The sequence below is a fragment of the Anolis carolinensis genome, chromosome 1 (assembly GCF_035594765.1).
Source record: "Anolis carolinensis isolate JA03-04 chromosome 1, rAnoCar3.1.pri, whole genome shotgun sequence".
NCBI classification, from domain to species: domain Eukaryota; kingdom Metazoa; phylum Chordata; class Lepidosauria; order Squamata; family Dactyloidae; genus Anolis; species Anolis carolinensis.
The window spans coordinates 119925020-120162969 of NC_085841.1; the positions used below are offsets into that span (position 1 = coordinate 119925020).

The following is a 237950-nucleotide window of genomic DNA, read 5'->3' on the forward strand; positions in this document are numbered from 1 at the left end:
AGTTCCGGCCCAGCTTATCTGTCCGAACGTGTCTCCCGCTACGACCCACCTCAAAGCTTAAGATCGTCAGGTGAGGCCCTGCTCGCAGTCCCGTCAACCTCACAGGTGCGGCTGCTGGGGACTAGAGACAGGGCCTTTTCAGTGGTGGCTCCCCACCTATGGAACACCTTCCCCATTGAAGTTAGGGTGGCTCCCTCCCTCATGCCTTTCCTAAAGAGAACAAAATCGTGGTTATGGGACCAAGCATTTGAGCATGAGTAGCAGCAAAAATGAGATATGAATATATGACCTACTGACAGACCCCACCTGGACATGGAAAGTGCCTTAAATGTATATTTAAATGTATAATTATGTATATTTTAATGTATATTCTTAATTTTATTGTAATTTTTAATCTTGATGGATTTTTAAATTTGATGAAAACTGTTTTTTGATGTGTATGTTTATATTGTAAGCCACCCTGAGTCCCCTGATGGGTGAGAAGGGCGGGGTAGAAGTGATGTAATAAATAAATAAATAAATAAATAAATGTATGTATTACAGTGCCTCATATTCTCTCTTTGCTTATTCACCTTTTGGAAATCTCAAATCTCTTATAACACACTATGACTATAGGAAGGAATCCCACTGGAGCATTGCAGCATACTAAAATACTTGGGAGTTGCCCTGGACAGTACTCTGACTTACAAGAAGCACTGCTTGACTATCAAGCAAAAAATGGGAGCTAGAAATAATCATACGAAAGCTGACTCACACAACCTAGGGATCACAACCTGACACAGTAAAGGCATCTGCCATTGTGCTTTGCTACTCTGCTGCTGAATATGTATGACCAGTGTGGAATGCATCTCACCACGTTAAAACAGTGGATGTGGCTCTTTATGAGACATGCCGCATTATCACAGGATGTCTATCCCCACACCACTGGAGAAATTATACTGTTTAGCTGGCATTGCACCACCTGACATCCTCCGGGAAGTAGCAGCCAACAATGAAAGGACCAAGTCAGTGACATCTCCAGCCCATCCCCTGTTCGGATATCAGCCAGCAAGCCAATGCCTTAAATCAAGAAATAGTTTTCTAAGATCTACAGAGCTGCTCACAGGAACACCTCAGCAAGCAAGAGTCCAAAAGTGATAGGCTAAAACCTGGACCCTCAACCCATGGCTGATACTGAATGAGAGACTCCCTCCTGGGCACACAGAAAACTGGGCGACTTGGAAGGCACTGAACAGACTGTGCTCTGGCACCACGAGATGCAGAGCCAACCTTAAGAATTGGGGCCAGAAAGTGGAGTCCACAACATGTGGAGTGAATGTGGAGAAGAGCAAACCAGAGACCACCTACTACAATGCAGTCTGAACCCTGCCACGTGCACAATGAAGGACCTTCTTATAGCAATACCAGAGGCACCCCAGGTGGCCAACTACTGGTCAAAGGACATTTAGCATAATGCCAAGTTTTTAAACTTTGTGTTTTCAAATACATTACAACTGTACCCTCAGTTCACTTTTGACACAATAAATAAATACCATAGGTACATCTCCACTTGAATATTAATGCAGCTTGACACCACTTTACCTGCCATGGCTCAATGGTTTAGAATCATGGGAGTTGTGGTTTGCTGAGGCACTAGCCCTATTTGTCAAAGAATGCTTATAGCCCTTTTGATACTACAACTTAAATGATGACAAAATGCATTAATTCTACAGAGTTGATGTACCCTTTAGTAATGACCCCCCCATGTCATTAAAGTGTACAAAAGACAGGTGATACTAGGTATTAGACTGCAAACACAGTTGAAAGGAGAAGAGAAGATAGATAGATGGATAGAGAGACAGAAAAATAAACAGATAGAAGTACCAAACACGGAACACTCCATAGTTATGTAATATAGGAGAGGGAATAGCTTTGAGGAAAATATATGTAATCAAAAAGAAAGATGTAAAATATCTCAATAAAGTGTGGATTGTTCCTGCCTCTTATAATGTGAAAACTTTGTCCTCACAAACAGATGTTTTACATTAGTTGTAATTTAGGTCTGCTCAAACCCTGATAAACTAGCTTTGAGGTCTGAATCTAATTCACAGGTCCCCAGTTGACCATCCCCGTCATGGTATTGGAGGTTTGCCTTATTGGAACATTTGTAGTTTCATTATGTTTCTTCCATAACAACATGTACCATAACAATTTTCAAGCAAAAAACGCAATTTTTTCTCTCCCCAAAGGCTTTTAGGCAATGAGAAACAATTCCTCATACAGCGTAATCTCTGGTGCCTTGACATCTGTTTATCAATAATGTATAGCTGTTTTTAGCTTATTCACATTTTGAGATGGGTGCTGATGTTGTGTAAGGGAGCCTGTCATTCTGAAATAAGGTATCTGATAGTCTGTACTAAAACTGTCTAAAGATTACCATCTCCTGTCTCCTTTTCTGCTCTCTCATTCCAATAACAAGTAGCCCGAACAATAATCACAATGATAGAAAATGGATTTGTGTTCCTTGATTCATGTTTGTGCAATGCTGCGTTTGGTGGTCCCTATGTAAACTTGTCCACAGCTGCATGGTATCCGGTAGACTCCTGCAGTGAGAGGATCCCTCTTGTCCTTTGCTGAACGTAGCATTTGTTGGATTTTTTTAGTGGGTCTATAAGATAGTTTGTAGGTAGTGCTTCTTCATCAGCTTGCCTATGTGGTTTCCTTGATGTATGGTAAGAACACTTTTCCTCTTAGTGGATCTTTGTCTTTACTCTTGTGGCTTGTTCTTGGCCTTTCAGCTTCTCTGATGTCTGTGGTGGAAGACAGAAGACAAGGGAAGCCCAGACATGAAACAAGCAGGGCAAGCTAACACCATCCAACAATGGATTCACTCAGGCAGGAAGCAGCCAGACTTTGAAGCTGCAAGGCCATTTAATGTTAATCAAGGTGGCCAATTGCACCATTCACACTTGCCTTAAATAGACAAGAGTCCTTTCTCCCACCCTGGAGTTTCCACAAATATATAAACCCCACTGCCTAGTTTCTAACAGACCTCACAACTTCTGAGGATGCCTGCCATAGATGTGGGCAAAATGTCAGGAGAAAATGCTTCTGAAACATGGCCATACAGCCCGGAAAACTCAAAGCAACCCAGTGATTCTGGCCATGAAGCCTTCGACAACACTACTTTATTCAACCTTGAACTCATTTAAATGTGTTGAATCTGGAAGGAGCAAGAAAGAGCAGCAACATAGTGTAGACAAAACCACCAGGTAATTCCCCTTCTCCATCCTCAGGTCCCAGGACCTAAACAGGTAGTCCCAGAGCCTTCTGGAAAGCCACAGCAGCCACTCCAATCCAAAATTTGACAAGGGAAGAATCCAAGGATAAGATTCAAGATACAGTGTTCCCTCACTACTTCGCAGTTCACTTTTCGCGGATTCGCTGTTTTGCGGTTTTTCAATAAACTGCAAAAAACTATTATAAATCATAAAAAATTACAATTTACAGCCTAAGCAAGGGAGGAAGGAGAAGCCAAAGGGAGAGAAAAGGAGCCCAAGCAGCAACAGGAGGAGGAGGCAATTTATCAACACACGATTGGTTGATAAAGACTTAAAATAGTGTATAACTACTAAAATAATGTATAAATATTAAAATAAATATATCGTCCCTACTTTGGGGATTTTCACATATTGCGGGTGGTCCTGGAACCTAACCCCCGCGATAAGTGAGGGAACACTGTACTCCAAAATGCCGAGCAATGCGGAGGTCTGGTACTGCTGGATCTTTAACTATATTGTGTTGCCTGTGCATTGCTTTGGATAAAAGATTGCCTTAATCTTCTTTTAAAAAACAAAAACAAACTAAATTAAAGGAGTTTGATCTAAGATTTTGCTGGCATGATTTTCTGTGGTATGAGCAGCTTAAGGCAAATGCTAATTTTATTAACCATTGTATCAGATGTCCTTGTTACAAACATGGAACAAATTTAAAATGAAGTTAAATTAGTCACATGCAGCCTTATTTAAAAGATAATGTATATGTCCTGGTGACAAAAGATGGGCAATAAACTCTTTACAGCAGCTAGGGCCCTACACAGACCTTATAATGGGAATATCAGTATCTCAGTTGAAGGTTAGGTAGGTCTTGGTTATTTGTGGCTTGAGCTACTCCCAATAATTTATAATAGTTTCTTAAAAAGTGGGTGAAGGGCCAAAGGGGAAAGGGCCAGCTAGAGAAAACCAGTCAAGTATCCCCTCTAGAGTTGTCTGATTTTTCTGATAAGGAAGGGGGTGTTTTAGCAGCTCTCCTGGCCACACTTGAAGACCTTGAAAAGATCCAAATTTTCACTAAGCAGTCTATAGTCCCAGCTAAAATAGATAACCAGATCTGAGAGCAAGACAAGTTTTATTCAATTTTGGCTTGTTTAGATGCTTCGGAAAAGCAGCTGAAATAATGATAGCACAGCTGTCTATTTGCAACAAAAAAGAAATGCCTGTTAGTTGCATTTAGATGACGATAATTCTGAAATAATCTGAATAAGATTTGCCTTGTGATTCTGAGGATCTGGGTAATCCCCTAATGAGCTGGTATCCAATGTTTGGTCCTCAAGTGTTTGGGGCTTCAACTCCCAGAAGCCCCAACTGGCTTGGCCAACAATGAGGAATGTTGACATTCAAAACTCCTGGAGACCCATGAATGAAAGACCTTCAACACTGTGCTCCAGTCTTGCAGACTCCGAGACTACTGTAATGTAGTCTTTCTCTTTTCCAGCACTCAGGCCTCTTCCGCACAGCTGAATAAAATCCCACATTTTCTGCTTTGGACTGGAATATATGGTAGTGTGGACTCAGACAGCCCAGTTCAAAGCAGATATTGTGGGATTTTTGTCTTGATATTCGGGGTTATATGGCTGTGTAGAAGGGTCCTCAGTTTGGTAGTAGATCACACATTTTCAAGTAGTTGACATAGTTTTCTTCTTAAACAGTTTATTTTAAGGTGCTCAAGGTATTATGGAAAATTACTGTGGGTTAGATATGCATTAATCCTTGTATTCAAAATATGGATAAAACTTCTCCCCAAGAGAATTCTCACATAATTTCTTTATGTGGAACGGCACCCTTAAGGCTCTCTTGGCAGGAAACTTGCAGTGAAGAGTCATTACAACTTTTCTTGTTCATGAGTTCCAGACCCATTGTGGGAGGATGAAACTGTTGACATTCTCCACCACAGGAGATTTCTAGTTTCCTGCAGATCTCATTAGAATTTGTAATCTCCTCCCTTTATCAGAAGGTCCACTGGTAGCTGCTATAAGGGCAAGTTTTTTACATGCCTCCCTGTTGACTCAGTAGTAAATACAGGAAAATCTTCTTAACCTCTGCTACACCAAACCAAACATGTACTGTGCAGATTTTCAGGCAACAAAGCAAATCTTTTATTTTCCCAAAGGCCTCGTACAGCATAGTGCCTTGCCATCTGTTTATCAATAATGTATAGCTGTTCTCAGCTTATTCACATTTTGAAATCAGCTGAGATGGTTATTGATGCTGTGTAAGGGAGCCTATCATTCTGAAATAAGGTATCTGATGGCCTGTACTAAAACTGCCAGAAGATTACCATCCCATCTTCTGTCTCTTTCTGCTTTATCATTCCGATAACAAGTGACCCAAATAATAATTACAACTATAAAAATGCATTAGAGCCATTATATTCATCTGATTGCAAAATGACTAAGGTAAAATAAATAATTCAAGCTGAAGATTTCTACTGAGATCTATCTTTAAAAAAAAATGAGACCCATATGCTTTTCAGGGGCAAGGAGGAGAAAGATTTATCTTATGACAGGCACATAAGTGAGTTCCTTCCCTCCATCAAGTAATTTATATTCTAAGTTCCCAAGGGTCTAACCAGTGTATTTGTTAGTTTAAATAAATCTGAAAATATTCCAGTCAGGCTCTGTAATGAACTGAAAACACATTCAAACACACATGCACTTAGAAGTTGTTTTCTGCTTTGCTCCCCCCCCCCCTTTGCATCTCAAATAGGACAGTATCAGCTAACTAAAAACAAGGAAAAGAAAACCAGGTTAGGTTTGATAGGAGTAGGTTTTGAAAGCTGGAGGAGGAGCCATACATTTATCTAAAAACTGTAGAAACTCTGCAAGGCACACAAACACAATGCTAAGTAGCTCCCAGGGTATCAGAAGAAGAATAACAACTGTATTGGGATGGTTGTTTATCTCAGCCTGCACCTGAGCAGTCAGGTGAGCCTGAGGTTGGGCTGAGTTTTCTGGGAGTTGTAGGCCAAAACATCTGGGGACCCACATGTTGAGGACCACTGTCATAGAATCATAGAGCTAAGCTTTATCTGTTTGGAGGTCCTTCTTTTCACCTTCTGGATGCCTCAACTCCCAATTCATAACCAACGGTATAGTCAAAACAGATAGTAGCATCAGTGCTCCACTTAAACACTCTTAAGTACTAGCTTCTCAGGATACGTAACATGGATGAATGAACAAACAAACTCACTGTTATTCTTTTAGGCTATTAAATAAACACAAAGTAGTCAATAACATAAAATGCATTCTCCTTAGGGAGGAATATGGACTTGCCATCATCTAGACGCGTGTCTTACTGTTTACATTACATATCAAGTTTTACACATTTCATGGCATATTAGTATCTTGTACAGTAGTGTCAGGTAATCTGTACAGACCTGTTGCTTGAAAGGAATGTGTAATCAGGTCTTTTATATTCATCTTAGCAAGCATTCACTAAAAGGCATTATGCATTATACATAGATAATTGTGTAGAGTTCCAACTCCCAAGGAAGCCTGTAAGGGTAGGTTACCTACACATGATATCAAGAATGGAACTAGGAGAAGTAGTCTGCACTTACAAGCAAGTTTAGTAGAATGGATCCTGGTAGAATGAATATATGTAAGTATGAGCAATATGAGCAGAGTTAACAAATGCAAGGAAGTAGAGTTATATCACAGCAAATACACAGTAAGCTGATTCTCTCTAAGCTCTGAGATAGTTGCATTATGGCATACTATAGCTGAGAAACACAAGTTTGCTACCTTAGAGAACTAGATTGATACTCATCTCTCTCTTCCTTAAAATAGCCTTCTCTTTAAAGTTAAGTCCTGTTTAGGCATTCTGTTCAGTGTAAGGAGCTAATGAATTAAAATCAATTAAGTTGGAAATTTGCCAACTAAAGCAAGTAATTACCGGTACATTAAATGTGTATTTTTAAACTGAAGCTATTGACTTAAGTTACAATCAATTGACCATTACCCAGTTGGTTCTTTATTCAAAGCTTAGTTTTCTTGGATGTTTGCAAAACTACTTCTTGGGGAATTACAATATTTAGATTGCAAGAAGTTTTGGAAGTTTGAGGAGAAGGAGCGATCCTCTTTGTTTCCCTTTGTATTCTCCACCAAGTACCACTATGGATGTACTCCATAAAATTAATGCAGTTTGCCACTATTTTAGAAACAGACTCTGAGCACCTCCTCTTAATGAATCATGGGAACTGTAGTTTTACAATATCTTTAGCTTTCTCTGCCAAAGACTGCTGGTGCCTCAGCAAACTACAACTCCCATGATTCCATAGTACTGAACCATGGCAGTTTAAGTGGTGTCAAACTGTGTTAGTGCTACACTGTAGATGCACCCATAGAGGCTCTGCCTAAGGAAAATAAATTTTGAAGCTCTTTACTTTTCTTGAACTCATGTGGAAATCAATAGCATAAAGACGAGTATAAGAAGAGATTGTGAAGGAGTGAGAAACTGAGAGCAAGAGATCATCTCCAATGAAATAGAGCTTTCAAAAATGCATAGTTTGTTTTTTAAAGATCAAAACAAGTGAAGGGAAGTGGGAATAAAATAACCAGTGAGACTTTTCATTTTTATTTGGTAAGATTTTTAGTGTAGGAATGTAACAACAATGTCAATGTCAACTTCAAAATTTACATAATTGTTAAAATTTTTCACATTTCAATGTCAATGCAATGTAATTAATTTTTTTAGTTTATCAACAATGCATTTATTATCCCTTTCTCATGAATTTTCCTATATTGGATTTTGTGGTGTAGATACAGTTGGGATAGTCTTCACTATACTTGCTTACTTAGGTGATCCCTCATTGTCCGAGTATGATTGTCTTCCTGGTATGGTGTCCTGGCAGTGGATACGTAGGTGACTGCGGAGCCCTATTCTTGACCCACATGTTCATCCACAGTGAAGACATGGGTTTCCATTGAAAGGCGGTCCCGATCAGAGTTGGTTTGACATGCCTGCCTCTTGGCACATTTCTCCCTTTCACCCTCCATTCATGCCTCTTCAAATTCCACAGCACTGACCTCCAGCTAGAGCGCTCAAGGGCTAGGGCTTCCCAGTTCTCAGTTTCTGTGCCATAGTTTTTAAGGTTAGCTTTACACTCATTTTAAAATGTCTTTTCCTGTCCACCAACATTACGTTTCCTGTTCTTGAGCTGGGAGTTTAGTAACTGCTTTGGGAAATGGTGACTGGACATTCAGATAACGTGGGCAGTCTAACGGAGTTGATGGCGTAGGAGCATTGCTTCAGTGCTGGTGGTCTTTGCTTCTTCCAACACGCTGACATTTGTCCGCCTGTCTTCCCAAGAGATTTGCAGGATTCTTCGGAGGCAATGCTGATGGAAATGTTCCAGGAGTTGAGTGTGACGTCTGTAGACAGTCCACGTTTTGTAGGCGTATAACAGAGTTGGGAGGACAATAGCTTTATAAACAAGCACCTTGGTATCCTTACGGATGTCCCAATCCTCAAACACTCTCTGCTTTATTCGGAAAAATGCTGCACTCCCAGAACTCAGGCAGTGTTGTATTTCAGTGTCAATGTTGACTTTTGTGGAGAGGTGGCGGAAATGGTCTCCACTGTATATGGATGCTTTCCATAGAAACACCGACTCTGCCACCTCCTCTTCAGTCATTCATTCTCCAGATATAGAGAGTGTTGACTGAAGGATTGGGTGGGACTAGTCTATTTCACTTTCTTATGTATTTACTCTAACTATATTACAGAAAACTTGACTTGAGACATTACTGCATGCTTGCTACTATTCAGCACCATGTCTGTGATGCAGGATAGAAGGAATTGCCATCATAATGATGGCTGGCTTTACACAACAGGTGGCATTGTGTGCTTGTGACACTTCAGCTGTGCAATGCCACATAACTCTGTCCTTCTTCACTGCCACTTCCCCTTCTTTGATTTTTTAAATCCCACCTCCATGCAAAAAGAAATCCTTGGTCTCCCACCATTCCTTTATCTTTTATTCCACCTCTGTGCAATAAAGCTCTTGCTCTTCCCTCAGTCCTACATTTTCTCTATTTTTTTCACTGCACTGCTACAGGAGAAAAGTCTCCTGTCTTGATCCTTCCTTCTTCTGTTACTTTTTCAGAACAACTGACACATATGCTTATAATGAAGAAACGATAAGCTCTGCTGCTAGCCTGTAACAAACTGATAAGAAGTTTTCACTGTCTCAGCAGCAGTGACTTGAGAGCAGGGGAAGTTCATTTAGCATCTCTCTTACTCTCTGCCACAGGGAAAATGCTTTCCATCTTTAGGTTGATGATTGGCATTGGTGAACACTGAAAGACAGAACATTTGGGGATTTGTGAATTTATTTGTGTTGAGGGAGACAATGTATATTTTAGAATATTCTTTAGGGGAAAAGAATCAAATAAAACTAAATTAAGGAGTTTATTTATTCCAAAATCCAATTTTAAAAAGCTTCCAGCTTGAAAAACCTCAGTGATTCTGCTACAGCATGATTGCTTGGGTAAGTGAGATGGCTGTCATGAAGTTAGCTATGATATGCTAGAACCTTCTGACAAGTATAGAGTGTCTATTTGACTTAGCATCAGCCTCTGGCAGCCTAGTTCCATCTACCAGAGGTTGGCAGGACCCACTGGTAGACCAAGGCCTGCCTATCCTATCCTATCCTATCCCCACTAAACTGCCATTGATGCTGCCATTATTATCATTATGGTTATGACTATTAGAAGAGGCAGCGGAAGCTATGAAATCTATGCTGCGGATTCTTTCTCCAGGTTTCAAAAAATGTTACAGTGCTGCTTTAAAAGAAGATTTTAAAAATTCAGCTGTATGCTGATTTCTTATAGTGAGCCTGATAAGCTCAATTTTGACAATAACCCATAGCCAGGATTTTGGTTCAGGAGGGGCTAGGATTTTGGTTCGGGGGGGGGGGGGCTGAGTTTGAGTGAGAGAGTGTCACACACCAAGGCAGCGGAGCACCAAGAACCAAACACGGAGGCCAATAAAACTATCTAATATCTTTATTAAGGAAATATATAAGGAGGATAAAAGCAAGTAGAGTATATAGTCCAGCAACAGACCTTTCAAATGAGCTCTAAAATAGTCCAGGAATAGTTTGTCCAATAAATGATATTAGAGTTCAAAGGTAAAATCCAATACCGAAACACTCACTATTACCAGGCAATAGTGAGGGGAATTGTCCAAAGTCTTTCAAGGCACAAGGTAAATCCACAAGGAAGCTGGGATCAAGGCTTGAATCTAGGAAACAAGGTCCTTTGGCCAAAGTTATTATTTGTTGTCTGTTTGTATTCCTGGACAGTTTCAGAGCTCACTCTTGTCATGGTATGCAAACATATTATATGTGTGTTAACTGGAAAATCAAATGCATGGAGCCAATTGGCTGATTTCGCAAGGACCTGGGAATTGGTTTTGTAACTGTTGCTATCCTGCTGCTGGAAAACCAGTATGAACAGGTTTTTCTTTGTGTGTGAGAGAGGGACTTCTGAGTATTGGCTAGAAAGAAGATGGCTCTGTGGTCATTGAAGCCTGACTATTTCTGGGGCCTTGTTTGCTGCTGATCTTCACTGAAGCAGATTTATGGACTAAAGAAGGATTGCCTATTAACTGCTATTTTCTGTAAGCAATCAGAGAGACTATTGTAAATACCACTGTTCTGTTGCTCTTTTGGATTCAGTAAAAGTTCCTGTGCTATTTATACTGAAAAGCTGAGTGGTGCATCATTCTGCAGGGTGTCTCTGGGCTCACGGGCACACGTAAGAGCTTCCATCTGTCATCCACAATCCCCAACAACTTCATGTCCCACAATATGAATGATATTTCAGTCCTACCCAACAACAGGTTTCCTTCAATGAGATACCTGGGAATTACTATTACCCAGGAATTACACTCACCAGGCTACCAGCCAACAGGTCTGTCACGACACTTCCTCCATCACACAACAAATCACCCCACATCAAGTTTAAATTCAAACAACAATGGAATTAGACTATAGCCATATGATTATCAACTGTCCAGATGGGAAGCGTGCCATATCCTCATAAAATAACTTATTCGCATCAGATAAGCTATTGCCAGCAAATTTCTTGCAGTGTTATTGGTGTCAGTGTCTTTCAGTATTTATATAAACCATGCAACTCCTGAGGACAGGTGGCAGGCCTGATCTGAGCAAATACCACCCCAGGTTTCTGCAAATGGTAGGGCCAACTCCACAAGACCATGAAACTCCCTCAAGCTTTAGGATAATCGTTTTGCCTACCAATCCCAGCTTTTCATTTACTAGGATGACTAAAGTAAGCATGCCAGTGACTACTCAGGCAATCTTTTTCTGGTTTCAGTTGAGTTTTACAGAGAAAAGGCCAGGTGGATTGCTTTGGTTGTTGTTGCTGTATGGAGTGGAAGCAGCAGCAGTAATAGATGCTACAGGTGAAAATCCTATGGGAATGCTGTCAAACCTATCTATTCAGTTTGATTTTAAGACTGATTTCTCAGAAGTTTTTGATGGTCTGTTGAAATGATTTCACCATTTTGAACAAACTCTTAAAGTGGTTAAATGATGTTGCAGTTGGAAGACTCTCTAAAGGGAAAATAGTGTGGCTAGTTGGTTGGTTTGTTTGCATGTTTTGAAAAAAGCTGCTCTCAGCTTGAGGACGGAGAGTGGATAACTCTCCATTTCAGCCATTAACTTTCTGGCACTCACTCAATGCTTTCAGGTTCACACGCATAACAATCTAATACCAATAAACAGGGGAGCTTTTAAAAAAGCATTTGTCAGAAAGGCAGTGTAACTCTGATGAATATGCTTCCTTCAAAGATTATCATATAAATGAAATGTGGAAAACAAACATCTTCCTTTCTCCCTCGTGCATGTAATTAATAACCAACAAGTGATTCAGGAAATTTAGTCACAAGGACGACACAGTGGTGGCTTCTATATCAGTCAGGCAGTAGAGCTGGTCTTAGTTTTAAACTGGACTCTCCTGGAATTCAGTACTACAGATCACATTTCAGACTAAAACTTGAAGCAAATTCACCTCCTTCACAGACACAGGAACTACTAATTGACAACTCCATGAATTTCATAGGGTTTTCTTATGCAGGGAATGTTTGTTGTTTATTCATTCATTCGCTTCCGACACTTCTTGACTTTACGCACCAGCCCATGCCAGAGCTCCCTGTTGACCGTTGCCACCCCCAGCTCTTCAAGGTCAAGCCAGTCACTTCAAGGATACCATCCATCCATCTCGCCCTTGGTCGGCCCTTCTTCCTTCCATTTTTCCCAGCATCATTATCTTCTCTAAGCTTTCCTGTCTTCTCAATATGTGGCCAAAGTACTTCATCCTTGCCTCTAATATCCTTCTCTCCAGTGAGCAGTCGGGCATTATTTCCTGGAGGATGGACTGGTTGGATCTTCCTGCGGTCCAAGGCACTCTCAGAAGTTTCTTCCAACACCACAGTTCAAAAGCGCCTATCTTCCTTCACTCAGCCTTCCTTATGATCCAGCTCTCACATCCATAGGTTACTATGGGGAATACCATTGTTTTAACTATGCAGACCTTTGTTGCCAGTGTGATGTCTCTACTCTTCACTATTTTATCCAGATTGGTCATTGCTCTCCTTCCAAGAATCAAATGTCTTCTGATTTTCTGGCTGCAGTCTGTGTCTGCAGCAATCTTTGCGCCTAGAAATGCAAGGTCTATCACTGCCTCCATATTGTCTCCCTCTATTTGCCAGTTATCAATCAGTCTAGCTGCCATGATCTTGCCAGGAATATTCACAGGTAATTTGCATTCCCTTCCTTTGTAATATAGCCTACAGACTCTGGTATACCTTGGTGGTCTCCAACCTAATTGCTAAACAGAGCTGGGTCTGCTTGGCTTCCAATATTAGACAGGATTTGCTGCCTTCAAGGTATTCAAATCAGAACTTAATATTCAGACGGCTGAGGGGGTACCATACCTTTCACACACTGATTGTGAGAAGAAGCTTAATGCTATTGAAAGGGAAATAGGGCTGCCACTCTTATACTGAACCAAAATCTGCCCATCTCTTCAGTCTGGCCAGGCAATCTTCAAAACATTGAGCATGGATATTTTAGAAAGGAAAGTCTATGTACAAAATGTTGATGGGCAATGGACTGAAATAAGGGGTACAGTAGAGACATGGTTTTCACTCTGAATAGTACAAGGTTTCATACATGTATGTATGAAGATGCCACTGCAACAGCTTCGAAAGATTATTTTTTGGACTACAGCTACCATTGTCTCTCAGCCAGCATGAGCACTGGAACACAACAAATGAAGCAACACATGAATGTTTCAAAGGTATTTACTTTCATTTTTAAACAAAAACACTGCAAAGTTGATTGATCTTAGCCTTGTTCCATGAAGAGTCAGCTAGGGCTACATATGATTCAGTTCTGGTAAGAACTCGTTATCAGCAGTTCCCTTCTACAATAAAAATATCAAAATGTAAACGCTGTTTTCAGTCTGTATGCTGAAATTTAGCAAACTTTATCACACTCCACATAAGCAAGCCTTGGCCTACAAATCGCATTATGCGAACAAACAATTGCTTACCTCCAAAACGCAGAAACAAAATCAATTTGTTGATATTTTACACTGCTTCTCTCATCAGCCCTGGCCAGTATGGTCATTGATGAGGAACAACAGGTATTGGTAGCATTCTAGTAACAACTGAATGTTCACACACTTCCCTGTCTCTAATTGGATTTTCCATCCCACAATTTCCCACAGGTTGATTTGGAGCAGCAAGATACACAAGACTACTTGGAGCAGGAATTCATTATTTGTACCTCCCTTAACATGTGATAGCATAACTCCAGGCACTGCTTGACAGTCTTTTTGTTCTTCTTACAAGCTGGAGTTATATTCACACTCTTTAGACCACTTGTACCCTTTGTCTTTTAATGAGCGATCAAAATGCTGTCAAAGGTTCATTTATTTCCCTTGGTGTTTGGTTTCCTTAAAACATTTTTTTAGCTTTTCTGGTTTGCAGAAGATTCAAAGTCGTTGCTCTCAACTAATTCACCATCATGTAGGGATGTGTTTTGGTCCTTCACACTTATTATGTGTCAAGTTAACAAGGTTACATTTGGATCCAAATTGGAACACCTCATTTGTGCTTCAACACAGCAGCTCATTTGGAGCTTCCTTAAATGAAGTAGCTAACCTATAAAAAGGAGAAATTTTTCACTCGGGGACTGCTTTCATGAATGGCAAAGGAAGGCAGAAGGAAAGAAATCAAAAATGAATGTGATACTAAGGGCTAATACATTTGTTCATATCATTGTAAGGGCAGCTTTCAGCTGTGCTTCTTGAAGGACAATCTCTATTACTTAGGCAAACAAATTAGCAATTAACTTCTGTGAAGATCTATTACACATAAGCCCCATTGACTTCAACTCCCATTGAACTCAGTGAGATCTATGCTTATATAAACATGACTAAGAAACTAAATTGTGCAGGGACAGAAAATGGCACTGTAAACCTGGTTGCTTTAAATCGTTTTAATTTGTCTATCAAGTGTTAACATATTATGTTCAGGTAAAGACTTACAGGGAGCAAGCATAATTTTGAGTTTTGGACTAGGACTGTTGGAGGCTAGGGTTCAAATAGAAACCCAATGGATGAACTTGAACAAGTCACACTGCCTCTGCCTTAGACACATACACAATCACAAACTTCCTTTGAACAAATATTGCCAAGAAAACTCTAGAAAAAGAATAGCATAAATCAGAGTCTACCTGAAGGCACTACACAACAACACAAAGGTTTTTGGGATCAGTTTCATTTATTTATTCATAACATGTTTGTGCTGCCAAACCACATAAGGATGCCTGGGCATTTTAGCCTAACAACAAAAACAACTATATACAATTATATACAGTATATATAAATGAATGGTAAAGCCTAAACAGAGATTGTGGGAACTATCGGGGTATCTCTTTTTTAACCTCTGCTGGGAAAAATCCTTGCACAAATCTTTGCAAACCACCTCATACTTATTTCTGAAGACATCCTCCCTGAATCCCAGAATGGCTTCTTCCCCTCCAGAGGAACAATGGATATGATCTTCACTGCACAACAGCTCCAAGAAAAATGCAGGGAACAAAATCAATCCCAATACATGGAATTCATCGACCTTGCAAAGGCTTTTCACACAGTGAATAGCAATGCTTTCTGGACCATCCTCTTGAAAATTAGATATCCTGATAAATTTATGAACATCCTGTGGTTCTTCCATGATGGCGACAGTTTTGGACAGCAATGGCTCCCAAAGTGACCCATTTCAGGTGGGATCAGGTGTCAAAGAGGGATATGTTATTGCCTTGATATGTTATTCTACACCTTGTTGACAAGAAGCCTCCCACCAGTGTTGAAATCACACATCTTCGCGATCACCTCCTCCCCTACGAATCTACAAAAGCACTAAGATCTGCCAGGGAGGCCCTTCTCTTGCTTCCACCTCTGTCTCAAGCGCAGTTGGTGGGGACGAGGGAGAGGGCCTTCTCGTTGGTGGTCCCTCGGCTCTGGAACTCTCTCCCCAGGGAGATCAGACTGGCACCTTCCCTGTCCACCTTCTGCAAAGACTTACAAATGTGGATGATCTGGTGCGCCTTTGAGTAAGTAGTCCCGCCAGATACTCAGCCTGATTACAATTCTTACTGCACTTTATCACTGTTCCTCACATTTTAGGTTTTCAGTGTTTCATTGAAGTTGTTTCTCCGCCCTTATCCCTGATCATCCTTATACTACCCAGGAGCCCTATTCAGAGTTCTGCACAATCTTACCCTCTGAATTTTCAGTTATTATTATTGTCCAGGTTTTAAATTCTGTTGATGTGTTTTATGTTGTTTTATGTTGTTACAATGTTTTGATTTTATGGATCTGTGTTTTTAACTTACGTTGTTGTTGGGCTTGTCCCCATGTGAACCGTCCTGAGTCCCTTTGCGGAGATGGAAGCGGGACACAAAAATTAAGTAAAAAATTATTATTATTATTATTTCAGACAAATGGCAAGTTCAGCAGGCAGAAAGTCAAAAATAAGGTCACAGCAGTTTCCGTTATAGAACTCCAGTATGCTAATGATAATGTAGTCTGTGCTTATTCAAAGGAAGACCTACAAGCCATTTTAAACACCTTGCATATGAAAAGGTTGGCCTCTCATTGAACATCGAGAAAACCAAAGTGCTCCACCAGCAGACACCAGCCAATCCCTCTGCAATGCCAGCAACAAAACTTATTGCTATAACCCTAGATATGTGGATTATGTGCTACCTAGGCAGCCATCTCTCCACAAAAGTTGACATTGATGCCAAAATACAATTCTGTTTGAGTTCTGAGAGTGTAGCATTTTTTCAAAGGAAACAGAGAGTGTTCAAGGATTGGGACATTCATAGAGATACAAAGATGCTTGTTTACAAAGCTATTGTCCTTCCAACTCTACTGTACGCCTGTGAAACATGGACCATCTACAAATGTCACTCTCTCAACTTCTGGAAAGATTCCATTCACATTGCCTACAAAAAAATCACAGACAATTGATGCTATGATGCTGTAGCAAGAAGTCCATCCTTTCATGACAGTTAACTGTTACATCCTGGTAAAGCAATATTACTCAAAAGATGAGTGCTTTTTAGAGTAAGGACATCTGAGTGATCTGTTGTAAATACTTTCCCAGTATAATCCATAGTGGCTTGAGAATCTTATTTTTTCTGCTTTAGCTATTAAGTTTTGACCCATTTAAGCAGCATTTGCCATCAGATCTAAGTTGAGCAGATATTTGAATAACATCACACTGTTATCAACAATATCCACCACTGATTTGTATTCATTAGTAATATACAGCCAGGCTTTCTTCTGTCTGCAGTTTTTGGTTGGATACAATTTGCATTTCCAAACCTCCTGTTCATGGACAACTACAAATATATCTCAAAAAAGGGACACATCTGAGAAGTGCACATATAAAAATGTGCACAATTCAAATGTGCAAAAACCTTTCTTACATTGACATTAATACATGATGGGAATGCATTCAAACAATAGATACAATTTAAAACATTCACACAAACATGCACATTCTAAAAAGAATAAGCAAAGAGACACAGCTCACTCCATTAAAATGCTCCCAAACCCCAAAAAAACCAATGGAGAATCTGTGGAAGTGGGGTTTGTAAATGTGTGTCCCCCAGTATTCATGTTTAAACATGCTGCTGACTGATCTCCCATCAGCATAACATCAAACCAATTTAATGCAGTCTATCACACTGTAAGCCCAGATCAGACAACAAGCCCTGTTCAGGCTAAATAGAATGCATAAATATGGATGAGGGATGAAAAGTATTAAGAGGTCATTTTGCTGTAAGTGAGAAAGGTATCTTACTCAATCAAGACACATTGTTGGGAAAGAATGTCAACATTGTGAGATTTCTCACAGCCTGAGAGTGAGGAGACCAGTACTTTTAATCATCCCCCACCGCCATTTTCATTACTTTGGACACACATTATATTTTTGAAGAAAAATCTATATTGCACACAAATATTTTCTGCAAAGCTCCATTTTTCTGCCTCCCTAAATACATGTGAAAGTTCAATTAAAATGTCTTGAAATATAAAAAAATTGAAAAATGTACAAAACTCTCCTAATTTCAGCCAGCATAGAGAAAATGCATGCCCATTTTTTTAAAGATGTGCAAATGCAGAAAGCAAAGATTTACATCACTGCAGTGGTATAGGAGCCTTTAGTCTTTCCTTCCAACCTTGTAGTTCTGACCCTGAATGAAAGATCTCTCTATATGCTTAGGAACTCTGCATTTTTCTACCCAATCATGGATTTAGCAACAAGGTCTGATAGGAGTTCTATTCAGGTTGATTTAAAAAACAAAGACCAGGATTTTGAATTTTGCTGTTGATAATTGTCATCAAGTTGCCTTCTACTTATGGTGACTGTATCTCCAAGATCATCTTCACCCTTAGTCACATCCTGCAAACTCTGGGTTGTGGCTTACTTGACTCAATCAATCAATCCCACCTAATGTGGTTTTCCAGTTTTCTTACTGATTTCCACTTTTCTAATTAGTCATATTTTCTCATGATATGGCCAAAGAGCAATAGCTTCTGGTTGGTCATTTCAGTTTGTAGGGAGACTTTAGGTTTGATGTGCTTTGGATTCCTTTACTTATCTTTTTGCCAGTCCATGCTATCCACAGAACTCTCCTTCAGCAACACATTTCAGATGAGTGGATTTTTCTGCTATTATTTTTCTTCAGTATCAAGCTTTCACAACCATTCATAAAAATCAGAAATATGATGGCACAGGAAATCCAGATTTTGGTAACCAATGATATATCTTTCCATTTGAGTATCTTATCTACCTCCTTCATAGTGACTTGCTAGGAGCCCCCGATGGCGCAATGGGTTAAGGCGGGACACACGTTGGACCTTGTCTTCATTGTGGATGGTGGGACAGTCAGAGTGGAAGAACAAAACATCCTTCCATTGTCATGGTCTGACCATCATCTGATCTGTTTAAGTTTCGCCGTGTCTTCTAACCTCCGCAGGGATGGTGGGCCCACTAAGATGGTCCGCCCCAGGAGGCTGATGGATCCAGATGGACTCCTGAGGTCTCTTGGGGATCTTCCTGTTCTGGAGACTGGCGATCCTGTTGATGTCCTGGCTGATCGCTATAATAGTGAGCTAGCAAGGGCACTGGACACGATCGCTCCCGAACGTCCCCTCTCGCTGCGTAGAGTCACGTCAACTCCTTGGTTCACTGAGGAGCTGGCCGTGATGAAGCGTGAGAGGAGGGGACTAGAGTGCATCTGGAGGAAATCTCAGGATGTGTCCGACCAAGCACGGGCTAAAGCCGCTATTAAGGCTTACTCCGTGGCTCTGCGAGCAGCCAGGAAAGCTTTCACGACTGCCCACATAGTGTCTGCGGCCAATAGGCCATCGGAGTTGTTCTGAGTTGTTGGGGAGCTCCTGCAGCCCCCTGAGACCCAGGAGCTTCCCGATGACTTGGCAACCCGGTGCAGCGAGTTCGCGCACCATTTCGCAGGCAAAGTTGCTCAGATACGTCGTGAGTTGGACTCCAGCTTGACTGTGGTTTCAGCGGAGGTAACCGAGGCACCTGTCAGTTCGATCTTATGGGATTCTTTCTGGCTTGTTCTTCCTGATGACGTGGAGGGGATTCTTGGGTCTGTGAGGGCGACCACTTGCGCTCTGGATCCTTGTCCCTCTTGGCTGGTTAAACTGGCCAAAGATGGGTTGTTGGAGTGGTTTGTGGCTATAATAAATGCCTCCTTGGGTCAAGGGTCATTTCCATCCTGTTTTAAGCAAGCGGTGGTAAAACCGCTACTAAAAAAGTCCTCGTTAGACCCATCGGTTTGTGACAATTACAGACCAATCTCCAACCTCCCATTTCTGGGCAAGGTTCTGGAGCGGGTGGTTGCCACGCAGCTCCAGGGATTTCTCGATGACACCGATTTTCTGGACTGCTCGCAGTCTGGCTTCAGGCCTGGGCACAGTACCGAGACGGCTTTGGTCACCTTGGTGGATGACCTCCACAGGGAACTGGACAGGGGGAGTGCGACCCTGCTGGTTCTCCTGGATATCTCAGCGGCTTTCGATACCATCGACCATGGTATCCTTCTGGGGAGGCTCTCCGGGATGGGGCTCGGTGGCACGGTTTTGCAGTGGCTCCAGTCCTTCCTGGAGGGCCGCTCCCAGATGGTGAAGCTGGGGGATACCTGCTCGGACCCCTGGCCATTGACCTGTGGGGTTCCGCAGGGGTCTATCTTATCCCCCATGCTATTTAACATCTACATGAAACCGCTGGGAGAGGTCATCTGGAGTTTTGGAGGGCGTTGCCATCTCTACGCAGATGACACGCAAATCCACTACTCGTTTCCATCTGACTCCAAGGAAGCCCCTCGGATGCTGAACCAGTGCCTGGCCGCTGTGGCGGACTGGATGAGGAGGAACAAGCTGAGGATCAATCCCGACAAGACAGAGGCCCTCCTGGTCAGTCGTGCATCGGATCGGGGTATTGGGTGGCAACCTGTGCTGGACGGGGTTGCACTCCCCCTGAAATCACAGGTCCGCAGTTTGGGGGTCCTCCTGGATTCAGCGTTGACGCTTGAAGCACAGGTGTCGGCGGTGGCCGGGAGGGCCTTTGCACAACTCAAACTTGTGTGCCAACTGCGACCATACCTCGTGAAGTCTGATTTGACCACGGTGGTCCATGCCTTAGTTACCTCTAGACTGGACTACTGTAATGCGCTCTACGTGGAGCTTCCCTTGAAGACGGCCCGGAAATTACAATTGGTCCAACGCTCGGCTGCCAGATTAATAACGGGGGCAAGTTACAGGGAGAGATCCACTCCCCTGTTTAAGGAGCTCCACTGGCTGCCGTTCATCTTCCGGTCCCAATTCAAGGTGCAGACCATCATCTATAAAGCCCTAAACGGTTTGGGACCCACCTACCTCCGTGACCGTATCTCCTTCCATAAACCTGCCCGATCTTTACGATCATCCGGGGAGGCCCTTTTATCACCACTATCGTTATCCCAGGCCCGCCTTGTGAGTACTAGGGAGAGGGCCTTTTCGGCTGTGGCCCCCCGATTGTGGAACTCACTATCTACTGAAATTAGGCAAGCTCCCATGTTGTTAGCTTTTAGGAAAGACTTGAAAACATGGCTTTTCCGCTGTGCCTTCAGTGAGTAATTTCTGTTATATATTTCTGTGTTACTCCCACCCCGAACATCTATCCTCTAGATTACCCCACTTCCATATGTCCCTGCCCGCAGTGGAGTATCCCTCTGTCCCTCTCACTCCAGGTTTTATCTTTGTGTTTACGCAGCCTGCCCTTGTTTTATTGTTTTCTGATTTCTTGATGTAATGCCTATTATCATTTATTGTATCTTTAATGGTGCTATGATATGTTGTTTTTATATCTTATTATGTTGTATTGCTCTGGGCATGGCCCCATGTTAGCCGCCCAGAGTCCCCGTTGGGGAGATGGTGGCGGGGTATAAATAAAGTTTTATTATTATTATTATTATTATTATTAAACCCTTGTGCCAGCAGGATTGCTGACTTGAAGGTTTTGTTGCTGACCTGAAGGTTGCCAGTTGAAATCCAACCTGGGGAGAGTGCGGATGAGCTCCCTCTGTCATGAGAGGGACATGAGAGAAGCCTTCCACAAGGATGGTAAAACATCAGAACATCCTAGTATCCCCTGGGCAACGTTCTTGCATACAGCCAATTCTCTCACACCAGAAGTGACTTGCAGTTTCTCAAGTCACCCTTGACATGAAAAAAGTGACTTTCTGTGTCCTAGTCTTCTGCTTTCCTGACTATAGACTCCAAGACCTACTCAGATGAAAAGATTTTTGCCTGTTGGTGAAAAGAAAAGAGATGGAGCTAGCTTTCCCTCCCTTGAGTGGGAGTTCCACACCATGGAGGTAATTCTAAGAAAGCCTTTTTTTACAACCCTAACAAAGACACACATGAAAATGTCATGACTCACAGAAGGGCCTTCCACAAAGCCAGAGCAGGCTTATGTGGTGAAATACAATCTCTGAGACAGCATGAACTCAAATGGTGTAAGATTTTGTAGTTCATAACCAGCAGTTCGAATTGTACTTGGAAACAGATCAGTAACCAGTGGACCTATTATGTCAAGGGAATAAGAGAGACAGAGAACATGTATAACTGGCAGCTAATCCAAGAAGTAATAATAAAGTAAGCAATTGCTTAACAGAAACTTGGGTAACAGTTTGAATAATGACTGAGGGTAAATACTTTATTTATTTATTTACAGTATTTATATTCCGCCCTTCTCACCCCGAAGGGGACTCAGGGCGGATTACAATGAACACATATATGGCAAACATTCAATGCCAATAGACAAACAACATTCAGATTTAGACAGATACAGAGGCATTTTTTAACATCTTTCCAGCTTCACGATTTCCGGCCACAGGGGGAGCTGTTGCTTCACCGTCCATTGATGACTGTTCTTCCTCTCCTTTCCTCGTGAGCAGTTTTATGGTGTTGTAGATTAGTTAAATTAGCCTCCCGCATAAAGCGTCCCTAAATTTTCCCTACTTGACAGATGCAACTGTCTTTCAGGGCTGCTAGGTCAACAGCAAGCCGGGGCTATTTTTTTTTTTTTTATGGTCGGAGGCTTAACCCGACCCGGGCTTCGAACTCATGACCTCTCGGTCAGTAGTGATTTATAGCAGCTGGTTACTAGCCAGCTGCGCCACAGCCCGGCCCCAGAACATCCTCACAAATATGAAATGCAAAACCCAACAAATGGGGAAAATGATAGTAGTAAATGGGAAAAGATAAATCATATTTAATCCCTCATTGGGATTATACTATGAGGCAAGTCAACTAGTGAAATTACTAGAATTCGAATTGGAAGGGTCAAAAAAATGGGTGCAAATAGAAAAGGAAGCAAATAATTGGCTAAAGGGAACGTCAATGGGAGAGAGAATAGATATAAAAGACCTAAAGAACATAAAAGCAGGCCCTTGCTTAACAATGTTGTCAATCTGGAAAAAATGGCAACTAAATTACAAATAAATAAAATTGACCCTTTCCCATTAGAAACATTGGAAAATAAGGACAAGACATTTAGGAATATAATTAAGGCACTGAAGGAAAATGGTATTAAAAAGATTGGGGACCTTATGGACCCCAATGGAGAAATATTAAAGTGGGATAAAATAAAAGATAAATGTGGCCAAGGGAACTGGATAGCATGGTTAGGTTTGTCCAGTAAAGCCCAGGCCATGAAAAGAAGAGAAGCAGGTGAAACCCCCCTGGATAGAATAATTAGAAGGAAATTAGAAACAGATAAAGGTATGATTGGGCTATGGTATGATGTACTAATTACCTTAACTTATAATACGAAAGAAACGCTTACAAAGATCTGGAAACAGGAAAAAAACTTTACTGAGAAACTAATTGGGTCATGGATCAATAATATTCATAAAATTAATCATATAAGGGTCAAAGAAACACAAAGGAAAATAATCACAAAATGGTATAGAACCCCCCTACAATTGGCTCATATAACGGGAAGTACCTCGAACAAATGTTGGCATAAATGTGGGGGAATAGGTTCATTCTCCCACATGTGGTAGGACTGTAGAAAAATTCAAATCTTTTATAGCAAAATAAGAAAAGAAATGGAAGAAATAATAGGGAAAGAATTAATATGGGACAAAGCCAGATTTATGTCCCTCACAATAAAGGTAAGGGAAGATAACAATAATTGGACCGAGATTCTAAAATATATGACAGCCGCAATACAAGCCACAATAGCCCGAGAATGGAGGGATGAGACAAAATGGAACGTAGAAATTTGGTGGTCTTATATATCAGAACATATAATCAATGATTTCATTAATCAAAGGAAAAGAAAATATACAAATTGTCTAAAAGAACCTGACTGGTTCAGGAAATGGTCAGTCCTAATTAACAAAATAGATGGAGACGAAAGATACACCACCTTGAACCAGGCGTTCCATTGTAAAATGATACAATGATAATATATTGAATTGCTGTTCCAGGGGGGAGGGGGAACGGGGGAGGGGAGGGGGGTGGGTGTTACATTCCAAAGGATCGTTTAAAATGTCATTTAAGCATTACTTACTTTTGGTATTATGTATATTGAAATAAGACATGCATCGCTAAAAAAAAAATCAAATTAGAGTAGACTTATTCAATCAACATTCAATCAACAGTTGAACAGTGACATAAGTAAACCCTATTGATTCATTGGGTCTACTGTAATCAGGACTTACAATACAATTTAGATTTTTTATTCTAAAGAAAGTGTATTTTGGTAAAAAGAGTTATTGTGTTCATGCCTCTGTATTACAAACTTGAAAGATCTGTATTACTTTATACTGCTCTTTGAAACAAAGATCAGAATTTTAATTTTTCTGTTTATTGTATTTACTCGAATCTAACACTCACTTTTTTGGCTAAATCACCTTGCCAAAATTAGGGTACGCATTAGATTTGTGTAATACATTAATCTTAGTGCTGAGCCAAAGCAATAGGGGCAGCTGCTTCAGGAGCACTTGGAGCTTCTATTTGAGGGATGCCACCTGTAATTTAATTGTCATGGCTCAATGCTATGTAATACTGGGATTTGTAGTTTGATGAGGCATCCGCACTCTTTGACAGAGAAACTCAAGGCCTTGTAAAACTACAGTCCCTATGATTCCATAGCATTGAACCAAAGAAGTTAAAGTGGATTCATTCTACAGCATAGATGCATCCCAAGGTTTCTTTTCCATTGCTGAAAGTGTAGGTGTTCCAACACAATTGTTTTTAAAGAAGAAATTCTAAGTAGGCAGCAGCTGTAATGGCCATATTACAAAGAGTGCACCTTTTGTTGCTGCTCATTACATTCAACAATAATTTTTTTTTTTGGTTTCAAGCAGGCCTGTAGCCAGGATTTTGATTCGGGAAGGGCTGGGATTTTTGGTTCGGGGGGGGGGGGGGCTGAGTTTGGGTGAGGGGGGGTCTACCCTAGCAAACCTTTTGTATGGTTATCCCAATACCCCCATGCATATGGGATATATTGAGCATGGTGATCAGGTCATGATATGAATAAACATAACAGTTTAAATAATAAATGTAAGGCCCTCAAGGCCCTCAACCCCCCCCCCCCCCCCGGCTACATGCCTGGTTTCAAGGTTTTGAAAATTGAGCTGCACATTAGATTAGATGCCGCATTCGACTCAGGTAAATACAGATATATTACATACTGATCCTACTTCCAGTATGCAGTTATGGCTAAATACCTGGGCTGTTATATTTAACACAAGTACTGCTGGAGAAGGCAGATTTGACACCACTTTAATTGCCATGGTTTAATGCCATGGAATCCTGGGGGTTGTAGGTTGGTCAACACTATTTGGCAGAGAAGACCAAACTACAACTCCCACAATTCATAGCATATAACTATAACAGTTAAAATGGTCCAAACTGCATTAATTATATGGCATAAATGCACCATGGTTAGTTTAGAACAAGAAAACAGATGACATATTTTCATGTAATAGTCACAACTGCCATTATCATGGATAGTTTTCTAGATACAGGTCTATGGATCTTTTCAGCTCTCCATCAGAAACTCAGTAATACTGACATGCAATAGGCTTCTTGCTTAGATCTGTACTTCAGACTGGTCATTTGAATTCAAACATAGATCAGAAGACATGATTATGGTGATTTTCTATCATGAACTTCATCCATCAAAGCCAGTCCTCACAAGTGGTGTCACAATAGTTGCTCATAATTATCGTACCATTTTTCATGTGGCATCCTTTGATGTATAATTAAGATCCAAGTGAGCCAATTCTTTCCAGAGAGTGAGTTGTTGGTGACACGGACCAAAACAGCGATACACACTCAACATATACATAAGACTCTGTAAGATGTAACTTGGATTTAGGAAAGAGTTTCTTTTGACAGCTCTGTTGTGGGTTTTGTTTTGTTGCATTTGCTTTCGTATTAATTTAAGGAACAGGGTTTAATTCACACGAATGCTCAAGGGCGGCATGTTCTCCTGCCATGTGAGTGTTTGTTAGGGATGCTGGCTGACAATTGAAGGGTACAAGGCTCTTCAGTCCCCTCAAGACAGATGAGACACAAGCAATTAAGCCAACCACGCAAGGACGTGACTTGAACTTCTGCGACTGGGACCACACAGTGAGTCGCTTTGTGAATGAAATGAGACCCATTTATATTCATAAACCTTTGCAAAGTTTGTAGTGCAAATCAAGCATTACAGTCACATCAGGCTGTATAAATCCAAGGCAAGCAAGTGACTGTCAATTTCCAAAGAAAATCAGGACTCAAACAGGGATCATTCCATATATCGATGTTCCATTTTCTGCTTTTTCTATCCCTGCCTGTTGAGAAAATTTGCTTTCTGCACTACAACTTTTAAATCCCACAGTTAGCATCGCCAAAAAGTCCTTTTTTTACAAGCTCTGACTACAGGAAAGGAAAACACTTTTTCTCATTTCCAGCATAAATTTTGTGAGACACATATTGAAGCCCGAATGCTCAGCTACATGTGCTTTTTCCAGTGAGAATGTTACCATGTGTCTCAGAGGAGAAAATAGTTGTTTTCAACTAGACTAGTTCTAATTGAAGTAGACTCACTCAGTCAACTATCAAATATGTAATCAACATGTAGATAGATCCCAATAACTCAAAAGGTCTATTCTCTAGTTGGGATTAGTCCTTTATGGATTCAAGCCTTTACAGGCCAAGTCTTCGGACATGATGCCTCTCTTGTCATTTCTGAGAGTGTTCTGAAGTGCTTAGGGTAAGATATTGGGGCAAGATGCTCAGGATCCGATTATGTAGAATGGGAGGGTGCCCCCAAACAGCAGCGAAATCTCCAATTTGGAAGACACAATCCAAATTAATATCCATCCCCCCCCCCCACTTTTTCAGTGGTTTTAAAACCACTTTTTTCAGTAGTTTTAAAATGCTCATCCTCCCACTTCCTTTCCTTTATCTTTTTCTTATTTCAGCTATTGGGAACAGAGTTGAAAATGCAAATATTGTTTGTGTATACTCAACTTAGCAGAGTGGGGAGGAATACTCTTTCTTGTGGTCCCTGGGATTTGTAGTTTGGTGAGGCACTAGCACAATTTGACAGAGAACACTACAGCTCCCAGAATTCCATGGCATTGAGCCATGGCAGTAGAAGCAGTGTCAAACTACATTAATTCTGCAGTGTAGATGCATCTTCAGATAAAAACAAACACTTCAACCTCTCCTAGCTTGTATTTTCTTCCTTGTCAATAATGTCTGCCATCTTCATGACATTCAAATGTTGTCTTGATTACATGTCTCCAGGTTCTCTTCCTTGAAATATTGAAGGATATTCAGAAGTGCATATTTGGAAGGAGTGGAATAATATAGATTATCATCCAAAACCATGGGGGGGGGGGGGGGAGACAGTTGGAGGCCAGAAAACCACATTAGTGCCCAGGAGATTCTGGAGGGTTACACCATATTCATTCCAAAATGGGAAAGTGACAGGAGTGGAGGGGTCAGTTAGCCTCCAGCTAGCTAGCCATGCCATTGGGGCATTTTTCAGAAGCCCCCTTTTTCCAAATCCAACGAAGTGCTTCAGCAAGGGGGGGGGGGCTACAATGCACTCTACATTCTGTGGACCTGATTTCACCCTGGGACCTGGGATATACTGGAACCTGCTGCAATGCACTAAAGATCTTAATTTAGTTTTTCCTGCAATTTTTTTTAATGTACTGTATCCCCTTCAATCCACATCATAGCATGCATTGGCAAGGTGTGTTTTGTGGCCATTGCAGTTGCAAGACATCTTAAAGCTGTATGAAATTGCCAGTGTAGATGGGGCCCTAGATGTCCTCAAAATGGCTAAAACTCAGCAGGAGCAGAACATTTAGGAACCACAGCAAGCATTCAGGCAACATTGTACACATTCAGATGCCTAAAATATAAAGGAAAGACTAAGGAATGATAGCACCATGTGACCAGGGGCCTCATCACTTCACCTGGCATCTGGGAGAAAAGAGAGAGGCAGTAGGGTGAATCTGTCTCTTCAAGTGCAGCTCCCTCTCGACAATGCTTTCCCCATCACATGGGGAAAGTGTCGCCCTCCCAGCAAGGCTCCGTGCTGGCTTCATTGGAGCCAGCACAACACAGGAAGCCTCTCATGTTGGGGCAAAAGCATCCGGCGATGCTTTCAGCCTGGTTGGGGGCAGGACCTCAGCTGGAAGTCACACAATGATGTGATGTCTGGCGTGAGGTTCCATCCATTAGATGGGGTGAAAGAATCCTAGAGGCAACAAGAGGATCAGCAACTCTTGATCTAATCTTAACAAATGTGGAAGACCTGATCAATACAGTTGAAGTGGTTGGATCCTTAGGGGCAAGTGACCATGTGCTCCTGGAGTTTGCAATACAAAGGAATGCTGAAACTAAGACAAGTCAAACACGCATTCTCGACTTTAAGAGAGCTGACTTCCAAAAAATGAAGGAATTACTGAGCGGCATTCCATGGACACCAATATTAAAAAACAAGGGAGTTAAGGACGGATGGGAGTTTTTCAAAAGTGAAATACTCAAGGCACAAATGCAAACAGTGCCAACAAAGAAGAAAAATAAGACAAGTGCAAAGAAGCCAGAATGGATGTCCAAAGAACTTCTAACTGAGCTAAAGCTCAAAAGTGACATGCACAAGAAGTGGAAAAGGGGAGAAATCACCAAAGAAGAATTCAAACGTATAGCCAACACCTGTAGGGAAAAGGTTTGCAAGGCTAAAGCACAAAATGAGCTCAGGCTTGCCAGGGACATAAAAAACAACAAAAAAGGCTTTTTTGCTTACGTTGGTAGAAAAAGGAAGAAAAAGGAGGCGATAGGGCCTCTGCAAAGAGAAAATGGGGTGATGGCGACAGGGGACAGGGAAAAGGCAGAACTGCTCAATGCCTTCTTTGCCTCGGTCTTCTCACAAAAAGAAAGCCATCTTCTACCCCAGCAACATGGAATGGACGAAGGATTGGGGGAAATCCAACCCCAAATAGGGAAACAAGTTGTCCAGGAACACCTGACCTCTCTAAACGAATTCAAGTCCCCAGGGCCGGATCAGCTACTTCCAAGAGTATTGAAGGAATTAGCGGAAGTTATTTCAGAACCACTAGCAATTATCTTCGAGAGTTCTTGGAGAACGGGAGAAGTCCCAGCAGATTGGAGGAGGGCGAATGTGGTCCCTATCTTCAAGAAGGGAAAAAAGAACGACCTAAACAATTACCGTCCGGTCAGCCTCACATCGATACCAGGCAAGATTCTGGAAAAGATCATCAAGGAAGTGGTCTGCGAACACTTAGAAACAAATGCGGTCATTGCTAATAGTCAACACGGATTTACCAAAAACAAGTCATGCCAGACTAATCTGATCTCTTTTTTCGATAGAGTTACGAGTTGGGTCGATACAGGGAATGCTGTGGATGTAGCCTACCTGGATTTCAGTAAGGCCTTCGACAAAGTCCCCCACGACCTTCTGGCAAATAAACTAGTAAAATGTGGGCTAGACAAAACTACGGTTAGGTGGATCTGCAATTGGCTAAGCGAACGAACCCAAAGGGTGCTCACTAACGCGTCATCTTCATCATGGAAAGAAGTGACAAGTGGAGTGCCGCAGGGCTCCGTCCTGGGCCCGGTTCTGTTCAACATCTTTATTAACGACTTAGACGAAGGGTTAGAAGGCACGATCATCAAGTTTGCAGATGACACAAAACTGGGAGAGATAGCTAACACTCCAGAAGACAGGAGCAGAATTCAAAACGATCTTGACAGACTAGAGAGATGGGCCGAAACTAACAAAATGAAGTTCAACAGGGACAAATGCAAGATACTTCACTTCGGCAGAAAAAATGGAAATCAAAGATACAGAATGGGGGACGCCTGGCTTGACAGCAGTGTGTGCGAAAAAGACCTTGGAGTCCTCGTGGACAACAAGTTAAACATGAGCCAACAATGTGATGCAGCAGCTAAAAAAGCCAACGGGATTCTGGCCTGCATCAATAGGGGAATAGCGTCTAGATCCAGGGAAGTCCTGCTCCCCCTCTATTCTGCCTTGGTCAGACCACACCTGGAATACTGTGTCCAATTCTGGGCACCACAGTTGAAGGGAGATGTTGACAAGCTGGAAAGCGTCCAGAGGAGGGCGACTAAAATGATTAAGGGTCTGGAGAACAAGCCCTATGAGGAGCGGCTTAAAGAGCTGGGCATGTTTAGCCTGCAGAAGAGAAGGCTGAGAGGAGACATGATAGCTATGTACAAATACGTGAAGGGAAGTCATAGGGAGGAGGGAGCAAGCTTGTTTTCTGCTGCCCTGCAGACTAGGACACGGAACAATGGCTTCAAACTACAGGAAAGGAGATTCCACCTGAACATCAGGAAGAACTTCCTCACTGTGAGAGCTGTTCGACAGTGGAACTCTCTCCCCCGGGCTGTGGTGGAGGCTCCTTCCTTGGAGGCTTTTAAGCAGAGGCTGGATGGCCATCTGTCGGGGGTGCTTTGAATGCGATTTCCTGCTTCTTGGCAGGGGGTTGGACTGGATGGCCCATGAGGTCTCTTCCAACTCTACTATTCTATGATTCTATGATTCTAGGATGCTAAATTCACCCCATCTGATGAGGTTGTATGACATTTAACTCTCCTACAAGATGATAAAAGAAAATTGCAGGTATTACTTTTCTTTCTAACCCAATGAAAAATTCATCGGACCAAGAACTTAAGTCAGTGTTAAGGTGCACTACACATTTTTTTTGAATTTTCTGAATCTAGTGAATTCTAATGTCTTGCCCTTTCTATCCCCAAATGTTGGAGGATACACTGCCTCTCTATAGAGTGAATGGAAGGAATGGGATGATTGTCAACCTTCAAAGCCACTTTGCACATTACAGCAAAGTCAAAAGAAAACTTAAGTGATCCATTGGTCTTTTTTTCTGAACTTGTGGGGTCTTACCCAAAATTACTAGAGCTAATGCACATATCTGCAAGAAAGGAAATGCAGTTGGTCCTTCATATTGGTGGATTCTGTATCTACAGATTCAACTATCCACAGTTTTAAAATATTATTTAATCCAAAAAAAAACCCTTGACTTTGCAATCTATATATATAAAAGGATAAAAAAAGTTCGGCCTAGTACAAAACAACAAAACTACACATCCCAGAAACACTAATCTTGGCAACACAACCCCTCATCTATGCCTCTACGTTCATACAACAAAAAGAAAAGAAAAATAAAGTCCTAATTAGAGGGAGAGGAATAATTGTTTTTTATCCAATTGCTGCCAGTTACAAGGCTAAACTCTGACCACTTGGTCTCCTAGCAACCTACTCAGCCCAGGGGACAGGCACAGTTAGGCCTCAGGCCTCTTCCACACTGCCTATAAAATACAGATTACCTAATTTTCACTGGATTATATGGCAGTGTAGACTCAAGGCCCTTCCACACAGCTATATTACCCATTTATAATCTTATATTATCTGCTTTGCACTGGATTATCTTGAGTCCACACTGCCAGATAATCCACTTCAGTGTGCATTTTATACAGCTGTGTAGAAGGGGCCTCATATACTCCAGTTCTACGCAGATAATATAAGATTATAAATATACAGTAGAGTCTCACTTATCGAACATAAATAGGCCGGCAGAACGTTGGATAAGTGAATATGTTGGAATAATAAGAAGGGATTCAGGAAAAGCCGAGTAAACATCAAATTAGGTAATGATTATACAAATTAAGCACCAAACATAATGTTATACAACAAATTTGACAGAAAAAGTAGTTCAATGCTCAGTAATGCTATGTTGTCATTACTGTATTTACAAATTTAGCACCAAAATATCACAATGAATTTAAAACATTGACTACAAAAACATTGACTACTAAAAGGCAGACTGCGTTGGATAATCCAGAACACTGGATAAGCGAATGTTGGATAAGTGAGATTCTACTGTAATATGAAATAATTACTGTGGTAATCCAGTCCAACCCAATTCTGCCCTGGAGGACACAATCCAAGCATGCCCAACAGATGGCCACCCAGCCTCTCAATAATAATAAGAAAAGAAGAAGAAGAAGAAGAAGAAGAAGAAGAAGAAGAAGAAGATCATACAATCAAAGGTTAGGTGACACCCCTAAGGATCATCCAGTTCAACTTCCTTCTACCATGCAGGATGACTCAAACCAAGCACTCCTGACAGATGGCCATCCAAGATCTGCACAGTAATAATACAAATCGAATCATAGAATCAGACAGTTAGGAGAGACCCCTAAAGGCCATCCAGTCCAACCCAACTCTGCCATTGGATGATACAATCCAAGCACTCCCAACAGATGGCCAGCCAGCCTCTCAATAATAATAATAAGAAGAATATCATACAATCCTAAGGTTAGCAGATACCCCTAAGAATCATCCAGTTCAACTTCCTTATATCATGCAGGAGGAAACAATCCAACCACTCCTGACAGATGGCCATCCAATATCTGCACAATAATAATACACATTGAATCATAGCATCAGACAGTTAGGAGACACCCCTAAAGGCCATCCAGTCCAACCCAATTCTGCCATGCAGGACACAATCCAAGCACTCCCACGAGATGGCCACCCAGCCTCTCAATACTACTACTACTACTACTAATAAGAAGATCATCATACAATCCTAAGGTTTGGAGTGACCCCTAAGGATCATCCAGATCAACTTCCTTCTACCATGCAGGAGGACACAATCCAAGCACTCCTGACAGATGGCCATCCAGCCTCTACATAATAATGATGATGAAGATGATGATGATGATAATAATAATAATAATAATAATAATAATAATAATAATAATAGCATAGAATCCAAGAGTTTGGAGAGACCCCTAAGGGCCATCCAGTCCAACCCTTTCTACTATACAGCAGGACACAATCCAAGCATTCACAACACATGGACAATGTATAAATACTATACAATACTACATAGGGACATAGACCCCCCTCTACCCTCACCACTTCCACAGTACACAAACAACCAAATGCATACTAAACATAATACAAGCATACAACAGACATTCAATACCACAACTACCTCAACAATTTCTCACCAACACCACCAGACAACGCCACAGTGACGCATGGCCAGGGACAGCTAGTGTTATATAAAGGACATATTTTATTATGTCAGTGTATATACCCAAACCCATGGATTTGGGTATTTGTGGGAGGTGCTGAAATCAAATCTCAGCGGATACCAGGGGCCCACTGTATATACCTTTTGTTTATTTAGATGAGAACTGGGAATTTACCAAGAGGAAGTACCTATTTCTGCAGATCTCTAAAATAAACAAATTATGATGTACAGTGTTCCCTTGCTACTTTGTTTTTCACGCCCTCGCTGTTTCACGGGTGTTCAGTAAATATTAATGTATGCATTTATTGTGGTATTTTCGCTATGTGAAACATGGTAAAAAAATAAAAGGGTTTTGGAAGGGGAAAAAAGGGAGAACTAAAGGGAGAGGGGGAAGGTAGGGAAGGGTTAGAATTTTAAAAAAGGGTGATTTAGCTTCCATTATTCTTCTCTGCTGGTATACTGTATATTGTAACTGCTAAACTAAAGCATAAATATTAAAATAAATATAGTGTCCCTACTTCGCGGATTTTCACTTATTGCGGGTAGTCCTGGAACATATCCCCTATGATAAGTGAGGGAACACTGTATATTAGAAGAAATATTGTCCAAACCCCTGGCTTTGGGAAATTATTTTTATGCCAGATATCAGGATAAAACTGCCTATAGGTGAAGCCTACCACCCTGTAATCTCTGAGCAAAGAAGTTATTTCTAATGTGAACTGTAATCTCTTTTTCTCTCATTTTCAAACCGGAGTTCTTGACTTCTAATTGGTTTTGCTCTTTCTGAAATATCCCAAGTAAAACTGAAATGGTAATTCCTAGAAAAAACAAATGCTTGGAGGTAAACAGGGCAGGATGCATAAAGATTAGTACAGGGACAGTGAAGGATCCTATTAAAATGAAATGAACTGATTGCTAGTCAAGATGCTTCCTAAAAGTTTGAGAAAATTCACCCCGGGGTTTTGTTATCTTTCAGCTGAGTAATCAACTCTACAGAAAACAGTCAATAATTTTACTGAGAGTTGATAAGTTTGTCATGCAACTCCTATGACTGAACTTTATGATTGCAGTCCATGTCTCATGCCTCCCATTCACACTGCAGAATTATAGCAGTTTGACACCACTTTAATTGCCATAGTTCCCTCCTATAGGATTCTGGGATTTCTAGTTTGTTGTGGCATCAAGAAGGCTAAATATCTCACCAAACTGCAGATCCCAGAATTCCATAGCATTGAGCCATGATTGTTAATGTGGTGTCAAATTGCTATAGTTCTATTGTGTAAATACAACCACAGTCATGGAACTTGGAACTGGAAGGCAGAAGGAGCTGAGCTAGTGCTCCCTAAATGAATTGCAAATTTGGACCAAATAACCCTGAGCAGTTGAATCACAGAATCATAGGGTTGGAAGAGACCACAAGGGCCATCCAGTCCAACCCCTGCCATGAAGAAAAACACAATCAAAGTATCCCTGACTGACGGCCATCCAGCCTCTGTTTAAAATTTTCAGAAAAGGAGACTCCACCATGCTCTGAGGCAGCATATTCATGGCTAAACAACTCTTACCCTCAGGAAGTTCTTCCTACTGTTTAGGTGGAATCGTTTTTCTTGCAATTTCAATCCATTGTTCCATGCCATAGTCTCCAGTGCAACAGAAAACAAGCCTGTCCCCTCCTCAATGTGACATCTTTCAAATGTTTAACTGAGCTTCTCAGGCATTACCAATGTGCTGAATGATCCAGCAGTAAGAAATACCATGGCAACTATTGGGGTTGAGCCCTACCAGTAATAATACTTGGAAGTATATTATACTCTGCATACACATTGTGGTTGAAAGAGTCTTCCCAGTTGAGGGTGTTTCAGTCGTTATGGATGGAGTAAAGATGAGGTAAAAATTTGCCCTTCCCTAAGTGGGCAAAATGAAAGGGAACCTGCCAGTGTTGAGCCGCTGCCACTGTAAAAAATAAATCTAAGTGCTTTGCTCATAATGCTATTCCATAGAGTCAGTAAGTATGCTTGCTAATCTCATCGATAAGGCAGAACCCATGGATTTCAGTGTGTCCATGATCAGTGTGTTCAATGCAACGGCACTCAGCCTATGGAATTATCTCCCATTAAAGCATGTATTTAGCACTGATAGGTTTGAAGCATTTATTAATAACAGGCTATAGCATTGTTGTTGTTGTTGTTGTTGTTGTTGTTGTTATTATTATTATTATTATTATTATTATTATGCTTTTTTCTCTTAAAGAGAATCAGAGTGGTGAACAAGCTTAAGAGCATTCACAAGCAATTTGACAATCTCATTAGGAGATCCTTTGGGAAATATTGAGACATTAATAGGCTTGTTAAAAGAATATGTCAACCCCTCTGGTTTTAGAATAAACAAGGATACGACAGTAGTGATATTAAAAAATATGTCAAAACCAGAAGAAACAGAATTAATTAGAGAGTCAGAGTTCAGGATATATGAAAAGGTGAAGTATTTAGGAGTGGCTATTACTGCGAAGAATTCAGAATTATTTCAACTATTTGAAATTGTGGAAAGAAATTAAATATGATTTGTGTATATGAGGTAAATTGAGGCTATAACTTCTGGGCAGAATGTATGCCATTAAAATGAAGATTGTACCCCAAAAGCTATATCTTTTCTAAGTTATCCTGATCATAAAAAAAACCTACTAATCAATGGCAAAAATACATTTTATTGTTGATATGGTCAGATATGAAAGCAAGAGTTAGAATGAAAGTTTTACAAGATACAAGAAAAGGAAGAAATTTGAATCATTGAGCATGCTGTTTTACAAGATTAAAAAATGGGTTAACACTGGAAAACAAGATTACTTGGAAAAGGTTTTGTAGCATGTATGTGTATGTTTTTCATGCCTAGGGAACATTAAGAAGTTAAACTCTTTTAGGAAGCATCTTTTAAATTTGTGTTCCATTTCCATGATCAATACCAAATATTACTTATAGGAAGAACTGTTTCATCTTTGCAGGCTTCTTCTGATTAGGAATATCTCACATTCAGGAGATTTAAAGGGGCTTAACACTGAATAAGATAGGGAAAGAATACTACTCATCAGTATCAGAAAAAAAAAAGAGGGGTAGTAGTATACGTTAGTTCGGAATTTGAATCTAATTTGGCCTTTAGAGATCAAGAAGGAAGAATTATCGGAATCAGTATAAACCATAACAACCAAACTACCCTATTTTGCAATATATATGCCCTGAATGGCCCTAAAACAACATTTATAAAGGAGTTAAAAGAGAGGATATTGACACAACAATTTGATAATTTGATAATAGTTGGATATTTTAATGGTGTATTAGACCCACAAATGGATAGATCCCGACCGCTGAAGAATTCCCCGGGAAAGAAAGCGAATCAATTACCCAAACAATTTGTAAATTTAAAGGATGAATTGGATTTAATTGATATCTGGAGATTGACACATAAGGGGGAAAGAGATTATACCTGCTTTTCAGATAGACACCAATCATGGTCAAGAATTGATATAGTATGGGTTTTGAAAATTTTATCAACGAAGATTTCAAGAGTGAAAATTTTACCTAGATATATATCTGACCATTGTCCAATGGAATTCGTGATGAATGAGACAGAATTTTTTTTTATTCGGAGATTAAATGAAAACAATTTAAAATCAGAAGAGGATATTGACAAAAACAGAAAAATATTAAGGGAATATTTCCTTTTAAATTTGACAGACGATGTAGGGATCCAAACAATATGGGATGCTAGCAAAGCAGTTATGCGGGGTCATTTGATCCAACAGAATGCTCGCAGAAACAGAATTAGGAGGCAAAAATCTGAAAAAGTGATGCAACAAATTGTAAAAATAGAGAGAGAATTAAAGTTGACCCCCAATGATAAAAAACTTAAACAAGAGTTAAATTTTTGGACAACTCAGAAAGAGTATTTAGAGACGGAACATTTGGCTAAACAACTAAAATATATAAAACAAAATAATTTCCAGAATGCAAATAGACCACGACGATGGCTTTCTAGTAAAATCCGAAAAAAGAAACAAGCACAAATTATCACAGAGATAGAGGTAGAAGGGAAACAATATACAAATGAGCACGAGATACTGAAACAATTCCAGAAGTTTTATAAGAAATTATACACAAAGGAGTCAATAAAAAAGAAAACATTATGTCTTTCCTAAACAAGCAAAATCTTGAAAAAATATCTGACCAGCAAAGGGAGATCTTAAACAAAGTAGTAACGGCTGAAGAAATACGAAAGGTAATAAATAAAATGGACTCTAACAAAGCCCCTGGTCCGGATGGTTTTTCGGCAATATATTACAAGACTATGATAGAGGAAGTTACGCCACCCCTTCAAAGAATTATGAACGGGATATTGAACCAACAAAAACCACCAGACTCCTGGAAGAATGCAACTATTACAATGATAGCTAAAGAAAAACAAGACCCTAAAGATTTAAAGAATTATAGGCTGATTTCGTTGCTTAATGTTGATTATAGGATATTTGAGAATATATTAGCAGAAAGATTAAAAAAATTTCTAAGTGATTGGATAAAAGAAGAACAACTGGGCTTTCTCCCTAATCGCCAAGTAAAAGACAATGTTAGAATAGTATTAAATGTAATCGAATATTATTTAAAAAAAAATCAGGAAGAATTGGCACTACTGAGTTTGGACGCAGAAAAAGCTTTTGATAATTTAAATTGGGATTTTTTCAAATTATTGCTCAAAGAACTAGACTTTGGTTTTCAATTTACAAATGCCATAGAGGCAATCTATCATAAACAAGAAGCAAAAATCATAATAAACTCACAGGAATCGGAGACATTTAGTATTGGTAAAGGAACAAGACAGGGATGTCCATTATCCCCGTTACTTTTCATTATGTCCCTAGAAATTTTACTAAATGCGATTAGACAAGACTCTAACCTAAACGGTTTAAAGGTGAGGAAAGAAGAATTTAAAGTAAGAGCCTACGCAGACGACGTAATTTGTATTATCAGTAATCCACTGGAAAATATGGTAAAATGGATAGATAAAATTGAGGAGTTCAGTCAATTAGCAGGACTGAAACTAAATAAGAAGAAATCAAGGGTTTTAACTAAAAATATTTCACAACGGAAAAAAGACATTTTAACAAACCAAACGGGACTCCAGGTGGCAGATAAAATAGAATGTCTAGGATTTACACTAACAACTAAAAATTCTCAACTGGTGAAAAATAATTATGATCAAAAATGGAAAGAGATACGGAAGGATCTGGAAAATTGGAAAAATTTGAAATTATCTTTATTAGGCAGGCTATCTATCATTAAGATGAACATCTTACCAAAGATGCTGTATCTATTCCAATAATTGCCAATTATTAGGAACCTGAATACTTTTAATATTTGAAATAAAGACCTGTCTAAATTTATTTGGCAAGGCAAGAAGCCGAGGATAAAATGCTTAAATTTGATAGATTAAACTAAACGAGGGGTTTCTGGCTTGCCGGATCTAAGATCCTATTATGAAGCATCCGGCCTTATCTGGATTAAAGACTGGTCTTCTTTAAAAAATCGGAAATTATTGACACTTGAGGGTTTGGATTTAAGAAGGGGCTGGCATGCCTATATTTGGTATGACAAGACAAAAGTTGAAAGAAATTTTTCGAATCATTATATTAGAGCCGGTCTGATAAAAATTTGGAATAGACATAAATCTAGATTTTATAGACACTGCCCTTTGTGGATATCTCCTTTTGAAGCTTTTCAAAGAAGAGAATTAGCATGGCAAGTTTGGCCCATCTATGAAGAGTTGATAATAAGGGGGAAAAGTAAAGTAGAACTAAAAGAGGAAAAAGACAGTCAACTAAAATATCCAAGTTGTACATGGCTTCATTACAGACAACTACTGGACCTCTTTAAGAAAGACAGAGAGAATGGTTTCGCAGACAAAACTGGTTTCTGGGACAGTATAATGAAAACGAAGGAAAAACTGATCAGTAAAATTTACAAAAAACTATTAGAGTGGGCCACGGAGACTGAACAGATAAAAGAGTGTATGGTGAAATGGGCCCAAAATGTTGGTCACCAAATCGATTTGAAGCAGTGGGAAAAAGCCTGGAACCAAAGATTGAAATATACTTACTCATATGACTTAAAAGAGAACTGGTTCAAGATGCAATACCGATGGTATTTGACACCAAATAAAATCTCAAAATGCTATAAGAATGCTTCCAACAAATGTTGGAAATGTGAACAACAAACAGGTACCTTTTTCCACTCCTGGTGGACTTGTAAGAAAGCGAGACAGTTTTGGAAAGATATATGGGAAGCCACACAATCAATTTTAAAAATAAAAATCCAAAGACAACCAGAATTCTTCCTGTTGGGAATGTTGGATATAGAAAATGAAAAGAATAAAGAAATTTTGTTTAACTTTTTGGTTACAGCGGTAAGGCTAGTATATGCAAGAATGTGGAGGCAAAAAGAAATACCTAAAAAAGAAGATTGGCTAAATAAGATATTAGAGATTATGAATATGGACAGGTTGACTTATTGGTTATCCCCAAACCAAGGATTACCAAAAAAAGAAACCAACTGGGACTTAGTCAAAGACTATTTAAAACAGGCAAAACTAGATCTTATCTGCTGAAGTTTAATATTTCCAAGACTAGAAGAGGACAAAGGGGATATAGTAACGTTATCATTATCACTATCATTCTGCCTTTCCCCCCCTCTTTCTCTTACTTTTCCTACTTTTCTATAATAAAAATATTGTTCTCCCACTTTCGATGTATACTAAATTTTTTCATTTTCTCTTATGGTATATGAAATTTCAATAAAAAGATATTTTTAAAAAACACTGAATAAGGGGCCTCTGGTGGCACAGTGTATTAAAGCGCTGAGCTGCTGAACTTGTGGACCAAAAGGTCCCAGGTACAAATTATGGGAGGGGAATGAGCGCCCGCTGTTAACCCCAGATCCTGCCAACCTAGCAGTTCGAAAACATGCAAATGTGAGTAGATCAATAGGTACCACTCTGGCAGGAAGGTAATGGCGCTCCATGCAGTCATACCGGCCACATGACCTGGAGGTGTCTTTGGACAATGCTGGCTCTTCGGCTTAGAAATGGAGATGAGCACCAACCCCCAGAGTCGGTCATGACTGGACTTAACGTCAAGGGAAACCTTTACCTTTACCTTAACACTGAATAAGTTGCATGTGCAAGTGGATTGTGGTCATGTTCTTTGTATCAGGGAACACCATATCTTTGGGAAGCCCTGGAGTAAAGGCACTTGTAGATTCAAACTTCTGTACCAGCTATACAATAACTGAAATGTTTTGTTTTTGAGATATGATTTCCTACATCTACTATATGTTATTTTCAAGTCACGATATCGCCTGAAGTCAGGCTGGGGTCCATATGTCATTCTGATGAGAGGTAACCCTCTTCCTCCTCTTTTTCCTCATCATTTTTGCAATTGCAACAACCTAACTAAGCCTTGTGCAGCTTAGATTCAGAGTGTTGTAGTTGAGCCAGCTGGCAATATTACAAACGGTAATAAAAGGACTAGTAGGAGAAAAAGGGGTAATGTTGAGCAGCTGCCTGATGAGGAACAACAAAGGAATCGTATTCGGGAGATACTTATGGCACCGTCTGAAGAAGACACATTTGAAGGGTTTTCAAGTGATGAAGAGTCAATGATTGAAGAGGGAGACGGGAGGGATATGAATAGAGGAACTAAAAGAGTTACTCGGGAGCAGGAATCAGATGAGGAAAGAGAGAGAGAGAAGCTCCGGGATACACTTACTGCTCCCACAGAAGATGAGTCGTTTTTGGGTTTCTCTGGGGATGATGGGTCTGGGAGTGATGAAAATGTGGAGGACACATCGGACTGGACTAGGGTTCAGGAAATGAGGGATGTGTTTGCAGAGTCAACTTCTGGTGATACGTTTGTGGGATTTTCAGGACAGGACGATTGGCAAGCAGCTGATACACCCGGGGCATGGGGAGACCTAAATCTTGACAGAAGATGGAAGAGTTGGAGGGATGATGGGTGAGATTCACGTGTAACAACAGGAACAGCTGTGGGGGATGATGATGGGGTGGAGACCATCTTCTGATAATGATGTGTAAGATAAAAATAAGGTCTAAAGTGGGGATTCTTTGCAGAAGGCAAAGTGTCATTTTTGGCGTTGGTTTGTCCCTGCCTGTGTTTTCCTGTTGGGCTTTGGGTCCTGGCTCTACAGCTTGGTGTTCCTGGTTCCTGTGTTTCTTGGATTCGGATTGGACTATCGTATTTGCAGCTTTCTCCTTCCCTGGACCTCTGGACTGGCGACTTTGATCCTGTTTGATGACCTCCGGTAACAGCGCTTAGTTTGGCTAATCGGGATTGCAGCTTTCTACCTTCCTGACTTCAGCTTGTCTCCACTCTGGTTTGGATTCCTCTCTTCTGAGAACTGCCTTTGGATTGGCTATTGTCTGGTTGGCGTTCCCTCTCCTTGCTCCTGGTTCCTGGCTGACTCAACAGCGGTTTGGAAAGACATCCTGAAGACACTGCTAATCTGTTTCTTTTGTCTTTTGAACTTTGACTAGTTTTGCTTTCCTTTGAGTACAGCGCTGCCTCTTAGGGAGGTTGCTTCAAGCACTGTTTGTTGCCAGTTCAGTTGACTGCATTAAATCTGGATTATTCTCCTATATAATCCGGATTATTTTCCATTCTTCCTTTTTAGCCCGGTTTGGGTTTATATTTTGAGTTTTGGTCAGAGACACTGCAGTTAAGTGTCTCTGAGCTTGTTTTGAGTGACAATAAACTTTTTGTTTACACTGTTAATTGAGTGTGTGGCTTTCTGAGGCATCTGTGTTCTGACACAGACTAGTTGAAAGACTGCATTGTCCTAAAGTCCCCTTCCAAAATCAGGGAATGGCTTTCTCTTGCTCCCAACATATTCACAGGCCTATCTTGTGCAGACAGAACAGAGGGTTTTTTTCAGTGGCAGCTCCCATCCTTCCCATAGGAGACTAGCTTGGCCCCCTCTCTGCTCTTTGTCCAGCAGTACCTAAACAACATTTTATTTAAACAGGTATTTGATGAATAACGTTGTTTAGCAGAAGGGATTCTTTAATGGTGCATGTGCGTTGCACTTTCATTTGTATTATTTTAGGTATTGGTCTTTCAACATAATAGCTAATTGAATTTTAAAAATAACTTCCTTATCATTAAATTTTGAGTTTTATATTGTTTGGCATTATAAGCCAAACTGAATATCAGATCAAGAGGAAAATGGCATTCAAAAATAAAATGAATAAAATTAGATAAATATATGTTGTTTTCTGCTAAGTAAAAACAAGACTTTTGGGTGTTCATTCTTTATTTTAAAGTTTGTATTTAATTTTCCTCAATTTCATTTTTAATTATATCATTTTTGATATGTTTAATGAAGATATTTAAAAAGTTCAGTGCACTACTGGAAGGTTTGAGAACTGTATAGAAATAAGACAGTGGTGTTTTAATCCCCAAGAGTCCGAAGTCATAAATTAAAATGTAAGGAAAAGTGTATTTACATAGAAGTACAGGAGATGCTTAAGATGCATGAAATAGATAAGAGCTGCAACTTGTGAAACCTAAGGAAACAATTATCTGAAACCAGCTGTCAGGTAGCTCTCATTGCTGTAAGCCAAATTGCTTTCTCATAGTCGTACACTTCAGCTGGCATTCTTGAGGTGCTTCTCCAAACAGACTCCAGCTCCCCCTTGTCAAATGGCTCAGACCTAGTCTTACTAATTAGCTTTATGGAAACTTTCTTGACCGAAAAATTAAGGGAGAAAAAAAAGCTTGAGTATTGTGAATAAGATATTGCTCACACTGGAGATATTGGTTTTGCCCTAGGGCAAGAAATGCTAGTTCACACAAAGTCAAGTCGTTTGCATATCTGGTAGGAAAATGCATATTTTTAAAAGAAAGTTTTGCATTACAAATTTAAATTATTCCCACCAAAACATAGCTCCGGCATGAAACAGAATGAGTGATGGGAACAAGGGACTCAAGGCAAGAGCTGGTGGGCCTGTGCCTGTGGTTATTTTTGTGAACCTTTCAAAACAAACCTGGAGCAAAATTAATATTGATCTTTTCCTCTTCCTTCTCAGAACTCAGAATGATTTTAGCAGTTGAGAGGTCACTAGGAGTTGATTTAGTGAAGCATTTATCTGCATGGGAATACGGTGTGATTAAAATAGCTTTACAGGGCTCTTCCACATTGCTGAAAATGCAGAGAAAACCAGCATTTAAAATACTGTTTTTGTCTGCATTTCTCAGCTACACAGAGGGATGGCACACCACATTTCTGACTGGAGGTTGACAGATTACCCACTCATGCTGATTTGCGATGGACACAGTTGGGCATCGGAATCATCCCCTTTTCCAAAACTCTTTAGTTTCATTCTCAAGCCCCAGGAAACCAAGGCAAGCGCCTTGCCCCCATACAGAGGCTTTTCCTTTATTTTTTAGGGCTGGGGGGGGGGGGGAGAGAAGGCTGTCACTGCTATCCCTATTCCCCAGATTGACTGAGCCTGGGGAGGCGGGATGGTTGTGGGGATGCCTTCTGGGATCGCAAATGGTGATCCCAGAATACAGTCCAAATAACTTCCATACCTGCAAAAGTCTGGATCTTTCAGTAAAATCCGGATCTTAGCAGGTATTTTTGGAACCTAGAATAAACCTGGATAATTGTCATGATCAGAGGTTTGGTCATTTTTATGCAGCTGCTGTAGAATTCTTGGAAGAGTTAATCTCCCTCCAGTTTGCAAGAGGTCAAGTTGACCTTCCCTTTCAAGTAATGTTTCACAGGCTGCAGAGATTATTTGGGAAAGGCTGATATAGGATGCATCTGTGATTAGCTGCATTAAAAAGCTCTGTAAGATGCTTTTTGGGAGAAAAATATTTATCATATTGGGATAAGTATCCTGGCCAGGGCCATAGCCAGAAAAAAAATTGGGGGTGGTTTGAAACATTTTTTAGCGAATCATGAATAGTAGTTCCATAATGCAAAATAATTTAGAAATCAGGCTCCATCGATAAACTTCAGTGGACACTCATGGGAATTTGGTTAACCAGTTAAAATTCATGAGTAAACCAGATTTTTTTAAAAGCCTGAAAATGGGGGGGGGGTGTTGAACCCCTAACCCTCCCCCCCTGGCTACAGCCCTGATCCTGGCTGTTTTTCCCCTGGGCAGGACCCTGATGCTTAGACCTGTTGTATCCTGAGGAACCCTGAAACCTGACTTTGTACATTGGAAACTATAAGAATTTGGACTTACTCACATGGCTTGATTCCTAGACCAGAAAACTGGTTTATACTTTGGGACTTCGGACAGCAGTTTTGCCTTGCTTAGTTTGTTTGATTTTGGAACCTTTGAATCCTTGGACTTTGTTTTCCCAAGTCAGCCATGTAGTAGCTTTCTGTTTTGTATTTGGACATTGAAAAGACTCTGTTGAAGTTCTTCATTTCAGTAAAGCTGTTTTTGGCACCTGGGTGGGTTTTTTTTAGTTAAACTCTGCCTGCATTACCAGGCAGAGTCCTGGAACACGACAATAATCAGGTTTATTCCAATTTGAACCAAATTAGTCTGGAGCAACATTTGGATGTCTCAGACTAATCCATTTCCAATGCAGCATTTTGTGGCTGTGTAGATGGGGCTGCAAACTCAACCTCAATTGGAACTGTGTGTGTGAGTGTGTGTGTGTGTGTATTTTAGTACCAAACTAGATTTCAGAGGAAGGAATTGTCAAAACCACTTCTGAGTGTTCCTTGCCTCAGAAAACCCCATGAATTTCATGGAGGTATCTAAGTCAGCAGCAACTTGAAGACACATACACACATACAATGGGGCTATTACCAGAATAATCTTCATGTCAGCAAGATGACCCCACCAGCCAAAATAGGAGAACCAATAACACATGGTAATCTATAGAAAAAAAAGCAGTCTGCTGCATGCTAATTTAAAGTTTAATTTCACTGGCACACCTAATATGGCAAATATAAGACTGCAGAAGAATTGTCATAAATTATAACAGTCTCATTAGAGCTGGTGGGGTGTGAAGGATGACTAGTGCTTCCACATCCCTGTCCATCTCAATAGTTACAGCAAATATTTATTTGAAGGCAGAAGACTCCTTCCTAGTTTTCTGAAATATTCAGGAAAGATTGGCTCTAGCATATGGTGCAAAGCTCTTTCTGTCTTGACCTTCATGTTACAGCCTCAAGTTAAAGCTTTGCTTGGCTTCTGGGGAGAAAAGAGGGAGTAGTGGGGCAAATCTATCACCATGCACATAATTCTCTCTTGCTTTCCCCATTACATGGGGAAAGTGTCACCATTGTGGGGAGGCCCCGTGCTGACTTCATTGGAATCAGCACAACATGGGAAGCCTCCCATGTTGCCAGGAAAGTGTCCAGTGATGCTTCCACCCTGGTTGGGGCATGGCCTATGCCGGAAGTCGCACGTGGCCTATGCTGGAAGACGTCGTGTGATGTCCAGTGTCAGTCCCCCAGTTTGATAAGGTGGCTTGAAATCGTCCCTTTGGGGGCCTACCCATATCTATACTTGACTGTTATAGGATCTGTGATAGTTTATTCCACTTTAATGTTCAGTTTTTGCATGTTTTCAGCTGTATTGGTTTTTAAAAAACATTATAAACCACTTTTATTTCTAATTTTGTAAGTGAATTTGGGTACTACTAATGCTTAAGCATCTCTTCTCTGGAAATCTGAAATCCAAAACTCTAAACTCAGAAATAGTCCACATGGCTGAGAGAGTGACACCTTTGCTTTATGATGGTTCAATGTCTACAAACTTCATTTCATGCACATAATTATTAAAAAATATTGTATATAAAATTACTTTCAGGCCATGTGTAAAAGATGTATATTAGGTAGAAAAAAATGAAATACACAGATACAGGATGGGCAATATCTGGTTTGACAATAGTGAAAGGGATCTTGGGTTGAACCACAACAGGTTGAACATGAGTCAACAAGGTGATACAGCAGCTCAAAAAGCCAGTGGGATTTTGAGCTGCATTAAAAAGAATAGTGTCTAGATCAAGAGAAGTCATGCTGCCCCTCTATTCTGCTTTGGTCAGACCTCACCTGTCCAATTCTGGGCACCACAATTCAAGAGAAATATTGATAAGCTGGAAGGTGTCCAGAGGAGGGCGACTAAAATAATCAAAGGTCTGGAGACCATGCCCTATGAGGAGCGTCTTAAAGAGCTGAGTATGTTTAGCCTGCAGAAGAGAAGGTTGAGAAGAGACATAATAGCCATGTATAAATATCTGAAAGGATGTCATAAAGCAGATTTGTTGTCTGTTGCCCTGGAGACCAGGATTTGGAGCAATAGGTTCAAATTACAGGAAAGGAAATTTCACCTGAGCGTTAGGAAGAACTTCCTGACTGTAAGAGTAATATTTAGCTCTCTGCCTTGGAATGTTGTGGAAGCTCCTTTTTTGGACGCTCCTTCTTTGATTATCTATCAGGATACTTTTCCTGCATGGCAGGGGTTGCCCATGTGGTCTCTTCCAACTTTATGATTCTATGAAACAAAAAATGAATTTTGTGTTTAGTCTTGGGTCGCATCTCTAATATATTTCACTATTTATATATGTAGGCATAGGTATTCCAAAATCTGCGGAGGTTCAATGCATTTCTAATCCCAAGAATTTTGCATAACCTGTTCTATTGTACCATGCAGAGCTTAAAAAACACTGCAATAAAAGCAAATGATCCATTCATAATCTCATATATTTTCCCAAAGATTGATTTATCTGTTGTTGTTTTTTTAAAAAATGTGGATGCCAGTGCATAGATTTTATTGATTGTAAGCAGTTTTAAGTGTCTAAAAAGGGAGAGAAATTTAGGGAGACAAGAATAAATCATTCTGCCTGAAATTGCATCTCTAGTTCTCTTTCACACTGCCAAGCCGATTCTTTTGGAAGGAGACTCCATCCATCTTGCCTGGCTGTGATGAAGATCCATTGTTCTGTCCCTTTTGTAACAAGCAACTGGTTGATTTCTATGAATGATGTCATGATGCTGCAGTTCAAAGAAGAGGGGATTGAAAGAGCCAGGGTTGCCTGCCAATTGTTTATTGCAGTTGCACCAGCATAATGATCTGCTGTTCACAATATCTTGAAAAATGTAGCTTGCTAAGGTTACGTTTGTCAAATTCAGCTTTTAGTGGAGATTGACTGTTTAATCTCCTCCACTCTAACATACTTTATTCATTGGATCACTTCATAGGATTTTTTCAGAGCTTCAAACCTGAACTTACATAGAAGGGGTAAAAGAAATTGTAACCCGTGTCATGTAGAAGCAATGACTGTAAAACTAACATTTTATTTTTATGCTTCACACCAGTGTCAATGTCATCTGAAATATTTTGCATATATTTTGTCAGAGTGGTTTTCTAAGCACACACACAGCAGAAGTCGCTGACGAGAAAGCTCTGGATAAATAACGACACTGCAGTCTTCAGTTGTCTATCAAAAGTTTACTTACGAACGGAAATCCACAAGACGATACACAGCTCTCACGCAAGCACACATGGGAAGGGGCAGAGAGAGGAAGTAGAGGGCTATTTATCTCAGTCTCTGCTGTCCGATGCAATCCAAGTTTAACCCTTTACACGCTGGTATAATAAGCAGCACACAGTGTATGATGCAATCTCCAGCACACATTGCACAACCATGACTCAATTACATTTAAACAACTCTATATACAATCACTCTCACTTCAACAATTCTCCCTCTTTAAATGTAATTTAGTCACCATAGTTATATACATTGCTTAATTACATTTCAATCAAACTCTTTTACATTCATTACATTCAATTGTTTCATTCTGAATGTTTTATAACACTTTTCTTTGAACTAGGTAATGACATATAATCTTTACACAATTGTTTCTTACACTCTATAAACACAGGGAACATCTCATGACTCTTAAACGATTATACATGAACATAAATCTCTATCACAAACACATTCTTTCAAGACTTTGCTGTTACACTTTATCAATAACAATCAACTATTTCAAATCCACCACTATCAACATAGTCTTTTCCAACAGGTGACATGTGGATCTTCGTTGGATCAACAAATACGGTACTAGCGCACATTTTTTTTTCTTTCTTTCCTACACTCATGCACACATTTTCTGTGGTCTCTTGTTTTATTTGCTTAGTTGTTATTTTGCCTTTTGGTGTTCCAATGCTAGCCTTCTTTTGTGTACTCAATTGTACCTCTTCTTCTTTTACCTTTGTGTCTACACCTTTGTTACTGGATCTTCTTGTTCCCTGTTTCATAGGTGTACTAGATGTACCTTGATTTACTGATGAAAGTTTCTTTGGTGTTGTGTATTCTGTACTCACTGACTCAATTACACTCTTGGATGTTCCTTCACTTTCTACATTTACTTTAGCTCGCTGAAAACCATGTAATTTTTCTATGTTGGAATGTATGTTTTTCCAATCATTGGGTCTCTCGAAATAAGCTATCTTTGATAGCTTCACTTTTGTAGGCGTCTCTAAGAATTTGTAAGATCTTTTGCTATACCCAATAAATGTCATTTCTCTGTATCTTTGTTTCTTGTTTGCTCTCTCACTAGCTGAAATGTTAATATTTGCTCTCTGGCCGAATATTCTCAAAAACTTGTAATTTGGAACATGATCATACATTTTACGAAATGGAATGTCCTGCACACACTCATCCCACAGTCTGTTTGTCAAATAATTACATGTGTGTAACACTTCTGGCCAATAATTGCTTGCTATGTGACTGTCCTTAAATATACACAATTTCATCTCATTTAACAGTTGTGCTCTTTTTTCAGCAATGCCTTCTTCACCTTTCATTTGTTCAATTTCAATCCAATTAATATTCTTTGATCTTAACAATGCTTTAAATTCACCACCACATACTCCTGCACCTTTATCAATTATTAAAGTGTCCAATTTCTTCTCATATACATTTTCTACCAAATTTAGGCAATCACTCAATTTTCTAGTTGCTTCTGATAAGTCTGAAAAGAAATATGCATAACCAAATCTGCTCATTCTTTCTACAAAAATCATCATATATTTTGATCCACCTGTACTCTGTTCAAAAGGTCCCTCAATATGTACATGTGCCTTTTCAAACATGCCATTTACACTTATTTTAGATCTCTTGTAAAACTTTACAGGTTCTTTCTTTACTTCATTACCAATGGCACAATCTAAATCATAGTTACATGATTCCATTTTATAATTAGGGCACAAATTAAGTGTCTTCCGCAATATTTCCATACTAGCATGACCCATCACTCGGTGGAATAAATGCAGACAACGATCATGTTGAATTTGACCTCCTACACACATAATTTCTACTTTTTCGTCATCAATGCTGTTCACTTTTTTAAACATTTCATACAATCCTGTTTCTTTTTACCCCTTTACCAACGAATTTACCTTCTCTATCACAAATATAACAGTAAATTCCTTTAAAGAACACTTTGTACTGTTGGTCAGTTAATGTGGCTACACTTAGCAAATTAGACTTCATTTCTGGCACATACAAAACTTTCTCCCAATACAGTTTCAAACATGGAATGTAGCAAGTTCCAAATTGAGAAAACAATTTAAATGACCCATCAGCCAAAGTTACATTTGCTCCCTCCGTACTTTGTACATTTCTCAAAAGAGAAATATCATTAGTGATATGATGAGTGGCACCTGAATCTAATACCCATTTATTACTTCTTTCACTGTCTTCATCTTCATTTACAGCCATCATAACTCTCGGCTCAGGGTTGTTATTAAGTCCACTTCCATGTCCACCTCTCCTGTTGCCACCTCTGATTTGGTGTCCTCTTTGTTGTCTCCCTCGGCTCCGGCAATCTTTAGCAAAATGTCCTGGTTTGTTACAGAGAAAACATTTCCTTACAGTTCTTACTCCCGCACATACAGCAGTCTCTTGACTCGGCACTTCTGGCGTCGACTCCCCCTCACTCAGGCAACTTCCACCACACGAGGTCTCTCTCTCAAACTCCAGTCGTTCAGCCTCCTCCAAGATCCTGGAACACACTAAATCCAGACTTAGATTTCCTTCTGGTACGTTTTGTAAGGAATGCAACAAATGATCCCACTCAGCAGTTAAACTTGACAACATTATGTAAGCCTGATGCTCTTTGGCAATCTGAACACCTCTGTTTTGGCATTCAACAAACAAATCTTTCATTCTTCTGACATGTTATCTAACATCTGCTCCTGCTTCAAGCCTTGTTCTATAAAGCCTCTTAGTCCAGATCATTTTACCAAGAGTACTCTGACTTTGATGGACTTGTCTTAACACATCCCATACTTCTTTGGCAGTTTGCAAATTCTGCACATGAATTAACTGACTTGGCATAATACTCAATATCAATGTTGCCAGTCCTTTGTCATTTTTCCCTTCGTCTTGTTCCATTCCTAGAATCGTATTTTGTAATCCTTCCCTGACCAAAAGATGCTTTATATATATTGACCATTCCTTATAATTCTGATCATTCAATTTTCAACAAAAGTCAATGAATTTGGACTTGAACTTGCCATCCTTGCCTTCCTTGGAGGACCCTCGATTCCCCGAGTTAAAGCCTCAGCAGCTGACAAAACACACTCAGCACAGCCTGGCAGTCCTCTCCACCACAGGAATTTACGGCACTCTTTATGGCTTCTCCTTCGCACCTTGGCCCATAAATCTCTCCGAGGCTCAGCACGTCCCGCTGCTAATCTCTGCTTTCTATGCTCCAGGAAAAGTTGCTTCCTCCGAAGACAAACTTTCCTCCTCAGCAGTCTAAGCACGGCTTCTCGCAGCACACAGCTCCGGCTCTCCTCTCAGCTCTGGGATCTCTGGTTCCACCTGAAGATCCTGTTCACTCTAGGCAGACTGGTCAGACTGGGCAAACTGGTCTGTAACCTAGGCAAGAATCTTCCTGTTCTCTCTCTGCTCTTCCTGTTTTCTTGATCCAGCCATACCATGCTGATGTTACTTCTTTGTTAAGAGATATGTAGTATCCTGAACTGTATTCTTTTGGAATTAAGATGTTTTTACCTGTATGGCCATCATCATACAAGATTGTGAGTAAACATATTTTTGCTATTTTAATTTTGATGTCTCTGATGCTTATTTTATGCGCATGACTCTTTAAAGGGAAAGGGAGGCTGGCTATTTTGCTTTTTTCCCACCTCTGCTCACATAAACCCCTCATCTTCTGCGTTTTTGCTACTCTGCACCAATATCTAACCATATTGGTATCATAATCCTAACAGGTTATGAATATATTCCTAATACAGCCTCTGAATAAGGAAATCTGTTCCTGGTTTGGAAGTGTTATTTCCTGTTTCATTGGGTTTTCTGGGGCTGAGAGTGTGACTTGCCCAAGATCACCCAGTGTGATGACTCATGGGCCTTGTAGTCCTGCTCAGGACATTGTAATTCCTGATGAAGATGAAAACTTGGGTTTTTTACCTTCCCAGTCTGAACTGGATTCCTCTCAGCCAGATCTTTCCCAGGCAGATCTGGGAACCTTGCACCTGCAAGAAAGTTGTCTCCCAGAAGTATGTCAAACAAGCCCAGAGTCTACTTCTCCCGTATTCTTGCGCCGGGAGTTTTGTAAACAACAGAGAAGTTTAGATTCAGCTTCGCGCAGGAGTGCGAGGATTGCAGCTAAGAATGTGGCCAATTAAGACTGCTTCTCGTGAGAATCTTTGGGGAGTCTCACATCTGGTCTCAGAGTTAGCTTTCGGTTCTGATTCCCAGAGAACTGCTTCGGCGGGAAGCTAGACTCTATTTAGGTGTTTTACCCGCGTAGTAACTTCGCGGAGTCAATTCGTCAGCCTACGGAGCGAGTTGTGTCTGGACAGCGCGCTCCGGTTCAAGCCTCGCTCCTGCTCAAGCCTTGCCTTGCTATCCAGCCTTCGCCTTGCTTCCCAGCCTTTGTTTATCTACGGACTTTGCCTTGTTTCCCAGGATCAATCCTTGCCTTGTTCCGGATTTATCAAGTTATTCCACGGACCTTGTTCTTGTTCTTAGTTACCTTGTTCCACGTTCAAGCCTTGTTTCAAGTATCAAGTTATTTCCTAGCCTCGCTCAAGTTTCATGGACTAAAGGACCTTGTCATCTCCCCTCACTTTGCTTGGCAAAGTGAGTGTTTCGGTTATTGGATTACAACTTTGGACCTTAATATTTCTTATTGGACATTGCTTTTTTGGACTAATTCTGACCTTTCCTGGAAGGTCTAATTCTGGACTATTTTCTACACTTGTTTTTATTAACTTTATATATTCCTACAATAAAGATATTAGATAGATTCTGGCCTCTGTGTATGGTTATTGGTGCTCTGCAGCCTGGGTCGTGACAGTTTGACTCCGCCACCCTAAGCACCAATTAACCTCGGCCAGAATGTCTACCGGAACCGTACCTGGGCCGAGCGGCCAGCCGATTACCTACACCATCGACAAGGAAGAGGTGGACCGAATCCGTGATAAGCTCAATGCACAGGATGGAGAAATAAGGGGTTTGAAGGAACGCGGAGTTCGTCTTCCGGCCATGGCGTTGCCAACCAAGTTTACTGGAGAAGCTTCTAAGGTTCATGTCTTCCGTCGCCAATGTCAAGCTTATCTGGAGGCCCGTGCTGCCGAGTTTCCCCAAGAAGACATCAAAGTGGCATGGGTTTACAGTCTTCTAGACGGGCCAGCGGCCAGCTGGGCGACGGCACTGTTCGACCAAGCCTCTCCACACCTAAGATCAGCGCAACACTTCTTGGACCACCTCAAGGAGACTTGGGGAATCGAGGACAATTTGGAGGCAGCCGGTCACAAACTCCGTCGCCTTTTCCAAGGAGACAGACCTATGTCTCAGTATATAGCCGAGTTCCGAGTGCTGGCCCACAACACCGGCTGGAACGATGTAGCCCTCAGGGGACAATTCCGGGAGGGTCTCAACATTGAAATGCTGGAAGAAATCTCCAAGGTGGATCCTCCCCAGACCCTCGAGGCACTCATTGATCAATGTTTACGGGCTGAAGTCATGATTGCCAACAGGAAACAGTGGGTTCGAGGCCAGGGCAGTAGAGCCGGGGCAAAACCCCCCGCTCCCGCCAGCGTTCAGCCACGTCCGGTGTGGAGACCCCCACCGCCAACCCCATACCCCAGAGGAGGCGAGGAGGTGCCGATGCAGTTGGGCAATGTGCGTCCCAGACTAGATGCCGCCGAGAAGGCCCGTCGTCAACGCTTAAACCTCTGCTGGTACTGCGGGAACGGGGGCCACTTCGCCAGAGAGTGCCCAGCCAAAGGGAAGCCTGCCGCCCGTCTTGCGGCGGCGTCCTCCACGGAGACGAAGGCGTCTGAGCCGACTGGCACACAGCCGGCGGGGGAAGCCAACGACCGGGTGTAGAGGGGCTCGCCAACCCGGTCAAAAAATCCATCCAAGAGCCGCCAACCGGGGTCCTGTTCCTTCTCGTGGTCACATTATGGTCAGCAAAAAGGGGACCCGTCATGATCCACGCCATGATAGACTCTGGAGCTACCAACAATTTCATCGATAGAGAGTATGCCGACTCTCTGGGATTACAATATCATGATTTCAAGAATGCCCGTGTGGTGCAAGCCATAGACGGCCGTCCCCTCAAGACGGGCCCCGTAAGTCAGTGGTCGGAACCCACCAGGATGTGGATAAGGGAACATATGGAAGAGATTTCCTTCTTTGTTACCGAGGTTCCCCATTTCCCTGTGATTTTGGGAATTCCATGGCTGACTCTCCACGACCCTAACATCTCCTGGTCCAACAGAGAACTGCAGTTTGCTTCACCGTACTGCCAAAACCATTGCCTCGTAGCCAAGGTATGCCATGCCACAGACACCGAGCCCATCATCACCTTGCCAAAGAAGTACTCCGAGTATTGGGATGTATTCAATGAGAAAGAAGCCGAAAAATTACCCCCACATAGACCTTATGACTGTGCCATTGACTTGGTGGAGGGGGCCCCGATCCCGCGAGGGCATCTCTACTCCCTGACTGAACCAGAGCAAGAAGCTCTCAGGGAATTCCTAGAGACAAACCTTCGCAAGGGATTCATCAGACCCTCTCAATCCCCAGCCGCCTCCCCAGTGATGTTTGTGAAGAAGAAGTCAGGGGAACTACGCTTGGTGGTGGACTACAGAGCATTGAACAATATCACCAAGCGGAACAGCTATCCCCTGCCTTTAATCTCGGATCTACTGGATCGGCTTCGAGGAGCCAAGGTTTACACCAAGCTGGATCTTCGGGGGGCTTACAACTTAATTCGCATCAGGGAAGGGGACGAGTGGAAGACCGCCTTCCAGACCAAATTCGGATTATTTGAGTCCCGAGTTATGAATTTCGGTTTATGCGGAGCCCCCGCAACGTTCCAGCATTTTGTCAATGACATTTTTCAGGACTATCTAGACAGGTTCTTGATAATCTACCTGGACGATTTTTTGGTGTTTTCCAGATCACAATCAGAACATGAGAACCACGTCAAAATGGTGTTACAACGATTGCGGGATCATGGACTTTATGCCAAGCTGGAAAAATGCGCTTTTGATCTACAAGAGGTAGATTTCCTTGGTTACCGCATCTCGCCTCTAGGGCTTTCCATGGATCCAGCCAAAGTTTCAGCAGTATTGGAATGGCGGGCGCCAACTAACAAGAAAGAGGTGCAGCGTTTCTTGGGGTTCGCGAACTACTACCGCAAGTTCATTCCAGATTTTGCCCGCTGGTCCGACCCCATCACTAGCTGCATCCGTGGAAAGCAGCCTTTCCGCTGGACTGATCAAGCAGAGAAAGGGTTCCAGCAACTAAAGAAACTATTCACCTCCCAGCCAATTCTACAGCACCCAAATCCTGGAACCCCTTTTGTGGTGCAAGCGGACGCCTCTGATGTGGCAATTGGGGCTGTACTCTTACAACCGGTGGGAGATCACCTCCACCCCTGTGCCTTTTATTCTCGTCAACTAACCACACCAGAGAGGAATTACACCATTTGGGAAAAAGAACTACTGGCCATAAAGGCAGCCTTTGAAACTTGGAGACATTGGCTAGAAGGGGCCAAATTTCCCATTGAAGTCCACACTGATCATCGTAATCTAGAACATCTAAGAACTGCCCGCAAACTAAATCAGAGGCAGCAACGTTGGGCTTTATTCTTTGAACGTTTCAACTTCCAGATCCATTATGTGACCCCAGCCCAAACCAAGCAAGCAGACGCCCTGTCACGTAAACCGGAATACGCTGCAGGACGCAAGGAGACCTTTGAATCCCAACTGCTACAACCTGAGAACTTGCCACGCTCACGGTGGGGAACACCAAATCCATTCCCACTGGTTCAACTTCCCCTACTCCAGGACCCATCTGTGCTCAAGAAATCAGGGCTAGTCAGCAGGCAGATGCCTGGGCGCAGGACCAACTTCGCCAAGGTCTGCATTTCCCCTTTTCGCTTAAAGATGGGCTGCTCTGCTATAGAAATCATGTCTATATCCCACCCGGACCGGGCAGGGAAAAGGCGCTTCGTCTGTGTCATGACTGCAAACCAGCAGGGCACTTCGGACTATTTAAAACTATGCATCTGATCCTAAGGGATTTTTGGTGGCCCAAGATCCGCAAGGATGTGGAAAAATATGTCAACACCTGCCCAGTATGCCAGCGCTCCAAGATACGAAGGGAGAAGCCCTCAGGGCTTTTACACCCCCTTCCTACCCCATCTCGCCCATGGGAAATAATTTCCGCGGATTTCATCACTGACCTACCACCTTCCTGTGGGTTCACCACGATCTTAGTGGTGGTGGACCTATTCACCAAGTTAGCCCATTTCATTCCCTGCGAAGGCCTCCCCACGGCCAAGGAAACTGCGGATTTATTTCTCCAACATGTCTTCAGACTACATGGATTGCCCAAGAGTTTAGTCACAGACCGTGGATCTCAATTCACCTCTCGTTTTTGGAAGGCACTACAAAAACTATTGGGCATAGACTCTCGCTTATCTTCAGCTCATCATCCCCAAACAGATGGGCAAACGGAGCGCACCAATGCCACTTTGGAGCAGTATCTTCGCTGTTATGTAAACTATCAACAGGACAATTGGGCTTCTCTGTTACCACTGTCTGAGTTTGCCTACAACAATGGAGTTCAAGCTTCTACAAAAGAAACGCCGTTCTTTGCAAACTACGGCTTCCATCCACGTTTCTTTCCCCCTGTCATTGAAACTTCAGAGGTTCCCGCAGCAGAGGATTGGCTGCAGGAACTCACAGCGGTGCAACAACTTTTGCTCCAGCAACTGGACCAAGCCAAGGAGGACTATAAACGCCACGCTGACAAACATCGCCAGCCGGGTCCCGAAATCAAGGTAGGAGATCGGGTTTTCCTGTCCACTCGCTTTCTGCCCTCCCACCGCCCTTGCCGGAAGTTAGATGCCCGTTTCATTGGCCCCTATCCAGTGGTGGCGCAATTAAACCCCGTGACTTTCAAACTCCAACTTCCGCGTTCAATGCGCATTCACCCAGTGTTTCACCGCTCCCTGCTCCTTCCGGCGGATGGTGTGCGTCCTGATACAGACCAACCGGCCCCCCCTCCTGTTTTGATGAATGGGGAGGAGGAGTTCGAGGTTGAGGACATTTTGGATTCTCGCTTTCACCGCCGCCGCCTACAATATCTCATTGACTGGGTGGGTTTTGGCCCTGAAGAACGCTCTTGGGAAGACGCCTCCACAGTCCATGCTCCTGATCTAACCCGTCGCTTTCATCAGACCTATCCCGCCAAGCCGCGACCTCGCGCCTCGGGGAGAGGGCCCCAGTTTGGGAGGGGCCTTGAGGAGGGGGATAGTGTGATGACTCATGGGCCTTGTAGTCCTGCTCAGGACATTGTAATTCCTGATGAAGATGAAAACTTGGGTTTTTTACCTTCCCAGTCTGAACTGGATTCCTCTCAGCCAGATCTTTCCCAGGCAGATCTGGGAACCTTGCACCTGCAAGAAAGTTGTCTCCCAGAAGTATGTCAAACAAGCCCAGAGTCTACTTCTCCCGTATTCTTGCGCCGGGAGTTTTGTAAACAACAGAGAAGTTTAGATTCAGCTTCGCGCAGGAGTGCGAGGATTGCAGCTAAGAATGTGGCCAATTAAGACTGCTTCTCGTGAGAATCTTTGGGGAGTCTCACATCTGGTCTCAGAGTTAGCTTTCGGTTCTGATTCCCAGAGAACTGCTTCGGCGGGAAGCTAGACTCTATTTAGGTGTTTTACCCGCGTAGTAACTTCGCGGAGTCAATTCGTCAGCCTACGGAGCGAGTTGTGTCTGGACAGCGCGCTCCGGTTCAAGCCTCGCTCCTGCTCAAGCCTTGCCTTGCTATCCAGCCTTCGCCTTGCTTCCCAGCCTTTGTTTATCTACGGACTTTGCCTTGTTTCCCAGGATCAATCCTTGCCTTGTTCCACGGATTTATCAAGTTATTCCACGGACCTTGTTCTTGTTCTTAGTTACCTTGTTCCACGTTCAAGCCTTGTTTCAAGTATCAAGTTATTTCCTAGCCTCGCTCAAGTTTCATGGACTAAAGGACCTTGTCATCTCCCCTCACTTTGCTTGGCAAAGTGAGTGTTTCGGTTATTGGATTACAACTTTGGACCTTAATATTTCTTATTGGACATTGCTTTTTTGGACTAATTCTGACCTTTCCTGGAAGGTCTAATTCTGGACTATTTTCTACACTTGTTTTTATTAACTTTATATATTCCTACAATAAAGATATTAGATAGATTCTGGCCTCTGTGTATGGTTATTGGTGCTCTGCAGCCTGGGTCGTGACACCCAGTGGGTTTACTTGGCTGAGTGGGGAATCAAGCCTTAATCGTAATCCAACTTTCAAACAGTACATTAAACCATGCTGTCTCAAAATGGGCTCTTATGCCCCATTCTATATCCAGGAGTGAAATGGGGGCTAATGCTCCGATACTCCAGGAGTGAAATGGGAGCTAACGCCCTGATGTTCCAGGAGTGGAATGGGGGCTAATGCCCCATTCTATATCCAGGAGTGAAATGGGCTGCGGCTCCCTCTTCCTCAGCTGAGGAAGGTGAAGGAGAATGAGGGAAAGCTGGTGCTTGATTCAGATCGAACTGCTTCGGGAGTGAGGAGGAGGAGGAGAATCCGGATTGGGAGCCTCATGGTTTTTTTTGCAAAGCTTTGGAGAACTTGGTGCAAGAGAGAGAGAGAAAGAAAGGGAAGCCAAGGGAAACTTCTGTGGCTTCCTTTCTCTCCTTTTTCTCCACATCCTCCTTCCTTGCTTTCTTCCCTCCTTCTTTCCTTGCCTCCTCAATGGCAGTGGGGCTGAGATCCTTGGAGGCAGTGCGCCGCAAGACCTGGAGCTTTCAGGAGCAAGCCCATGCCATTGAAACCCAGGCAGAGAAGCTGCAGAGGGAGCTGGACAAGGAGAGGGCCCTCCAAGAGTAAGTAGTCAGCCCCGGGTTGGTTGGAGCAGCAGCAGCAAACAGGGCACCATTTCCTCCCTCTTTTCCTTCCACCCATTCCTCACATAGGTTTTTGTAAATGGTTTTGAGGTTTACAGTCCAATAGTTCCCCCCATTTTTGATAATATCACTTCAGTTCTCAACAATCACTTGGTTTTCTTGTTCTCAAAATATACTTGTTAGCTCTCCCCAAGGCAAATGATAGAGAAATCCATGAGGCTACAATTAGGGCAGGATTTACATATTTGATCTAAGTGCTTGGATTTGCTTTTAATTCCAAAAACAAACAAACAAAATAAATATGTTGGTATGCAAATTGGTGACTGAACACATAATGAAAGGCTGTCCAATTGCTAAAGCTCAACTATAAGATATGGCTTGCTAGATACACCATTGACAGAAACTCCAATGCAATGTGTAGGGCTCTTTCCATTATGCAGATCCTAAGATGCCAATAAATGTTTCTACTGAGCTACAATTCCAAATTTCTGATTAATGCTGCAATGGTCTAAAAAAAAATGGTGACAGTGTGGGATGTAAGGCACTGTGATTGCCATGCCTTCTGGTCAGCAAACTGAATGAGTATCAGTTGCACAACAACTGGGGCAATGGCAAGAGACATGTAATTAATCATTTTGTTTGTAACAAAGAAAAGCCTGGGAGCAGAATCAGTCAGCTGCAGGCCAATAATCCACATGAGATTAGAGATCAAATACTAAAGAAAACTCTTTAGAGTAGAGACTGGAGACTCAGTTTTATAGCACAAAAATGCCCCTTTGGAAAGTGTTGCTGCTGCTATTATTTATTCAATCCTACATTGCTTGAATATGGACTGAAATGCAGACTTAGTAGCCTACATTGTTAGTTCTGAAAACTTCTGAGGCCCCTTCCACACAGCTGAATAAAATCCCATATTTTCTGCTTTGAACTAGAGTATATGGCAATGTGGATTCAGATATCCCAGTTCAAAGCATATATTGTGGGATTTTCTGCCTTGATATTCTTGGTTATATGGCTGTGTGGAAGGGCCCTGAGTAGAGTAGATCCACTGAATTGTCCTCTGTTTCAGTAATTAATTTACTAGGTCTACTTTAGTGGAGGCTAACCAAGAGGATTCTCACCAAACTGATTCCAGCCAGTTCCAGCTCATTATTATTAGTAGTTTATGAGTGTGTGTGACTTAGCATATACATTTCCCCTACCCTGGGGATTTAGCAGATATAGTAGCATCACACACATCTATCATTTCACAAGAGGAGAAAGAAGACACAGAATGAGAATATTTGTAAATTAGAACTTAAACCGCAACATCCAAATATACTTTAACAACTTGGCAGTCAATGAGAACTATGAGATACATCAATTATTAGTAAAGATGGTGTCATTGAGTAAAGAACATTGGACTAGACCAGGGGTCACCAAGCTAAGGCCCGCAGGCCAGATGTGGTCCTTCAAAGTCATTTACCCAGCCCCCGCCCTACACTTTAGACTTACGGTTGCCCTAAGTCTGAAATGACTTGAAGGCACACAACAACAATCCCAATTAACTTGACCATCTAATCAGCCAAAAGCAGGCCCATACTTCCCATTGAAATATTGTTAAGTTTATGTTGGTTAAAATTGTTCATTATTTTAAATCAGGGGTCCTCAAACTTTTTAAGCCGAGGGCCGGTCCACAATCCTTCAGACTGTTGAGGGGCCGGATTATCATTTGAAAAAAAAATACAAACAAATTCCGATGCACACTGCATATGTCTTATTTGTAGTGCAACAACAACAACAAGAAGAACAATGAAAGAACAATACAATATTTAAAAATAAAAACAATTTTAACCAACATACATTTATCAGGATTTCAATGGGAAGTGTGCTCCTGCTTCTGGCCAATGAGATAGTCAAGTTAATTAGGATTGTTGTTGTCGTTGTTGTTGCTGTTGTTGTTGTGTGCCTTCAAGTCATTTCAGACTTTGGGCGAGCCTAAGTCTAAAATGTATTTATTTATTATTTATTTATTTACTGCATTAATTTACTACATTTGTATCACACCCTTCTCACCCCAAAGGGGACTCAGAGTGGCTTACAAATTATATGTACATACAATATATTATATTATTAGCATAGCACAATATTAGCATTATATATTACTATATTGAACTATACCACTATACTGTAATATTATTAGTAATATTATATGTAATATAGAATATATAATTAATATTATTATATGGTAATATTATTAGTGTTATATTGTATTACATTATAATATTATTATAAATATTATATGTATATACAATATATTATATTATAAAACTGAGGGTGGGGGCCAGGTAAATGACCTCGGAGGGCCGCATCCGGCCCCCGGGCCTTAGTTTGGGGACCCCTGTTTTAAATACTGTATTGTTCTTCCATTTTGTTTTTGTGCTACAAATAAGATATGAGCAATGTGCATAGGAATCTGTTCATGTTTTTTTCAAACTATAGTCTGGCCCCACAACAGTCTGAGGGATCATAAACCAGCCCTTGGCTTAAAATGTTTGAGGACCCCTGGATTAGACAAATAAATTGAAGTGGAGAAATATTGTTAACTAGATTGAAGTTTCAAGTATGAGAGGTAAAAAAGTGGTGATGAAGTTCTGCATCACTGTCTACGTCTTATAAGCTAGCCATCCATAGCAATATTGCAGAAATGCCCTGTTAATGAATGGTGAAGATGCACATGTACATGAGATGCTTCTGGTGTGCACTGATCAGTTCTAAAGCACATTAAGCATTTATGCTCTTTGGGCATTTCTTATGTTCCTTTCGTCACTTATGATGCATAGCAAACATTTGTGATTTACATTGGGCACTTCTAATGCACAATAGACAACTTTGTTGTACTCTGGCAATTCCTAGCTCATGCCTGCACTTGAGTGCCAATTGCATGACCAAAAGTTGCTGCAGTTAAAAGGTTCATAGTTGGATCTTGGGATTGAGCTGGCAGTCCAAGGTGCTCCTACTTGCCCCAACTCCTGCCTCGCAATGCTCTCTCAATGACCTTAACTGAGTGTCCCAGGAGGTCCTAAGCATTTACTTTGATATTTATATACATTTATATTTATAAATGGTAAACTCAGTTATATTCTTGACTGCCTGTCTCAAGTGTTTGATAGCTTTTATGTCAGTGGGGCTGAAGTGCACTGGAATCTTTAGTCTGCCCAAGGTGATGATACCTTCCCCCTTAAATGGTGCCTTTGCAATTCAGAACCTTGGCTAGCTCTTTCAAGGTTCAGAATAAGTCCTGATAGGGATTCTCCACTCCACTGATATGGGAGCAACTGAACAAGTAATATAAATGAAAGTAGAAACTGACACTTCTAATTCACTTCCAATATAGAAAAGAAACAAGTTTCTGCACTAATGAGTATAAACATGGCAGTTGCCTGACTCATGTCTTAAATATTTTACTTATATCAACTTAAGAAAGTATATGGTCTTCAGGGGAAAAAAATGGCAACAGACATAATAGTTAGAAGTGACAAGTCTCCATATTCTTAAGGTTGTAATGTTTTTTGTTTACATGTTGTTTACCACTTTGAGTCCCGATCTGGGAGAAAAGCAAAATATAAATAAAGAAATAAAAATATTTATGTAGATTTTGTAGGTTATTTTATTTAGTATAATGCATTACATCCATTCAGCGGATCTCCTGTACTTGGAGTAAGCAACTGGATTTATGCTACAGAAAATTGTGATAGCCATGATAGCTGCAGCCTTTGGTATCAAATTTATTTTAATGCATGTATGTCTTTTTAGAAGTTTTCTTAGCCTTGTAAAGCTCTTTTAAAATGTATAGGTTGCCTAATACGTTTGCATCTTGTTGAAATTATTCATTTATTTTTAATCTGGAATTGTCTGAAGTGTTTATATTGTTTTATCAGTTTGCCACTCTGAGTAAACGGTGGAATAAAACATTATAATACAATAAATAAATCAGTGTCTGCTGTCCAGCTGGACCAGAATAATTTGACCACTATTACAAGGCAAATGAAAATTCCAGATACCTAGTTTTGAGCCAACGTTCTCCTGTTTTTTTCTTCTTCAGTTCAAAAATAGTTATTATTTTAGAGGGAATACATTAAATCTGTAGTGTAGATGTACCCTATATCTCCACTATTGGCCTATGGAAGCAGCAAATTGAGTGGAGAAGACAGAGTGCCTCCTTTCCATAAGTCAGAAACCCAATTCCCTAATAAGGCAAATGTGTCTCAGTTCCAAACTCAGGTTCCAAGTAGCATAGCAGGAAGAGGTGCCATGTAAAATTGGGTTTTTCAAAAGCTTGTGACCCTTCTCCAAACAACATCCTTTTAAACGTCTGAATAGAAGCAGAGACCCATAAAAAGTACAAATGTCCCCAGGAGAGCAATATAGATTGACTGAAGTCTATACATTGCTTTGAAGGAGTGATTTCCATGCAGAATGTGTCTTCTTAGCTGTGCCCTTCAGAGTGAGAGGTTAACTCAACAACTCATGAACTTTGACAGGTTTAAGCTAATTGCTTAATATTTGCTTAATATTTGAATATGATAAGCATTTGTTGTATCATTTAGGGTAATGGTTTTGCTTGGGTGCTTTGGCAATAGCTGAGAGAAGAGCAGATGTTCCATAAAATGTTATATTTCTTGGCAGGCCCTTAACTTTTTTCAAAAGGGAGAATTAAGATATTAAACGAGAAGGTGAAAAGTCAGTCAGAGTTCAAATGACATTTTGGGAGGATAATTTGGACAGGAATATGACTGTGCTTTTAAATGCACACCAAGACCAGTTGCTGTTCTGCAGTTTTTGGTCATCTTTAAAAAGAAGCCATTTGCTGCTACAGCGCTTAGACAAAGATTGTATTACTCTGATCCCCAGTAGCTGCTGGCTTCCATGTTAACACTACAGTGATTCAAGTTCAAGTTACTTCAGATCTTAACATTTCAACCTAAAAGTTTTCCCAGTATAGATTCAACACCAGACAAAAACCCAAAGTGGATTCACCAAGCAACTAGCACCAACCTCTACTAACCTCTGAACGGAAAGATCTCAACTCATGGAAGATTCATGTCAAAGTTTTAATTTTTAATATCCTTAAGGGTTTGCACTTGGTTAAGTGACCTGTAGTTAATCAAGAGTACTACACAAAACACAACACTGCATAAACATACCCACATACAACACGGCACCATGTGACTGGAAGTTCTCTTCAGGACATCTCTGTGTCCTGGCAACAGTTTTCTTGGTATTTAGGCACAAATCTTACCCAAGCCTAATCTGCTGATCCTTAGAAATAGGAACTAACCCATTAAAAAACTTATTAAGTTATTAATTATGTTGGAAAATTTCTATACAATGGAACATTTTCTATGCAATGTGTGGTATTTCTCAGCTACATTTTGGCAATACTTGTTATTACAGTCATTTAACTAAAATTTCAGTGATAATTTAACATCAGTTTGCCAGTTACTCTCCCCTCTTCTAACATAAATGGAATCAAGTTAGATTTTATTGACTTATTAACAACTAAGTAAAAAATTAATATCCCTTTACAACTAACTTTTATATCTCAGAGAGTGAATCTGAGGGCTTAGGCAAGCAAAATTGTAGGTGCCATCCTTCTTTAATTGCTTGCATCTCTGTGAACAAATGCATGAAAGTGGCAGCCTAGAAAGGTTTTAAATATGAAGTTCTAGGGCACAGACACCACCTTATATTTGCTAATATATTCTAACGAATGACATCATAAAATGTTTTCTAGAAAATTGGGATCACATTCTTTCTCTGTAAATCAAATCACAGCAGTAGAGATTGACCATTAGAGCAGTTTCTATAATACTGAGAATGCCCCCCTCCATTTTTTTTGGTCTCTTTTCCAGACATAGAAGACCTAAGATCAAGACGAGAATCTGTTATATGCTATCTTTGTTGTAATGAAAACATTCAGGGATCAGAATTGAGTTGTTTCACATTTTTATTTCTGAAGGCAGTGCAAAGCTTCTGGACTGGAATTGCCTTTTTGTGCGGTTCCAAATCAGGAAGTACTGGAAAACAATATTTAAGAAATACAGCAAAGCAAAGTCCTCCTGAACCATGAATACACAGCATAATTAGCATCTGTCATGCTTTTGGCTCTCCAGTTTTAAGGAAAGACATTTGTCTGAAGGAAACTAATTAGAAAATATCTTCAAAAGCTAAGAGGAAAATTTGCAAGTAAATTATAGCCAAGAGAAGAACATGAATAAAAAGAGAAATGAACACGTTAAAAGTTTGCAAACATTGTACTGAGAGGCCTGCATAACACTTTAAGGGTATTGTTAAATGTTTAAAATTCTTCCCCCTTTCCTCCTCCTTTCTTATTTTAATTCATTTTTGGATTAAATAAACCAGTTTGAATTATGCTTCCTCAATGCAATGCAATCAAGCTGGTATTTTTATAATCTAGCTACCTGCCGTGCTATATATAGTAGAGAGGAAAGAAGTATTTTGACTACTGGATGCAAACAGTCTTTTGTTCCTGTAATTTTTATGTGAGAGAAAGAATAATCCATACTCAAACATACCCATGTGGTGTGCATGTACGTATGTTTAAATAAAAAAAAATTACAAGGAGAAAGGCATCTGTCTGCACTCTCATTCTTTAACCCTCCAAAGTTTATGTATGCCTCATAAATTAGTAGGTTCTATCCCCTCATTGCAGCATTGTGTATGCAACTTCTTTCTGAATCTTATTGGGGAGACCCAACTAACTAAAGCAGACTTGGGGTATATCTCCATTGTAGAATGAATGTGGTTTAACACCAGATTAACTGCTATGGCTTAATGCTATGGGTTCCTGGGAGTTGTAGTTTGGTGAGGCACCAGCTAAAGACCTTGCAAAACTACAGCTCCCATGATTCCATTGCATTGAGCTATGGCAGTTATAGTGGTGTTAAACTGAATTTATTCTACTGCAAATGCACCCACACAGAATTGTTAAATGGTGGGTCAACAAGTAGGTAATATGTGGAGTATGGTAGACCTTCTTCACTCACGCAAAATACATTCAGTTTCAGAGTAGGTTCAGAATAGTCTCTCATTTACACTTGACATCACTGTCCTGAACCATTTTAATTATACATGACCACCTTCCCCAGCCTGATGATAGCCAGATGTGTTGGACTACTTGCCATGTTGGCTAGAGATAAGTGTTGCAGTTCTATACCTTTGAGGATACCAGGATGGGAAAGCCTGAATGCTAGCAACAGACTGTGGGTTATTTCTGTCAAAGTGACAAAGGGAGTATTTCTTTGATTTAGATAGGCTTGCGTATGTGTGAGACAGTGAGTTTCCTTTGGGTGGGTTTGTGTGTATGCATGTGTTTGCATGCACCAGGCCCGTAGCCAGGATTTTGATTCGGGAGGGGCTGGGATTTTTGGTTTGGGGGGGGCTGAGTTTGGGTGAGGGGGGTCTACCCTAGCAAACCTTTTGTATCGTTATCCCAATACCCCCATGCATATGGGATATATTGAGCATGGTGATCAAATCATGATATGAATAAACATAACAGTTTAAATAATAAATGGAAGGCCTTCTCGTGGACCACCCTGAGAATTTCGGGGGGGGGCTGAAGCCCCTCAACGCCCCCCCCCCCCCCGCCCCCCGCCCACCGCTACATGCCTGGCATGCACACATACAAAATGGATCCCGGTGTGATTTTGTTCTTGTTAATGCAACACTAGAGATACAGGGGATTCTTATATTTGAAAGGGTTTGTTTAGATTCATGAGAAAAATAGTACTCACCTCTTAAACAATGCATTCTAGGCACACAATGCTCTTGATGATTCACCTGGACTGTGGTTCTTTTTGAAGCCTGAGGGTTTAATCCAATTTAAAAACTTGCCATTTTCCTTTAGTTTCCTCAAAAAAATCCCCTTTTTGGAGAGGAGTGGATTGGTGTGTGTCTAGCGATAGGAGTTGGCATCACTGCAGAGCTTGGGGGCATGCATTAGTGGTGGGCAGAATAGGTTGGTGGGAGGTTTACAAGCCATTCTATTACTCCGGATGCAGGTGTGTGGAACAAGAAAAGTGAGTGGCTCCTTATGCATAAAGCAGAGTTATTTATATTTGCATGCATGATGGGCATTGGAAGGGGGCAGCTACAGCTGTGTGGCCAAAGGTAATATCAAAAGTTCAAAACTGCCCCTTTACTTTGGAGAGCATTTGTCATGGGAAAATTTGTGGCCAATTATGATGATCTCATCACAATGTATGTGCTGTTAACAGGATCACTGTGAACCAGGAAAATGCAATGCAAAACAGAATATTTTTGTCAGTGTAACCAAGTTGCTATTTGGCATCATATGTATTCAAGCAAGAATCTCTCATAGCACATTCTCTTCCTTGTTCATAGAGGGAAAAGGCCCCCACTTGAACAAAACCTCTGCACGACATCTTCTCCACTGGAATAGGGAACTAAGTCAAATTGTCAGAAATATTTAAAATTAACAGTGTATTTTTATTACAAAAATGATGTACAGGCACTGAAAGAGTTAAAATGATGCAATGACTAAGCAAAACCAGTAGGGCAATATAAGCAAGTGTGCCTGTGAGTTACTCGCTCCTCCTGTGTGAAGATTTCCTTCTTTGTAAAGAATGCCTCGGTGTAAGGAGTGCTGTGTTTGAGTGCTCCAAGGAGGGAGCTGCTTCAGTTTGAAGATTGAGAGAGAAGCCCAGCTTGAAGGCAAGAAGCTGAAGCAAAGCTATAACAAGGAAGTATAAAGAATTTTGTTTGTTATGGAAACCTTGTTTTTGTAAAAAGGAAAACCATATTATTTTTCCTACAAGAAAAGCCTCCGAAGGAAGATAACAATACTCTATATGTTTTTATTTTGTCTTATACTGCCTACTGGTTCTGGGTCACGCTGCTGCTGCTAAATAAGCTACTCTGCTGTATACCTTTATGGCGAGGGTCTTTTGTTATTGAGCCCATTCACCAAAAACAAATGCCATTGTAAAGACCGTGGTAATCATTTTTCAGATATTGGGGACAAATGGAGGGAAAAGCACAGGGATTGGATGGAGAGGTTGAACTGTCTGGACTAACTAGACTGCTGATGTTAAGAGTATTCATTTGCACCCAGACTGAGTGGTGAAAATGACTAAAAAGATACTATTACTGGAGCAGAGTGTGGTATAATAAAAGTAAATTACAATTTCTCAGTTCATTTACCAGTGACCTTTCCCAGCCGCACATCACCCCTGAGACTCTTACATATTTTAACCTCATTACTTTCTGTTTAGTAAATTAGGAGTCCAGGCATTATTCATAATCTGCTCCGGGTCATTGTGGTCAACTGGTGGAAAGATCAGCAAACAAGGGGAAGTGCCACTTCACAAATCATATAACACTTCACAAAGTTAAGAACCATTATCAAACATAGAGTTCAGGCTCCATTGACTTGGGAGGAGTAGCTCCCATTAAACCTTGAGGTAGACCTGTGTGACCTGTGGCACTTCAGATGCTGAACCAGTAAACCTCTCTTCATGTCTCATTCTGGTCAGACTAGCAGGAGCTGATAGGAACTGAGGTATTATGAATTTGGAAGGCTACAGGTGACCTGGCCCTGATTTCTGGAATTGCATTTTCAAAACACATGTATACAGCCTAAAATCTGAATTTACCCTGAGTTGGATACTGGCTGTTTTTCAACTTTTTATAAGCATCCTGCATTAAAACAGGTTTATTTATGTTAGATCAATGTTAATACAAATTGGGGGATGCTCTAGGGTCTGCTTGAAACTCCAGAGTATCTCTGCAACTTAGGGGCAGCCTGGAGGGCAGGATCGGGTCTAATTTGGACCCATCTGCTGCTCACATAGGGCACCACCACCACTTTATTTTCTCTACATTCATCAATGCAAGGAAAGGAGGCAGATTGTGTCCATGTCGCTGCCATGCTGCTCCCTGGTAGCAACAGAACTCTTTGTGAATTCCTGGTTGCCATGGGCACCCCATGCTGACATCATCAGAGGCACCCACACAACCAAGATGAAGAGCTCACCTCTTTTCCCTCCTGGTCACATGGGCGCTTCTGTTAATGTCAGCAAAGAGCTTCTGTGATGAACAGGGGCTCCCAGTTGACTGGGAGTGGTGATAGCAACAAGGGCAGTGAAAGTCCAGCTATATTGTGCAGACTCCCATTTGCTACTGCAACAGATTTGGGAAGGTATCTGTGGCTACCTCCAGGGCCAGTCTTGATCGGTTTTGCTCACACTGGCCCCAGATTAACTGGCTAGCTTCAATTGCATTAATTTTAGTGGTGTTTAAGTATGTGTAAGATGGATTAGTACCAAGAAATGTGATGATGGAATCTAGCATATTAATTTATGGATGGGTTAGTGGCAATCATGAAAAAGTTCTTTGGACTCGACCTTCCAGTTGCCATGCTGGTTAAAGCATTGATTATATGATCTTGAGCTCACCTCCAGCCCAAAGCTTTTGCGCATTAGTTACCAAGAATATATAACATCAGCTGCGTTATATGAACACATGATATTGTGTGTTTAGACATGCTGGAGGAAAAGCAATTTGAAGTAAGATGAAGCCTAAAGACGCAAAGGAAGCACCTACATTCCTTCAAGAAACTGTCCAATACCCTAAACAGCAAAACACTTCACACACCTATGTCATTAGCTGACAGCTTAGCTAATGAATGTCAGAGGCTTTGCTGCCATTAACACAAAACAACATCTCAGACTTAAAATATGAGCGGCTATAATTGTTTGACATCAAGAATTTCAGTAGCATGCCTGGCACAACTCATTTAAATGCTGGCATATGTGCCTATGATATGCGCATACAGAAAACCAGCTGTCAGGAAGAGTTGAACTCCTTGGGAACAATTTTGAGCTTGGCAACCTTGAAAGTATGATTCATTGTGAACTCAGTAATACCTATTCTGATGCTGTCATTTATTTGTGCCCAATTGCAGAGCAGGGTATATCGAGTCCAGCCCTGTTTTTTAGCATGATAGTTGCTATGTACCTTCAAGTGGTTTCTGACTTATGGAAACCTTAAGCTGAACCTATCAAAGAGCTTTCTTTGACAAGATTTGTTCAGAGGGGTTTGCCTTGTCTCCTTCAGGCTGAGAAAGCATGATTTGGCCAGGGTCACACACTGGGTTTCCATAGCTGAGCAGGGATTCAAACCTTGGTCTTGAGTGATAGTGCGACACTGAAATGACTGCACCATAGTGACCTATGATTTTTAGCATAACATAACAAAATTTGCATGAATTGATGGATAAAGTGTTCTACACATTTAAATCTGTTGTTCATTCCATTAACATTGAGACATGATGTTTAGATTATTTGACATGATCCAATTAAGCTCTACCCTCTCCTCCCTGCTCTCACAACCCTGCAAAATCAAATGACCCCTATACATGTTGTTCCCATGCTCACTCAGTTACAGAGCTGTCCCTTTCTCCATCTCTTCTTCTTCCTCTGCTTTTTCTTCTTCTGCAGCATCCTGTGTTTCTGCCTCTCTGCTGCTTTGTTCTTCTTGATGTTTCTGCTTCCTTGCTGTTGCCCCCTGCACCCTCTGGTCTGTTCTTCCCTGTTGTTGGGTCTCCTCTGTTCTATTTTCTTCCATAAACTCTTTATTGTATTTCCTCAAAAGCTGATCTGCTTTTGAGGAGTCCAAAAATTAGATGCCTTTTCACTTTATAATAGAAGGACACTCCTTGTGGAAATAGCAATATGAAGAAAATGTTCTTCCTCTTGAGCTTCTTTTACCTTAAAATCTTTATTTAACTTAAAATCTTTCAAAAATTTCTTTCAGAATAACTAAGGGAAGGCATGGAAGGAGGTTTAAAAAGACCTGGATAGATAATAAAGGATTCAACTTTCCTGGTTAGCTGTGCTAACAATGATTTTACCAAAAATGCTGTTTCTATTTTAAAATTTATAAATAACAGAGGATTAATTAGTGTAAGGATAAGGACAGATTTTTGTTACACACTAGTTCCATTTGGTGTGGTGTCAGAAGTCATGGGTGGTGGTTCATGGGTGGGAATGGGGAGGTGGTGGGAAAGGGGAAATTATATTTGTATTTTGAGTGTTTTCTTATATACCACAATAAATGTATACAAAAAGAGAATGTATTCTACACCATTCAGATGGTTCTCTCTGGCTTGTTTTTAGGAGATCAATGAGATGGGGCATTCTGGTCTCCTTAGAAGGGAATTCCAGAGTCACTAGGAAACCCTTCTCCCATGCTTGTGATGGTGAGAAAAGGGGCTTTCCTGATGATCTCAGAGCCTAGGCTGGCTCATATTGTCAAAGTCAGGAACCCTAATGACAAGCTAAAGTGTAGAACAGTCCCAAGTCAAGTCCCAAAGGCAAAATACTTAGGGGAACAAGCAGGAGGGTAAGCCAAATGTCCAGTCTAGGTTCAAGAGCCAATTACAGTAGAGTTCCAGTCAACCGACTTCTGGTTATCTGACTTACTTTATTATCCGACAGAAGTCCAGTGCATGTTGCTAGGCAGCAATACGCACAGGGCTTCCCTAAACCGAGTGCTTGCTGGAGGGACAAGGCTCATCCCTCCGGCAAGAACTCACCCCTTTGGAGAAGCCCAGTGCGTGCTGCTAGGCAGCAACACGCACGGGGCTTTCCTAAACCGAGTGCTTGCCAGGGGGATGAGGTTCACGCCACCAGCAAGCACCTGGCTTGCTGGGAGGGATAATAGGGCCTCCCTATTATCCAACAGTTCTATTGCTGAGCAAACCATCATCATGCTATTCATGACTCATACAGCGGGAAACAAATAACCTGGATCTGAATCATATGGGGCTTTATTGGTCCTTACCAGCACTTTGACTGGTTCTTGGAAACAAAGTGGCCATTTGAAAATTCCTTCCTTTGGAGCTTCTTGGTATTCCCTGATAGTCACTCATTGAAAAATTTACCGGGTTCAATCTTGCTTCGTTTTCAAAATCAGAAAAGGTCTGATGTGTTTAGAGTGGTAAAAGGTTACATCACTAGATTATATTACTATTTCATTTATTTTTAATAACAATCCTGCAAATTAGAGTAAATTGAAAGACCTCTAGCCAAAGAATCACCATCTTTACAACAGAGAGCTTTGCTGATTTTTGCTAGAACAATTAGAGTTGTAATCCAATATATCTAGATGGCACTGGTTTTCTGAAGATTAGTCTGGCCCCCACTTTAGGATTATGGCTGGTAGGCACTACATTGGGTATATTAACGGGGTGTTATTCAAAACAGCACCCATCAATTACATTCTTCATATCTCCTTTGTGGTGTCCAGAAGCACTAACCCCACAGCTAAACCAGCTAACTCCCAGTCAATCCAATTATCTCAATGATAAATCATACTTATTTTAGATGAGGACAGATCTTTCCACCTTATCTCTGATCCAAACTTCCAATCTACCGCTGTTCCAAGGAGCTGATGTTTCTAAGCAGCCTTCTGCTAGCGTTGGAGTTATGAGCAGGCAAAATTGCAGTGGTTGATATAACATATATGTGGGGAACTGGGGGAGAATATTCAGGAAACAAATGATTTTTTTTGTCCCTAAACATTGGTGTAGAAGTGTCATAAATACCAAACCAATAGCTGAAGAGAATATTGTAGTTGTTGTTTTGTGCCTTTAAGTCATTTCCAATTTATGGTGACCCTAACGTGTTTTTGGAGGGAGTTGTTTTCAAGCTATATGTGAATTCGACTATCACATCACTTCTTTTAAAAGCCATCTAGCAAGCAATCTGAAAGGTCACAGAAATGCACAGCTTTTGGTAATCCTATGACATTTATCTCATCCACCCAGAGCAGGCTAATGTTCTCATTAGCACTAACTACTTTCACCGATTGTAGAATACCAATAGCTGTCCCATAATGGTGTCATTTTCCTGCCATATGCCAGCCATATCAAATTGAAGAAGCTTGTTTTCCAGTGGTTGTAAAGGAAGTGCTAACAAGACATCCCAGAGAGACATCCTATGGTACTGCAGTTTAAACCATGAGACTTAGAACAAGGTTTTCAGGAAAACAATGTTGTATTCTAGAGATGACTAAACGACTGAGCAGCAGCACAGAGCAAAATACGTACAGACAAGAAAAGCAAGGCTGCATGGGAGCTGTGTTTATGTGTGTGTGTCAAAATTTCAAACCCTGCAAAAGAGATAAAAAGAAGTCCTGGTAATCATATCCCAGGATGTGATCTCAGTTTAACTGCTTTAAACTGGATTATATGAGTCTTCATTGCCAGATAACCTGGAATAAGCAGATAATCTGGGATCAGAACATGGGATACAGGAGCAGTGTGGAAGGGGCCCCAGAGTAGCGCTTTAGTACATATCCTCCAACATTTCACAGAGGAAAAGTGGGGTAGGTGTAGCCAAAGAACATGATCAAGATGACCAAAGTTATAGAAGAGAAATAACACACAAGCTGCTTTTGCCTGAGCCTACTGGGAAGGATCCTACCTATTCAATTTGTATGCAGAACAGGTCATGCAACGTGCAGGGCTTGATGAATTCAAGGCTGGAGTTAAAATTGCTGGAGGAAACATTAACAACTTCATATATGCAGATGATACCACTTTGATGCCAGAAAGCGAGGAGGAGTTCAGGAGCCTTATAACCAAGGTGAAAGAAGGAAGTGCGGGTTGCAGTTAAACATCAAAAAACCCAAGATTATGGCAACCAACCTGATTGATAACTGGCAAATAGAGGGAGAAAACGTGGAGGCAGTGACAGACTTTGTATTTCTAGATGGGAAGGTTACTGCAGGCACAAACTGCAGCCATGAAATCAGAAGACATTTACTTCTTGGAAGGAGAGCAATGACCAATATTGATAAAATAGTGAAGAGTAGAGACATCACACTGGCAACAAAGGTCCGCATAGTTAAAGCAATGGTACCGTATATACTCGAGTATAAGCTTGTTGTCGAGCAAATTTGGGGTTTGCCTCAGCAGCAGGGCGAACCGATGCCCTCTGACCGTAGGATTTGATCCTGGCCAGCGGGGGCGCTGCGAATTAAAAATCCTATTTCCCATAATAATCTCACCCAGATCTTGAAGAGAGAGAACCGAGTTGCCTTTATTTCAAGTCAGCTGACGTGGATGCCAAGACGCAAGCGCTCGCAGTGATGCCCCATGATACAGTGCAGCAATTTTTATTAGCAAAAAGACAGGCGGAGCGATTCATATCTCCCTCCCCGCCTTTCCCCACCCAGTTCCTCTCTGATTGGCTCTTTGACTGGGTGGCGTGAAATCCCCCCAATCAGATGGCGTCCTACAGTCTGGCATCTCTACCAATCAGAGACAAGGGGCGGGCTGAGCAGCGATCAATGGACAGCCAAGCAGATTATGAATGAGTCAATATGTCTTAAATGGGTGCCAATTTACATATGTGTCTGATACGCTGGTAGGCGCCAGGAGTTGTGGTGCAAACCTTGTTTCTTGGGAATGGGTCTGGTTTATTGACAAAGGGAGAGGGGTTTCCCAAATAATTTGGCTCTTCCTGCCAGATGTGCAGATGAAAGGCGAGCAATTTCCCTTCCGATGGCCTGCTCTGAACTCAGAAGGGGGAATAGCCCGAATTATTGTCCATGCAAGAGTAGGTGATAATCTCTTCTGGGCAGGGTGCTCCAGCCCATCCGGGGGAGCTGTCTGCACGTAGCCAGAGTCAAACCTCAGTCACTCTGTTTTTCATATTGCAACATATATTTCATAATGGAAAAGAAGGGAAAAGGGACATGCAGGGTACACAGAGAAATCCATGAGATCAGATCATCAGCCCACCACCCATACATAAGTTTAGTTCATAATCCTTTCAGAGAAATATGAAATTAAAGGAAATATAGGTTTCAATGGATGTCTATAGTGGGGTCACATGGTCAAAAGGTCAGCAGGAGGGGGTCTTCAGAGTTGGGGTAGATGTCTTAGGGCACAAGAGGACCTCTGGATGATCCTCTCCGTGCCTGCACGTAGTCCGATTTTCCGTGGGCTGTTTTTCATTGAGAAACACTTATTTTCATTGAGGGAAAACATTGCTCAACAAGGGAATCCCTGGTTTGACAATCAGCTGTTTTGGTGTTTTAAACTTGTCCAATTCTGGCACTGTTGGTTGTCCTGGAACCAGGGGCTCAGAAAAGTTATGTAAACAAAAGATAGACATGCTCCAAGCAGTTTTGGGTGAGTTATGGTTCAAAATGTGAGCCCCCATGTTAATCAATGGCAAGAGAGAAAGAGAGAGAGAGAGAGAGAGAGAGAGAGAGAGAGAGAGAGAGAGAGAGAGAGAAACGGGAGGCTTTGCAGCAAGGCTGCAAAGGGAAACGGAAGAGTTTTTCCATGCAAGGAGTTAAGAAGATGATACAAAATAACCACTTAAGAGAAGATTGAATTAAAAAGAAATGATACTTTTTTAATTCAAGGATTAGTTACATTGTCAGGGGCTGATAGAAAGGGAATCTTTAAGCTGCCACTGGAACATACTTCATTATTTTATTGATTTCAGCATGGTTCCTACGAATCTGTGGAACTCCCTGCTGCAGGTCAAATTTTAGTTAAATGCAGATGGCTGCTGCACGGCCACAAGCTGATCCAAATATGAGCCAAGACACCTAATTTTACCACAAAAAAACTGGGATAACTTATTGACTCGAGTATTAGCCAAGGGAGGAAATGCAGCAGCTACTGGTAAACTTCAAAATAAAAATAGATACCAATAAAATTACATTAATTGAGGCATCAGTAGATTAAATGTTTTTAAATATTTACCATATTTCAAAGAAAAAAAAAATAAACTACCTCTATACGTGGAAAAGTAGGGGCAACAAAAACAATATGGTATCAAAAATAACCTAATAATAATAATAATAATAATAATAATAATAATAATAATAACAACAACAACAACAACAACAACAACAATCTAATAATAATAATGATAATGATAATAATAATAATAATAATAATAATAATAATAATAATAATAATAATCACCCTATCTCCCCATGGGGACTCAGGCCAGTTGCCAACATAGTAACAGGCAAACATTCAATGCTTATATAAACAATGCAGAGCTAGATATAGATCTATAATTATAGATACTAATTTCACATATGCATTTTCCCCAAAACATTTGCAAATCCCCCTCTCTCTGTGCATTTCCCCTACCATATTAGCAAGCCATATTCATATCTATCTAGACATGTCGATATATATTTGTGTGTTGATTTCCCCCTTGTAATATTTGCAAGCCCTATATATAGGTAGTTAAGCATATATTCATATCTATCCAGACATCTCTCTTTATATAGATAATTATATCTATATAGGATTTGCAGAGACTTGTACACATATAAAGATAAATTCATATATAAAAATAATTTATATGTATGGCTACAGATATACAGATACATGGATCTATATTTATATAGGATTTGCAAAGACCTGCAAACATATGAGGGGAAAATTCATATGTAAAATTAATGTAGATAGATAAATAGAGATATATAGTTACATAAGGATTGCAAAAGCTTGCAAGGGGTTAATGCCTATATATCTGTAGGAGGGTTTAACAAATATTTTAGGGGAAAATGCTTTAATAAGATTAATGAATATATATTTTTCTTCTTTATGACTTGCAAGGGCGTCTTTCCCTTTTCAAAACATTCCCTTGATTAAGAGCGAGGAAGGCTTTGCAAAAGAAAACACACTGATAAGAGAGGGTAAGAGAGAAATAGATCACATATTGTAAGCAATAGCCTGCAGGCTCCATTGCTGGCCTTGACCTTGACCCCATTATAGGCCGAGGGAGGCTTTTTCAGCTTTAAAAAAGGGCTGAAAAACTCGGCTTATCTTAGAGTATATACGGTATTTCCTGTAGTAACCTATGGATGTGAGAGCTGGACCATAAGGAAGGCTGAGCGAATGAAGATAGACACATTTGAACTGTGGTGTTGGAGGAAAATTCTGAGGGTGCCTTGGACTGCAAGAAGATCAGACCAGTCCATACTCCAGGAAATAATGCCTGACTGCTCACTGGAGGGAAGGATATTAGAGGCAAAGATGTAGTACTTTGGCCACATAATGAGAAGACAGGAAAGCTTGGAGAAGATAATGATGCTGGGGAAAATGGAAGGAAAAAAGAAGAGGGGCTGACCAAGGGCAAGATGGATGGATGGTATATTTGAAGTGATTGGCTTGACCTTGAAGGAGCTGGAGGTGACGACGGCCGACAGGGAGCTCTGGCATGAACTGGTCCATGAGGTCACGAAAAGTCAGAAGCGACTGAACGAATAAACAACTAACTGGGAAGGACAAGACTTCAAAGCCTCTCTCCTCTCTTCCCCACCCATTGAGTTAATTCTTTTGCACTTTGAACTCAGTTTGGAACAACTGAAGCAATTTGAAGACATAGGGGGTAATGGGAGGAGCAGAGAAAAACTGAGATTTTAAATGCAGTTGAAAAAATGAAATTGTTGATGAGTAATTGGGGCTCTTCCTGCCTAACTGGGATAGTAAAGTTCTCTTGACACTGGAGGAAGTAGATGGAAAAATGTTATTTGCATTTTTCCTTTGTGTCTCTTTATTGCTGTTGTCCTGTTGGGCAACCTTTTGGATCAGTATATAAAGTAATTCAGGGGACTATATGGGGTATTGATGAGGAATGCCCTCTGCCCCCTTACGCCAGTAGGAATCCCATCCTAGACTCTAATCCCTTCTCAAGTGGGGGATATTATAAGGATATGTCTCTTAATTTTGTTTCATTCAGAAGACACTGACTTTCTCCAATGGGAAAAAGTTATTTGTGCTTAACTTCCCCTGAATTTAATTGGGCTTGATTGAACCATGCCTAATTTGTCCCACTGGGACAAGCACCACTAACTTTTTCTGGATTGTCATCTTACTTTAGCCTTGTTACACTAATGATCAATTTCCAACATTCTTGCCACACCTCTTTATTGTAATAGCAGACAATAAAAATAGCAGAAATGAATACTTACGTTACACCATTAAACAATCAGTTCAATATTCTCATAAATTCTTGTATTAAAACTGCCATTTCGAGATTCATTTCATTTCATCATGAGGAGGTGAAAGCAAACTTTGAAACAATTACTGGATTTGGATGGCTTTCATTAACATTAATGAAATGGCATTTGATCAAATCAAAATGTTTAGGTAAGTGTATGTAGACTAACTTGTTTGTTGAAATGGAGAGTGTGTAGTATGCATTAATGTTTTCTACATGAATTGAAATCCTAATTTTCCAGGCTTCCAAGTGGTTGAAGATAATGACTGGCTTGGTGAATGTTGCATTATACTTTGGAGATTTCCACCGTGTTCAATATATGGCTAAAAGGTATATTTTCCCTACATATATATGATGTTCATTGCTGTTTCATAATACTTCCTGGTATAAATGTTTCAGACAGGCAAAAGCTCCTCAAGGTAAAAAGTAAGCCTTGAAAGACAAAATCTTGGCATGTTTTTCTTGCTTTATTAAAGAGATAAACTTAGTTAAATCCCACTGGCAATTAATGTTAAAAATCTGAACATTTTAATATGATCTAGTGGACATAATCTGTCTGAAGCCTTAAAATATGGCTATACTTCTGATTATCTTTGTTAAATTTCTAACATTTTCTAGCAGAAAAGTCATTTAATGCCTCAGCATTCCCTTTCTGTGATCCTAAAAACCATTTCTTGCAAATCAAGCTTTTCAGTCCACACTTTGAATACAAAACCTCACATTTTGCAGGAAGTCAACCTATTAGCTGAGGAAAAAAGTCATTTGGTGCAGTAAAAAATCATTCCCAATATAGGCACAACATGATATTCCAGATTGCTGCACCAGAGGTGGGATGCATGAATGTGTCACTGTCACAAAACAGAAAGCTCAGCATTGTTTTTGTAAAAATGTTATCCCTGGGTTTTCTATTCATCTGTACAGTAGCCTTTCCAAATAGTGCTGGCTGAAGATGGGAATTGTACTCCAACACATCTGGGGGTTCCTGAGTTAGGAAAAGCTGCCATAGAGAAATGCAAACATTGCACATTGTTGTGTTACAATTAGTCCAGCAGTGACAACACTCACTGCTAAGCAATGTCAGTATATTGTTGTGTAACCTTCTGGTGCCAACAAATGAGAAAAGGGGGGCGTAGGATGAGACATCAAGACTTTATGAACCTTGAAGTTGCCTGTTCCCTCCCCTCCAATTGTCTGGTAAGGATAGTTGCAGATTTATCCTCTGTTTCTCACTTTTTCCAGCTGCTTTTAAAAGGTCATAGTTTCTCTCTGCTCATCCTCAGCTTCAGTTGCTGCAAGCTGATTTCAAAGTGCCAAAGTAATTTGCAGTCAGGTAACTCATTCCAGGGGGAGACCTGGGATTTTGCCCTTTCCATGAGGATCTGGCAAAAGCAAAATGCCGCCCGTCTTCGCTTGTATCTTTACTAAGTTTTGCCAAGTTGACTACATTCTGATGTTGTTTGATTACATGTATCCAGTTTTGATCTGTGAAATGCTGGAAGGTATACTGTTGACCTATTAGGACCCCATTTGCTTAGGCAAGGAATACTTAGGTCCTGCCAGCTCTTTCCTCTAAAATAAAGCCTACAGCATCTGGTATTCATCTACAGTCTCCCATCCAAATACTAACTAGGGCCAGTCCTGCTTAGGTTCCAAGGTCAGGTGGTGGCTTTATGATTTTTAGCCCTTTACAGTATTTGGCAGCTTTTGACAATCCCACATCCACATTAGGGGTGTGCAATTTGGTTAAACTCTTCTATTTTCGGTATCCAGAATTTGGTGGACCCCCAGATCAGTTTTTGGGAGCCTCCCAAATTCAGTAGGGAAAAAATCCGTTTTTTTGATCCGGCAACCAAATGACCTGGGAAGATCTGGCCTATTGGCGGCAATAGGGAACTTACGAGGCTCCCCTTTCCATCATTTTTAGAGCATCAGTCTTAAGAAACCAGCCTTTCTGGGATCCTTTCTCCTTATATCCTTCAATAAAACATGGATTAAAAGCATCAGACTTAAGAAACCATCATTTCTGGGATCCTTTCTCCTTGGACCTCTTCACATACGCCACCAGTAGTGCCCGCCCACGCCCTGCATTATCCAGACTTTCCCCTCATCGCCCTAATCACACAGAGGGAAGCCTAAGCCTCAGTAAGCCAGCTGGGTTTCGGCTTTAAAAAGGGAGGCCTGGCTAGTTATCCTTCACTCACCCTTCTTTCCTAAGCTGCTTCAAGCTTCAAGTCAGCTGAGTTCAGGTTCTAAGGGAGAGGAGATCTGGCTAATTCTCCTTTCAAGTCTCGAGCCGGCTGGGTTCAGGTTTTAAAGGAGACCTGGCTATTTCTCTCTCCACTCTCCCTTCTTTTGTCAGCCTGGGTTTCACATTACCAGTGGTGGCCAGCACGTTCTCTGCTTCCTTCCATCACTACCTGAAGGAGCATTCGCCATTCTTTAAAAAAGATAGAAATTACCTCCTCATTTTATGGTGGCTTTAGAAATGGTAAGATACCATACATTTGAAGCTTGCCTCATGTGAAGGGCACCATCAGTGGCAGTTTCTTAAGTGTGTAGAAAGTAAACTGCTTATTTATTGCTATTTGAGTCAAAAAGCAAGCCTAGCCATGCAGAGCTGAGAGTGGCACTGAGAATTTAGATCACCGATCTGTCTCTCACAGGTGCCTGCTCACAACAGAAAAACAGAAGCCCAGCTTGGCTAAAAAAACACGCCATGACTTTCTTCTGTTCTGATTGGCTTAACAAGCAGGGTTCACAGGGAAACTCTGTGCGGGCACATGGCTGCCTCTCTGCGCTCCATGTGTAGTTAAAAGAAACCAATAGCAGTCATTTTTGGCAGCAACATGGTCTGTTGCGACCAGAAAAAATGGCAGTGGAGCCTGTTATGGCTGACCAAAAGGGCCAAAACAGACGGAGCCCGTTTTCAAAAACGGAACCATGCACAACCCTAATCCACATACCAACCAGGTCTAATCTTGTTTAGCTTCCAAAATCAGACATGACCTGGTGCCTCCAAGACATTTTGACCTTTGTTCATTTTGGTATTCGTACTAAACTTCTGCCTCCTTACCCTCCAAGATAATGGCTTTACATAAATCTGAGGTTTATTGTACTGTTTTTCAACTTTTAAAAATCTAATATTTATTATTAAAACTATTCATTTGTTAGTTTTATTCATTTCTATGTTTTAAGCTATATTTTATGCATTGTAATTTATAAGCCACATTGAGCCTTATTTTTGGAATGGTAATAATGATAATTTTTGGAATGGTAATAATGATAATAAAGGCACATGTTGAGTCAAGAGAACTGCCCAAGAAAGGGACTGTATGGAACACCTTTGTCCAAACCTTTTGTCACAACCTGTAGAAAAGATTTAACTGTTAATTAGTTCTGAAGCTAGGATTTAATAATGTTTTAGTTTTGTGTAGTTTATTTTGGTTTATATTCTATCTTCATACTATGCTTGTCTACTTGTGTACTGCTCAGTTGTTGCTTCAATGGGAAAGTGGAGGATGGGAAGGTGGAGAAAAGAGCAATGGAGGAAGGAGTTTAAAACTTGATGAATTTAAAAGGGAAGATGGGGAAGTGAGTAAAGGATTGGTGCTGTTGGAAAGACGTTGGTGGAAGGCTGGGCCAGGAGAAAGACTGGGAAGAGGAAGTGGAGTTAGTTTAACAGCAGCTAAAAACTTGTGAATAATCAAATCTGCAAAAGCAAAAATTGCAAATATGGAGTTGACGGTACTTGTCACGCCCGAGGCAACGGAGCACCAAGAACCAGACGCAGAGGCCAATATCTATCTAATATCTTTATTAAGTAAATATATAAAAGTAATAAAAACAAGTGAAGAATATAGTTCAGAAGCTGACCTATCAAATGAGGTCAAATAAAGTCCAAAAATGTATTGTCCAATAAATGATTATTGGTGAGTTCAAAGTTTTTAATCCAATAACCGAAACACACACTATTGCCAAGCAATAGTGTGGGGAAAATGCCCAGAGTCTTTGAAGTCCAAGGTAGCTTGAGAACAAGGCTGGAAACAAACTTGAATCATTAAACAAGGTCCGTGGCTAGGAACAAGGCGAAACAGGGATTCTAAGAACAAGGTCCGTGGTTAAAACGAAGCTAGGCAAATCTTGAATACTTGATCCGGAAGGCAAGGAACTGGGGTTGCGGACTTTGCGAAGTCCACACAAGGCTGGAAACACGAAGTTGCTTCTGGAGCTGTTCTGTTGACTCCGCAACAATTCTAACGTGCCAGGCACCTATATTGGGGTCTCGTTTTCCCACCAACAACCTCTTTCCCTAGAGAACGGGAAACGAAACCCAACTTTGTCCAGATGTGAAACTCCTTAGAATTTCCCAAGGGAAGCATGGCTAATCAGCCTGTTGTTTAGCTGCAATCCGTAAGCTCCTGCGAGTCTGTTCTCTCACTCCCCTGCCTGCAGAATAGGACTATCTCCTAGGGAATGGGGGTGAGGAATGCCCAAGGTCTGTTTTACTGGGTTCTTGGGCGAAAACATCCGGCAGCTGGAAAGACTCCAGCTCTTGTTGAACCGGTGAAAACCCCATGTTTTCGTCTTCATCTGTCACGATGGCACTAGGAGCAGGACTACAAGGCCCATGAGGCATCACAGTACTTAGAAAGTGGGTCTCAATCCTCAACTTAAATACAATGGAGTTAGATCAAGCTTTGGTTGATAACTTTGCTCCTATGCTTGGTACTATGCTGTCAACTATGTAATTGCCTCTATTTTAATTTATTCTTGATTTTTATCATGTTCTCTTTTTATTATTTATGCATGTTGTTGATATATTTTACCTCCAGTTCAGAGTATGTAGCTCTCTACTTTACCTCTTTATCTTCACCATAACAACATACTTCAAGCTGAAGGTGAAAGTGACCGGCCCAAGATCATCCAGGGAGTTTTGTGGTCCAGGGAAGATTTCCGGAGTCCCAGTCCAAGACTCAGAGCCTTTAGTTATGTTTATAGTATACCAGACATTTACCGTATTTAAAATACCTGTTTTAAGGATCGTGTCTATTTTGCATCCTTTCCCAACAATAGGTCCTAAGACATTTGTGATCTCAACTTATACTATCTCGTCCAACTAAACTGGCTGGGAATTATGGGAGTTACAGCTGAATATCTAGAGACACGTTTAGGAAAGGACAGGCTGAAGGGGACAGAACAAGGTCAGTTCAATACACCTCAATACAGCACTCTGAATGTTAAAACCAAGTTACTCCTAATTTAAGCCTCTTTCCAATTTAGATGACCCTGTGTCACTTTGTCAGTTTCATGAGCTTCATATTTCCTTTGCATGCTGGCATTCATTGTGGCACCAGATGCATTCACTCTGTCTTTCCTGATAATGATGTAGTAAAATAACCCTTTATTCATTCAAAGGAGATAGGAGATAGCGAGCACATTAAACAGCCAAACTTTACAATGGCATTAGAGAACAAAAGTCAATGCCAAACTTATGCCTTCACATCTGTGATGAAAAGCTAAATGGCTGCCTAAAAGGTCCTTACTCATCCTAATCAGGCTCTTGTCTGTGGGCAATCTAATACCCTAAAAAGAAAATTAATTATGGACTTTCAGTGCCACTGATGTGCTACATGGGAGCTGCCAAGATGTTTCATCCAGCATTGTCTTTCCTAGTGATTCCTAGATGTCCAGTCCCTGTTCTGTTTCATTAATATGGCTGTCATTGTGACAGGTTTAACTAAAACTGATTATGTGCTTGTCACAACTGCTAATGTTGAAGCTGCTTCACAATCTATGCAGAAAATCTTCTCAGCTTATGAAACTCTTCTTGATCGACCCCAGGTCACCTGAAGCTTATAAAACAAAAGAAGGGGTGGTTTGATAGGATACGTGAGAGAGGAGCAATTGCACCTACTTTGTGAAAATCACTCTTTCTCTATGTATAAATGATTCAATCCTATAAATAATTGTACCAAGACAGAACTCTGGTAGGATAGCATGGGGAAGAACAGGAGGTTGGTAGTAGAGCCTTTGCAAAATTATCCCAGGTATAGTCTTCAGACAGGGATGGGAATGACTCCTGTTTGAAACCTCTGGAGTATCTACACTGTACAATTAATGCAACTTGATAGCACTTTAACTGCCACGGCTCAGTGCTGTGGAATCCTATAAGGCAGTGTTTCTCAAACTCTGCTCCTCCAGATAAGATATAGTTTGATGATGCACCAGCACTGTTCTGCAGAGCATGCTAAAAAACTTGTAAAACTCTAGCTCAGTGGTTCTCAACCTGTGGGTCCCCAGGTATTTTGGCCTTCAACTCCCAGAAATCCTAACAGCTGGTAAACTGGCTGGGATTTCTGGGAGTTGTAGGCCAAAACACCTGGGGACCCACAGGTTGAGAACCACTGGTCTAGCTCTTAGGATTCCATAGCATCAAGCCATGGCCATTAAATTAAAGTCAAACTGCCTTAATTCTCTAGTGCAGATGTGCCTCTAGTGAGCTACTGGAAGAGAATAGGTCAGTCAGACAGTACTGAGATAGATGGGGTATTGGTAGATGGATTACTCCCTATATTCCAATGCCCCATCTAACAATGCCCTAACTTATTTATCCCTCTCTGCACTGTTTTGAATAATTTCCCTTTATTTTATGCGCTACAGTAATCTTCATAACTACTCTAGACCAATTCTTCTTCTCTTAAATCCTGATAACTTAGAGACCATCTACATTGCAGAATTATAGCAATTTCATGCCACTTTAACTTACATTGCTCGATATTTGTAGAATCCTAAGATTTGTAGTTAGTTGTGGCAGTAGAAACCTAAGATTTAATAAAAATGATCTAAACTGCTGGTGGTGCAGGGAGTACAGAGGGAAGCCATTCATTGTGACATCAAAAAAAGCCTGAAGGAGGCTTTAAGAAAGCCACTGGCTTGAGGGATCCCTGTTTTCTTGAAATCCTGAGAAACAGTGACAAAATGGAGGCAAAATGGCTACACACTTTTTTGGACCATAACTCTTGAAATTTATTTATTTATTTATTTATTTATTATTTGCTACATTTATATGCCGCCCTTCTCACCCCGAAGGGGACTCAGAGCGGCTTACAAATTAAATTTACATACAATATTATATTAGTATAGTACAATACTGGTAATAAATTACTATATTGTACTGTATCAATCTATTGTAATATTATTAGTAATATTACATGTAAAATATGATATATAATTCATATTATTATATTGTATTATTAGTATTATATTGTATTACAAATTCCCCCAACCTTTACAATTTTTCATATCACTGAGTAATGAAAGCCTTGTTTTAAAACTGCGGTGTTTGAAATAAATGTCATCTTAAATTGAGGACCATTTTCTGGATGATATGTATGGAATAAGGTTTTATTTCAAAAAGGAACTTAAAATTGCAATTCTGCTGGGGAAAAATGCTAGTCTTGGGATTGCACAAAACAACTCATTGAACTCCAGACTAAACCATCCTTTGCTTCTGAATGCTTATTAAAGTAACCCTCTCCTTTTCTGTGCCTGCCTCTTTGAGTTTACCTCAATCAATCCTTTCCATCTGGAACTAAAGTGATGGATGGGATGAAGAGGAACCTCCCCTTTTACATTACTGATGCCAGAAACTGCTGGAGTGAGGTAGGAGAAAGGTAGGATCCCTGTACAGATTTACAATTTCAGAAACATGCATGCTGATTGACATTGATGCAATTAACCTCATGTTTAGCTTGGCTTGTAATGAACAATTAGTCTTTCCTTTCCTCCCAATATACTTTTAAGCTGCCAACAGAATAAAAGAGAAAATGGTGCAAGGTAAGTATGCTGCTTGCCCACTGTAAGGAGTAGTGGAGATCTATAAGTTGTGTTTTATCAACCCCAAAGGGCCACTTCAGTTCCAGAAGAAATTAAGGCATTAGACTAAATGCCAAAGACCCAAAAGGTGCCTCTAAACACCAATTGTGAATTTGTCCTTTACTGAGACAGACAGTTATCTCTGTGCCAAGCAGGTTCCTTTGCTTGTGAAAAGGACAAGGTGAGTCCTTTTCATGGCCAACAGTTATCTGCCACTGAGAAAAAGAAGCTTCAGTGCCAATTCAGCCTTCTCCTAGCTTAGCACCCTCCTAATGCTTTGGATTTCAACTCCCATCAGTTCCAAGTAAAATCTCAGGAATGCTCAAAACTTTATTCCAAGCATCTGAAAAGCAGCATGTCTGAGGAAGAGGTGCATTATTGGTTTCATTTCAGTTGATTCAGCAATAATTTGTTCCAGCATCCTTGCCTCCTTCTGCAATGCAACAACCCTATGCTCTTTCTCTTTTCACCTTCACAGAAAATTCTTATCCTATTTTGCATCTAAAATATTTTCCATAGTCTCCTTCCCCACATTTTTTAAAAATATGAAGATCTTATGCCACGTCCATTCTCAAGTTGTCTTCATGGCTACATGAGATTGGCTATCATCAAAAGATTCAGATTGGACCATGGGCTCTTTGATATTGGTCAAAATAAACATGGATTCTAATGATGCAGCTTCTGATCATTCTTGCCTCTATGTCCACTATTTTCATTCTGTTGGGGGCGGGGAGCTGTCTGGGTTCTTCCAAAAAAAACAAACTTTACAATTGGGATTCAGTTTGCTAAAGCTTTCCTATTGTATGAGAGCATTTTCCACCTCTGAATTTTTCCCCCTTTTATCCATCCATCCCACTGAGGCACTATAATATAATAATGCTATGTTTTAAAAAGGCAGAAGAGGATAAATTGTTCCAATATGTCTCAGAGTTAAAATAAATTCATTTGGGAATGGGAATACAATATTATGATTCAAACTGAGAAAAGCAAGAAAACAGTTTGGGACACTGGAAAAATGGATTCCAGTGGTTCTCAACCTGGGATCCCCAGATGTTTTTGGCCTTCAACTCCCAGAAATCCTAACAGCTGGTAAACTGGCAGGGATTTCTGGGAGTTGTAGGCCAAAAACATCTGGAGACCCCAGGTTGAGAACCACTGGACTGAACAAAAAACAAACCAAGAATTATAGCCACAAATACTGCAACTTCCCAGTACATTGGCCAATCTAGATCAGTGTTTCTCAACCTGTGGGTCTCCAGATATTTTGGCCTACAACTCCCAGAAATCATAACAGCTGGTAGACTGGCTGGGATTTCTGGGCATTGTAGACCAAGACACCTGGGAACCCAGACTGAGAACCACTCATCTAGAGCAGTGTTTCTCAAACTGTGCTCCTCCAGGTGTTTTGGACTTCAGACAGCTTACCAGCTGTTAGGAATTGTGGGAGCTGAAGTCCAAAACACGAAGGAACACAGAGAAACACTGATCTGGAGGAACCCTTTTGCATGGTGCATTTTGAATCTGAGATGCTTATTATGACAGCCCCTGATGCACACGAAGCAGTATCAGAAAATACAGATAGGTCTATAGATCTAAAGCAGCAAAATTAACTCTAGTTTTCTTCCCAGGCAGGAGCAGGTCTTTTGCAAATAGCTGATTGAAGACTAAGATGCCTAAAATACTTTGGAGTACTACATAATAGATTATAACACTACATTTACCATCCATCAGTTTTTGTAGGAATTACACCTAGATCCATAGGGACAAGGAAGTTTGGGGTGAGGGGCAGGAAACACTGTGGTGTCTGCTGATCAAAATGTTCTGATAATTTGCTGTGGAGAGCCCTGGTTTTACTATAGCACTGCACATCGATCAAGTAGGAATGGGCAGGGGAGGCACTCTTACTTTAAATGACTTATAGCAAACTATGTGAGGAAAAGGTTTACTTTTATAGCAGAACAGGCAGAGAAGGAGGTGGACTGGAAAGCTGCCTATTTTTGTATTCTAGTGGAGAAGCAGGATGAAGTAGGTCTGAAAACCTAATGCAGAGGAGGTAGGAGATTAAGCTTTTATGGGAAATGAGGTGTGAAAAGTAGGAAGGGTTGGAAGCAATTATGCTTCCCGGGTTGAATAGACAAACACATCAGATGTGCCTTTAACACAATGGAGAATGTCGGGGAGGGGCAAATTGTGGTGTTATGGAAAAATAAATGTCGTGCATAAGCTTTCATGGACTTTAGTCTACTGAAGTCCATGACTGTTAAAAAATTCTTTTACTTAGTTGGTCTCAAAAGTACCACAGGATGCCTTGAAATCTTTTTAATACTGATACAGATGAAGATGGGTGTGTATTTGAATACGGTTAAAAGTATAGGTATCAGTTGGCGATATCGGATGTAAAACCCTCAAAGGCAGGAAGATAGCCAGCTTAGATTTATTGGCATGGAATCTGAAGCATTATCTGCGAGAGGAAGTGGGGATATATTCCAAATCCATTTAAATGAAATGCCAAAAGCAGCAGCTGCTGCTGTGGCAAAGGCAGAGATCTTGAGGCATTTTAAATGACTTAACACACTGTTTGTGGTGTATATGTTAAGAGCCCAGAATGCATTTTAGCCCCTTCTTCACTGTGATGGTCAGTGAAGACTTGTGTATCTTTGTGCAGTTTAACAGCAATGAACCCTCATGTTTCATGCCTGGCTAGAATACACTCTGCCACAATCCCGTCACTTATGCCCATTAAATTCAACAGTTTAGTGGGGACTCAAAGAGCTCTGCTGGAAATGCTTGCATTTATTACAAAGATAGATCTTGCTCACTGGTGGATTGGACCAATTGCAATTTCACCCATCATTGCAAGAATTCACCAATGAAGAAGGAAACTTAAGTGGCTGTTACCTTTTACTGTAATTATTTTGCCTGCTTTTATTACAAGTTACTCTCTGCTATGCATCTCTTTGCATGATGCTGCTTGTACACAGACACACGCGCACACAGACATAATGACATTCAAAACCGGTCATTTGTAAATCCAGTGAATTTTGCTCAAATCCAAACCACTCTGAATTACAACAGGGATTGCTCATAATAATGCAATGCAGCTGAAAAAATCCAATTTCTTTTGCTGCTATTGTGTGGATTGCGGCAAAACTCTGGGCCTCATCTACACTTTCTGTAATATCTAGAATGATGTGGATTATAAGAGGAAGTTGCTAGAAAACACACACCTCTAATGTGTGCTGTAATGCACATCCACATGGAAAACGTGCATTAGAAAGTTAGGAGAAAGTCCAAAATCGGCGACAAAATGAGCTGCAGTGATCAGGGTATGGGTGCTACAGAGCAGAAATTCAGGAGCAACATGCTCAGTACTCATGTAAACAGTGCCATCACTGGAAAATTCCAATTAAGGAACCAGATATGGTGCTCTCAGCAAAATAAACAAACACCCCCACCCAGAGGAAAATCACTCCTTCCCTTTTTTTGAGTTGGAAGATGAGTTTCATTGGGTTGTTGTTTGTTTTCCGGGCTGTATGGCCATGTTCTTGAAGTATTTTCTTCTGATGTTTCGCCCACATCTATGGCAGGCATCCTCAGAGGTTGTGAGGTACCTCACAACCTCTGAGGATGCCTGCCATAGATGAGGGCGAAACGTCAGCAGAAAATACTTCTAGAACATGGCCACAAAACACAAGAACCCTGTGATTCCAGCCATGAAGGCCTTCGACAACACAATGAGTTTCATTGCTGATTCTCATGTGATGGGCTGCTGCTGTTCAGTACATTTTTCCTAACATGGTAAAAAAGTTGTCCCATTGGATCGATTTGGCATGAGGTGAGCTTTGTGGACTACCTGCTATTAGGAATTGTGGGAGTTGAGTTCAAAACACCTGGAGGGCTGATGTTTGCCCATGCGTGGTGTAGAACCATACAATACAGTTCAAACTGCATTATGTGGAACCCAGTTTTCATCTGTGAAAAGTTGGATGTTATGAGATACTCTTCCCATACACACAAAATTCTTCTTTTTCCCTCCTCTGCCCCAACATCAAACTAAACAAACTTTTCAGGACTCAGTTTTGTTTTAAGTAAAGAGGCAGGAACACGATGAAGCCTGAAGGTTATGGACGAAAGCAGGAAAGTGCTATTTATATGCTTGCCACAGAACATGGAACAAAGCTTGGAATATTAAGCAGTCTGAGGGACTTTGGGTTCGCAGACTTGGCACAGTTCACTGCCCCAGAGAGAACTTCAAATGAGCCAGCCGACCATGGTTTAAGATGCTTTTAGGCAGCAGTCCGCAAACCATTACGACTAATGTTGATTTCAAAACTGGACCAAAATGCGTTAAAACGGAGACCGTTTTAGATGCGATAGTTGATGGAATGACTTATTAGTAAGCATAATCTATGAATTCTGTGGTGCTTCTATTCTATATGCACAATAGTCATTTGTTCAATAGCTGAGATCCCCAGTAGGCTGTGAATGCCAGAACTGAGTGGAAGGATATAGGCTTAGGAAACTAAAGGTCCCAGCTTCAGTCTGTGCAATCTTTGATAGCAGCAGAGGGAAAGAAAACTATAGGATGCATCTACTTTAACTATGTTTGACACCACCTTAACTGGTGAGGTGCCAGAGAAAAGTCAGAGAAAGCTAAAGACCTTGTAAATCTACAACTCCCAGGATTCCACAGCATTAGCTCATTGCAATTAAAGTGATGTCAAACTGCATCAATTCTACAGTGTGGATAAACTCCTAGAGACCTTTAAAACAACAACAACAACAACAAAAACAACACCAGGGCAGATTTACCAGTGGTCTTTTCCCCAGGGCATTGGCAAGATAGACCCAATAGCCTAAGCTTGGAAGTAATGCTTAATAAGCAGCAGCGTTCCCTAAGAGACTATATTCTCTGTATGTCACCAGTAATGTTTGCTTGTTGCTTTTATACATTTCCTTTTAGGAAAGGGCATTTGGAAAGATTGGTTTCTCCAGTTTTCAGGCCATTTTCTTAGTCCATTGGATGGATTTTTTAAAAAGAAAAAAGAAATCTAAATGTGATCAGCCAAGAACACAATGAACAAAATCAACTAATGACTTTTTAATAAAATGGAACAGGTAATGAGTTACTGGGTTTGTGTTGTCGAAGGCTTTCATGGCCGGGATCACAGGGTTGTTGTATGTCTTTCGGGCTGTGTGGCCATGTTCCAGAAGTATTCTATCCTGACGTTTCACCCACATCTATGGCAGGCATCCTCAGAGGTTGTGAGGTATGGATAAACTAAGTAAGGAAAGGAAAAAATATATATCTGTGTAGAGTCCAGGGTGTGGCAAGAGTTCTTTGTCACTGGGAGGCCAGCATTAATGTTTCAGTTAATCACCCTAATTAACATTGGAAAGGTTTTTGTGTCTTGCCTGGAGGCATCCTTTGTTCAATCATTAGCTGCCCTCTGCCCTCAGAGTGTTGGTTCTCATCTACTGTTTTGATTTTAGAGTTTTTGAATACTGGTAGCCAGATTTTGTTCATTTTCATGGTTTCTTCCTTTCTGTTGAAGTTGTCCACATGCTTGTGGATTTCAATGGCTTCTCTGTGTAGTCTGACATGATAGTTGTTGGAATGGTCAAGCATTTCTGTGCTTGACCATTCCATTTCTATATGGCATTTCTATATGGAATACTTTGAAAAACAGGCCCTAGAAACAGCACCAAAAAAGCCAACTGTTTGGTTCAGATACGTAGATGACACCTTCACAATTTGGAGCCATGGAGAGGAAGAACTCAGCAAGTTCCTGGACCACCTTAACAGCATCCACTCAAACATCCAATTCACCATAGAAAAAGAAAAGGAAGGAAAACTGCCATTTCTAGATGTTCTGGTCATCCGCAAACCCAATCAACAATTGGGCCAAACAGTTTACAGAAAACCTACGCACACAGATAGATACCTTCATAAAAACTCCAACCATCACCCAAGTCAAAAAAGGAGCACAATCAAAGCCCTGACAGACCGTGCACAAAGAATCTGCGAACCTCACCTCCTCCAAGGTGAACTCAACCACCTAAACTGGGCTCTACAGGCCAATGGATACTCCACCACAGACATCAGAAGAGCTGCAAGGCCAAGAACAAGCCATGAGAGTCAAGACAAAGATCAACCCAGAGGAAAGGTGTTCTTAACATACATCAAGGGAACCACTGACCGCATAGGCAAACTGATGAAGAAGCACAACCTACAAACTATCTACAGACCCACAAAGAAAATCCAACAAATGCTACGGTCAGCGAAGGACAAGAGGGATCCTCTCTCCTCTGCAGGAGTCTACCGGATACCATGCAGCTGTGGACAAGTATACATAGGGACCACCAAACGCAGCGCCCAAACAAGAGTCAAAGAACATGAAAGGCACTGCAGACTAATTCAACCAGAGAAATCAGCCATAACAGAGCACTTGATGAACCAGCCTGGACACAGTATATTATCTGAGAACACAGAAATGCTGGACCACTCCAACAACTATTATGCCAGACTACACAGAGAAGCCATTGAAATCCACAAGCATGTGGACAATTTCAACAGAAAGGAAGAAACCATGAAAATGAACAAAATCTGGCTACCAGTATTCAAAAAACTCTAAAATCAAAACAGTAGATGGGAACCAACACTCTGAGGGCAGAGGACAGCTAATGACTGAACAAAGGATGCCCCCAGGCAAGACACAAAAACCTTTCCAATGCTAATTAGGGTGATTAACTGAAACATTAATGCTGGCTTCCCAGTCACAAAGGACTCTTGCCACACCCTGGACTCTACACAGATATATATTCTTTCCTTTCCTTACTTAGTTTATCCATACCTCACAACCTCTGAGGATGCCTGCCATAGATGTGGGCGAAACGTCAGGAGAGAATACTTCTGGAACATGGCCACACAGCCCGAAAGACATACAACAACCCAGTTACTGGGTTGTTGTGCATTTTATGGGCTGTATGGCCATGTTCCAGAATCAGGGCCAGCTAACACTTCCCAACAAAAGATTCCATCAGGAAGGAAACAGCCAGGTTTTGAAGCTGCAAGGCCATTAAATGCTAATCAAGGTGGCCAACTGCAACATTCACACTTGCCTCAAACAGACAAGAGCTCTTTCTCCTACCCTGGACCTTCCACAGGTATATAAACCCCACTTGCCTAGTTTCCACTAGACCTCACAACCTCTGAGGATGTCTTCATAGATGTGGGTGAAATGTTAGGAGAAAATGCTTCTGGAACATGGCCATACAGCCCGGAAAACTAACAGCAACTCATCTATATTGCTTTTTAAATCTATATACATTTTATCATTTTTATTCTGCTTTTTTAAAAAAAAGAAGACGGTGTTGTTTTTTGTACTATTTAAATGGAAGTCCACTTTTATCAATTGCCAAAATAGTTTCATAGGTTATATCTTTATTTACCAATTTTTATAAGCCACCCAGAGCCACACAAGGAGTTGCAGATCTTAAATTAAAGCCTCCCCGCTTACATTCTTCAATATTGCCACAGCAGAGATTGCAATTGCTGTGCCTTTTATATCTGCCCGCGTCAATTAATACTTCATAACTATGCTGATTTATACAGGCTGGACCTTTCCTCACCAGCAAATTGCCTGTGATTGATGAGAGTTGACTTTTATAAATAAACACTTTTCACCACGCAATGAAGCCTTGGAGGATCAGCGTATTCTCCACATCATACACTCAATGAGAGAAGGACCGCTCCATAATTATCCCTAGCAGGCTGGCCTTTTCAGTTCTGATTTGCATATCACTGAGCTCTTAAGGATTCCCCCCCCCCCCCCCCATTTTCACTCTCCTTAAAATTTAGCAGCAGCTCACTCAGTGATACAGCAGAGACATCAGCTCCAGCTGAGAGTTTTCTGACAGGCAATACAACTGGATGGAGGAATAATTCTTTTTGCCTTTGCGTCCTTCATTTCGAGGTAAATACAAAAGAATGAGACCTTTTTCTCCAGACACATTTACATCTTTTGCTTTGAGGGACACTGTGGCTGTGTCATTATCTTGCTCAGAAAACCATAGAGCACAGACATACAATTAGTATGTAGAGCTAAAACAGACAAGTGTATTTAGCTAAGAAGAGAAACTCAGTCCTTGCAAGACTTGACAAAAGGAAACTTACTGTGAAATGCAACGGGTTGTTGTTTATTCATTTAGTCGCTTCCGACTCTTCATGACGTCATGGACCAGCCCACGCCAGAGCTCCCTTTCAGCTCTCGCTACCCCCAGCTCCTTCAAAGTCAAGTCAGTCACTTCAAGTATACCATCCATCTTGCCCTTGGTCGGCCCCTCTTCCTTTTTCCTTCCATTTTCCCCAACATAATTCTCTTCTCCAAGCTTTTCTGTCTTCTCATAATGTGGCCAAAGTACTTCATCTTTGCCTCTAACATCCTTCCCTCCAGTGAGTAGCCGGGCATTGTTTCCTGGAGGATGGACTGGTCTGATCATCTCGCAATCCAAGACACCCTTAGAATTTTCCTCCAACACCACAGTTCAAAAGCATCTATCTTTCTTTGCTCAGCCTTCCTTATGTTCCAGTTATCACATCCATAGGTTACTACAGGGAATACCATTGCTTTAATTATGCGGACCTTCGTTGCCAGTGTGATGTCTCTATTCTTCATTATTTTAGCAAGATTGATTATTGCTCTCCTCCCAAGAAATAAATGTCTTCTTATTTTCTGGCTGCAGTCTGTGTCTGCAGTAATCTTCATGCCTAGAAATATAAAGTCTGTCACTGCCTCCACGTTTTGCAGTGGGAAATGCAACAGGACCCTTTAGTTTATTTTGGAGACTGAGAGAATTAAATCGGTAGCAGATGCTTTCATAGACTTGGGATGCAACTACACGCTAGATTTAATGCAGTTTGACACCAACTGGCATGGCTCAATGTTATAGGTACATAGCGGTTATAATTTTACAAGGTCTTTAGTTTTCTTGGTCAGAGTGCTTTTACCTCTCCAAACTGCAGCTCTCAGGATACCATAGCAATATGAAAGTGCATTATATGGCAGTGTAGACAGGCCCTGAACTGTCCCTCTTCACATAAGAATTTCTCACACGAGGCAGGCAAACCTGCACTGCAGCTGAACTGTGTCTGGGGGCCCACCTATACAGCCATAAAATACAGTGTGAATTTGCATTATATGGTCAGTATAGACTCATATAATGCAGTTCAACTGCATTGAACTGCATCATATGAGTCTACACTGACCGTATAATGTAGTTTCAAATTATATTCTATGACAGTGTAGATCAAACCCAAATATACTTTTCAGGGAAGGCAAACGAGTAGTAGGATGTATACAAAAGATAATGGTTCCTATCACATGATGCCATGTGCATCACTCTACTAGTTTACATCCCCTCTATGATTTTCTCATCCGCAAAGTATGATTACAGGATCACAGATTGGAAAATTGGCGCAATTGCTTTTAGCAGAAGAGGTGAAATTTGAGGGTGTTCAACACGGTATGCATTGTCTATATGGGTGGTTCTCAGCCTGGGGTCTCCAGACGTTTTTGGCTACAACTCCCAGAAATCCCAGCCAGTTTACCAGCTGTTAGGATTTCTGGGAGTTGAAGGCCAAAAACATCTGAGGACCCCAGTTTGAGAACCACTGAGTCTATACTAATGTGACAATAGCAGAATAGAAAGCTGGTGTGATAAAGTCCACACTTTGGAAAGAGAGTGGGGTTAATTTAACTGAGCATTCATCCTAGAATGCTTTTTGTTTCCCTGGCTCAACCCTGGCTTTCTCCAACCTACCATGTTTGAGATTTGAATTACACTGATTGTAATGTTTCACAGATGAAAACCAGGACATGTTCGGCTGTGCAGCATTAGAGTATGGCCAAGATGGCAAAAGTTGAGTTAATTGAGGAAGAACCCAAAGCTAGAGGCAGTTGCAGTGATTTGCTTTTGCCTGAGCCCACTGGGAAGGGCAAAACTTTCTCCCCTCCTCTAGCCGTTCTGCTAAGGTGAGTGATTGCAAACTGCAAAGTTTTCCACAGTCTACAGCAATTGAAGTAAAGTGAGGTCAATGGGAAAAAAGTAAGAAGAGGAGAAACTGAGACATTTTAAAAACAGCTGAAAAGTGGGAAGACAGAGGATTAATAGGCCAAATCAGTCACTAACCCTCCCTACCTGTTTCAAGATTTGCATATTAGGTCTTGAAGCCATGTATACTGTAATGATTTCCAAGGCGACACATTTTTGTCCTCCAGCTAATTTGAAAAGGGCTATCAACTTCTATTAGGCGCTTGTACTTAGCACAGATGTTAGCACCTTACCTAGCAAATCAAAATAGCAATTCTATGAGCAATTAATTAATTACCAGAGAGGCCAAATTACCTCCTTGCATCTAGTAAATCCTCCTTTTATTGCCTAGGAATTTAATCAGCATGATTTATTTCTTTATTATGCAAAAGGTAAGTAGAGCATTGAGACAATAAATCGGATTTCCAGCAGGTGATGCTGACATGAGCGAACTTTCACACATAGGTGCTTTTAACCTAGAGGGGATTTGTTTTACAATAATGGAGAATGGCAGACTCCCAATTTCATCTTTAATAATTCAGCAGAGTAATATTTAGTTGTTGGTTTTTAAAGAAATCACTCCTTCAGGTAAGAATCAGAAAAGAATGTAAATGCACTTGCTATTTGCTAGTAAAAATGTAAGGCTGGGGGAGAAAATTCAATGTGGGAACATACAGTTGGGAGGTTAAAAACATGAAGGCAGCAAAATTATAATGAAGAGAGAAAAACAGGAGACATTACAATATATGTAATGCATATTATTTAATACATGGAATTTATGCTCTTCTTGCAATTGATTTAACATGTACAGTGGCTATTGTTCAATATCTGAATGGCAAATCTCATAGGGTACTTTTTATTTTTCTAAATAAAAAATAATAATGTTTGCTATTACTTTTTCATGTTACTTTATGAATAATACATTGTTACGTAAAGGTAAAGGTTTCCCCTTGACATTAAGTCAAGTCAAGTCAGGGGATTGGTGCTCATCTCCACTTCTAAGCAGAAGAGCAGACATTGTAGATGCCACCTAGGTCATGCGGCCAACATGACTGCATGGAGCGCCTATGATCTATTGATCACCTATTGATCAATTCACATTTGCATGCTTTTGAACTTACCAATGTATTAATTTTTATTAATATTTATTTATTTAGTAAAACAATCTAGTTTAAATAACCACTAAGCCCTTTGAAAACAAGGGTTTAAAGTAATATCTGTTATATGTTTCAGTTTTCCAAAAAGTAATGCTGCTGTCAGTTATTTTTTTAAAGAAAATCAGCACCCTTACTAATAAAATAAAATAAAAGGGTATGTAAAATAATGTGGGGCAGAAAAAATGACTTGTAATGCAGTGCTTCCAAGCTCTGAAGGCAGGAGCCTTGGTGGTGGTAGAGGGATACACACCTCTTTGACAAATGCTTTGAACCTGAACCTGCAGAGATATAATTTCTACATTGGATTGGAAGAAAATAGGCACATCGCAGCTTAGCTTTCCCTAGTTTCCCCTCCCCAATCACATCTTGACGTTTTATCTGTTCTAAGGTGGATCTTCTGATGGACCCCTGCATGTCCTGCTTAGAAAAATAATTTTGTAAAATAATGTTTCTGTAGAGATGAAAATTGGAATTACCTGCTATGAATGGACCTTCTAGTATTGCTCAGTGGTCTTTCCCCCCACCTTTGGAGGCCTTTAGTCCTTCTTGGCCTTTTAAAAAATGCTGTAAAGGAGGGCAGCTATTCATTTTGCCATTTACTGTGTGACTGACATACAAACCACAATCATACATAAAGAAAGGACATTTATAGGTCAAAACTGCCAGTATTGTCTTTATTCTGTTACTTGAAGTTATTGGAATGATGTTTTTACACAGTGATGGACCAACAAATATATTTTTAAAATGGAGTTAGGTGGATGGCCATTCAATTGACACTTCCATAAACCCAACTAGGGTTCTGCAGATCACAGCAGAAAGAAAAAAACACAGGAGGCTATACAAATGGTTATTTCTGAGCTCTATAAATGTTGCTGAAAGGAGCTTGTGTGCAGTCAGTTCTAGTAGCATTAAATATGGGAGAAACTTGCTTCCTCCTCCACATCTTTGTGCAAACCTCATTCATGGTTCCTAAATCAATATGCAATCTAAAATGTAGTTCTGCTTCACCATTCACACTTGGCAAGCCATTCTTCAATTTGGAGGGAAAAACATGCTTCTTTCTATTAGGACACAGATGTGGAATGTCTGACCCATGGGCTTCATTTAATCTTAGTTTCCTAATCTGGCCTATCAATCAGTCTTGTACAAACACATATACATGTCACCCAGCAGTAATCACTCCTATAACTCTGATTTGCCCCCAACTCTGTCATGAGAAGATTAAATGCAAATATGGCTCCTGAATGAATTGTGTGGCTTCGAGAAGCACTACATGGGCCTATAATTCAAGGACAAGATTGGGTAATTTCCAGAAACCTAGTGGTGCATTTTGGTGCTTTTAACTCTGTTGCATTTTTGGAGCTCTTCCATGCCCCCAACAATTCTCCAACTTGAGGGCGTCCCAAAGAACCCATTGTGTCATCTATAGGTTGCAGTTGTGATTTTTGCTATATCTTGACAAAGCCAGAGAGGAAGACATCTGGACAGTAGTTGGCTGTAGTTCTCAATATCAGCAATGAGTTTTCTCAAGCAAGTGCTGGAACTGGAGCTGGATGCTTCCTGGACAGATGTATTAAAGGCCGGTGAAACACATACCAACCAGTAGAAGCAGACTTATGGCTGGGGAAGGCAAAAAGAGCTCCTCTTAACTGTGTAGGAGAACATTACTCTCTTCCTGCACACCATGCCCAGTATGTGCCTTGAAGTCTTAGCAAAATATCTACAAAACGTGTACTTTACTTACTTAGGCGATCCCTCGTAGATCGAGGTTGATGGTCCTCCAGTTGTGGGGTCTTGGGGGTGGGTCCGTAGGTGGCTGAAGAGACCTATTCTTGATCTGCATATTCTCCCACAGTGGACATTTCGGTTTCCAGGTGGAAGACGGTTCCGGTCAGGGTTGGCTTGACACGCTTTCCTCTTGGCACGTTTCTCCCTTAAGCCCTCCATGCATGCCTCTTTGAATTCTGCAGCACTGCTGGTCACAGCTGACCTCCAGCTAGAGCGCTCAAAGGCTAGGGCTTCCCAATTCTCAGTGTCTATGCCACAGTTTTTAAGTTAGGCTTTAAGCCCATCTTTAAATCTCTTTTCCTGCCCACCAACATTCCATTTTCCATTCTTGAGTTGGGAGAAGAGTAACTGCTTTGGAAGACGGTAATCGGGCATTTGGACAACATGGCCAGTCCAGCGGAATTGATGGCGTAGGAGCATCGCTTCAATGCTGGTGGTCTTTGCTTCCTCCAGCATGCTGACTTGTCCGCCTGTCTTCCCAAGAGATTTGCAGGATTTTTTGGAGGCAACGCTAATGGAATCGCTCCAGGAGTTGAGTGTGACATCTGTAGAAAGTCCACGTTTAGCAAGTGTATAGCAGGGTTGGGAGGACAATGGCTTTATAAACAAGCACCTTGGTATCTCTTGGTATCTCTATGATCATAAAACACTCTCTGCTTCATTCGGAAAAATGCTGCACTCGCAGAGCTCAGGCAGTGTTGTATTTCAGTGTCAATGTTGACTTTTGTGGTGATGTGGCTGCCCAGGTAGAGGAAATGGTCGACATTTTCTAATGTTATAACATTAAGCTGTATTTCTGGCTTTGCAGAGGGATTGGCTGGTGCCTGATGGAAGAGCACTTTGGTTTTCTCGATGTTCAATGAGAGGCCGAGCTTCTTGTATGCTTCTGCAAAGGTGTTTAGAGGTTTGTAGGTCTTCTTCTGAATGTGCACAGACTACATGTCATCGGCATATTGGAGTTCTATAACAGATGTAGTTGTAACCCTGGTTTTGGCTTTCAGTCTGCTGAGGTTAAATAGCTTTCCATCTGTCCGATAGATGATTTCCACTCCGGTGGGAAGCTTCCCATCAACAAGATGAAGTATCATAGTGATGAAGATGGAAAATAAGGTTGGGACAATGACACATCCCTTTTTGACACTTGGTTCCACCTAACTGGGTCACTTTGGGAACCGTTGCTGTCCAAGACTGTTGCCATCATGTTGTTGCACCCCTAGGCTGCATAGGTACCTTCAAACCACACTGGAGCCCAGAATATAGGCAATCAAGCTGTTTATTGAAGATTATAAGTAAGCACAAGCAAATAAAGTTCAGAGTCAACAGAATGGGTTAAATTCACAAGAGCAGTGTACTTGAAAGTCTATAAGCAAGAGTCCAAGAAAGTCACTCAAATGTTATACTCCAAACCAGAACTCAAACTTAGTCCCATGAGAAGTAGCAAGTATCTAAACAGGATTCAATTCCAAGGCATGAAACAATCTGTAAACCACAGGAAACAAGGCTAGAATGCAGGATCAATCTCCAATATAATCTAAGGTAAACAAGGCTAGAGTGCAGAATCAATCTCCAATATAATCCTCATAAGAAAACGACTCATTAGCGTGCTTCAAAAGCAGTCGTTTACTCCTTTGTAAACATTCGAGCTCCCTTCTTCGATGAGAGATTGCCTCCCTCTTGTCAAACACATTATCCTCCTCTAAACTAGAATGTCCGTCTTGCAGCTGGTGAACTAGCCTTGACTGTGGAGAGGAATGTGGTTCAGAATGCCTGCTTGCAACCATTCTGTCTGTGGTCCCAGAATCCACTGGAACAAACTCTTACTGCATTTTAGGCCCAAAGTCTGGTTGAATGCCAGGCCCAACCTGTGAGTCCTCTGGCAAAGCAGGTGCAGGGACAATTACTGGCTGAATGGGCCCAATCTCAGGCTGAACTACAACACATGTAATCATGGAGAAGCCGCAGGATGTTCACAAATTTTTCAGGGTACCCGATTTTTTGGAGGACAGTCCAGAGAGCGCTGCGATTCACTGTGTTGAATGTCTTCGCAAGGTCAATGAATGCCATGTATAGAGGTTGATTTTGTTCCCTGCATTTTTCTTGGAGCTGTCGTGCAGTGAAGATCATGTCCACTGTTCCGCTGTTCTGGGATTCTGGGAGGGTGTCTTCAGAGACAGGAAGAAGGCGGTTTGCAAGGATTTTTGTGAGGATTTTCCCAGCGTAGGTTAGAAGGGAGATACCGCAATAGTTTCCACAATCTGTTCTATCCCCTTTCTTGAAAAGGGTGATGATGGTGGCATCCTTGAAGTCTGCTGGGATTTTCTCAGTCACCCACACTTTTTCAATGAGCTGGTGGAGTTGTTGTATCAGCTCAAGTCCACCCTCTTTGAAGATTTCAGCAGGGATCCCATCAGATCCCCTGGCTTTGTTATTTTTTTGTTGGCTGATGGCATTGCTGACTTCTTCCAAACTAGGCAGTGCTGCGAGCTCATTCCTGGTTTGTTGTTGCGGGATTTGTGAGAGGGCCTCTTCGGCCACATTGGAGCTGAGATTCAGAAGATTCTGGTAGTGCTCTTTCTAACGTAGTGCAATTGATCTTTTGTCTTTCAGAAGTTTGGTTCCATCTGATGAGCGTAGAGGGTATATGCCATGATTTCTTGGTCTATGTGGCTTTGAAAAATCCCTAAGGATCATGGGTATCTGTAAAATGTTGGATTTCTTCAGCCTTCTTTGTCCACCAGTGTTCTTGAGTTCTTGGTCCTTCTTTGGACCTCAGCTTTTGCACTGGCGTAGATCTTTTTCTTAGCACAGTTGGTGTCTCTCTGCCATGTTTGGAAGGCTTTCCTTTTCTTATCAATTAACTGTTGGATCTCTTTGTCATTTTCGTCAAACCAGTCTTGATGTTTCTTGGTTTGATATTCAATGGTTTCTTCGCAGGCTGTGATGATGGAGGTCTGTTCCAAGACGTGAACGGGGGTCAAAAATAGAAAGAAGATGCAACAGCTTAAAACCAGTAACCCAAGCATTCTATAATTTACTGCCACTGATGTAATTATTCGTAAAACTAATTGAGACATTTTTTTGGAGAATTAATCAACACGAATGTCTTTGGCTTAGCTGGTAGCACCTTGCTATCACATTATTCAAATTGACCGTAATACTTGCTAATCATTATCACATTTAACAGCTGCTACAATCAGCGCAACAGTTAATCTTTTAATTATTACCAAAAGAGAACCTCTAGCCTTATGATCATGCATGAAGTTTCTTTACAATCTTAGCATTCAGTCTATCCTTACTTAGCCATTTCTTCCCTCCATCTTGGAAATTGTGCTGGCTAACATGTGTAACTCTTGCAAATGAAACTCGTATGTGCGGGAAACATGGTCAGGAAATTGTTTATCTTATGATCCCTTGTAAAGGTTACATCACTTACAAGATACATGGTTCATAGAGGGAAATTTAAAACACAAGGTTGCAAATATTCATAAATATTTATCCACTCCCATTTCTCATTTGTCCTGTCTTAAAAACATAAGACAGTACACAATTTATTGTACATATAAAATATTCTACTTTGTGTGATATATTACTTCTGCAGAACCATACACTCCTCTCTCACTGTGGCATAAATTCTTGAGGGCTATGTCCAGGGTCTGCCAGGTCCATAAGGCTTCCTATTATTCTGGAAGCCAATTGTGTGCTTGTTATTTGAGGTCCACATAGCTAGTTATGGAGATATTTACCAGCAGAATGTTGGCCTGCAGGTGATGATCGAGGTGAAACATAGCAAAAATACATCATAATACATAATAAATAAATAAACAAATCATAATGCTAAAATATGTACATTCCATAAAAGAACTTCTTAAATGCATAAAACTATGAATGGAAAGATTGTGATTTGCAATGGTAAGAGGAACGATCTGAACTGAAAATATCACAGCTCATCAAAGCATTGCATTTGAATTTGACTTCAAAGGACTTCATGGTTGTTTTATGTATTTTTCTGTCCTACACACAATTTCAACTGCACAATAAATTATTCTTTGAGGTAGGCTTGGCTACAGGTGAGTGTGTGGCCAAGGTCAGTCAGAAATCAGCACACACAGGATGATTATTTCTAAAGTATTCAGATTTTGTTGTCGAAGGATTTCATGGCCAGAATCACAGGATTGTTGTGTGTTTTCCGGCTGTATGGCCATGTTCCATAAGTATTCTCTCCTGACGTTTCACCCACATCTATGGCAAGCACCCTCAGAGGTTGCAAGGTATATTGGAAAAAACTAAGCAAGGAAGGTTTATATATCTGTGAAAGGTCCAGGGTGGGAGAAATAACTCTTGTCTGTTGAAGGCCAGTGCGAATGAATCACCTTGATTAGCATTAATGGCCTTGTTCTTACCATACATCAAGGGAACCACTGACCGCATAGGCAAACTGATGAAGAAACACAACCTACATACAGACGGATCTACAGACGGATTAAGAAAATCCAACAAATGCTACGTTCAGCAAAGGACAAGAGGGACCCTCTCACCTCTGCAGGAGTCTACCGTATACCAAGCAGCTGTGGACAAGTCTACATAGGGACCACCAAACACAGTGCCCAAACACGAATCAAGGAACATGAAAGGCACTGCAGACTAACTCCACCAGAGAAGTTCGCCATAGCAGAGCACTTGATGAACCAACCTGGATACAGTATATTATTTAAGAACACAGAAATGCTGGACCACTTCTAACAATCATGTCAGACTATAGAGAGAAGCCACTGAAATCCACAAGCATGTGGACAATTTCAACAGAAAGGAGGAAACCATGAAAATGAACAAAATCTGGCTACCAGTATTAAAAAAAACCCTCTAAAATCACAACAGTAAAGAAAGAACAACATGCTGAAAACAGGGGAATTCCAGACATGAATAAATCAGGGGCAGCTGAAGCCTCCGAACAAAGGATTCCCCCAGGCAAGAAGAAGCCAGGACATGAAGCTTGCAAAGCCATTAATGCTAATCAAGGTGATTAATTACAACATTCACACTGGCCTCCAAACTAAAATCAGAACAGTAAACAAGGAATAACACTCTGAAAACAGAGGAATTTCACACGAGTCAATCAGTGGCAGCTGACGCCTCCAACAAAGGATTCCCCCAGACAGGAAGAAGCCAGGACATGAAGTTTGCAAGGCCATTAATGCTAATCAAGGTGATTAATTACAACATTCACACTGGCCTCCAACAGACAAAGAGTTATTTCTCCCACCCTGGATCTTCCATAGATATATAAACCTTTTTTGCTTAGTTTATTTCCAATATACCTCACAACCTCTGAGGATGCCTGCCATAGATGTGGGCGAAACGTCAGGAGAGAATACTTCTGGAACATGGCCATACAGTCCGGAAAACACACAACAACCCTATTCAGATTTACAGAATATTTAAACCAGCACGTACAAGTCAACAAATGTTCTATGTCTCAATTGATTTGAACAGGCAGAGCTAAAGGTGTTGCAATGCTGAAAACAGCGAAGAAAAGCAGGACATTTGGCAGCATGGCTTAAGTAGAGAGAGCATTGTGGCTCTCTGAATGATGGCGCAGGGTGGTAGCAAGGAGAGATGAATATAAAATGGGAGTGTTGACAGTTTAACTGTTAGATAAGGCCAGTTAGAGACAGAGGTAGGGGCCGTGAGAGGTAGGGTCAGACGGAAATAGAGAGTAAGTTGGGAACTGAATGTGCAGTGAAGTGCTGAGGAAAGAGTTCAGAGCAAAGTTGGTACACTGAAGCAAGTATAAAGATAATTTATCATATATTCTTGTGTCTACATTGAACTCATGTGTAATGTAACTTGTGGACAGATTTTGGGGCTAAAATTATGGATTTTGATATGTCGAAGATCATTCTGCAAATAATATGTAACACGATCAAATTGTTGGAAAGTGGCAGCCATTGTACAACTAAAAACTTTGGGCACTACATACCTTTCAACTGCTTGCTGTTTCACTCAACTGAGAGATCAAAAAAATTGTGAGTTTGGGGCCTGACATTCTGCAAAACCTAAGGGGTTTTATCTGCATCACACTTCCCAGTGACTACAACTTTCTTGTGTGTTTTATTTCCATGTAATGTGATTATTTTTTCCCCCAGGGCAAGCTGTAAACATCAGAGTTGACCTGAGGATAAGACCAAGGATTTCTACTAAAAAGCCATTTGTGACCCATTCCTCATTCTAACCTTTCTGTACTGTGAGCCTAAGGCTGACTGCCACATCCAAATTTTATATACTCAAGGTTTTCCTGTGAGAAATAGGCAGTGAGCCATGTAGATGGAGAGAATGTCATCGGTAGATAAAAATGAAAAAGCACAAAAAGTAAGCAGTAATTTGAAAATCTTATATCAGAACTGTTATTTAGATAATGCTTTGGCAGTTTCAAAGTGATTCACACATATTGTCTTGAGACTCTTTAACTATTCTGTGCATTATGCTCTTATTTCTATTCTGGGTATATCAGAGATGGGACGGATATTAGGCCAAGACATCATAAGTTAAGCTTGTGTATTGGGTTAAACCTCCCCAGCCTTGGCGAGTCTTTTGGGAAACTTTGTTGGGTTAAGGCTGTTTGTGGAACTGGGAGGGGGCTCACTTGCGTGTGATCTCTAGTATTCTGTTGTTCTATTGTGTTTCGTGCGCTTGAGTCTGTTGGGTTAAGGCTGATTATTTGTGTTCAACTTGGGAAAAATGGGGCAGAAGACAGAGCAGAGAAATTACAGCACAGAATAAGCAAAAAGGTAGTACAGGAATATGAGGGTTGAATGAAAAGTAATGCCTCCACCTATGTAACTCCTCAACAGATGGCAGTACTGGTATGCATCAGGTACTGGCTTGTTCAGTAGACTCTCTTCTACAGTTCCATTCGGCGAGAAGCCTTAACATTGAATGGTTATGTTGTTAAGGTGCGAAGTATGGAACCCTGCTCAGACGGTCGGTCAATGCGACTTAAACAATGTGCAGTCACTGAATTCTTGACAGTAGAAAGTGTCACTCCAAAGGAGATTCATCAGAGAATACAAGCTGTTTATGGTGATTGTGTTGATGTGAGTACTGTGTGTCATTGGGCGAGTAAGTTTAAAGAAGTTGAGGTGGGAACATCTGACTTGCGTGACAAACAAAGAGTTGGACGTCCTGTGACAGCAACCACCGAGTTTCACAAGCAAAAGGTTGACAGATTGATTCAGGACAATCGTCGTATCACTCAGAGAGAAATTTCAAGCATAATCGGCATTTCACAAGAATATGTGGGTCACATTATTGCTTGGCCTGGCTATCGGAAGATCTGTGCATGATGGGTACCCAGGATGTTGAAGCCTGAAATGAAAGCGCACAGACTTGAAATTTGCCAGGAACTCCTCTCGTGTTACAAGAATGAAAGTGATGCCTTTCTCCTTTGGGGTGACACCTTCTGCTGTCAAGAATTCATTGACTGCACATTGCTTAAGTCACATTGACCAACCATCTGGGCAGGGTTCCATCCTTCACACTTTAACAACACAACCGTTCAATGCTATGAGATATGAAGGTGCCATTCTAGATTATTTAAGTCTCAAAAGTCAGCTGAACTACATCCAAATACATATATTAAAAGAACTGGCAGATTTAATCTCAGAACCACTGGCAATAATCTTTGAGAATACTTGGAGAACAGGAGGAAGTGAAATGTTCTCCAAATTGTCAAAAAGCGGGGAAAATAAGATCCAAAAATTTATCACCCAGCGAGTCTGGTATTAATAGCTGGAAAGTTTCTAGAGCAGATCATTAAACAGACAGTCTTTCGGTTACATTAATGAAAACTTTCCTCTCTGTTGCAAACAGATGACAAAAAGAACAGAAGGGAAAAAATCATTCACTTTGCAGCATGATGTACTGACATCTCAAACTATTGGTATCACCTAGAATCTTTTCCAGCTTTATTGAAAACTTGTAAGGAAGCAAACAATGTCAGAAAAACTTCCCACGAGGTCCTGACTGACATGTATTCCTTTATGCTTCCTGTTGAAATCATTGTTTTTAGTCACTTGTTATCAATTTAAGAAAATTTGCCTCCTTATAAAAAGAGTATCAAAATAAATCCCCAATAAGGACTAGACTTGAGGATTACAACCAGATTTTGTTTTCTTCTGAGATTGATGGATGTGTAGCAGCCAGGGCCGTAGTCAGAGATTTTCTTTGGGGGGGGGGGAGTTGAAAATTTCGGGGGGGGGGGGGGTTGAACCCCCCTTCCCCCCCCCCCCCCCCCCTGCTACAGGCCTGTCAATATTTGCTTGAGATAGTGCTTGTAGTTCTGGAGGGACTCTTAATTTTTTTTATGTCTCATAGACTTAGCATGGGGCGTTGGTCAACCAGTTAAAATTCATGAGTAAACCAGGTTTTTTTTTAACCTGAAAAAATTCAGCCCTGGAAGCAGCTGGAAAAGTCATGATTACTTCAGTATATGGAGATAGCAGCAAGACTGTTGCATGAAAGCTTGCTCTCCCGAAAATGTTCATCAAGTCTGGACTGTATTTAGCCCCTCTTGCTTTATGCAGGACAATTCTTTTGCTATTAACTGAACCGATTCTAGGATATGGCTGTGTAAAATATTAAATAGCTGTCAAAATGTTTAATTGGATGATTTGATCTTACTGTAAATGATCAGAAGTATTTCATCCTAGCTCTGTGAAATACATTTTGCTTAATTATCCCTTTAGCTATAAATACTCAAGGGCTATCTGAATAAGTTACAACTTGGCTGGGTAATTAACTCCTTCTGTGTTAATGATGCTGTCATTAGCTAACAAAGTTTAATTATGAAATATAATTAAGAATAAAATGACATTAAGGGTTCATATGTGGTTAACTTGTAAAAGGTGAAAAGTTATTGGTCTAAGATTTATATGTTAATTCAAAACCTTTTAACTCTAGATATTGTGATGTTACCAGAAATGATTTTGTTGGTCATTATGGATGAAGAATTGGACAATAAATATGGATCACTTTTCAGTAATGACAAGAGCAGCATGAATATTGTTTGCTCAAACCTAAAAATGAGCTGAATCACTGATGATAGAAGAATGGATTGCTAAAGTTGCTGAGTTGGCTCAAATTGCCAAATTAATGTGGGCTCTAGAGGATAACTCAAATGAAGACTTTTTGAAAGCCTAGAAACTATTTAAGGGTTTTTAAGCAGTAAAAAAAATCTAATGATGTAATAACTTGTCACTGTGGTTATTGATAATTTTAGTAGGATTGGATCTCTAATAGAATAATACTCCCCGGCTTTCCTAGGATCAGAGCACTATTAAGTTAAGTTAGACTTTTTCTCACTCTTTTATTTCTATATTTCTGAATATATATTATTTGTTTTGCATATTTGCATGCCATATGCAAGCAAATATGGAAAACTCAAGAATGGCCATCAGATTGGAAAAAATCAACTTATATCCCCATACCAAAAAAGGGAAACGCTAAAGAATGCTCAAACTTCCGTACAGTGGCACTTATTTCCCATGCCAGTAAGGTAATGCTCAAGATCCTGCAAGGCAGACTCCAGCAATACATGGAGCGAGAGTTGCCAGATGTCCAAGCTGGGTTTAGAAAAGGCAGAGGAACGAGAAACCAAATTGCCAATATCCGCTGGATAATGGAGGAAGCCAGGGAGTTTCAGAAAAACATCTACTTCTGCTTTAATTACTATTCTAAAGACTTCGACTGTGTGGACCATAACAAACTATGGCATGTGCTTGGTGGTATGGGGATACCAAGTCACCTTGTCTGTCTCCTGAGAAATCTGTATAAAGACCAAGTAGCCATAGTAAGAACAGACCACGGAACAACAGACTGGTTCAAGATTGGGAAAGGAGTGCAGCAGGGCTGCATACTTTCACCCTACCTATTCAACTTGTACGCAGAACACATCATGCGATGTGCGGGGCTTGATGAATCCAAGGCCAGAGTTAAAATTGCTAGAAGAAACATTGACAACCTTAGGTATGCAGATGGTACCACTCTAATGGCTGAAAGTAAGGAGGAGCTGAGGAGCCTTGTCACCAAGGTGAAAGAAGAAAGTGCAAAAGCCGGACTGCAGTTAAACATCAAGAAAACCAAGATCATGGCAACCACACCTATTGATAACTGGCAAATAGAGCTGGACCATAAGGAAGGCTGAGTGAAGGCAGATAGATGCTTTTGAACTTTGGTGCTGGAGGAAAAATCCTGAGAGTGCCTTGGACCACAAGAAGATCCAACCAGTCCATCCTCCAGGAAATAATGCCCAACTGCTCACTGGAGGGAAGGATACTAGAGGCAAAGATGAAGTATTTTGGCCACATCATGAGAAGACAGGAAAGCTTGGAAAAGATCATGATGCTGGGGAAAATGGAAGGAAAAAGGAAGAGAGGCCAACGAAGGGCGAGATAGATGGACGGTATCCTTGAAGTGACTGGCATGAACTTGAAAGAAGTTGGCGCCGGCCGACAGGGAGCTCTGGCGTGGACTGGTCCATGAGGTCACAAAGAGTCTGAGACGACTGAGTGAATGAAGAAGATATTATTTGTTTTGTTGTTGGTATTCAGATTCAATAAATTAACAAATTGCAAAAAATAGGATGAAGATAATTATAAACCTGCACGTGCTTCTGAGTCTAATTTGCTAACCCATCTTCAAAAGTATAAATCTTCAGATGGGTTTCAGAAGAGTCCTACTTGAAATCAGATCTTTTCCATTGTTGTCTGAATCCCAAATCAATTCTGTGTTTAGAATTCAGTTGAATTCAAAGCATACTTCCTATCATCTGAGAGAAAGATCTACCGGAATCAAGGGGTCTTATTATTGAATCATATACATAGATCATACTGGCACACTCTAGTTCTACACACACAGTGCATCCATACCACTGTGGGCAGGACTGTAGCCTGATGCTGTATGTCCTGACATGCAGGGGCGACTTATCAACCCATGGTCATTATATGGTGCATGGAGCTAATCCAGCGTAATGTGGCTTTGACCCACATTACCTAAAGTTGTTAGGTATTCCAGTGTTTTCACAAAGTTGATGGATACTCCAGAGCTCCAGAATATCCATTGACTTTGGGTCTGTATAATCAACTATGCCTCTACTCATTTGGTTATACACTGTCCCGCTTTCTCAGGACTCAGGGGCTCAGGAAGAGAGGATGGCACCAAACCTGCCTGCCTATAACTTACCTTAGTGGTGCCTACCAGGAGGCAGACACTGGAATGACATGGCAGATCAACATTAAAGTAGCTGCCCTGTCAAGATGAAGCCTGAGTCATTAAGTATTTTCAGAGATCAGCTTTTAATAATAATAATAATAATAATAATAATAATAATAATAATAATAATAATAATAAAACTTTATTTATATACCGCCCTATCTCCCGGATGGGACTCAGGGCGGTTTACAGTCATAAAAGCAACACAACATTACATAACGACATAACACACATTATTAAACAAGGTAAAATAGTACAATTATAACGATAAATCACACTTACATGACCAGATCAAGGGGACTCACCCCCACCACCTCCACCGGTCTCTTTGGTGTACTGGATATTGTGATTCTAGACAACGATAAGTGGCCGGCTGCATTTTGGTGTCTGATGGGCACCACTAGGTAAGTTAGAGGGGACAAGGTATGGGTAATGGGTGAGAGGTGCCAAAATGGTTTTGGCACCACATGCACCACCATAAAGCTACCTGGCTGGTTTAGGTCTTGATGGTTTAGCTTTCAAGCCGTCAGACTAAGCCAGCTTCCAAGTTGGCTTGGTCTCACAGGGTAGTTAAACTTGAGCCCAGTCTGGATCAGCATTGGGGTAACTGCCCTGACAAGATACACTCTCAGTCATGAAGTATTTCCAGGGTATTTTCCTAAACTTCATATTCAATCAGCAACTTCTTTATAACTGTAAACACTAATACTGCCCTTTAATAAACCTACCATAAATCTTGAGTATTTTAGCAACTCTTTTATCATATCCAGAACTTTATCACAGATTTAATGAACAGTACATTTTTATAAAACCTTAATAAAGGTTCTAATAGTGACCAACTATTAGTGCTAATTGGAAGGGTTTTAAAAAATAAGCCCCAAAGCAAAATGATTTTTTTTAATTTGGAGAATTGTTCTAAGGACTGTCTACAGCATTCTCTTTATTTTTTAAAACCCCTGTGGTCTCACTTGCTATTCATACTGGTAAAAAAAGTCTCGTTGTTTCACTGGAGCCATTTTTCCAATATAAATTTCCAACATCTCAGGATCTATATTGGCAGCACAGTGTTGGGTTGGCAAAGGATTAATCTATACTGGAGTCCTTTCCTTGTCGAGTGAATGATGCTGCTTCTAGTTTGGTCTTTCCTTTGGGCTGGTGCTGGACATGTTTAGGGATTACTGAATAGCTGCCATGGGGAGAGCAGTGCCTTATTTTAAACTCTTTTAATTGATTTCAGTTAACGGATGAAATGGCTAACGGCCAGTGTACACATTAAAGCTCTCATGTGGAAGTTGCTTGAATTATCTTACGGGTGGGAGCCTAGCTGCAAACTATGGAAAAGTTTATTATATAGCTATTACTGCAATTGCAAAACAAAACAAAGTTTCTTCTCACTGGTTGTATTTGCAGACCAGTGTTTCTCAATCTCTGCTCCTCCAGATAGTCATAGAGTTGAAAGAGACCTCACAGGTCATCCAGTCCAACCCTCTGCCAAGAAGCAGGAAAATCACATTCAAAGCACCCCCGACAGATGGTCATCCAGCATCTGCTTAAAAGCCTCCAAAGAGGGAGCCTCCACCACACTCTGGGGCAGAGAGTTCCAGTGCCAAACAGCTCTCACAGCTCTCACAGTGAGGAAGTTATTCCTAATGTTCAGGTGGAATCTCCTTTCCTGTAGTTTGAAGCCATTGTTCTAGTCTCCAGGGCAGGAGAAAACAAGCTTACTCCATCCTCCCTATGACTTCCCTTCACATATTTATAGATAGTCCTCACCATGTCTCTGCTCATCCTTCTCTTCTGCAGGCTAAACATGTCCAGCTCTTTAAGCTGCTCCTCATAGGGCTTGTTCTCCAGACCCTTGATCATTTTAGTCGCTCTTCTCTGGACACAGTCCAGCTTGTCAACATCTCCCTTCAACTGCGGTGCCCAGAATTGGACACAGTATTCCAGGTGTGGTTTGACCAAGGCAGAATAGAGGGGGAGCATGACTTCCCTGGATCTAGACACTATACTCCTATTGATGCAGGCCAAATCCCAGTGGCTTTTTTTGCCGTCGCATCACATTGTAGGCTCATGTTTAACCTGTTGCCCATGGGGATTACAAGATCTTTTTTACACGTACTGCTGTCGAGCCAGGCGTCCCCCATTCTGTATCTTTGCATTTCGTTTTTTTTGCCTACGTGGAGTATCTTACATTTGTCCCTGTTGAACTTCATTTTATTAGTTTCAGCCCATCTCTCTAATCTGTTAAAACCGTTTTGAATTCTGCTCCTGTTTTCAGGAATATTGGCTATCCCTCCCAATTTGGTGTTATCTGCAAACTTGATTATCATGCCTTCTACCCTTCGTCTAAGTCATTAATAAAGATGTTGAACAGAACTGGGCCTAGGATGGAACCCTGTGGCACTCCACTCGTGACTTCTTTCCAGGATGAAGAAGATGCATTGGTGAGCACCCTTTAGGTTCGTTTGCTTAACCTATTACAGATCCACCTAACCGTAGTTTTGCCTAGCCCACATTTGACTAGCTTGTTTTCCAGAAGGTCGTGGGGGACCTTGTCGAAGGTCTTACTGAAATCCAGATACACTACATCCACGGCGTTCCCTGCATCCACCATGTTTTGGACTTCAGCTCCCGTAATTCCTAACAGTTGGCAAGCTGGCTGGGATTTCTAGGAGCTGAGGTCCAAAACACATGGAGGAGCAGTTTCAGAAACACTGCTATAGACCATGGTACTATGTGGCAAGAGCAAGTCTTAGGTTACATCTACACCAGGCATGGGCAAACTTTTGGACTTCAACTCCCAGATATCCCAGCCAGCTTACCGGCTGTTAGGAATTGTGGGAGCTGAAGTCCAAAACACCTGGAGAGCTGAAGTTTGTCCATGCCGGATCTGCACTGTAGAAATAATGTTGGTCATTACCACTTTAACAGCCATGGCACAATGCTATGGAATCTTAGAATTTGGTGAGACACCAACACTCTTTGGCAGAGAAGGCTATAGATCTTGCAAAACTATAACTCCCATGATTTTGAAGCATTAAGCCATTGCAGTTAAAGTGGTGCCAAACTGCATTAATTCTACAGTGCAGATACAGCCTTACTTTTGGAAAAAGGGTAAAATCTCTTTTTGATGCTGTATAACTCACTGAATTATAAGGCTCTTGAATTGTATGTCTCAGGGAACTGTATCAATATATTTTATTTGTACAGAACAGGCAATGATTTGACTACTGAGAATACACCAGAAATTGGATTTATATCATAAACAGAATGTGTGACAGATTGCCTTTATATGAAAGAATTAACTAAAGTCAGTTATTATATCAGTCTGAGAAAGAACAGAATACTACACAGAAAAATCTCTCTGAATTCATCTATGCTTTGCTTATCAGCAGATGTTATAAAGAACAATTAGTTATCTAGTAATTAAATTTGAGAAGGAAAGTCTAAAGATCCATATTTTTTCAGCTCCCTCTTTTGCCTGAATTATCATTTCGAATGAGACTGAGATTATTTTTTGGGGGATGATATTAACATAAACTAATGTACTTAGGACTTAATCACAAGTATGAGTTGATTTTTTTTTATTAAACACTGTTCATAATGTATAACAAAAGCAAATAGTTTTTACAGAAAGCAAGATAATGAAACTTTTTTCAGGTAGCACTACATTCTAAGATAATATGACAGTTCAATTGTCAAATCCTGGAAATGTTTAATAGATGTATGAAATAAGGTCAGGTGCATCAGATGTGTTTTCCAGTACAAAATAGTATAGGACTCTTTCCTGAAAAAACGCACAGGAGATGAAGAATGACTTCTAACTGAGATGACAATTCAACTGATTAAAACAAACTGCATGCTAAATTTGAGTCATCTATCATTTAAAACATGCATAATTAAGTTCTTAATGGTATGCCCCCAGTTGCACTATATGTTTTTAACAAGTGTTTGGATTTTAAAAATCGAGACACATTTTACTTATTCCATTTATTATATTGGGTTACTTGAATTCAGGTGACATAAACAAATCCTTTGCCGCCACATCATGAAACTGCTCAACATCTACCCAAGCAATTCTGACATGAAAAAAGAAAATTGCAGCACCATGTCTTGATGGATTTAATTCTTACTGGTGATATATATTGTTTCAGTGGCGAACATGCCTTAATCATTCTGGCCTCTTCTTTGGCTTGCTAATGTTTACTGATGCTACAAAGCAGACCCATTTCTTTCACCGGTTTGTATTTGTGTTGCATTCAGAAGAGTGCCCAGTCGCCACAAATAAATACAGAACAAGGGGAATTGATCAGAAAGATGGAAAATAGCCTGATTGAGGTTTTGTAGAAATTTCTTCTTCTCTTCCTCGCCACATCCGGAACCACAAAGGTTTTCCTGCTCTGTCTGACTTTCAAGGAGCTGTTCTAATATTCTACACAGAAAGAAAACATTTTCATATTGTATACTGTACTTGGCTTGAATCTAGAAAGAAAAGAAAACCAAGACATTATTTTTAGTATAAAATACTGTTGCTTTCAAGAAACGGAAGGAACTTTAGGCCAGTTCAAACACGCACCCGCTTGATTATCACATTACTCAGAGTACGATGACTCACAGTTGCATGTGTGAACAGATTGCATGGGAAAAAACATTGTGTTTGAGGTGATAATGAGTTCTTTCTATGGTGTTTGATCTATGATGGCTTATTCACAGATGCAAGTTACCAGCCAATGTTGCAGTAATCATCAAGTGATATCCATAGATGAAACTATTCTTAGAAAACCCACTCTTCACATAGAATGCATAATTTTTAAAGAAAAAATACTGATTCACAATGGATAAATCACAAAATATTCTTTTAGGGTTTATCACACTAAGCAACTTTCCTGTTTTTCTAAGTGTTGCTCAATTGGGATTGCCTTTGTTCCTTTTGCATCTTTGAAACCATTCTGGGATTACAGCATTCATTTATGCTAAAGATTATTACACATAGCATTTGGAATTGCCCACCCTCTACCATTCACCAATTTCATATATTTTCCTACTTTGACACACTGCTACTACTATTACAAGGTTTTTCAAAATGATGGATCAAATTTCAAAGTGGCATATTTCACAATGGTAACATGTTTCAATTACACAAAAAATACAAATGGTTTAATGACTTATCAAGTTTCACTAATCATTTTGAACCAGAAACAAATGTAAAAAATAACTCCAAAATTGAGTTTTTAAAAATGTTACGGGGTCACCATCTTGTGAATGACTGAGGCTAGGAGCTGTCTGTGTGTTGGGGGAGGCATCTAGTGGTAATCCTTTGAAATCCTATACTCCACCCTTCCAAGTGGAAAGAGTTTCAGTCATGGGTGTTGTAACACTCCTAAGCGGCACAAACACTAGGAACCAACACAACAGCCAATAACAATATAATATCTTTATTAAAGCAATAAAAGTTCCAAATGGAAATAAGCAATTATATAGAAGTAGCAATTGACCTTCCAGGAAAGATCAATTTTGGTCCAATAATATAAAGTCTTATAAAGTATTAGAGTTCAAAATCCAATATCCGAAACACACTCAAACTCCGCCTGAGTTTTGAGTGGGGAAATAAGCAGAGCAAGAAGAGTCCTTTAGAAGAAATGTTCCAAACAGGGTTTCAAGGCAAGGCAAGTTGTAAGTTCAGGAGCTGAAACGCAGTCCCATCATGGCAAGAAGGTAAACCAACACCCGGTCTACTCCAGAGTAAGTGCACCGTCAGGCCGCTTGGAAAATCAGGAACGAGAGGCAACGCTACTTCTTAGTCCAAAGTTAAGTTGCCATCGCACAGAAGATTCTCCGCACACAACTTTTATTGAAGTTCATAGCTCCCCCAAACCAGGTGTTAAACTCCCCAAAACTTCCCAAGAGAACTGGACCGCCAAAACATCACGCCAGGTGCCTGCCTCCCTAATTCTTCCCAAGAGAACTGGGTTCAGCCACAATCGCCTCGCTCTGCTAATCTGACACTACTCCTTACAGATTGCCTTAGAGAGCGGTCTGTTTTCAAAAAAGCCCTTCTATCGAACGGTAACTCCTCCGGAGAGCCTCCTTCTCAAGGCCATCTTTAATTGTCTCTGGCACGGAAATGTCAACAGAAGGCATCTGGAAAGGAACTGAATCCTGCTCACTTTGAAAAAAACCCAAATCCTCTTCATTTTGGTCAGCAATGGCTGCGGGGTCAGGGGCCAAAGGTGCCTGAGACATCACAGGTGTTTCGTGGTTGCAAAGAGTGTGATATCAAAGCAGACCCATCTCTTTAAACACCATGTCTGTTTTTTTCTTACTCCTCCCCCTCCCCATCTTCTTCTTCAATTTATATCCTGCTTTGATCTCGACCGAGATGCAAAGTGGCTCACAACATTCAAATACAGTGCTCCCCCCGCCATATAAATGAGCATAGGGGGAGGTTCTTGACTGGGACAGACAAGACTTAACTAACTTTTAGTAGATGAAAGTCATCAGCTATGAATCTATCTGTCTGATCTATCCCAAGGCTCGCCTTCATTTGTCAGTGATTAGTTAAAGCTTAAGAGGTCCAGGAGAAAGCAAGAAAAAGGCTGGAGATTAATGAAAGATGTTCCCAGGCATTTATGAGTGTTTGAGAAAGGCAGACAGATATCAGAATAGGGCTGGAAAACAAAGTGATGGTTGGGGGAAATAAACCAAGTTTTGGCTTCCCTTACAATCTTCAATGGGGGTGGAGGGATCATCTGACAATGAGAAAAAAGTTGAAATGCTTTAGTTACTTTTCCAGTTGAAAGGAAATCAAATCAAAATATTCACCTGTTGTCTGTCTCCCCTGCCCACTGGAGGTAGACTGACATTTCCCCACTGACTTCCCCATGCAAAGTATGTCTACTGACTATTCAAAATCAACACAAAATCAAAATAGAACTTTTGTACAGGAGTCTGAGTGAGAGAGGATCTACCCTAGCAAACCTTTTGTATCATTATCCCAATACCCCCATGCATCTGGGATATATTGAGCATAGTGATCAGATCATGATATGAATAAACATAACAGTTTAAATAATAAATGTAAGGCCTTCTCGTAGACTTTTCTCTGTGTCCAATTGGAGTTTGGAAATACTAAGTTATGGAAATACTAAGTGTAAAGATGTCATGATCATTGTGTTTTATTCATGATTGCTATGTTTAGGTTGACTGTTTAAGGTTATATATTTCAGCTATTCTTATACAGAAGCTGGGAGCCTCTAAGGCATGGCCAGGAAAAGGGGCGTGGCTTCACCTTGCTGGTGGAAGCCTTAGAATTCAAAATTTAGCAGTTGGAATTTGGCAGTTGGAGTTTGTCGGTTGAGCAGAGCAGTTGGTTCTGTTCAGTGAGAAAGGAGTGTGATCGAAAAAAAGAGATTGTGGGAGGAAGTTGAGCAGCTAGAGAGTTTTAGCGGAGAAGGGCTAAAATTAAAGTTGCTGAGCCTTTAGTAGGAATAACTAAAGAGCTGAGGCTATATCCCTAAGTCAAGGAGGGCTAGGGTTAACCAGTTAAACTCCCCAGTCCAAGTTTGATCGGGTACAGATCAACTAAGTTCAAGAAGGACAATATTCCTAACTGAAAGAAACAAGTAATATAAAGCTGATACCATACTAAGCTCAGTGAAACTATTGAGAAATCTTGCAACACTTACTGTACAGAAGTAACATCGTTCACCTCAAGATATAACATTCTTGCAACCATCAAGCTTTGTGCTATAAATAAACAAGTTACTGTTTCTTCAAATGTTGCTTATTATTTGAGCAAAGCATCTTTCAAAGGTGGTGGCAGCGACAACATAGAAAAGTGGAATACATAGAGGTAGAAGGTGAATCCTTCGCAATTTGGTGGCAGCGGTGGGATCCAAAAAGATTCCATCCCTGTCATCACATCAAGTCTTCACACTAAGTTATAGAAATACTAAGTTACAAGGAATGCCATTGTGGCATTCTTTATAACAAGAGCCCTGTTTAACGAAGCCACCTGGACAAGTGGGAATGAAGTCTCTATATTGCTGTAATGAATAATGGCTTCCAGTTAATTTTCAAAGTTATATTTACATTACATTTAGAGGCATCTTTGGAAGTACATATTTGGACTTTTAAAAATATTTTATGCCTTTCTGATATTTACTCGAGGTTTTTTTCAAGTAACTAAAAGGCAATGAAAGAAGTCATTGCATAATTAATATTTAAAACACTGGATGAAAACTAGGGATCAATTACTTTGGCAAAACCTGTGCCTAGTGCTGGTATTAGACTTCAGTCTTCACTTTTGTTCTTTAGCCTATCTTTGAAATAGTTTAAATTAAGCCTACTGTGGTTTTAGCCAAAAGATGCAATTGATAAAGGTTTTGCTTCCTCATTTTAATGAATTTCTTACCCTTTTCCATTAAGGATTTTATCTGTTTGCATCATCTGTCCAAGAGGTGAGTTTACACATTCTTTCCTTACACTTCATTCCCACTACCCTATGTCTTACTAACTCTAATTTCATTGTTCCACAATTAAACTGTCTGGCGTAGGCCCATAGCCAGGATTTTGATTGGGGGGGGGGGATTTTTGTTCGGTGGGGGGCTGAGTCTGGGTGAAGGAGGAGCTACCCAAGCAAACCTTTTGCATCGTTATCCCAATACCCCCATGCATATGGGATATATTGAGCATGGTGATCAGATCATGATATGAATAACATAACGGTTTAAATAATAAGTGTAGGCCTTCTCGTGGACCACCCTGAGAATTTGGGGGGAGGTTGAAGCCCCCCCCCCCCCCCCGGTTACATGCCTGATCTGGCGGCAATAACAGCTTTTGCAGTTTCCCCTTGCTCCTGGCACCTATTAAATGTTACTCTTTCATATATAACACTTCATTTTACTACAAAATGGTTATCAAAAGCTTCTTTCACTTCCTTAAAAACTTTACTGTCTTCTGCAGAGGGAAGAAGATGACAGAGAATACCATCTAAAATTTACCAGTATATATCCTGTTGCAAAAATGAAAGAATTAATGTGGTGTTCTTGCAGCTTCTCCGTAATTTCTGAAGCATTTATGCTACTTTCCATTCTCCTAATCTAGGTGGGTCAGAGGTTTAAATTCTGAAAATCCAGAGTGGGAACTGGAAGTGGAACTATCTCTGCTTTACAAATTACTGTCTCTTAAATGTCACTTGGCACTCTCATTATTGCAGGGCAGGGCTGTAGCCGGGGGGGGGGGGGGGGGTTACGAGTTCACCCCCCCCCCCCGAAATTTTTTAGGTTAAAAAAAAACTGGTTTACTCATGAATTTTAACTGGTTAACCAACTTCCCATGCTAAGACTATGAGATGCAAAAAAATTAAGAGTCCCTCCAGAACTACAAGCACTATCTCAAGCAAATATTGACAGGCCTGTAGCGCGGGGGGGGGGGGGGGGGGTTCACCTCGCGGCTAATGAAGAAGTTATTAGAGTTTTCACCCCCCCCCCAAAAAAAATTTCTGGATACGGCCCTATTGCAGGGTCTCTAGCTTTCCCTATGAATTTTTAATATTCACTTTGCAGTGTTTTTGACTCCTTTTTTGTCTGATTTAAGGATTATGTTTCCATTGTTGCCCTTTCTTTTTAATTCTACCACTCTTCTTGCTGCTGGGAAAGTTATCCCCCCTCCCCTTCAATTCTCTTTTTGGGTCAAAAATAGGCAGCTTTGATTTCAGCCAGGAGTCCTGTTGAAAAAGAAACTAAAATGACTCCTCTACTTCACTTTGACTGTGACTCTCCTATACCGAACTCCCCATCTTCCTTTAACCAACTACAATAGTATCACACACACGGTTAGTTCTGATTCTCGCTTACCAGCAAAAGACTTCCTGGAACCTCCAAAAAGAATCCCCTTGTCCCAAATAAGTCAGGCATTCCTTTTTTCTTCTTCTTGATTCTCCCTTCTCTCTCTCAAACTCACACAAACAACTAAATTGTACTGTCAGTTCTGACTAAAGTAGACCCATTGGATGAAAGAGATTTACTGACATGTTGACTTAGGTAAAGGCAAAGGATTTTCCCTGACATTAAGTCTAGTCGTGTCTGGCTCTGGGGGTTGGTGCTCATCTCCATTTCTAAGCCAAAGAACCGGTGTTGTCTGTAGACACTTCCTAGGTCATGTGGCTGGCGTGACTGCATGGAGCAGTTACCTTCCTGCCAGAGCGGTACCTATTGATCTATTCACATTTGCATGTTTTCAAACTGCTACTCTGTTTCCCCTAAAATAAGACATCCCCAAAAAATAAGACCTAGTAGAGGTTTTGCTGAATTGCTAAATATAAGGCCTCCCCTGAAAGTAAGACCTAGCAAAGTTTTTGTTTGGAAGCATCCCCGGCGCCCACCAAACAAAACACCATAGCATGCAGGATTGGTAAATGTACATACCAGTTGTACATGGAAATAATGATAGTAACAAGAAATTATTGACAGAAGTCACAGTTTGTCTGGTTTGGTTATGTTGGTTTGTGATGACAACTACTGTACAGTATAGAATAAATGTTCATTTTTTTGTTCAACATTAAATGTGAATTCTTCTTCATGGAAAAATAAGACATCCCCTGAAAATAAGACCTAACGCATCTTTGGGAGTAAAAAATAATATAAGACACTGTCTTATTTTCGGGGAAACGCGGTAGGTTGGCAGAAGCTGGGGCTAACAGCGGGAGTGCACCCAACTCCCCGGATTCGAACTGCCGACCTTTCGATCAGCAAGTTCAGCAGCTCAGCGGTTTAACCCGCTGTGCCATCGGGGGCCACATGTTGACTAATTAACAACTAATCAACAACTCATTAATGGTCAATTCTAGCTGGGCGTTAACCAACAGGATGTCAGCCAGAATATGCAGAGCTTGGCAAAGTGCTATTTTCAATGCACTTTCTAGTGCTCTGCTTGATCCATTAGAATTTGAACCAAGATTTTTTGCCTGCTCATATTTAAAGTCTAGCTCAATAACAGCAAGGATTATATTAATAATGATGATAAAAAGGCTTGAATCTTTCCTTACTTCTTCAAGGATGTTCGGTCAACATCAAATATTTTGCTTGTTATAGGCAGCCTTTGAAACGAATGCTTAGGCATTTAAGATATAGCATGCAACACAATCACACAAATCCCATCCCTCAATGTTTTGAGGAGGCTAAATATTTGAGCATGAGGAAAGCTGCTAAACTCTTTCCTCTGAAGTTTTTTAAAAAACTGATCTAGCTTCCCATCCCTGTACATTAGGGAAAATATATTGGTACCATCCTGGTAGTTTGAATGAATTTGTTACTTTCATACCCAAAGACATGATAGTCTGCACCACAACTGCTGCTCTATAAAGGCCAGTAGCAGTGGTCTGGGCATTGAACAAATCATTCTGGCTGTCCAAGTTGCAAATAAAAAGCTTAATCAATAGGCTTGATCGATCCATGAAAAATTTGATTCTAAACTCGTTTCAAAACTAGAGGGGGGCAGCGTTTCGTTTTTGGTGGTATTTACGAATTTTGCCCCCCAAAAATTTTGAAATTAACGAAAATTCGTTATCTTCAAAATTAATTCGTAAATGGCGGACGCGCATGCACAGTCGCCCAAAAACAGCCCCGGGGGGGGAGTTCGGGGGCTCTCCTGCTCTCATTTTTTCAGCTATACTGATCAAATTTGGTACAGTGGGAGAACACAATCCACCCTGCTTGTTTGCTAAATTGCAGAGCATTTGCCCTTTCCTAAGATTTATTGCACAATTTTATAGTTCATATAGAAAAACTTTACCAATTGCAAAAAATCTGTTCCTGCTTTTGAATTGTTATTTCCTGTTCATTCAATAGGGGTTCCATCACTGTGAAAGTTCTTGCTTGTGTATCATTGTTTCAGTGCCCGTAAATCTGTCAAAATTTTAGGGCATTGGGGGACATTGGCCAAGAGACACATTTTGCTGCCTGCCACTATGCGCAATGACTTTCCCCAGGCATCAATATTGGAGGCCATTATACCCCAGTGGTCAAGCCCCTCCCCCTCCCAAGAAATGTAAGATTTCTGCGACGTTGGTTTGATTTATTGCCTGATGGCAAAATGGGTAAAGAACGACAGCCGCGAGACAAGAGAGATGCGGCGAATCGTGGGAAACACGTCGACCACGTAGGCCGACAGGCAGCTAAAACCAAAGAAAAGAAAAGAAAAGAAAGAAAAAGCCACAGGTGGCAAGGCCCATATGTTAAAATGGGCCGGCCACAGTTGGCCGGCATGCATCCCAGAGAGGGAAAAAATTGTGGCCCGCAACAAAGGAAGGATAGCCTCAATATGTACAGAGGGACAGCTGCGAGATAAGAGAGATGCGGCGCATCATGGGAAACACGACCACGTAGGCCGACAGGCAGCTAAAACAAAAGAAAAGAAAAGAAAGGAAAAGCCACAGGCGGCAAGGCCCATACGTTGAAATACTGCCCAGGGGGGCCGGCCACCGTTGTCCGGCACGCTTCCCAGAGAGGGAATAAATTGTGGCCCCCACTTTAAAATACTAGGCCGGCCACCGTTGGCTGGCACGCTTCCCAGAGAGGGAAAAAGAGTGGCCCCCACGTTAAAATACTAGGCCGGCCACCGTTGGCCGGCACGCTTCCCAGAGAGGGAAAAAGAGTGGCCCCCACGTTAAAATACTAGGCCGGCCACCGTTGGCCGGCACGCTTCCCAGAGAGGGAATAAATTGTGGCCCACACGTTAAAATACTGCCCAGGGGGGCCGGCCACCGTTGGCCGGCACGCTTCCCAGAGAGGGAAAAAGAGTGGCCCCCACGTTAAAATACTAGGCCGGCCACCGTTGGCCGGCACGCTTCCCAGAGAGGGAAAAAGAGTGGCCCCCACGTTAAAATACTAGGCCGGCCACCGTTGGCCGGCACGCTTCCCAGAGAGGGAAAAAGAGTGGCCCCCACGTTAAAATACTAGGCCGGCCACCGTTGGCCGGCACGCTTCCCAGAGAGGGAAAAAGAGTGGCCCCCACGTTAAAATACTAGGCCGGCCACCGTTGGCCGGCACGCTTCCCAGAGAGGGAAAAAGAGTGGCCCCCACGTTAAAATACTAGGCCGGCCACCGTTGGCCGGCACGCTTCCCAGAGAGGGAAAAAGAGTGGCCCCCACGTTAAAATACTAGGCCGGCCACCGTTGGCCGGCACGCTTCCCAGAGAGGAAAAAAGAGTGGCCCCCCCACGTTAAAATACTAGGCCGGCCACCGTTGGCCGGCACGCTTCCCAGAGAGGGAAAAAGAGTGGTCCCCACGTTAAAATACTAGGCCGGCCACCGTTGGCCGGCACGCTTCCCAGAGAGGGAATAAGAGTGGCCCCCACGTTAAAATACTAGGCCGGCCACCGTTGGCCGGCACGCTTCCCAGAGAGGGAAAAAGAGTGGCCCCCACGTTAAAATACTAGGCCGGCCACCGTTGGCCGGCACGCTTCCCAGAGAGGGAAAAAGAGTGGCCCCCACGTTAAAATACTAGGCCGGCCACCGCTGGCCGGCACGCTTCCCAGAGAGGGAAAAAGAGTGGCCCCCACGTTAAAATACTAGGCCGGCCACCGCTGGCCGGCACGCTTCCCAGAGAGGGAATAAGAGTGGCCCCCACGTTAAAATACTAGGCCGGCCACCGTTGGCCGGCACGCTTCCCAGAGAGGGAAAAAGAGTGGCTCCCACGTTAAAATACTAGGCCGGCCACCATTGGCCGGCACGCTTCCCAGAGAGGGAAAAAGAGTGGCCCCCACGTTAAAATACTAGGCCGGCCACCGTTGGCCGGCACGCTTCCCAGAGAGGGAAAAAGAGTGGCCCCCACGTTAAAATACTAGGCTGGCCACCGTTGGCCGGCACGCATCCCAGAGACAGAGAGAGAAGTAAAAAACCAGGAAATGTGGGCCCAAGCCCCTCAGACCCGGGGGGCCGGCCACCGTTGGCCGGCCCCACGCCCACACCCCACAACCCACGGGGAAGGGCATGCATTCTTCCCGTCTGCTTTCGAAATGTGGGCCCAAGCCCCTCAGACCCGGGGGGCCGGCCACCGTTGGCCGGCCCCACGCCCACACCACAGAACCCACATGGGGAAGGGCGTGTATTCTTCATGTCTGCTAGTGAACTGTGGGCCCAAGCCCCACTGCCCAGGGGGGCCGGCCACCGTTGGCCGGCCCCACGCCACCTCCCCACCACCCAAGGGGAAGGGCGTGTATTCTTCACGTCTGCTAGTGAACTGTGGGCGCAAGCCCCACTGCCCAGGGGGGCCGGCCACCGTTGGCCGGCCCCACGCCACCTCCTCACCACCCAAGGGGAAGGGCGTGTATTCTTCACGTCTGCTAGTGAACTGTGGGCCCAAGCCCCACTGCCCAGGGGGGCCGGCCACCGTTGGCCGGCCCCACGCCACCTCCTCACCACCCAAGGGGAAGGGCGTGTATTCTTCACGTCTGCTAGTGAAATGTGGGCCCAAGCCCCACTGCCCAGGGGGGCCGGCCACCGTTGGCCGGCCCCACGCCACCTCCTCACCACCCAAGGGGAAGGGCGTGTATTCTTCACGTCTGCTAGTGAAATGTGGGCCCAAGCCCCACTGACTAATATGTCAACCAGACCATAGCAACAAAGTCTGTAGCCGCCACAAAGGCACACTCCCTGACAGCAAACCGTCAGCGGCCCTGGCCGCACCCTTACCGGGTGGACACAAGCTAGCTGGCAGTCCACAGGGTAGTCGTGGCCAACATCACATCAATAATGATTGTAATAATAACCACAGTAAGATCTTAATTGTTATTACCCGCCCCATCTTCCCGGAGGGACTCTGAGCGGCTTCCATGGGGCGTGCCCGTCAACAATACAATGTGAACAATTAAACCCCCAAATTTTATATTTATTAAAGGAAATGTTGCATCAATAACACATAAAATAAAAAAGCTGTCACAGTCAGCATACAGCATTACCTGCTTAAAAAACAGAGGTGTAAAAACACGGCTCTGTGGCCGAGGGCTGAATACTTCCACATAGATGAGGTAGTTTGAGAGTTAAAAATCAATAAAGTGCGAAATACTCTTGGCCTGGAAACCAATTCTTCATCTGGCAGCGATCCACCCCATAGTCCTCGAAGGCTTTTTGGAACTGGAAGGTTTTACGGCTCTGATGTAAGGTTAATGTTTCTATGGCGTTGAACTAGAGGGAAGACTTGTGTGTGTGTCTGGTGTTATTAAAGTTCTCTAGCAGCTGATCTGGAAATAGGGAAATGACTTCTGTTGGTATACATTTTCAGTAAAGTTGTGGATGTAAAATAATGAAAGATATTGTCTTTATGGAGTAGAAATGAATCCAAAGAACTAAAACATAGCACAACTGTGGAGACAAAAGAAACCATGAAGACATAACTCATTGCTTTCAACAGCAATACAGAGTTTCTGAGAGGTTTTTTTCTCTACTTATGGGTCTGCGGAAGATTAGCATCACATACCTTCTGTGTCTTATCCTCTCAGACACACGCATAGAGATAAAACTTGTGTCAGGCAATGGCTGGGATCCATTAAAAAAGGTTTATCCCTGCCATTGTGGGATTTCACTTATCCCATATTTTAAAAGCATTGTAAAGGGGTGGGAGATAAATAAAATGTTTTCGTTATCCTAAACCACAAGAGGCTTCGGCCAGGGTGTCCCACCTTTAACGATGGCTGTGTTAAAAAATTTGGCTTGTAAACCGCCTTTTGTATCATCCGTCAAAAAACAGTCCTCATTTTCGAATACCAAACGCAAAAAATTGTCCTGGACTGCTTCAGCAAAAGTGTTGGAAAAGTGCACCTGATACTTTAGCACAGCAGACATTTTTGCAATTACCGTAATATTTTATGATGTCAAGACATAAAATTATTTTATTACTTTCATTGAAAAGAAATTGATTCTAAATGATGTTTTTTCATTTTGTACTCATGTTGCTTGGGCCGCTGCCCCAAATAATCCGCACCGAGTCCACGCAGGGAGATGTTGGCGGGAAATATTAAATTTTGTATTCATTTAACATTGATCGTTTTATATACTCTCTGAGAGTCCTCCTCGTTTCAAAGGTATTTCTTGATATTCCAGGACCGGGAGTTTGGCCTCGAGGAAGAGTATTCTCAGATAGGTCACTCGGCAAGCTGCTGAAAGGGGTCACACCATCGTCGGCCATGTTGAATACTCTCTTCAAAGCCTTAAACTGCTAGGAGGATAATAAATGGAATGTGCTGGGTTTTTTGGGAATTCCAAGTCACATAGTCTGTCCCACGGAAAGTGTTAGTTGACATGCTGGGAACAGAAAACGGATCAACCGCCGTTTTCATGCTTGGGAATGGGTTGCGGCAGGGCCGCAGAAGTTCAGCCTCTGGAATCATCTAGCCGTTTGTCTGGAACATTAAATGCGACATGCTTGGCTAGAGGACCTGTAGGCAGGATTTGAAATATATGGAAGGCACGTTTACAACCTATGGTATGAGATAACAGTCTGCTGGCTGAAAGACAGTAGGGGCAGAGGAGCCTTCTCTCAAAGGTGAAAGAAGAAATGACCAAAGCTGGGTTGTAAGAGAAGGAAGCCAAAGGGAACCACAGAGATGTATAACTGTCAACAACATGGATTGGATGTGGAGGGTTTGACAGACGTTTAATTTATTCTCACTGTAGGTGTGGACTGCGGCCTGCAAGTTAGTAGAGGTTTTGCAGAGCTATGTCCACACTAGACAAAAAAAAGAAAAGAGACTTCATGCAAACATTGGAGGACCGCATACTGGCATTGTCATCGCAATGCCGTAGTCCAGAAACCTGCGGATGTGAGAGCTTGACCGTAAGGAAGGCAGAGCGTGGGAAAAATGGCACTTTTGAAAAGAATTGCTTTTTGAAAAACAAGACAGTGCCTGGGAGTGTAAGAAGATCCAACTGGTCCATCCTCCATGTTTTATTGCCCGTCCGATTCAAGGAGGTAGTGAAATTACAGGCATAGCATCAGGATGGCATGGACTTGAAGGAAATGACGCCGTTGATGTCCAACAGGAAATTCTTTTCTGAATCCGTCCGAGAGTTCTCCATAGATCGTAGAAGACTACAAGTCTTATTTCTGAGTGTAAGACTTTCTGTGGTGTGATTCCACCCTCTTCTATCGTCCTACCAACAAACTGAACCTGCGCCCAGAGGTCACTAGCAGCCGCAAAGGCACACGCCCTGACAGGCAAAGGGCACCATCCTCGGGCGCGGACAGAGGGCGAGGGGACCCTAAGGCGTCCGTCCCTCGGCAACAGCGTCGACAACCGCCTCTCAAGGTGATGGGACAGTGGAAGAAGAAAATTTTGAAAAGTGGTGGATAAGGCCGAGGTGTCCCGCTTTCTGCAGTGCGGTGATTCCACCCTCTTCTATCGTCGCTGCCAACAAGACAGCAAAAAGCACTTCCGTAGCCAGAGAACCTGCGCCCAGAGGTCACTAGCAGCCGCAAAGGCACACGCCCTGATGGGCAAACGCCACCATCTGCGTGCGCGGCAAGAGTGCGGGGGGACCAAAAGGCGGCCGTCCCGCGGCCACAGCGTCGAGTACACTGCCTTTAAAGGCGATGGGAAAGTGGAAGAAGAAAATTTCGAAAAGAGGTGGACAAGGCCGAGGTGTCCTGCTTTCTGCGGTGCGGTGATTCCACCCTCTTCTATCGTCCCTGCCAACAAGCCAGCAAATTGAAGTTCCCACGCCACAGAACCTGCGCCCAGAGGTCACTAGCAGCCGCAAAGGCACACGCCCTGACGGGCAAACGCCACCGTCCGCGTGCGCGGCCAGAGGGCAAGAACAACCAAAGGCGGCCGTTCCGCAGCAACAGCGTCAATCACAGCCTTTCAGGGTGATGGGGCACAAGGTTTACATTTGGAGTAATTTGAAGGTGTTCCACTGTCTTTGATGATTCGACCCTCTGAGTTATACCAACAAGCCAGCAAAATGCGGTTCGCACTCGACGGAACCTGCGCCCAGAGGTCACTAGCAGCCGCAAAGGCACACGCCCTGACGGGCAAACGCCACCGTCCGCGTGCGCGGCCAGAGGGAAAGGGCAACCCGCGGCCACTGCGTCGACCACACCCGCTCAAGCCGATGGGAAAGTGAAAGATGAAACTTTAGAGAAGTGCTGGCCAAAGTCAAGGTGTTGTATTAATCCCTGTGGCAAAACACATCCTCAAAGGTTCAGATGAAAAGTGTGAGTCTGGCGTATTCCTTCACCTAAAATGATTATCCGAAGTATCCTCATCAAATATAACTGTGCTCTTTCTGTACAGGAACTCCTAGGATCTGGAGAAGACCAAACAGTCCTGGCTCATGAGGGAAATAATTTTTGACCAAAAAAAAGAAACATAGTGAATTGAATGAAATCCGTACTGAACCCTAAGAGGAAGCATATCCTACCTTGGATTTTATGGACTAATTCCCACAGAAAATCCTTCTACCTCTAGAGCGTCAGTATTACAGGAGAGAAAAAGTTTTGTAACTTCAGACTACAGAGATGGGCCAAAAGTAACTTTATTAAGTTCAACAGGGACAAATGAAAGCAACTTCGCTTCGGTAAAGATAATGGAAATCCAAGCGACATTTTTTGGGACGCCTAGCTTGACAGCAGTGTGTGAGAAAACCGTCTGTGAGTCCTCGTGGACAACAACATAACAATGAGCCTACTAGGGTTTGCGGCAGAGCAAATATCCAATGGGCTTTAGGCATGCATCAACAGGGGAATAGCGTCTAGATCCAAGGCAGTCCTGTTCCCCCTCTACTCTGCCGTGGTCAGACCACACCTGGAATAATGTGTCCTACTTTGGGCACCGCAGATAAATGGAGTTGCGGGCAAGCTTGAAAGTGTCTAGAGGAGTGTGACTAAAATGAATAAGGGTCTGGAGAACAAGCAGTATGAGGAGAGGCTTTATTAGCTGGCCATCATTGTTTAGCATGCAGAAGAGAAGGCTGAGAGGAGACATGTTAGCAATGTACAAATATGTGAGGGGAAGTCATAGGGAGGAGGGAGCAAGCTTATTTTCTGCTGCCCTGAAGACAACGGGACGGAGCAGTGGGTTCCAACAACAGGAATGGAGATTCCACCTGAACATCAGGAAGAACTTCCTGACTGTGATGGCTGTTCGGGAGTGGAACTGTCTCCCCCGGACTGTGTTGGGGGCTCCTTCTTTTGAAGCTTTTAAGCATAGGCTCGATGGCCATCTGTCGGGGATGCTTTGAATGAAACTTCCTGCGTTTTTGTTGAGGGAGAACTCGATGGCCCATGAGTTCTATTCCAACTCTACTTTTCTATGATTCCATGATTCAATGATTCGGGAAACGGCCCCTTGTGATTGATGAACCCAAAAACAACAGTGGGCAACGGTGAGTGATGATAAAGACGAGAAAGGAAGGGAAAAGAGAGAGGAAAGCATTGTAGGTTAGAGAAGAGAGTTTTTGGACAGAGTCCAAAGGGGCAACCCCCCCCCCCCCCGGCCACCCACAAAATTAGCCAAAGTTACTCTGAAGCATAGCTGATTAAAGGAGAACTATTGCTCTATGAGCCGTCGGTGTCAAAATCCAAATCTGGGAAATTCAACACGGGAAGGTTGGCCTTCAGGAAAACCAGTTTCTCAACTGTTTGCGGGTCCAGCAAGCTGTGGTGGGGCGTGACTACATCTCCCGCTAGGCTGAAGACCCTTTTGCTCTGCACGCTCGTGGGAGGACAGCTGAGGAACTGGTGGGCTACGTGTGACAGATCCGGCCACATGTGTTCGCGTGAAGCCCAATAGGCCAATGGATCACAAGATATTATCTCAGGAGGCTCCTCAAAGTACCTGTTGACCGAGCATTCGGCCGAGTCTACCTTTTGAGCAGAAGCCAGCAAAGAGGATTCTTCAGAGCAGGCTAGTATGGCCACCGTCTCTGCAAAAAAAACGTTTCCTGGTCGCTGCTGGAGATCCGTATCCCTACGGCAAACCCCTACCGGCTCCCCGGGACTTTCAGTCTCGCCACTAGCGCTAGTGCTGGGGGTGACAGGCATTTCCGGAAGAGGGGCCGCTGTGCCCATTTCCTCCACCCTGGCAGCAAAGACCTCCCTTACAAGGTTAACTAGTTGGGCCTTCCACACGGTAAAGTCTTTTGGGCAGACGTTGTACTTTAGCCGGGGATCACACAAGGCCGCTAGCATATGGACCTTGCTGGAAAGAAGTGGCTCAAGGCGTTTCCGTACAGCAAAGGACAACCTCCTCACCACCTCCTGGGCCGGCGGTGTCAGCGGTCCAGCCAGGGAGTCTAGTGTTCGACCGGCCCCAAGCCTATGTGCCTCCTTAGCCTCAAGACCATGGGCACTGCCTGGCTAAGAAGGGCTTTTGAGTCTGAAAGGGTGTCAGTGGCATGTTTGAATGGCTTTAGTATGTCTACTAGCTGGGAGATGGTGTCCCACTCTTGCTTATTTGGAACAAGTTTGCTAACTGGCGCAACCAATGTGAGGGAGATGCCGTGTACCGCCTTCTGCTGCTCGACCATGCGTTCAAGCATTTTAAAGGTTGAATTCCACCGAGTTGAGACGTCCTGGAGCAGCTTGTGCTGCGGGAGGCCTTCAAGACTCTGCCTCTCTCTCAGCTGCCGGGCTGCCTTGATGCTCCTGTGGAAGTAGCCCGCGATCTTTCTACAGCGCTCGATCAGCAGGGAGATGTTTGCGTTGCTGGCTGGCTGCTCTTCCGGGCTCTTTAAACCTTCCTTGATGGTATTGTGAAGCATGTGGGCCATGCAGGACACATTCTGAAACCCGGCACTTTCAACCGCTTTGATCATATTTTTCCCAGCGTCAGTCACCATAAAGCTCCTCCTCATTTCTTCCAGCCTATACTGCATCCACTCCCCCATAATGTTTTCCATATAGCTGCAGATGGTCTCTGCCTTGTGATCACGATCAACTACCTCCAACGCGAGGAGTGCCCAACGATGGGATGTATCCATACTGCCTTCTTTCTCCCACCAATGTGCCGTGAGAGAGAGGTAGGAATGGCCTCCTCCCAAGCTTGACCAAATGTCAGAGGTAAAATGGATGTGTCCTCCCATGGCGCTATGCAACATCTGGGAAATGCGTTCCTTTCAGCCCTCGTACAAGCCGGGAATTACTTTTCTGGAAAAGGTGTGACGGGAGGGGATTTTGTATCGGGGGCACAGCCGTTTCATAAGGCGTACGAAGCCTTCTTGTTCAACCAGGCGGAAGGGATGGTGATCAAGGGCAATCATCTCTCCCACAGTTTGGGTTATCTGCTGGGGTGTGAGTAATGTTTCCCCCGTTTTCTTTCTGGGTAATGGAATGGCCCAATCCTCCAAGGTGGACTGTGTCTGCCTTCCACCATCTTCACCAGGAGAACTTTGTGTGCTAAGGCTGCCACTGGAAGGGCTTGCAGTTCCCCCTCCAACCGAAATGGAGGGATGGTGTCGCTTCATGTGAGAGCTCAACCCCGAGGTCGCAAGATGTCTCATGTCTCTGCCTCTGCTGATATTTGCCCCACAGTGTCTACAAACTGCCAAAGTAGCACACTGAGAGTGGACATGGAAATGGTCCCAAATATACGACCTTGGCCTCCCCACAGCCACTGTGGCGACGGCCCCAGAGATAGGAGTCGTGGGCACCCTTTCGGCAGCTACAGAAAGTTTTTGGTTTGATGGTACAACCTCCTCTACCTCCTCCTCACTGTCAGTAGCGGGTGGAGGGGTGGGGTTATCAATATCCTCACTATCCACCACCTGTAGTTCTAGGACGGCTAAACCTGTATGTTCCATTGATCGTCCTGTGCTCTCAGCTCCATAAGACAACTGGCTCTGTGTGGAGGGCTGAGAACTTTCTGCATTCGAACAGCCGGCTTCTTCATCAAGTCCACCCACTCCCATAGTTCGGCGTTCCAGACGGATGGGACCCAACCTTATTTTTTTGGCCCCCCACAGTGTCCTGGCTGTGGCTTTACCACTAGCAGGACTTGCTCCCCCAGACCCGCGTACTGCTGTACGCTTCATGATAACGGGAGTGTTTTCAGGAGACAGATGGGGTGATGTAAAGATGTTGTGTAATTGGTGGAAAATATTTCTTGTTTCTTGATTGGCAACGTGTTCTGTTTAGGGTCTATTAACTGCCGCCAAACCATCTATTTCTGTTTCATTTATTTTTATTCGTTTACAAGGGGCTACCTATACTTTCCAGTTCTGCAAAGGAGTATGGGAGGTGCAATCCTTTGGCCAAAGTTGGCTTTTGATTCACAGAATGCGACCCTGGCACGGACAAACAGCCCTGTTTGAGCAGGGAAAGGGCAAAAGTGGGTCCCTTGTTTCCCAAAAAGGAGTTTTAGTTCTCCCAAGGACAATGGGAGGTGCAATCCTTTGGCCAAAGTTGGCTTTTGATTCACAGAAAGCGACCCTGGCACGGACAAACTGCCCTGTTTGAGCAGGGAAAGGGCAAAAGTGGGTCCCTTGTTTCCCAAAAAGGAGTTTTAGTTCTCCGAAGGACAATGGGAGGTGCAATTCTTTTTGCCAAAGTTGGCTTTTGATTCACAGAAAGCGACCCTGGCACGGACAAACAGCCCTGTTTGAGCAGTGAAAGGGCAAAAGTGGGTCCCTTGTTTCCCAAAAAGGAGTTTTAGTTCTCCCAAGGACAATGGGAGGTGCAATTCTTTTTGCCAAAGTTGGCTTTTGATTCACAGAAAGCGACCCTGGCACGGACAAACAGCCCTGATTGAGCAGGGAAAGGGCAAAAGTGGGTCCCTTGTTTCCCAAAAAGGAGTTTTAGTTCTCCCAAGGACAATGGGAGGTGCAATTCTTTTTGCCAAAGTTGGCTTTTGATTCACAGAAAGCGACCCTGGCACGGACAAACAGCCCTGTTTGAGCAGGGAAAGGGCAAAAGTGGGTCCCTTGTTTCCCAAAAAGGAGTTTTAGTTCTCCCAAGGACAATGGGAGGTGCAATTCTTTTTGCCAAAGTTGGCTTTTGATTCACAGAAAGCGACCCTGGCACGGACAAACTGCCCTGTTTGTGCAGGGAAAGGGCAAAACTGGGTCCCTTGTTTCCCAAAAAGGAGGTTTAGTTCTCCCAAGGACAATGGGAGGTGCAATCCTTTGGCCAAACTTGGCTTTTTATTCACAGAAAGCGACCCTGGCACAGAAAAACAGCCCTGCATGAGGCAAGGGCCAAATCACCAGGCTCCCTTGTTTCCAAAAACCCTTTAGCGTTTAAAAAAGAAAGAAGAATGCCCACCCCGCCCGCAACAGAAAAAATGGCGCAGTAGAAAAATTGCTGGCCGTGTGGGAAAATTGAAAACGCCAATCTCGTGAGGAAAAAAACACCCACAGGCCCTTTGCAAAAAATTAACAAAGCAACACCCAACAGTTTCCCCACACCTCCCAAACTCACCCACCCAAACTTTTCTCCCGGTCTTCTGTAGCCTAGCTCAGCTCTAGCTCAAAAACAGCCAAGGAGGCTGTGACGCAGCAATCTTTCCTGCCTGCCTGCCTGCCTGCCTGCCCCCAGAATCTCCCTTCCACCCTCTTGAGATTCCCGGTGCGAATGAGCCACGAGGCTGAGTGCTCGCTCTTTTCATTCAGGACGTCCTACCAGCCCCTCCCCCTGGTTTAACGTGCTCTCTGATTGGCCACAAGGTGCAAACAACACGCTAGGTTGCCCCAGTGCACTTAAACAAGTTTGGGTGATTTGCAAAAGCATTTTTTAAAAACGAAAAAAAAAACGACGCCATAACGGAAAACGGCCAATCGCGGTTCGAAACCGCGATATCCAGACGTGTGGACAACCAATGCCGTATATTGCTTCAAAACAAACGAAAATAACGAATTAATAACGGGTAACGGGGAAAACGAATTATTTGAGCAAGCCTATTAATCAATATTGATGTTCTGGGTGAATTTTCAAACAAGGTTTTTTGAAATGCTTCCTTTTGATTCCCAACATCAATGGGCTATCTAACTTATTGGGAAAACATAATTAACATTTATACAGCATATGGTCCAGGGTAAAACAGAAATTTGATGTCTTTCTGCCATACCTCCTTCTGTGTATGCACACTCACAAATATGTGCATGGCTCTTTAGATTATAATATTTTCCATGAAATAATGCATATTTTATAATTGGATGGCAAAAGTTTTTCAAAATAGTTTCTGACAGCTTGGTAAATTTTGATACTTACAATATAGAAATGTGTGTCATGTTACATATCAAAGACACATCTACTTGAGCAGGTCCATTTGAACCCAGTATTGAACATTTCCCCCCTCTGGAATATGCATATGTGCATCACAGGACCACTTTGGGAGTTCGCACAGTAATTAGCAATCTGTGGAACCGATTTCAACGTGCAATGCCATTTATATTACAGTGTACTGGTGTGCATTAAAGGTTTCGTTTCAGATTTTCCTCTGACTTTGTTTGTTTTGGATTGCTGGGATTAAAATGCACTGCAGTTGCTTTCACAGTATGCATAATCTAGCAGCCACATTTTGGCGATAGCTTGAAGCTGCATTAAATGCTTAGTGTAGACAGGGCTACAGTGTGATTGTGGACTGTGGGTGGCCCTTGGGGCCTTCCTGAAAATCCCTCCAAAGCTATTCTCAAATAATTTTGGGGGAAGGAGGATCAATTTGAGGAGGAGAGGTATGCGGATCACGCTAGAAAGAGTGAAGCTTCAGAGAGAGCTGCAGAGGAGTGGACAGGGCTACCACTAAAACTTGAAAATCAGAGCTTAGCAAGCTTTCTATTAGACCTTGCACAAGCACAGTAAACTCATTTGTGTGTATTCACAGAAATCATGAAGAACAAAAATGTCCTGGGCACCTGTTTGTTTCCTCTAGCAAAAAAAAAAAAAAAAAAGGGAGTAAAATGACAGCTGGAATGGTAGAAGTGATGTTGATTTACTTTAGATGCACCAAAACATGCCAGGAATGCCCCTCTATAATTGCCCAGCCTTGCTATATACTAAGATCTAAGCACATTTAACTCACATATGAAAACTGCCTCCTGGCTTGTTATCTCCTCTTTATTATAGCATCGTAATCCTTAAGCACCTGAAACCAAGATGATACACACTATATAACAAGTTAACAATGCCAAAACCCTGCTCAAGGGCTGGCAAATCTTATCAGCATTCTTCATGCTTTGGGTATTAACTCATAGCCTTTATTTACTTTTCATGGGGTGTATATGAGATAGTTCATTCACAAGCAATACATGAGATGAAAGTGCCAGTTTTTACAATATATTCTTGCACTAGGATGACTACAGCATATAACTTAAAAAATCAATATAGTTATTGGTCAGATATAAGCTATAGTAACAGACCTTTGGAGCAGCTGAATTAAAAACAAGAAATAAAACCCAGAGTATTTCGCTAGAACAGGTCAAAACAGATGAAAAGCAAATGGTGCAATATGTAGCATTTTGAGTGAAATATGTACTATGGCACTCACTTCTTACAAAGACAAGCATCCACTGCAGTAAAAAACCCCCCAAAAAAACCCTAAATCATGGTACAATAAGATAAGATTGCTATATCCAGACACATGAGAGCATACAAAGCAAAAGTGAAATACAGAGTTCTGGTTAACTGAGTTCCGGTTATCCAAGAGTCGTATTATTCTGGGGATGGGGGCTTGGCCAGGCCGTGGGGAAGGTACCTCTAGGGAGGGAGGCAGGCTCCGGAGGAAGTTCCAATGGAAAATTTCTTCTCCCCGTGCCTTCCTTGCTCACCTTTGAGGAGCTCAAAGGCTCCCACCAGCTGCTCTGAGGCAGCGGATGGCAGGGTGGGCTCCATTCAGAAGAGGGCGCGGAGCTGCAAGGAGGCCTGAGAGGAAGCTGCCACCGCCACCGCCGTTGTGCAGAGGGAGCTTGAGAGAAGGAGAGGGAGGACTTTTCTCTCCCTATTCCTCTGGCTGGAAGATGCAAAGGAGGAGGAGGCAGAGGAGGGGGAAGCAGAGGCAGCCATGAGCATGGCGGCGGCAGCGGCTCCCTCTCGGGCCTCCTTGCAGCTCTGCGCCCTCTTCTGCATGGAGCCCGCCCTGCCATCTGCCGCCTCAGAGCAACTGGTGGGAGCCTTTGAGCTCCTCGGAGGTGAGCAAGGAAGGTGCAGGGAGAAGAAATCTTCCATTGGAACTTCTTCCGGAGCCTGCCTTCCTCCCTCGAGGCACCTTCCCTGCGGCCTGGCCAAGCCCCCGGCTTGGATAATAGGCTCCTCTATTATCCGTCAGTTTTGGTTATCTGAGATTGGGCCTGCCCGTTTAACTCGGATAACCGGAACTCTACTGTACTATTTTTTAAAATAGTAACAACACTGCTGACTCACAGAAAAACAGAGGCTTAATTAAAAAAAGGTTCTGATTATTATCAGAGGTGGCTCAGATATGGCACAGAAAAATAAAGAAGTACATAATGCAATCTCTGTAGACTGGAAAAACAAGGTCGATCAACCTGTGGGTCTCTAGGTGTTTTGGCCTACAACTCCCAGAAATCTCAGTCAGTTTACCAGCTGTTAGGATTTCTAGGAGTGGAAGGCCAAAACATCTGGGGACCCACAGCTTGACAAACACTGGTCTATACAATTCCTTTTTGTATGCACCAAAGTAATGAAACCAACCTGTGACAAAGAAGAAACCACCAATAGATACAGTCAGGATGCTTGAAGTACTTGTCTCAGAAAAGCAGCCTGGGGAAGTTGTTGGAACCAGGTTGTAGTAGTGGGGAGCAGGGATGAAATGGTAAGGGGTATTGGACCTTTATTCAGGGAGGTTGGAATCCTGGGCTCCAGGATATGTTAAAATTTAATTAAATGTTTTAGAGGGAAAAGAAGGCAGTAAAAAAGAGGGGCCTAAATTCTTGTCTCTCTTCCTTTCTCTTTCCTCTGTTGTCTCCTTTTCATCCAGCAGCAAAACCGCCAACTCCCCACTGTTCGCTTGTGAGGGACAAACTTGGCACATCCTTTTTACTTGCTTCTGGGTTGCATCTCTCGGATCCTTCTCCTATGGAGGGAAAAAAATCATACACTCCCTGCCATTCATTTCCCTCACTTCTGAGGGAGAAATGCAGCTTCACTATGAAGTTGTTGTGGGGCCTTTATAGTGAAGCTACATTTCTCTCTCACAAAGGAAAATGAATGGTGCAGAGATGGCGATTTTTCCCTCCGAGGGAGGAGACCGTAGAGCCAACCTAGAAGCAGAGAAAAAGGAAGACCTGCTGAGCCAAGAGCGGAGGCACTTCTTTCCCTCAGAGACCGTACCTGGAAATCAATAGTTAACATTTACAACTCATAACAATAACTCCAATGCTAAATGAACTCTCAAGACAATTGTAAGTACCTGTAGTTCATTCATTTCCTTTGAATGAATCTTTATTTCATGACAGTGGAGTGTTTTTGTAAGACTGAATAATTCAGGAGAAGAAAAGATGTATTGAACTAACTCATTCTAAATGTTGATTGTATTTTTATTCTCCTTTAAATACTCCTGGTTTAGCTAGTATGAAGAGGCGACTGTTAATCTGTCACTCCATAAATTTTGTGTCTGCGATCTTCAATTCTCACCAGTTAGGTTTCTACAAGATTTGATCCCACTTAATAACCCTGGAGTAAAAATAAATTTAATTCCTGAAGTTATTGCAAAAAAGAGGAGAATCCAACACATTTGACATAAAATACAGAACACTAAGTTTTGTAGAGATGGCTACTATTATAGGAAGATCAAGATAATGTCAGAAGGAAGCAATAACATCCCATGGCACTTTAGTGACAAAATAATTCAAGCTGCAAATCTATGCACTAGAGGTAGTTTACTGATGATATTGGACCCCAAATCCATGCCAATAATTAGGAATTCTAGGAGTTTGAACCCAACCTCTGAAAAGTATAAGATCTCCATCCCTGCTTAAAGTATGAACTTCTTTAAAAGCACGTTTCATTAATTTCTGACAACTTTCAGACACTTTATTAAATGTTGTACAGAGATGCCTATGGGGAACATATGACCACAGTATGACCCTGGGCCTCTCCAACAACCTTGTTCACTAAAAAAAAGTCCCCAACTGGTCTCGAGAAATTTTGGTGGGAGCTCAGATTTCCCTATATATGGACTATCACCTGGGCTTAGGGGAGGGGATTACATTTAGAGAGCAAATTATGCCATTCAGAGGCTTCAAGAGAACACCTTTATCTTTCAAGGGACTAAATTCAGAGAAGGGTTGGTGGTGTGCAGCCTACTGTGAAGGATAAAAATATGAACAGTAGAAGATGCTCAATCTGATATATAACACTGATTAAATCCATCTATTGCAGTGTTTCACCTCCCCGAATCACCTTTCTAAAATACATCATTAAAGAAATCTTAAAATTGGATTTACCTATACAGATGAAAATGCTGGGCTTGGAGATACTGGGTAACAGCATGGACTGTGCCACTTTAGACTCTAAAACCTGGAATATCCTTTCTGGATACCTATTTACATAGCTAGCTCTATATCCATTATCAAAATTGATGAACATAGAGCTTATGAAAAGCTCCATGTGAGCAGGGGAATCTTGTATTATGTGTTCTTTGGCTTGCATCATATAATACACATGTTTCTATTGTCAATAGCATACATTGTAGTTTAGGTAAAAAGGAGCCTTTATTCATGAAATACTTGTATCCAACTCAGAATGGTTTTCACTCATATAACTTTCAGTTACTTGAGAACTTTGATGGAAATTTGTAGGAATAATATCAGCTAATTACGTAGCTGTCCTGCAGTTATGCCCCTGAAACACCAGAGCAAAAAGTTTGCCTCTGCTTTGATTAGAAGTGATGTGGTATGTGAAGAACAACAAGAAAAGTACTGACTTGTTTGAAATGTTGAACATTGGTTAATTTTTTTCTTAAATGTGATAAAGTTCTAACATCTATCATATTTCAAAGCAAAAGTAACTTACACACCTGAAAGGAACACATTTATTTTTAATTTATTTTTTATTTTGTTGCATGGATACAGAACACTCTGAGGAAATTGTTCTTAGTAAGGCTTTCCCATCCCCTTGGAGCCAAAGTAAGCAAAAAAAATTGTGTGAATATTTCTTGTTGTGTTTGCTCATTGATTATAAACACTTCATTTCTGCATCCATAGTTTCTTGATATGCTCTATTATCTATCTATCTCACAAGTTTAGACCAATTCCCTGCAAGATGTAGAGAACGGATTAAATAAAGGATAGTATCTAGTAAATCTCTCTCACAGTTTAGCAGTCACACTTCAAAACCTATTTTTTCATATTCTGTATTATAAAATAATATTGGTTTAGGCAGCCAAGAACATTGTAAACCCAAATGGCAGGATAAATAATAAGGAACAGAATCATCCCAGTACACTCACAGTGGCTATTTTTAAAGCCATTTAACTCTTGGGCTACCAGCTTTTCCCATAAGGATTCCTTTGAATTGCTCCATAAGACATCTCTCATATGGCTATCTCTTCCCTGGAAATTGTTCATCATACAATCTGAGATATTTTGTTCACTATACATTTAGGTTATTGTGGGTCAGGCCTTCTGAAGGATAATGCAATGTGATAATGATCTTGGGCCACATTGCCATTGTGGGTGCTGCAAAAAGAGTAGAACCAAAATACTTACGTTAGGTTTAAGACCAATAACTAAAGGTGTTTCAACAATTTAGAGTTGGGAAAAGGGCACAGAAAACAAGGAAGTCTCTAAATAATGATGGCCTGGGGAAGATGGGGTGATCATCAGAAGAACTCGGTATGACACATTTCACTCCAGGGCCTAAGGTTCTGCGCTTAACAATACAATTTCTGTTGCTCCAGAAGAAGAGAAAGGAATGTGAATGTGAATGGTGACATTTTTTAAATAGCAATTGTCCCTTTCAAATGTGTAATCATGTCTTAAAGAATAGGGCCAAGAGAAAAAGGAGAATATATAATAGTTACTATTATAGCATCATTGCCTGACTCTCATGCTGACTATACTTGATAAACATTGAATTGGCATTGGAAAGCTTGGAGAGACATATTTTATGTCTCTTTTTCTGGAAAAATAACCTTGTTGTTATTGTTAAAGTGGGAATGATTGTATATAGAGTTGTTTAAATGTAATTGAGTTATAGTATTGCAATGTGAGCTGGAGATTGCATCATGCTGTCTGCTGTCCACTATGCGAGTGTGTAAAGAGTTAACTGTGTATTGCATCAGACAGCAGAGGTGGTTATAAATAGCTTGCTGTGTTATCTGTTCTTCCCTCTGCCCTCTGCTCTCTGCCTATTTGCACTCTGTGTGTGTCAGGACCCAGGCTGCAAAGGCACCAATAACCAAACACAGAGGCCAGAATCTAACTAATATCTTTATTGAAGGAATATATAAAGTTAATAAAAGCAAGTATATGAAATTGTCCAAAAGCAGACCTTTCAGGAAAGGTCTCAATTAGCCCAAAAAAGCGATGTCCAATATGAAATATTAAGGTCCAAAGTTGTAATCCAATAACCGAAACACTCACTTTGCCAGGCAAAGTGAGGGGAGATGACAAGGTCCTTTAGTCCATAAACTTGAGCAAGGCTAGGAAATAACTTGATACTTGAAACAAGGCTTAAAACGTGGAACAAGGTAACAAGGAACAAGAACAAGGTCCGTGGAAGAACTTGGTAAAATCCGTGATACAAGGCAATGTTTAGTCCTGGGAAACAAGCAAGGTCCGTAGGTAAACAAAGGCAAAAACAGGAGCGAAGGCTGGAAAGCAGGGCAAGGCTTGAGCAGGAGCGAGGCTTGAAACGGAGCGCGCTGTCCAGACACAACTCGCTCCGGAGGTTGACGAATTGACTCCGCGAAGTTACTTCGCGGGTAAATCACCTATATAGAGTCTAACTTTCCCGCCGAAACAGTTCTCTGGGAACCAGAAACGAAAGCTAATCTTTGAGACCAGATGTTTGACTCCTTAAGGATTCTCACGAAAAAGGAGACTTAATTGGCTGAATTCTTGGCTGCTATCCTCGCACTCCTGCGCGAAGCAGCTTCCAAACCTCTCTGTTGTTTACAAAACTCATGGCGGGAGAACACAGGAGAAGTGGGCTCCGGATTTGTTTGACATACTTCTGGGTCACAACTTTCTTGCAGGTGCAAGGTTCCCAGATCTGCCTGGGAAAGATCTGGCTGAGAAAATTCCAGTTCAGACTGGGAAGGTAAAAAACCCAAGTTTTCTTCATCATCAGGCATTACAGTGTCATAAGCAGGACTACAAGGCCCATGAGTCATCACACTATCCCCCTCCTCAGGGCCCCTCCCAAACTGGGACTCTCTCCCCGAAGCGCGAGGCCGTGGTTTGGTGGGATAGGTCTGATGAAAGCGACGGGTTAGATCAGGAGCGTGAACTGTGGAGGCGTCTTCCCAAGAGCGCTCCTCAGGGCCAAAACCCACCCAGTCAATGAGATATTGCAGGCGGCGGCGGTGAAAGCGAGAATCTAAAATGTCCTCAACCTCGAACTCCTCCTCCCCATTCATCAAAACAGGAGGGGGAGCCGGTTGATCTGTATCAGGACGCACACCATCCGCCGGAAGGAGCAGGGAACGGTGAAACACTGGGTGGATGCGCATTGAACGCGGAAGTTGGAGTTTGAAAGTCACGGGGTTTAATTGCGCCACCACTGGATAAGGGCCAATGAAACGGGCATCTAACTTCCGGCAAGGGCGGTGGGAGGGCAGAAAGCGAGTGGACAGGAAAACCCGATCTCCTACCTTGATTTCGGGGCCCGGCTGGCGATGTTTGTCAGCGTGGCGTTTATAGTCCTCCTTGGCTTGGTCCAGTTGCTGGAGCAAAAGTTGTTGTACCGCTGTGAGTTCCTGCAGCCAATCCTCTGCTGCGGGAACTTCTGAAGTTTCAATGACAGGGGGAAAGAAACGTGGGTGGAAGCCGTAGTTTGCAAAGAACGGCGTTTCTTTTGTAGAAGCTTGAACTCCATTGTTATAAGCAAACTCTGACAGTGGTAACAGAGAAGCCCAATTGTCCTGTTGGTAGTTTACATAACAGCGAAGATACTGCTCCAAGGTGGCATTGGTGCGCTCCGTTTGCCCATCTGTTTGAGGATGATGAGCTGAAGATAAGCGAGAGTCTATGCCCAATAGTTTTTGTAGTGCCTTCCAAAAACGAGAGGTGAATTGAGATCCACGGTCTGAGACTAAACTCTTGGGCAATCCATGTAGTCTAAAAACATGTTGAAGGAATAGATCTGCAGTCTCTTTGGCCGTGGGGAGACCTTCACAGGGTATGAAATGGGCTAACTTGGTGAAAAGGTCCACCACCACTAGGATCGTGGTGAATCCACAGGAAGGTGGTAGGTCAGTGATGAAATCCGCAGAAATGATTTCCCATGGGCGAGATGGGGTAGGAAGGGGATGTAGAAGCCCTGAGGGTTTCTCCCTTATCTTGGAGCGCTGGCATACTGGGCAGGTGTTGACATATTTTTCCACATCCTTGCGGATCTTGGGCCACCAAAAATCCCTTAGGATCAGATGCATGGTTTTAAATAGTCCGAAATGCCCTGCTGGTTTGCAGTCATGACACAGACGAAGCGCTTTTTCCCTGCCCGGTCCGGGTGGGATATAAACATGATTTCTATAGCAAAGCAGTCCATCTTTAAGCGAAAAGGGAAAATGCAGACCTTGACGAAGTTGGTCCTGCGCCCAGGTATCTGCTTGCTGACTAGCCCTGATTTCTTGAGCACAGATGGGTCCTGGAGTAGAGGAAGTTGAACCAATGGGAGTGGATTTGGTGTTCCCCACTGTGAGCGTGGCAAAGTTCTCGGGTTGTAGTAGTTGGGATTCAAAGGTCTCCTTGCGTCCTGCAGCGTATTCCGGTTTACGTGACAGGGCGTCTGCTTGCTTGGTTTGGGCTGGGGTCACATAATGGATCTGGAAGTTGAAACGTTCAAAGAATAAAGCCCAACGTTGCTGCCTCTGATTTAGTTTGCGGGCAGTTCTTAGATGTTCTAGATTTCGATGATCAGTGTGGACTTCAATGGGAAATTTGGCCCCTTCTAGCCAATGTCTCCAAGTTTCAAGGCTGCCTTTATGGCCAGTAGTTCCTTTTCCCAAATGGTGTAATTTCTCTCTGGTGTGGTTAGTTGACGGGAGTAAAAGGCACAGGGATGAAGGTGGTCTCCCACCGGTTGTAAGAGTACAGCCCCAATTGCCACATCCGAGGCGTCCGCTTGCACAACAAAAGGGGTTCCAGGATCTGGGTGCTGTAGAATTGGCTGGGACGTGAATAATTTCTTTAGTTGCTGAAACCCTTTCTCTGCTTGATCAGTCCAGCGGAAGGGCTGTTTTCCACGGATGCAGCTAGTGATTGGGTCAGACCAGCGGGCAAAATCTGGAATGAACTTGCGGTAATAGTTCGCGAACCCCAAGAAACGCTGCACCTCTTTCTTGTTAGTTGGCGCCCGCCATTCCAATACTGCTGAAACCTTGGCTGGATCCATGGAGAGCCCTAGAGGCGAGATACGGTAACCAAGGAAATCTACCTCTTGTAGATCGAAAGCGCATTTTTCCAACTTGGCATAAAGTCCATGATCTCGCAAACGTTGTAACACCATTTTGACGTGGTTCTCATGTTCTGATTGTGATCTAGAAAACACCAAAAAATCGTCCAGGTAGATTATCAAGAACCGATCTAGATAGTCCTGAAAAATATCATTGACAAAATGCTGGAACGTTGCGGGGGCTCCGCATAATCCATAATTCATAACTCGGGACTCGAATAATCCGAATTTAGTCTGAAAGGCAGTCTTCCACTCGTCCCCTTCTCTGATGCGAACTAGATTATAAGCCCCTCGAAGATCCAGCTTGGTGTAGACCTTGGCTCCTCGAAGTCGGTCCAGTAGATCCGAGATTAAGGGCAGGGGATAACTGTTCCGCTTGGTGATATTGTTCAATGCTCTGTAGTCCACCACCAAGCGTAATTCCCCTGACTTCTTCTTCACAAACATCACTGGGGAGGCGGCTGGGGATTGAGAGGGTCTGATGAATCCCTTGCGAAGGTTTGTCTCTATGAATTCCCTGAGAGCTTCTTGCTCCGGTTCAGTCAGGGAGTATAGGTGCCCTCGCGGGATCGGGGCCCCCTCCACCAAGTCAATGGCACAGTCATAAGGTCTATGTGGGGGTAATTTCTCGGCTTCTTTTTCATTGAATACATCCCAATACTCGGAGTACTTCTTGGGCAGGGTGATGATGGGCTCGGTCTCTGTGGCATGGCAGACCTTGGCTACGAGGCAATGGTTTTGGCAGTACTTTGAAGCAAACTGCAGTTCTCTGTTGGACCAGGAGATGTTTGGGTCGTGGAGAGTCAGCCACGGGATTCCCAAAATCACAGGGAAATGGGGAACCTCGGTAACAAAGAAAGAAATCTCTTCCATATGTTCCCTTATCCACATCCTGGTGGGTTCTGACCACTGGCTTACGGGCCCCGTCTTGAGGGGGCGGCCGTCTATGGCTTGCACCACACGGGCATTCTTGAAGTCATGATATTGTAATCCCAGAGAGTCGGCATACTCTCTGTCAATGAAGTTGTTGGTGGCTCCGGAGTCTATCATGGCGTGGATCATGACGGGTCCCCTTTTTGCTGACCATAAGGTGACCACTAGAAGGAACAGGACCCCGGTTGGCGGCTCTTGAATGGGTTTTCTGACCGGGTTGGCGAGCCTCTCTACGCCCGGTCGTTGGCTTCCCCCGCCGGCTGTGTGCCAGCCGCCTCAGACGCCTTCGTCTCCGTGGAGGACGCCGCCGCAAGACGGGCGGCGGGCTTCCCTTTGGCTGGACACTCTCTGGCGAAGTGGCCCCCATTTCCGCAATACCAGCAGAGATTTAAGCGTTGGCGACGGGCCTTCTCGGCGGCATCTAACCTGGGTCGCACGTTGCCCAACTGCATCGGCACCTCCTCGCTCCCTCTGGGGTATGGGGTTGGTGGTGGGGGTCTCCACACTGGACGCGGCTGGACGCTGGCGGGAGCGGGGGGTTTTGCCCCAGTTCTACCGCTCTGACCACGTACCCATTGTTTCCTGTTGGCAATCAAGACTTCAGCCCGTAAACATTGGTCAATGAGTGCTTCGAGGGACTGGGGAGGGTCCACCTTGGAGATTTCTTCCAGCATTTCAATGTTGAGACCCTCCCGAAATTGCCCCCTGAGGGCTACATCGTTCCAGCCGGTGCTGTGGGCCAGCACTCGGAACTCAGCTATGTACTGAGACATGGGTCTGTCTCCTTGAAAGAGGCGCCGGAGTTTATGGCCGGCTGCCTCCAAATTGTCCTCGATTCCCCAGGTCTCCTTAAGGTGATCCAAGAAACGTTGCGCTGTTCTTAGGTGGGAAGAGGCTTGATCGAATAGGGCCGTCGCCCAGCTGGCCGCTGGTCCGTCTAGAAGGCTGTAAACCCACGCCACCTTGATGTCTTCTTGGGGAAACTCGGCGGCACGGGCCTCTAGGTAAGCCTGGCACTGGCGGCGGAAAACTTGGACCTTGGAAGCTTCTCCAGAAAACTTAGTTGGCAACGCCATGGCCGGGAGGCGGACTCCGCGCTCCCTCAATCCTTTTATTTCTCCATCCTGCGCGTTGAGTCTGTCACGGATGCGATCCACTTCATCTTTGCTGATGGTGTAGCTGAGCGGCTGCCCAGCCGGCGCGGCTCCGGTCGACATTCTGGCCTTGGTTAATTGGTGCTTATGGGTGGCGGAGTCAAACTGTCAGGACCCAGGCTGCAAAGGCACCAATAACCAAACACAGAGGCCAGAATCTAACTAATATCTTTATTGAAGGAATATATAAAGTTAATAAAAGCAAGTATATGAAATTGTCCAAAAGCAGACCTTTCAGGATAGGTCTCAATTAGCCCAAAAAAGCGATGTCCAATATGAAATATTAAGGTCCAAAGTTGTAATCCAATAACCGAAACACTCACTTTGCCAGGCAAAGTGAGGGGAGATGACAAGGTCCTTTAGTCCATAAACTTGAGCAAGGCTAGGAAATAACTTGATACTTGAAACAAGGCTTAAAACGTGGAACAAGGTAACAAGGAACAAGAACAAGGTCCGTGGAAGAACTTGGTAAAATCCGTGATACAAGGCAATGTTTAGTCCTGGGAAACAAGCAAGGTCCGTAGGTAAACAAAGGCAAAAACAGGAGCGAAGGCTGGAAAGCAGGGCAAGGCTTGAGCAGGAGCGAGGCTTGAAACGGAGCGCGCTGTCCAGACACAACTCGCTCCGGAGGTTGACGAATTGACTCCGCGAAGTTACTTCGCGGGTAAATCACCTATATAGAGTCTAACTTTCCCGCCGAAACAGTTCTCTGGGAACCAGAAACGAAAGCTAATCTTTGAGACCAGATGTTTGACTCCTTAAGGATTCTCACGAAAAAGGAGACTTAATTGGCTGAATTCTTGGCTGCTATCCTCGCACTCCTGCGCGAAGCAGCTTCCAAACCTCTCTGTTGTTTACAAAACTCATGGCGGGAGAACACAGGAGAAGTGGGCTCCGGATTTGTTTGACATACTTCTGGGTCACAACTTTCTTGCAGGTGCAAGGTTCCCAGATCTGCCTGGGAAAGATCTGGCTGAGAAAATTCCAGTTCAGACTGGGAAGGTAAAAAACCCAAGTTTTCTTCATCATCAGGCATTACAGTGTCATAAGCAGGACTACAAGGCCCATGAGTCATCACAGTGTGTATATGTCGTCTTGAGAGTTTTCCGTTTGTCAGTAAATCTTTTGTAGAAAGCCAAACAGGCTTCAGCCTATTTATTGGTGCCAGTGATTCTTCGTTGATCTTCCGCTGACAGTGGTTATGGGCCCTGACCCAGACCCAGGTTTGTCAGTGTTTGGAAGAATCCAGAAGGGAACCAGAAGGACCAGCTAGATCAGAACCAGAGCCTACTCCAGAACCTGCGACTGTGCCAGACCAGTTTTCCAGTGTACCCAGTATACTGTTCAGTCTGTGTGGAGCCAGAAGTCCGGGAGCTGAGTGGTGAGCTGAGCTGTGAGCTGTGAGAAGGAAGCCGTTCCGGTGAGCTGTGCTTAACCTGCTGGAGGGGGAGTTTGTCTTCGGTGGAAGCAAGCTTTGCCCGTAGCAGAAAAAGCAGTGCTTCGCAGCGGGGCGTGCTGGGCTTTGAAGTGATTTACGAGGCGAAGGTACAAAGGAAAAGCCATAAAAGTGCCATAAGTTCCTGTGAAAGTGAGGACTGCCGGGTTGTGCTGAGCGTGTGTTTCGTCAGCTGCTAAAGGCTTTAAAGTCCCAGGAAGACAAGGATGGTGAGTTCAAATCCTTTGACTGTGTTTGATAAGTTAAATGATGAAAATTATAAGGAGTGGAGCATTTATGTAAAGCATCTGTTAGTCAGAGAAGGGCTACAAAATACTATTCTAGGAACAGAACAAGACGCAGTTAAAAATGAGAGAGGACTGGCAACTTTGGTTTTGAGTTTAATGCCAAGTCAGTTAGTTCATGTGCAGAATTTGCAAACTGCACAAGAGGTATGGAATGTGTTGAAGCAAGTTCATCAGAGACAGAGCACTCTTGGGAAAATGATTTTGACTAAAAGACTTTATAGAACAACACTTGAAGAAGGGGCAGATGTGAGGCAACATGTTAAGAGGATGAAAGATTTGTTTATTGAATACCAAAACAGAGGTGTTCAGATTGCCAAGGAGCAACAGGCTTATATTATGATGTCGAGCTTAACTGCTGAATGGGATCATCTGTTGCATTCCTTGCAAAATGTGCCAGAAGGAGATCTGAGTCTGGATTTAGTGTGTTCCAGGATCTTGGAGGAAGTGGAATGACTACGTTTTGAAAAAGAAACCTCGTGTGGAAGAAGTTACCAGAGCGAGGGGGAGTCAACTCCAGAGATGCCGAGCCAGACAGCTGCTTGTGCGAGTGTTAGAGCTGTAAGGAAATGTTTTATTTGTAACAGGCGAGGACATTTAGCAAAAGATTGCCAGAGCAGAGGAAGACATCAAAGAGGAATGTCCAGAGGTGGTCACAGGAGAAGTGGACTGAACAACAACCCTGAGCCGAGAGTTTTGATGGCTGCAAATGAAGATGGAGACAGCGAAAGAAGTAACAAATGGGTTTTGGACTCAGGAGTCACTCATCATATTACTAATGATATTTCTCTGTTGAGAGATGTACAAGATTTGGAAGGAGCAAATGTAACTTTGGCTGATGGGTCATTTAAATTGTTTTCTAAATTTGGAACCTGTTATATTCCATGTTTAAAATTGTATTGGGAGAAAGTCTTGTATGTGCCAGAAATGAAGACAAATTTGTTAAGTGTAGCCACATTGACTGATCAACAGTTTAAAGTGTTTTTTAAAGGAATTTATTGCTATATTCGTGATAGGGAAGGAAAATTGGTTGGCAAAGGAGTAAAAAGAAAAAGAATGTATGAAATGTTTGAAAAAGTGAACAGCATTGATGGAGAAAATGTAGAAATTATGTGTATAGGAAGTCAAATTCAACATGATCGTTGTCTGCATTTATTCCACCGAGTGATGGGTCATGCTAGCATGGAAATATTAAGGAAGACACTTAATTTGTGCCCTAATTACAAAATGGAGTCATGTAACTATGATTTAGATTGTGCCATATGTAATGAAGTGAAGAAAGAGCCTGTAAAGTTTTACAAGAGGTCTAAAATAAGTGTGGATGGCATGTTTGAGAAGGCACATGTACATATTGAAGGTCCTTTTGAAAAAAGTACTGGTGGATCAAAATATATGATGCTTATTGTAGAAAGAATGAGCAGATTCGGTTATGCCTATTTCTTTGCAGACTTATCAGAAGCAACTAGAAAATTGAGTGATTGGCTAAGTTTGGTAGAAAATGTGTATGAAAAGAAATTGGACACTTTAATAATTGACAAAGGTGCAGGAGTCTGTGGCAGTGAATTTAAAGCATTGTTAAGGTCAAAGAATATTAATTGGATTGAAATTGAACAAATGAAAGGTGAAGAAGGTGTTGCTGAAAAAAGAGCACAGCTATTAAATGAGATGAAATTGTGTATATTTAAAGACAGTCATATAGCTAACAATTATTGTCCAGAAGTGTTACACACATGTAATTATTTGACAAACAGGCTGTGGGATGAGTGTGTGCAAGACATTCCTTTTCGAAAGTTGTATGATCATGTACCAAATTACAAGTTTTTGAGAATATTTGGCCAGAGAGCAAATATAGTCATCCCAGCCAGTGAGAGAGCAAATAAGAAAGAAAAATACAAAGAAATGACATTCATTGGGTACAGTAAAAAGTCTTACAAGTTCTTAGAGACACCTACCAAAGTAAAATTGTCAAAGATGGCTTATTTTGAAAGACCCAGAGATTGGAATAATATACATTCTAATGTAGAAAAGTTACATGGTTTTCAGAGAGTTAAAGTTAATGTAGAAAGTGAAGAAACACCTAAGAAAGTAATTGAGTCAGTGAAATCAGAATGCACAACACCGAAGAAAGCAATTCAAGGTACACCAAAGAAACAAGGAACAAGAAGAAGATCTAGTAACAAAGGTGTAGACACACAGGTGAAACAAGAAGCTAAAGAAGAGGTAAATTTGAGTCATGTTAGTGTAGAGAAGAAGAGATATGCTTTAGTACCGTATACATATGATCCAACGAAGTTTCATAAAACGCCTGTTGCAAAAGATTTTGTTAGTAGAGGTAGATTTGTAATTGTTGAAGAATGAGTCTATAGTTGTTGGCGATTGTGTGTAATGAATTGTAAACTTGTGAAAGTGTTCCCCATACATGTAAGAAGAAATTTTGTATATGTTTGTTTAACCTCAGTTGCAAAGTTAGACATTCAGAGTATAACAATGTTATGAATGTAAAAGAAGGTGACTGAAGTGTGTTTGAGCTGTGTATATAACTGTGATGACTAAATTACATTTAAAGAGGGGGAATTGTTGAAGTGGGAATGATTGTATATAGAGTTGTTTAAATGTAATTGAGTTATAGTGTTGCAATGTGAGCTGGAGGTTGCATCATGCTGTCTGCTGTCCACTATGCGAGTGTGTAAAGAGTTAACTGTGTATTGCATCAGACAGCAGAGGTGGTTATAAATAGCTTGCTGTGTTATCTGTTCTTCCCTCTGCCCTCTGCTCTCTGCCTATTTGCACTCTGTGTGTATATGTCGTCTTGAGAGTTTTCCGTTTGTCAGCCAAACAGGCTTCAGCCTATTTATTGGTGCCAGTGATTCTTCGTTGATCTTCCGCTGCATGTGTGTTTATCCAAACCGCGCGCTCTGACAGTTATACCCATATGCTGTTTTTCCAAGTAATATGGCATCATCTGCACATATCTTAAATTGTGGATGTTTCATCCCCCAATATTAACACCTGCTTCCTTTGAGTCTGCTTCTACTTTCCATACAGCTGTTAACACTAATGACAAATACAGTGTGATGAAATGCAACTTTCTCTGATCTTCTTGCCAATGGGAAAACATTCTATTTCTCCATATTGTGCCTTGAGTAGCATCTTGTCCAGAATATAGGTTGCACATCAGGACAATCAGATATTGTGGCACTCTCATTTCCTCTACCATATATCTCATTAATCAACTTGACCCCCCCCCCCCCAATATATTCTTTGGTATGTTCCATTCCTCAACATATGTTTATGAACCTAGTGTCTCTTACTTTTCTGAACCCAGCTTTTATCACTCCAAATATAGTAAAAGTCTTCCTTTTAAAATCTTGAACATCACTTTGTTTGAAGGGAAATTAGTAAAATAGCCCAACAGGTAATACAGTATCTAGTGTCATTTTTCTTAGAAATTGGAATGTATATTGAATGTGCCCAGCATGTAAGGGGAACTTTGCTGAAAATCTTTGTATCGTGGATATGAGTTTGGTGTTTGGTTCTGTCCATTTGTCTAAAATACCTTGAAAGTTAAAGCATCTTTAACTTTTGTTGAATATACAGTGCTCCCTCGCTAATCCGTGGTTCGGGTACAGCGGATTCGCTGTATCTCGGATTTTTTCATCCAGCCCGCCCTCCCCTTGCAGGCACAAAAGGGCCCAGTTTGAGGCACGTGACCAGCCCGTGCTTCCTCCTCAGCCACCTGCAGGCAGTGCCAGTAGGCCCTGCCTGCACCTCGTCGCCTCAGGAACAACAAGGAATACAGAACAGCACGTTTAAAGAGGAAAAGAGGAAGGGAGGGAGGGTATATTTATTGAAATAAATAAATTTTGCGGTTTTCCACTTTACGCGGGCAGGCCTGGAACCTAACCCCCGCGAAAAGTGAGAGGACACTGTATTTCAAAGTCAGAATTGATTAGGAAGGTATTGGCTTGGAGTGCATAGGAATGCCTTCCAATTAGTAAATTTGGCTGATGTCCACTCATTTGGCTTATCTTTCATGTTTTAATTTTATTAATAGAACAATGCAAAATTGTGTATTATTTACACACTTGGGTGACAAGATTTCAGAGTAAAATGAAGGGGTTAATAAAACTGGTCAGCTATAAAAACTCTGGTAATTTGGTCTAAAGTTGAACTTCACTGCAGACCGCTACTGGAAAAGTGCTGCAGATTGGCTGGGAGCATTAGTTGCTGTTGTTCCAGGAGCTCCTGACTGATGGTTGAAGAAGGAATAGACATGATAGGTTCATGTTTCTTTCTTTAATGCTTTTGTCTTTGATGATTTTGCTTGCTTCTTAATAGAATCTTGTAATCTTAACCACTTCTGAATTCAGAAAAGAACTTTTGCCATTGGCAAAACAGTCTGCGGGGCAATGTTGTGCTTTCCACATTTGTTGATGGAATTTATTTTATTTAATTTTTTTTTTTAAAAAGTTGATAACATCTCTACAACTTGAAACAGCCCTATTGGTATGCTATCTGTTCCTTGTTATTTTCTCAATAAAGTGACTTTCCTTGTCACTTTCTAAAATCTTCAAATCATTCCTCTTTGGAGGAATCACTCATCCTTTCATCTTTGGATTTCCTTTAATTTCTTGAATCCTGTGAAACAGATCTCCTTTCTTTCTTTTTGTCAGATTCTGATCCTGTTTCTGTGTCACTTTTGTTTCTTGATTTTTCTTAACCATTCAGTGAGTTTTATCTGTCATTCAATCAGACTTTCCTTTCTTTATAGCAAAAGATAGCATATTCTCTGACAATGTCCCTGGTTTTCATACACAGTTCTTCTGGTTCCCGGTCAATTAGGTTTACTATGTAAATCTGTTCTTCCTGTGGCCGTTAAATTGTTCTTGGATATTTTTCACGTTGTATTTTGGTATGCTGATTGATTTAGAGTTCTTTTTCATTTTATTCTGATTTTTTATTCTTGTCTATCACAATCTGCTCTTGGTCTTGTTTTTGCAAAGAAATTCGAGCTTTTCTATGCTTTTTTCCAATAATGTAGTCTATTTGATGATGGTGGTGGTGGTGGTGGTGATGATGATTTTATATACCACCATCAATGTCTGTATTGGCCACATGTTAGCAACTGAATATCCTTCTGGCCTGAATCAAGCTGTGTCATTACACACAGATCTAATCATACTTGTCTTCAGTAAATAGTTATATCTCCCACCCACCAATTTCCTGTTCTGATTCTTTTTCTTTTTTTCTTATTGCAATGACAGTATTTTGAACTCTACTTCACATGAGAAAGTGTGCATCATTTTTCATTTGAAGTGCTGTTTGCTGGTTAATCCTTGCTCCCTATTTAAATATTCAGAATTAATCCTTCATAATCTCTTTGTTTTTGCTTTAGAAATAAAAAGAACCCATAGACATCTGTTGTATCTCTAAGAGGTGGAAAGATTATGGTGAGTACATTATACATTTAACACGAAGGAATTACAGCAAGATACTATAATTAAATAAAGAGACATTTTCTATTATAATTTCATCATTCCTGTTCTAAAGATTCATAGAGTGGTAGAATGCAATGCAAAGTTCATGTGAGTGTTTTCTGGGTAAGATCTGGAAATAGTGTGAAAATAAGTTTCCTTTTAGTGTGATTATTCACACATCTGCATCCTTATTACAGCTAGAAAATTCTTACCTCATGGGAACTGATGTTTATTTCAAATATAACTAGATTTTAAAAAACAGAAAATTAAAGAAAATGCACATATGGAAGCCTGAAGGGAAAGATGAAAAAAATTAACTTGATGTCAATTCAACCAAACTGTGGCACTTTCTTGTTTATTTTATACAGACAGCAGACAGGGGAAAACTCTCTTCTGAACAACCGTTGAGCATGGAAAATCAAATTCTAAACAGAATATTAAAATTCTAAGCAAAATGACAGGCAGTCCAAATCTGAGATATATAAAATATAAAAAATGAATTTCATTTCCACAGAAGCACCGAAGTGTAGGCAGCTGTACCCAGCAGTCTGGCTCAGACGTGAGAAACATTTTGCCAAATGGAATATGTGAAGAATTACTTCTTTTACAAAAGTACCTTAACAGAAACTTAACTAGTTTGTCCTAATAAATATAAAACCTGAGTTCATCTGGTCTGTGCTGCTTCAGTATTAACTCTTCATTTCTGATCTTGCAATCCTCAGATAGTATCTTCACAGTTTAGTTCTTTCATACTGAACTATCTTCAGGAGTAAAATATGAAAGGCCCCATCCATACTACAATATAAACAGTTTAGAACATATAATGCAGTTCAAAACAGTTAAACTGCATCATACGAATCTTCATGACCATATGATACAGTTTCAAACTGCATACAGGGCAGTGTAGATAGGGCCTAAGTTTCACTTAATTGTTGCTGAAAGTTTCACTGATGTACATTTGTCTAAATGCAAGATGCAGTTTGGTGATCAAAGTAAAATTTCTTATACAGTACTTTTAGTTTTTTGCAAACAAGAGATTTATTTTTATTTCATTAATACACATATCTATATCTTCCACTCTATTATTCTGTCCTGGATACAACAAATTGAGTGATTCTTCTTCAAGAAGCCTATTATCCTTGCTATTTATCTTCATGGCTCTCTTCTTCCACTCTCACTGCAGTACTTTTCTTTATGCGTATGTTGTTTGATGTTACTGTACTAGCTAGTCTGGAATAATTATATTAAAAAATTACATGTAATATGCAAAATGGGGAGCCCCTGGTAGTGCAGTGTTAAAGCACTGAGCTGCTGAACTTGCAGTCCGAAAGGTTCAAATCCAGGGAGCGGAGTGAGTGCCTGATGTAGCTACAGCTTCTGCCAACCTAGCAGTTCGAAAACATACAAATGTGAGTAGATCAATAGGTACTGCTCCAACGGGAAGGTAACGGCACTCCATGCAGTCATGCCGGCTACATGACTTTGGAGATGTCTATGGGCAACGCCGGCTCTTTGGCTTAGAAATGGAGATGAGCACCAACCCCCAGAGTCGGACACAACTGGACTTAAGGTCAGGGAAAACTTTTACCTTTTTAATATGCAAAATATAAACAAACTATATGAATATTCAATTAAATATAGTAGAGTCTCGGTTGTCCGACATAAACTGGCGGGCAGAATGTCAGAGGGTGACAGAAGAAAGAGCCTCTTCCCCTGTTGCTGGGGACGAGGCTCCTCCTCCTCCTCTGCCTCCTCCCCGGCAGGCTGGCCATCCAGGAAGAGGAGGAGGAGGAAGAGGACAAGCAGTGGGGGTAGTGCAGCCCCCAAGCGAGGCTTGCAGGCTGCTCTCACCACTGTTCCTGGCGATCCTCCTCTTCCTCGGCAGGCTGGCCATCGAGGAAGAGGAGGAAGAGGACAAGCAGCAGGGGCAGTGCAGCCCCCAAGCGAGGCTTGCCCGCTGTTCCTGGCTATCTTCTTTTTCCTCTTCCTCAGCAAGCTGGCCATCAAGGAAGAGGAGGAGGAAGCTTCTGTCGCCACTGCTCCTTTGCTGCCCGCTCCCTCTCCCTTGCTCTCTGGCTCACTCACCAGGCCAGGTCCCGGCAGCAATGGCAGAACCAGGACCCAGCCCGGTGAGTGAGCTAGTGAGCAAGCAAGCGAGGGTGGACGAGCGAAGGAGGGTGACAAAGGCCCTCCCGCCCTCGCTCACCAGGCCAGGTCCCGGCAGCGATGGCACCAGTGGCGGCAGAACCAGGACCCGGCCTGGTGAGTGAGCAAGTGAGCAAGGGAAAATGGCAAAGGTGGCCGCCTTTGCCATCTTTGCTGCCAGGAGGTGTGGGGTAGGGAGCTGGGTCCAGAGGAGGTAGGAAGGGGAGGCCAGGCTCCTGCTTCTGCCATCACTGCTGCCTTTGCCACACGCCCTCCCTTGCTCACATAGAACCAGGACCTGGCTGGCTCGGGAGGGCGGCTGAGTGAGCGAGTGGGGGGGGGGGGGGCGGCAGCCCCAGGCGTCGGATAATACGGTGTGTCGGGTAAGTGGGACTCTACTGTACCATTATAACAGCTGTTATAGTTGCTGCAGCTAGGTTTTTTTTTGTTTTGTGTTTTTGGTGTCAGGGGCAACTTGAGAAATTGCAAGTTGCTTCTGGTGTGCGAGAATTGGCCGTCTGCAAGGACGTTGGCCAAGGGACACCTGGATATTTGATGTGTTACAATCCTGTGGGAGGCTTCTCTCATGTCCTCGCATGGGGACCTGGAGCTGACAGAGGGAGCTCCCTGGATTTGAACCGCCAACCTGTCGGTCAGCAGTCCTGCTGGCACAATGGTTTAACTCATTGCGCCACCGGTGGCTCAATGAATCATGTACTTTATTGGCCATTGATTTTCTTGTGGTGGTGGAAGAGATATATGGAACCATATGCCACATTTATAAACTAGTGCACGACACATGTGACTTTGGCTGATGGTCAGGGATTTTGGAAGCCAAAGTCCAAAAATATCTTGAGAACCATTGACAAAGAGGCATTGGTTTAAACATGCTTACTTGAAAAGACAGAATTTAACCAATGGTCTGAATCGTACTGAATTATATATACAGCTGACCCTACGTATTTGCAGGTTTGACATTTGCAGCTTGACTTATTCACAGATCTTTTCCTAGGGATCTCTAGGTCCTCCTGTGTGACTCTGCTGGAAGCTGACCATAGAGTCACATTGGAGGACTTAAAAGTCAAAGAGTTGTATTCTTTTAGATAACATTAGTGGTTTTTATTTGCAATTTTTCCACTTTCAGAGAGGTCTTTTGCTGTTAACCCCAGAAAATGTGAAGGGCGCACTGTTATGATTTAAAATACAAGACAGTTGAACAGGGCATATTCAGCAGCCAAACATCAAATGTTAAATAAACAAGTGTTGCATATGTATATATAACCAGAAACATTCCCTCTGGCCTTAGACCATTTTGGAAATGCTTTGATTTATACTAAAGATTCTAGTATCACACAGGAATAACTAAAGTATTTCATTCTAATATGGTAATAAATATTGTAAAGATAACATTGAATGCATGATCTCAGAAAATTAAATTTCAAACAGAGTATTACAGTTCTAACTTGAAATAACAGTCTAAATAGTATACTTTTTACAATCAATGTATTGACCCCCAACAGATAGACATAACACACATTATGCAATGTCTAGTATTAGCTGGTGCCTGGTCCTAAATGGGGAAGAGATGTATGTATACCACAGTTTAATTCCTGCAGTGCTATAAAACACCTGCAATTGCTACTAGACCCCATGACACTATAAGAAGTGATTAAAAATGCCACTTATGCAAGGCTGCTATTTAGCATCTGGAAATATTTCCTTGTGAGTAACTAGTACCGTAGTCAAGAAAACTACACAAACAAGCCAATTTGAGCTTTGGGCATTGCCACTCCTTTCTATTAATCTGAATGACAACACAGTAAGCATTTACTGTACTTGTGAATTTAAACTGATGCCACTTCGTCTTTAAGCATAACAATGGTAAACTGACCTTCAACTATGCTTTATTGAAGCAAACCAGTATTTGCTGTCTTGGTCCCCCCCCCCCCCCCCCAAATTGATGCCTTAAACTTTGTTCCTATGGTTAGACGAACCAAGTTAAATCAGACTGAAGTATAATAGTGCTCTTCCATTCATACTCCCCAACAACAGAAATACTGAGGAACATTTCCTCGGTACTGGAGAGACTATACATCCATTTGCACTTGTTGTAATGGCATATTCTCAAATTATTTCTGGTCAGTGCTGACCCTGAGGTGAACCTCTCATGGGGTTTTTTTGGCATGATCTCTTTAGAGGAGGTTTGCAATTGCCTTCCTCTGAGGCTGAGAGAGTACGAATTCCCAAGACCCATCCAGTGGATTTTCACAACCAAGAAGGGATTTGAATCCTGGTTTCAAGAGTCCTCATCCGACATCCAAACCAATATACCACACTAACCCTCCCATCCACAATTAATAGTCATTAATATTCCAATTTTCACAAATTTGTCTGTTTGAAAGCTGTTCAAATTGACATCTTGTAACAGAAAGTTTCAGTTTAGCTTTACATTCTGTGTGAAAATTTACATCTTTTTATCTATCCTGAATTCAGCTTCCCCTGACTGTCATCATCTCCTTCATAATTTATACATCTCAACCTGATCTTCTTCTACTTGATTTTCTTCTAGCTAAATTCTAAATGTTGTTGTCTTTCTGCTCCATCCTTCTGATCATTTTGGCTACCCTTTCCTGCTCACAACTTCAGATAGTTTAAATTAGGAAGGAGTAATCCAATATCTTATATCTGTTCTTATACTAAGAGGTAAAGTCCCGAGCAGGCTTGTTTATAACTCCATGTTTTAGGTTAATGCCCATGTTTTAAGTTTATGTCTACAATCTGTAATTTTTTTCATTTACAGATAAAGGTGACCCAGTCTTAGTATAGTTCTTCTAGGATTACTAACAAAAATTGACTAGATAATAACTGTATGACCATTAGAAAATGATGTGATTTTGAAACGGGTTTTTTGATGATAACCTGTTCTCATTTGTTATCAATTAAAATATTATAGTCCAGATATAAAACAAACCCATCAAATGGAAACAGTGAAATTTAACATTCATCAATAAACATGTCAGAAGTTTTACACTCCTTTTTATATATTTTGCATGGAAAAGCTCAGCAATTGCAACATCAGCACTGTGACCTTATAGCTAATATTTTAAAACGAGTCATCTCTGAATGGTGATTAATTAAAAGAATTACTCTTGCATTTATGGCTGCACAAATAGTTACCAATAAACTCAGTACTAAAAGTCACTATTAGGAATTTTCTCTAAATAAACTCTGAAAATTATCTGACAAAGTAAATTGAGTTCGGCAATTTGCTGTGCATGTAAAAATATTTGTGTTATTTATCATTGCTGTCCTAAAGCTGAATTACTTACATTAAAAATGGAGTCAATGCTACTGTTTAGAACAACTGTTTTATCATTGTTTCATGCAGCTATTTACAATGTACAAACATTTTACCTATTCCTTTTAGGACTCCAATTTTCCCTTTATCCATTCTTCCTTGGACATGAAGATTGTAGAAGGAGCACTTTGAATCATAAGCAGAAAAATACACTGCCCGCTCCCCACACTTATACACGTTTTAAAATAAATAAATAAATAGCAAGGCAGGCTTGGCTCCTAATTGGTTCTTCATTCACATAATTTCTCACCAAATCCTTCTTTCTGCATCACCCTACAGTTTCTAAGATTTTCCCACCCATCATAAAAAGATTTTCAGGACATGCAGAGAACTTTGGATGGATGCACCTATTCCCAATTTGGATTTTGGAAGGAAAGTTAGAAACTATGTCTGAAACCGTATCACATCCTACTTTAAGCAACCATAATAATAACAACCTGCCATTCTCTAGGGAGAGAAACCTATTAATTCCTGCTCCAAGCAGAATGAGTCACAAATTTAGAGGAAATATTGCACATTTTTTCAGAGTTCACCAGATGACATATTTATCAAAACAAGATTATTAAAAAGCCTTGGTTGTTCATTGGGAACGCGCAGTCTTCAAAAACTACGAGCAATGCAGATACAAGTCTACCAGATCCAAAGTAAAACCAAGTTACACTTCAATTCTAGATATTGCTGTTGTGTGTCTTACGATTTCTGACATATGATTATTCTAATGTGTACCTATTATGGGGTTTTCTTGGTGCAGTTTGTTCAGAGAGGATTTCCTTTTGCTTTCTTCTGAGGCTGAGAGTGAGTGATTTTCCCAAGGTTACCCAGTGGGTTTTCTAGCTGAGTGAGGATTCAAACCTAGTCCCCCAATGTCCAAACCAAACCAAAGCTAAGTGCAGATCCTTATACCACAGTTAGCTCTCCATATCTGCATATTTTAACATAATTTCATGTTAACGGGAAATACAGTCTCTGGCCTAGGAAAGGGCAGACTATGTTATTATAAGATGAAGAAATGGCAAATAAGAACATGGCACAAGGCTCTTGTGGCTTCACTCTGTGGAAAATGGATTGTATTTAGTAGATGAAGAAGTTCATAGCCCTCAGAATTGCCATAATAAAAAAGACCACTTGATAAGGAAAAGGAAATTATAGCTATCTAATCCAGAATTGTAGTTGGTCGAATGCATTATCTTAGGAATGAGGAAAGGTTTATCAGATGTTTTTGGATTTGACCTTCCATCACACTTCACTATTGTCTATGCTAGAAAGAGATAACAAAAGGTGCAATCCAATATCTGGAAGTTGTATTCCCCAGTCTTTGCCTATCCCATTCCTATTTAGTTTTGTAGCCTTATACTGTGTTTTAAACACATAATGTCAAGTAGCGCTATTCCCCTGACTGACTTATTTTGGTCAATCAAAATGCCTCCTAGCACTTGCAGGTAAATACATCAAAACAGTGCAACACTCTAGAGCAGGGGTTCTCAAACCTTTTCAGTTGCAGGGCACTTTTGCAATGTGAAATTCAAGGTGGAACACTAAACTTCATCTTGTAGATGCATTGTGAATCCTTGCAATATTTTGGTTCCCAGGAGCCAACTGGCAAACTATAGTCTATAGTTTATGATTTACATGGAAGCTGCTAAATGTATTCTCTACTCTACTTGATACTTTTCTACCCACTGCTCATGGGTGCAAAAAAAATAATTAAAAAATCACCATATAGAGATTCCCCCCTCTCCCATTTATTTCTAAAATAAAAAAATATTTAATTTTTAAAAATCCTTACCTTTTCGTGGAGCACTTGGAATTGCTCCGCAGAGCAATTTGAGAAACTCTAAAGGATCAAAAATGCTGGGAAAAGTGTTAAAATTATAATAAAGTTCCCTCAACCCTGCAGTCATGAAAGCCTGTTTGTCTTTAGTTGTCCTTCTGATTCTTCCTTAAATTTGTCCAGAACTTGTTCTTCACTTGTGTTAAGCATTCCCTGTCCTCCAAAAGCCTCATAGGCATCAAATTATCACGATGCAACAAAATGCTGAGCAATTCCAGAGACAGACATCTCAAGCTAAAAGCCTAATATTTTCTTCGTTCAAATCTGACTAATAACCTGTCAAAGATGACCAGTGAATCTTGTTGATCTATGGTATCATATGGCCTTCTTGTCCAGTTTCTCTTATCCACATACTAAAAAGGATCCCCTTTCCTCAAAGTCTATGATCTCTCTAGGTCATCTAGTACAATTCCATGGTATGCTTCCAGCCCATGTATAATCAAAACATAGGATTTGCTTTTATCTAATAGTTTCAGGTATCTGTATGAAGTCATTTTGTGGCAACTGGGTGATTACATATTCCCATTTTGCAACTTGCTTGTACGTTAGGAGCATATTGTTGCAGGGGGAGCTGTGAATTCCTCTGCATCTTGTAGATGAATAATTTCAATTATGGCTCTGTTCACATGAAACCTTGTAATCATTTCTTGGCTGATTGGCAAAAGAAAAATTCCACAAGAAATGGTCTCAGTTTGGAAGGTTCCTGCTGTTTCCAATCGATTCATAACTGTAAAAGACACTTGTTCTTTTAAAACATTGAGATGTAATAACAGTTTCAAATACTGATATCTAGACAAGCACTTTTTCAAATTATTTTTCAGAAGTAAAGTGCATCAAGCAAACTGAAAAGCAGAGTTTTAATCCACAGGACAATTATACTGATTTTTTGTTCTAATAAAACATTTCAGTTGCCTATGGGCTTTGGAAGTCAGACAAACTTTCAGAGAATAGAAATGTTACTTTTTTAACTATGATTACCAGAATTTGCAGGCCAGGAGATTCCAGGAGAATTACAAGCTTTAACATAGATTCCAGTTCTCACGTAAGTGGTAAAACTATGACTTGGCTGCAAGACATTTTACAGAATGTTCCTCCAGACAAACAAAAAATTCATGCAGTAAAAAACAATAGCATATCAGAGACAGAACTCTTTTCACTGACATCACATTTTCATTTGATGAGTTTTATTTGGTGGGCAGGATGCCATCGTATGAGCCAAATGGCTATTTTAATTTGAAAATAATAAGTCTGGTTTGGATAAATGGATGGCTAACACTCTATAACCTAATGCATGTATTCTAATTAATGGGCTAATTTCTTAACACATTAGCATGTTTTCATTTGAACAACGAGGTGTGTGTACCATATGCACATCTATGGCTGGAGGTCTAAAATTATGTGTCTAACTGCTGCCCTAATGGGAAGGAGTATATTTTCATTGTTTGAAGCAAGATTAAGATAAATGCAAAACAGCTGGAACATAGCTTTTATTATTTATAGCATGTAAATCATGGGATTCCATTAACTAACATCTCAAATATGATTCAAAGGTACAGCAGTGTCACTCTGGATCAGTATTTAAAGGGATCTTGAGACTTACTGAGAAAGAAGCACAAGCTTTGGTAGACAAAATCTACTTTGTCAGATGCAAGCTCATTTATAGCTTCGTCAGATGCATGCCCATTCATAGCTTGCATAGCAGGTTGTATGTGTGAACATTACAGCAAGTGATTGCTTCATTTTTAATGATGGGACAAAGGAAGAAGGCCAAGTTGAGTAGATAGCCATATGCATGGTAGAGGAAGTTATAGGAATGTAGTCTGATGCTGTCTGGGAACCGGAAAGGAAATGTGATAAAGTGGGCAAGAGCCCTCATGAGGCTGGGGTTTTAAGTAATGTTATATAACTAATGTTATATGTACCTTGTATGTAGCATGACAGTAAAGTCTCTGTTCAATCCACTGCTGAGTGACTGGAGCATGAGAATATACTCCACTTCTGCTGTTTCTCTTTCCAAATCTTGCTTTATAGTTCAAGGTCCAAAATGGAATGTCCTTGAAGACTAAATGTTTTGCAATTGGTTTTTGTGTATTTCCGTACCTAATGTCTGGTTTATGCTCATTTATCCTCTGCTGCAACAATTAGCCTGTTTGCCCTTTGTAAAATTCTGCAGTGCATTGTTGACAGATAGTCAACAATATAACACATTAGACATATTGCACATTAGAAGATGATCAAGTTAAAGTTACCCTAAAACTCCACTCTGGGTCTCACCGCTGGAAGCAGGCCAAAGAAGACTATTAGGTTTGGAGAAATGGCCCACATATAAAGACATACTGAAGAAGATTGATGGAAATATGGTAATGAGAACACAGGAAGAAATTAAGCTTAAATACGGAAATGTCTCATGGTTTCAGTATAGACAATTGAGAGAATATTATAATAAGGATAGGATAGAAGGATTTATGGACAAAGAAACATTCTGGGACAGGATTATGATTTCCGGGAAAAATAAATAACAAAAATTTACAAGAAACTCCTAGAATGGGTAACAGAAAAAGAAACAATTAAAGACTGTATGATAAAGTGGGCAACCAATAGTGGACAATCAATAAGGATGGACCAATGGGAAAATATCTGGAATCGTAAAATGAGACAAATGTACTCGTATGACCTGAGGGAGAACTGGCTTAAAATGTTCCACAGGTGGTATATAACTCCACAAAAATTAGGAAACTATTATAAGAAGTGAAGAGACTTGTATTTGATTGTGAACTGCTATGAGTCTCCGTATGGAGAGATAAAGCAGGATATAAATAAAACAATAAATAAATAAATAAATAAATAAAATATACAGACCACTTGTTGGAAATGTAAGAACCAGGAAGGATCTTTCTTCCATATGTCGTGGACTTGTTATAAGGTGCAAAAAAATTTGGAAAGAGATACATGAAATAATTAAAAAAAAAAAACCCTAAACATTAAATGCCAGATGAAACCAGAACATTTTTTTCTAGGAATAACGGAAACGAAACTAGAAGAAAATGATGAGTTGTTATTTAATTATGTGGCAATGGCGGCGAGGATTACATACGCGAAGAATTGGAGAAAAGAAGAGATACCGGACGTAGACCATTGGTTGATTGAAGTAATGGAAACAAGAAACATGAACAGACTGACATATCTAGTAACAAAACAACAAGGACTACCAAAGAAAAGTACAGATTGGCAACCCTTCTTGGATTATATCAAGAAAGAGAACAAAAATTAAATAATATAAAGAAGGGATACAAATAAGCATTTAGACACAAAAGATTTTGGTAACAAAGGGATATATTTTAATTTGTATTCCTTTTTTCCTTTTCTCTTTTTTTCTTTTCTTTTTCTTCTTTTTTCCAATTTAATTGATCCTTATCTTTTCTGACTTTTTCCTATCTGATATAATTGTTCTCCCACTTTTAATGTAATTTCAAAACTATAAATAAAAGTTTTAAAACGTTAAAGTACCTCTAATATTGTAGGGGATGTGCTACAAAGGTCTGTTCATGGTCTCTTCCATGCACCTGAAGACGTAAACTTAGTTTACAAAAGCTATGCTACTAACTTCTTTCTTTCTATTACTCTCAAAGTGCCACAAAATCCTTTTGCACCAAAGAAATATGTTTAGAAGCTAGATTATGCATTGCTAGGACTCCTCTATCCTCATATAACTGCATTTCTTCCATTTACAACGAATCCTATATTTAAACAGAAAAGCCTATCTTTTCCTGTGAATGAGTATAATTGCTATGGCTGCCATCATCCATGCAAAATTATTACCTGCTTTACTCTGATTTAAGCAAGTGCCCTCAGTGACCACACGTTATAAATTGAGTGTACTTTAATTTGCTTTTCTGTAACATGGTATTTGCAGCTCCTCTACCAAGAGGAATAGCACTGAAATGAATGAGCTAGAAGAAAGTAAACCACATTTCTCTAGAATAATTTGCTTTTGCAAAGAAGCAAAGATGTGGTATAATTAAACAGGGATGTCAGTGAACAAGGCAGGGACTTAAACAGGTGCATTTTAATTATCCATAACCAACTAAGATTAAGCAACAAGAAAATGATCCCCTGGACTAATGCATGAATGAAATAGGCTATGCATATTTACAAGAGGCACAGCTGTCACTTTTTAATGATAGCTGAATCAAAAAACACTGAGCTGTAACTAATTATTATAAGAAAGAAAAAGAGGAGGAAGGTAACCACAGTCTGGAAAGACATGTACACATAGTTTTATATTTGGTAATTCAAGGAAAGTCAGTGCACTACATTATTTAGCCTTGGCTGCTGCCTCACACTGATGTTCCATTCCAACCCACTTCCTTATTTTAATTCCTGGAGGAGGTTGCAAGGCTTATTACACTGTACAGTGAGCTTCTCTGCACAGTGAGCTTGCTTGCCCAAAAGAGGTGCCAGAAACATGAGCCAACCTCCAAGTTACCGTATGTAAAAATTGCAGTAGACATTACAGATATGCCAGTGGGAAGTCACTACAGGGGAATAAACTGCAGAGCCATTCAGGTAGACTGATTTTCAAATACTGAACATGAATAGGAGTATGGCTAGTAATTAATATTGAAGTCAAAGGAATTATCTGCAAAGATTCAATGACAGTATTGTGGTCTTCTGACTGCTTCATAAAGTCTGAGGGGTTTGTACTTAATGTAACTACTAATGAAGTGTAATTGTCTGGACTCTGCAGAAGAATAGGAAAAATAGTGTGGTATTATTTCGCTATTTGTAGGAGGTACTACTTCATCTACATCCCTCTGATATTTAAGGATTGAACATCATACCAAACTGTGAAGGGAGAAGTGACAGTAACCTGTCTGCAGTAGCTCCTGGGAGATGGATAGAGAGAACTTAAAATGGACTCACCCCACAGCATCAAGAATAAACAATGTGCTGTGTTTGTAGGCTCTAGCAAACAAATACCCTCCCTGATGTTTTGTCCATCTTGAATTATCAAGAGACTGTGTATGAAAACTCAAGTCTATTTCCCTGGCATGCTGGTTTAGGAACTCCCCAGTTCCACGTCAAAGATACACTTTAATTGGTAAAGATTACATCTCCAAGACAGCCTTTCTCCAGTGAAAGAAAATCCTGTATAGCAAGTGAAACCATGCTGTCTAAACAATTATATATGGTCTGCTGCACTACATATTCTCACCACAAGAGATTGAACCAACAGAGTTGTACTGAGAGAGACACAAACTGGCCCTAAACTGGTAGCTCCTTAATAGCTGCAAACCTTTACATGATTTTCAATGACAAAATGTTTCCATACAATGTGGCTTTGATAATAGTGCAAGGGTCTTCATACCTACAGGCGGCAGAGACCATGTCACATAAGGAACTATTCATGGGTTCATGCTGGCGTGTCCTCAAATAAATCTGGAAGGGGGGGGGGGAGACACATGTTCTCACTGTCACATGTGGTATGAAAATGTGACTAGGAATTTAAATTCAAGTGGAAATCATGCATATCTCCTATGCTATTTTTTGCTCTCCTACCAAGTCCTCTCTCCCTTTTGTGGTAAACATCAAAAATATTATTATTATTATTATTATTATTATTATTATTATTATTATTATTATTATAATATTTATTTATACCCTGCTGTATCTCTTCCAAAGGAGACAGTTTAAAATATACAAATATGCAAACATTAAAACAGAATTAAAAATAAACAGTATGAAAAAATCAGTTAAAATCCATTAAAACATATTCAAAGTTAAAAACCACAGCACCCCATTACTAGATCTTTAAAACCTTCATTTTTAAAAGCCTGTCTTAATAAAAAGGTTTTAGCCTGCCACTGGAAGGACAGCAGGGAGGGGGGCATTCTAGCTTCCATGGATGGAGAGATCCAGAGTTGAGAGGCAGCCATTGAGAAAGAAGGCCCGCTTTTTTGTTCCCACTAACCGGGCTTCAGATGGGGTTGGGACCAAGAGAAGGGCCTCTCCTAAAGATCTCAGGGCCCGGGCAGGTTCGTACAAGTGGGTGCAGTCAGCCAAATAGCATGGACCTGAACCTTCTAGGGCTTTAAACATGTGATACTAATTTTGAGAAGATGCAGTTCTCCTCTAAAATAAGGGTATTCCATAAAACCCTCTCCTTTCTGGTCATTCCCATGACAGGTCTGGGGCTGATGGGCATTGAACCTACAGAATTTCCCCGTTCCTTAGCAAACTTTTACGAGCAGAAGGAAATTTCCAAATGTTGCACATCAAAACCACAGAATGGAAAAGAAAAAAAAAGCTGTCAAACCACACCTAGCCAGAAAAAAACCCTTTAGCAGTTTTATTTGAGAAATGACTATATAGGGGCTTTTTTTTTGCTTTTTTTTTAGTTTTATCGCCCAATGTTCCATTGCCTCGAGGACAGAAGCTAGGCAATTTCCTCTGTCCGCAGTAATTTCTCTATGGCTGGTAAAGGTATTTCTGTGATTTATCCCGTCCACAGTTCCTTCTTCAGATTCAGCTGCCTGAGTTTCAATTAATCTCAACATCACTCAGATATCATTTTCCATTTCAGTCCGTGTCTTCCTTAACAAATTGATCCAGAACTCCAATGAGAGAGAATATGGATACTTGGCCTCATTCTCTGGATTGATTTTGTCCTTCTGCTTGCCTTTAGTTCTGTAATATTTCATTTTGCTCATTCCTAATCTTGAAGTACCATACTCATTCCAGATGTGGTTCTTGGATGTATAGAAACTATCAGCAGGTTTATTTCCTGGATCTTGTTGCTAGCCTTCTGCCAGTAAGTTTGAAAGAGGCACTGTTGACTGAATGTCCGTGGATCATCCAGGCTGGAGACATAATTATCTGCTAGCACCCCAATCTTGTAGGGTTGTTGATTTTGCTGATTTTGATGTGGAGTAGGGGTAAGGTATCTGATCCACTCACGGCAGATCTCCAGCATGCATTTCCTTTTGCTCTCCACGTCCATTTTCATTCCTTCTTTGGAATATGAATAGGAATCAAGAGATGAAAAGAGCACTACAGCTATGCCACTGACTAGAATTTGAAAGGATTATCTTGCTACTGGTGCTCAGAAGACTTGCAGGTATGCCTTACAAATGGTAGGATACAGATAAAGCATGTTTCATTGTAACATGAGTTGTCATTTTCAAAGCCACAACACACTTCTCTTGAATGGAAAGCTAGATTCTTCCAACAATAGTTTCACAGCTACTGTTAATAAAGAGCTCCCATCTCTTCATGAAATCCATTTCACAGGTCCTTCAGTTGAAGACAAAACATCTGAGTTTTCTGATTAAGTGTCACCCTCAATTTTGTCGCACAGGAAAACAAAGTGACAAGCACCTGCTCTTTCTGTGCTGGAATTCCATAAAGCCATTCTCCATATGAACAGTAACATTGTAAGGATTATTCATCTTTCCACTGCCTTGATTGGTTTGTCAAATTATTCTGTGTATTTTCTAGCCATCTGCAGGACATTTGTTACCACACTGGGTGCTGGCTAATAAGCAATCCCTGTGACATACCTGAACCGTAATACCAAAACCTCTACTTGCATTTCGCATGAGAGCCAACCCCCCCCCCCCCCCGCCCCCCAGGGGAAATGCTACTTACATAAAAAATAAAAAAGCTGCAATTCTGCTTCTGGCTGATCACTATTTCCTTGATCCAAGCCACCTTTTCTGCATTATAAAGTACTTCCACTTCTTTAATATTTCTCATTGATGCTTTCAATAAGCATAGCATATCTTCAAGACATTGTCAAAAAGTGGTAAGACATACTAGGAACTACAGCAGGAGTGGAGAAAATCTAACCCTCTGGATTTTGGTGAACCTTAATTCCCATCATCCATAACTGTTAGCTATGCTGCCTCGGGCTGATAGATGTTGTGGTACAACAATATCAAGAAAACTACACTTTTGTCATCAAGATGACTGTTGCATGTTATCAGCAACAGTCTACTTGTATCAGTGGTCTGAGCTAGACTGAAAAGCCTGTGGGCACACCTTATGTTAATTTACAATGCACAAATACTATATGTATAACAGGCCATCATCATTATTCCCATAAGAGAAAGACACGAAAGGATGGAATATGCTATCCTTTAGACACCCTTGTAAATGCTGCAAATGAAGCAAAGGGGGTTCACAATACAAATGTCACATGAAAGCAACCCAATCTAACAAAATAGAAACCAACAAGAACATATTGCAATGATTAATGTAAAATGGCCCAGTTTGCACAATATTTCACAATGTCGATGTAGAAGGACCCTAAAATAATGATGAGGAGAAACCTAACAAATCAGAAAATATAAATAAAGTTGTTGTTGTTGTTTTTATTATTATTATTATTAAATGTATTATTATTACATTTCCTTTTTGGAGTGAGAGAACGAACCATATCCATTTTTATGCTCTGATACCACAATCAAATTTACTAATTCCAGTTTTAGCCTTAGCCATTACTGTATTCCAGTAAAGTGATTTTAAGGTCACAGATGGAAAGCAAAGTGAGCCTGAAATACTTCCCTGACAGTTGCCCTCCCCATGTTTCCATTTGAAACTGCACCTTTTAATCTTCTCTCCTCTGTGATTTCTCACAGTCCTTTATGTAATCTGACTACATTTAGGAAGCTGTGAGATAGCTTTAGGGATTGAAGAATCTGCCAAGCTTGATCTAGCTCATTTTTCTGCAGTTAACAGATGCCAAAGTAGTATGGAATAATAGATATTTCCATGCACATCTCAAAGTATGCATTTTGTACACATTTTTCAAAACCTATTTTTGAGAAGAGACATATTTTTCTTCAGTGCATTTCTGTACACACTTTCCTATATTACAACAGCTGATATCAGCTTGCAAGTGTACTCCAAGTAAATTTAGTAGGTTTTCAAAACAGTTAGTTCTGCAGATTTCTCAAACATCCCTTGAATTTCTTTCAGATTATTAAAGTATAAATACTGTACAAGAGAAACTAAGTACTATAGTTTCTGAACTGATGTATCTCTATGCCCCTAACTGTTATCTAGAATAAGTTGCATTGTTTAAGATAAAATCAGTAAAGCACATTAAGTGAATACACTGAAAGCCAAGGGCTGCTCTAAGTAGTAACTGGAGGAATGAAAAATGGCACAGCATGATAGCTAAGAGAAAGATCTATAAGACTGTAAATTAATGGCTCAAATTATGCCTCAACCACACATGGCAATTTAGGCAAGCTGCAGTTCTCTTAGTCTTGCATTTGCTCACTGAAAATCCTATGATGTACAATGGGCAAGTATGAACAGGACTACATTCTTACATGGCTAAAAAGCCCCCTAAATTAATATTTCTTATAACAGTCATAAGGCAAGGGTAGGCAGATCCATCAAATATGTGTGATGTTTCTCCTCTCCAGGTCTCTTTTATCTTGCCTTCTTTCTCCCTCTTCATTCCTATTTGGGCATTAAGGTGACTCATAAATAAACCAATGTATTTCTTTCTTGTGCGTTCACGCTATCAAACACAATAGGAACTGCCAGATAACAGGTTTTTTTAAGTTTAGATAACAAATATACTCTTTAACCATTTAATCTGGAGCCATGTTGTTGCAATGAGTTAAAAACCCTTGCGCCAGATGGACTGCTGACTTGAAGATTGGGATGCTGACCTGAAGGTTGCTGGTTCAAATCCGTGAAACAGTGTGAGATCCCATGTCAGCTCTAGCTAGCTTTTACAGCTTTTCCTCATCTTAATGTCAGCTTTCTACAAAGTACCAGGAGCCCTGATACCCTGAGTCTCTGGAATGTCCTTTCTCTGGAAAAGAAAGTGAACTGCATCTGCTGCCAGCCTTCAGGACCAGTGATATTCCTTTTAAATAGGTGGCAAAGTCCCTTATGTTCTTTCTTTTTTGCTTGCTTGCCTTCCTCCTCCCTCCCTCCTTCTCTTTTCCTCCCTCCCTCCCTTCCTGTGTTTGCTTTGTTTTTGTGATTTTGTTCTGGGACTCACCAACAAAACATAGGTGGGCCCCATCAGCCAGTGAAATTTGAAGGAACCAATTTATGTTTAAAGGAATACTGAGATTCTGACCACAAAACGCTATCTCAGAAACATAAATGTCAAGCAATAATAATAAGCAGTGGCAGGACAAAGATCCATACCAGCATAAGCCCTATGTGCACATATTCAAATAATCCTCAAAGAATGAAAAGGAAAAGAAGGAAAACTTATGGTGGTTAAAAATAAGGTTGGTCGAGATCTATAAAAATTCTTTCCTTGGAGGAAAAGCAGATCATTTTCAGAAATCCACCTCTCTCCTCCCATCTTCAACAGACTTTGCCCACATCTCCAAAAATAAAACGAATTCTTCTCTTCTGTTTATCATTTAAAATCTCAGAAGTGTAGCAATCTCAGAAGGCTTCTCCTTCCTTGCCATTCTCACCACTGGGAAGAACTGTAATGCAGCATGTTTGTGACTCAGAGCACTGCCTCATGGGAGATGTGCAGATGATATTGAGAATGACCCCCCCCCCCCCCAATAAAAGATAGTTTATAATTAAGAAACTTATAAGTTTTGACAAGAACACCAGTCTGGAATGATATAAAAGGGGTCAAGTCTTGGCCAATTTCCAAAAGGACTAACAATAACAATGCTAGAATCCATGATACAAAAGGCATTGACCTTAGCCTAAACCAACAGCTAAACAACCCTGCTATTGTTACCTACCCCAGTCAATGATTCACAAACAAAGGGATTCCAATGCCTTTTGTCTAGCTGAGGTGAGGGACATTTACATTTCTATGCTCTGGTCTGGGAAAGCTAAAAGGTTAGCAAAGGGAAAGCCAAGAAAACAATATATTTTATAATATTGCACTTATTTTTCAAATCTAAAATATATCCTCTCTGTGTATTCTTGCCTCTTTGCATCTTCCTTGCCTCTCTCCCGCTTTCACCTCCTGCAGCCGACCACATGACCCCTGGCCCCAATGGCCCTTGGAGAGGGGCTCTTCCTGCCTTTTTTCCTTATAATTCATCCCTTTTTCATCCCACTGAATCCCATTCCAACCCCCTCCCCTGTGGGTGCCCCAGTTCCCTCGGTTGAGAGCCCCCAGTATCCACAAGGTTCTCTTGTGTATGCAATGTAATCTTTTATGTTTTATATACCACTTTGTAGTATGAAACCATCCAGCAAGACCTTGGTGACCTTTCATCAGTACCTCATGACGAAGGAAATCCCCTCCAGCTGCGTTCTTGGGCAACATCTCAATCATAAAGGATTCACTCACCCACCATCTATGGGCCAGTCCATCTCTACTGGCCCCATCATCTCCAGCTGTACAGAGGACAACAGGAATCCAGGGTACACACTGCTTGTTCTTTGTACAGCTACTTGGACACATAAAGAAACGAATCACCTGATATGACTACATTGACGACGGGAGATCATGTCCTGTTTTTCAAAATGCCATTTCCCCCTTTCCCAGGAACGAATCCTATCATTTTGGATAATATCCTGATATGGAAAGTAATGGACACTGATGCAGAGTCACCAGACCTGCATGTTCGGGGCTCATAAAGATAATAATCACAACAATAGAACTCAAGGGATTTGAGGGCCCCTCCTTGTTTGTCCCGGAGTTGGGACACTGTTGTCCATTCAGAACGCTGAGTATTCTTTGCTTGATATCATCTCCTCGCGCCTTGCTGGTCATTGAAAGGTAGAAATCTGCATTGGACACAGGGAACACTCCCTGATTGGCTGGCAGGTGCCACACCAGGAGGGAATCCCTCCCAACTAGATGTGACATCAGAGCGTCTTCATCAATCAGCATGGAGTCAACTCAAGCTGGGGCGGTGATGTCGAGCAGGAACGCATCAGCCCCTGCCCCCCAGCCTCCTCTGATTTACCCCCAGTCACAGCCAGGAGCTCCCCAGCTCTCGGGAACCTTGGCTTTCCTTCCTAGCCTACCCAAGCACCTCAGAGAAACATTGTTTCCATTTTACTGTGGAGGGAAACCTCTCTGCTCCTTTCCATTGAAGCTTTCTTAACTCCTGTTACTTATTAACCAACCAGCAATAAAAGCAGGGCAAAGACACTCTCCCTCTCCTCTGTCGGAGATAAGCCGTTTCCCTGAACTAAAATTCACTCCGGAGTCAATTCTATTGCTCCGGAGTCAATCAAGAGCCTGACAGTTATCCCAGATTATACCAAAAGCAGCCCCGATTCGCCTCTGCCTGCTCGGATTGGTACTTTTATGAATGAAGTCTCTATTTTATGAATGAGCACCAGCATTCCAGAATTGCTTGGAAAAAAATTGCTTTTTCTGAACTTTTATAAACTTTTATGAACTCTTAGATATTCAGGGACTCCTCTTCCCATTTTCCCGCATGAATTCCCGTGTAACCCGTACGTCTTTATCCCAGTCCCAGAGATTCCGATCTGCCTCTGCGCCTGACCGGGCAGAAAAGGAAGATCTGGGGTTCCCTTCTAAAGACACCCCCCCCCCCCCCATGGTAATACGTCCAGAGGTTAGAGCCTGGACATACAATCATGGAAAACATGTGTCTGTCCTCCCCAGCTCCATGGGACATTGGATTTACCTCAAAAATTCTCCCCATGGAGTTTCTCGTGTTTATTATTATTGTTATATTACTATTATTATTTCTTATTGCCCATATTACCTTTCCTGGCTGCAATGTCATTCCCCCATGTATGTATATATATAAAATTGAAGCGTAATGACCAAGGTTTGACCCCTGTACCAGGAAATGCTCCAAATAAGGACATGGATCCGCCATAGCTTAGACTCCCAAAAAAATTCCTTTATTGATAATGTCTTGCTCCAGGCTTTGGAGGACACTGGGATGTCAGACCACCTGGGGAGAGATTCCATAGGTATCACAAAAGATTCATTTCCTTGAGGAAGGGGGACCAGTTTTGACTGAGGCTACCCTTTTCACGAAAACTTGAGTCAACAGATAATTCCTGTCACCAACACAGATACAACCTGCAGGAGCCAGACTCAATTCACAAAACTGACCAAGACCTAACGGCCGACCCATTGTCCAAAGTCCGGTTGGAGATAATCTTGTCATCTCCACATGATACTCATTGTTTCCCTATAGCCACACCTCCTCCTCCTTCATTGGACGTCATAAGCGGCACTCGCTCGCCCATTGGATGGAGAGGCCAAGCCCCCTGGCAGCGCCTTCTCCCCAATGACGCCATAGAACCTCCTGGCAGTGCAGGGCTGGGAGGCGGGGAAAGGCAGGAAATTTAAACTTTGAAGTGTATAAAAAGTGCTGTTTCTACTATGAATGTATGCCAGTTTATTTCTGCATCATATTGCGACTGTCATCCTGTACCAGCTGGACAGATTAAAGCCTCGGTGGTATCTGCTTCTAAACGTTCTGGTGAGATTTGATCGGGATAAGGGAAAGCTACTTCTTGGGAACTCGGCAGGCGATTGCGCAATTTTTCCTTGCAAACCTTGCGCCAGATCCCCTCCGCTAGGAGAGATCCCCAAATTCTTTGATCTTGTCCTCAGCGGGAGCGGGAAAGACAAAGGATTGGAAAGTATAAAACTGAATGTTTGACTTGTAAATGGTATCTCAGCTTTCTTTGGCAGATTATTGCAAGCTGGCATCCACTTCAGTTGACTTGAATAAAATACCTTGGTGGCTTCTTCAACTGGTGAGATTTCTTGATTGGGGAACATTGGATTTAGCTTCATTTCACCAGGTGCACAGATCTACAGGTGGTCCATTGCCAGTACTGGCCACCTGCTTAACAGGGCTCAGTATCCACACTTTGGGTTTCTTTATCCACAGCCCGGATCTTACTATCCGTGGCGGGTTCAAATTGCTCTATTTCACAACTTCCAAAGGCTGGTAAGAAGGAAGGAAGGAAGGAAGGAAGGAAGGAAGGAAGGAAGGAAGGAAGGAAGGAAGGAAAAACCTAATCACCACTTCTGTGTTGATCTGTTTTTTAAAAAGAGGCATGTAAAAGAATAGAGTATGTTTTAGGATATGGATTAGCAAAAAAGTGTCGATAGTAAGCTGAGTGGAAACACTTTGCATGTTCAAATTTGGATGAGAATTAGAAAAGTAGGAGACAAAAAAACTCATCCTTTATTTTGGACTTTTTGAGTCTCCCCCTACCCCCTTCACTCCTGGAAAAAATCATTATCAAGCCTAGTTCAGGTAAACTTCATCAATCATTACTGAAGCATCTCCACAGACAAGCTTCACCTATATTTTGAAATTCAGTGCCAAGATTACAACATACAGTACACATGGAAAGATTTTCAAGAGGTAACGTTACACTTCAAAAATGATATTCTCCAGTGCCAAGGTGAAATCTATAACACTTAAATCTTTATGGCAGCTGTAAAATCTCAAGCATAATGGTACCTTATTGGCATGCTGCAACTCATCAGTAAATCGACAGACTTGTCCAAAAAGCAGGGATATTGTAGAGTTCCTTAAAGTGCTGCACTGGCCAAGCAAAACAAGGGCATGGGATATAGATTCCTGCATCTGAAACTGATGAAAAGTATTATTTAACAAACTTCATTTTGTTAAAAAAGCCTTGAGTGAAAATATAGTTAACACAATTATAAGACACTGAAAAAACTTAATGTCTAATAAAAATATGTTAGACTCTTCTTACTATGGTCTGTTAAGTGTATTTATTTAGAAGTTAAGTGTACTTAAGCTCAATAGGATTCACTTACTAGTAAATCTAAATACCACAAAGGACACTAGATTCTACCTGGCCTTAGAAACAAAGCAAGTTCAATTCTAGCATTTGGATGGGGAACCATTAAGGCAGTGGTTCTCAACCTTTCTAATGCTGCAACCCCTTAATACAGTTCCTCATATTGTGGTGATCCCCAACCATAAAATGTTTGTTGCTACTTCATAATTGTAGTTTTGCTACTGTTATGAATCGTAATGTATATATCTGATATGAAGGATGTATTTTCATTCACTGGATCAAATTTGGCACAAATACCTGAAACAACCAAATTTGAATACTGATGGAGTTGATTTTTTCATTTGGGAGTTGTAGTTGCTGGGATTTATAGTTCACCTACAATCAAAGAGCATTCTGAACTCCACCAACAATGGTTTTGTGTTCGAACCAAACTTGGCACACAGAACTCCCATGACCAACAGAAAATATTGGAAGGGTTTAGTGGGCATTGACCTTGAGTTTTTGAGTTGTGGCTCACCTACAGCCAGCCTTCTCTACCAAAGGGGTTCCTAAGACCATCAGAAATATTTGTTTTCTGATGGTCTTTGGCAACCCTTCTGATGCACCCTTTGTGACCCCCCCCCCCCCAGGGGTCCTGACCCTCAAGTTGAGAAACGCTGCACTAAGGGATTCCAGTTTCTTTAGGCTGCATCAGGAGAATACTTGTCACATATCAAGCTGTTGGGTTATCTAGCAATCATGCATGCACTTTCCATGTGGGATGGTTTATGTAGTTAGTTTTGTTTGTTGCTTAGTAACCTGAAGCCAAAGCTGCATTCCAGACTTGATGGCACCATTTTAGGGAAATGGGAAATGTGGGAAATGGGAGTATACTTCCTCGAGACTTACAGGAAGTGACATATGCCTTTAGAATTTGGGGCATAAAAGGGGAGACTTTCTTTTGTTCTCTCTCTCTTTGGCTCTCTTTGGCTCTTTTGCCTCTTCCTGCTTCTTGATCCTGCCATGCCATGCTGATGTTACTTTGTTACTTCTATGTTAAGAGATACTGTATGTAGTATCCTGAACTATATTCTTTTGGAACTAAGATGTTTTTACCTGTATGGCCATCATCATACAAGATTGTGAGTAAACATATTTTTGCTATTTTACTTTTGATGTCTCTGATGCTTATTTTATGCACATGACTCTTTAAAGGGAAAGGGAGGTTGGCTATTTTTTCTTTTTCTCACCTCCGCTCACATAAACCCCTAGTCTTCTGCGTTTTTGCTACTCTGCACCAATATCTAACCATATTGGTATCATAATCCTAACATGTTATGAATATATTCCTAATACAAGCACACTCCCACGTCCCCAGATCAGAGAAAAGGGTGCAGTTAAACCACAGGATATTATAGCATTGATTTCAAACAAGGAAAGGTTATTTTCTATTTGATGTTTAGGCCAGTCTAGGATCACAAAGATGACCTACCTCCATGGAGGTGTGTCATCTTTGTGATAAGTAATATTTTTAAAAACCCAATAATTGGAAGATAAAAAAGAGAGTATTTCTTTGTTTAAAAGAAACATTGAAATCCTGGATTTTTTTATTTTTTCAAACCACTTTGGAGAAGGACTTTCATAATATAGTCACTACTTTCCTAAACTCAAAAGCTGTAGCAGAAATCTGGGATGGCTCTACACTGTAGACAATGCTATTTGACACTATGTTAACTATCATGGCTCTATGCTATGGAATTACAGGAGTTGTTGTTTTACAAGATATTGAGCTTTCTCAGCCGAAGAATGCTGGTGTCTCACCAAACTATAAGTGGATTCCTTAGCATTAAACCAATGCAGCTAAAGTACTAACAAACTGCATTAATTCTACAGTGTAACTACATCCCTAGATGGCATTAATAGAAAGCCTGTGTCCATATTCAAGGTTGGTGTTTCAACCAGAAAAAAAAAGTTTCTGTGGAAATCTCACTACAGAAGAGTGTAACTGGTTTTCCTACACATCATAGCAAAAAGTTTGCATAATATCTTTAAAATGATCTTCAGATGAGATATAGTTCCCGCTTGCTATTATGATGGGGGGAAAGAACAAGTTATTATGTTCTGAACATTTACATGGAGAATGAGAACTTCTAGGTTTTAATGTCAACTTATCGCTATAGGGCTAAATTTAACAAGTCATAGGGCAGCAAATTATCAAGATTCTTATAACTCAGACCTCATCTACATCACCATATGATGTAGTTTGAAACTGCATTGTATGGCCAGTACATTCACATAATGAAGTTTAACTGCATTGAACTGCAATATATGGGTCTACACTGACCTTATAATACAGTTTGAATTGTATTACATGACAGTGTAGATGGGGTTGCAGTTTACTTTTATGGCTCAATACAGTGAACTGTGGTACAATGGCTGGAGGCCATAAATATCAATAAGATTCTCAGTGCTGGTTCATTCATCTTCCAACCAATTACTTTCCCCAGAAGTATGAGTAGTCTCAACAGCAATGTAATGAACATGAAGCAATTTGCACATTTAGACAGTATCAAGCCTATGTCTGCTAACCCTAATCCAAATCCACTGAATTTACACAATGCACCACAGTTTAAATACATAAAAAAACTTTCCCCAGTGACAGTCAGTTCTTCAGCCCTGTCAATCTTACGTTTGCTCTGCAATATTGCACTGTCACCTAATAATCATTCAGTATGCATCTTTTAATGGCTAATATATAAAATCTTAATGACATAATATTCTTTGCTTTATCTTTAAAATTACCTTATTTTATTACCTGCTTCCATGCAGATTTATGCCTGAAGCCAAAATGTATTTCTTAAAATGGGAGATATAAAAATGATAAACATAGAAGAATATCTCATTAATTCTGAGACTATTTGAGAGCATTTTGTGTTATTAGGCTGGAATTTGAGATGCCAGAGGAATTTCTTGGTATTAGATTTGACTTCTGGGAATGGCTGGACTATCTATAAAATGGAAAGAAATCTCTGCCTTTAAAATTTATGGAAATATAAATTTCATATAGCCCTATGGAAAATATTGTTCTCAAAAGTGGTAGCTGTTAAGCAAACCAAAAAGAAGGCAGGCATTTTGCATGTACAAATGCCCACAAGTCACTTTCAATTAGGACTCTCTTCAGAAAAATTAATATTATTCACTAGCATTAAAAAAAAACCTGGAAAGAGTGTGTTGTGAACAATGTGGAGATCATATACCTACTAAAATACAAGATTAGCCTGAATTTTCCATGCCGTAATCATTGCATACTTCTCTTTTGCTTCTTCTCCTTAAACCCATTATCTATGTCTGTTTATAAATAACCTCCCTTTCCAACTACACTGGTTTTATTTTGAAAGCAGATAATCACCACAGCTATAGAGAACTGTTATTTGCTGCTCATTCTGTGCAGTTGACCTCTGAATTAAATGACTATCATCTTCATTGTTCTTTACAAACTAATCTTTCAGTGGTGGGTTGAAACTATGGGATGGGAGCTATTTCTTTCATAATTACCAGTCATGCTGAAAGAATCAGGGAAAGGATTCACACAAACAGGGGTGTGAGCGGGTGGGGGGCAGCAAAAAACATCGGTTCTATTTTGAAAATTAGAGTTTAAAAGCAGATGAGTGAAACTACCGTATTTTTCGCTTTATAAGACGCACTTTTTTCCCCTCCAAAATAGAGGGAAAAAGTCAGTGCGTCTTATAAACGCAATCTGCGTCCAGGAAGGGAGAATGGGGTGATCTGTGCCGTCCGCGCGTGCGCACGGCACAGATCACCCCATTCTCCCTTCCTGCACGCAGATAGCCAGGAAGGGAGAATGGGGCGATCTGTGCCGTCCGCACGTGCGAACGGCACAGATCGCCCCATTCTCCCTTCCTGCACGCAGATCGCCAGGAAGGGAGAATGGGGCGATCTGTGCCGTTTGCACGCGCGGACGGCACAGATCGCCCCATTCTCCCTTCCTGGGAATCTGCGTCTTATCATCAGGTGCGTCCTATAAAGCGAAAAATACGGTACTTTCTTTCTCAGAGACACAGCTGAATCACTTTGTATCAGGAAATTGTTGCAGCTATATTAGACCAGGGTTTCATAGAAATTTCCACTAACTGCCCTTTTCGGCCTGAGAAATTTTTACCTGACTCCAAGTACAAAGGTATAGAAATCAAACATTTACTGATAACAAATCAGCTTTTGCAAGGCTCACTAAACAGGCTGATTTTCCTTTTTATTAAGTACAGCTGCAGCATCTTCTGCAGAGTCCACTGTAGAGACTGCACTTCAGATTCATGTAAATGTTTTAAACAGCCACTAGATGGCGGTCAGAAAACTTTGATTGTTGCCAAGTATTTCAGGACCCCAACATTGAGCTAAGGGGTCCTGAAATACTTAGGTCCCCATTTGGTGGCAGGACCCACAGTTTAACAAGCAGTTTCTTAGACTATCAGACAATGTTTTTTATGCAGGGCTTCAATATTGTGTTCACTAAGATTTACTTCCTGGTGAGTCTGTAATAAAAAAAAGATTTCAACAATATACACCTGTGCATTCCTTAGCTGTGATTGCATGCATGTGATTCACACTATTTCCAGCATGAAATAAATCAACCTTTGTAAAATGGTTCACCGGTGAAGTAGTCTCTCTGGCAGAAATTGTGCTGGAGACCTAGAGAGAACACTTCTCTAGGCATTTTCTACATCCTCCAGAGTTGTTCTATGATATTCAAAGCTTTTTGCATATAAATGAAATCACATTCATCAAGCCTGTGTTCAAAGCAGATCTAAAGTAGTCCCATTTTAGTATTTAAAACCATTTTTTTTAGTTGAGGAGAGGGGAAAGATATGATTCCTAAAGCAAACTTCAGCAATGAATATTCAACCATTTCAGTTTATTGCAAATACACTATGCTCCTTCTCCACATTTTGCGGACAGTCTATGAATTCAGTTTTTCACATATATAGATAACTTTCCCTCTGCAGTACTGTTTGCTCCAACCCACCAAGGAGGTATTTTATATGAAATGGCATAATAATTGAAGAATGTGGCATGTCTGTCAGTTTGGGCCCCTGAGATGGAACAGAATAAGGACTTACTGCATTATCCACTCTGCAGAAAGACTGCAGTGGCCATTTTTAAAGAGGGGCAGATAATAACTCCAACTAAAAAAGACCACATCTCTCTGTGGAGAGCCTTATTTGACTCCATCCAAGCACCAAAAATGGAAGACATATATTCTTCTGACTCCACCATGTTGCTGCTGAATGTTGCTGAAGCAGGAAAAAAAGTGGGGAACAGGATAGACCAGGGGTCCCCAAACTTTTTAAAAAGGAGGCCAGTTCATGGTCCCTCAGACCATTGGAGGACCAGACTATCGTTTTTTAAAAAACTATGAACAAATTCCCATGCACACTGCACATATCTTATTTTGAAGTAAAAAAACAAAATGGGAACAAATACAGCCTCAATGTTAATAATAATCATAATTATAATAAAAATAATAAAGAGGGTTGGAAGAGATCCCTTGGGCCATTTAGTCCAACCCCCTTCTACCTTTGTGCACTAAAAGCACAAGCAAAGCACCCCTAACAGATGGCCACCCAGCCTCAATGTTGTTAATAACAAAAACAACAACAACAACAACAACAACATATCACACAGTCCTAAATGCTGGGGAAGTGTTTGACTTGTGATTTTGTGATACAAAATCCAGCATATATATCTCGTTTGCTGTGTTATACTGTGTCCTTCTGTCAATAATAATAATAATAATAATAATAATAAAGAGGGTTGGAAGATATCTGTCAAGGACAGAACGCCACAAGATTACGCCCACGCCTGTCAGAAACAGAGCCACGAGGCTCAATCATAACACTATCTCTTGGGCCATTTAGTCCAACCCCCTCCTGCCTTTGTGCACCAAAAGCACTAGCAAAGCACCCCATAATAATTAATAATTAAATAAATAATAATTAAAATACCATTATAAACAAGCAAAGCTTTGGAAGGCGTGCACCAGGTGAGGGAGGAGGTGCTGCACGTGCCTTCCTTGGTGGAGGAGGAGGGAGCCGCTGCTGCAGGGGCTGGATAATGGCTTTGATGGGCCGCATGTTGCCCCCGGGCCTTAGTTTGGGGACCCCTGGGATAGACTGAGGTGTTGATGAGACACGGTAACACCCCCCCTTCCGAGGATTTAGTGTTCACTAAGGGCTCAGAAATAAATAAATGTGGTTTTTTTTTCGTTTTTAAAAGACCCTTTCCAGGCTTGCACAAGTTCAAAGCATCAGAAGATTGAGACCAAACCAGCAGAAGCTTTAAACCCCTAACTCTATCGTATCTAATAAATTGCACCTATTTTATGCTTTTGTGTAACATGTCTCTTTCAACTGTGTACTGTATCTATTTCTTATATATGAAATGTATATAAAGGTCCCAGGTTCAAACCCCAGGAGCGGCGGGAGCGGCCGCTGTTAGCTCCAGCTTCTGCCAACCTAGCAGTTCAAAAACATGCCAATGTGGGTAGATCAATAGGTACCGCTCCGGCGGGAAGGTAACGGCGCTCCATGCAGTCATGCCGGCCACATGACCTTGGAGGTGTCTACGGACAACGCCGGCTCTTCGGCTTAGAAATGGAGATGAGCACTAACCCCCAGAGTCAGACAGGACTGGACTTAACACCAGGGGAAACCTTTACCTTTACCTATATAGTATATAAATGTATCAAATTGTTTTTAAAAAAAATTTTTGTTAGTTTTCTTAAAATACATCCATACATCAATACTTTCAAATTGTAATTTAGAAACAGTCACCCCTCTGTGACCCTGTTCAGATAATCTCCTGGGAATGGAAAAGGTTGGGCAAATCCTCTGGCTATTTCCTAAACCAGATAATCATCAGATTCATTGTGTGTATGCAAAGATAGGTGACTTCCTTTGCCAGTCAGGCAAACTCAAAATGTTTGTACAAGTCATATGAAGCTGAGAGTTTGCCGCTCGTTCATGGAAATATAAGCTTAGAGTATGTGCATTCATTAACTCTTTTATTGACATCCAAACCCTGATTACCCAAGATCAGCACCTTTGTCCCTTGAGTCTTGCACCTTTCTTTCCTAAGATCCATATCTTTGTTTCACATGGAACTGGACATTTGAGTTAACCAAAACCTCATCAACATGTCTTTATCATTTGTTTTCCCCAGACTGTGCCCTCCTAGGGGATGTCTCTGCAGTTGATTGGTCCTTCACTCTGACCAATCCCCAGCTGTCATTATCCCTCCCAGCCAATCCTGGCACAGGTCCTAGCCTGTCTTTTTTTCAGCCAATCAGGAGAGGTAGTATGAAGTCTGAATAGTTGTCAAACTTGTGTTAGGTGTCTTGTATTTCTATGTATTTTATGATTGTACATTTTGAAGAAAATTGCTGTACTTGCATCATTTTTGGCTGAATCTGTGGTTTGTCTTCAACTTGGTGAGTCGGTTTCCCTGTCCTGTCCTATCTGGCATAGCATATGCTCGCCAAGCATGGACACTCTAACCACAGTCCTAGATAAATCACTACAGGAGGGCTACCTTTCTTTTTTCCCGCTTGGGCAAGGGAGGACTAATGGAGTGGGAACTTCTTGCCTCTGCCTCGTCACTGCCTTCACACTCAGTCCCTATTCCAACACTGACCCGTGTACAAATCAGTCCCATTTTTATGTCACAGTATATATGAAAAGTGACTGACTGTAAATTTCTGTCATTTCTTTACTAAAGCAATTATGTCTGCCAAGTGCTATGGTTCACAATATTAAAAAGTGTCAAAATATGGTATGGTTCACAATATTATGAGGGAGGCTTTTCCATTAAAAAAATACGAAATTGCTGTTGCAGATAACCTGTCACTTTTCTTGCTTTGAATTATTGCAATTTTATATGCACAGAATAAAAAGGAAATCATATTTGAAAGATGAAAAAGGGTTTGTGCTAAAATACTCCCTGATGATGCATGGATGGTATTCATACAATTCTCTAGGAACTTTCTTTCATATAACATCTATGGAAATGGGTGAAGAATTGTAAAATAACCAAAGGAGTATGCTACAAAGATAAAGCTATACTTTTCAACCCTTCCTTACCAATCTAGCTTTTTTTTAATTGACAAAGAGAATAAAATCTTCTCATCTGTTTTACTTGCCAGTTTACTTATAATTCAGCATTGAACTTGGAAAGCAAGCATATTAACAGTTTGTCAGTTAACTACATTCCCTAAAAGTAAAAGAATATATTTAATTTGACTTTTCCACCTCATTTTTAGGATTTGATATACCAGTATGGCATAGTAATTTGAGTGTTTGATTGTGACTTGATACCAGGGTTTGAATCCTCATTAAGCTGTGAAAGCCCACTGGGTAACCTGAGCAAGTCAATCTCTCTCAGCCTCAAAGGAAAGCAAAGGTAAACTCTCTGTGAACAAAGCTTGCCAAGAAATCTCCATGACAGGTTTACCATATAGTTGCCATAAAACAGAAATGACTTGAAGGCATGCAACAACAATTAATACCAGAAAATACATATGCTTCATATTGATAGTCAATATTTTCTCTATAAATGAAAATATCTTACTGATCCAAAATTAGTAAAAATATTTCTGGTCACACATGTTATTTCTTTTCTTTCTTTCTTTTCTTTTCTTTTTTTTTTTTTTACCAAGAAACTGTCATCTGTTTCTCCCATGGAATTAAGGTGACAATTTACAGCCTAAATAGTGCTGTTCCACAAAACATAATACTTCCTGAAAGCTGCAGATCTCTTTCTACAAACACTCCTTCATTTTATTTGCTGTGTACACTTCTACCCTATAAATCTCATACCCTCTCCCACTCTCCAATATACTCATATTGTACAATGAAAATATTGCTTTTGCCTTAGCAGATTACTTGTTTTGTGCACCTGAACGAACAGGGCACCATTTGAGCTCCAATATCATCCAATGCCTCTTTTCAAAAAGAAGGGTTAGAAGTCTCATCAGTTGGAAGAAAAGCAGTTCAAGACTACATTGGGCCATGGAAAATTCTTATATCCCCTGAGAAACTTCTTGACTGGGGGGGGGGGGTGTGTGTGTGATTCCAAATGATAGATTTTGTGTGTGTGAGAGGAGAGAAACTCCAGAACATAACTAATCCATACTTCAACCAGAGAATTGAACCGGCACAGTCTGGTTTCAGGCCGGGGCATGGTACCGAGACAGCCTTGGTCGCCTTAGTCGATGATCTACGCCGGGAACTGGACAGGGGGAGTGTGTCCCTGCTGGTTCTGCTGGACCTCTCAGCGGCCTTCGATACTGTTGATCACGGTATCCTTCTGGGGCGCCTTGCCGGGATGGGTCTCGGGGGTACTGTTCTGCAGTGGCTCCGGTCCTTCCTGGAGGGGCGTTCCCAGATGGTGTCATTGGGGGACACCTGCTCGGCCCCACAACCATTGACTTGTGGGGTCCCTCAGGGGTCAATACTGTCCCCCATGTTGTTCAACATATACATGAAGCCGCTGGGAGAGATCATCCGGAGTTTCGGGGTGAGGTGTCATCTGTACGCAGATGATGTCCAGCTCTGTCACTCCTTCCCACCTGTCACTAAGGAGGCTGTTCAGGTCCTGAACCGGTGTCTGGCCGCTGTATCGGACTGGATGAGGTCGAACAAATTGAAACTTAATCCAGACAAGACAGAGGTCCTCCTGGTCAGTCGCAGGGCTGAACAGGGTATAGGGTTACAGCCTGTGTTGGATGGGGTCGCACTCCCCCTGAAGACGCAGGTTCGCAGTCTGGGGGTTCTCCTGGAGCCTGGAGCCCCAGGTCTCGGCGGTGGCCAGGGGAGCCTTCGCACAACTCCGCCTTGTGCGCCAGCTGCGCCCGTACCTTGGGAGGTCTGACTTGGCCACGGTGGTCCACGCTCTGGTTACAGCTCGTTTGGACTACTGCAACGCGCTCTACGTGGGGCTGCCTTTGAAGACGGCTCGGAAGCTCCAACTAGTACAACGGGCGGCAGCCAGACTAATAACAGGAGTGGTTTACAGGGAGTGTACTACTCCCATGTTGAGTCAGCTCCACTGGCTGCCGATATGCTACCGAGCCCAATTCAAAGTGCTGGTTTTGACCTACAAAGCCCTAAATGGTTCTGGCCCATCTTACCTGTCCGAATGTATTTCCCCCTATGAGCCTTCTAGAATTCTTAGATCATCGGGGGAGGTCCTGCTCTCGGTCCCACCAGCCTCGCAGGTAAGGCTGGTGGGAACGAGGGACAGGGCCTTCTCGGTGGTGGCTCCTCGGCTGTGGCACACCCTCCCCAGCAACATACGGCAGATACCAACTCTCCTAGGCTTCAGGAAAGCCTTAAAGACATGGTTGTGCACACAGGCTTTTAATGAATGAGAACATGGACTTTACATGACCTGTACGAAGACTTGAGGATTCTGGATGAATGGTTTTTAATCTTGGACATTCTTAAAATTTTATATAATGTGTTTTTATTTTGTAATGGTATCTGTTTTATATGAACTGTTGTTTTGTAGATTGTTTTATATGAATTGCTGTTTTTACATTGTTTTAGGCATTGAATTTTTGCCTATTTACTGTAAGCCGCTTTGGGTCTCCTAGGAGAGAAAGGCGGGGTAAAAGTAATGTAAATAAATAAATAATAAATAAAGCAGAGAGTTGACTTCAACCATGATATAAATGCAATACTCTCCCCTCTCTGACTTATATAAGCAGAATATTGAGTGGAAAGCCTGTGCACAGCCTCAATAACATGATTGACCAAATGCAGCAGCCTGACTACAGTAAGAGTCTCCATCACTCGGATTTGGATGCCATGCTTTGCCATGGTGAATAGTGAGAAGATTTGTATGAAACAGCAGCCTGAAGGATTGTCCACAGCAAAGAGTGAACCAGGGCCATTAAGATCAACCTGGAATTATCAGGATATATCTTGCTCAAACATATCAGGGCTGCCATGCTGGTGACACAGGGAAAAGAAAGGAAATAATATATCAAGGTTTCCCCAATGGAATAGAAACATAATGCCCAACAAGCCTCTCCCTTAGTGGTCTCTGAAAGAAAAGATATGATACTGTTTGTTCTAAGATAAAACAAAAGAGTTTTATCCCCACTTCCTCAAGATTTTTTAGAGTGCTCAGGTGCAGCTTCTACTCATAACAAGATATGGATGCTACGCATAGAGTCTTTGCCAAAATGTTATCTTTTCCAGAGAGATGAAACACAGACAGCGAGATTCCCAATGAATGCATCAATTCAACAGATGGACAACCAGCTGGAGCAAGGTATCAAACCTTGTCCCTGCTTGTTTGTTTAAGTACATGTGGACTACTTGGACCACTCTGCAATGAAGGTACTTTTCCAGCACTTGAAAGGCCTTTATGACTGCCAGCATCTACTGAATGTTGATGCAACCCTTGATGATTTGGTCAAATTGTACAGGAAACAAATTGGAAGCCAATGCACTTTCCTTACTCATGGCTGCATTCCTTATGGCTGTTATATTCTAAACCAACTAACACTGCTGAAGACTTTTCTAAGATAGCTCCATATGCCAGAATTTCTACTTAACCATTGCCAAATGCCAATGATTCCATTACAGACAACTAGTGAAATTAACAAAGCAGGACCTGTTCGAATAAAAAAGGTGCTCCTAAGTAAACATAATTAAGGCAAGATCCTTATCCCAATCACAATGATGGTGGGAAGAAGCAGAGATAGAATTTAAATAGCCTCAGCTGATTGTAAACTTCCGGGGCTCTTCTTTCCCTCATTTTTAGGGCTATTGGGATTAAACTTGCTAGATTGCAGCACACATTTCCCACTGTAAGCCCCTCAAATTTCAGAACATTTTGCTCATCCATTGATGTTGAGGAATGTTTTGAAGTTTTTACAAACTACAAGAGTGATTCCCTTTAAATTATCTACGATGACACAATATAACCGGGGCAAATTTCAGAAAGATTTACATATCTAGTGATTTTTAAGGATTTAAAAAAAAGTTTTGCCCACTAAAAATCAACAGCAACATCAGCACCCTTCTGGACACTTAGGATTTACTAAAGTGCCACACACACACACTGCACTTTACAGAACTGAATTATACTTTTAAAACCACACAATGGCGACTGAGGCAATGTGGCTCCTGGATTTAAAGGAAACGCCAGGAGCATTTCCTCCCTTCACCTCTCCCTCAGCCATGATAGGCTGAGGAGATCATGTGGCATGCCAAGTTTGGCTGTGCCACCCAGTAAAGTCTGCTTGTGCTGAAGAAGCTGACTCACTGCAATTTACGAAAAGTAGTGAACTTCTTACCAAATCTCCGCAGATGGCCGTTTTCATTTGTCTGTGAATGTGTGTGTGTGTGTGTGTGTGGAGGGGGGGGGGGGGGGGGGAGAGGGGCGCTGGCTTTGTAACACAGGTTGTAAGTACATATTTACCAAATCACTTATGACTCACGACTGGATTTTGGCACAGCCCAACTAACCACACAACAAACCTATTAAGGTAAGTCCACGGCCGGCCGGAGATAGTTTTATATATAAAGCGGGGGGGGGGAATTGCGCCCCCCCGCCAGCGCCGCGAGAGGCGTGGCCATGTGCGCGGGAGGCACATGGCCACGCCTCCCGCGGCGCCGGCGGGCCCCACCTCCTGCTCCCTGGCCCCGCCTCTCACGCAGCGTGGGAGGCGGGGTCGGGGCACGCAAGCCGGGAGGCAGGGCTCCGCCCAGACGGGGCCTTGCCTCCCGCCCCACGTGCCCTGGGCTTTTCCAGGTGGGCAGACTGCACCGGAGGTCCCTGCAGGCCGCGATTGCCAGACGGAAAAGGCCAGATGGGCGAGGGTGAGCTGCGTGGGAGGCAGGGCCAACCCTGGCCCCGCCTCCCACGCAGCTCACTCTGACCCCGCCTCTCACGCAGCGTGAGAGGCGGGGCCAGGGCGCACAGGCCGGGAGGCAGGGCTCTGCCCAGACGGGGCCTTGCCTCCCACCCTGCGCGCCCTGGGCTTTTCCAGGTGGGCAGACTGCACCGGAGGTCCCTGCAGGCCGCAATCGCGGCCTGCAGGGACCTCCGGTGCAGTCTGCCCACCTGGAAAAGGCCAGACGGGCGAGGGTGAGCTGCGTGGGAGGCAGGGCCAACCCTGGCCCGCCTCCCACGCAGCTCACCCTGACCCCGCCTCTCACGCAACGTGAGAGGCGGGGCCAGGGCGCACAGGCTGGGAGGCAGGGCTCCGCCCAGACAGGGCCTTGCCTCCTGCCCCGCGCGCCCTGGGCTTTTCCAGGTGGGCAGACTGCACCGGAGGTCCCTGCAGGCCGCGATTGCCAGACGGAAAAGGCCAGATGGGCGAGGGTGAGCTGCGTGGGAGGCAGGGCCAACCCTGGCCCCGCCTCCCACGCAGCTCACTCTGACCCCGCCTCTCACGCTGCGTGAGAGGCGGGGCCAGGGCACACAGGCCGGGAGGCAGGGCTCTGCCCAGACGGGGCCTTGCCTCCCACCCTGCGCGCCCTGGGCTTTTCCAGGTGGGCAGACTGCACCGGAGGTCCCTGCAGGCCGCAATCGCGGCCTGCAGGGACCTCCGGTGCAGTCTGCCCACCTGGAAAAGGCCAGACGGGCGAGGGTGAGCTGCGTGGGAGGCAGGGCCAACCCTGGCCCGCCTCCCACGCAGCTCACCCTGACCCCGCCTCTCACGCAACGTGAGAGGCGGGGCCAGGGCGCACAGGCTGGGAGGCAGGGCTCCGCCCAGACAGGGCCTTGCCTCCTGCCCCGCGCGCCCTGGGCTTTTCCAGGTGGGCAGACTGCACCGGAGGTCCCTGCAGGCCGCAATTGCGGCCTGCAGGGACCTCCGGTGCAGTCTGCCCACCTGGAAAAGGCCAGATGGGCGAGGGTGAGCTGCGTGGGAGGCAGGGCCAACCCTGGCCCGCCTCCCATGCAGCTCACCCTGACCCCGCCTCTCACGCAACGTGAGAGGTGGGGCCAGGGCGCACAGGCCGGGGCCTTGCCTCCCGCCCCACGTGCCCTGGGCTGCAGTCTGCCCACCTGGAAAAGGCCAGACAGGTGATGGTGAGCTGCGCGGGAGGCGGGGCCAACCCTGGCCCCGCCTGCCGCGCTGCTCGCCCTGACCCCGCCTCTCACGCAGCGTGGGAGGCGGGGCCAGGTCGTACTGGGCGGGGCACCGCCCTGACGGTGCCCCGCCTCCTGCCCAGTGCACCCTGGCCTGGCTGGCCTTGCCCAGCCGGCCATGAGAGCTGGCTCGTCGCCAAACAGACCTTCCTGTTCGTCAGCAAGCAAGCTCATGGTCCCCGCTGGGGGGGGGGGAGCCTGACGGCGCCCCCCCGGGCCCTGCGCCCGAGGCGGCCGCCTCACGTGGCCTCCGTGTTGGGCCGGCCCTGGGTAAATCAGAATGAGAGAGAGAGCTTTGTTCAACCTCACCCACGAATTATTATTATTATTATTATTATTATTATTATTATTACTACTACTACTACTACTACTACTACTACGACAACGACTATTTATTCATTTCTATCCCGCTTTTCTCCCATGGGTGGGATTCAAAGCGGCGTACAACATATAAAATTCATACAAATGCATTGAACAGCAATACATAATAAATTAAAACATCATGTCCCGGTTAAAAACCAATTAAGATATCAAAACCATTTTAAAACTTACAAAAAGCACCATATTAAAGATATCCATAACTTCCGAATTGCATGACTTGATGGGGAACTCAGTCTGAATCTCCCAAACCCCATTCTAGTACTATAATCATTATACCTCATCTGCCATAAATTTAAGCATACTTTTATGTTCCCATTTGGTTTTTTTATGCCTACAATGTATTTCAATGTATATTAACCCTAAAGAGTTTTCTTGGCAAAATGTGTTTTGTTTTGTTTTATTTGGGGGTGGGGGTTAATTTTAGACATGAATTGAAAGATGATTTCCATAAGGATGACCCCACTCCATTTCTTTACAAAATACATGATTCTCAAAGAGGTTAGCGGTTGAGAAGATGCCAGGTAGCAAAAGCGAAATGTTGTGATGATAAGTCATGGCAGAATTTCCATAAGCATCATTTCAACATTACTTATAACTGAAAGATGAAAAAGATCATAAAAGAGAATGGGGGAGGGTGGGCAGACATCAAAATTAATAGCCAAATACTGAAATGAGGCCTGAAAAGATTTTGAGAGACAGCCTCAAAATAAAAAAAGGAACTGGGAATAGCCCCCAGTCAATGACACATAATTTCTTTTATTTGGATAAGTTAACCAGCAGAAAGTAATAGACAACTGCATATATTCTTCCATTCAGAATAACAGTTCACTAATTCTACAAAGCCTATTTAATCTGATTCTGTTAATAGATTGAAATACAACCCCTTGAGCATTTTTGTTACAAAAACATTCAGAACATTAGACATTGTTGTGCTTTGAACACAACTGATTCAAATATTTTCAAGGTTAGAGATAACAGATGAAACTAAAATATTTTGTGTGTGTTCATTTATGCCTATATATAAAATGAAAAAAGCAAGGCAATACCTAAATAAACTAAAGGTATCAGATTCCATTTTATGGAAGGGTCGTAGAATTATAGAATAATAGATTTGGAAGTGGTCTTGTGGGCCACCCAGTCCAACTTGGTGCCAAAAAGCAGGAAAATCGCATTCAAAGCACCCCCGACAGATGGCCACCCAGCTTCTGTTTAAAAGACTCCAAAGAAGGAGCCTCCACCAAACTCCGGGGCAGAGAGTTCCACTGTTGAACAGCTGTCATAGTAAGGAAATTCTTCCTAATGTTCAGGTGGAATCTCATTTCCTGTACTTTGAAGCTGCTGTTTCATGTCCTAGTCTCCAGGACAGCAGAAAACAGGGCAGCTCCATCCTCCCTATGACTTCCCTTCACATATTTATACATGGCTATCATGTCTCCTTTCAGCCTTCTCTTCTGCAGGCTAAACAAGCCCAGCTCTTTATGCTGCTCCTCATAGGGCTTGTTCTCCTGATCCTTGATAATTTGTCCGAACCCATTCCAGCTTGTAGACATCCCCCTTAAATTGTGGGGCCCAGAATTAGACACAGTATTCCAGGTGTGGTCTGACCAAGGCAGAATAGTGGGGTAGCATGACTTCCCTGGATATACTCCTATTTATGCAGGCAAAATCCCATTGGCTTTTTTAGCCACCGCATCACATTGTAGGCTCATGTTTAACTTCTTATTCACAAGGACTCCAAGACCTTTTTCACACGTACTGCTGTCGAGCCAGGTGTCCCCCATTCTAGATCTTTGCATTTCATTTTTTCTGCCTAAGTGAAGTATCTTGCATTTGTCCCTGTTGAACTTCATTTTGTTAGTTTCCGCCCATTTCTCTAATGTGTTAAAACTGTTTTGAATTCTGCTCCTGTCTTCTGGAGTATTGGCTATCCCTCCCAATTTGGTGTTGTCTGCAAACTTGATGATCATGCCTTCTAACCCTTCATCTAAGTCATTAATAAAGATGTTGAACAGTACCGGGCCCAGGGCGGAACACTGTGGCACTCTACTTGTCACGTCTTTCCATGATCAAGAGGAAGCATTGGTGAGCACCCTTTGGGTCAGACCTAATTATCACCTAGAGGGAAGACTTCCAACAAATATCAGGTGCTTTAGGCTCTATTTCAGAGGAAGGAACTGGCAAAACCACCTCTGAGTATGTCTTGCTTAAGAAAACCCCATAAAACTTATAGGACTGACATAAATTGATAGGCGACTTAAAGGAGCACATGCACATACATTAATTATTTAGGAAACAGTACAGATATTAAAATCCATTGGCACTAGCAGGAAAGATTGAAGAGTCTTACCCCTCCAGCCCCAGTTCATCCAAGCATGGCAATGGTTGAAAAGTTATCTTCATGAAAATTACAATTCCTGCTATTTAAGATGGACATGTTTATACTATTCATTTCAATGCTTGAAGAGTATAATTTTCTTTTTAGTAAACCTTGCCATTATTCAATTTCTCCCCCCCCCCCTTGCAATATGTTATTGCATGAAAGCCTTGATCTATTATAGCCCATAACAATTTAAAAATTGCCTGTGGTTCATTTTCTTCCCCCTGGGTATGTATAAGGGAGTTTCTCATTTGATTTCATTTGACTGATAACCTTTATTAATGCCACAAGTTCATGCTTTATTAACTGTCTAAAGGGGACTTCTCCTTGTAACAGCGAGTGACTACATTTCTAAAGCAAACAAAAATGTACTTGGTTGACTGAACAGGAAAGTCTGTTTGCATATAGGCACTGGAGGTAAATGTAGCTTTGATTCAAACAAAAACTAAGATACTTTCCATGCTGATCTAATAGTTTACAAAAAATGTCTATTTTGAAAAATGGTATTCTAACCAAACATGGTCTAAATAGCTAATTGTTCATCCCACACACTAAATAGATGTATCCTTGTACCTTTATGTGTTTTTGAACGAAACAAAAGTCTGTTTATATTTTCATGCTTTACAACTGGGCTTCTGAAACTTTTCACCTTGGAGGTGTCTATGGACAACACCAGCTCTTCGGCTTAGAAATGGAGATGAGCACCAACCCCCAGAGTCGGTCACGACTGGATTTAACATCAGGGGAAAACCTTTACCTTTACCTGAAACATTTACTGTTATCAAGCCAGCATTTTAAAGGATTGCTAAACAGGCTGGTTTTCCTTTTTATGAAGTACAGCTGAAGCATCTTCTGCAGAGTCCACTGTAAACACTGTACACGAGATTGGTGGAAATATCAGAAAACATTCAGCTAAAGAGATCCCTTTTGGGTCCGGATGTACAGTTTAAGAAGAGGTGCTTTAGAGAAGGAATTGGCACCCTTTTGTCCTGTAGAGGTTGCATGCCCTAGCCAGGCTGAATCAATGGTCAGGAATAATAAGAAATGGAGTACAATAACATCCGGATGGCCACAAGTTGCCAATTCCTCCTATGAAATCAGTATAGAAACAGCTTACCCAACAGTAAACTATATTTGATACGAAATTATTTTCCATTTTATTCTTGAAGAAGTTGGACCTTTTGGACCAAATTTAGTCTTTCTGCTATTGTTCAATACAACTGCTTTCTGCAAAGTATTCTGGTTCTAAATTGGTAGAACAGTGTGGGAAATGAATCCAAGATGATAGATGAATTAATCATACCCATTTCAAATGTCTGGTGTAGGAAACATGCAACTCTCCATGTGACCAAAATATGCATATATGATATGTGGTATGAATGGAAGAATGAGTGAGTCAGTACATTTGGAGACACCAGTCTGTTAACTACCTGCTCAGGAATTGTAATTAAAACCTGCTAATGAGACCTGAAATAGTTGACCTGCCCGGCAAACTGTGATAAGAACTGTGACTGATAAGAGAAATGTTTACATCTGTTAACATCTGTCAACATTTGCTAACTTGATGAACTTTTGGGGCAGAGCTGCTTGTGTTTGCTAACACCAATCAAGAGGAATCAACATCTGGTCCAGGAAACTGAGGATATTCCATGATAGAAGACGACTATGATTCATTTACAACTTTGGGACAACATCATCAGCAAATATATTGCTATATAAGTGACCTTATGACAGTCCAGAAGGTGTGACAGACAGCGACGCTGTTCACCCACCATGCTCAGTGGAGGTGGTGTACTTGGGAGTGGCAGATCTGCTATGGGAAAGCAGGATTCTGGTCATTGTTTGGGGCCTCCTTTTCTCATGGGAAGAGAAAAGAGTGCGTTTTGAAGTCATGGTCTTTTTTGAAGTTTTGGCGTTTTGGTGTTTTGGAACTATGTCTTGGCAGGCAGCAGTGGAAGCTGGGTCTGGCCTAAGCAGGTGCTTCTCCAAGAAGGGAGAAAGAATATGGTAATATTTGTGTACATGAAGATGGATGCATGTTGTGTGTGAATGAAGAATGAAAATGTAACTCCCCCCCCCCCCTTTGTTTGTTTCTTAGCCAATGTAACTGTAGGTTGTTTGTGAACCCAATGTAGTTGCATAGAATCTGTATGTTTGTATGTCTAAATGTTGTTCTTTGTTGTTCTGTAAAAAGTTCTGCTATACCTCTCAGACTGAAACTGCAATAAAAAGAACCTATGCTTTAAAGTTATTGAAAAGTTATTCATAACATCCAGATGTTTTTGACTAAAATTCCTAACAGCCCTAGACAACATATCTAATGTAAAGGAATTGCATGCTGCCCTGAGCCCCCTTCGGGGTGAGAAGGACGGGATAGAAATGTTGCAAATAAGTAAATAAATAATTGTCGGAGCTTCAGGGGTTTGGATGGCCCATGAGGTTTCCTCTAACTCTATGATTCAATATCGAAAAGATCATAATTGCCGCTGCTTATCTAGTGCTTCCCTTGCAACAAAAAAGCCCCTTAGTGCATAACATTTCACACAGAATGGTGACTGTCTTCCATGCTTCTGAGCCCTCTTCTATGGAGGGCAGGGACTCAACCATTACATTCTAATTGTCTCTAGGATCCACTGTAGTCAAACTGGAGAATGCTTACAAATGGACATGCCCCTCTATGAAGAAAGTGTGGAGGAGTTTGATCCCAACCAGGCTAGACACAGTTTCCTAGACATTACAGAGAGGCAAGGCACATTGCTCCCACTTCACCTAAAGTAGGACTGGGCAACTTGTGCCCCTTCAGAAGTTGCTGGACTACACTTCTCATTATCCTTCACCATGGGCAAAGATAGCTATAGCTGTTGAGAGCTGTAGTAAATTATTTTAAGGGTCATAAGTTGCCATCCCTGTCTTAGATTCTAGGCCCTAGAGAACAAATGAGCAAAAATATAGGTTTTACCTAGTATGGAGCCTCTACAATGTATTTTGATACTGTGCTTTCCAAAAAGATAGTCATGATAATCTGTTTCAGCATAAAACTGCAAAAGTGAAGGAATCTAACAGTTAGTATTAATTTGGCTGCTACATGCCTTCAATTCCAATCTCCCACATTTGTCACTGATTGTAGCTGTACATTTAGTGAGTTTAGCAAGAGGTCTTCTGGGTTCCATAAACAGTGGCCAGTTATCCTACTGTTGTTGATGGAATGATCTCAATAATACAGGTTCAGCATCCCTTATCCAGAATCCAAACCCCCCCCAAATCCAAACTGTTCTATAGGGGTAGCTGAAATAGAGACACCTTTGTTTCCTCAGTATTCAGTGTACACACACTCTTTTCATATACAAAAATATTAAATGTATTGTATAAAATTACCTTCAGACTATGTGTATAAGACATATATAAAATATAAATGAATTTCATGTTTAGACTTAGGTTCAATCGCCAATATATTGCATTATATACATGTATAAAAATACAGGTATTCCAAAATCTGGAAAAAAAATCCAGAACACTTCTGTTTCCAACATTTCAGATAAGGGATATTCAACCTTAAATAGTTTCTTAGATCTGTAAAAGTATGCATATAGTCATTAGTAAAAGAAAGTTACCAGAAATGGAATGTCGTATCATTTTGTTCCAAAGAAAAATCTTGGCATTTTTTCTTTTCAGTTCAGACTGAATAATCTGGCTCACCAAGGGGCATAAACCCAGGGCTTGTTTCATGTGTGACAGCTGCAGTTTTCAGTCAGTTCATGCTGGCTTTTAGTTGCATTTGCTATGTATTTATCCGCTTGTGTGAATGTCAGTGAAATGTGTCAGACATGGTGCTTTTCATGTCCTACTAGGTGGGTGGCTTTTAAACTGGTGATAGCAGCATACAATGCCAATGTGTTCTGTTTTAAAGTTCTTATCAGCTTTTCCTATCTGAAAAGCAAGTGTAGTTAGAAACTGGGAAGCTGAATACAACAGAGAACTGTGGCTCGAACCTATACTGTTGATGACCAACCAACCAAGAAAAAGAAGGCCCAACTACCATGAATTACGGTTTGCAAATTGCTTGATACTCCCATCGTGTTCTTCCTTCCTAGGACTGTGCTTTTCCTGCATGGCAGGGGGTTAGACTAGATGGCCCATGTGATCTCTCTCTTCCAACTCTATGATTCTATGATTCTGTGACTGCAATCAGAAAGGCAGGGTAGTGCAGTGAATTAATGACCTCCATAAAGTCATGAAACTCATTGGTTGCCCTTGAGCCACTTACTCTCTATCAGACTGATTTCCTAATAAAGTGAGGAAGGCCATGTACACTATTGTTGATGGAAGAAAAGTCAAACATAGAGGTTATATAATGAATAAATGTGAGTTTGTGTCAGTATACGTGCCTTCAGGCTGTCTATCAACTTAATAGCAACTTGACGGATTTCTCAGTGTTTTTTTTTTTTACCTAAGGAATCCTCTATGTTTTTGCCAATCCCTTCCTCTGACATATATAGAATCATTCCCATCCATGTACCTACCATGAATGACGCAGCTAAATTTCCAAGATCAGATAGGATCTGGTGCCTTTCAATACAGTGGGGGGAGGATTTAGAAGTATTATCCCCCTGCTAAGCCAGCTCCACTGGCTGCCGATATGCTACCGAGCCCAATTCAAAGTGCTGGTTTTAACCTATAAAGCCCTAAACAGTTCTGGTCCAATCTACTTGTCTGAATGTATCTCTTCCTATGAGCCAGCAAGATCCTTAAGATCATCTGGAGAGGCCCTGCTCTCAGTTCCACCTGCCTCGCAAGCGCGGCTAGTGGGAACGAGGGACAGGGCCTTCTCGGTGGTGGCTCCCTGGCTGTGGAACACCCTCCCCAGAGATATTAGACAAGTTACAACTCTTTTGGGCTTTAGAAGAGCCCTAAAAACATGGCTATGTGCCCAGGCTTTTAACAAATAAACAATAAAGATGATACGGACTGACTTATGGATAAAGCACGAGGTTTTCGGACGAATGGATCCGAGCATACGTATTTTTAAATTTATACACTGTAATTTTATACTGTATTTAATAGTTTTTAACTGATTTTATGTGTATAGGCACCTAAGTGTGCCAGTGTTGTAAGCAGCCCTGAGTCCCTTCGGGTGAGAAGGGCAGGATATAAATATTGGAAATAAATAAATAATAGGTTTGCTGATGAGTTCATGATGACCTAGCTAATGAGGCAATGAAATAATATGGGAGTGGGGGTTAGGGGACTGTGACTTTCAAAGGCTATTTTAAGTATATTTATCATATTTTAATCTGTTTTTATCACACTGTACTATTTGATTGGTTTTTTTTTAACTTTTGTATTGTGCTTTTTGAACTTGACTAAAGTGTGGGATTCTTAGCCACCTTGAGTCCCCATGGGGAGAAAGGCAGGGTATAAATAAGATTAATACTAAATAATAATATTAATATTAATAATAAGACCTGGCTATGGCTCACGAATGGGACACTGAAGAAGGAGACAGAAGTCCTGATCCTTGCAGCCCAGGAGCAAGCCATCAGAACAAATGCAATTAAGGCCAAGATCGAAAAATCAGCTGATGACCCAAAATGCAGACTGTGCAAGGAAACCGACGAAACCATTGATCATCACCTCAGCTGCTGTAAGAAAATTGCACAGACAGACTACAAACAGAGGCACAACTATGTGGCCCAAATGATTCATTGGAACTTATGCCTCAAGTATCACCTCCCTGCAGTAAAGAACTGGTGGGATCACAAACCTGCAAAGGTAATGGAAAATGAACACGCAAAGATACTGTGGGACTTTCGAATCCAGACTGACAAAGTTCTGGAACACAACACACCAGACACCACAGTTGTGGAAAAGAAAAAGGTTTGGATTGTTGATGTCGCCATCCCAGGTGACAGTCGATTTGATGAAAAACAACAGGAAAAACTCAGCCGCTATCAGGACCTCAAGATCGAACTTCAAAGACTCTGGCAGAAACCAGTACAGGTGGTCCCGGTGGTGATCGGCACACTGGGTGCTGTGCCAAAAGATCTCAGCTGGCATTTGGAAACAATAGACATTGACAAAATTACGATCTGTCAACTGCAAAAGGCCACCCTACTGGGATCTGTGTGCACCATCCAAAAATACATCACACAGTCCTAAACGCTTGGCAAGAGTTCGACTTGTGATTTTGTCATACGAAATCCAGCATATCTATCTTGTTTACTGTGTCAGACTATGTCGTTGTGTCAACAACAACAACAACAACAAAAATAATAATGGTTACACATTTGTACAGAACAAACAAGGACTGACGGATATTCAAAATCAACAGTACATTTCACATAACTCTGTCTTCTGGTTTTGAACATCACATTTTTGTGGAATACTCTTGATTCTTGGATACAGAAAAGGGGTGTGTGTGAGTTTATACACACACACACACTACACACAGTATATGAATGAAATACAATGGTGTTAGAAAATATCTATAAAGTCATTAGGTGCAGCCTTTTCTTTTTTGACAATGTTCACATGAATGAAAATTAGCAGGTATTTTCATATAATAAAAAATATGTTCCTATATTTAAGTAGGCTTTGTTTAAAAATATATTAATCTTTTTACTAAAAACTTAAATTCAATTTCATTCTAGATTTTTATAGACCGATGATGAATAGTGTTTCAATCCCAACTGTAAAAAGAACAAGGCAGTGTCTAAAATTATATATCACACTGGCCAACCTCACTAAAACTGAGTAGCTTAAGTCTAAGAAGAAAGGTAGTAAAAATGAGGGTTGAGTTAAAGGTGTGTATTTAATAAATCAATTTCCGAGGAACTATTACAGGGCTGATTTATTATATTTCTGTCCCTATTTGCCACTTGAAAAGCATGCTATTCATGAATGATTTATTTCAAAATTAGTTTCTCTCAATCCATAAAGAAACTTCTCTTGATAGAAGTGATCTGAAATTGAAAATATTAATCTAATGCTAAGTATGTTGAGGCAAGCGTGGCAGAGCTATTCATATATCTCTTATTCAAAAGGTCCATAAAATGTTCTATAAGTTATGCAAATCTTCCTCAATTTCACCCCCCCTCCCCCAACTAGTAGTAGTAATAGTAATTCATCTCCTGGCAAGCTTGCTACCCTGTTTCCCTGAAAATAAGACATCCCCTGAAAATAAAACCTAGTAGAGATTTTGCTGAATTGCTAAATATAAGGCCTCCCCCGAAAGTAAGACGTAGCAAAGTTTTTGTTTGGAAGCATGCCCACCAAACCAAACACCAGAGCATGCAGGATCAGTAAATGGAAGTACCATAGATTGTTGTACATGGAAATAATGGTAGTAACAAGAAATTCTTGATAGGATTCACAGTTTGTCTGGTTATGCTGGTTTATGATGATAACTACTGTACAGTATATAATAAATGTTCCATTTTTGGTTCAACAATAAATGTAAATTCTTCTTCATAGAAAAATAAGACATTCCCTGAAAATAAGACCTAGCACATCTTTGGGAGCAAAAATTAATATATGACACTGTCTTATTTTCAGGGAAACACGGTAAATGGATGGAAAGTGTGCCGACAACCTCTGAGGAAAAACTGTGTGTGCTGCACATGTGACTAGCTCCCACCCCACCTCTGCACAAATCTCTGATTCATGATGTGCAAATACAAATATTTCAAAATTTCAAAAAAAAAATCCAAAATCTCTGGTATCAAGCATTTCAGATAAGGGAAATTCAACCTGTATGTATTGAGTATCTCTTATCCAAAACTGTGAGGGCTCAGAAGGGTTTTGATTTCAGATCCCCCCTCCCATATTTCAGACACCTGTATATAATGAGATAACTTGAAAATAGGTCCCAACAAGAAATTTTTGTTTCATATATAGTTTATACACATAATCTGAAGGTAATTTTATATAGAATACTTTTAATAATTGTGTGCATGAACAAAATTTGAGTATATACAGAAAACAAAAGTATCATTATGTCAATCAGGTATGTGGATGATTTTGGAACATTTTGGATTTTAGAATTCCTGGTAAGAGAGATTCAATCTGTATTTACTTCCTTTAGTGCAAGGTTGGGGAAAGGGCTGTCCTCCAGATGCTGCTGGACTGCACCTCCCTTGAGAACTGGATAGTACAACCCATACTGAAAATGCTGGGAATTGCTGCCCGCCAATACACGGAAAACCATACTTTAGCCACCCCTGCTTTCCTACCATCCTTTTCTCTCTCTCATTGTTTGTTCACAAATTATCAGGATGAATTCTCATACCCACATAATTTATTATTCAGTGTACTGTTATACTGCTTTTAGGGATCTTATTCATCACTACTTTTATTAGGAAGGCCAAAGGCAGCAGTTTGCAATGATTGAGTGATAACAGATGAATAATTTTAAGTAACCACCTTGATTATAACAAATACATGGAAATACTACAAACTTGAAGAGTAATATATGAATTTAACAAAAGTTTGCCTTTCCTATATATTCTGCAGTATCTATTAAATTGGTGACTTGGCTCCATTTTCTTTCAGAGTATACAGCTTGAATAGCTGTCAGAAATTAGAATGCTGCAATGGTTCAAGAGCCATAGCATTTATATACCTCAGGCACCAGTAATAATGGGAGTTTTCCTTATGATTGGGAAAACATGCAAATACCTGTGAGATTACTTTACCACCATTCAGTCAACTGTCACACAAGCAAGCCTTTGGCAAATCAAGTCACAGTGTGGCAAATTATTCAGTCCTAAAGTATCTCTGCTTCAGAGGCATTTTAGTCAAGTCAATACTAACCAAAGCAATCCTGAAAGTAACTTTTCAATATTTTGATATGCTATTTTGAATGGACAGCAAGGAATCACAATTATGTTTTTGTTGGTTTGATCTACTCTGAGTATAATGCCTGAGCCATCAAGCTCATTCTACCATCTGTTTTGAACTTCATAACTTCCTTAGAGTTCAAGTTATTTGTTCATTCCTTTTCGGGGATATCTTAGGCATGATTTTGCTCAGCTCTGGAAAAAAAATCCAGGGCTTGTTTGGTGTTTTACTCTTGCAACTCATTTCCTATAATTCTTTGCTCTAATCTTTTGTTCTACATTCTCATTGCACTTTCCTACTGAAATTATTACTGTTCTGTGTGCCCTTGGACACCAAAAAACCCCTGTAACTTATCAGTTTTGTGTGCAAGGGAAGAAAGTGGAGGTGGTCAAGGAGTGAATCTAAAGCAGTGGTTCCCAACCTTTTTTTTATCATGAACCACTTGACCAGGGACCACTCTCCAACAATAGTACTAAAAACGAATCAGTTTTTAGATTCAATTTGGTTATTTGGGGTGCTGATTCAAAAATTGCATTGGATAGACCACATCAGCTCTAGTTTCTGACACAGAACATATGCCATCCAGTAGTCGCCATCTGCTCGCCCACAGAAAACCATATTTAATAATCTCAAGCTGTTGAGGTCTATCCAATACAATTTTCTGAATTGGCACCCCAGATAACCCCAGGAACAGGCCTAAAAATTAAGATCACCAAGGCACCCCCACTTCCAGGTGCCACATGGAACGGCTCCGCTCAGTGGGAGGGAGGAGGAGAAGCAGCAGTCAGGAGGCTTCTTGTTGTGCCTTTCATGGGTAGTTAGCCTCTCCCCTTCCGACATCCCTGTTGCCCGGGCATTATAAGAGGGGTTCGCAAGACCAGTCACTCTCATTGCAATGGTGTAGTAACTGTATTTTAATTCTTGGGGGCCACTGGTGGCCCATGGATCACAGGTTGGGAACCACCGATCTAAAGGAATGGGACATGAGTACCAAGAAATCAAAATCAACACTGAATGGCTCATGCTTTAATTCTATCAGGCCATAGTAGTTCTCAAAAATGAACAGGACACCTCAGGTAAATGTTCACTGTTAAAAATTTGGAAATCTAAGGGTGGTCTGTGTCCACAGTATTTTTATGTTTGATACTGTCAGTGTTCAAAATTTTGGATGTCTGGAAAGACCTCATGAATTATCTCCCTGACAATGACAGCCTGGGCCAGCAGATAGCATTGGAGAGCAAGTGTTGGAGCTTTTGAGAAGTGGAAACCTTGGAATAAGGGGGGTGGTGGGGTGATGGGCTTTAAAAACAAAGGAGGACAGGGAAAATACCAGTAGAGACTTTTTCTTCTGTATGCATAAAAGCAATTATAGTCATCCCCAATCATACCTGTTTGTGAGTGGTCTTCTTCTTGCCAACTAGATCCTGCAGTGTGACATTAAGACTCTACTCTTTTAAGGAGGACAATCAATCAACTCTCCACTGTCTGGAAACCTTTGCTCCAATATGTTCCTCTCACTGCTTGGGTCAGGAGGAGCAGAAATAAAAGCTGAGTAGTCTTACTAAGGAACAAGAGAACTGAACTGAGGAATGAGAGAAAGGGACAAGTGTGGCAGTTGCTGGCCTTGTTAGACTGTGGGTGCACCAAGTGTCTCATATCACCAAGGATGGCCGCAAAGATGGGGTTACGGTTGATTCGGTTAGAGAGGCCCATTATTTTTACCCAATTGGATGGGTCTCAAGCAGGGGGAGCCCCTGTGGAATACAAAACTGAGTTTGTAAAGATGAAGTTGGGGTCCCATCAAGAGCTACTACAATTTGTAGTGTTACGTTTTAAAGATGGAGTTTACTCCCCGCTTCTTTTGGGGGCAAAAACAAATAAGAAGAAGTTGCGAGCAAAGTGGATTTGGGCCAACTGGCAGAGGCAGAAAAGGTAGAAAGGCCATTTAGGGAGGTGCCGGAGGTTTATCATGAGTATTTGGACTTTTTGATAAGAAGGAATTGGATCAGCTGCTTCCCCATAGGAAAACTGATTGTGCCTAAGTCAAAATTGTATGCTATGTCGCCGAGGGAGAAGGATTGTCTGCGTGAATTTATTGATAAAAATTTGGCAAGGGGCTTCATAGAGCCTGCAAATTCCCCATTGACTGCTCCTGTGCTATTTAGATAAAAAAAAGATGGCACTTTGAGACTTTGTACTGATTTTAGGGATCTGAATGCCATATGTCTTTCAAATCAGTACCCTATGCCTTTAGTGAAAGATATGTTGGGACATTTATCAAAAGGAAAGATCTTTACAAAGTTGGATTTAAGAGAGGCTTATTTTCGGGTTAGAATAAAGAAAGTGGATGAGTGGAAGATGGCCTTTAATTGTCCACTGGGCATTCCAGTACCGAGTGTTACCCTTTGGGTTGACTGGGGCTCCCTGAGTGTTCAAGCACATGATAAACGAGGTCCTACACCTGCTGTTGTATAAGGGAGTTCTGGTCTACTTGGACAACATATTAATTTATTCACAAATACTAGAAGAACACATCCTTTTGGCGAAACAGGTGTTACAAAGACTAAGACAAGCACTGTCTTACCATAAGACAGGCACTTCTATCATATGAAAGGAGCAAATGGAAACTAGCATCACATTAAAGCCATACGGTCTTGGAAAACTGATATTATGTCTAGAGCTTCTGATGCAGGTGTTTTTTCTGCAAAAAGAGCTCAGTCTGACAATGATTATGAAATGAGGTAACTGCCAGAAACTCACCATATTGCACCGTATTATATCTACTTCTGTATAATTAACCAGTTTTATATCTCATGAAATATCTTATTGGTATTTTGTAATATAGTGATATTCTTCACCACTATACATTGCATTACCCCCATATGCATTGTGATATTTCACATATGCATAACATTTTATCCATTTTACTTGGTTTAGATACTTAGACTGGACTATTTTACTGTTGGCGTTTGGGTTACTTGCCAGTAACCATGGTCTGTTTATCTGCTCCTTTGTGAACAAACGAGGTCTGGAAGGGTAGGTACGATGGAAACGAGCCACCAATTCAGGAGCATGTACTGAGGAGGCGTCTTCCCAAGAACGTTCTTCTGGGCCGTAATCCACCCAGTCAATCAGATATTGGAGACGATGATGGCGAAAATGGCAGTCTAAAATGTCCTGTACTTCAAATTCCTCCTCCCCATCCACAATAGTAGGAGGCGGGGGTTTCTGGCCCACATCAGGTCGCACTCCTTCAGCTGTGTGTAAAAGGGAGCGATGAAAAACAGGGTGGATGTGCATGGAGCGTGGAAGTTGTAGTTTAAAAGTCACTGGGTTGATCTGGGCAACCACAAGGTATGGTCCTATGAACCGGGCATCCAGTTTTTGACAGGGCCGCTGAGAAGACAAGTTTTTCGTAGATAAGCTAACCCGGTCACCTACCTTGATCTCAGGTCCTGGTTGTCTGTGACGATCTGCGTTCCGTTTGTAATCCACTTTCGCTTGTTCAAGCTGGTTGTGAAGTACTTCTTGGACTGTGGTTAACTCTTGAAGCCAATCTTCAGCAGCCGGCACGGCCCCTGTTTCCATGACAGTGGGGAAGAAACGAGGGTGGAAACCATAATTGGCAAAGAAAGGAGCTTCTTTGGTGGAGCTTTGAGTAGCGTTGTTAAATGCAAATTCAGCAAAAGGCACCAAGGAGGCCCAATTGTCCTGTTGATAATTGACATAGCACCGTAGATATTGTTCCAAGGTTGCGTTGGTACGCTCAGTCTGCCCATCTGTTTGAGGGTGATGAGCCGTAGAGAGACATGGTTCAATACCTAATAACTGCTGGAGGGCTTTCCAAAAGCAGGAGGTAAATTGGACTCCACGGTCAGTTTCAATGCTCTTGGGCAACCCATGCAGCCGGAAAATGTTTTGCAAAAATAAAACTGCAGTTTCTTTAGCTGAAGGTAACCCAGTACAGGGAATAAAATGAGCCATTTTGGTGAACAGATCCACTACCACTAGAATGGTGGTGAAACATTAGAGCAAGGCAGATCGGTAATGAAGTCTGCAGAGATTATTTCCCAAGGTTTTGAGGGGGTGGGCAAAGGCTGAGCCCGAGCCTCAAGATAAGCCAGACACTGGCGGCGGAAAACTTGCACCTTTTGCGCATCTCCTGTGAATTTCGTGGGCAGCGCCAAGGAAGGGGGTCGCGTGGCTCGATCTCTTAAGCCGTGGATCTTGCCCTCTTGCTCACGGATCGTGTCCCTCATCCGGTTATATTCATCTTGGGCTATCTGATAGGCTTGCTCAAATAATTCGATTTCCCCGTTACCCGTTATTAATTCGTTATTTTCGTTTGTTTTGAAGCAATATACGGCCTTGATTGTCCACACGTCTGGATATCGCGGTTTCGAATCGCGAGAGGCCGTTTTTTCTTATTTCGTGGTTTTTTTCGTTAGGAAAAAAAAGCTTTTGCAAATCACCCAAACTCCCACCATTCAGGCCCTTTCCTTTTGCCCCTCAGCAAAAGGGGCGTCACGGGCTCAGCCAATGGGAGGGGGCGAGGGGGAAGGAGGCCGAGGAGGAGGAGGAAGACGGAGGGGGGAAATGGCCGCCGCCGCCGCCTCGCCTCAGCTCAGGCCTGGTGTCTCTCTGTGAGGCAGGAAGGCGGCGGATGGAGCCAGGAATGGAGAGACCGAGAGAGACAGAGAGGGGCCCGGCGGTGAGGTTTTGACATCTGTGCGAAGCTAGGCAAGTGGGGTTTATATATCTGTGGAAGGTCCAGGGTGGGAGAAAGAACTCTTGTCTGTGGGAGGCAAGTGTGAATGTTGCAATTGGTCACCTTGATTAGCATTGAATAGCCTTGCAGCTTCAAAGCCTGGCTGCTTCCTACCTGGGGGAATCCTTTGTTGGGAGGTATTAGCTGGCCCTGATTGTTTCCTGTCTGGAATTCCCATTTTCTGGGTGTTGTTCTTTTACTGTCCTGATTTTAGCTTTTCTGTAGCTAAAAATGCATATAAAATTGATTCTATAGGGAGGATAAATGATTGGATTTCAACTCCTACAGCTTGGCTTTCTCTGCCAATAATGGTACCCATCTTGGATATTGTAAGGGATTTATTATTATTATTATTATTATTATTATTATTATTATTATTATTATTAGACCTTGCTCCCAGGAAGGTCCCTTCGCTGTGGCTCCCAACTTATCTATCTATCTACCTTTCCACATATTCTCCACATTGTGTGTATGTGTATGTATATTATATATACATGAGCCCCGATGGCGAAGTGTGTTAAAGCACTGAGCTGCTGAACTTGCAGACCGAAAGGTCCCAGGTTCAAATCCCGGGAGCAGAGTGAGTGCCCGCTGTTAGCTCCAGCTTCTGCCAACCTAGCAGCTTGAAAACATGCCAATGTGAGTAGATCAATAGGTACCGCTCTGGCGGGAAGGTAATGGCACTCCATGTAGTCATGCCGGCCACATGACCTTGGAGGTGTCTATGGACAACACTGGCTCTTGGGCTTAGAAATGGAGATGAGCACCAACCCCCAGAGTCAGACATGACTGAACTTAACGTCAAGGGATACCTTTACCTTTACCTATACACACACACACACACAAACACACACACACATATGCAGGGACTATATATATATACACAGTATATATCACACACACACCAATTTAACAAAGTTTCAGCCACAAAAACAAAGTTTCTGAAGTAGAACAATGACTTTCACAGTAAAGACAACCCAATTTAACAGGAAATAAGACTTTCAAACCAGGAACAGATTTCTGCAATTATTAAAAAATGGTTTATTATAAAAGCTATGAAAATTCGCCAAAAATCAGAGGATAAGGGAAACGTTCCAAATTTTGGTGAGCTATCAGTGTTAAATGTGTTCTACCACTGTACTAAGTTTGAAGAAGATCACTCAAAAAATGAGGGTGGGAGAGTCCTGTAAAGTCCTCTCCCTCTGTGCTGTTTTTGGGAATTGCGCATGCGCGTCCGCCATTAACGAATTAATTTAGAAAATAACGAATTTTCGTTAATTTCGAAATTTTTGGGGGGCAAAATTCGGAAATACCTTCAAAAACGAAACGCTGCCCCCCTCTACTTTTGCAACGAGTTTAGAATCAAATTTTTCGTGGATCGATCAAGCCTACTATCTGATACTGAGGTACTGGTGCTGGTTGCGCTGCGGCTGCAGGTGTGTCGAGGACTTGGGCCCCTGCTTGATCTGTCATATTGACTTTTGGTTTTCAAAGTGCTGTGAGGGCGGTGTCAAACTGTTGCACCCCAAGGCAGCGTGAACACTCGAAAACCAGACAGCAGTCAATATAACGTATATCTTTATTAAAGCAAATAAAAATCCAGATGTATAGAGTTTGAGGAAAAAATAATTATTTTAGGAAAGTCAATGATTAGTCCAATAAGGTGAGAGAATAGGTCCAATATTATAATCCAAAGTCCAGAGGGAAAAGCTCACTCTGAAGTAGTTAGAATGCTCTTGAGTTGAAACAAGGCTGGAAATAGCAAAGTTCAAATCCACTATAATACGTCTTAGCAAACAGGCAGGAACGGAGACGAAGCTGAGGCAAAGCTTGGATCAGGAACAAGGCAGGAACTAGGTTGAAGTCCGGTTCTACTCGAGAGTCACGGCACGGCCCGACCGAACTGGAAACTCAGCTTAGAAACAAACAGGAGCTGGAGTTGGGAAAACCTCCCTCAAGGAAGAGCAAAGTTGACACCGCAAAGAAGCCACTGAGCAAAACACTTTTATGGATCCTAAACTGAATCCAAAATAGGGAGAGCAATACTCCCAAAAACAACCCATGGGAACTCTAACCATTATCCCCTCGGGACGCCAGACGTTGACTTCTACGAAGGTCTTGTTTTGCGCTACTCTCACGATTCAGAAATTCTCTTCGATTAAAATCCGCATTCTCAGGCGAGCTGAGAACATCTGGCACAGATAAGGGAGGAAGAGTAGGAGACTCCCTTCCAATTAACGGCCCTTCCTGGCTGATTTCTCCAGGCACCTGAAGCTGCAAAGGGTTCTCAGAACTGGGTGAAAAGTCATAATAAGCCTCATCTGTGTCAGAGTTCAACTCCTGATCAGGCTCTGAAGCCATGGCTGGCTGGGATATAAGAGGCACAACTGTATGCCAAGCTATCAAAATGTGAGTTTCACAAAGAAGGACTGGATTATTTGGGGTATCGTATATTGGGTGAAGGGATAGAAATTGACCCCAATAAAGTACAAAATGTATTAAATTGGAAAGCAGCCCGAACTAGGAGGCAGTTAACAACAAGAGCGATCTGTGTGCAAAGACGAGTACAGACCTCCAGAAATCAGTAACTCCAGACTCCCTATTAGTAACTCCGTATTAGCTATGTTGGTTGGGAATTATGGAAGCTGTAATGCAAGAACAAATTTGCCTACTCCTCACAACAGATTTCTAGAATTACTGTAGGTCACAAGTCATGAAAGAGGAAAGGCCTAATGTTGTGAAAATTTGTACTTAAATGGGCACATACTGCTTTGGTCTACACTCCTACATTAACATGTATGTAACAGAACTACTGTTAGTAATTTATTGGAAAACAGAAGTAATGCCATGGACTGTGTCAGTTTCACATTTTGAAACCTTTCACAGGTTGGTATACTAAATTAACAAAACGAAAAGCAGTACTCATAATCTTTCCTCCATTTTGGCTTTTTGTTAATCAGATAAGAAGAGGTCGGAATCACTCTTCACTTTATCTATTTTGATCAGGTTTTAACTGAATGCTTTCAAAACATGTTTTTAACTCTCAGCTCCACCAAACCTTCAGTACATAACCCACAATCAAGAGTAAAAGGGGGAATACCTTATTTCAAAAAGAAGAACAAAGACTATGATCATAAAAGATGCTCCCTAATGAGCCTGCTCTCACATAATAAGAAAATGAACATGAGGAATAACACCAGATTCACAGCAACTACATGTTACTTTGTCAATTAAAGCTTTCTGACCCTCTAGCAACTTCAAACGTGTCACTTTTCTTTCAAGAAACCATTAGCAGCCACAGTACAAAACATCAATTCAGAAGCTAATAGCACTTCAGATTGGTTGCTTGAAGGACTAGAGAACTTCAGTTAAGGACTTGTAAATCCAAACAGAGTCTAGTGGCATGCAATCACCAGAAAATGACAGGGGGGAAAATCATCTTAGTTCTGTAGTTTAAACAAGTTTAACTTTTTTCCTTTGTCATTGAATAGTTTGTATGGAACCACCCATGTTATGCACATGACAACTATCTGAGGCAAGCTCTTAAAATATCATTGTGTGGCAGGCAGGGAAGAACTGAACTTTCCTTCATCACACACACACATACTCCTAGGACATGTCTACAATGATCTAAAACCCTGATTTAGACAAGAGGTCCCACCTTGATGTTTAAATGGTATTTAGGGAATTCGGGTCAATAACATGGCTTAACCAAATTTACACAAAGTCAAGGAATGCTCCGGAGTTTCAATGAAACCCTGGACTGCTAATTACATAACAAAATATGGATGTTAATTTTATTCACACAATTAATACCCTGCCAACTGTGGTCCTAAACACACCACTATTATTAAGAATAATTAAAATGAGAACATTATAAATATTCTACCATATGAAAGGAGCAAATGGAAACTAGCATCACATTAAAGCCATACGGTCTTGGAAAACTGATATTATGTCTAGAGCTTCTGATGCAGATGTTTTTTCTGCAAAAAGAGCTCAGTCTGACAATGATTATGAAATGAGGTAACTGCCAGAAATTCATCATATTGCACTGTATTGTATCTACTTCTGTATAATTAACCAGTTTTATATCTCATGAAATATCTTATTGGTATTTTGTAATATAGTGATATTCTTCACCATTATACATTGCATTACCCACATGTGCATTGTGATATTTCACATATGCATAACATTTTATTCATTTTTACTTGGTTTAGATACTTAGACTGGACTATTTTACTGTTGGTGTTTGGGTTACTTGCCAGTAACCACGGTCTGTTTATCTGCTCCTTTGTGAACAGCACATAGAAGCAGATCAAGTGTACATTGATTTTACTGTATTTGTGCAATCACCATCCTGACAATTTTGTATGTGAGCGTGTTGCTGCTATTCTCTGCCATCAAGCCATTTCCAACTTACAGCAACTCTAAGGTGGGTTTTTTTTTGTTGGAAGATTTTTTCAGAGATTTGCCAGTGCCTTTCTCTGAGATTGAGGGTGTGTGAATTAACAAAAATCATCCCGCAACTTTCATGTCAGAGTAGGAACCCTGAACCCCAATCCAACATTCAAACCACTATCCCATGCTAGATCACTGCTTTATTATTCATGAATTAGCCTACCCTTCTTCTATAGCAAAGCAAAATATAACATGCCAAAAGTCACCCAGCCTCTCAGGCACTGACTAAACCTCAAACATGAGAAGGTGACTGCTCCATGTGCCTTTTTAGACCACTTAGATTTCTGTGGCAGGTGTGGAGAAAACGTATTCAACAGAAATAAAGAAATGTTTAAAATAACCTATCCTTCATGTTAATACGTGTTCTCTGTATTAACATGAAAATGCCACAGAAATTATTTTTAATCTAGTGTTTTTCCAGGTAATAGCCACTACTGAGTAGTATTGTTATCTCCAGTAAAAAGGCTCACAGACTGAAAACTCATTTTTAATAACATATACTTTTTTTCTCATGCTCTCTATGTTTTGTTTTTTTAAAAAGCCTGATAAATTTTGAATATACTTGTATTTAAGTCAACTGTTGCTCCTGTGCCTTTTTTGTTCCATATATGACATTCTTAAAGCCTATCAGAATTTGTCTGATTTTTTCAGTCACAGCATAAATTCTCTGGGGGCTCAATTAATGTAACATAATGGAAACTCAGTAGCTTTAAACTTGAAAGGAAACTGAAAGACACATTCATCTATTTTTAAATATTATCTGTCCCAATGTTTGAAAACTCTTACAAGCTACAAAGCAGTCAGTCACCAAGACTATTGACAAACCATGATAACTTAGGACACTGATCTGCAGCAATCCCACATGTAGACACAAAGCTGATTACTACAACAAACAGCATCAATTCACTACACACTATACCATCTCCATTTAAATGGCCATACCTGGAAGATTCTCTTGCTTATCAAAAGGCCTTGCCCATGACTTAAGACAAACAATGAGTACCTTGAGCTTATATATGACAAAATGTAAAAAAAAATTACTTATTTTAAAATTTTCTAATAAAGGTAGAATATCCCTTATCTGAAATGGTTAGGACCAGGACTATTTTGGATTTTGGAATACCTGTATTTGTACATATATAAATGAAATATCTTGGAGATGGAACCCAAGACTAAACACATTTATGTTTCATATACATCTGATACAGAAATTTCTGAAGGTAATTTGATTTAACATTTTATGAATGTGCATGAAATAAAGGTTGTGTATACTGAAGTGTCAGAAAATAAAATTGTCACTATCTCAGCTACATTTCAGAATTCCAGATAAGGAATGCTCAATGTATATATCCTATATTCTGACAGGTCCTAGAATATGGCAACATGGAGCATTTCTGATCAGCATTCGCACCACTGTATTCATTACTATTTATTTATTCGTCTTTGTACTTTACAACAGATAGATAGAATGCCTAGTTATTCATAATACTTACATCATACTTTGTTTTCAGAGCATGTACAGTCTTCATTAATCCATTTGGAATTTTTTCCTCACCATCATCCCCTTCATCTTCATTTTATTTTGGGGAGTGTGAGGACAGGTTTGTAAGAAACACATTTGTGCCTAATTACAGCAGTATTTCTTATGTGATATCAAGCTGACTCCAGCTTCTGGCAACCCTAAGCAAGATAACACAGTATATTCAGAGAAGGTTCGCCAGAGCCTTCTTCTGAATGCAATCTTACAGTACGCTTTTGTATTCCCTGGCAGTTTCCCCTCTGAGAACAAAGTAGGGTTGAACATGTTTAGCTTCAAAGATAAAACAGAATCAGGTGCTTTCGGGGTATTTTGTTGCTGCTGTGTGCTTCAGGTCTTTTCTGAATTATGGCAAACCTAAGGAGACCCTATCACTGAGTTTTCTTGGCAAGATCTGTTGAGAGGTGCAGATCGCCTTTGCCCTCCTTTGAGGCTAAGAGAGTGTGACTTGACCAAGGCCACACAGCGTGTTTAATTGCAGCCTTCAGGGTACATAACAATCTTATATCTCTGATGGTATCTATTATCCAGTTCTCTCTTCCACAACCAGGGACACTTTCAAACCTTTTTGAGTATGATACAGGAAGTGAAATATCCAAGACAGTGGAGTGGACTGTTTCTCATTCAGGAAACACACTGTACTTGTCTCCGTACATGGCTGCTTGTGGCATCCAGAATCATGCTCATTAGAGGACTGATTTGAATGCTTTGAGGCAGAGAGAGTGGGGTGTATCAAACTCTGTTTGGAAAAGCTACTTTTTAAAGTATAAGTCTCAGAATCCAAGTCAAAATTTAGGGCTTGTGGTCAACCCCCTCGCCCCTCCCCCAAACATTTCCAAATTCTCACTCCAGGCCAATCCAATGGAACAGATATTGGAAGTGGAATGGATTTGGCCAGATGTCCTGCTCCTCCCTCTCCCCATCTACGTGGGGGGGAAAGGTGGTTATCACCCACTATATTTTGTCTCAGAAGAAAGCTTTCAGGTTGCATGCAGGAGATAACTGAATGACACCAAAATCCACTGAGGATCTTGGGTTTATTTTTCCCCAGAAAGGGAAATGACTATATTCTGTCACTGCAATCAAACAAGACAAAATGGCTCTCTCATCTTCTCTGCTTCCTGCTTTAATTCTGCATCTCTAATCTTTCTGTATAGATAGGTACGTAGTAGCAAAGTACAACACAGAAACTGGACTAGCAGTCATTAGGTAACATTATGATCCTACCGAGCTTATATTTATTATTAAAGCTGACACTACGTAAACACTTTTCAGTTTTTAAAATATTCTTGGTGACATCTAATTCATCTTCATCATTGCCCCCCCCCCCCCCCCCCCCAGAAATACAACTACTATCCATACCTGGCAGAAACATAAGTAAATTAACACTGTCAATGAGATTTTTAAATAGGCTTATAATGCTATAATGAAAACTTGGGTAAGCTTATTAAGGAAGAATATTCCGTGCCAAAGTGTCCCATAGATTGCCACCACATCCTTTTGCATGTAAAAGGCATTGTCAAATGTTGAAGTTCCCTGAAATTATGTACTTAAAAGAACTTGAAAGCTGAAATCACCTGGGTGTATATTACTAACTATAAACTCCTTGAGCTCCTCTGGCATGGAAGAGTTTGATTTACTCTGCTCCTGTGAAGTGTCTGAATTAGGTTGACACAGGCTAATCTTAAACTTCATGCATAATATGCTCTTTGAACACTTTTCAGAATATGCCGTAACTCATGCAGCCAGAGCATCCAGATTGCCAGAATTTAGTGGATTGTAATTTTCACATAGAACTGCCTATAAGAATTCTAGCAACCCTGTGCTGCTGTATTAGTACTTCTGTGCAATTTAAGGTAACTTATGTGAAATAAAAAAACGTCATAGTGGCTTCATTTGGTGAGGACTCCTTGGGCTGCCTGTCAGGTGACAACTGGACTAAGGACTGCATTTGCTCAGGTGATTTGGGCCTAGGAAAGTGGAGAAGGGGGACAAGGGGAGAAAAGCCAGGGTCACAGAAGCCAAAGAACTCTACTTGCTCGAGGATCTCCTGCACATGAGGACTACTGTCATCCTGCCTTAACAGCAGAGATTGCCAAGTCCCTCCCCATAAAACGCTGTAACAGAGATGACAAAGGTACTTTTTGGACTTCCTATTTTGGATTGGTTATCCTGGCCAGGGGATTCTGAGAATTACAGTCCCAAGCTAATTTTATCAACCCTGGCTCTAACTTGGGGAGAAAAGAAAGTTCTGCCATGTAAGAAAACTTCTGACTCTAACAGAAAAGGCTCTAACCAAGTACAAGGCAACTGCATCTGTTCCAAAGGGCAAAAATCTGCATTGAGGTGGAACCTCCAGCCTTACGGTGCCTGGCATCCCAATTCCATCATAAAAGAAACCTCATCGTGTAAAAATTATCATGTGTGCAAACTCAGCTCTACAGTGAAAGTCCATGAAAATGGTGTATGTGAGTGGCATTCTACTTACTCTGTTGAGACTGCTGCTGTTCAAAACAATGGCAAGAAGCCTTTTCATACAGTCTTCCAGCTTCTTCAAGCACTTCCCCAGAATCAGATTCGATATATCCACATCATTTAATAACTTGGTTATAAGAGAAACTGCTTGACTCGTAACATCTAAAAAGGGGAGTTCAGGGAGGCTGTACGAAGTAACCAGACCATCAAGCAACTGTGAGAAAGAATGGGATATTATGGAACAATCAATTCCAAGTTTTTCCAAGTCTGTTTTCAGGCCTCCAGATTTTGTTAGTTTTCTTAGTTCAAAGAAATTTTGTAGGAACTGCATGTGTGAGATCAAAGACTTTTGCTTGCTGGCCTTACAAGAAGTCCATATTGGAATTCTACTTGACAATGGCTCAGATGCACAACTGTTGCAACCACGGCTTCTGTGACTGAAACTAGGTAATGTTTCTAGAGTATCAATCATGCAGTGATTTGAGATATCACATCCAGAATCTTCAAGATGATCTGAGAATTCTTCTGTAATAGGTAGTGGCGGAGTCTCATCTGAAGGCCCTGAAGCATAAAAAAGAGTGCACTGTAGTGGATAAAATAAACCGGAATTTGAGATTAAAATGACTCAGTTCTAATCTCTTTTCAGACATGAAATTCACTAGATAACTTTGGGTCCATCCTTCTTTTTCACTACATATTATCTCTCAAAGAACTTTTATCCTTTTCCTGACATAATTACCAGGTACAGGCTGGCTGGGGGAAAATGTGTGAACTGTATCTGGCCCAAATGTTCCCTATCCTAGTCTGAAAGAAGAATGCGTATTGCAAACACAAATAAACAACCAAAAAGAACAAATAAGTTACATAGTTTGTATTCATAGCTCATTGTAGCACTGGCAAGATTTCTGCTAAATTCCATAATTTGTAACTGTAAAATGCTTCTTGCAATTTGGCATTCTCAATTCATTAGAAAAAAGTTACAAGGCCTTAAAATCTCTTAGAAAACATAATGAAATCATAGCATATTGTTGATCGCTGCGGGAGATTGAAAGGTTTTGATTTCTTCAGTAAAAGAAACTACTGATTTCAAAGTGGTTTAAACTGATTCAGGCTGTTTGCCAAATCAGTGAACTGGACCCCAAACCAGAATGTGTGTTTTAATTACCACAGGGGTAAATTGGTCACCCATGATTAGAAGTAGATGAACTTCCCAATTCTATTGTAAAATCACATCAGAATAAACTTACTCCCCTCCCCCTACAATTGTTAGAGGTTCTCCAAGCACGATCAGATCCAGTTCTGTAAGCCTCTTCGGGCCCAACCCTGAAATTCACTGAAGGTGTGGCCTTGGAAAATCAAATGTCAGCTGGATGACTTGCACCTCAAAATCACAGGTGTTTCATAAGAGCCATGGTCTTGATTTTAAAAGGCAGGGTACATGATTTAGCTGTTAAATTATTCACGCAGTCAGGTAGGTCAACATTCAGTAAACAGACAGCTTGCACGCATTCATTTGACTTGAGTTTCATTGGATAGGAAGGCAGTGCTAGTCTTCATGTAAATAAAAGAACACAGTGGGCTTAGACTTGTATCCATCTCTAAAGCACATGTAATTCACACTTGGAAGACTGCAGCAGCTAATAAAGTAAGTCTATGATGCTGATCAGTGTCCACTTGAACAGTTACACTATGTTGTCTCTCAGTGCCCACTTCAAGTTTAGCCATGTCTGGAGGGAGATGTTATACTCTCATCCCACCAGAAAATCAGAGTGCTTGGGAAGGCAATTGCTTAACCTTCACTGAGGGAGGCCAGTAAAACCTTTCACTCTCAGAGAGTTCAATGACATAGTAAATATTGGGAGGCCATTGGTGATGGTATCTCTGTTGGAGCCATGCACAGTTGAGGCTTTAGTCTCTTAGCCCTCATGGAATTTGGCATAAGGAGACCACACAACATGGATTGCATGACCCATGCATCCCCATGGATAGAGAATAGAAAAGGAACCTGTCAGGACAGCTGAAGGAATCCAAAAAGACACACTTTGTCCCACAAAAGCGGATTCCAACAGGGACAGAATCTTTACTGGTGATTAGTAATTTGTGCGTTTTCTCATTAAATTACCCCCAGATCAATAAATAGCAATAGAAACAACTTTAAAAATGCTAGTTTTTATCCTTGGGTAATTTGGGGGAGAGGGAATGTCAGATGAGATAAAAAGACTTAGGGAAAAACTTGTTAATATTAAAGCTTCAAGTTTAAAGAAATGAGACATTCTACAATTCTTCGTAGCCGAAGTACTGAAGGCAAAGATGCAAGAAAAGGTTCTCTTTTCTACTTTGATCTAGCTGAATTAATAACTAAGAAAGCATATCAAACTAAAATACATTCACAAGAAACACTGTCCAAATGGATGAAAAGAAAGGTGGTAGAAATGTTCTGAAAACTAGATGGCACTTCAAACAAGGTATGCTTTTATGGGCTGTGAGTCTCAGTTACCTGTTTCAGAAAAATACTATGAACTGCTGCAACTGGATCCAATAGAAGTGCTGGCTGGTGAAGGACAAAGAATGCTATAATTTACCCCTTAAATGCACTTGTTTTCACTACAATGTGACACATAAAGGTAATCAGTTGACACCTAAGGAAATATCCTGATTAATAAATAAAATGAGAGGTTTGGAATCCAGGAAGGAAAGCTCTTCTACCCTTCACTTAAGAAAATAGTGGCCAAAAGTACAAAGAAAGGTTGCATTTTATCCTAAACCAGTACAGAATGACCCTCTGCAGTCCAAACATGGGTGATATGCTGTTCAAGCTAAAGAACCTGGCTATTTCATCCCAGAGGCTTCAAAAAGATGGAGTTCATATGTCTAGCAACAGGTATAATTCTTCATTCCCTCTATTTAAGAGCAAAAGGGTAGATACAAAATGTGGAGTTGTGTTTTAAGTACTGGACATCATCTTACATTGATTTATAGGTTTTCAATTAATTTGTACAACTAATGTTATTTTACATTGCTTTCTCATCTCATTCTGCCCTAAAATTTTGTGGAATATAGGGGAAGATATATATATTTGATAACCATTTCTTTAAAATTAAGAAGCCAAAATCTACAAAAAATTAACACTAATTTTATTTTTAAAAGCTGTGAGAGAGGTTTTATTTTTCCAATTGTGTCAGGTTTGGCATCCAGAGCTCACTCAATTTAATAACCTACCATGTTTTGCTCTTAAGCCAGAAGACGTCTTCCTTAGTAGGAGTTGCTGCCTTAAATGAAGAACCTCAGCTTCTAACATTGCAATTCTTGATTTCCACTTAAAATCTTGTCCAGATACTATCTTGGCCAGGTGCTCTGCATATTCTTTGCTGCTTTTATCTGGCGGCTTGGAGCGGATGATAGCTAAAGCCAGTGCCAACTGTGAGGTTTTCAGGTAGCACGCCACAACTTCTTCATGTTTTATTTCTGTCAAAAAAAGAAAAGCTTTATCAGGATTTATGTTTGCATATTTCATTTATTTAACAGAAATGCTATGGAAGGAGATCAGTTTTCATAGGCTTTTTAAGTCATTAGATAAATCAAAAGATAAGCTATTCAAAGTATGACTCATGCTTGGAAAACAGATTCATAAAGCAAGTACTGTATAATAAATTCATAAAGCAAGACTTCTGCCATCTATGAGAGTTTTAAGTATCAAATAATCATACCGCTGGAAGAGATTCCAAGGGCCATTCAGTCCAACTTCCTTTGGCCATGTAGGAACAAAAAATAAACATCCCGACAGATGGCCATCCAGCCTCTGTTCAAAAACCTCCAGAGAAGGAAACTTCCAGAGGATATATTTTACAATTAACAACAGCCACAGTTTTGAGAAATTGTACTTAATAGCATGAGAGAGGAAGAAGAAAATAACAAGTATTTAATATCAATATGAATTAGGGACTGAAACAATATGGGGAATGAAACAAAGAGAAGTTATAACACAGAGAAGGCTATATACATTCTGAACTAAAGTTAAGATTCAGAACTAGTTTGGAAGAAGTTTCAATTTCTGCCAAATTGCATAGCCTCTCGTAGACAAAAATTATTTTACCTTATTTATTATTATTATTTCTAATATTTATTATTATTGCTGATATTCATCGGGGTACTGTTCAAATATTGTTAAACATATCTTCCCAACCTGACTAGAAGCTGAGGCTCTGCAAAAGATGTTTTATATACTGTCAGTCTGAATTCACTTTTTCAATGCTTCACTCAGTCTACTGTGTGGCTTCTTTGGGACCTCATTTCTACTTTTCTTTTTAACCTTTTGCACTTTCACAGGTTGCAGATTTATGCCACCTCATCACATGGAGGAAAATTGCCCCTTAGCAACATTTTGGGGACTGGGCCTGCCGAACACCATCACATGATGCTTGGCAGGCCCTGCCCCATTGATGCTCTATCCTTTTGCCCATCTGGTAGGGACAGGGCGCCAATTCCCCCAATGTGATGGGTGTGTGTGACACCATGAGGCACCCTGTGTGCCTACCTTTAGCTGATAACTGCCCGTGAAATGGCGCAGGGAGGAGAGACATGTGAAGAGATCTCTAAAGCATCTGCTTGGATCTTAACAGCCATGGAAACAAATGTGGGCATTGCTGATTCTTTCTATTATAATAATTTGGAGATGGTATTTCAAGGAGAAAGGATAAAATATCAGTGAGGACTACAGAAATGTTAACAGAAAAAACTAAAAGATGAAGCAATAGGAAAGAAGCATTGATTAAAATAGGAATATGTGCAAATGCAGTTGCATATTAACATTATTATTATATACGTGCTTATCTCAAAGTTAAATCTCATTGTACTAAATATAGGAGCCACCGGTGGCACAATGGGTTAAACCCTTGTGCCGCAGGACTGCTGACCGGTTCAAATCCGGGAAGCGGGGTGAGCTCCTGCCTGTCAGTTTCAGCTTCCAATGCGGGAACATGAGAGAAGCTTCCCACAGGATGGTAAAATATCAAATATCCAGGTGTCCCCTGGGCAATGTCCCAAGGGGGCCAATTCTTTCACACCAGAAGCAACTTGTAGTTTCTCAATTCGCTCCTGACACAGAAAAAACTGCAGTAAATGGGATCTGCTTCTGAGCAGACAATATAATCTGATTGCTTTTCTATTTTTGGCCAACCTTTTTTGGCCATGCTCCACCTAGGCATCTCTAAAATCCTGATGCCTATCTCCTGTCCCCCGTGACATATAATTCTTGTTGTTTAAAAAGTGACCTGTCATGAAGAGACACAGGCAGTGAAGATAGGTCCTAAACTTAAGCTTATGGATTTTCTGATATTCGAAGTCATTTGTTGATGCTTAATAATGCGTCAATGCATATTCTTTCTATGCTCATTACCTATTCAAAAGGTCATTTTCCCTAAAAAATAACACAAGCATTTTCAAGTAGCCAGCAAGTTATTGGGAGAAATTCACAGGAATGGAAAAGGTGGGATTTCTATGCCCAAACCTTGTTTGTTAATGAAAACACTAGGCTGTTAATAATGTTAAGCAATTAAATAGAGCAACTTTAATGTGGGCAGTAGTAATATTCCAGGCACAATTGATTTGAGTAATCAAATACAGGGTAACAAGTGTCTAACTTCACTGCATGTATTTGTTGTTGTTTTTTTTAATGTCAGGAGCGACTTGAGAAACTCCAAGTTGCTTCTGGTGTGAGAGAATTGGCCGTCTGCAAGGACGTTGTCCAGGGGATGACCAGATGTTTGATGTTTTACCATCCTGTGGGAGGCTTCTCTTATGTCCCCGCATGGGGAGCTAGAGCTCACGCCGCTCCCCGGATTCAAACCACCAACCTGTCAGTCAGCAGCCCTGCTGGGACAAGAGTTTAATCCACTGCGCCATTAGGGGCTCCCTTGTATTTGGTGGGAATATGTGAGCATATCCTGTCACCTTACGTTAATTTTCTTGCGGGTGATTATCTTTTAAAAAATCATGTAAAAATATTGACTTACTATTAAAGTAGTAATTGTGCTTTGGATTTTTTCACAGATTTCTTGCTATATTCATACGCAGAACAAAAAGACATGATTTGTATAGCTTGAGATGTTAAAAGAACACTAAGAGGACTGGAGTGTTTGGTATGAAAGTTGCCTCACTTCTCTGTGCTCTTGCGCTTTCTAGTTAACTCTATGCTCTCGCCACTTCTCTCTATTAGTGGGCTTTTCCCCTCTCCATTGTCACCACTGAACCACCATGTACATTCCAATTTTAATTTTTAAAAATGTATATGTTGCAATATAGATTTATATACGGTATGTGAGGTTCCTAGAGCCATAAGAAATGCAAAAAAAAAACACTATTAATAATCCGTTCCCAAACCGATCCCCTTAAAATCCAATCCCCCCCCCCCCCAAAATGGGGTGTGTGCTTCACATTGGGATCCAGAGGTCTAGACCAGTGGTTCCCATACTTATTTGGCCTACCGCCCCCTTTTCAGAAAAAAATACTACTCAGCGCCCTCTGGAAAGGGGGGCGTGGCTTATAGGGGTAGGCGTGGCTCCTGCTCAAGAGGGCGGGGCTGAGCCTCTCCCCAGTTCATGATGCAGGGCTGGGAAGGGGAGGTGGGCGGGGCCACAAATGGGAGGCCAGGACTGGGATGGGCAGAGTTACGAGCTCTGCGGCAGGGCTGAGCTTCTATCCCTGTCCTGCAGCACCTGCCAGGACACAGAGGGTGTGGCTAGAGGAGGGGGCGGGGCCTCTTCCCAAGTGCCTGAGGGGGTTGGACCTCTATACCCCATCCCCATGTATGGGGGGGAGGTATACAGAGCCTCTTGCCCTTTAGTCCTAAAAGGTCTCTCAGAAGAGGTATAGAGGCTCAGCCCTGTCTCGGGCTCTTGGAAGGAGGCCCCGCCTCATTCCCATGGTCCGCCCTCTGTGTCCCAACAAGCACCTCAGGAGAGGTATAGATTCTCAGCCCTGTCTCGGGCTCTTGGGAAGAGGCCCCACACCTCCTCTGGCCCCGCCCCCGTGTCCTAATAGGTGCCATCACCGCCCCCCTGGATCGCTCCAGCACCCACCAGGGGGCGGTAGCGCCCGCTTTGGGAATCACTGGTCTAGACTAACCTGACAGCTCATCCCATCAAGGTATTAAAAGTCAAAAACTTTAAATTAAAGCCTCTCTCTAAGGTCAATGATGGCATTTCATCAACAAAGCATCTTTAGATTTAGACATATTTGTGGCTTATCTTTGCAAAATGTTAGAAAACCTTATATGGCATCTCAGCAGATTTTCCCATGTTGCTTAAATCTCTTGCTGTATTTCTGTGTTCTTTCTCTTAAAATGTGATCATAATGGCACAAAGGTTACAGTTTCTCAGAAGAGATCAATTTATTTTACTTGTGACTCATTTGAGAAGGAATTAGAAATAGGGGTCAGTTAACATTTACTGCCTTCCTGCAATACATTCCAGTCTCTCACTGTACTAATTCAAGCAGCAAAGTGTTTAATCTTGCACCATACCTAGCAACTTGATACCAATCCAGTATGCGCTATATAGAGAAATTACACACATATTCTCAATATCAGAGATCTACAAAATCTTTGGAGTGGTTTTTGGGTTGTATGGTTGTATTCTAGCAGCATTTTCTCCTGATGTTTTGCCTGCACCTGTGGCTGGCATCTTCAGAGGATCTGATGGTGGTAAAGCAAATGGAATGTCCAGGGTGGGAGATAATATATTAATCAAGTGTGAAGGGTGCAATCAGCAACACTGATTTACAAGTGTTTGAGGGATCCATCCATTAGCATGTGAGTAACTGAGAAGACTGCATATTCAATATAGTGAGGGCAACTGCCTTGAAGTAGCCAGACCTTTGTTCCCTTGGAGCGTTTATTGCCTGGAGGCATCCTTTGTGTGGGTGGTGTTCACTGGCCCTTGATTGTTTGCTGCCTGGGGGCTTCCTGTGTCTGGGTGGAGTTCATTAGTTACTGTCTTGATTCTGGTGTTTCTGAGTTTGGTAGTCAGATTTTGTTCATTTTTATGGTTCCTTTCTGTTGAAATTGTCCAGGTGCTTGTGGATTATCTTTGCATGCTGCATTAGAACCCTGCCTAATACTGTTTATGTAGAATTCACATATGTATTTTAGTATTCTTTTTGATAATCCACATTGAGAAACAACACAATGTTTATACAGTGACACCTTGAGTTAACCCAGGCAACATTGGTATATATGCTAGTTCAACACACACACACACACACACACATCTAAATCCATAATAAAAGCGAAAACCCATATGTGTGTAGTAGGTACTGGGATTTATAGTTCATCTGCAATGAATGAGCATCACACTTGGCACAAAGAGCCCCCATAACCAATATAACATATTGCACAAGTTTGGGAAAAGGGGAGTTATAGTTCACCTGCAGCCAGATAAACACTGACCCCCACCGACAATGCACTAGGACCACACTTCACACAGAAAACCCACATGACCTACTGAACATACTGCAGGTATTTGTGGGAAGGGGCCTTGATTTTGGGAGTTGTAGTTCACCTCCATCCAAAGACCACTGAACCCAGCCAATTACGAATCTAGACCAAACTTGGCACACAGACTGAATATTGCCTGCTGTGGATACTGATAGATATTTTGGGGCAATTGCCCCGGGAATCTGGAAATTACAGTAGTTCACCCCCATCCAGAGAATACTGCACCATACCTGGTACACACGCCCAAAATGCCCAACTTAAAATACTGGCAGGGTTTTGGGAGGATTCACTCACAATTCTGGGAATTATAGTTCACCCATTCCAAACAGAATACATAACATTAAAAGACAAATAATACAATTCTCAAATGACCCGGGCATCGCCGGGTCCCCAAGCTAGTATGTATGTATGTATGTGTATATAAAACACAGAAGTGCAGCTAGTCTCATCTGAAAAGGAAAGCACTCTCTACAAATATGACTCCCCCAGTAATCAGGTTTAGAGAATGTTAAGACTTCAGAGAGCTAGAAAAAGGGCCAACATTCATAAAATGGTTATAAATACTTCTTGACAGAGTAGGGAAATGAGAGCATAAGAACCACCTCCCTCGCCCCCACACCTTTTAAGTCTAGGAGATAGGTAAAGCGGGGGGAAAGTGCAGTTTCACTTTCTACAACATTTAATGGACAACTTTTTAAAGATTACAAAATGTCTTCTAAGATGAGACTTGTCAATTTTCCTCACTGGTGCATAGGAAATATTCAAACATGTTATGCATAGCAGTGGCAATAGGCGTGTTGACACTCTGCAGGGAAAGCTATGTATCTTTCAACTGCTGTGAAAATGTGATAGTCACATAAGAGAATTACAATCCAGAGGGAAAACACACAGCACATTTACTACACTAGATGCCTATAATTTAGAAAGTCCCTCAATCTCAAACACCATCTCTTTTTAACCCCCAAGTAGAAAACAGAGGTAATGCCTTTTTTTTATTAGCACCACATGCTAAGAGAAAGAGAGAACATGCTAGGAATGCAGATAAGAGATTGAGATCTTGCCTTTGATGAACATAGCATTTGTTGTATTTTCTTGATGGGGATGTAGGTTGTTTGTAGGTTCCCCACTCAGCAAAAGGAGAATTCCAAGTACCAGTTAACGCCTCCGAACCAAAGGATGCCTCCAGGCAACAACACTGTAACTTAGCAGCTGCACAGCTACTCAATGTTAAATCAGGCTTACCAACTGCAACATTTACAACATTGCTTCAGACAAGGGTTCTTTACCCCACCCTGGACAATCCACAGATATACTCCACTTGCCTCATTTCCAACAAACCTCTGAACAAACCTATGAGGATGCTTGCCACAGATGCAGGTGAAACATCAGGAAAGAATGCTACGAGGACATGGCCATACAGCCCGAAAAACTCACGGCAAACCAGTGATTCCGGCCATGAAAGCCTTAGACAATACTTTAAGATGTCCCGAGGAATGCCCATGAGAGCAGCCCAAAGAAAGTGATGGACACATTCAAGATTTTACTGCAGCTAAGACCAAGCAGCAATGCATCTACTTCCCTGTTCTGTGGCAAATGAGGGGAGCACAAAGAGAAGAGCTCTTTCTAACTCAGTTTAGCATTTATAAAGCTAATACAGTTTGTTGCTTCCACATTGAAGACTGAGAGCGGCTGTGGCTAAGTAACAGTGGCTTTTGACAGCCCAACACAACGTAATTCATATCCAGTACCACTGATAAGACTCTGAGCTACTTACAACTTTGCAGTACTGTCCATCAGTTTTAGAGCCATTCCAGCTTTGCAACTGGGCTGAAGTTGAGACAGTTGAACTTTTAAATGTTCCAAAAATTAGAAATGCTCACATCAAATAAAACTGAAGTTATAGCAAGGATTCCTGCTTTTGGTTCTGCCTTTCTTTTTAACCCATTAGATAGACAATATTTGGGATGTGACTTTTAACATACCATCACCTGGCTTCGTTGAAATCAGATTACATATGATACAAAAAAGTGTTGTCCACTTGTGCTTTTTTATCACTCTCCCAATCTTTTCTTCTCTTAAAAATATATCTATTTAGAAAATAAAAACTTAGAAAACTAAGCCTTCTGATTGATAAGGCTAGGAGCCCAATCTGAAAGCAGCCTTGGATTACTCTGACTGCCATTTGACTACATGGTTAATGAAAAGTAAATATCACACTGCAGTGACTTTTCAATATTTCTGTCCTTGCTTAGAATCAGAATATCTGAAAGATGACTTCTTCCCACCTGGGAACTACCTAAAACTTGAGATACTCAGTGCATGCCCTGTTGTGTGTCCCATTCCTCCATAAGGATAGTTTTGTTTTGTTTACAGATGACAGGGATTTTTCTGTATAGCAGCCACTTCCTCTGACCTGGAAGGAAGGCAGATTTGTTCCATATATTTTGAGTTTATTATAAGACAGATGATGCCATTGTAAATGGCTTTAAAGCTTCTAGCAGACGGAGTGACAGTGCATAAATATTTTAAATAAACAATGTCCAGTCAACCTAAATCAACTCCATATATTTAAATTTGCACACAGGTAAGCAAATGCAACCTGGTAAGATCAATCGCCAGTTGTTCTACTATAGAAAGAAAGCGCAGAGGAACTGGGAAGTATCTATGCTCCCCCATGGCTATAGATTAACATGTACCATTATTAACATTGAAAAGTGGTTTGCCAATCAAAGGAAATAATACCTTTCCAGCCTAAGGAAGCAAAGTAAATGGCTTTGTTGTGTCCAAAACATGCTGCTGCTTGGGGCTGAGCAACAAATAAACCCCCCTGATGAGTTAAGGTGTCAGACAGTGAAATTATTTTTGCTCCTAAAGCCAAAAGTGGTGATGTTTAAAAAAATTATACCCCTGTCCTTATTTTACAATTAAAAGAACATTTTCCCAAGTTTACTACACTATTTGTGGGTTTTATTTTCATTACTTTAGAAGTAGAAAAGAAAAATAAACACAGTAGAGAATCTGTCATCTTGCCCAGGGCAAGTTTTAATAAACACAGGCAGTTTGAGATTAGTTTCTCTCCTAGCATTCTTTTTTACCATTTTAAAGATGCAACATTTAATATAATTCAGAATCATAATTCTTTTCAAGTTACAAAATTATTCTAAATTAAGAAGATATTGAGACAGAACCTAAGGGTTCATCTGAATAGAAGATTTTTTGAGCTACCAACTTAAAGACATTAGCAACTGTCAGCAGAGTAATCCAGGGATCAGTCTTGTGTCCATTGGTCCAATATATAACCATTTTACCTTTTCTATTTACTATATTTTTGTGGTACATAGAAAGAAAAGAAAAGGAGCACCAGGAATCAGAAGTTATAGACATATAGAGGAAAACAGACAAAACTTAGATCTTATGTAAAATATCTTAAATGGCAAAATATGGTTGCAAAATAAATGCCTTGTCTGAAAACACTTCTACAGGTGGAGTGTGTGACTACTATTGAAATCAGAGCAACTTCATGTTCTATTCTTTTCACTGGAAGCATTTGTTAAACCAAAAATTGCAGAACACGTAACTGACCACATATAGTCACTGGTGTTAGATGTGCAGGACCCCTGCAAAAGTGAAAAAACACATACAAAAACTGCTTTTTTTAACCTAAGGAAAACATCTCTCTAAGAATCTCTGTGTCCTCCAGTCCGATTCCATCATCAACATCTGCTGGGAATTGTTCTGAAGGACCTAGGCCTCATCTATACTGTCATACAATGCAATTTCATAATGCAGTTAAACTGTATTGAACTACATTATGAGTCTACACTGCCGTATAACGAAGTTCCACACTTGACCTTAGCCGAAAGGCTGAAAAGCAATGCCATATAATGATGATGAGGCCCTAGAGAGACAAATAGTAATCAAATCTGCAAAAGTTAAACCTACAAATGTGGACGTCTGCCTTTATATCTTCTCACATTCAATTTACTGGGCATCATGGCAGAAACAGAGAAGTTCCATAATATAATGTTATATTATTTACTTTCCTTGGTGGTAAAGAGATCCCATTTTATGTAGAAGCTATTCAATTCCAGAACCATATTGTTTCTGTTTAAGTGAGGAATGCTTCTTCCTCACATTTCTGTTTAGATGCAAATAAAAACCTCAAAGAGCTTTCTGAATGGCAAACAACAAAAACCCTAACTAACAACACATCCGTGGTCCTCCCAACATATTTGTCATGCTCGCCTAGTTAATTAAAGTTTCACATGACAATGACAAATTATTTACAGCTAGTGCTGTGTTGCTGTCCTCCACAAATTCTAAGATATTGACCCTATCAATTATAATTAGACTGACATATTTTCAGCAGCACTAGTAAGGCACATTTTACAAATGGGATTGTACAGCTATGTAGCTATAATAATACTAATTTCTATTTCAATAGAATTGTCATAACTGGCACAATGCCACGTGTCTATCACATGATGTCAACTCATATATCTATCTATATATATAAAAGGATAAAAAAAAATTCGGCCTAGGACAAAACAACAAAACCACACATCCCAGAAACACTAAACTTGGCAACGCAACCCCTCATCCATGCCTCTACGTTCATACAACAAAAAGAAAAGAAAAATAAAGTCCTAATTAGAAGGAAAGGAATAATTGTTTTTTATCCAATTGCTGCCAGTTACAAGGCTAAACTTTGCCCACTTGGGTCTCCTAGCAACTTACTCAGCCCAGGGGACAGGCACAGTTAGCCTCAGGCCTCTTCCACACTGCCTATAAGATACAGATTATCTGATTTTAACTGGATTATATGGCAGTGTAGACTCAAGGCCCTTCGACACAGCTATATTACCCGTTTATAATCTTATATTATCTGCTTTGAACTGGATTATCTTGAGTCCACACTGCCAGATAATTCACTTCAGTGTGCATTTTATACAGCTGTGTAGAAGGGGCCTCATATAATCCAGTTTTAAGTAGATAATATAAGATTATAAATATACAGTAAAGTCTCACTTATCCAACATAAATAGGCCGGCAGAACGCTGGATAAGTGAATATGTTGGATAATAAGAAGGGATTCAGGAAAAGCCGATTAAACATCAAATTAGGTAATGATTATACAAATTAAGCACCAAACATCATGTTATACAAAAAAATTGACAGAAAAAGTAGTTCAATGCTCAGTAATGCTATATTGTAATTCCTGTATTTACAAATTTAGCACCAAAATATCATAATCAATTTAAAACATTAACTACAAAAACATTGACTACTAAAAGGCAGACTGTGTTGGATAATCCAGAACACTAGATAAGCGAATGTTGGAGATTCTACTGTAATATGAAATAATTACTGTGATAATCCAGTCCAACCCAGCCAGTTCTGCCATGGAGGACACAATCCAAGACGCCCAACAGATGGCCACCCAGCCTCTTAATAATAATAATAATAAGAAGAATACCAAGTCAGATAATCCACAATATCTACTTTGAACTGGATTACCTGAGTCCACACTGCCATATAATCCAGTTCAATGTGGATTTTATACAGCTGTGTGGAAGGGGCCTAAATTCTCATGTCTTGCCACTAAGAGACGGGGAGTGTTCCTTTTTTTCAAAGCATTTAAGTACAGTACTCACACTGATCCATAGATAAGCTGATCCAGGTTTTGGGGTTGAGTTTTATTAAAATATCTATACTTATACATAAGTATAAGTATAGCATAACAACATCACTGTGGCAGCTCCACAATAATCTATACAAGAATAGTGTCTCCTCTGCATTGCAAATTAAGCATCTCCTTCTGCACATCTCCATCTAAGTAAATTCACGAACCTCTTCTTCCAAGACACACAATTATACTCCTCAGATGTATTTACAATGAACAGATTCCGTCTTTGTGATTTAAATCATAGGCATAAATGCTGTCCAGGCACAACTACCACTTTTTATGCAAATGTATTTACATAAATTTTACAAGTAACAATTATAATATTACACCAAAGTTCAACACTTAACTCACTGTGAAAAGAGGAGCTGAGATATTCCATTAAGCTCTGATGAATGGGAGGTTTCAAGGACACTACTGAAGAAAATGTATTTGGGAAATAAAGGCAAAACAAGATTGGAACGTATTTAAAATAAGGAGGACCTCAGCCTTGCCCTTTCCCAAGGTACTTTTATTTGTCACAGGTTTTGAACAAATGCTAATTACTGTACATAAACAAAATGCTTGCAATAATCACTTTGAAAAATTACTTGGAAAGAAATACTAATAAAAAGACGTATGTTTTCTGCTATAGTGTTCACAGAAATACAGGGATATGCTATCAGTGGATGTTTTTGCCTCAAGTAACAAGGAATTATAAATGAAGGCCACCTCTGCACATATTCTGGGCACTAAATGCATGTTGACTGGGAACAAGGAATGGAGAATGCACAAATCCTAGTCAGAAATCACATGCTATTGCCACCCCTTGAAAATTAGAAATGAACCATGAAGTAAACAATAAGGTCTGCCAATTACTAGACATCTCTTAGCAAAATCAGTAGGACCTAAGATAAAAAGTACCTAGGAATGAAACACTAATGGAAAATATACTATAATGTGTTTCAGACATCAACCATAGAAGTTAAAAATGTTGTTTGGTGAAGCACCACCCCCTTTGGCACTCAATACAAACAGTCCCCAAGTTACTAACAAGATACGTTCTGTAGGTTTGTTCTTAAACTGAATTTGTTGGTAAGTTGGAACAGATACTTTTTAAAGTGTAACTTCAGCCGAATATATATCTTTTAGTTTTGGATAGCATAGGGAAGGGTTAACACCCCTGTGGGGTTTGTTTTGCTGTATGTGCCCCTGTTCACTGGAGGGAAGGATGTTAGAGGCAAAGATGAAATACTTTTGGCACATCATGAGAAGACAGGAAAGCTTGGGAAGATAATGATGCTGGGGGAAAAGGAAGGAAAAAGGAAGAGGGGCTGACCAAGGGCAAGATGGATGGATGGTATCCTTGAAGTGACTGGCTTGACCTCGAAGGAACTGCGGGTGGCCACAGCCGACAGGGAGCTCTGGCGTGGGCTGGTCCATGAGGAAGAATCGGAAGCAACTGAATGAATAAACAACAATGAGCCCCTGTTCAGGAGATTTCTCCTCACTTTCTGTCCCTGTGAGACTTAAGATTTTGAAAAAATGGGCTTGTTATGGAAACAAGGATTGAAGTCTCAGGGCCCTTCCAGACAGGCCCTATGTCCCAGGATCAGATCCTAGGTTTTCTGCTTTAAACTGGATTATATGAGTCCACACTGCCAGATAATCTGGGATAAACAAAAAAGTGGGATCAGATCCTGGGATATAGGGCCTGTTTGGGATGGCCTTCAGTGGAGACACCTTTCCCCCATGACAACTCTTCCAGGAGGGAATTTCCCTTTCTAGGTGTAGATTTCTCTCCCTGTTACCCCTGTTCTTAACTGCAAGTTGTTTGTAAGGGCTCTTCCAGACAGGTCCTATATCCCAGGTTCTGATCCCAGGTTTTCTGTTTATCCCAGATTATCTGGCAGTGTGGACTCATATAATCCAATTTAAAGTAGAAAACCTGGGATCAGATTCTGGGATATAGGGCCTCTCTGGGGGGCCTTCCACAGTCAAATAAACCAGAATATAAAGGCAGAAAATCCCACAATATCTGCTTTGAACTGGAATATATGGCAGTGTGGACTGATATCCCTGTTCAAAGCAAATGTTGTGGGATTTTTTTTCTGCCTTGATATTCTGGGTTATATGGCTGTGTGGAAAGGCCCTGAAACCACGCTGCCATATATTCCAATTCAGAGCAGTTAATGTGGGATTTTATTCAGCTATGTGGAAGGGGCATGGAAGGGCCTTCAGTCAGATATTTGTAACTTGGGGCCTGTATGTACCTTGTAACACTACAATTCCCAGGAGTTTAGAGCATGAAGCCATGGTCGTTGAAGTGGTGCCAAATTGCATTAACTCTAAAATGTAGACGCATCCTGAAAAAGGGGGGGGGGAGGGATTTGAATCCTTGTCTCCAAGAGTTCTATTTGAATACTCAAACCAAGACACCATTGAAACTGCTGAACTTTTTGAGGGGAAATAGCGCTTCCTGATTCTTTCCTTGTGAGCGGTTTTGTCTACATTGCAGATTTAATGCAGTTTGACGCCACTTGAACTGCCATGGTGTTGTGGAATCTTGGGGATTCCAATCATCATCAGTGTTCTTCGGCAGAGGGGGCTATAGACCTTCTAAAACAACAACTCCAGAGATCCCATAGATCCCAAGTGGTGTCAAGCAGCATTCATTCCACAGTGTCCTCTGTCATGGAAGCCTGTCAGCAGGCCACTCTCTCTCAGTATATTACAAAAGGCAGGAGAGAGGAAGAGCCTCACCTGCAGGCGCCCGCCTTCCGGAGAACAAGGGCCTGCTGGACCTGTCCAGGTTGACTGACTGGCAATCGAAGGCCTCCATGCCAGCCTCCAGGCTTCGCTGCCAGCCACGCAATTCACCAGGCCGCGTCTCTGTGCTGACGCTGCAATCCAGTGATGAGGCAGCGCCTCCTGCAGGTCACGGCGGGAAGTGCAGCTACTCCTGTCTTCAGCGACTCTATGAATTTCTTGGGCCTTAGAAATTAAGCAGTGTCGGGCCCGGTGAATACATTGTAGTGGAGACCACCAATGAATACCAAGTGCTGTAGGCTGTATTTCAGAGAAAGGAGCTTTCCTTCCCCAAAGAAACCTGATGGAATGTATGGTGTCGTCACTAGTTATTGAGGGCAAACACAAGGAATTCTGAGTGTAATATGTAGTCGAAGGCTTTCATGGCTGGAATCACTGGGTTACTGTGAGTTTTCTGGGCTGTATGGCCATGTTCCAGAAGCATTCTCTCCTGACATTTTGCCCACATCTAAGGCAGGCATCCTCAGAGGTTGTGAGGTATATTGGAAACTAGTCAAGCAAGGTTTATATATCTCTGGAAGGTCCAGGGTGGGAGAAAGAACTCTTATCTATTGGAGGCATGTGTGAATGTTGCAATTGATCGTCTAGAGTAGCATTGAATAGCCTTGCAGCATCAAGACCTGGCTGCTTCCTGCCTGGGGGAATCCTTTGTTGGGAGGTATTAGCTGGCCCTGATTGCTTCTTGTCTGGAATTCCTCTGCCTTCTGAGTGTTATTATTTATTTATTTATTTGCACCTCCCAACAAAGGATTCCCCCAGGCAGGAAGCAACCAGGCTGTGAAGCTGCAAGGCTAATTCAATGCTAATCAAGCTGGTCAGTTGCAGCATTCACACTTGCCCCAAACAGAGAAGCATTCTTTCTCCCACCCTGAACATTCCACAGATATATAAACCCCAAGTGCATAGTTTTCCAACAGACCTCACAACAACTAATAATAATAATAATAATAATAATAATAATTTTATTTTTATACCCCGCCCCATCTCCCCGAAGGGACTCGGGGCGGCTTACATGGGGCCAAGCCCAGGTCACAAACAATATAAAAACATAACAAAACAATCAACAATGAAACAAGTCATGGGTCAACATACAATAAATATACTATGATAAAATCATAGTATCTGAGGATGCCTGCCATAGATGTGGGTGAAACGTCAGGAGAGAATACTTCTGGAACATGGCCATACAGCCCGGAAAACTCACAGCAACTAAGTGTAGGTTGCTTGCCTAGACTGAGCCATACTACATGACTTCTGGTTGAGCTTCATCTCCCGCGAGAGCCCTGGAGGGGACGCTGTCGCATGACCCAAATAGTCACTTTGGCTGAGAAAAAGTGACCTCATTGACAGTACAGTAAGATAGCAAAGTCTCAAACCTTGAAGGCTGTCAATATGTTTTGGTCCACTTTACGTGCCTCTACTTGCAACTCAGCAAAGCCTGCATGTGATTCCTCCTGATGTGGGGAACCTTCTCCATCCTCAACTATGCTGAACTCATGTGGGAAGACTTTGATGTAAAATGCTTTCAAGTCCTTTCCAATTTACTACATTTGAACAAATTTACCTTTGGCTTCCTCTGAGGCTGAGAGAGTGTGACATACCTACGATCCTTCAGCAGGTTTCTGTGTCTGAGGACGCTATAGAAGGAATGCAGTTTGGCATCATTTAAACTGCCATGGCTCAATGCTATGGAATAATGGGAATTATAGTCCAGCGAGGCATCAGGCTTTTGGGCAGAGAAGGCCTTGCAAAACTACAACTCCCAGGAATTTCTACATATTTCTTTACCCAGCCTTTATAGGTGTTCCTTGACATAATTCTAAAGCCAGCACTCTTGATTATTTTTCTAAGGGTTAAATCCACATTGTAGAATGAATACAATTTGACACCACTTGAACTGCCATAGGTCAATGCTACGAGATCCTGAGAGTTGTAATTTCACAAAGATCTTTAGCCTTCTCTGCCAAGTAGTTCCTCACCCAAACTAAAACTCCCAGTATTTCATAGCATTGAGCCATGGCCGTAAAAGTGGTATCAAACTGCATTCATTCTACACCCCATTTCACTTGCTATTATTTTTGATTAAATGAAAGTTTGCTGAAAGATATTGAACCATTCTTCAATGGGTACCTATATGTATTCTTTCTACATTATTTCTGCCTCTGGTATCAAAGGTCACATCTACACTGTAGTATAGACCAGTGGTTCTCAACCTGTGGGTCCCCAGATGTTTTCCTTCAACTCCCAGAAATCCTAACAGTGGTAAACTGGCTGGGGTTTCTGGAAGTTGTAGGCCAAAACATGAGGGGACCCACAGGTTGAGAACCACTGGTGTAGACTCACAGAGTGCAGTTCAAGGCAGTTAACCTGCATTATATTAGTCTCCTCTGGCCATATAATGCACTACATATGTAGCAGTGCCAACGTTTCTGTGAAAGAAGAAATGCCTAGGAATACTATACTTTTACTTCATTAACTGAGGTATACCTGTGTTATCACAGCATTGCAGGCTGCAGTACATTAAAATCAATTCACATTTTCAAAGGTAAGATAAGTAAAATTCATAGATTATATATTGCAGTGAACTTTAAGTAAGCTAAACATTTGTCTTCTGGTTGTGAGTTGTTTTATTCTTGATGCTTAATTCAGCACAAGATAAGAAGACAGCACACTGAACATGGACCGAGTTCTCATTCCAGCACCCTATATTTCCTTATCCGTATGGAAAGGTGAGAGAGCTTTCAAAAATATGACACGTGTTTTTTGAGTTGCAGCGCTGAAAGCTTTATGTTTTACTTTCCATTTCAATCTGGAAGTCTATGTTGGATGAATAGGAAAGCAAAACACTGAGATAATAATATACAAACTGTGGGGGAAAGATTGTTGGTTCTTACATTTATCCGGTTCAGAAATGATCAATACTTCTTCTCAAAATGATATGCTATTAAATTCAGCAACATAGGTGTAACATGCATTTTTATTATTATTGAAAAAGACAGGGAAGCATATCTAATTTTTTTATGAAGTAACAAGGCTAGATAGTTAAGTGAAAGATTCCACTTCTGTGAGCTATATGCAGTCTTTTGATAGCTGGGAAGATTTTTTTAAAAATAAAGAATTTTTATGCAGTGTTTCATTCTTGAGGCTGAAGCATTAATTCAGTAACACTTGTGATTCATGGTATATCATGAAGAGGCAACAATAAGTGTTATTACTTGAGCCATATTCAGAGTATGTGCATACTGAACTCTGAGCTGCCGTGATCAGAAAGCCCCTTTTCTGATTTATTCTGTTTTTTCTCTTTTTCAGTACTTCTTTTGTTCTCTGAGGAGAAACAAACTTCACAATCAAGCTATGCCATTATTAAGACCAAAGAAAATGCCATCTTTCAATTTTTCCAGAACTCTTTGGGTACATGAATGAATACAGTTTGACACCCCTTTAATAGCCATGGCTCAGTAGTATGTGTTGTTGTTGAAGGCTTTCATGGCCGAAATTACTGGGTTGCTGTGAGTTTTCCAGGCTATATGGCCATGTAACAGAAGCATTCTCTTTATGTTTCGCTCACATATATGGCAAGCATCCTCAGAGGTTGGGTTTTTTTTTTCCATGTCAGGAGCGACTTGAGAAACTGCAAGTTGCTTCTGTGTGAGAGAATTGGCCGTCTGCAAGGACATTGCCCAGGGGACGCCTGGATGTTTTGATGTTTTTACCATCTTTGTGGGAGGCTTCTCTCATGTCCCCGCATGGAGCTGGAGCTGATAGAGGGAGCTCATCTGCGCTCTCCGCGGGTGGGATTCGAACCTGGCAGCCTTTAGGTCAGCAACCCAACCTTTATGTTGCAGGCTTTAACCCACTACTCCACCAGGGGCTCCTCTCAGAGGTTGTGAGGTCTATTGAAAACTAAGTTAGGGAGGTTTATATATCTGTGGGAGGTCCAGAATGGGAGAAAGAACTCTTGCCTGGTGGAGGCAAGTATAAATGTTGTAATTAATTGCTATTTAATGGCCTTGCAATTTCAAAGCTTGTCTGCTTCCTGCCTTGGGAGGTGTTAGCTGGCCCTGATTGTTTCATGTCTGGAATTGCCCTGTTTCCCGAGTATTGATCTTTATTTACTGCCCTGATTTTAGAGGTTTTTTATACCTGATAGCCAGATTTTGTTCATTTTATGGTTTCCTCCTTTACAATATTCACACTTGCCTCCAACAGACAAGAGTTCTTTCTCCCACCCTGGAACTTTCACAGATATATAAACCTCCCTTGCTTAGTTTCCAATATACCTCACAACCTCTGAGGATGTCTGCCATAGATGTGGGCAAAACATCAGGAGAGAATGCTTCTGGAACATGGTCATACAGCCTGGAAAACCCACAGGAACCCAGAAAGCGAAAAGTCATTTATCCAGCTGCTCATCCTTTTGTCATGTCTGCGAAGCCCGTTAGGGCACTCAGGCATCCATTGTCTTTAATTCCTGAAACCATTAAGGTATCCGGGAATCCAATTGTCCCAAACCTGGGGAACGTGTGCCTGAGGATAATCCTGTAAAGTGCCCCTTATCTCCCAGTCATGCGTTTATTCCATTCCAGACCCTTCCAAAGGGAGGGAGACATACCAGCTTCAAATTCAATCAATGCAAGTTTGTTAGGTTTCCTGCCAATCTGTAGCCGAGATTCACACACCTTTAAAACTTTCAACAGTCAGGGACAAATGAGCCTTCGTGTCCAATGAAATAGCACCAACTACGTCCGTTCTTCATGTTCTCAAATGTGTACCAATTCTCTGAATAGTACCCATGTATGTACCTGAAAGATATACCGGATTTGGGAATTGCGGCCCCCCAGTGTCCACTCTGTCCAGAACTGAATAAATTGATTTATGTTCCTGTGTTCAACTCCTGTGTGTTTCATTGGGCATACCAGGAGGTCCCAAGATTTCAGGCAACATATGGAATCCTGGGAATTGTGGTTTCACAAGGCCTTTTGTCAATGAGTGTTGGTGGCTCACCATAGCCTTGAGTCACGGCAGTTCAAGTGGTGTCAAATGGCATTCATTCTACAATGTAGATGTACCTTCAATCAGGCCTGTCACCACAATTTTCAATCCTAATTTTCTTTATCTGACCTGGTGGAAAGTTCAAGAAAACTCAAAATATTATCTTTGTTGAGGGGATCCAGACAACAAAGAAGGGCCACTGTCTGTTCATGGAGGCTAAGGAAGAACATATCTGGTTAATATTTGTGTAAATACCAAATGCTGAGGGCTATATTTCAAAGCAAATAAATAACAAACCATCTCTAAGCATATTTTGCCCAAAAAAACCCATATGAAATTTTATTTACAGTATTTATTTTCCGCCCTTCTCACCCCGAAGAGGACTCATGGCGGATCACATTGCACACATATAAGGCAAACATTCAATGCCATAAAATAGAACAGAGACAGAGACAGACGCAGGCACGGGCTGGCCTCGAACTCATGACCTCTTGGTCAGAGTGATTTGTTGCACCTGGCTGCTATCCAGCCTGCGCCACAGCCTGGCTGCGCCACAGCCTAGATTGTCATAAACCACATACACAAAATATACATAAGTGTGTGTTTGTGCCTTCAAGTTGCCTGTTGACTTATGATGATCTTATAGGGTTTTTCTAGGCAAGAACTACTTAAGAGGTTTTGTCGTTTTCTTTCTCAGAAATATAGGTCCTGGTATTTGTTGGTGGTCTCTCATCCAAGTACCAACCAGGACTGGCTCAGCTTAGCTTCCAAGGTAAGATGGTGTCTGGTGTCTTTAGAGTATTTAGGCCTTTGAAAACCCATACACATATAATATAATAAATATAGGAAGAAAAAGACAATTGTGCAAAGCATAGAGGAAGGAAATGAACCATTCCATTCAAGAGTTATGCGGCCTTATTATATATTTAGATCTAAGTTGAGTTACTCTAGAATTATACATAAAAAGAACTCCCAAGGACTTTCTTATGAGGGAGAACCGCTGCCATCTTACCCAATCTATTATTTTGCTCATTGAAATTATGGCTGCCTTTTAAATGAAAGATAAACATTTGTATTAATTGGTCTTCTGTACGGTACTATGCAATAGATTATAATGTATTTGTAACTGTCGCTGCCTTATTATGTTGATAATTATGATGACAGAAATACAGTTCAAACACACACAAGCTACTTTGATCTCAATTTGCAATTCTAAACGGATGTGTTGAACCGAAATGCTGGGAGAATAATGAGATGTTTCTTTGGCAAGTTTTCAGAACATCCCGATAAGGCTGCAGTTTTTCACTTAGATGGATTCTGGTTAAAATGGCTGAGAGAATATGGAACCCACTGCTTCTATTTCATTTCTAATCTAATAGGAAAGGATTTTACAGAGCCTGAGAAATAGTTTTTCTCACCTTTTCTGCACATAAGGGATAAGGAAGCTTAAAAATTATTTAACTGAAAGCTAACTCTGTCTGAATGTGCCAGAAGAAACATAGGACATTTTGCATGTTTAAACCAAGAATGTGATTCAGTAATGCAGCAGATTCTCAGTTAACTGAAACTCAAGCAACTGGCAATAAATAAATACTTCAAATAAAAATTCTTTTTATAATATAGTAAAACAGTAACATTGTTACATTACATTTGCCTATATTTGTCTTAATGTGCTTTTAATTACTATGTTTCGATATTAATATCAAGTCCATACAGGTGTTATGGTATGGGGTGGGATAGTATTAGTTAGTCCTATTCTCAATAGGAACTCTCAAGCAACCATAAACTATGTACATGGCATGCCAGTCAACTGAGAGTCTACTGTATTGCAGTCTCATAAAATAAAACAGCCTAATCAACATCACATGCCAAGATCAGTCAGTATATTATCCACTCACTTTTTTTTTCAGGTACTGCATAAAGCTAATAGTCTGTCCTGTTTGCTGTTGTTTCTCATGCCTTCACTTGTTTCCGCCTTATGGCAACACTTAGGCAAACCTATCACAGGGTTTTCTTGGCAGTAACAAGAGTTTTGCCATTGCTTTTCTTGGTGCCTGAGAGTAAGTAAGTAAGTAAGTAAGTAAGTAACTTTATTTTTTCTACCCCACCACCCTCTCCCAGCAGGGACTCAGGGCGGCTACATGGGACACAGGCCCGAAGATACAGAATAAGTAGATCAGTTAAAACATA

At 41.4% G+C, this 237950-nt stretch overlaps 1 protein-coding gene and 1 long non-coding RNA gene across 3 annotated transcripts; one reads left to right on the forward strand and one right to left on the reverse strand.

Annotated features, from left to right (window-relative positions):
* Nucleotides 1–111982: 111982 nt before the first annotated feature.
* Nucleotides 111983–171363, forward strand: LOC103281139 (uncharacterized). Its single transcript, XR_507586.3, has 4 exons — nt 111983–112293; nt 118277–118308; nt 152638–152692; nt 171244–171363. It is a non-coding gene; the product is annotated as an uncharacterized LOC103281139 (long non-coding RNA).
* Nucleotides 113417–230848, reverse strand: mei4 (meiotic double-stranded break formation protein 4). Of its 2 annotated transcripts, XM_008122016.3 has the most exons (5): nt 230703–230848; nt 217006–217251; nt 213800–214347; nt 174483–174614; nt 113417–114331 (listed from the first exon to the last, which is right to left on the reverse strand). In XM_008122016.3, the coding sequence occupies exons 1-5, from the start codon at nt 230779–230781 to the stop codon at nt 114062–114064; spliced, it is 1275 nt and encodes a 424-aa protein (XP_008120223.2). In that variant the 5' UTR covers nt 230782–230848; the 3' UTR covers nt 113417–114061. The 2 variants fall into 2 exon arrangements, 1 of the variants encoding a protein (XP_008120223.2); XR_010006438.1 differs by lacking the exons at nt 174483–174614; nt 213800–214347; nt 217006–217251; nt 230703–230848 and adding an exon at nt 135606–135849 and having other exon boundaries at nt 114197–114331.
* Between the last annotated feature and the right edge of the window lie 7102 nt (nt 230849–237950).

Coding starts and splice junctions, on each gene's coding strand:
- mei4 (XM_008122016.3), bottom strand. CDS start 230,781: ATGGAGGCCTTCGATTGCCAGTCAGTCAACCTGGACAGGTCCAGCAGG. Junction 217,252..230,702: donor CGGAAGGCGGGCGCCTGCAG/GTGAGGCTCTTC, acceptor TTTTTTTGACAG/AAATAAAACATGAAGAAGTT. Junction 174,615..213,799: donor ACAGCAGCAGTCTCAACAGA/GTAAGTAGAATG, acceptor ACTTTTCATCAG/TTTCAGATGCAGGAATCTAT.